Genomic DNA, 268,257 nt, shown 5'->3' with positions numbered 1-268,257 from the left:
TATTGGGAGGGGACTGCAGTTTGGACAAACGTCCAGCAGGTGGCGATGGGCACGTTCCAACTGTAATGGCTCCAAGGTTTTATGTTTCCTTCCGTGTTTCCCTTCCTCCTTTCAGGAGCTAACAATGCAGATGAACCTGCTGGAGCTGATCCTGAAACTTCAACAGAAAGAGTCACAGTCAGGAAGTGTATCCTGATGGCTGGGGATGACAGTGATAAAGCACTTTTTCACCTTATGAACACATACTGAGAAGACCCCTCGCCCATGAGGTCACTAGCTCTCTCCTGTTCTGGGGTTCACCTCCTGGGAGGGGAGGCTGGTTCTCATGAGGTGTATGGCACCCGACAGCCACGAACAGAAGCAGCATTGTGTCATGAATCATGATGTTTAAAGGTTATCATCATCATCATCATCATCATCATCATTCCTTAGGCTGATTCCTGCTGATTCATGTAACCCTAGGGTTAATCCTAACCCATATTGTAGCTCTCAGAGCTATGCTGTGCAGTAGTACAGTGTTCATGTTGTTGTATGTTTGTTTTGGGTGACCAATGCTTCATAAGCAATACGTCCATCTTTGAGATCATGAATTGAATTTGATTGTAAACAGCGGAAGCATCTGGTTTCATTCAATAAAATAATTTGTTTCAAGGCGTTTGTGTGGATGCTCAATACGTGTAAACGACCATTCTAAAACGTTCAAATATGAGACGTGTCCAATCTTGCTTTGATCCCATGGTAATAAGGTGACGGATTAAATGTTACTGTCGCTTTAAGAAGAGAGATCTCTACGAGCCCAGCTCACTATCCGAACCTTACCTTCCCTGTTAGTCGATGCGATAGAAGCGATACCAAGAGGCCCTGAAATACTTATCGGCGCTATCAAAGAATAAAGGTAATATAGTGAATGCAGTTGCGTTGTCATATGATAATATTTCAGTTTTTTGTTTTAATTACTCGGGCTCTTATTGTCTGATAGAGTTGAGTTTTTTTTCATTATAGTCTGAATATAAAATTAAACACCTTGCTTTCCATGGTAGAATTAGATGCGGAAAACTGAAATACATAAATGAAAACATAGTGATTCACTGCATTGGTCAACAATATAAATGTATCATTTTCCATTTTGTTTTAAATAATTAATGTAACAATTTAGGAAACCGACGCATTCAGTTTTTGTGCAAAAGCTCATCATTTGACTGCAGACAGTGAAACAGACACGAAGGTGTTTGGATAAATGGGTCAGGTGACTTTGTTAAATATCAATTTGTGATAGAAAATTCTAGCATTACGTAATTTTTATTCGAATCACTGAGGCATCATAAAGTCGCCATATGGCCACCGTGCGCAGTCATCTCGATCCTGCATCCAGGAGAGGGATTCGGCTTGTCCTGCTGAGGAGGGGCGTGTAGGAAGCAATTGGCACCGCAGCGAGTTTACATGTTTGTTGCGCATTTTATAGTTTTTTTTGCATGAACTTGATAATATGACAGGCTAAACTGATTGTGCTCAACGCATGATCATAGCGCAGTTTCATTATCAGTGTTTTAAATGATACCATAGTAAAAAAATACCTCGGTTAATATATCGAATATAATTACAGTAATTAAAAATAAATATACGTAAACAAACAGTTCATTTGCCAACATTCCAACAAGATCCCTCAAAGTGTCTACAGATTTTTCCATGTGTAGTGTAGCTTATGGTGTACCTCTTACTACTTCAAGCTGTCAACATCCCTCAAGCAGTTTTGAAACCTATATTTTCTATTCCTGTCCCAGGTCCATTCAACAGAGAGAGTATGGATCCAGTTTGAGAGTCTCAAACCCTCCCTGTCCATTGGCTGTGTGTGAGCGTGTCACTCCGTAGCCATGGCAGCCTGTACACGTGGCTGTGCTCCCGCGGTGCGTCTCTGCCAGAAGCTGAACCGACTCAAGACGCTCGACGATGACATGATGTCCACCTCCCTGAAGCGCTGCCTCTCCACTGTGGACCTGGCCATGCTGGGGGTCGGGGGGATGGTGGGCTCTGGGCTGTACGTCCTGACCGGCACAGTGGCCAAGGATACGGCCGGCCCTGCCGTGGTCCTCTCCTTCCTCATCGCGGGGTTCGCCTCCCTATTGGCTGCCTTCTGCTACGCGGAGTTCGGAGCTCGCGTCCCCAAAACGGGCTCGGCCTACATGTTCACCTACGTCTCTGTGGGAGAGATCTGGGCCTTTCTCATTGGCTGGAACGTGATCCTGGAGTATATGATTGGTGGCGCCGCAGTAGCCCGGGCGTGGAGCGGATACCTGGACTCGATGTTCAATCACACCATCCAGAACTTCACAGAAACGCACATCTTGAGGTGGGAAGTGTCCTTCCTCGCACACTACCCTGACCTGCTGGCCGCGGGGATCCTGGTGCTAGCCACCTTCTTCATATCCTTCGGAGTACAAGTTTCCTCATGGCTAAATCACATCTTCTCCACTGTCAGTATGGTCGTGATAGTCTTCATCCTCGTGTTTGGCTTTGTGCTGGCTGAACCAGCCAACTGGAGCCAGAAGGAGGGAGGCTTCGCCCCGTTTGGCGTGTCTGGGGTGATGGCGGGCACCGCCACGTGTTTCTATGCGTTTGTCGGCTTCGACGTGATCGCGGCCTCCAGTGAGGAAGCCAGGAATCCCCAGAAGGCCATTCCCATAGCAACGGCCATCTCCTTAGGCATGGCAGCCACTGCTTACATCCTGGTTTCCACTGTGCTAACGCTCATGGTGCCCTGGCACACCCTCGACCCCAACTCTGCCCTCTCCGACGCCTTTTTCCGCCGTGGGTACGCCTGGGCCGGTTACATCGTGGCAATTGGTTCAATATGTGGTGAGTGTCAGGAATCCTTTTTTTTTTTTTTTTGTGCAGGAGAATTACAACAAGAATGTTATGTTTTCAAAACTCAAGCGTAGAAGTTTGTCTAAGTCATGCCTTTTCCTTTTATAAGCATGCATATCGATTTTGTGTCATGAGTTGTTATGTCAATAGGATCAAACTTGTCCTGTGATAACCACAAAACCCTCTGTTTCCCTCCTCAGCCATGAACACAGTTCTCCTCAGCAACCTCTTCTCCCTCCCAAGGATTGTGTATGCCATGGCGGAGGATGGCCTCTTCTTCTCCTTCTTCTCCAGGGTCAACCCTCTCACCAAGGTCCCTGTCAATGCAATCCTAGTGTCCGGTACCCTCATGGCAACTATGGCTCTGATCTTCGACCTGGAAGCCCTGGTTCAGTTCCTGTCCATCGGGACTCTGTTGGCTTACACTTTTGTTGCGGCCAGTATTATTGTGCTGCGCTTCCAGCCGGAGAAAACAAGCTCCAAGTCCAACTCCTCCACTTCCCCCAACCCCAACTCAGAGCCCTCCCCCGCTGCCTCGGAGTCCCAGAACATCGCACCGGACAGCGGGGAGCTGAAGGAGTACGAGTCCTTCTCCGACAAGCTCCAGCTGGTGGAGATGCAGAAGACCCACGAGCGGCGTGGGCCAGGCCAGCTGAAGGGGCGCTGGGAGCCCTACCTGGGCAGGGTGCTGGGGGACTATGAGCCAGGGGAGGTGGTGGCCTATTCAGTGCTGGGGCTGATGGTGAGCTCATTGTCCCTCTCCTCTGTGGTCGTATTTGGGAACAACCAGCTGAACCTGCCAGTCTGGGTCTTTGTCCTGCTACTGGTCGTGTTCTCCTCCGCGTACCTTCTCAGCCTTGCCCTCATATGGGCTCACGAACCTCAATCTAACACCAAAACCTTCCAGGTGAGCTCTTCATTTACTATGGAAGGCATGTCAGGGATCGGGGGGGATAGTTTGTGCGATAGACAAATGCGTTCTGCAGAGAAGGGAGACTTTTGGAATGGAAGGGAGAAAACAGGACAAAGTAACACGGCGGATATCGCTATTAAAAACTGAAAAGAGCTGCAGGGAACCCAGATGTCTGAAAAACCAGTCAGTCCACAATGATAAAAATCAGTATTCAAGCTTGAGTACCTATCATCTACTATCAATAACCTTTGTTTGAGTTTGTCATGTGCATAAGATAACAACAATCCTTTTACAGAGTGGAAGCAAGGATCGTAAAAGTCAAACTGGGTTATTAGTTACATGATGCAGCCCTGGAGAAGAGCAAAACACCCACAGTGTGTTCTTCCTATTGCAAGTGGGTTTCATAGGCTGCCCTGGTCATCCCGGTCTCTTTATCAGTGCCCTTCACAGCCAGAGAGAGTCTTCCCTCTGACACAGTTGTCTGCCTGAACACCCAGTAGGCAGACAGCCACGTTAACAACCTGCTCTGAGTCACAGCAGACACTCTCTCTCGCTCTTGGTCATCCCCAAACACTAAGTGAAAGCTGTTGCGGTGACTCACATCAGGAAGGCAGAAGTGACTGTTTGCTCAAGCAGGACCCGTGTCCCCCCCTGGCAACAGCTTAGTGTAGTATTACATCTTGTCATACAGCCAATCTGTTTAACTGTGACAGATAGTAGACGTTAAATGGTGGAGGGTTGTAATTGGGTACTTGTTTCAGTTTAGGATTAGTCATTGCCGTCCTCTTTCTAGGTTCCCCTGGTCCCGTTTGTTCCTGGTGCCAGCATCCTCGTGAATATTTTCCTGATGTTGAAGCTCAGCCCGCACACCTGGATTCGCTTCGTCGTTTGGCTGGCTGCAGGTGAGACTGCTGCCAATAGCCGCCTTTTCAGATCCGTTTGTACAGCGTCACTCAACGCATGACTTGCAAACCACATGATGCAGTCATTCAAAAAGGATGTTGGCCATGTGGTTCTTGTACCTCTAACCCTTCCCGGTTAAACAAACATCAGCGATGGGCAGTGGTTTTCATGTAGTTAAACAACCAACCATAAATGACAGAGTACCGCAAACTTGTATGAAAGGTTGTCTGATATTTGTGAGTAGAGTGATTGAATGGTTGAGTAGAGGAATCGTTGTCTGATATTTGCAGTCTGTCTTGATATGGCATCATGGCTGAAAAAAAGATGATAGGAATCTAATGCTGAAAGGAAATTGTTAGCCGACACCTTATTTAACAGACCTTGCAGCCACGATGACAGTGCGGTTAATTGGCTGAAGAGTTCTCTGTCAGCAAAGAGGATCAGCTTGGAAACATGATAAGCGCTGTAAGCTCCGCTCATGCATGGACCAGTAAACCCTTTAAACACACCTGTCTTCCTGCAGAGTTAACTGGAATAATGATACGACAGGGGCTGGACTCAGCACATCAGTTTAAGACAGTAACAAAAAACATGTCGAAGATGTTAAATTCATTAATGGCTAATTCATTTGGATTCTGTAACAAAGCATGCATTATAATATAACAAGGCGTTCAAGCTTTTATCCTGAATGACACAAGAGGGGGGGCCATGTTCTCTACCACTGATCTATACCAACCCCTAATACACACCCCTATACATAAGAGGTTTTTCTATTTCGGAGTGTTGCTTGCAGGGCCTAAGCCACCCGTTTACCAACATACTCACCATACATCCATGCATCCTTGATCCCTCGCCCCACCGCAGGTCTGTTGGTGTACTTTGGCTACGGGATCTGGCACAGCAAGGAGGGCTTGAGGGAACTGCAGCCCAAAGACATGGCGGCCAGGTACGTGGTCCTGCCCAGCGGCAGCCTGGTGGAGACAGTGCAGTCTGTCCAACCAGAGGGACAAGCAGACCCCCCACGCCCCGCCCCCTCCCCTGGCTCCACCTCCGCCGACGAGCAGCACTCGAAGAGATGATGTGGGAAAGGACATCATGGGAGCTGGTGGTCCGCTCCGGGGGGTCCCACTCCTACACATCAACGTGTATACAGTCTGTTACTCTGTTCACAACTCACTTCCTGCTCAAACCATGTGACTGGCCTGGTTTCATGCGTACTACCCCCCTAGGCAAGTGTGTTTCTGTCGTTAGGCATATCACAGGATGGATCTCTCTCTTTAGCTCTTTCTCCCTCGCTCATATATAAAAATCTTTTGAATACGGGAACGTAGTGAGCTTTATTGCTGTCCAGCACTACATAGCACAGTGAAGGAGGGAACCAAAGTTACGTTGCCCAGTCCTACAAAATCAACCTTTTCTCATCCTACATACAGTAGGTCCTTGTTTGCAACTTACCTCACATCTTTGTTTCTTATTGTGGCACAAAGTCCATAGAGTTGGTCATGTACATATGTGTTTATTTTTTATTTTTACGCATGTCTCTGTCTAATTATAAACTCTGGCACAGCTGATTCTAACACATTGCTTATCCATGCACAAACATGTCAGCAGAACCTTCTATCTCTGTTCCTTCCTGTATTCTCACACACTCACACCCACCCTCCCTCCTAAAGCATGTTTCATGCCCGGGGAGAGACGAGGCTCAACGCGAGGGTCATGTGGATCCTCTTACAACCCCTCATACCCCTTCTGTCTCCAGCTTGTTGCCCACCATGGAACTTCAGTACTTAGTTCCCAAAGTCTCTGACGGCTGCTCACCTGAAAAACACACATATCCAAATTTGGTTGTGCTTTGTTTGTTTCTTATTATTTATTTTACTGATTGAAATACTTTATTTTGCCCTATAAATGTCAATGCTGTTCACGGAGGTTTGCCTTGGATAAACAAACAGCAGTGTTTATCAGAAAAGGGGTGACCGAACCTTTAAGTTTTGACCTAACTGGTTGACCCCAATCCCACCTGACTTCTTTTATGGAATTTTGTGATTGTGTGAACAAAGAAAGACAGAACCCCCTTCCCTGCTGCTCTGCTAGTATGGGATCAGATGGATTATATAACCTTTCTATAGTAAAAAGCACATGGATTATTTGAGATAATTGTATTCTCCGTTTCTATAGATATTTGGCAGAACGTCTAGAAATAGTTGCCGCATTTTTTAAAGCCAGCACAAATATACCGCACATATTTTAACAGGGTGTTGTTGGTAGCCGTGGTTACATATGGTATAGACAAACAGGGATTAGTTGTTTTGTCAGACTATGCTCGCAATGGGATGTGCAGTAATCCCAGATTTGCTGCAGTCCCTGCAGCTGCCTCACAGTTTGACCTAGATCACACACAGGCACACCACTCTCACTCACAGTGCTGGACTACACTGTTCCAGAGAGCACTATCAACCCCTATTCCTTGGGTTAGCTTTACTGTTCCAGAGAGCACTATCAACCCCTATTCCTTGGGTTAGCTATACTGTTCCAGAGAGCACTATCAACCTCTATTCCTTGCCTCTCTTGGTGCTGATACATCAGGAGGAGTCCTAAAGAATCCTTGTATGATGTCATTACATTCCCAAGAACAATGTTTTACTCAATTTGCTGTACTTTGCCTGTTTGGTCACTGTAGGGGATTGCAGTACGGTATAGTTATGACAGTGCTCTTATAACACTGCCTTGATGTTATCTGCCTATATATATATATATCAGAATTCAGAGAATTTATCAATCTTGGGATCTGAGTTTGGGAACAGTACATAATCATGAAGAATAAGCATGAGCCTATACCTGCCAACGTTAACACCAACTCTCTGTAGCTCACTTTAGTGTTGTACCTCCAAAAGCCTAATTATTTAATCTTAGATTATATTTATTTGTCATTATGTGTTCATTTGTGTTGGCACTGTGTCTATATATAACAGTAACCAATGGCCTTAAAAATGTTTTAATCAATAATGAATGATTCCCAAAGCTTAATCTAAATGATTTTACTTTTATTGTACAAAAATAAAACTAAAAATAATTTTCATATTCACTTGCAAGATATCACAGTAAACAGTGATCGATTGAAACATTCAGATACAAAATCTTTTAAATAACCGAATGTAGGTGGGTTCTTTGACGTTATTAGCACCAAAAAAGATTCTGTGGAATTTTTTAACAACTTTGCACACTGTTTAAAAGATGTTTACTACATGCCCTTGTTGTTGGGTGTCCATCATTTGTCTTTTTTTCAGCGGGGTCAAGTGTTGTTGACACTGGTGCTTGAAGCAAGCTATACATATGTTCACCTCATTTCAGTCTGAATTACTGTATCTGTAATGTGTGCCTGTAAGCACAGTGAGCAAGATTTTCTTACCTTTGAGTAGTGTTTCATTAAAGCACATGTCTTTTCATTGTAAAAAGCCCAAGAGGCACTTGTGTTATTTAGTGAAAAATAAATGTTTTGAAGCAGTTATCTGATTATTTAATTATGGAACTGTTTGAACAAGCTTATACTGCATGTGTTATCTGCAGTGCTTCATGTTATCCACTTTCAGACCACCTCAACACTGAACCATTTGGTCAAGCCTAAATCAAGCATGCAATTCACAAAGCATTACTGAGGAATTTGACTGGGAAAATTACATGCTTGACCAGTGACATAGCTGGGATATAATGAGCTAAAATGAGAGATTAACACTCAGGTCTACAGAGATGATACGTTCACTTATCTTATTACTCCTTTGGCCCCTAAAGGAGGGATTTGGATGTTAGTTTTAGTGAATATACCATTTAAAAGTTAATTACCGTGTGTATCAGTTTTGCCTCCCTGAAATCCTATGAGTGGGACTTATTTGATGGAGAGTCATCAAGTATGATACCCTTCATGACTGTATATAATATATATTTTACATTCCGCCCGAATACGTTCCACTGGCACACTAATAGTACATTTTAAAGTACATCAAAACAACAAAGTGAACAATTTCACTGAGCAGAGTGCATCCTGTTTGCAAACTCATTCCCGGGAAAAGGTTGGACCAGCATTGTAGGCACTTCACGCAACGACTGCACTTATCACCTTGAACGTTGCCATGGGAACCCCCCCTCCCTCTTCAGAGTGCTCTAAAGTGTTGTCTGCGGTCATAGCATTGTCTGTGTGCAGCATTCAAGCCTGTAGAAGGCCAAAGTGGCTCAGTTAGGAATAAGATAAACATGCAGAACTGCCCCCTATGATTTCCATATTGTAGACAATGGTTCAGCTTTACCGGTTCTATGCTTTTGCACGGTACATATATTATCCCTTTTAAAATAAACAAACCCTCTTAGTAATCACCATCATGGATGAACATATGCTGTGCCCAATGTATTATTCATGAGTTTTAATTATTGATGTGTTTTAATGATTTTGTTTGCCATGGCTCATGGTAAGGAATAAGTACTCACTTAAGATGCTCCGTCTTCCACACTAGGTATAGAAAATTATATTACAATACAACATATATTACAGATAAAGCTTGCTTATCCACACAGGGAAATGTATTTGAATAACCTCACATGGTCAGCCCAGTGTGTTGGGCCAGTTCTGGGATAGAGCTTCTCTCCTTTAGCACCCCCCTGTGGACAAGATTGAAATGTCGCCTCATGTGGTTTCAGTAATAGGCCTGTAAATCCAGCCCTTCGTCGATTAATTGTTTGACTGTCCAAATCTTGATTCACTTCCTCTTGGCGCGAGCTTGGGAGGCCTGTCGTATTTTGGAGTAAGTCTGGGTAGCACTGGTGTCCGGAGAGAGTATGAGGGTCTGGTGGCGTAGCTGAGCGGTGGAGGAGGGCGAGGCGGAGGACGAGGCGGAGGAGGCAGCCGTGGATGCGTGGTCCCAAGGCCCCACCACAACTGGGGGCTCACTGGATCCGTTTCCGGACAGGCCACGCCTCCGCTGCCCTGTACTAGTGGTCTGCCTGGGGTGGAGAGAATGGAAACACAGGAAAGGAGGTGTTTACATGTTGCACTGTACCCGCTTGGGGATTCATAAAGGGTTATCTTATCATACTAGATGCACGCACAGGAGAGTTGATTACATTTGACTGTTAACAACATATGCTTCTCTCGCGCTCCAGACTTACAACGGACTGGGCTGTACATGTGGCGTGAGGACCTACCGGCTCACCGCAGGTGTGTGAGGCAGAGCTGGGCTCTCTGTCTGCTGAGGAGAGGCTGTCTGTAGGTAGGAGAGGACGTTAACGTCATTTATACTATAATTACACTTCTATACACTATCATTCTATACTGTCCTTCGTATTGTCCGTAGTCATTTCTAGTATGATGATCAAGGTTCTCTCGATATGTTTCCACAGTATGGAGTGTAAGAGTATTGTCGTTTCATGACTTGAGCTTCACAGTACATCTTCACACACCTCTGCGGCTCTGCGTTGGGACCTTGGCCGCAGCTTGGTCAGGGTGTTGTGTAGAGTGCTGTTCTCCCTCTCCAGAACCCTGATCCGGACACTGTTAGCATGCAGCTGCTGTTCCATGTCCTTCAGCACGTCCCCTGTGCCTGCGGAGCAGACAAACAAACAAATGATGGCACTGTTTACAGTGTAAACACAGAGTCATACCTGTCGGCGAGTCAAACCGTATTGTAATGAAGAAAGGCTTTTGAACTGTTGTGAATAACGTGGATGCATTAATGGCAGTTGACCAATGTGGATGTCATAGTGAGTGAACTGGTAAAAGCTAGAAGGACGTACTCTGCGGTGGTCCCTGAGGAATGGGGCTGAGTTCTGGGAAGGCCACCAGCAGCCTTTCCCTCTGGACCAACTCCTTCACCTCCAGCCTGAGCTGAGTCACGCTGCCTGTCAGATCGCCTACGTAAGCCTCCAGTTTTTGTTTCTGCTCCTGCAGTTCAGAACACAAGGCCTGGGGGAGAGAGGCCAGGAAAGTCAGCTGGGATTTTCTCACCGTAGGTTCATTGAACGGTTAAACGATTCCGTGGGCGTCATATCATTCAGTATTGCCTGTTGTTGGATGAGCTGGGCCTGCACTTCTGTCCTCTCTTCTGAAATGTGTTTTAGCTTCTCCTGAAGGTCAGTCTGTCTGTGTTCTCCCTCGCCCAGCTGGTTCTGCAGTTCCTCACACTCCTGGTCTAGAGCATCCACACGCTCCAACAGAGAACCCTGCTTGGCCTGCATTGACTGGACACAAAACAGCACAGACAAAACCCCTGAGGTTCTACGATTTTAGATGCTCACATTAAGCGTCCGGCCTTCAAACCGTGTGTGTTTTAAGACCTGTTGAGTTCTTAAAAGAACTCAGTGACCTTCAATTGCAGAGTCACACTAATAATCCTACAGGTTCTACAGACCTCCTGTTGACGACAGGCACTTTGGTACTTGGCACTCTCTTTGTCAAGTAACAGCTGAGTACTGGACAGTTGAGACTCTAACGTGTGCATCTTCTCCTCCAGTTCATGCCTAGTGTCCTCCTCCTTCCGCAAGGACTTCACCTCTTCGTGCATCTTATTTCTCTCTGACTCTACCAAAGACGGATACGAGTGACAATCATTCACCACGAATGTGAATTGTTTTGTGTACGTTTTTTCAACACATGGAAGTGGGAGTGTTCTCTGCTCCTGAGTCATGCCTACCAAGTATATGTAATCTTTCCTGTAGTAAACTGATATCTTCTTTTAATTTGGAGTTGCTGTCCTCCAAGGAGACTGTGCCTGTGAAGGAAGAATATATTGTGAATATATTCCCATGGGGCTATAGCAGTGTTAGGTATCACAAATGAATCTACGTAAGAGTATAGACAGGATGAACTGGCCATTGAACCTCTCATCAGCCTTTCCTGTTCTTCCTGTAGTCTTCTCTCAGTCTCCACCCAGGAAGTCTGAGCCTCCAGCAGTTTTTGCTGCTGCTGTCGTGTGCTGGCTTGATGGTTCTCCCTTTCCTGTTGCAGTTCCTCCTGTGCTCTTTGCAGCTGAGCCTTGAACCTGTCCCGTTCCCCTTCAGCTGCCTGAAGCCCATCCCTTAGCGGCTGCACCGTGGCCCGCACCTCCTGCAGCTGTTTCCCCAGCCGCCCCATGTCTCTACGCTGCTCTGTGGACCACTGGGCCAGGTCGCCTGCTGTCAGACGGCCCTGGGCCGAGGAGTCGTCCACAGCCCCCAGGAGGCGCTGCAGGGAGGAGGGCAGGCCCTCGCTCCTACACAGCTCCACAAGAGCATCAGCGGTCTCCCTCAGGCTGGACTGGACATGGGCACAGGCATCACAGGGAACTAGACAGGACTGGACTGTCTGGCAGCTCACACTGTGAGTGTCTGAGGATACTGGAGGTGCGTTGTGAGGGAGGGCAGCTCTGCTGGCTGCACTGGAGGACCGAGCACTGACTTGATCCGGCGGCATGCCAACGCAGTGCGCGCTCTTAGTTTCACCTGAAGATGGAGGTCCTACTCTGAGGTCCCCACAGCTCATAACAGAGGATGCTGGAGAGAGATTTATTTCTTCATGTTTTGTAGGTTTAGTCACTTTTTGACTGACTTTGGTCATGCCCTAAGAGATGGATAACGATCCTGTTAATGTTACTTAACTGGTTAAGACAACAAGTGTATCGTTTAGTGTCAGGTTCAACTGTAAAATAAAGTACCTGTTGATTGACAAGCTGTATCAAGTTATTCCAGTAATATCTGACAACAAGACCAATTGACACACACGGGCTTGTTTGCTGAAGGTGTTCTTTCCTTTGTCCAATTCTCATCTGTTCAGCATGAGCATTAAAACTCTGCAGAAGGAGCAACAGTCTAGAAGGAAGATGAGGATTTATAGTCAACAGATTTATTGAACTGTACTGTAACTTTTGGCCAAGTGGATGTCAGCTAATAAAATGTTGGACCGTACGTTAGCATAATGAGTCAGCTCATATAATTATTGGTAAGTACTGTATTACCTGTCAATCACCAGCTCCAGCAAAACAATGTGGGCGTGCTGATTAAATTCGTCCTCGCCATCAACAAAGTCATACTGATCAAGTAGTGATACCAGGTCCAGATTACACGACAGTTTGTCAGGGAACTTCCATGAAGCAAAGCGGACAGGTCCTGTTCGGGAAAAGACATCGAGAACTGTGCCTTGAAGGTCTATTAGATCTTTCCGTAGACTTTCCACACAATCTTGACGCCCTAACAGGTGAGCCATTTTGAGAAGTTTTGAAGTAACTAGTCTATTATGTCTCGGTATTTGTACATAGCTAGAGAAAGGGTAAATGGCTAGTTAATTGCTGCCTGAATAGGTCATTGTTGACACTACATCACCATAGCTACTCAGTACTCACTGTTAAAACTTCAAGACCCATAATACTTTGTGCAAAATATGGTACCGGAAGTAGATGTCCTCCATTGACTGTCGGCCGGGTCAATGTTGAAAGCGTAGCTCACTCGCAAATTACAAAATTCTAATCTGTATTGTGATAATCATAGGATTTTTACCCCAAAAGGAAAACTTGACATCGTTACGGTAAAATATACGACCCTTTTTGTGGTCTTTGGTTTGGTTTCGACTTGTTAACCTAGCAAGTAAGTAACGCAGCCATGCCGCCAGGGCCTGTTCAAATAGTCGTGCCGGAGCCTAACAAGGTAAACTTTAAGTCTCTATGTTAATATAAAAATATGTAATATTGTGTGTATGCATTTGATATATTGTGTGCAGGGATTGTATTTCCGAAAACTATGGTACATTTGGTTTCAGGATAAGGTAGTTTAACTTGATTGTAGCCATTTTTCCGAGTCCAATGGTTGCTTGCTCGCTTTGTGAATGTGAAAAACTCTGTTGTATCGAGATCTAGAGTTTTTAGTTATACAGATCTTGACTTGACAATTTAACATTATCCTTCCCTTAACGCAATACCTATACACAACACAACATTACCTATTATTTCATAACTGTAATAAATTATCTATTTTTGAACAATGAAAAAGACGGCAAATCTAATGTGATTGGTGTCTACAGGTAGATGAGCCGGCAGAGGAAACACCGGCTACTAAACCTATAGTCGGGATTATCTATCCGCCTCCTGAGGTCCGAAACATTGTTGACAAGACCGCCAGCTTCGTAGCCAGGTTGGTTTTTCATAGTCGTTACAAGATTACATTAATGCAGATATGGTTTTAATAGGATAATTAAAACCCTTTCACCAATTCACAGGAATGGGCCGGAGTTTGAGGCAAGGATTCGTCAGAACGAGATTAACAACCCCAAGTTCAATTTCCTCAACCCTAATGACCCATACCATGCCTACTACCGCCACAAAGTCAATGAATTCAAGGAGGGCAAGGGCCAGGAGCCGTCTGCAGCTGTGCCCAAGGTTATGCAGCAGCAAGCCCTGCAGCAGTCACAGCAGCTTAATCAAAAGGTTTGGGACCACAACTTTCCTTAACATTGATATTCAAGGGCTGTTAATGTATCATTCACAGCATAGCATATATAACGTATCACATTTCAATAGGTGCAGTCCCAGGTGATTCACGAGGCTGTGGTGCCCAAGGAACCACCACCAGAGTTTGAGTTCATTGCTGACCCTCCCTCCATCTCCGCCTTTGACCTGGACGTAGTCAAACTGACTGCCCAGTTTGTCGCTCGCAACGGACGTCAGTTCCTCACTCAGCTGATGCAGAAGGAGCAGAGGAACTACCAGTTCGACTTCCTCCGCCCGCAACACAGCCTCTTCAACTACTTCACCAAGCTGGTGGAGCAGTACACCAAGGTACGGCGTGACGCTCGCGTCGCGATGCGTGGAGCCTCTGTGATTCTCCGTGTGTGGGGCGTTTCTGACCCGTGTCTTTTGCTGTGCTGCAGATTCTGATCCCTCCTAAAGGACTGCTGGTGAAGCTGAAGAGAGAGGCAGAGAACCCCCGAGAAGTCATGGATCAGGTGAGCTCCGTCCTCCAGACCGCTTGGTGGCTTTGGATCAGTGCACCTTGTGGTTGTAGTAGTAGGTTATTATATTTTAAGTACACTGACGACAGTCATAACCACCGATTGTCCTTACCCATCGCCAGGTGAGGTACCGCGTGGAATGGGCCAAGTTCCAGGAGCGTGAGCGGAAGAAGGAGGAGGAGGAGCGAGAGAAGGAGCGCGTGGCCTACGCCCAAATCGACTGGCACGATTTCGTGGTGGTGGAGACGGTCGACTTCCAGCCCAATGAGCAAGGTAGGAAAACCCAACGTCTGAACCCAGCTGTCTGGTTCACGTCTGGTCCGTGTCCTCTCGTGCCATGGGTGCAGGCCGCTGTGTTCTGATGGACCTCGGCGGCCTATACGTGATGAGTTTGTCTGACTTCCTCCAGGCCACTTCCCGCCGCCCACCACCCCTGAGGAGCTGGGGGCTCGCATCCTCATCCAGGAGCGCTATGACAAGTTTGGCGAGAGCGAGGAGGTGGAGATGGAGGTGGAGAGCGAGGATGACGACGATGAGCGGGACGATCGGGGTAACGGTCATCATCCCTCCCAGCCTGATCAGGACACGCAGCTGCAGGACATGGATGAGGTACGTAAACAAAAGCAGACATCATCCGTCCCTAATACTATATGATGGATTGCGAATGAGAGGAATGGATTTTCTTAAGAAGAAAAAAAATGTGCAGTTCTCATCAGCTATATTTGTGATGGCTTCTCCAGGGTTCTGATGATGATGATGACATGAAGGCACCATTGCCTCCAGACAACCCCATGCCACCCCCCCTGCCCCCTACCCCAGACCAGGTCATTATCCGCAAGGATTACGACCCCAAAGGTGAGAGAAACGCCACCTCCCCAATCCCAGACCCCCACATACCCGGCAATAATCAATCATTTCGATTTTCCATAGCAAACCTTAACAACCCCATCTCCTCCCCCCACGTAGCATCCAGGCCCCAGCCTTCAACCGCCGCTCCAGATGAGTACCTCATCTCCCCCATCACGGGGGAAAGGATCCAGGCCAGCAAGATGCAGGAGCACATGCGCATCGGTCTGCTGGACCCGCGCTGGCTGGAGCAGAGGGACCGCAGCATCCGAGAGAGGCAGATCGAGGACGAGGTCTACGCCCCCGGCCTGGACATAGAGAGCAGCCTGAAACAGCTGGCCGAGAGGCGTACCGATATCTTTGGCGTGGAGGAGACGGCCATCGGTAAAAAGATCGGAGAAGAGGAGATCCAAAAGCCAGAAGAGAAGGTAGGAGGAGACGAGGGGGGGGGGGGGGGGGTGATTTAGATACAGGAAATGCCTGTCTTTGCCGGGAACTTAATGCTGCTTTTAAATAGCGTCTCACCTGGCCTCCTCTGTCCCCAGGTGACCTGGGACGGACACTCAGGGAGCATGGCTCGCACCCAGCAGGCAGCGCAGGCCAACATCACCCTGCAGGAGCAGATCGAGGCCATTCACAAAGCTAAGGGACTGGTGCAGGAGGATGACTCCAAAGAGAAGATAGGCCCGAGCAAGCCTCACGAGATCTCCCATCTTCCCATGCAAGCCTCTTCGCCTCTCATGCCCAAACCCAACCAACCCATGACACTCTTGCCCCGGCCTACTCCCTCGGTAAGTTTTGGAGGAAGTATCCACATCGTTTGAGAGGACACATCAAGACATGTCGTGCTGGACTAACTGTTGTTTTCCACGTCCTTGTCTCTGGTGTTGTAGATGCCACCCCCGGTTCGCACCACGCTCCTGTCGGCTGTGCCGGTGCTTCCCAGGCCTCCCATGGTCCGCCTGGCCCCTGGGCAGGTTCTTACACCCATGCCCCCCATGCTCCATGCCCCCCGCATCAACGTGGTGCCCATGCCCCCATCTGGGCCTCATCTCATGGCCCCCAGGCCACCCCCCATGGTGGTCCCAACTGGTGAGAGGCCGTACCATTTGAAATACCGACAGACATAGCGATATGATGTGATGTTAACCACCTGACTGCTAATGGCATCACATTGTCCCATTTGAGTCAACTGTCCTCTCTCTCTTCCTGCCAGCATTTGTCCCCGCTCCTCCTGTGCCACAGCCCCCCTCTGCACCCGCTCCGCCGGCCCACCCACCACCACCCCATGACGACGAGCCTGTCAACAAGAAGATGAAGAGCGAGGACAACCTCATTCCAGAGGATGAGTTCCTACGCAGAAACAAGGTATTGTTTTCTTGGAACACGTTTAGGAATGTTGTAGTTCCAGTCATTTTGGCCTGGGTTTCAGATTGATTCTGTCGATTGTTGTTCCTGGTTGTGTGTTTACTTAAGTTTCCCTTGTGTCCCTTTTCAATAGGGTCCAGTGGCGGTCAAAGTACAAGTTCCCAACATGCAGGACAAAACTGAATGGAAGCTTAGTGGACAAGTGCTCAATTTCACCGTCCCACTCACAGACCAGGTACATGTTTCTCTCACGCCATCCCAGGTCCTTCTCCTGTACAAGCGTGATCATGTGATCACCTGCACTGTGATCATGTGATCTCTTTCCTCATCAGAAGCAACTGTTCTTTTTTCAGGTGTCTGTCATTAAAGTCAAGATCCATGAAGCCACTGGCATGGCAGCAGGGAAACAGAAGTTGCAGTATGAGGTAAAAACAAATGCATTTGTGTGTGTGTGTGTGTGGGGGGTAGTTCTTGTGATAGAGATATATATATATATACACACACACACACACACACACACATCATGATCAGCTGTGTGTGAACATTAATTCATTTTTATTCTATCATAGGGGATATTCATCAAAGATTCCAACTCTTTGGCTTACTACAATATGAATAACGGCTCAGTCATTCACCTGGCATTGAAGGAGAGAGGTGGAAGGAAGAAGTAAGGGGTGCTGGCGTCGCACGCCCAAAGAGGCCTTCCCATCGTCCTACTCTGCCTCTTTTATTGTTGTCCCGGGTCATTTTACGCAGTAGCTAATTATTTGTAGAGTATCTCTTTCAGATAAACTGTCGACACGACTGTCTTTTGGCAACCAAACAATTGTGTAAGAATGCTTTCTGTGTTAATAAATCAGCTTGCCACTGATTCGTTTTAAAGGAAATCCCCCCCTAGCCTAGCCTATGTAAATGTGTATCTTTGGAGTCATGTTAGTATGTCTCATAGGGTTAATAAGCCTTGCTATTGCGGTTTAACAACATGGGAACACAAAATTGATTTATACTGGAACATTTGCAAGACCATGTTTATTCATCCAATAAAGGCGTTTAAGTCACAGTTGTTTCATGTCTTAACTTGATTAACCTTGTTTTGTTTTTTCAATGTCATGGGATTGTGGTAGTGTATATTGATGATTGATTTAAAATGTGTTTTTGACAATACGCCACTAGAGGGAGACGTTTGCTTTACGAATTTGGCCGACCGCCCTAGTATCGTGAAGTGTGTCCTTCCATGGCGAAGAGTCGGAACCTGGATGACAGTTGAGGAAGGGTGGAAAAAGAAATGACAACGAAAACTTCGCTAAAGACATCTCAACATTTGTGAGATGTTTGTATGCAAGTTACCTTATTGATGTAACTTGTGTTTTTCTTATTGTTCTACTCTATACAATTATTTAGCTTGTTTTGATTACGTTAGTTTTTAGTTGTTAGCTAGTACTAGTTAGCTAGTGCTAACGTTGTCTAGTTACTGTAGCCAGCGTTCGTTCGCCACTGTTGTGATTAGCTAGCCTTGCTTGCTAAAAGCTACCAAGTTAGTGCTAGGTAGCTATACAGTAATATTTTTCTGTGGAGATGGTTAAAATGTACCCCCACCATAACATTTCCAGATAGCTAAAAGTACTAGTTAGAACCATATGCAACCTATTTATCCTAGCTTAGCATCTTGCTTGAAACTTAGTTGATGGCTACTACAACTAGTTATCATAGCTGATTCTAGCTATTTTGTAAGCTAGCTAGTGAATGTTATCCACCCGTCCAAATGCCCTAAATATGACATGGCATTTGTTTTGTTGACTTGGAAACATTTGCGTTGTACGCCGTTACTTTTAACAGTGCCAGAATTATAACTGGCAATCTAGCTAGCTAGTAATTATGGCTAAAATAGAGAATGGTCGTCAATCAGTCGACACAACCAGCATCAGGACAAGTATTGGCAGTCATGTTGACGACGAGAGCTCCCTTGGATCGGACTCAGAGATCAACGGCTTCACCAGCAGCAGACATACCGATAAATATGGATTTATCGGTGGAGCACAACAGTATTCTGAAGACTCGTAAGTTCTGTAGTTAAAGTTGGAGCTAAACTACTAGACATATTAGCCACACAACACTCTAGATATGAATGAATGGACTGAAATGTCAAATGTCCCTGTCAAAGAATCTACTACTTTGCAAGTTTCAGTACAGTCATCTAACTAAAGGCCTAGCAGTGCCTTACTTGCGAGCTAAATCAATAGTATTTGGTGTCTGATCAATATATCCTTGTGACTCCTCCCTCTTGATACGGAGCCCTCCTCTCCAGTCACATTAGCTCTAGCTACATTTCAGGGCATGCCCAAGATGGTTTGTTTATTTGCAGTGTTGGTCGAGCATAAAATGATAAGCGAAGAATACTCTGGAGGCTCACTTAGAATAGTCTGTTAGGTGTGAAGGGCAATGTTGACAAAACTTAATCTGTTTCCTGTCCATCCCACCCGTTGTTTAGTCCCAGAATTCATGCCTCATGGATACTGAGAATTGTTAACTCTAAGAGAAGATCTCTGATAGTCACAGGCCTACATGTTTGTTTGACCTACTCAGAACAGTGCTTTCAGTGGGTCTTGTGACTCGTGTTGTACCCTAGGTACGCACGCACGCTGCATAAAACACCCTACAATGTACATCAATATAGAGACTCCTTTGTCTTTCAGAACTGTATGTAAATAGAGACACGGCTCCAGGCATGCAGGAGTTTTGCATTGAAACAGGTAGTTGTGCTCAACCTCCAATGGCAAGGAGCAGGCTCCGCCCCCCTGGTCTCCTGTGCTCGTGCACGTCAGTGTTGTGGCATTACACTCTCACACACACACACACACACACACAGAGTGGAAGGAATGGGGGAAAGCTGTGCCAAGCACAAGCTGACTGGAGGCATCCTGTTTTCTGTAGGGCTTGGCTGGCCTTGGGCCACAGAACTGACGCCCCTGTGGTTGGAGTGCCTCTTCTGGCACAGGGCTTTCAAAAGGAAATGGAGAAGAGAAAGTCGGATTTGCATTTCAAGAAGGCCAACGAAACTCACACCCGTTATACACGGGCAGTGTTTAGAGGATGTAGCGCAGAGAGACAAGACGTTTTAGCACGTTGCTGAAATTATAGAACGAACGCAGCGTAATTACAGCTCTTTACTCAAAGAGGAAAGTGCATATATATATATACATACAAACACACACACGTCTATATGTTCTTTGAAGACTCCTCCTGCCCCATGATTACAAGGCTATGCCGATCAGATAATTACATAGCCTAGCTGAGGCTCTACTAAGAGCCTTAAATACACCATCAGCACAACCACGGCCATGAACCCAAGCTGCCATATGTCTTCTCCTGCTGTGTGGGAATGTTCCATGTTAGGATGACATCATGTCATGTCTGGTTCTAAGCTAGGCCCGCCCTGCCTGTCTTCAGGAGATACCCGTCTTTTCTATATCACTCGCTGCCATTTTGTTCTCTTTCCCTTAATAAAACCTGTCAATTCATAAACTATTGCTCTTTCTCATTTGTCTTCAGTTTCAGAGATGTGGTTTGTTTTAATGGAACAATCAGTAGGCCTCTCTGCTCTTATCTAGAACATACGGGCCCAGTTTAGAACCAGACTGGAGGGGATGTCACTCAAATACGGAACGTTCTGCTTCGCACACCAGACTCCCGCGGGTGACAGGTGATGTTCTGTGCTGTGCTGGGTCCACTGTACCTCACACTGTCCCCCCGTGTGGTCCCTCACCTCCCCAGGGCCCAGGATGTCCCCCCAGAGGTGCTGAGACAGAGGGAGGTCAAGTGGCTCGACATGCTCGGCCACTGGGACAAGTGGATGGTCAAAAGACACAACAAGGTAACGTCGTCGCTCGCTCGCGTCGGCTAATAAAGTTGGGGGTCGGTTTTTTGACTGGTCGTGTGTTCTTCTGACTATTCTCACGTCCTTGCATGCGTAACCTTATTCAACAAAAGACGGTGACTTGAGCTTTGAAAAGGTCGAGTTGAAACCTGCTCCTTGACAGGTGTTGTAAATATGAGACGTGCCGTTTCTGGTTTTGCCCAGGCATGCCAGTGTTTCGAGGTTTTAATTACTCTTGCAGACGGTTTACGACACAGGCAGGCCCTATAGTTGCGATACCAATACGTATTCAGATCTTGACAGTGGGAGGGCCCGGTGGGGAGAGTCTTTCTTGGTAGGTCCCCGTAAATTAAAAAGGGGAAAGAAGACATGTGAGAGTCTGCAATTAGACTCCCGCTAACAGACTCTGCAGGCCAGGGCTGTCCTTAGAACAGTTTGCACCTCCAGTCACCCAGCCGGTTATGCCCGTGTGAAATGCTAAACATTCATTAACAAGTCGACCGCATTTGCATGAGTCAGCACGCTTGATACAACTTGTCTGCTCCTCTGTTAGTCAAGTGACTCGTGAGAGAAGCTGGGTGGGTCCACACTGGCATAACAGCCCTCGTGGCCCTTTCATGGAGTCGCTGGAAGACAAGGGGCAGGCTTGTGTGCTTTGACAGCGTGTGGCTTGTCGTGACTGCGTGTTGAACTGCTTATTCGATTGGAAAGCCACATGAAAAATTGCCCGAGCCACATAAGACCGTTCACTAGCATAAACAGCCAATTCACACAGCGTGTGTTTAGTCTCAGTGCTAGGCTAGTTGGCTCTGAAGGTTAGTTAGCCACTGCAACTCTTTCATGCTGTCCTTACATAGCCATACAGAGCCTTTAGCTTAGAGTAACAGCATCACGGACTCATCAACAGTTGGTGTGAAATGATTCCTATTGTCTGGACAAAAGTGGTCCAACTGATGGGGTGTATTCTGTACTGTGGGTGAAAAAAAGCCTTAAAAGGCTGTTTCTATTGGTGTGTATATTCATCCTGTCTCTCTCTTCTCGTGCCTCAGGTGAGACTGCGATGCCAGAAGGGGATCCCCCCGTCCCTGAGAGGTCGTGCTTGGCTCTACCTGTCCGGGGGAAAGGTGAAGAGAGAGCAGAACCACGGAAAGTTCCAGGTCAGTCTCCTTCACGCTCCCTCCTTTGTGTGTTCCTGGAATCTGTTGATAAAAAGTGAAGTACCGTATCAGGGACCTAACATGACATGAATGTCACATTCATTCATTTTTCCCTCGTGTCTTTCCCCAGGAGCTTGACAGCCAGGCAGGAGACCCTAAGTGGATGGACGTGATCGAGAAGGATCTGCATCGACAGTTCCCCTTCCACGAGATGTTTGTGTCGCGAGGAGGGCATGGGTGAGTCTCCCCTTTGTCTCTGGGCTGAATGGCGCACAATGGAAGGACTCTGCTCTCTTTGACTTCTCATCTGGTTTGACCGGCCTGTGCGTGCGTGTGCGTGTGTGTGTGTGCGCTCATGCTTTTCTCTGTGTTTGCCTTCCCTCCTCCCAGGCAGCAGGACCTGTTCCGTGTCCTGAAGGCCTACACGCTGCACAGGCCAGACGAGGGCTACTGCCAGGCCCAGGCGCCCATCGCTGCTGTGCTCCTCATGCACATGCCCGCCGAGGTGAGCCTCGTGCCATCACCGTGTCCTCTTCCACCGCAGCCATCTCAGTGTGACCCCCCCACCCCCATCCCCTGGAGGTTTACTCTAGTGATTAGTTCTTTCAGACAGCTTCCTTCCTCGTGCGTCTGTCGGTCCTATGGGTTACCGGACCTTGCGCCTCAGCTGAATTTTTGCCTTGTGACTGGTTTTATTTTTGTTTCCCCACTCAGAACGATTCCATTCCCGGTTTCCTTTTCTAACATCATCTGTGTGTTTTCCACAGGATGCCTTCTGGGGGCTGGTCCAAATCTGTGAGAAGTACCTTCCTGGATATTACAGTGCTGGCCTGGTACAGCTCCCACCCACTCCGCCCCGTGTTAAGTGCTTCCTACCTGACTTCTCCCACCTGTGTTTAACGACAGTCTCCTCCCTGCGTCCCTCCTAGGAGGCTATCCAGTTAGACGGGGAGATTCTGTTTGCCTTGCTGCGCCGCGTCTGCCCGCTAGGCTACCGTCACCTGGAGAAGCACAAGATCGACCCCATCATCTACATGACCGAGTGGTTCATGTGCGCCTTCTCCCGGACCCTGCCCTGGGCCTCCGTGCTGCGCGTGTGGGACATGTTTCTTTGCGACGGTGAGCCGCGTCCTTCTTCACCGCCTCGCGCATTTGAACCCCCATAAGGACACAGAGTGAATCTGATGAAGGGCGGTACAAGTTTCCTCTGTCGGAAACAACCACAGACTTATCAGGGCTTCTCATGTCGTGTTGAGTGACCTCTGTCACGGTCCTCTCTCTCTCTCTCTCTCTTCCCCCCCCCAGGTGTGAAGATCATCTTCAGGGTGGGCCTGGTGCTGCTGAAGAGCATGCTGGGTACCCGTGAGAAGCTCAAGGTGTGTCAGGGCCAGTATGAGACCATGGAGCTGCTCCGGGCCATAGAGGCCCGCTACATGCAGGAGGCCTTCCTCGTACGAGAGGTGAGTGAGTTAGTGCTGCAGGCAGGTACACGGCCCACACCAACCTGCTGTCCAGCAACACATCCACAACATGGACCTCGAGCGGTTTGGGGAACGCAGAGTGTCTAGAAGCCCTTTCTACACACTCCCAGGCTGTCTCTCGCTGTGAGAATGGCCGACTGTGTGTCTGTGAAGAACCAATTGTTCTCTAAAGAACTGTGGGCAGAAGAGCCTTGGAGGGGAAACTGAAGTGACACAGAGACGCATGGTCTATAGTTAGGACTGGTCAGTCAGTGTCGGCTCCAGTGTGACTGTCTGGCCACACTGACAATAGGCTCTCTGATTGAGCCGGCCATGCTAGCTGTATGCTAGCTGTGAGGGCGGCCCCTTGCCCGGGGCTCACTGACATTTGCTAACTAGGTTTGGATTATGAACGGAATGGGCAGGGACTGAAAGATCTTTTCACTTGTTCTGGCTGTTTGCCCCGTACCCCGAGCCTCACTTTCCTCCACATCGTTTGTGAGCCGTGTCTGTGTGCGCGCTTGGTGTTTTGCCTACAGTTGCCATCGGTAACGCCTCCCCCCCCCCCCCTCCTCCCATGCCAGGTCCTGGAGGTCCCCGTGTCGGAGCGCGACGTGGAGCGCGAGCACCACTCTCAGCTGAAGCGCTGGAGGAAGACCCGCGGCGAGCTGCACTGCAAGTGCCCCCCCAGGATGCACGGCGCCCGGGCCATCATGTCGGCCGAGCCGCACAGCCGACAGGACCTGCGGCAGCTGCCCACCATCGTGGTGGAGTCCCCCGTGCCCGCCGCCCAGCCCGCCGCCGCCGCCCAGAAGGCGGAGAGGAAGAACAAGGAGGAGAAGAAGAACAAGGAGGAGAGGAAGAGCAAGAAGAGAGGGAGCCTGTTGAGGAAGGCTTCCGCCCCCGTTGTGCAGGTCCCCAACCCCTACCCTCTACTGGGCGACCCTCAGCCCCCGCCACCAGACCCACCAGCCCAGCCCGCCCAGCCCGCCAGCGTGGAGCAGACCCCGCCCCCACAGGCCCCGACAGACCCTCCCCCTCAGCCTCCGTCTCCTAAAGACACCGCCAGAGAGTCTCTCCTCCAGCAGTCCACGCAGAGCCTCAACAGCGCCGAGGACACCTACCTGTGACGGTGTCCCCGTGAGCAGGGCCGCCAGGTCCAAGACTCAGCGGGACGGGAATGAGAGGAGGGGGGAGGGGGGGGGGGCAGGAGGGGGGGGGCAGGAGCTGGGGAATGTCCCCCTGCAGATTCACTCTGTATCCCACTGCATGCCAATTAAGCCTCTCTCTCTCTCTCTCATCGGGCATTCACATATGCAGCGGCGTGGCGGAGAGTTCCGGAACCGTCTAACGTCGTCAATGAAATTTGGGGGTCGGGGGAAGAGGAGCGTGTTCTAAAGTTGTAGGCCGTTTTAAAGGCCGTGATCCATTGTTACGTTGTTTTTTTTTCTTTTTTTTCTCACTCACGTTCTCTTGGTTGGATCCTCCCAGGCAGCTTAGTGGGAATAGGGGTTGTGGGCCTCGTTCGATTAGCCTTATGCAACTCATGGTTGTCTTGGTCACGCTAGCTGTCGGTTTACTTTGACTAGCCCATACTGATGTCGCTCATCCACTAATGCCCGAGTAAACAAGTGACAAACTCGTGCCGTGTGCGGGAATCGTTGCGTAATTGGAACCGGGAATGTGATATGGTATCTATAGGTAGCTTTGTTAGACAGACACGTTTGGCAGCCTAAAGGAGGGGTGGAGACACATACAAACTGTAGTTGTAACTCGGTGAACTAAACGTAAATAGCCAGCAAGCTGCACGCCACTTCCAGGTTGGTCAACACCCACCCCAGGGTTTTGACTGGGACCAGCACAGCCTTGCAGAACGTGGAATCCACACGCCTCGACACTGAATATGTGAATGCCCTCCCAGTTAGCCAGACACAAGCACAAATACCAGCCACACACCAGCCAATCACGTCCAGGTTTGCCATGAGCCTTGCCATTAACCAATCATATTCTTCTTAACAAGCTATGAAGACACTGTATTGCCTCTTGCCAAATGTTTCTTTTTCTTTCTTGCGTATTCTGACCCGTAGTTGTCACCTGACCCTCTGTGCAGGTGGAGATTCATTTTGAAACGGGAATTTGGACAGGTAATCATGGCCATATTTGAAGGCTGGTGAGGTGTGGCATGTTGCTTTGCGGCTTACTCTAAAGCTTCGATACTAACCCTAACCCTCGACAGCTCAAGTGGAGCTCACGTCATTCCAACTTCAGTTCACTGCATTGCTTCAGTATAGGGGTGAACCCTTGCTCCTACCTATGACTCTTCAAATACAAAAAGGTAGCCATTGCGTCATTTATCCTACGTAAGAGCTTTCGATCTTTTACCACTAGAGGGCAACCTTGGCATATTTTCCCTCACTTCTAAACGTGTGATTACTGCCAATAGACAGTAAATTCCACAAAATGAAATTGTAGCTCGGTGTTGTGTCCGAAAGCACATGTATGTCTTAGTCCTTATTTTTATGCAAACATTTGAAACTGAAAAGCGAGTCAGCCTTTTATAACCTGTGCCTCATATGTCAAGTGCTTAAACCGTCATGACCCCAACAGCATGCGTAACTGATGCAACTTAAGCGAATGCCTTGGTAGGTGCGATACAGTGTGCCATGCTGCCAGCCAAGTCCAATCCCTTAAAAGAAGTCATTATTCACATCAGGTAGGCAGCTGAAGTATAGGCCAATGGGGGTACAGTAAGTCTGGTTGCGAAAAAGCAAATCTGTCAAATGGAACATGTGCATGATCTTATAGTCAGCCCTGCTCGTCGACATGTGGTTGGCTGCAGGTGCCCGCCTCACTGTTCTTATCGCCACACTAGTCAAAGTCCTCAGTGTTCTCTGTTTGCTAGGCAACCCAAAGCCACACAAACACAACCTGTTACTCTGGATGCTTAGTGTGCTCTCAGCTGTTACAAACAAAGGGAGTTTGTGGGAGGCCTTATGTGTCTGGGATATTTGGAGTCTTCCTCTTTTTAAAAGACAAGTTTTGTAGGTTTGGGAATTAGCCAGGCCCATTGGGAACATAAGGCTTGTGCTTTGTGAAAATCATGTACAATCTTTTTTTTTTTTTTTTACCACTTTTCTGTGCTTTTTAGTGAAAGAGTTTTACTGAGATGAAGGTTTGCAAACATTGCATGGAAAATTGAACTTGTTACGCTTGATAATGTCACTTTAAACTACAGCATTTGAAAATAAATATATGCTCGACAAATATATATGCAGCTATGTATATGCTGTATGTTTATCATTCCACAGAATGTCTGTGCTACAGATTGCATGTATAGCTTGGTTGCAAAAGCAATACATTTTAAATGGATAACAAGTTACAAAGAAACCTGGCTGTTTATGTATGGGCACTTTCACATACTTCCCATTTTGCAGATCTTCTTTAATTTAATGCTACTACGCTAAATGTAGATATAACTGATTTGTAAAATAATGTTCTACGCGCCTTTTGAAAAGAAATATTGTTTTTGTTTTTTTATGACCTGGGATCACAGAAAATGTTTTCTCTCATCGATCCTGACACTAGTTTACTAAGCACAACATACAAGGGGATAACTAATTGCTAACCCCAATTGCTTGGCAGAATACTGGCTCATTTTAATTTCATTATTTTGGATTTTCTTCTGTTATAATAATGTTAAAATGTTAATCATGATAAAACATACAACACAACTTGCAGAAATGAAATGTAAAAGGTCATGTTGTATACTATGTTTATACCAATAAATCCACTTTGATCAAACCCAACGGATCAGATTGTGTTTTTTTCATATTCGAAGGCTGGAGTTGTGTGTGGTTTATGTACCATGTAGGGTCTAAGGTAGTTGCTATTTTTTTTACGACAGAGGGAGCACTGGAGTCAAGAAGATGCAGCCATTTTCAGACTTGTCTGTCTTCCGAAGGTATAACACTGTTTTCAAGAAACTCTAGTAGTGTTTGACCTCACCCCCTATCCTCTCACTTCTTGGGATCAGTAAGTTTGAGGTCATTTGTGGTACGGATGTCACCTTGGTTAATTACAGGTTGTTTTGATTTCTTTATTTAGTGTTTAGATTATTTTTAACCATCAAACATCCCCTTTCCCACCTGGAGGTGGGAAATAATTGAAGTAAATACCTAAACACCCTCAGGTAAAGACCAGTTCAGCCCAAATTGCTATGTTCGTGCCCCCAATAAACCAGCACTGTGCAAGGTAATTGCAGGAGGACTACCAGTGTCTTGGCTTGCCTTAGGTCAGCGTGTGATTACAAAAATGTCCTGAGCATTAATTCAGCTTAGGTTACATATTGTTTAGTACTAACAGGTACATTTTACCACAAAATTGACTGCACCCATATTTTGTATGTCTATATATTTTTTTTAAACAGGCCTTCCAGTCACCTACTCTAACATGTAACCATAATTTCTGCTCCCATTTATGCCAACTCTAGTTATTTGTGATCTTTGTGTTCCTTAGAGGCATGTTAACAGTTAACAGGCCAGGAAAACGTGTACTGTCACGCTCTCCTTCTCCTCAGTGGACACCTGGTCCTCAGTCAGTGCCACCGTGCCATTTACATCTCAAAGGAGAAGCCTCAAGAAGGCCTTCTCTGTGCTCTCCCTCTCTCTCTCACTCAAGAAATGATCTGATTTATCTCTCCTTCAACGGAAATATACGCCTTTTTGGAAACCCCATCCCTCCTCTCTCACCCTCGGCCAGTGGGGCTGGGAGAAGAAGCGGTAAAAGAGAGACTTGTGGTCCTCCGTGTGATCCCGGCCCCCCCCCCTCCCCCCCCTCCCCTGTCACAGGGGTTGATTCATGCGGGCTCCCAGGCTCCGAGTGTGTCGAGGCATGGGGGGGGGAGAGGCATGGGGGGGGGGGGGGGGCACGGCACAACGTAAAGCAGAGATGCCTGTGTTTCCCCGAGGTATCAGATTCCCACGTTTGATGGGGCGTGACAGGTTGGCTCAGGTCAAATTAAAAGGCTGAAGTAACGAATACGTTTGGAGGCCTTGTCAAAGTCTCGGCAGGTGAGCTTCTTAAAGAAGGGGTGAAATAGGAAGAGGTTATATATTGCACCAGGGGGTAACAGTCGTGCTTAGGTCATGGCCAGAAAGGGACCCTTATGGCTGAAGCAGGTTGATAATTGAATCTTCTCCGTGGCGGACCCATGTGGCATTCTCACCTCAACCTGTCCAAGTGAAAACCCAAACTTAAACTCGTTTTTTTTCCCCTCCAAATCGTCCACTGTGTGTATGGTTACGTAGGGATTCACACCTTCCTCGTAACAATGTGTCCCGTTAAGATCAATGTATTTGCTTTATGAACCGTCCAATGCTGCTGACCACATGTGGCTACCACCTTGCCTAACCCACACACACACACGGGCCTCTATGAGAGCAGGCTAGCTCAGTCTCCAGCCCTCGCGTGTCTCCGGTGCCCTTCCAGAATGTTCCCCACGCTCTGGCTCATGTATTTCTAACCGTTCCAAAAAGGAGCCTCCTGTTTAATAATGTTATTATTATGTCTGTTAATGTTTTCAATCTCAGGCTGGGCCTGCGGGTTCAAACACTATACCATACAGTCTCTGCACATGGAGGTTTTTGAAAACATGTGGGGCTGTAAAGTTGGCACCTGTCCTATATTTCCAAGTTATTATTATCCTCTCCTCCACGGTCTTAGTATACACTTAAGTCTAACATGGTAAATTTAACTTGGGATAACAAGCATGAATTCTCAGGGGTACATTTAACAAAATACTTTGTATGTCATCATAGCCTTTCCTCCAGTCACCCCAGTGGACCCATTGCCTGGAGCTGCAGACGTTAGACAATTAAAGTCAAGTGATCATTTAAACTCAGCCTGAGTTCTTATCTTGTATCTGAGAGCAGGCTTTGTGCGTCCTGAGAGATTCTGCAATCATGCGGGTGAATAGGGGAAGGCCTAAGTGAGGCGTAGTAATATCTGCTAATCACCTGCCTGGTGCTAAGCCTACAGGACGTTGAGCAGAAAGAGATGGGTGTGTGAGGGTAATGTGGGGCTAAGTGCTGCACACCTGTGTGCACGGCCTACACTGTCACACTTGTGAGTGTGGATGGGCTTCAATTCATCTCACCCAGTTGTCCTCCCTGACCTCTGAACCCGCCTCATCCCCCCAGCTCAGCACGGCCAGAGGCGTTCTCAATTATGTCTGTGAAGTCTCGTCAGTTAAATGAACCATGAGGAACACCTACATTCAAGGCCGGATTAGTACCCCAAAGAGCCCCTGGGCACTGAAGCTCATGCCCCCCTTCGGACCCGCCCTTCGCCCCTCCACAACTTCGCCCTCTCGTCCAAATATGTTTACTTCTAGCTCCAAAACCCCAAGATGACGACCAGGAAGTTCAAAAATCGACGCTTCAAAACGGCCTTTTACACAAACCAATGAGTGACGTCACAATGACTACTTCCATTCTTTATATACAGTCTATGAATCCAGCTCAGCAGGCAGCAAGTATGCCTGGCCATTTCAATAAACTAAGGACTGCCATCTCACTCACAAATCACAAGACAATATACCATTAATTGAAGCATCTCAAGGCAGTGTATGATGTGCTTTCTGCTTGGGTGATTTTCAGTGGACAATATATTGCCTTTGTCTTGAGCCAGTAATTCTGAAATGTGACTGACTCAAGATACAACAATACCATCACACCACAACACAGATGAGTGCAAGTAGCAAAACAGTCACTAAGTGAGTAGGGCAACACTGCAAAAGACAATTCGTACTGCACTTGACAAACTAACCCCTCACAGGTCTATAGCAGCATCACACGCAATACGCTTGTTATGCAAACAGAATATCTAATACGTTCACAGATAGCATGATAGCTCTTACTTTGGAAGTTCTTCTTTCTTTGAAAAGTCGCAGATCAACTTCGGCTCCCTCATCAGCTTGGACTCGATGGCCATCAAGGACAGTACAGAAAGCCTCTTCTAACCCACAGTTGTCCTGAGTTAGCTCGGCATCCTTCGCTTCGTTTCTAACTATTTTTGAAAAAGATACTTAAAAGCGGATATTTATTATTGCAGACGCTTTTTTCTCTTCTTTTTCCTTTTTTGTTGCAGTCCCGCTGGGATCTTGGTCGCTACCGCTGTCCAATTTCTGCAAAACGTTAAATGAACAATATTTCCACTTGCCTTCAACGTATCTAACCATGGATCAGTTACAAATTAATTCCACTGTTCTAATCTCAACTCTTTGTCAGAAAAACTGATCTTGAATCAGTACGATGTAAAGCACCTGCTCTATGCCCACCCATCTTTATCATCAGCCCGTGCATTGCGGCCTGTTCACAATCATTGCCTGTCCAGTCATCAAACTGTATGCAAGAGAAAATCACGATACTTGAAAACAACTTTAATTTAATTCTGATTGGATAATTATCAAGATCGAGGGCCAAGCATGCCTTGTGTTGACTGTTTCTATGTAGCCGAAAAAATCAATATAAAAATGATAAAAAATGAATGAATATTCAAGTCAGATCAGTTTAGATGATCATGTGATTCCTTATTACCTTAATGGAGTACGGAATACATTTCATGTGGAGAAGAAGGCACAGATTTAGCACTTTACTTAGTCCTCTGTTTTCTTAGCCCTGCCACTTAAGACTTCACTAATTGCAAGGGGTTCCAGCTCTCTTGACACTTTGGTGGCACTGATAACGAGTAGTTAAGAGGCCCGGGTAAAGACTGAACCGTTGAATGGATCTCTCCGGGTGTTTGTTGACTTGTGTGTGTGCCTGTGGTGGCCCCTGACCGTGGGGTGCTGAGTAACAGACACAGATGGTGGGCATCAGCAGGCTGACCCCCCCCCCCCCCCCCCTGCCGCCTGGTCCCTGCCCACTGAGCTCCAGAGGAGGGTAACTACGCTCTGGAACAGGGCTGCTGTGTTGATGGAGGGGGAGCACTGGCTTATCTAGTCTCATTCCCTCCCTGTGGGCCAAACAGGCCCAGGGGCTACCAGGGAGGTTGCTCGCGGAGGGACGTGGGGGACTGGGGTGACTAGATCTCTCTGTGTCTCGGTCTGCTTGACTGTTTGGCTGTGTTTCCTGGTCAATGTTTGTGTGTGTTGGGTGCTTGAATGATGGAGCTTGAATGATGAGTCGAGTGTTTTTTTTGTGTTTTTTTTTTAATGCTCCGTCATGCCTCCTGTTTATGACTCCTGTGTGATACATACCCAGGATATAGGTTTGCTTGGATCACGACCCCCTTGTCTTTTTTCCTAGTCCCACATGTGTCACCACAACAGGAGCCTACTGTAATCTCCTGTTCCACTGTGTGAAAAAGGACTGGCAGGGCAGAAATGCTCATATCAGTCATATCCACCGTAAGCTGGACAGGAAGTGTGGTTCAAACAGCCGGGGTTCAAAGGTCAACCAGATGCATTATTGGGGGCGCCGGCAGGGGGGAAACAGATCAGGCGGTGGGCAAGCATTCGGAGTCTTGTTTATTTTACAAACAGTGGGAGCAGATTAGAATTGGAGCCGGGCTCCCCAACCATATGGAGAGGATGTCCTCTGTGCTGGAAGGCACTCAACCCTCCATTGTGCTCTCTGTTAGATGAGACCACACAGTCGCTCATTCTCTGTCACTATTTTGGGTCACTACTCATGACCTGAGGTAGCAGTGTACGTTGTTGCCAACAAATGTGTTTCATGGCCCCTAAAAAAAAAGAAAATTGTTTGATTAAACTTCCCTTTTTTTCAAGATGTGAGAGATATGGGACAGATTCACTCCACACATTTGGGGGTTGTTAGTGGAGTTGGCACGTGTAGGTCCTCACTGTTGCTGTTGTCTGAGGTAAAAACAGGAAGTGGATCGCAATCAACCCCTGTGACCCTCAAGCCCAGCGCCAGTTTTATGAATCGTGCTTGAAGATGTGTCTCATCTGCTGCAGATCAGTGGACACTTCCTGGTACTATTGTTTGTGCTTTTGTTATTAGTGGTTGCTCTCGGCACTCAGTCCATCCACTCCTCCCGTAGGCTGTTGCCCCCAGACCCCCGCCCTCCACCCCAGTCACTGGGCCTCCTCTCCTGTTTTGGAGTACGCCGGGCTGAGCCTGGAGCCTGGTGCCTGGTGTTTTCAATTCCGTTTTACATCCATGTGAAAGTATGTTCGGAGACACGCTTCTCGATTTTCTTTTTCTCATCTGAATTCGATTTCAACACGCGTCATCTCTGGATGATTTGTCGGGTCTGTTGCGTTGAAACTCTGTTCTGGCCGGCTGATGGGAGATGGTCCACAGCAGTCAGGGTGAAGCCAGATAGATGAGACTGCCAGTCTGTGCCAGGTCGTAACAGGGGCCGCTGACGAGCACGCCGTCTGCAAAGCTCTGAGATGAATCCAAGTCGACGGTTACGTAATCTGGTAGCTCAATTGTTAAGTCTTCTCCCTGCAGAATTCAAGGCTTTCCAGCTCATTTGTGATGAGATGAGGTGATTTTCTTTTGGTTAAAGACCTTGATGGGGTGGTGGGTTGTTCTGGGCTCAGCCCACGGAGATGTGGGGGGGGGGCGGGGGCAGGGGGGGGTGTGTGTGTGCAGGGCCTGGGACAGGCTGCAGCCAGGGTGAGGAGATGTGGAGTAATGAGGCTGGGGTCTGTCTCAGAGGTGCTCTCTGGCTCCTCTTAAATCAGACAGCTGAGAGGCCCGGTCTGGAGCAGAGGTACAGTATTCCTCCCCCCACCCCCCTATCCCAGCTCAGTCCCCCACCATCCAGATGAGGGGAAACCTGAGCATTCGAGGGCGTTCTCTCTGGGCAGAGCAGACCCATAAAAATAACAGCCGTCTTGATGTTCAGCAGTGTTGATGGGGGCCCCTTTCTTAAAAACACCAGCCCAGGAGCACAGTAACGTGTGGAGACGTTGAACGCAGGACCGGGGGGGGGGGGGGTTAGATGCACGGGCTGAGGAACACAAAGCGGGTTTGTTTCCCATGGAAAGAGATTGAGTTTTAGTCCCAGTGTTATTTACAGTGAGCTGACGGGGATGTGAACACAGATCATGTGTCAGCTCAGAGAGCGCTGGGGTGTTCGGAGCAGCGTGGACTGAGGTGGGGATGTGGGACCCGTTAACACTGACGCTCCACGGTAGAAGACTGAGTCAGAAATGGATTAACTAGACGTTTTCAGGCTCTGCTGCCTCAGCAAGAGTATTTTAGGAAAATATACAGGGTCGATGTGCTGTTTCTTTTACAGAATGTAGTTCATGACTGAGGTGTTTTTTTTTCTCTTCCCTTTCAGGCTGGGCCTCTCTGATCGTGCCCCTCCACTATTATTGGTTCTTATGTGAAGTGTTTGTGTGCCCTGCAGAAGGATGGATTTTACAGTCCGTTTAGTCAAGGTGCTTATCCCCCCCCCCCCCCCCCCCCCCAGTTGGAGCCAAAATATTCACATTTCACATCATTGTGAAAAGAACTGCGCAACCTTTGATTTGGAGGCAGAAATGAATGAATGAGCTTTCCTTGGGGACAATATGACCCAACATTGATTGGAGTGAATAAAATCTAGAGCACAGCTGGACGGGGTTTTAAGTCCCAGTTCCTGTTTGGTTCTGCTCCTTCATACTGGTATGCGTTACTTGGGTGTTATTAATCACTTGCAGGCCCCTTGATCACAGTGATTGCCTGTGTGCAGCGTCGACACCCACATCCAACCACGGTCTATCATCTGGTACAAGTTCCATCAGGCGCGGACATAAATAGCAGCCTGGCCAGAGGAGAGAGAAGCTAATCACAGGGGAACCCTTCCCTGACAGATGAGGCATCAGGACCCCATATTGCCAACCTCCAATCCCAATGTTTTAATTGGCTCACCTCTTTTTTCACCCCCAGATTTTAAAATGAACGTAAGCAAACCACTGTAGACGTCTCTCAGCTTTCTGCCAAACCTGCTCTGAAGTCGCGGTTGACCGTGTGGCTGTGTTGTTGTATTAAGAAGCTGGTGTTGTGGGTGGCTGGGGGTTTGGGGGCAGGGCAGCCCTGAGAACGCCTCGCTGTTCTGGGATGGCGTGCAGGCTGAGGAGTCGTGAGGGGGGGGGGGGGGGGGGGGGGGAGTGCAGCCGCAGCCAGTGATAACAGCAGGAAAGATAATAAAGCAGAAGGTGTTTCCTGTAAGCGCTCCCTCAGGGACAGCCTCCTCCATGCATTACCCCAGGCTTATGTCAGGGGCGGCCATCTTGAACTGATTGACTGTGCAGCGGAGAGGAAATCAAACTAGGAGTTAGGAACCTTTGGTTATCACAGGAAGGGAGGGAGCCAATCCCCGAGCTGCGGTCTGAAGCTTTATCAAATCTGGCGTAGGTTACGCAACGTCCATGTAAACACACACACACACGCATACCTTCATGTTAAACACACACACACTGAAACTCTCATGTTGTGTGCTGGGCCATAGTTCGGTCGAGTGAAAACAATAGGCCGGCCCTGTCTTGGCTGAGGCAGTATCATTGTACTGGTATCCTCTCACCCAGAGGATGGAACCACATGTGGGATTCAGCTTCAGCTGCTCCAGATGTCACAGGTGCTCTCGATTTCATCACAAATTAGACACTCCATCAGGATGCCTTCAGCCGCTTTGAAACCCCACCTCACGAAAGACGTCATGGCCGGCGATCTGGTGCTATGGAAAGATCCCCAAACCAGGCAGCCCACTGAACGGGGGCCTTGTTTGGTCCGAGCCGTGTTTCCAAGCTGCTGGTTCCAGTTGACAGAGCTCAGGAACCGAAACCGAGGCCGAGCTATGCAGCTGACTCTCGTTCCCCCAGACGGGCTCAGAGACCCAGGCCTGTAATCAAGCAAACAAAGACACTCTCTGGTGCACACATCGGCAGCCTGGTTTCCACAGAATAACTGATCAAAGACGTGGGAATAGCATGAGCACACTAGAGGAGTATGGGGGAACAAGAGGCAAGGCTCGGAGGTTTGACTCCATAAACAGGTGACACAGACATCCAGAGGGCCAAACCTTGATTGTAGACAACGTGATAGTATCTTGTGGTTGCCACCCAGGAACATTGAGCCTGTGTACAGGCCGATTGTGAAGTCACAGAACGTCAGGTCTTTGAGCATCAGAGGAGACCTGTGTAAAAGCTGGACCAGGCCGTGCTGAATGGGCTCCTTCTATAAAAGGCAAACAAACACAGCTTAATGTCCAGGCCGAGTCCCCTCTCCCTCACACATGATTTAATCCACTGAACGAAAAAGGCATTTTCAGTTATATTTAGCTATGGGGTTGTTATCCGATACGTGGAGGGATTTACTCAATTGGCTGCAAAGTATCTCTTAATGGTTATAAGTGTCACTTGCGGTTGTGTCAACATGAACTGTGACCTAGAGGGGGAAATTAATCGGTTGGCATTAAGACTGCTTCAGCCTTCACACATGCACAGAGCTGTGTTGAAACAGTAGCTTATTAAAGAATGAATAATCCAGTGTTGGAGGGATGAATCCCAGGACGACTGTTGCACACGTGTGTAGAGTGTGTGTGTGTGTGTGTCTGTGTGTGTCAGACAGATGGTGTGGTGGAGCTACTCCAGCTGGGATCTCCACCCCCCCCCCAACTCCCCTGGATAGCCCAAACCTACCCCCCCTCCATCTCTTCCTCTCCTCCTGATGTCATGGGAGAGGTAGAGATAGCGAGACCTGCAACCAGAGACCTGCCTCACTTTCTGTAGGGCTTGGAAAGCCCTTTACGAGCAGCAGAGCACCGCACTATGCATTTGAAGTGAAGAGAGTCATACACAGACATCCCATAATATCACCGTAAAGAAGACCTGTACATATGCCTGGCTTGGCACAGAACTCTTCACAGCTGCAACATTACTGGCTTTTACAGGCTGTTAAAGGGGCTACAGAGAGAGAGAGAGAGTGAGAAGGCACACCTATCAAGTAAGAGATGGTCTTCTGTCCCACCTCCAACATTCACAGTCATCGCCAACTCCTTGTTCTAAAAACACAAGCACACACAGCGCAGACATCATAGAGAACGGAGCATTCGCTCAACTCCCAACTGTCCCTTAGAACATCCCGCTTCTGATTCACATTCTCATTTTTGTGTGAGTAATGACATTTCTGGGATTTATAGGTTTGGCAAGCAGTGAACGTCTTTGCTGAGAAAATGACAACAAAGACTTAATGGCAGTCGGACGGAAGTCAATCTTCTCTTATTCCCCACTTCCTCACTATGAACAGACACATCCTAAACAGTACAGTTGGGCATCTTGCCTCAAATACACATCAAAATGAGTTAAACTTCTACAACTCCAGGCTCTGGAAGTTGCTGCTGTTTTCCGAGTGCTTCTTGTCTGCCCCAGGGAAGCCGGGGATACAGCTTAGTACTCCTGTGTCTGACTGGATGCTGAATTAGTACTGTAGGGTTTTGACCTCGCATACATTAAATTACATTTCTCTTGTTCCATTGGAAGTACAAAACATGTTTTAAAAATGCCCAGGATGATACCACACAGTTGTTAATAATAATAATAATAAATTATATTCATATTACACTCCATATTTAAGCTAGTTTAATCATATTTTTTTGTTGAATATCTGCACTAACCCAATTATTTTCCCATCCTAGAACGTGCTTCATTCAGGACATCCCTTCTGAAGCTCCCAGACCTCTCTACCCTCCACAGCCCCCTGGAGGGAGAGCCTGCCCCAAAGCTGGGCTTCTCCTCTTCCCCATTCCTCCTCCTCTCCCCATGTTCTACGCTTAGGGAAACAGGAAGAGGGTGTGTTTGGAGAGAAACAGCTCAGGGAGTTTTGCCCTGCACTGATTGACCTGGTTCCTGGTCTCTGTGTAGACGTATGTATGTGTTTATCTGCATGCCAGGGTAATTGCTTTAAGGGAGCCCCTCAGCATCTTTCCCTATCTGTGCTCCACACCTCCTCTGAGATTCTGCAATCTGTTCCACTGGCACTGTAGCCCTCGGGCCAACATGTCTGTTCTGCACGTCCACACTCTCACTCACGCTACCCAGGACACGCTAGTGCAAGTCCTACTGGCTCACTCTTATGGACGTACAATTGTTAATGCTGACTGTACTGTGCTGTGCTGCATTTTTGGGATACTTATAGAAGTTCTTTCTCCCTCTTCCCCCCTCACCCCCCCCCCTCTCTCTCTCTCTCTCTCTCTCTCTCTCTCTCTCTCTCTCTCTCTCTCTCTCTCTCTCTCTCTCTCTCTCTCTCTCTCTCTCTCTCTCTCTCTCTCTCTCTCTCTCTCTCTCTCTCTCTCTCTCTCTCTCTCTCTCTCTCTCTCTCTCTCTCTCTCTCTCTCTCTCTCTCTCTCTCTCTCTCTCTCTCTCTCTCTCTCTCTCTCTCTCTCTCTCTCTCTCTCTCCCTCTCCCTCTCCCTCTCCCTCTCCCTCTCCCTCTCCCTCTCTCTCTCTCTCTCTCTCTCTCTCTCTCTCTCTCTCTCTCTCTCTCTCTCTCTCTCTCTCTCTCTCTCTCTCTCTCTCTCTCTCTCTCTCTCCCTCTCCTCCAGGGGCTCTGTGGGGGTTCTTCCTCTCTCGGCTCCTGCAGTGTTGTGATGTGCAGGAATGTGAGGGGTGTGTTGGGCGCGGTACCAGCCTGGTGCAGCTGGGGAAAAGGGGGCTGTGTGGCGAGGGGGCTGTGGGGAGAGGGGACTGTGGGGAGAGGGGGCTGTGGGGAGAGGGGCTGTGGGGAGAGGGGGCTGTGGGGAGAGGGGCTGTGGGGAGAGGGGGTGAGGGGCTGTGGGGAGAGGGGCTGTGGGGAGAGGGGGCTGTGGGGAGAGGGGCTGTGGGGAGAGGGGGCTGTGGGGAGAGCGGGCTGTGGGGAGAGGGGCTGTGGGGAGAGGGGACTGTGGGGAGAGGGGCTGTGGGGAGAGGGGCTGTGGGGAGAGGGGCTGTGGGGAGAGGGGGCTGTGGGGAGAGGGGCTGTGGGGAGAGGGGCTGTGGGGAGAGGGGCTGTGGGGAGAGGGGACTGTGGGGAGAGGGGCTGTGGGGAGAGGGGGTGAGGGGCTGTGGGGAGAGGGGGTGAGGGGCTGTGGGGAGAGGGGCTGTGGGGAGAGGGGCTGTGGGGAGAGGGGGCTGTGGGGAGAGGGGCTGTGGGGAGAGGGGGCTGTGGGGAGAGGGGCTGTGGGGAGAGGGGGCTGTGGGGAGAGGGGGCTATGGGGCGAGGGGGCTGTGGGGCGAGGGGCTGTGGGGAGAGGGGGCTGTGGGGAGAGGGGCTGTGGGGAGAGGGGCTGTGGGGAGAGGGGCTGTGGGGAGAGGGGGCTGTGGGGAGAGCGGGCTGTGGGGAGAGGGGGTGAGGGGCTGTGGGGAGAGGGGGTGAGGGGCTGTGGGGAGAGGGGCTGTGGGGAGAGCGGGCTGTGGGGAGAGGGGGTGAGGGGCTGTGGGGAGTGGGGCTGTGGGGAGAGCGGGCTGTGGGGAGAGGGGCTGTGGGGAGAAGGGCTGTGGGGAGAGGGGCTGTGGGGAGAGGGGCTGTGGGGAGAGGGGGTGAGGGGCTGTGGGGAGAGGGGGTGAGGGGCTGTGGGGAGAGGGGCTGTGGGGAGAGGGGCTGTGGGGAGAGGGGGCTGTGGGGAGAGGGGCTGTGGGGAGAGGGGGCTGTGGGGAGAGGGGCTGTGGGGAGAGGGGGCTGTGGGGAGAGGGGGCTATGGGGCGAGGGGGCTGTGGGGCGAGGGGGTGGGGTGGGGGTCAGAGCTGAGTGCCCCACCATCAACTTCTCGGCGGGAGCTGTCATGTCAGCGCTGGCGTCCTGCCGCTGAGCCGCGCTCTGATTGGCTGTAGGTCAGGGGCCAGCGTCGGGTCGCACCGTTGGCACGCCATCTCTCCCGCACAAGGTACGGCCCAAACACACGCCCGCTCTGACAGACCACGCCGTGGCAACAAAAGGAAGAAGGCAGATTGAAGCCCAGGCACTCTCTCAGTAACTGCCCCCCCCCCTCCCCGCAGATCTCTGTGACGGGCCATTTCAGACCAAGGAGCTCCAGAAGTCATTTCTGGTTCAGCTGCTGTCTGAATGCCTCAGTGAAGGGGAAGGCATGGCTTGAGGACAGCTCTGGGTATGGTGAGCCTGGTCTTACAGGGAGGTAGTCTGGGGACTTACATCATATCAGGTCCATAACAGAAGTTTTATTTGTGGAAATTAACTACTGTGCGACCCCACAGGGTGTAGCAATGAAGGACTGCCATCCTAGTCTGTTATGCAATTACTCTTGATGGAGTTGTGCCGGTGGTATTGTTCCTCAGATAAGATTTTCCATAAGTCTCTTTACTGTATCTTCCTCCCTCTCCTTCAGCATGGACCTTATTAACTGTGGAATTTTGGCTTATCCATGAACATTCCTGGTCTGACACGATTTCAGCGGGAATGTTAGGTGTTACGAAACTCTCCCCAGAGTGATTGGGGTCTAGGTCGAGGTGTGGTGGGTTCTGAGTGGGGTATGGAGGGAAAAGTGTGCGAGATGAAGAAACAATATGCGTGAAGCAACATCACACCCTGCTTTCTGTGGGCTTTACTGCAGACGAGCCAGGCACACGTCACCTGGATGTGTTCGCCAAAGTATCACTGAGCAAAGAGCTGCAGCTTCCGAGAGGGAGTCCTCTGGGGGTTGATCTCCAGGCTGCCTCACGGCTTCTGCCCTGCCAGCACTCACAGACAAACAGAAGGGACTATTTCTCCGACCACCATTACTACTGCAGAGTGTAAACAGCCCTGTGTCGAGTCCCGCATGCACCTCTACAGAATACCCTCTGAATCCTCCCTCTGTAAATCTGTCAGAGTGCTTCACCAGTTGTCCTCTCTGCGGAAGGTAAACACCTCTTCCTTTTCCTTTAATCTCTGCTGGAGCAGTAAAACCCTCCTTCGGCAGCCAGTGGCGCCCCTGTCACCCCACAACCCTTAAATAACGGCGTTCAAGTCGTTGAGTTCCTCCGGTGTGTGTGGGGTCGGCCCCTCATACCCAGGCCTGACCTGGCCCGTATCCTGGCTGGCGTCCTGCCAGGAGGGCCGACTCCCGCCAGTCTGACTGTGGAGCTGTGCCTCAGGACGGTAAAGACGTGTGATGTCATCCAGTGAGAGTCTCAAAGTCTCAAAGAGTGAGAATAAGTGGAATTTGACTTGTTTCAAGAAGGGTGGGTGTGGGGGGGTGGGGGTGGGGGGGGTGGGGGGGGAATCTGCTCCCACCAAAGGAGGAGGTTCTGTGAGGACGTTGCGTTCAGACTTGTCCTGGGCTCCATTCAGTGACCCCTTTTTGCGGGTCAAAGGTTAACTCTTGGTAAATGGAATGCTTTGCCAGTGGGGATTGCGGTTCAGGTGACCTTTTGACTTGAGCATTGTCTCAGTCAGCCTCAGGTCCAGGAGGCTGTCAGGTGAGGCCAGGAGTGCGGTCAGCAGGACTTAGGACTCACTTGCTGCTCTCACAGGAATTTGACATCCTTACAACTACAAACCTGGCAGAGGGCATGGGGAAGTCACTGAAACAGGGGTCATAGCATGGCCTGTAAACATCACACTCTCAACCTCAGCGGAATATCTTAGTGTCACCTGTATCAACTGATTGTATTTCTGACTTGTGTTGTAACATTCATGTTTGTGAATGAGTCTGAGTCTTTACATTAAAGACTTCAGAGAACGGAGGATGATAGCAGATTTCTTGAATCCAGCTTCATGCCTGTGAAGACCACAGGCACAAATGGAGAGCTACGGAAAAATAAAAACAATTTATGACCCCGTCCGTTTAGCCCAAGTACAACCCTCCCAGAAAACGTACTGTCCTTCATCGCCATGGGAACTCTGGTGTCCCTCTCCAACCGCAGGGACAAGAACGCACGCACATTTACATACGAGATCACGCTAAGGTACTTTGCCAATAACTACCCGCAAACAATGCCGGCCCACACAATAGACCCAACATGGCCCCTGAGACTCAACACCCCACTGTGACCTCCCAGTTGACCCGTTGACCAGTCTTCATGCCCTGTGAGTGTGTGTGTCCTGTAACTGTACTGGGAGGATACCTCTCAGCCTGTTGTTTACCAGGCTGACGGAAGCCAAGGAAAGTGGTGGAGGAAAAACAAAAGTCTACAAGCTGTAATGAGGGCAAGCAGGATCTTTTCTGACCGAAGCCATCCTGTCATTGTGGGACATGGGTGGTGTACTGGTCCTGTGGGTGTGCGTGTGTGTGTGTGTGAGAGAGTGAGAGAAAGGAGGTCCCAGGACTGTTATTGAGAGTGATCCATCACTGAGCGGCTGAGCTGATGAGGGCTGATTTCTGCACTGGGCCCCCAGGTCCAGATTTACTGCAGAGGCCTGTTTCAGTCGACACACACACACACAGAGAGCACTGCGGGGCCCGCCAGTCTGCATTGTAATGTAGAAAACGTGTGTGTGCATGTATGCATGTCCACAAATAGTGTGTCCAACTTCATTGTCTAAACTTGACAACTTTATCTATGACTGAGATGCCAAAAATGATCTGTTATTGTCAGTGGTTGAACAAATACTGGCTCTATAATAAATTAACTTCTCTCACTGTTTATTGTCTTAGGTTACAACCCCTTCTCATTTTGAATCAGTGAATCGCTGTCTGTCCAAAATAACACATTACCCCTTCATTTGTGTTGCATGGTGTGTGGGAGGACCAGGCTATGGTGACAGGTTGTGTGAGGGTACCAGACTACAGTGACAGGGTGCAAAGTGACCTAGGTTGAGAGGTTGGTTTGGTTTGGGAGAGAGAGAGAGCTGACCCTAAGCCCCCCCCCCCCCCCCCCCCTTTCTCTGTTCCTCTGTCTGCTGTTCCTCTGTCTGCTGTTCGGAGGTCTGGCTGATGGATGGGCTCTAATCAGCAGCAGACAGGACTGCCACAGGAAACATCACCCCCATCACGTCTACGGAAACCAGCTCTCCTCCAGAGACCCACTGATAGACACGGGGGAGGGAGGGAGGGGACGGACAGACAAAACTATTGGATTCTCGCAAAATCTCAACAAAGAAAAGCGAAATGCTCGCGCTTGGACTGAGATATGCCCGACAAGGCCATTGCCAGAAGACCTTTTCAGACCGTAGCTGGAGGTTAGGTTTTGACTGCAGGGAAGTCACAATAGTAGCGTAGAAAACAAATATGAATCACGTTCCATCTATCACGGTGGAGGATTGAGAGGTTCCATCTCGCTGTCCTGACTCGCAGATCGAGAGGAAGAGAGAGTGCGCGCTGAATCGTGGCACACGACAGAATGCTGACAGTTGCTCTGGGCTGTTTGTCAAGGGAGGGGAACCAAGGAGGCTTCTTTCACCTGAGATTCAGCCGTGCGCTTTGTATCCAGGCCAAAGGGCTTTTCTCTCCCCCCCCTGACAGGTGTGCTAACTCTCTCCTGAGACAAATCCCCTCGATACCCGGCAGCGTGCTGGGAAGAGCAAAGCGATGAGTCGCCGTTTACTCTCCTTACAAATGGAACAATCCATCTGACACAGCGACCTGCCATTTTGGAATGCTGATGGCTGTTTGACTTTGGGGGCCGGTAAAAGCCTGCCCCTCCGTGCCCCAGAGAGAAGGATTATCCCTAGAACACAGGCTGGGGTGTCTACAGGGGTGACTACTCTCTTCTCAAATCCTCCAACCTCGGGCTGGCAGTCACCCAGCTCACTGACCCCTGGGACTGTGACGGTGACTGGGACACAGGTGTGAGGGGGCTTCTTCCTGCTTCTGAATGACAGGGGCTCGCTGTCTGAACTCAGTCAGCACCGTGGCATTATGGGAAATCTCCAATGGAGTGGTTTATCAATATTAAATCAGCGTTTTGCCTGATTCTCCAATTATAAAGGAGGCTTTGAAATCTCTCAACACTGGTGATCAGAGAGACAGTGAATGAGTGTGACAGCTAAAGAGAGAGACAAGAGCATGTTTTAACCTGCCCTCTCAGTTTTAATCCTCGATTTTACCAGCAGGTAATAATCTCCTGTTTCAGTAAAACCTTTGCCCCTCAACCCGATTCCCAGCAGTAAGAAACCCTTGTCCTCATCCAGGCCTCTGAGGGGAACAGTAGTATCTGCAACTGGGAAACTGGCAGAGGATGTTTGGTCGTATCTCACTACATGGACCTGTAGGGCAAGGGTTGCGCACAAAGGCACGACCTTGTTAAAGTAGTGTCACCAACCCTTAACAAACCCCAACAATGCCAGGAAGGGCTGGTCCAGTGAACCCAACACCCAGGCCGGGGGCTTCTCAACCACTCAGCCCCGTGTTCAAGGTGAACACAACCATGAGCCACACATGAGTGTTTTCCCTGTTGGGGTATCCTCTGTGTGAGGACTCGCCTCCCCTCTCCCTGCACAGGGAGACTCACGGGGGGGTTGAGAGGCCTGTAAACAAGCACAGAGAGAGCACATCGAGTCCCTCGTCTCCACAGAGCCTGTCGACATCCCTGAGGGGTTGAGGGAGAAGTGTGTGACAAAAACACCATGCTGGCTTTGGGTGCTCCACTTTTTGTATAAAAGTATGAGATTGCTTTGAACCCCTTTTTCCACCCCAGCCCTACGTAGATAAACTGCTCTTGATCATTTGTCTTGTGTTTGAGGCACGGTGCTGGTGGAAGATCGTTATACCACTCTGCACCTCACACCATCCCCACGGCATCCTCGAGAGACAAGATTCCGAGCCCTCTCAACTGAGTTTCAGTCCATGTTCACTCTCTCTCTCGACTGCCACCAAATCTGCTGACATCCGATCCATTCCACTGTAATTCACTTGACATCCGTTCCATTCTACTGTAATTCACTTGCCAATCGATGTTTCCCAACTCTCAAGTTATGAAGTGTTACAACATGTGGAGACTGTGTGGAGCGCTCCATTTGGGAAAAAACGAAAATAGCGAGCGAGCTCCGTCCAAATATTTTCTCAGAGTCCCCTCCTCTTATTGGAGGGCGTAAAAGCCCCCTCGGACAGACCCTGGAAGAGTGACACATGGCTTTGACATTGACTTTGGGTCCTGTTTTGGCATCGTTAAAGGCCAATTTGTCAGCGTTCGGCACAAGACGGACAGAGAGACGCGTTTGGAGGGGCCCCCCTCGTCTGGGCCTTTTGTGTTTTAACAGCGTCCCATTTCCTCTTTCAGGACCCTGAAGTAGGGGTGTAATTGAAAGGCCACGTTCCTCAACATGTCGATCCCGTTCCACTGTCAGCTTCTGGACGGGGGGGCGGGCTGCGGGGGCCTCCTATTTAAACACAAAAGGCCCTGGCGTGAGGGCCGGGGCCCCGCTGCCGGTTGTTTTCCTCCCCTCCGTCCCCCTAAGTGTGTCTGTTAAACGGCTTCAGACGCTCTCCGTGATAATAATCACGAGGAGTAATAAGGCTAATGCAATAATCAGATGCCCGGTGAGGGGGGGGGGGGGGGAGGGAGAGGTGTGATTGAGAGGTCGTTCAGCATCGAATGCGTGATGCAATGTAAGCCCAGAGGCAGGTGAGGAGAGATGCAGAGATTGTATGGATGTGGCCTGCTCTCACAATCAGAGAAATGGAGAGGAAATGGACCGAGGGGGAAGTGTGTGTGTGTGTGTGTGTGTGTGTGTGTGTTAGTGACAGAGAGAAAGAGAGAGAGATGCTTGTCTCACATGCTCCCTGGATGTGTGTACTGAATTGTGTCACCAAGACAGATGTAGAAACAATTAGTGCCTGGCTGTGAATGTTGTTATTCCGTCTCTCCACCTCCCTCTCTCGCCTCTCGACTGCACATCAAAGCTGTCGACTAAGTGTTAAAACACCCGTGATTGATTTTATTGTTTGGCTACTTGAAGCAGTTGTCTGTTCATGAAGGAGCCCTGGTTTCTGGGGCCTGACTGAGGTGATACTACAGACAGCTAAAGAACAACTCTTGTTCAACGGTTTACAACCTTAACTAGAACTAGTGACAGAAACTACGCTATTCACACAGCTTTCAAGTTTCCGGTCCAGTATTTGAGCAGAAAACGGTGAACGTCTCTGAAGTCATTCTGGAGATGGGAAACGGTGAACTGGAATGAGCAGGTTAGGAAAGAGAGGCTATGTGAGGGTGAATATACACTGCCTGGTGTTAGTTTGCCCCTATCCAGCAGAAGGGCTGCGTTAAACTCAGCACTGGAAGATTTACAGTCTGGTGCTGTCTGTCAAACAACTGACAGATGGGTACACCTCTTTAGTGTCCTGTCGAAACAGCATTGACTCTCTCCAATTCTCTTCTAGCTAGAATGCAAGGTAGAATCCTGCAGGTTAACTGCTACAATAAAAGTTGAATTTTAGAATGTCAACAATGCTGTTTTTGTCCCCATTTCTGACCAGTAATCCACCTGTCATGTAAACAGCTAAAACATCATCTCACAGTTAGATGGCACTGTAGGGGACTAACAAAGCACAAAGACCTGCTCTCTCTACTCTACTTGAACCAGAGACAGTTGGCTTGGCCTCTTAACTGCACCCATATGGTGAATAAACATAGGTGCTCAAACGAGAATTGACCCTTTTAAATTCCAACAAAAACATTTTCATTCATTGCTAATACAAGCCAGAAAACTGCCCCTTTTCAGCACAGGACTGTGCATGTCCTTGTGACGAGGTCTCTCCAGAGACCACAGTACTACAGGAACGGAAAGGCTACTTCTAGCATTTGCAAATAGTGGAGGCTCACTTTAGACATTACATTTTTTTGGGGGGGGGGGTATGTGAACTTTGAAATGGCATTGCTCCAATTTGATGTTTGATGGTTTTTTTTTCCATTGGTTATGTTAAAGACAACTAAAGTATATTTCTGTCCACACCAAATGGAAATCTGCTTAAATGACGAAAATAAAGCAAGACCTTCCCGGGAAGTCGTTAGCGGGCGTGTGTCGTTCGAGCATGATTAACTCCCTCCTGGCTTTTGTCAGTGCCAGTGAGGTTTGAGACTGGTCTTTCATTCCCATCCTGAAGCAAGGTATCAGGTAACAGCCAAAGGTTCCGGGCGGACATTGGCCACGCGTGTCAGGTCTGAGCACTTGGGCAACGACACTGTTTGGGTTTCCACTTCACGTCAGGGACAACCCTCATTGGCCGAGGAGAAAGAAAAAAAAACACCAGAGAACGAAACTCATCGAATTTAAAAATGGCCGCTTGTCAACAACAGTATTCTCAGACATTCCCAGGTAGCCTCAAACACCTCAGACCATGTCCGTCTACCTATTTAGAGAACGTCTGATGCTCTCCAGAGAGAAGCAGGTCCCGAACCCAGCCAACCTTCTCCTCACTGAACCACAAGGTTTTCTTTTGTGTGGTTCAGGAGATTTGAGGCCCAAACAGTGTCAAATTCCCACAGTCCTCGTGGGACGTGCTGGCAGCCCCTCCACCGTCTCCTGGTCCTAATCCCTGTCATTATCCCCCCTGAGCTGGGCCCTTACACCCAAGAGACTCGCCCCCGGCCCGCCAACCCTCTCATCAGAATCTTCCTTTGTCTCGTCGTTTCTCTCTCGCCAAGAGGAGACGTCTAGTCCTCTCTCTCTCCTCCCCTCTGTCATCAGCTTCGTCTCCGTTCATCTCCTCGTGTTATGTTCCCAGAGGTTGACCTCATATTTCTGTTAATGAGTTTTAGAGCTAAAGTTAGGGGTAGGTAAGTGCTTCCCAACCCTGGTCCTCAGGGACCCCCTGTCCTGCATGTTTTAGATATTTCCCTGCTCCAACACACCTGATTCAAATGAATGGGTCGTTATGCAGCTCTGCAGAAGCCTGTTAACGACCCTTCATTTGAATCAGGTGTGTTAGAGCAGGGATACATCTAAAACATGCAGGACAGGGGGTCCAGAGGACCAGGGTTGAGAACCACTGGGGTAGGTGAAGAAATTCGAGAAAATAAATTAAAATAGGACCAATAAAAAAGGCTCTGGCTAGGTTAGGTGAAGAAAATTGTTAGGGGTAGGGTTATGGTTAGGGTTGTACCTGTCTACTATGAAAGATAACTTAAGAGGTAAATTGAGTCTCTGTTATCACTTTTTTATTTAGATAAATGGTTCTCAATCCTGGTGCATGTTTTAGATCTTTCTCTGCTCCAACACACCTGATTCAAATGAGCGGGTCGTTATCTAGCTCTGTAGGAGCCTGGAAACGAACATGCAATCAGGTGTGTTGGAGCAGGGAAACATCTATAACACATGCACACAATGTGATCTGGAAGTCTAGAGACCATAAGACAGGGAGGGGAACTCTCATGTCACATCTTATGATAACAGGAGTTTTTACTTATTTTTAACCACACCGTAAAAAGAACTGACCGGGATTGCAAGCTTTCATATCAAAAACAATATTTACATTAACAGCCATCTTTCAAATAAATACCCCAACTTTCAGCCGCTGTAAAACAAGTATGACAGAGATGCATCTCAGAGGACAAACCGTCCAGTTATAGCACATCCTGTTTCGGCCTGCTGTTTTGTACATTGACAGGGGGCATGGTTCAGAGAGGAGGGGTCCAGGGTGGTCCAGGGTCCTGAGGAGGAAGAGGGGAAACACCTTGTGACCCCATTGTTACTTCCATGACACAGCTACTGAGGGTAGAAGGACCAGGAAGGAGAGGGGACACTGCCGTCACACAAACAACAACTACTGTATGTTTGGAACTATCAAAATGTGTCCGCCCATATTAACATCCAGACCGCAGTTTGAAGAGTTTGTTGTTTGAGAGAGTTGTGATTGGGTGCGAACTGTTTGCCCCACATCAATAGCACTTATCAACACATCGCTAAAGATAACGTAATTTTCTTTTGTAAAACCCATTATGGTAATTGCTGTGTTAAAACCGCATAGCACATGATGGAAATCTGGCAATTGTGTTTTCTTTTGTGCCTTTCTTGGCAAGAGCTCAGCTAGGAAGACAGATAAGTTCTAAAATAAACAAATAAAATATTGTTTGTCATAGCAACCATAAAGTCTGGATCAGTCCAGATCTCTAACCCTTGTTTTGGTTGGGCTAGCTGGCTCCCATTGTTTACAAGGCTTACAATGGATGCTTACTGGTCCAGACCAATGGTCTGCTCCAGCTAACCCATCTGAGGTGTTTAAACATGACGCAGTCGGCCATGAGCTCAATTCCAACTGACTGTTAAAATGTTGATCAAAATGATGACGAAAACTCTGCTGCATGTCAGAAATTAGATTCATGTCTCTGTTCCACTTCCTGCCATGTGACAACGTTTGCCATTTTCAGATGTGTGCTCAGACATTTGTGCATCCGCTGAGATTGTAGGGAAATCAAACGCTGGCTTTTTTTTAAGAGCAGATCAGATCTAAAAACAGGTGCGTTATTCATTAGCAGAAACGTGCTGTGGGAGGTTGAAAATAAACAATAGATCACCTTTATCAGCCAAAACACTCGACTTAGACTTGGTTCTCTGTTCAGCAGTGCCAAGGTCAAAGTGAGGCAGCTGTGGATAAAGGATAGAAGTTTGTATCAGCGGTGACTTCATGTTTGAACAGCTAATTAGGTTCCCCCAACGTCTGCAGGGCATTTTTTGGAGACAGAGACCTTACGGGCCTCTTTAAGACAAAAGAAAGAATCAACAATGACTTGTTACACTGCCAAGTTAGGTTTATTCTCCGGTTCAAACAGAGTGCTTGTACATTTACAGTGTTCGATTCCATCGAAATCCATTTTTGATCCTTTGACATCTTAGTCATTTTAAGAAGAGAAAAATGGACAGATAAAAGCGCACCATCGGCCTGTAAATAAACAGACGTTTCCGGGCGGTTACCAGCTCTGCCAGGCACCAGGCACCGCTGGGGGGGGTGGTTTTTGGGGCCCTGATACAGGAGTGAGATGTGGTCTGACACGGCAGTTCAGGTGCGTCGCGAGCAGATGAGAAAAGTCAGAAGAAGCCGTGGTGAAAGACCAGCAGCAGGCACGAGCGTGAGATGGAGATGTTGTGAACACAAACGCTGGCTGCGCTCCAATCAGCATCCACAACTACCACTATCAGGTCAAAGAGTAACACACGCCTTTTTGTATTGGCACCCTTGCCGAGCCAGTGCAACGCACAATTATGACGTAACCCACACTTCAACAAATTGTTTTTTTTCCAGGGATTTGATTACAGATTGGGAAGTGAGATGTGTGCCCGGAACCTTCTCCACGGTCCCAGCGAGGACGTGCCCAGGTTCTAACCTCACCCAGCCCCAGCCCTACTCATGTGACACCAGACTGTGACCTCAGCCCCCCCCTCTGCCCCTGTCCCTGGGCGCCTGGGCGTGATTTGTGGGGCCTGGGGTCTGCTACACTGCAACGCAAATCAGGAGGGACACAGTTTGTGCCTGACAGTTTTACACTTCAAACAGTCCCGGTTTACAGATAACACCCTCAGTCACTTATCTCCCCCTCCAACTACTCCTGACCACACTGCGGCTGACACGTGTGCATTATAAAAGTCCCCCTGTTATCGAGTCATCTGAACTCACCACGTGTGAAGTCAGATGAAGGTATCACAAACAGCACCCCTTGCTCACTGGGCATGTCGGAAGGTGATGCTGTTCTGCAGTCCATCTGATGGGCGAAATTCGACATCTATTCTGGAGACGAATTTCTTCATGCCTGGTGTTCCCAGACTGGCTCTGCCTGTGATAGTGTCACAGTCTAGGCCTGTGGGGGGTCTACATCTGGGAAAGCCTGTGATATTGTGGGTCATGTGATGGTCTGTGACGTTCTGTGATGGTCTGTGACGTTCTCAGCCAGAGTGGCCCACGGGGGTGTAAACAGACTCACGGCTGGGGCAAGACACGACCAGTGGTATTGCAGCAGCAGGGTCATTTCAACGCCAGATCAAAAGCACTCACAGCTGTGTCAGGGACAACCAAAAGCAGCGCTCCCATGTGTGGTCTCACCCTGAAACAGCATGACAAAGCTGGAACACAGGGGCCGTGAGCCCTTCTGTATCGGCCGGCTCTACGGAGGTACAGTGGTGTTGGAATGTAGTCTTTAATGCACTAAAAAAAAAATATACTGTAAGGATACATTTGACAACATTTGGGATTTATAAGACTCAAGTGAGATCAGTTCAGAGCGATCCGGTTGTGATTTAAGAAATCAAGTTGATGTTTATATTGAATGGGTGAACTTTAGAATACACCCACTGAAAAGGAACCCTAGACGATGGGCTAATCTGACCATCTGTTTCTTATCTGCTCCCTTTTATTTTTTTAATTTGTGAATTTATTTGTCTAACGGATCCTGGACCTGAAAGCAGCAGGCCTCCAATCTTCTCCCTGGGGAGGGAGTCTTCTCCCTGGGGAGTGAGATAGAGGCGGAGCCCTTCAGTAGGTGTGTGTGTGTGGGAGAGGGGGTGGAGTGGGTGTGGAGGTACTGCTGGAGGTGGGGGTGTGATTCTTTCATGGAAGTTTGCTTTTCCAACGACCTGTGCACATTAACCTATACCACTGACAGAAGATTAGGGGGGACTAACGATGTATTCGGATTCTATGGATGTAAGCAGGGAGGAGGAAAGAAAATGTATGTTGGTGTGGGCGCGCATCCACAAACACACATCCAGCACCAAGCACATAAGGGTACTCACCGCGGCTCATAGCCCTGCTCGCAGAGGGTCGCCGGGCTAGAGAGGACGGCAGGGAGAGCTGTGGAACGGTAGTTGTGTCTTGGCTGAGTGCAGCCTGGGCGCCAGCGCCTCACTGTTGTTGAGAGAAGGATCAGGAGTGTGGAGTGAGCCCAATCATCTGTGGACCCTGGGCATTCCGGCTCTCTCCCTCTCCCTCTCCCTCTCCCTCTCCCTCTCCCTCTCCCTCTCCCTCTCCCTCTCCCCCTCCCTCTCTCTCCCTTTCCCTCTCTCTCCTTCTCTCTCTCCTCTCTCCCCCTTCCCTCTGCTTTTCTTTCTCAGAATCAGAGCCTACATCAAAGGTGAGGGCTTTGTGCGTGTTGAGGCTACACTTCTGAGGAAGGTTTTCTGTTTCCAGCGACCATCAGCACCAACACAGTTGCATCACTGTAATGTTGATCTTAAAGGACACAAACAGGAGAAATATCCAGATTGTATCAAGGGGGGAGATCTGAATACCATTTTTAGACTGAGTGTCTCAAAAAGAGACAACTATGACTTTTCTGATTTTGTGAATGAAGCGTTTGATATAATAGTAATAGTAGAAAAGCATGTGTGCTAAGAATGTTGAAAGGTCCACTTCACATACTGTAAATAGTCAAACATTTGGACGGGATGAACATCACACAGCTGCTCCTCTCCCACAGTTCAACAGGTCTTGTTTTTACAAGCAGTGGATCTGGTGATTTTCAGTGGTTCTGTTGGTTGGTCACTTTCTATGTAAAGAAAGGATGTGAAAACTACACTGCATACACACACATCTGCACCTGAAAAAAATACATCTCACACTGTGGAAGATGAATAGTAGGCAACATGTATTTTTATTAAATGAAGTATTCAGTTCTATGACCTGCACTACACTAGAATATTCACCAGGTGGCGCATTTCTCGCAGATGCCAATCGAGCCTACAAATACCTTCAACAAGAACCGTTGCGCTTTGTTAACACAGTGATGAGTTGAGTTACAAACCTGATAATGTATCCGATCTCTGTGACAGAATGGGCCAAGGGAAAAAGTATGCTGAATGATTTTTGTGGGGGCAAGTATTCGCTAACCAACCTGCAGTATTAATTAAACAGTCTGAACAAATTATTGACGTGGTGAAAATATGAGTATTGAGTAGGATGCCTGTAGGATCAAAGCCCAAAAAGGGTTTGAGCCGGGTGTTTCCTTTTGTTTTTGTTTATCTTTAGTGTTTGCGAGTCTTTTATTATGGAAATTAATCCCTAGACGTGAGAATTAAATTCACACATCCCTTGAGCTGTTTACATTTAATCATCAATCCCGCAAAGGATATTCCAATTTGTCTACGTATATATTTTATTTCCAATCTGTTTATATTGGAACAAGCTTCTTTCGTTAAAATACGTTTCTTTATGTCCACATTCACATCATTATGTATACATTATAATCGTGTGTGGGTAAATACTTTTCTAAAATAGAGGGGGACAGATGGGGTGTTTTATATGTTGTTGGCAAGAAAATAGTACCATACGATTATGGAAGAGTTGTAAGGAATTTCATTTTGAACAAGGTCACTAAGTAGCCGGGACTTACCAAGGCCATCAAGTAAGGAATATTCTTTTAACATTCTAATTAAACCCTATAGGTCCAGTACTTTCGGAATATTGCCTGTCCCGACATGTCCGTAACTACCGTCCAACTGTGGATTTCACTGTTTGTGAGCATCAAATGTTTTTAAGAAACATTATTTTGCTACGTGTTTATAATATAGTCCAAGAAGATTATGGAAATGTAGGCCGGGAAGAAAGTAGTCAGTGGACCATTTTGTACAGGCAGTGCGAATCAAGTATAGGTATTCCATCATAGGCCGCTCTAGGTATTATATAAATTTCAATACGGTTTATATATACATTCACTAGAGAATTTTAAGCGCAATAAAGCGTGACGGGAGTCATCCCTGTGGAGTGTGTGCGCTGGAGAGGTGAGAGAAGGGGGGCAGTGAGCCAAGTGTTTAATGGGGGAGGGGGGTCGTACTGGGAGGGAACAGGGGGTGTGGATGGCTGAGTTTAAAAAGGCACGCAGCACCACCCTGCTCTCTCATTCAGCCTGCGTTCTCTCAGCTCAGCACGTCAACCCAGGAAGGATTCTCCACACTTATTGATGTTTGCAGTCTGCTGTTTCTTCAGCTGGGATTTTAACCAAAAAAAAAAACTTTTTAGTGGACTTCCAACTTTTTCCAATTCACTCACTGTTTGAAGTCATGGAGCTCAGTACTGCGGATTACGGGGACAGCTATGACTACTATGACGACAACGAAACTGCTTGTGACTACTCGGAGTGGAAGCCATCCTACTCCCTCATCCCTGTGCTGTACATGCTCATCTTTATCCTGGGCCTGTCCGGCAACGGCGTAGTCATCTTCACCGTCTGGAGGTCCAAATCCAAGCGGAGGGCGGCCGACGTCTACATCGGCAACCTGGCCCTGGCCGACCTCACCTTCGTGGTCACCCTGCCCCTGTGGGCGGTGTACACGGCGCTGGGCTACCACTGGCCCTTTGGCGTGGCCCTCTGCAAGATCAGCAGCTACGTGGTGCTGGTCAACATGTACGCCAGCGTCTTCTGCCTCACCTGCCTCAGTTTCGACCGCTACCTGGCCATCGTGCACTCACTGTCCAGCAGTAGGCTGCGCTCGCGAGGCACCATGCTGGCCTCCCTCGGGTGCATCTGGCTGCTGTCCGGCCTGCTGGCCGTGCCCACGCTGCTGTTCCGCACCACCATGGATGACCAAAACCGCACCATCTGCGCCATGGACTTCAGCCTGGTCGCTCGGAACCAGCGGCACGAGTCCCTGTGGATCGCCGGGCTCAGCCTGTCGTCCTCGGCGCTGGGGTTCCTACTCCCCTTCCTGGCCATGACCATCTTCTACTGCTTCATCGGCTGCACGGTGACGCGCCACTTCAACAACCTGCGCAAGGAGGACCAGAAGAAGCGTCGGCTGCTGAAGATCATCACCACGCTGGTGGTGGTGTTTGCCTTCTGCTGGACGCCCTTCCACGTGCTGAAGAGCATGGACGCCCTCTCCTACCTGGACCTGGCCCCCAGCGCGTGCGGCTTCCTGCGCTTCCTCCTGCTGGCGCACCCCTACGCCACCTGCCTGGCCTACGTCAACAGCTGCCTCAACCCCTTCCTCTATGCCTTCTTTGACCTGCGCTTCCGCTCCCAGTGCCTGTGCCTGTTTAACCTGAAGAAGGCCATGCACGGCCAGATGAGCTCCATGTCCTCCACGCTCAGCGCCCAGACGCAGAAGTCCGAGATCCAGTCTCTCGCCACCAAAGTGTGAGGGGAGGAGAGGGGAGGAGAAGGGGGAGGTGGGGCAGGGGGCCGCTGGCAGCCTCTTGTCTGCCGTCCTCGGGGAACGCGTGCTTCTCAAAGCAGAGACTTTCTGCGATCGTCATTCAGAGACTGGTTTAGCGAGGAGACGTTGAACCGTAAAACCGTTGGGGTTTTTAAACATGAGTTTGCATAGATTGTGTCTTCTGACTTGCGTGTGTTTCACCCTGAACTGGCGAGCAGATGCTGCAGTGGTTAGGGGAGTAGGCCGGGGTGTCAGGTCTGGTGTGGCTGCAGCTCTCTGGCCCCAGGACTCTGGAGCTGAAGCCAGCTGGCTGAGCTTTCAAGCTTCCCTTGTCCACAAACTTGCTGCAAATGACAAGGAGGTAAATATATTATCACAGTAAAAAAGATCATGTTTTTCTTGTCCTGCTTATGTTCTCCGTTACGCTATGAGGGACCATTTACAAATCAAAACAGACAAGAAAATCTTCGGAGGGTTTAATCGTGTTTTGTTCTGTATCAAGTCCAAATCTGTTTACACTGGGTAAATCACAAATGTGTACAGTATTTTCATACTTTTGCTGTTTCAGATGTGTTGATGTTTTGTTTGAGAAGCACTTGTCAAATTACTTCTTGTAAAAGGGGGAAAGTTTGCGTGCAACAAGGGCCTGCCAGGTCTTCTTTATCCTGTTGTTTGTGAAGGTAGAAGATTAGGTAGTGGTTTTGGGGGGGGGGTTACATAAGAACAGAAAAGGTGTTGCAGCTTAATTATATAGTTTGAGGAGGAGACAGGGGGCAGACAGGCAGATGGCAGCTGACAAATGTTGTCGGGGAAGGGGGTAATGGGAAGGGGGTGGGGGGGGGTTACAGTGCACTCCTGGTGCCAGGGGGAAAGGGATGTTTCATGAATGTTTTCATGTTTATCCATATATGTTTTATTTTTTGACATGCCTGTAACTAACTACTGTATTAAATGTGTTCTATGAATTGAATCTCTGTGGATCTTTTTTTGTGTCAAGTAAAAAATGTGGTCTGCTAATTTAGTTTGTTTCCAGTTAAAGAAAAGTAATCTGATTCAACATTGTCACGCAGGAAAATCACAACTCTTTTTAAGGGTGTTTCTGTGACTTTAATTCTATTCTTGAACTCTCCCATTTTCACCAGAGAGTATAGCATTTCAAGACCATCCTGTTATTTCAGTGATAAGGACTGCAGTTTCAGGATGAATATCTCATTCTTGGTTTAACACCATGACAGATTACAGAACTTTACTGAATTAAAACCGAAATCCAGATATAACTGAATTATGCAGAATAACATTCATCCCGAACATGGCCAATTGATTACTACGACAGATGACACACTTCCCTTCACTTGTACTCTATCCATCAGTTTGTGTGTCCTCACAGACAGCACAGTTAAACAAAAATAAACCAAATTCTCAATCTCACCGAGCTCACACAACAAACAAAGCCAATCTTCCTCTGGAATGGCATTAAACCTGTCGGTTTTCTACGGCTACAGATAAGGAAAAATCACCCACTCGCATATTCCTAAATCCCTGCCCTGTTCCTGGCGTCAGTAAAGAAACCTCCAGATCCAGTTATTCTAGACTGGACTCTCTGCACCACAGGCTCTGCCTCCACATGCTGGCTGAATAATGGGGTCATTACCAATGAGTGAGCCTTCAGAGGGTCCCTTTGATTTGGCAGTAATGACCTCTGTTGGACATCATCACAGTTAAGAGGTACTGCAGGTGGAAGAAGAGGGTCCTGATCCTGGATGAAGATGGGCTGCCGAACAAGTCAATATTTGTTCTTGTTGACAATAGATTGCAGTTAGAAGCACTGAGGTGGGCGGATGATGTCTTGGGGGGTGGGGAGTTGAGGGCTTGGGGGGTGGGGAGTTGAGGGCTTGGGGGGTGGGGAGTTGAGGTCTTGGGGGGTGGGGAGTTGAGGTCTTGGGGGGTGGGGAGTTGAGGTCTTGGGGGGTGGGGGGGACGGGGGGTGGGGAGGAAGGGGGGTGGGGAGGAGGGGGGGTGGGGATGAGACTGCAGATGCTCAAACTGACAGATTCCACCAATAAGATCGGAAGAGTTTGTTGGATGTCAGAAACAAATGGAGAGTTGAGGAGAGACAAGAAGGAATTTTTGGAATAAGGTAGAACAGCAGGAGACAGGAATGTTGAAATACAACATTAACTTTCCAATGTATTTATACTCCATCCTTGATCCTATCACACAGCCAGAAAGACACATCACGTGTAACTCATTTGTCATCGGGGGAATGTGGATTTGACAGTGATGATGGGTGACATAAATCACACAGTGGTAATTCTGAATTCAGCAAAAAAAAACTACAGAAGAATATTACCACATGGCTGGGCTGAAAACAAAAACAGCAATGCACTGCTGCTCAGCCGTTCATAGACATTGTGTTAAGGTGGACTACCACACCCGACTGCTGCTGATGGTAAACATGGGAGGGGAGGAAGTGTGTGACACAGTGAGGAGAGGCCTACTGGAGCCTCTTTGACATGGTAGACTGGTCAGACTTGTTGTTGTGACTGAGATGAATTGGCCTGACAGCTTGTCTGATGGTGTTAGTCACTAAGGCCGCTTTGGGAAAACTCACCCACAATACCAGCTGACCAGGGCAGCTATGGGATATGGTGAAACAGCGGGAGAAAAAAAGGACAATTCGTAAGGCGTTGACTTTATTTGTGGTTATGAATTATGTTTTAGTTTTACCTCATGTGAATGGGAGTATGCTGCAGCAAAATGACTTTACAGAGTTAGAGAACTACTTGTTCTATTGGTCAAAACAACTTGAATAACTTACTTTAAGTGGGCAGGTGTGGGAAGGCTGTTTGCAGTCAGTCACAGCTGCCGCTTCACGTCAACACACAGAATGCCTTGCTGCCTGTGTACATTATTTGATCAATAACCAATAACCGAATTGTGCCCCCAGTGATGCATCAGCCCCTCAAACTGGCCTGGTGTGTCAAAACAGACCCAGTTGGCTGTCCTTTTCATGGTTTTCATGCGTGTGAGCAACCACACCCAAACGGAGCATGTGAGACCGTGCAGCTCTACCCAAACACAACTGGCGGTGTCCGTCTTACTGGAGCCCCCCCACCCCCCCCGAGGTCTCCCTGCAGCCCCATCCCACCCACATGGCAACAAATGCACACTTCTTAAGAATGTACACACGTAAACACACAAACACACAGTCATTGCTGTGTGTGTGTATGTGAGAGATGTGATACATTCCACAGCCTGTCAACACTGTGACTACTTTCCCTCCAGCATCCTTCCACCTGTCTCATGAACAGTCACACACACACTCACACACACACACACACACACACATCTACACGCACACATACACACACACACAGTCACATACACACACACACACACACACATCTACACGCACACATACACACACACACAGTCACACACACACACACACATCTACACGCACACATACACACACACACAGTCACACACACACACACACATACACACACACACAGTCCCATACACACATACGTCCCCTAAGGCATATTACATTTCAAAACAAAAAAAAGTAAGCGCACCACCTGTAACCGGAGACTGTGCAGTGCACACAAAGGGACACATTTCCTCTAGGAAAACACATTTGGATGTATATAAATATACAGGCGAAGGTGTAGTGTACACACCCATTACCACGGTAACTGATAGTCTACACAAACAATTAGTGGAGTTACTATAGAGAGAGCCTGGTGAGCGTGCATTGGGGCGGTTATTTAGGGACCCCTCACCTCCCCCTGGCGCTAGCCTCCCCACATCAAAGAGGCCGGGGGTGTCATCCTGCTTAGAGCAGGGCATATTAATTAGACCCTGTCCTACCTGTGAAGCAGGCACACAAAGAGTCTTATGGAGCTCAAGTAAAGGGGATAAGGGGGTGGGGGGGGGGGGGGGTGGGGGCGGAGGAGGGTGTTTAATGGCCACATTTGGTCCCACATGGAAGGGAAATGGAGCAAGCACACAAATAAGAGAGACAGATATGTAAGGGTTTCAGTTCAGTGTCAAGGTTTCGTTGTCATCCGCAGGATGCTCGTGATGTCAAACGTGGCATCCCTTAAATACCCTCCCCAGACCACACGAGAGTGCATGATCAGTAAGCACACGGTTGTAACATGTAGCGTGTCACATGTAGCGTGTTACACGGGCCCTTGTTGATGAAGGAAACAGGCAGAGGCGAGTGTGCGACGCGGGGAGAGGCCGACATCCGCTGAGGGAAACCCGACACGGCTGAAGGATTAAGACTCACACAACACTGTTAATAACTTAATGTGTCTGTACATGGTCTCCACACCAGTCTAGACAGAAGAACCTCTGATCCACCAAAACAAGAGTCTGAGCTGGATCCAAGAAAGTGGAAGGCTGCCTCGCGCCGTCTGAGGAAGGAACCCGGCAGAGGGCTTCTCACCAAGACTGAGAGATTCCACTTCCTTACAAAGTCATTGTTTTATTATTTGGTGACTCATTTATCTTTGGATAGGTTCGTTATCCGGCTTTTGCCCAGGGTCTGCCAAGTGAAGGGGTCACCAGCTGTTACGATCAATAATATTTCTTAGGCGACTCCTGCTTTTGGTGACCTTGGCTCCTCCCACCCTCTGACGCTTTGCTGTGGTTTATGGGACACACGCCTTGAGTACACGGCCGTTCTCTGCTCGGTGTCTCCATTCACACCGAGAGGAACCAGCCCTAAAGCAAGAGCTTTTGATGTTTTTTAAATGCCCCATTTTACATCACAGCATTGTAACGAGCAGTTAGACCAAAGAGGTACATTAGCTTCAGGTTAAACAACACTACACCAGAGACTACTCAATCAATGCAAACAACTTCTTAACTAGAACCAAATTCTAAAAGGAGTCTGTCTTTCCACAAACAAACCTGGGGGGGAATTGAAATTGAGTGCTTTTCTTTTCATCTTTTGGAAACCTCCAGATGGATATATTTTGTGATTGCTCTCTTTCTTGGAGATTTGAGTTCAAATCGTAACAAATCCCATGGATGTTACAGCATGGTAACGTTATACGTCTTGGTATTCTGCAATGCAAGATCATCCGTTCTAGAAACAATTATCTGAGTCATTGCTGGCCTCAGTCAATCCCCAACACCGACTGATATACCTCTGGAAAGATCACTCCACAGTCGATACAGATAATGAGCCAAATGTGACCGAAAGTCTGCCGTATTAGAATGCATCGACCCTCAACAAAGCGGACCGCGGCAGGCTCCAATCTGCTGGGATCAAAGGGTAGACCCCCCCTATGCAGTCACACAGTCTATAGACTACTCCGCTAAGACTCTACATAATCCTCTTACGTCTACGGCACAAACATGAACTCATCTCATGATGAGCGGCCCATGCACTGGCTTAAGAGGACTGGGCCGACCTCTGAACTCAGAAAATGGCATCCCAGGCAAACTGAAGATCAATACTCCAAACGCATACTCTCAATGGTTTCGGGGTCAAAAGGAAGATAACACTTTTACCGGTTGTCTTGTGAAATGCCATCTGGATTTGTTTGTAGAAACAAAATCAAATACAGGGGAGAGAAAAGCGCATTTATTTCAACTTTTACAAAAGGATATAAATTAGAAAAAGCTTTTGTTGTCTAATGCAATAACTGGGAAATTAATCTTAACAAAGATGCCATTAAAACCCTATCAGCAAACCTAATGGGAGAGAGAGTGCAGGTCTGTATGTATAACAATGGAAAGAGAGGCTATTGGATGGTCAATACACACTCATTACGATACTGTCTAGAGCAATTAGGTTTCCTTTCACCACTCCCTGTCACACAGACCACATGACCAAAACAAACTCCTTTTGGTTATTCTAGTGGTCATGACAACCCAAGCAAGAGAAACATAAATATGAACTGAATTTTTGAACTGTAGATTGTTATACAGACAACATTTGTATAAACTAAATGGCCGAAGAGTGGCTCTTCAAGAAAGATGATCTTACAATCTACCCGATGACAAAACCTCTGTTCCTGTTACACCTGGACTGGATCTATTCTTGTCAACCTGTTCCCACACACATGAATGAGAGACATGCCTGGGATGCAGTATGTGTACTGCTGTAGAAAGGTCCTTTTGTGTACAGGGCATTGGAGTGGAAATGTCTCGACCGTTTGGTATGACCCAGGGCCCGAACGACAGAGACATTCACAAGAAGGCACCTGTGAGGACATCTCTCGCTTATTTTTAACTGTTTTACTATTCAGAACCACACCTTGTTCCACCCGAGGAAGCCAACGTCAGATGAGTCTGTTGAGTTGAAAATTCAACCAGCTGGACAAGTGTGCACAAGGACATGCACCTCAAAGGGCCCTTCCATTCTGTTACCATGCATCGGAATCCTCATCCTTTGAGGGTTCTGAGACTTCTCTCCCCCCGGACTTCAATGTCTGTTTGTATTTGGGCACGTAGAAAGAAGCATACAACAACCGATAGCTGCAGTGGAATTTCAAAGGATAAGAAAAGGGGGTTAATGGTAAGTAAATAAATAAATAAACAACGAGGCCACATGCGTTCTATTCAGAGCCGATTTCAGAGGACGTCGTTAAGGGGCGGAACGTGCCGCTTCCGGTGACAGCGCTCCTTGGCCGGACCTGAATGATGCTGCACCCGCGGCTCTCCGGACTCACGGCTCATCCTACCCCAGGGTACAAAGCTCCTCTTCATCACCGTCTCTATCCCATCCATTGTGAACAGGGATGTCTCTGGGCAAACAGCCTCCATGCCTGTAACAGGCCTAAATGCTCCCCCTGTCACTGCCTGTGCCCAATGCCAGTTCAGCTGGATGTGTTCAGGTGCTTCGGTTCTGGGGGCAAAGGTTAGTTAACGTAAAACAAACGTTTTCCTATGTATTTCTTTGCAACTTCTCGCACCTTACAAAAGACAGAAGTCTCATGACTTTTGTGATGCTAAAATATGATTATACTATGACTATCCTGACACCTTTCAACCATCTTTTTTTCTCTTCTGACAGATATACCTGAAATAAACTAATGACTTAAACCCCCCCCCCCCCCCTTCCCTGAATAAACTAGTGCACCTGACAGTATTTCCTTAACCAAATGTACTTTCGAGGCTTTAAAGACGTTAGGCTACATTTTTTTATTGATGGCAGTTTTTTTGTTGTTGACGTAAACATCTTTTTAGAACAATATTTTTTTATTTGTATGATTTTTGTGCATGATTTCTTTGTAGGCAAATTATATAAAGTCTTAACCTGGGGAGTAAGACAGTTGGGGTCATAGTTGATCGACATACAGACCTCTCATGCTTACTATAGCTTTACAGTCTTGGTGATGTATTCCAAAAGTTTCAATGCATTTATTAATTACACTTTTGTATTTTTTAAATGTTTTTTTTCCACGATAATCTGTTCTATTCCAAATGTATATATTGTGCTGATAATGCAAACTTTACAGAAACATAATGTGTGACGTGTAATGTGTGACGTCAGCAGAGTTTTCCGATTAGAGTATTGTTTGTTATTGTCGTCTTCTCGGTTGTGGTTCTGTGGTGATCAGGGTTGATGTGTAACTGTAGGGAAAGAAATGTCCATCAAGTTGATTCGTTCCACTGCTTGAATTTTTTTTTTTCGACAAAAACAACGTCTCTGCTTTGTGGTGTGATGCTGCCCCCTAGTGTACAGATCGGATTGTGTTTGAAGTGCCCACCGTAATCTCCAAAGGACGAGTATTTTAAAGAGGTTTTGATTAATCCTTTTGCATATATTAACTAAGAATAACTATCAACTAAGAATACTGTGATGTTATTCTCTGAATGCGCATTCACATGTTATATTTGTTTGGTCCCTTTTTCAGAAACAGAGGTTCTTACCATTTGTATACTATTCAGACAATGGTAAAGAAACAAACAACCTACTTCACAGAAAGGTCCACAACACTCAAACCACATCTTTACGTCTGGTCAGAGTATTGAGAGATGCCACCATCTTCTCAGAAACATCCGGGAGTTCCTGCATCAAGCCAACGTGTATTCTTCAATGTAATAAATGTTGCAATGGTGCTGATTAATTAGTTTGACTCGGTAGACTAGACCAAGTCGCTCTAGATAAGAGCGTCGGCTAAATGACTACATGTAAGTGTTATTCTACCACAAATTACAGTTTTCGCTCCAACACTAATCTAGCCCACCTGATTCTAATAATGAGCTGGTTGTCAAGGTAACTAGTGTAGAATCAAGTCAAATAAGTGTGGTTGGAGCAAAACCCAAATGGCTCTCCAGGAATAGGGGTGGATACCATTGATATACATGACACTTTCCCATAAACTTTAAGTTAGAAGACTGAACTAATGTTTTCAATTAGTTGCATGCAGTTTTACATGCATTAAAGAGTTTATTTAAAAAAAGCATTCAATCATTGTGGTACAATTGATATGATTTCAAAACCATTGGTTGTATTTGATATTATGCCAAAGAAGATCATTTTCACACAGGAACCCCGAATAATATACTATTACGACATGTCATTTTATTAAAATGGTTATGAACAAGCAAACAGAACAAAACAAATATTCTTATTACAATTACACGTTGATGATGAATCTTAAGTTTCAGTTTAGACACGTGACAAGCTAAGCAGTTGAATTTAGAATTGTGAGAAACGTGACCATACCTATGACATGTTATTCGGATGGGAAACATTTCAAGCGGGAGCTTTGGTGCGGAGAAGCTTCTTGCGATGGTTGACTGGAGGGCAGGCTGGAGGAAGAAGAGGGCCACGCTGCCTGTTGTTCTGGGAGGCAAAAACGTGGAAGTCTGCATCCTTCAGTAGAAGCACAGTGTCGTTCTCCTTCTTGGAGCCGCTCAAGGTCTGTGATTTCGAGCGGGGGCCGAGGACGATGGGAGGGCAGGTTTGGGGTGTGATGGTCGTCATGGTTCGGCTCAGCCTCCGCGGCTTAGGCGGGCCCAGGGAAGGAGCTCCGCCTGCGGGCTTCAGTTTCTTCTCCAGGCTCCTGTTCTCTGATGGGCCTGCTTGGTACAAACGGGGAAGCACGTGTCTGCTGTGCATCGGCTTGCTCTGCGTCCTGGACTCGGACACGGCCAGGGCCAGGTCGGTGTAACATCGCATTTCTATCCTCAACTGCTCCATCTGCTTTCTGAACTCGATCCTCATGGCGTCCTTACCCGCCTCGACCTCTCTTCGAAACAGCGCTACGAGGTCCTCCCTTTTGGGGTCCACCTCAGCCGTGCACTCCAACTCCAACAGCGGCGAAATCTCCTCAGCTTTGTCATCTGCGTCCTGGCTTTGGTTGACATTTGGATCTCTGTTCATCTCCAGCTCTTTGCTTTGGATCATCTGCACCAGGTCCAGGATGTCGGTCTTGGGGACGGTTGTGGCCGCCTGCGATTTGATCTGCTGGCGCACCTGTTGGAAAAAGGAGCTCACCTTCACCGGCTTTGCCTGCTCTGGGACACTACTGCTCTGGTCCTCCACAGTCTCTTCAGCCAGCGGGGGGATGGGTTGAGATGGGTCGGGTATTGTATCAGAGCAAGGACAACGTTCTCCCTGCTGTTCATCAAGGGATGCCTCCTCCAGTGACTGAGGTGGTGTTTCTGTGGATAAATGACTCATTTTTTTGTCTTCCAGCTCTGTGCTTCGTCTGTGCTCTACTGTAATGTCTGACTGCACTGAGTACACACACGTAAACGTTGTGCCCTGTGTCTTGAAGGATTCAAATTGTCTGGGGTTTCCGTTTCCCTTGGGGGTTCCTGTCTTGTGAAACAAATTGTAATTTGCGTCAGACACCCGGACACACATACCTGATATGTAATACACAGTGGACATAGTAACACAAGAACAGTACCTTGTGACTGCTGATGCCTTTGCGCATTTTGTGCAAAAATCCAACATGTACTTGATCTATAAGTACTTACTCAGGTTTGTGAAAACATTGTAGGATAGGACAGCCTTAACGATATCAAACATAAACAATCTAGATTAGTCACGTAGATGTAGTGCACAGTAACAGTAGCCCATCATAACGAATAAAATCATCATCATTGTCCTTATCACACACACGCACATTCCCATCATCTGATTGGTCAGTTTCTCTAATTGCATCTCCTGACAGCAGCCTGTCTCATGGTAACGGTGAGAAAAACAACGCCCTACAGGGACAGGTGCCTAGGGAGCTTTCAGGGAGAGTGTGATTCTTTAGCTTGGTATTGCCTTGTCATCGGTGTGTGTTACTGATATAATAGTCCTGATGGCACTCATGGGTACGATGTGTGAAACAAACAGATGTTTGTTGTATACGTGGAATCTTTAGACAGTGTGCTTTACAAGTAGGTTCCCTTTTACATTTAGTCATTTAGCAGACGCTCTTATCCAGAGCGACTTACAGTAAGTACAGGGACATTCCCCCCGAGGCAAGTAGGGTGAAGTGCCTTGCCCAAGGACACAACGTCATTTTGGCACGGCGGGTAATCGATCCAGCAACCTTCTGATTACTAGCCCGACTCCCTCACCGCTCAGCCATCTGACTCCCATCTTTTCTAGGTGAGAGGTGGCTTAAAGCTGTAGTATGTGAGAAAGAAGCTGAGGTCTGCGGTAGACGTATGGGGCGTGTGTGGGTGACGCCTGAAGAATGTGATGGGGTCAAATACACGATTCTGTTTTCCATGTGGATCCAAAGCCCAGAGGTGACCTGCAGTGTTGAAAACACCTCTTCTGAGTACTGACCCGTAGGCTACATCCATATATCCAGAACATCTGTCCACAATCAAGCACAGATGATACTTGAACCATACAGATGAAAGAGTAAAGGAACCGAATATGTTGTGGACAGGATCTGTGCTTGGAGATAGTTAGGGTTGTGCTAGTGCTGTTATGTACAACAACAAAAAATCCATATAACGTTTTTTTGTACAACTCTACCATTATACCATATTTGTTCTTGAACAAATAACTGACTGATACATTCTACACATTGTTACATTACACTTATACTCTGACTACAATGATGTTCTACAATACAAAAGTTATTATGATCAGATCGTTGGCTCCTTAATCTATTTACTACACCAAAGGAGCCAATAAGAAACCTTCTTGAGTGAACCTCCTCCGAACACTAAACACTAACATGTGTGTGATTTAGCTTGCTGTGGAGATGGTAGAGACCACTGGATTACCTCTGCATTATCCACACTATATTTAAGGTCGTTTCAGAACAAAAAATACGTTTAAAACAACGGTTAATAAGTTGCGATCTGTATATCACTATTATACATGTTTATCTAAACATAACGATCTGATTCAAAATTAATAGTCGTAATGCGTAACCAGCAGTATTTTCCAGAGGCAAAGTATTATCAAATAATTGTAATCCATTTTTTATTGTCGATCTTTTTTGACAAGACTGACAAGTGCAATTATTGTGTAACAAAGCAAGCATGAGCATTCTCCACCTCCAAGAACACCGGTGGGCGGGGAAGAGGAAACTAGCTCTGATCGTTTAAATGCTGGGCAAATTACTCTAGCTGGCCTTTTGAAACTGTAGCAAGACAGAAAGACACAAGATGGTAAGACAAAAACTTTCTAAATTCTTACCTTGTAATTGCAATGTCTGTTTTACATTGAACTGATGTGATAGGCTTCTCATTTGTTTTCTATGTGCATATTATTATTTTTTTCCTTCTAGACTACCTACACGGATAAAGGTGAAAAGGTACTGGTATACATCTTGAAAGCAAATACATGTTTTAGTGTGAAACAACGAATATATAAACAGCATTATAACGGTGGTGACTTTTATTATGAAATGAGTTTAAGAAACTAAAGTGAAGTCCAGTGTAGTTTGTAGGAAGTGGCAGAATTTTATTACATGAAATACGCGTCTAAATTGCTCTTGTATTTGTCAAACTGTCATACTTTTGCCTCAGCATGAGCAGGGCAGGTTCATCTGCTTTGACCACATCACATTCTGGGTTGGAAATGCCAAACAGGTACAATGACCTTCATGACATTATTGTCTCTGTATGTCTGCGCAGCTTCTTTTTTTTTTCTTTCTTTTGCATGTTGTTTCCATTTCAACTCTCACAAACGGAGGAGTATTCTGTGTGTGGATGGCTATTGGCTCTCCTAAGGGGTGGAGGCAATAGCATGAAACCCCAAACCGCACCATCATCCCTCTCCTAATGTGATCCATACTGGAGCTCCAGCTCCGTCTCTACACTGTCAGAAGGCGACCCTTCACTAAACCGACACTCAATGTCCCCCCCCCCCCCACTATGGTTCTCTGTGAATTATGTGAAATGTATCGCATGTTTTTCATTTGGGGAGATGTTTGTTGAGTGTTCAAACAGTTGACCTCTTGTCCCATCAGGCAGCATCCTACTACTGCAACAAGCTTGGGTTTGAACCTGTGGCGTATCAGGGTTTGGAGACAGGGAACCGCGATGTGGTGTCTCACGTAGTGAAGCAAGGCAAGGTGAGCGTCGTAACGTTCCACTAAAGGGATGCAGTGGAAGTCTGGCCCACCCCATGGTTTGACCGATTGGTTTGTTGTTTTTTTACAGATCCTCTATGTGTTCTCCTCAGCCCTGAACCCTGGGAACAAAGGTACAGGACGCAGTGTTGGACAAGCGTGATCGGTTGAGCCCCTAACCTGTTTAGTTTCAGTGATATTCAAGCGTGTTTTGTGAAACAGAGTGTATTTCTATTCTCGTGTGTTAAGAAATGGGAGAGCACCTGGTGAAGCATGGTGACGGAGCCAAAGACATCGCATTTACGGTGGAGAACTGTGATTTCCTTGTACAGGTAGGTAACGGGACGGTTTTCGGTCACAGCCCCTCTCTTTGTAGTACCAACGGAGAGTTATCTCTGACATGGTTTCTCTGGTCAATGACCTCTCCAGAAAGCCCGAGAGAGAGGTGCCATCATTGTGAAAGAGCCATATGTACTCGAGGACAAATTCGGGAAAGTAAAGCTGGCTGTTCTCCAAACGGTTGGTAAAACAAAAACACATTGAATTGTTTAGATATAGTTTGGACTCGCAGATGCATCGTTTAGTGCACTGGTTGTCTGACAGAAAGTTCTGGTTTCTGCAGTATGGTGACACTACACACACATTTGTGGAGCGAACAGGATACAAAGGCCCGTTTCTACCTGGGTTTCAACCACCTTTACACCTGGACCCATTGTTGGAAAAGCTGTAAGTACATGGAATTCTGTATACCTCTGTGTAATTATTTTTTTGTTGCCTTATTTTGTGGTAACATTGGCTTGTTGTATTCACAGGCCACGTGGACACCTGGACTTCATTGATCACGTGGTTGGGAACCAGCCAGATGATGAGATGGTGCCTGTGGTAGAATGGTAAATACGCATTCAATCACAGTCAGGCTGCATTATAAAACTCTCCACCAACACTGTTACATACTTGAACCACCTTCCTAAAAACTCCACAGAGGGAAATAAATCCAGCGCACATTCATTTAATAGAAAACAGCAACCGAAAATATTTCTCCGTCCACCACCGAAATAAGTGAAGTTTTACTTTAAGTTTGGCTGGATGTTTAGAGAAAAGAGTGAATGAGAGAGGCGGTAGGTATTATGCAACCCTGCCTTTTTGGCAAACACCAGGCACTAGTATGACTCAACAGTTTTCTGCCTGTACCTCACATCTGGGATAAGTTAAGAGCCCATAGCGGCGCTGAGATCAAAAAGCAGAGAGGAACTGCTCTCCAAACAAGATGGGTCAGTGGGCTACACGACCGCGAGCAGGAAGGGGGCAGAGTGACCCTCCCCAACCTGAAGGACCTTTGCTCCCACAGGTATAGGAGGAACCTCATGTTCCATCGGTTCTGGTCCGTGGACGACAAGCAGCTGCAGACAGACTTCAGCGCTCTGCGCTCCATCGTAGTGGCCAACTACGAAGAGTCGGTGAAGATGCCCATCAACGAGCCGGCCATGGGCAAGCGCAAGTCCCAGATCCAGGCAAGTTGTCCTCGCTGTTTAGCGCCCGTGTGAGGAAATACTTTGACTTTGTTTTTCTTTTTTTAAGATTCATTTACGCCTCTGTGGTCGCCTCGTCTGTGTTAACAGGAGTATGTGGAGTATTACGGGGGACCGGGAGTCCAGCACATTGCCATGAACACATCAAACATCATCACTGCAGTAAGTCTATCTGTGGCTCAACATAAAGGCCAGTTTCTGCATCCTCCGTGGGCGGTTTGATTCGTTTTGTTGACGGATCTTGCTTGCTGCTTTAAGATTCGTAATCTGAAGGAGAGAGGGATGGAGTTCATGACTGTTCCGGACACATACTACCAGCAACTGAGAGAGAACCTCAAACGTTCCAAAGTTAAGGTCACAGAGGACCTGGATGTTCTGGAGGTAAGAGGCAAAAACATTGAAAGAATTGTATGAGATACAGGACTGATATCTATTTTATCCTCATTTACACTGTATGGTTTCCAAGACGTGCCTCCTAATTGAAGTGTTTCAGCGGTTAGGCAACAAGGCTATTAATCAGAAGGTTGCCGGTTTGATTCTTGGCCGTGAAAAATGACATTGTGTCCTTGGGCAAGGCATTTCACCCTACTTGCCTCAGGAGAAAGTTCCTGTACTTACTGACAGTCGCTCTGGATAAGAGTGTCTGCTAAATGACTAAATGTAAACGTTGCTGTTGATTTTGATTTTCCAGGAGCTGAAGATTTTAGTGGACTACGATGACGGTGGCTACCTGCTCCAGATCTTTACAAAGCCGGTGCAGGACCGGCCCACTGTGTTCCTGGAAGTCATCCAGAGACACAACCACCAGGTGAAGTCACACACAGTGTTCACACTGAAAGGACATTGGTGTCTTTGTGATTCTGGCTCCATGCGACAGATCTGACAAATAGTATTTTAGGGAACTCGTCACCATGACGGTAGCCTGACGTTGTCATACTCATAATTCTAGTCAGAATATTTTTTTTTCTTTTTTGTGGGCGGGGAGAAGTTGGGCTGGCAGCCAGGCTACCGTGACGGTGTCTTTGACACCTTGTGTTCTTTTTCCCTCCAGGGTTTTGGAGCCGGCAATTTCAAGGCCCTTTTTGAGGCCATTGAGGCAGACCAGAACGCCAGGGGGAACTTGACCATCCTGACCCCTAATGGAGTCTGAAGCCAGCACTGACACTTCACCTGTTACTTCTCTCCTGGACACTATGTTACACATTTAACTGTACTACATTGGCTATTTATACTCAACCTTGATGCCTGTTAACATTGCTTAAAAGATCGAAGGCTGTAAACATGACAGACATTTCACAGAGGATGTGAGTTACATATGAAATGAAACATAAAGCCCCAATGCACAATATCAATGCACAATGTGATTTAATTGTTGCATTAATCACAAAAAAAGTCCAAACATGATTTGTTTCTTACCCTAATTGCTTTTGTACTCTTTCAAATTTGCTTTCTATACTGAAGTGCTTTCATTCTAAGTGCATGTAATAAAATATATTACTGGATTGTGACTTGTTTAAAAAAAACAAAAAAGAGACAAAAGAAAACATTAAGAAGTTATAAATATAACATGGGTAATCTGACCTGGAGTCTCCTTACTTTATAAAAAGAGATCTTTATGTATATTATAAACAGAGGTACAATCATTAGTCTACATACACGTCAACCACTGTCATTTCATCAAATTACCAAAATAATCAGTTAAAATACTTGATACAAGTTGAATGCATTGTCATTAGTTCTCATGAATGAAAACATGGTTCAGATACAAAGGTTAATCTTCAGGACTGAGGCACAGGCTTGTGCTCTTCCCCACCCCTGGTGCTGGACATCAGCCCATGGTTAGACCAATCAGCACCAGGGGTGTGTGGTCAAACCAATCAGCACAAGGGGTGGGTGGTCAAACCAATCAGCACAAGGGGTGGGTGGTCAAACCAATCAGCACAAGGGGTGGGTGGTCAAACCGATCAGCACAAGGGGTGGGTGCTCAGACCACTTGTCAGTTGAGGGATCCTCTGCAGTTGTCTGCTTCGCACAGACATGGGATCTTCTCATCCTCGATGGGGAATTTGTAGTCGTAGGTGATCTCCTCGTTGATGCTGATAGGCTGCCGGGAGTAGATCACAATCTTCTTCTGCGAATCCACTGTGATGATCTTTGCATAGCAGTTTGGCTAAAGGAAAACAAGTTGGAACACGTTTGGAAAAACCTTAACAACAGACTGTGCACATGAGTACACCTAAACCACGAGTCATCAGATTTGTATTTATTTCATTACACAGTCATATTCTCGTATGTATGGTTGTATAGTCGTATTATGTATTATGACTGAGTGGCACTACTCACATTGCAGCTGTGGTTAATAAACCTGGCGAGGTTCCCACACTTAGTGGCGTCTAAGATGTACTCCTCGTCCACCCTGAACAGATAGCTGCTCCCAATGCCCTCATCCTCGTAGCGCTTCTCCCTCATGTCCGCTATCAGCTGAGAACAGGACGCACACAGTCAGTCATGTCTATCCAGCAAGACAACGCTCGACCCTCTGTGTGGTAATCGTTACCAGTAATCCAGTCCCGGGGATTTCAGCGTGAGGCCTTGCAGTGCCTTGAGCTCTGCTTGTGTCTCGTGTCTCCCCCAGCCTCTCACCTGCCTTGAGCTCTGCTTGTGTCTCGTGTCTCCCCCAGCCTCTCACCTGCCTTGAGCTCTGCTTGTGTGTCGTGTCTGCCCCAGCCTCTAACTTGTCTTGAGCTCTGCTTGTGTGTCGTGTCTGCTCCAGCCTCTCACCTGTCTGATGGTCTGGCCCACGTACTCGATCACCATCTCATCTGCAGCTATGGGCTCCTGGGCAAACAGCCCCCAGTCGTGGATGTGGCTGCGGCAGAATCGGATCTTCTTCTTGCGGAACTGAAAGAGAGGGACATGCCCCCGGGGGGCAGAGCCTTGTTTGGTGCACAGTAAAGGAACCCGGGACAGCAGAGCTACTAAGTCACAACGCTGGACCTTGTTTGGGGTTTGGATGTCCTGACCTTGAGCTGGTTGAACTTGACCAGGTCGCTGTCACAGCTGAAGGAGGCCAGCAGGCGGCGCTGTTCCGACCTGAACTCTGACCCAGAGCGCAGCAAGGCCTGTTGCTTGGCCGGGAGGTTTCCGCCCTGCAGAGACACAGGTCCTCATCAGCGTCAACATAATAATAATAATAATAGATTTTATTTCTAACTCCTTTTACATTTGAAAATAAATCTCAAAGTGCTACAATTAGGATGATAAAAACAAGGTAAAACATCAATATAAAATACAATTAGATAATTAAAACTCATAAGATCGACTTAAATAAATGAACTTAAATAAATGAGACTTTTTCTCAAGTGTCAGTAGTTGAAATTTGTCTGAGACTGACATTTGTCAGAGATGATCTAAACAGACTCGCGACGGAAACAGATACCTGAGTATTTGTCAGGCGAGAGGGCGTGGCCAGACGTGTGCTGTGGAGATAGTTGATCTTGTCCTTCTTGTCGATTTTGTAGAATCCCTCGGTGCGGGCCGAGCCGGTCACGTGGTTCCGCAGCCAATCACAGCCCTCCTCAACCTCCTCTGTCAGGACTCTGGTGAGTGGAGAATTGCTAAGGGAAACGAAAGTTTGAGAGCCATACTGACACAACACACCAGAGAGTATTCGAGCTGAACGTCAGGAGTCATAACATTCTAAGGTCATTTTCTAAATCAATTCCGATGACAGGAAGCAGGAAGTCTTTGTGACTGAAGGATATGAGGGTGAGGGACCCAGCGGGCGTCAGTGAGCCAGCGGACATTGTCGTACTTCAGCCTCCTCTCGTAGGTAGCCTGCAGTAGCCTGCAGTCCTCCTCGTCCAGCCCTTCCTTCCAGACCCTGTGGAGGACCTCCCTCTCTCCACCGGGAGAGCGACGGTGAGTGGAGAGACCGGGACGGAGCAAGGGAGTCTCTCTCGGCGCCGACCACGTCCTCTCCCACCGTTGAACCCTCCTCCTCCTCTTCCGTCTCCTCCTTTGCCACACCCTCCTCCAGAACAGCTTCCCCCTCTCTTTGTCGTCCACCAGGCCGGGCCTGTTCTCCAGGCCCTGCAGGGGGACCTGGCCCCGGGCCCGGGAACCCAGCCACACGTCCCCAGAAGCAGGCGACTCCGCTGAGGACCGGCTGCAGGGGGGAGGCGAAACGACGGGGGATGCCGTCAGCCGCTCGTCATAGACCGGGGATGACAGAGCAGGCGCGTGTGAGCGAGGTGAGGGGCCCGTTGTCGGTCTGCCCAGGGCGCGGAGATGTCTGGTGGGCCTCCTGGGAGGGGTGATGTCCCTGCCGGGGGTGCGGGGCGTGTACAGGTTGGAGGACAGAGAGGGGAGGTGGAAGGGGCTCCGCGGAAGAGGTGGAGGCGGGCTCATCACTGGACTCCCCTCCGACGGGGTGGTCTCCCGGCCAGGTGTCTTTGGAACGCGGCTGGAGTTGTGCGGAGTCCAGACGCTCCTCTCCTCAGCGCCCGGCGTCCGGGGCATGTCGTCGTCGGCCCCGTACGACACCGTGACGGCACGCTGTTTGGGATCGGCGTTTGACAGATACAGGAGCTGGTCCATCAAGTCTTCCTCGCTGTCCAGCGAAGAAGCCTCGCCCTGGCCAGGCGTTTGTGGCAGTTCCACCTCCACCACAGCAGGGGGGGTCGGCTTGCTCTTGAAGAGCACGTCGGGGTCACTGTCCACCAGGGAGCCCGTGGGTGTGAGCGGCCTCGGGGTCTCTGGTGAGTCCATCTCCCACTCAGGACTGTCAGTCTCCACCTCAAAGTCAGAACACGCCGCTGCAGAAACAGTGGCAAACACATGGTATGTGATTCAACTCTTGAGTAAATAATGTTGTGATGTGTATTCAACAATTGAAGATTCAATTAATTAATAATTAAAAAGTATTTGTGAACCAGATACCCTACCTGGGAGTCCTATAGGAGAAGGTGCCTGGTGATCACCAAGTAGATGCTGGGATACTGGGTCTGGTAAAAAGAGGCTGTTGGTGTGACCCAACAAGGCTTCCCCCAGATCCCTCTCCAGACCCTCATGGGATCCCCCCAGCAGAGCCAGCTCCACCTCCAGCTCTGTGCCCGGGGTGAGGGGGGCTGTGGGGGTGAGGGGGGCTGTGGGGGTGAGGGGGGCTGTGGGGGTGAGGGGGGCTGTGGGGGTGAGGGGGGCTGTGGGGGTGAGGGGGGGCTCCAGCTCCATCTCCTCGTCTGACGATATCACCACACACTCCACTCTACTGTGTTCCCAAGCCCCCTCCTGTGAGCGCTCCTCCTCTTCCTCCTCCTCCTCTTCCTCTCCATAGGTGGAGTCTGGGGATTCATCGCTGTACTCTGAAGAGAAAGATTCCGAAGAGTCTGTGAAGGATTCACTCTCTTCCGAGGAGAAGGGAGAGGAGGAGGAGGAGCGAGACTCGGGCTCTGAAAAGTTCCTTTTGTCATCTGGAAAGGAAGAAAGCTGTTTCAGTAGCTGTGTCTCAGTAGATGCGTTATCTAGTTGCACAGGATGTGTTAAAAATCCTTTCAAAACCAATACCTTCTGTGGAAAGTGCCTCGACTTCATCATCATCCAGTCTGTTTTCCTCGTTCTGTTCCTCATCATCACCCTCTTCACACCGCTAAAACATCACATCGAGCAAACATTAGCAACATCTACATTAACATATATCTCAACACAATAATAATAAATTTCTCGTCACTTTGCATCATGAACAGTTAAATCTCAGCGCACCTGGCTGTTCGGACAGAGGTCAACTACCACGTCGTTCTCTTCACTTTTTTCCTCTTTTTGTTCTGCACCCTCCTCCTCTTCCTCCTCTTCCTCCTCTTCCTCCTCTTCCTCCTCCCCCTCACTGTCCAGCTCAAGAGGCCTCGCATGTCTCCGCTTAACGACCGAACCGCCGCCCCCAGCGAGAGAGGCCTGGTCCGGGGTGAGACCCGCCACGCCACCCTCCTGCGCCTCGGCTGAGGAACGACAAAAATCTTATTTCTGTCCATACGAGTGCCGCCATAAGCACAGTTCAATTCTGCCGACTGCGTATGACTCCCAGCACTGACCTGTGACCCCGTGTCCGTCCCTCTCAGGCGCAGAGGGGCCGACCTCTGGTTTGGGATCCTCACTGGTATCACCGAGCCGTTTCTTCTTCACCTGCGTGTAGAAGAAGTTTCAGTCGTCATGACTCTCAATTCAATCAAATCTGGCATTTTACATTTGAAGTTTGGTAACAGCCTCACCTTGAAAGAAGGCAGTTGGACAGTCTTACGCAGGCCCGCGATCAGCGTGAGAGGGTCTCTAGGGTGCGTCCTGTCTTCCGCTCTGTCCTCTCCTCTCCCTGGCATCACAGCAGTCTGGTAGAAGGAGAGGCATCACCATCGCAAACGTACCCAAACCAGACTGACTTAAAAGACACATGGTTCATGTTATCCACTAGAGGGCGTCGTGACATCTCTTACTCCGACTTGTGCGATGCGCCTACCTTCGCTTTCTGCTCCTGGTCATCCCACCACTTGTCAAACGCCCTGAACGCCACCCCTTCGACCATTTTGCGAGTGATATCCTTCCTCATGATGGACTTAAGCTCGTCGATGATGACGGAGATTACTTTGTCCACAGTGACCTTGTGCAGGTCCTTCCTTGGAGGAAGGTAACCCGGTGGGGGCACGGAGGGGTCGAACCTTGGGATGAGGGGCAGGGACCAAGGGGGGGCGCTGAAAGGAACGAGCATGTTCCTCTGAGGTGGGTAAAGAACGTTCTCCGACTGCTGATTGCTTATGGGGAAGGGGTAAGCTAGGGGCGCGATAGGGGGCGGGGAAACTAAAGGTGGAGGGGGTCCGAGAACAGCGGGAGGTGGGGGGAGAGGGGGAGGAGGTAGTGGGATACCCTGACCAGGTACAGGTAGAAAGCCAGGAGGGGGGATAGGAATGGTGCCGTTGGAGAGAGGGACTGGAAAGGGTAGAATGGAAGGAGGGATTGGAGGATGAGGGTTCCTGGGAGGGATTTGAACCGGGAGGTTAAAGGGCATTATTTGTGTGCGACCATTCGCAGGCATAGCTGACTTAGGGTTTGAGACAGGGTTTGGAAGGTTTCCACTGCAGAATGAAGTGGAATGCTGAGGTGCAGAGATGTGGAAGTCTGCTTCTGACGAAGGTACGACCTGTGTCTGCCATGCCAAAAAACGAGCAATACAATTATAAAAGAATCTAATGCAGATCGAAGCACATAACATATTGCAATTTACACAACCACCTGGCACTGTGGAACAAAGTACACTACTATATCATATTCTCATAACCTTATCCGGAAATGAGAAAAATAATTAATCAAATTATTCTAAATATAAATAGTTATTCTATATTAATGATAACCCTGCTTTCTTACCCAAGAGGGTGGTAAGAGTCTAGTCCTCTCATCCGATTGGTCAGCGGTGCACTGGTCTGTGTGGCCTCTAATCATTGACGTTAGAGGGATGTTTCCAGAGGCCTGAGGTGTCTCTGTGAAGGGCTCCACAACAGCAGCGAGCTGTTCCTCTTCCCCGCCAGGGAGGGGTGTTGAACTGCTGTCTTCCAGGTTGCGGGCGGTGCGCGGGATGCTGTTGAAAGGAGATCCGCTGAGCACCGGAGTGCCGTCCAGAGAGAAGTGAGGAACCTTTGATGAGGAGCAGGAAACAGGACTCTCCTGGAGACGGTCCACCGTCTTCAGACCCCCGTCGCCGAGGAGGGGGGCAGGGAGGGGGGCACCGGAGCCCTGGTTCTTCCTCAGGAGCATCTCAATGCGAGTGTCCAGGCTGTGGCTCTGCGTCTCCTGGACGGGGGTTCCGGAACTGTCCGGAGGCGAGGGGGGAGAGTCAGCCATGCAGATATGATGCTCCGGGGTTGGAGTTTCGGCCCTCTGACCCACAGGTGTGGGAGCGATGCTTGAGACGCCGGCGGAGCAGCCGCCCAGAGAGAGAGCCTTAGAGTAGGGAGAATGCGCCACCGTGGACTCCTGATGGGGAAGGGGGAAGAGAGAGAGGGCCTCTCTGCCTGGGTGGGTGTTCTGAGACCACGGAAGGGCAGCCCTGTGGCTGTCGGCGGCAGAGTCGTGTATCTGGGACTGGAGGGGGAGTGGAGGAGGTGGTTGGAGTAGCTGGAACAGGGAGCTCAACTGGGAGCTGCGGTGGAATCTCCCTTGGTAGCGTCCTGGCTGGCGACAGCTCCCGCCCGGACCGTCGCTCCTGGGGCGTCTGTGAACACTGGAGGAGGAGTGGTCCCCCTGGCTGGCTTGGTGGATGGGCGTGGTCTGCTGGCTGGAGTAGCAGGAGTCTTGAGACATGGGGGTTCCAGACAGGCAGGGCGTGCGAGGGGTGCCTTGAGATTGGGGCGTCTGTCCCAAACTTCCTGGAGTGTCCTGCCAAATACTGGAATATGCTGTGTCCAGGGAGAGAGGCGTCGCAATGCTGGTCGGACTGGATATGCACCCGGTGAATGTGGAGATTTGATCATTGTGTCTCAGGTTGGTTTTGGTGCCCTGAGGGAAGAGGGAAAGTACAGAACAGAAATCACTGGGTCTTTCCAGGCCTTAGCATGTCACTGGGGACAGCTGAATCAAGACATGTTTGATGTTGTTTTTGTGAGAAATAATACAATAAAAAATAAAAAAATGTTTAAACAAAGCAAAAAATGTTACCAGAAAACGATCAGTTAGGTATTGGAGGGTGACGTCATTGATTCCCACGGGCACCGTCTGAGGAGTGTAGTGTCCATTAATAAGAAGATGGACGTATCGCAAACGGTTATCACCTGGGAAAGATATGGTATCAAACATAGCAAATAGTTTAAAATTGAATTACAACACATACATAAATGTATCTGGATTTATATTCGTATATGTTTACAAATGGATTTCTAGAAAAACATACATAGGGGACAGCGTACAGTCCTGTTCTTCACTTTACCTCTTGGATCAAGCTCCACATGAATGATGTTCCCCATGACAGACGTCTCATGAAGGTGCTGGACTGCGTTCTTGGCTGCCTTGACTGTGTCAAAAATGACTTTGGCGATTCCTAAATGTTTTTTGTTTTGAGGATTGTATAAAATGTCCACTTCTTCGATCTGTCCGTATTTCTTGCACAAGTCCGTCAAGAAACCCTCTCGGACGTTGTCGTTTAACCGTGCAAACGTCACTTCTTTGGGAGGAATTGGGCCAACATAGCATTCATCAACCTGAAACACAAATCATGTCACAGAAAAATTTCAGTACAACTTTCCGATAATAATTGTCTGACCATCATCACAGGTAAGTGATACCACCTTAAATTTAGGAACTAGAAGATCAATCTCATTGTATTTTTTCCAAAGACGGCATATTCTGGGGTCTCTGACTGTGTCCACTGCAAACACTCCTAAATCTTGAACCTAAAGAGAAAACATAGCATTTAATGTCAACGTAGCAAAATAATAAACTAGCATTTAATATGTATTGATTTATTCTGATGTCTAAACAGTGTTAAAGTCATTCAAATCAGCTAACATATAAAAAGTAAAAGAATAAATAAGCTTACAGGCATATTGAAATGCTGCCCATCATAACGATAGACTTTTAAAAATCCATTTGATAACACTGGATCTATAATCAACTTGCAACTTCTCCAATGTTGAGGTGGTTGGTTCTCTCGGTCAGTAGCCTGATGTTTGTTTTCCATTACATTCACTAAACCTGAAAACAGATTCACATTATCGGGTAGAAAGGGAAATATTTCAACATGAAACTATGAAAAACGACTTTCAAACCGACGTAGTCTACATGGTACACTGTAATTAATCACATAAATAATCGCAATGTTTTTAAAGGCGTAAGAGGGGAATATTTCTTGATGCTCGCCATTGTGGTACGCCCCAGCAGGTGATGGAGACCGTGCGAATCACCTGTATCTTTACTAATAATGTGTTATAATATTTCACTTATGTTATAAGTACATTAAAAGTAACTGTCCCACTTGTTTTATGTTTTAGACCGTAGGCTATATAATTATTTATGTAAAATATTTCAAATTTACCTGTACGGATGTTTCCTTCACGAAGGACCTACATTGTGCACCTGTCGTCATAGCGCTTGTCTCCCTCGGTGATTTCAGAGGAATACAGGCCAGGGTATTTGTGAATCCTTCCGCACATTCGATACTCCGATGAGTATAAATAGGATACATTTCACACAAGCAATAAAAAATAAGTCAACCCAAAAAATTATGGAAAGTAAGTTGTGGGCGTGTTCATTTATTCACGTTCAACATTTGTCACGATAACGATAATTATCATAATATCCTGGATGAAAGGCGTTTTCTGAGTGTTTATACTCAAGATATAGGTAGAAAAACAAATCTTTAAGCAGATTTTAAAATTCTCAGTCCCACAAGAGGGGCATTCACCAACGGTTCTGGGTGAACAGTGAAGTGCACCTGTCAGGACAGAGGTGGAAGGCCACGGCGAACCGAGGGATGGTGCAGAAACAGCTTTATTTAAAACGGTCTGCTAGTCCAGTGAGTAATTAGGATACACCGCAGCATTTTAAGAAAGTTTGTAAGTTCTCAAAGTAGGGGTGCATACGAGTAACAAACCAGGAAGCTTTGAGTACACACTGGCAAATAGGCCTACTCACCTCACACCCATGACTTTTGGAGTTTCAGAAAAAAGTTGTCCAACTAATACAACAAATAAGCTTGAAAATCGTTGATGGTTCATGGGAGGAAAAATGTAATCTGATGTGGCATTGGTCAAGAAAAGGTTGCAACAAGGTCCTGCAGTCAAAACGTTTTTTATTTCTTGATTTTGAAATACTTGCCATATTAAACTATAATTTCTATAATAAGCAGATGAAAGAGAGTGGTAATGCAAGCATGACACATACATACGATCATCCAGTTTTGATGTACAATATATATATCATAACTATCTCTCACAAATTATCCAGACAATATCAGCTAAAACAAAGTTAAATAGCCGCGCACAATTGTAAGCAACAGCTCCAAGCTTCCAAACAGCAGATGCACGCGTCAGAAGCGCAGCAAGCTCTACAGTTGCTGCAACATCTCGCACAGCCGCTCGGTTCCCCTTCCCCATGCCTTTTCTCCGGCTCTGTCTCCAGCGGCTGTATCTGCTGCGGCTGGGTCTGTCGCGTGTCTAGATGCTTCTCTTCCAAGTCATCGCCGGTACCCTTTCCCATGATGCACTGCCTCAGGCCTCTGGAAGGTAGCCTGCTTATGATCGAGAGGACCGTTAATCAGATTGGTCAGTTTATCATGGGACAAGATGAGATATAGGCGAGATGACAGCTCTGGGGACACATTCGTAACCCTGGAAACTGTTGGGTGAACAGATCCAACACTGTGGGACACCACTGAGATGTCAACATGACCCTCATTACGATTACATAACGGAAACAGATCAGATCACGCGTCTTTCCTGTGGGACCATGGTAACGCTGGTTTTGCTCACTGAATTTGTTTCATCACCAATGTCACCAAACACAATTTTGAAGTTATGATAGGCTTACTATATAGTCTATAATAAGGGGTCATGCCAAGGCAAAATACAGTAACTTCCGTTTCTTCGCTCACTTTAGTTGCTTATCACAATATAAAGCCTATATTATAAGCCTATGTAACATACAGGTGGTTGACTGTCACAAGACTAGTGTTTTCGATTGAATTGCCATTAGGGATGCACCGATACAAATACCAGCATCGGTATCGGGCCCGATACCAGACTCATGTACTTGTAATCGCAAAAATACCCTGATACCAAAGACCGATACCTCACCTAAAAAATTTAATACGTTTTTTATATTATGACAATGGTAATGTAGATGAGAGAAATGAAATAACTAAATATATATATATATATATATATATATATATATCTGGTTGGAGCGTTGTGTTCGCTCCTGGGGTGTCTGTTACTGCAAAACATCACGTGTTCTAGGAAAAAGTGAGCCACCAGAGCCTGTTTAAAGAGAGCCTTGCCACTCCCTATTAAGCCGCATTGTTCCTAATTTGGTTGCAGTTCCACCAGAGTTCCACTGGGAGTGATTGCGGTCGAGTGCAAAATGAACTGGAGTCTAAGGAGCTAAACGGCTAAATGTGTCCCTTTCACCTGATTGTCGTTGAGAAATCTCTGATTTGATTGTAGTTACTGCATGTTCAACATGCATTTATGTCAAAAGTTAAATGAACAAGTACTTGAGTACATTCGATTTTCTTACAGGGTGAGTCGATGTTGCCCATAACACATAACTAGCATTCTGCTAATGAATGCTGATTGGTTACGCCGCCGCCGCCGCCGCCGCCGCCGCTTACCCATATTAGACATCATAGACATAATAAAGAGGTAATAGAAATAACATTCTTACCTCAAGTCGGTTTTGTTATGTGTCCTTACTCTTGGTGTCCTTATTCTGTCTTGGTAGAGCACTCATGGGAAACTGGAGAGAATTGAATTCGAACACCAAGAAGGGGTTTCAATTTATCTGGGAAAGTGTGTGATTGGCCACGTTAATCTTAACCTGGGTTGTTGCCGAATTTAGCCCCGCCCACAATTTTTTTTTCGGGAAATTGGGTCTGGGGTCGCTCGGTTGGGGAAAACTATGTCTGAACAAGAGCAGTTCGGACAAATCAAATTCTCAGGGTGGGCTTAATACCACAAATATATATATATATATATATATATATATATATATATATATATATATATATATATATATATATATATATATATATATATATATATATATATATATATATATATATATATATATATATATATATATATATATATGCTTAATACGATGATCAACAGATGATCAACAGTAACGTAATCAACCACGTCACCAAAGAGCGCTTGTGTTGAATTCGTTTTCAACAAACAACATACTACTTTGCTCTGATTGGTTGTAGGTCTATCGAATTGAGCGAATAGGCATTTTTTTCTGGGTTCGGTTGAAACACGCCCCTTAGAATACTCACAAGTCAACGTTACATTATATTACTTAGTCTCGATAGCGGTATCGATAAGCTTGGACTTTATTGATATTCGGGTTTTGAAAAATTTGGAACCGGGACCTTACAGAACCGGTTCTCGATACCCATCCCTACTCACAGCCCAACGGAGCGGTATCAGACTCATATTCTGACTAGAATTAGAACTAGGCTAGGTTAATCTGTTTGGACGGTATCTGTGGATATATACTATGATTACGACTTTATGGAAGATTATAGGGGCCAAAACTAAATAAATAAATACATAATTGAATGGTTAAATACTTGAATACATAAATAATTATATCACAAAGCTTAAATAAATGACTAATTATATAATGTAATGCCTGATTGATATACAAATATATAAATTAACAAATTAAATGAGGCACTAAATATATAAATGTTACATCTATTTGTGTGTATATATAGATTTACGTTTTCATGTGTGAAAACGGTGTCACCACAGAATGTCTAATAAAGAGAGAACTCCCACTCTCTAGAAACTTCCGGGTTCTGAACTGGTTGCAGTTCCACTCAAGTTCCATATGAGGGCGCTAACGGTCGAGTGCAGAATGAATGGAGGTCTATGCAGCTATACCCCTCAAAAACCACTTTTCTCAGGATACAATTTTTTGTCTAGTAATTTGAATTCTGAAATCGAAAGGGGAGGCAAAACAAATACACACCACAGGGTGTTAGATTTCGCCTCTCTGTTATAAAAAGCCTTTGAAAATGGCATTAACGTCATACACATCGTACGACCAGAACTACTGCTTGACGGCAAGCTCTGGTTACTTCCACTGTTCTCTCGAGGAATCGACAACACAGCTGACAGGTTAGGCTCTCCCTGTCAATACACATGCTAGAAAGAGTTTGGGCTTGCTAATGTTGTTGCTAATGTTGCTAATGCTCTGACATTCTGTTTCTGCTTCGGATGCCATCAAGCGGGATCTCTGGTCGTAGTCAGTCCTTCACTAACCAATCAGCATTCGTGTAATGGGCAACAACGACTTACCCTGTAAAAAATAGAAAGGACATAAGTACTCGTTCATTCAACTTTTGACGCGTAATCTATATTGAACATGCAAAAACTACAATCAAATCTGAGATTTATCAATGATAATCAGGCAAAAGAGACAAATTTAGCCGTTTAGCTCCGTAGACTCCCATTCATTTTGCACTCGACCGCGATCACTCCCAGTGGAACTCTGGTGGAATTGCAACAAAATTCGGTACAATGGGGCTTAATAGGGAGTGGCAGGCTCTCCTTAAACAGGCTCTGGGGTAACTGGGCACTGTTTCGACAGCGCCATTGGACTGCGCTTCAATACCGTAATCTAGTGGCTTAACGTGAGAATTACAGGTGCAGTTCTCACAGTAAACCACCAGGAGGCAGTAGTAAAGCGCATCCCTATGGAAGAGGTTTTTAAATGGCACTGTTTCGACAGCAAAAGTTACCGAGGGACACACATTATATCAGGTGATAAAACGGCTCTTAGATGAGAAGATATACGGCTCATTCTACAGAGGAGATGCATACTGGAAGTTAACATTGAAGAAAACATCAAATGTATTTTTACAATTAACAATAACATTGATATTTTCCCACAACGGTCAAATTCTTCTATTGCTGATCCAAACGGTAAATGTAAAAGACATAATGGTCAGTGAATACAAAATGGGCCAATGAGCTCTATATATTTCCACACTTTGGTCATGTGGTTCTGGTAAGCAAACACCTTCCTAGAAGCTTGTGAAGCTATCATTTTATAAAATCTTGGTTATGTAGTCCAGCTCCTTCAGTTTTTCAGTCTGACAGTCAGTTTTGTGAACGACCAGCGTGTAATCAAAGTGCACAGCAAACACAGTGAACAACAGTCAACATGATTCAGGAGGAAGCGATGGCTGCCTCGCTTGAGCTCATGTCATTTTTTCCCCACATTATTTGGATTAAACGGCAAAAACTTGATCCAGACCACAGGAACCACCTCCACCAAGGAGAGCAGAGTGCCAACGACAGTGGACAAGATCCAAGCCTCTTCCACGCAGAAGTGCAAGCTCTTCTGGGGAGACTCAAGCACCAAGTTCTTGATGTCAAGTCTGGCAATCGCATCAAAGTGTGGAAGGAGACAGGTGCTGATCACAAGGGCAAAAAGATGCCCAGACACCAGAGTGGAAGTGCAGGCACTGAAAGCAACCAGCAGCCAAGTGGGATACGGATCCTTCGACCGGTCCATCTGCACCATGGCCACCTATATACAGCATGAAGAAACAGCAAATAACATTGTGTCATGCCCAGTTCTAGTTTTTTTTTTTCAAATGTATGGTCGTTATCAGGCTTCCACAGTGCTTGATAACAACCCATTCATTTGAATCAGGTGTTGGAGCAGGGAAACATCTCAAACATACAGGACATCGGCCCCTGAGGACCAGGATTCGACGCCCCTTCACAAGTGTTCTCGATGTCATCAGCTTCACCTGTGTCTCGTTACGTCAGGTTTTCAGTTTGCTCGTTTATTGTAGTTAGTTTCACCTGTGTTTAGTTTGGTGCGCTTGTATGGTCCCTTCCTTGTTGTGTACATTTGAGTATACGCTGATTGTTTTCCGGTAAATTAATACTTTGATTTCCTCGACCCTGTCCTGCCTGCCTCTTCTTGCGCTTGGGTCCACACTCCAGTATCTCACTGTGAGACATTGACAATTATTTATATGGCATCACTGTGACAATTTGTGTAAAAGGTATAAAGGTCCTTTATGGTTTGTGCTAAAACAGGGTGACTTCATTAAAAAAGAATGTGACACCATTAAACACACTAGAAGAAATACACACATGCAAAATCCCCTTTTATGTTCCAGGCACTTTTTAATACGATAAATGTTTAATTTTCTGAAATATATTAATCAAAAGCATAATGTGCCATTGGACAACATTGGAAGGCTGATGAAAAATACCCAATAGCGATGTAAAACCTTAATGTGCTGGGCTCACTTTCCCTCACCATTGCAAATCCTGCCATAAAAGCTCATGTCTGGCTGATGGCCTTCAGCTTCGCCCTGCTCAGATGCAGTTTCCTCCATGACAGTCTCTTCCAAGTGCTCTTTCAAACTCAGAGTGCTTAACAGCTCCCTGGAGTACTCTGCACAACACTTGGACCCTTTTCTAACTGTCTGCTCTGTCTTCTCTTCCCTGCCCTTTTGAATATGCTCCCCCTCAGGGATGAACACATACTAACCTGCTGCTGTGACTATTACAGGGAACAATAAGATGTGTGTCAGTGGTTTGTGGTCGCTCACAGGATATGGACACAGCTATAGCCTCCCACTCAATGCAGATGTGGCTATAGCACAGAGGTGAAGTGTCTGCTGAGTGAATACACTTATTCATTGTTTTTCTTATTTTTAATTAAGATAATTTACTTTTCAACATAGTTTTATGTTTAAAGAGGCCCATTTATTTCAAGTCCACTAGATGGCAGTATATCATGCCTTTTGGAAGGTACAGGTCAACTCTCTCTCTGGGTGTTTCACATTGGAGTATCCTGGCATTTCCCTCTTATGCATAACTGGTGGAAGTTCTCAAAGTACACAAAGAAGCGGGTGGAGCAGGTAAAGTCAACAGGTTTCTATCTGTATGGGAACTGAAGAGTCTCAGGTGAGCTACTTTCTTGCACGGCAGGACAGCCACTACAGGACTAAGAGGAGTCCTATTTACTCTGGCTGAAGTTGTAGAAGGTACAAAAGCTAGCAGAGGGGAAGGTTCTGTGTGTTAGCAGAGGGGAAGGTTCTGTGTGTTAGCAGAGGGGAAGGTTCTGTGTGTTGGCTCTCTAGGTACTGCTGTATGGTGTTTCTATTCCTCCTGTGGAAGTAAGTCTTGACAAAGAAGAAGTCTGTTTTTCTACCCACATCCTTGTGTGCGTTCTGAGAGGCATGCCAGAGATAGGGTCAGGGGTGAGCAGAGGGCACACCAGAGGGAGGGAGGATTTTAAAGTTGTTATTGTTGGTGATGTGGGATGTGGAAAAACATCCCTCATAACAGTTTACACTAAGGGAAACTTTCCAGAGGTAAGACTCGCTGATCTTGATCATCTACTAACCTGTACGATACTGTATTGTGTATTATTTATAAAAGTCCTACGAACAGGACACTTTTAAATACCATTTCTCTACGTTGCATAGATAATTAATTAATTACATTTGAATAAAACAGTATGTAATATATTGACAACATATTGTAACAGTAAATAATCTTACTCGTATGTTTCAGAAACATATTCCATCTGTGTTTGAAAATGTGGTTGCCAATGTGAGGTATAGAGGGGCTGAGTTTTGCTTACACCTCTACGATACTGCAGGTAAGGTCTGGAACCTACTCTGTACGATACTGCAGGTAAGGTCTGGAACCTACTCTGTACACATGCTTTTGTAAGCACCCGGCAAAACAAGTATGTCAGGTATAGTGGACATTTTGCATTGCAAGTCAAAGATGTCTGAGCAATGCCTTTACAACCTAAGAATGTTAATTTGACTGTAATGAGGATGAATGGTTAACACATTAGGTATAATTGGAGGACGTTAGTAATTAGACTGACTGGAATGTAAAGCCATGCGAATTGTTTTCAGCTTTATTCAAAGCCTATGAACATGCACAATTTTCAATGTGGTAATACGTGTTACATTAACCTTAGGTCGAGAAGACTATGACAGATTACGGCCTCTTTCTTACCAGAACGTCAACCTGGTACTGATCTGTTATGATGTCACCTGCCCGTCATCCTTTGACAATGTTTTGATAAAGGTACCTCACTGTTTTCTTTTGCCATGATCGATTATCTTCTTGTCGGTCGATCTATAATCGATAATCGATTGTAATCTGGGTATTGCATTGTTCACTCAAGACCTTGGTGTAAATGTCCGCCAACATTGTTGGTGATGTTGTTATGTATGCTCTCTCAGTGGTACCCAGAGGTGTATCACTTCTGCCATGGCGTACCAGTCATCCTGGTTGGATGCAAGGCAGATCTACGGAAGGACAAAACCCTGGCAAGAAAGCTCTGGTCCTCAGGCCAAAACCTTATCACATACATCCAGGTACGAACTCTACACATACCTGTAGTGTCCAAATGGTTTAAAATCTATGAAAGGATGAACGTATCCGTACACTGACTAAGAGAGCACTTGCTCCCGAAATCTAAATCATCATAATCTTATTGTTTTCCTCACTCAGGGAGAAGAAACCAAAAGGAAAATAAATGCTGAGCTGTATATGGAATGTTCAGCCAAGTGCAATGAAAACGTGGATGACATATTCAGAGAGGCGACTAAAAAAGCCCTTGCAGCAACGAGCCCAACCAAAAACACAGAGAGGAAGGGGAGGGGGCTTTGTGCACTTCTGTAACAGCCACGAAACCACCAAGTAAACGCTAAGCTAACACTAGTCTGAAAACTGACCAGATAAGGACAACCAGACCTTTGCCTGAATGACGGCTGACATGCTGTAAAGTTTTTTTGCTGACACATTTCTGTGGTTTCCAATCATTACCGAGCACATTCAGGAAAAGACACTGTTTCTGCAAAAACTGTGACTAGAAGAAATAACCAATGGTAGTATTCAAATTTAAACATAAAAACCTTTATTAGTCATAATTTGCCTCTTGCATATGTTTAAAACAAAGGAAAATATGTAGATATACTTTATATAAAATCTTTAAGAATAAATAAACAGTTCATATGGTTCATCTCCTCTGTGATGTTCATAACTACATATTTGTAGAGCACAAAATATTTCCTAAATGAAACTGTAGGCCTATTACACAGACCAAGACTGCAAAGCATGAAAGTAGCCCACATTCAATGGTCAATGCCGTGTGTTTTTCCTAAAAGTGGTTATCTGTACCTAACTGAGAAGATAAATATACAGTGTGTATGAGTGCCTATTCTATGCAGAATTACACTTCGCACTTTGAGAGACCTCTCAAAGTGTGAAGTGTAATTAAGTGCAAAGTGTAAATTTGCTAAGAATAGGTTACTTCACATGAAACAGTCTGAAGATTGCACATAATACGACAGACATTTCAGATGTGCCACAGGACCATTTAAAAAGCTAAAAATCCACACAGGAACCATATATAACTGGAGTGAGCCTTATCATGCAAAAACAATACGTATAAAAGTCACTGTCATCAGTTCACCCTTTACAAACTGTTTTCTCATACAGTTTCATTCTACTGTATCCTTGACAACCCCAACTAGCCTACATTCCTTTTAGCTGAAGGTTATCAGAATCTCCAGATGTCTTCATACAGTATTAGACAATTCTGGACCCAGCCTTGGTTATCCTCATCCCTTACTTGTGACATCACAGATATACAAACGTATTTTTGTGTTTTTTGTTGTTTTTTAACAAAACCTCTGCACCCTAAACGTTTTAAATCCACAAGTAACACCATTGTTGTATTACAGCAGTACATACTATGCATACAGAGCAATGCATTTATTACAGAAACATTATAATTTATTTAACTTTCTTGGTAAAGGGGTACAATAATTGGCTTAGAGCTCATCCAAGTTTGGTATTTCAAAACATGTAACATCTTTGGTTAGACCTCTGCTTCTTTGTAACAAAATACATGGGGGAAAAAAAAACACTTCACAAAAGATCAACATTCACAGAAATCAATTTTCAGCAATTCGGTTAATATGATCAGTCATTTTTCTCTAAGTTTCTCATGACTGGGCAGTAATGTAGATCCCACAAAGTTAATGTTTAAGAATACCAAGAACTTGTTAACTGTAACACTGCTATGACGCATTAACAAGAGTACATGTTCCATTACTCCACTGATAGAGAGACTCTACAATCTGATTCTCTGGGAGTCAGGTGGCAGAGCGGTTAGGGAATCGTGCTAGTAATCTGGAGGTTGCCAGTTCAATTCCTGGCCATGCCAAATGACGCAAGGCACCTCACCCTACTTGCCTATGGGGGAATGCCCCTGTACTTACTGCAAGTCACTCTGGATAAGAGCGTCTGCTAAATGACTAAAATGTAGAGCGTCTGCTAAATGACTAAAATGTAAAATGTAAATGATTTAACATGACATGAGAAATTGGCAGTGATAGTATCTAATCTCCTGTTGTTTTTTGACTGATTCTGTAAACTGTAGCTCGGAGTAACTGAAAAGCCCTGCTGGTGTATTAAGGTTTATGCGACGTGCTGAATTACAATACACAGACTGACACCCTTACTTGGTGAATTGATGTAAATGCGAATGAAAATCATCAAATATTTCACAAAAGTAGTTGAAGGTGTAAAACCTAGTATTTCTGATCAGTATTAGAAATGGACGACAGGACTTAGACAGTCCGATTCTCCCCGGTGGTCCAGTTGATTCTGAAGACGGGTGATATTGGACAGCTCTTCTAGTTCCTTGATCTGCCGGTCAGTTTTGTGACTGACCAGTGTGCGGTAGAAGTGCACAGCAAACACAATGAACACCAGACCGAAAGGCACCATGATGGAAGTGGAGGCGATGGCTGCTGCCTCACCCGAGCTGATGGTACCGTTGATCTTCCCGCCTCTGAGCGGCAAGAACTTGACCCAGCACAAGAGAACCACCTCGGTAAGGAACAACAGGGTGCCGATGACGGTGGAGAACGCCCAGGCCAGCTCAATGTAGTGGTGCATACGCTCATGGGGAGACTCATTCACTGAGTTCAAGTTGTGGACATTGCTCACCGCTTCAAGGTTTGGAAGGATGCAGGTGCTGATCATGAGAGCGAAGAGGTGCACCGCTACAAGGACGGTAGTGCAGGCGCTGAAGGCAATCAGCAGCCCCGGGGGATACGTATGGTCTGGCTCCAATTGCACCTCCACCATAGCCACCTAGACCAAAAATTAAAATGAAAATAAAAGGTTCAAAGCTACAATGTATACCATTTGATTTTAATATATGCAAATGCAGTTATCATACTGTAATAAAGAATACCAAAATTGATCGCGAAAATCGTCAATGGCTTCTAAATTACACTCGAGGCAAGATTGCTGACACCAAACTTCACGCGCGAGTCATACGAAGTCTCACTGCGTCACACATTTGCAGAGTAGCCTATCGTATTTTACACCAACACACTAACTTGTATGTACTTAAAACTATTAACACCATGCTACTAAACATACACAGTTAAGTGGCTAACCGTAGACTAGATATGTCATCAAATGTTGCCAACTAGAACTAAAGAGCGTTCTTGACCATTTCATTTGACAGGGCATGACAGACCGCGTTAGGTCGCTATGTGCATTAACATTCGTCCTCTAGTTTAGCCAACTTTCCGTCTATTGTAACGTTACTCACCATTGCAAAACCAGACAAAAGGGCTGATGTCCGACTTGTAGCCTTCAATTTGGCACGGCTCAGATATAACTTTCTCCATGACAAAGCTTGTAAAGAGTGTTCGTTCAAACTCATTTTGGTGTTGCTAGCTCTGCTACCTTACCCAACTTTTCAAAACTTTCTAGCAAGCAAGCAATGTTGTGCTACTAGCTAACAATTAACCTTTTCTATCTCAGCACTTGGAATTCGTTTAGTAGACTTTGTGACTTAAAAGTTCACGTGATTTAGCTAAGTATATATATTTAAAAGTCTAACCACAATGTACTCCTTAGAATGAGACTATATACAAAAAGTGTGCAACTTAGCTTGCTGGCTACATCCCAAAACTTCAAGCTAGTGCAGCAGTTTGTAATTCAGGAAACTCTTAACAGAAATTGTGCTAGCCACCCACAATCCAACAGTGCTCTGCTGAAGACTGTACATCCGAGGTAAGGTTGATATTGTAACTTTATTTTTTACTTTGTTCCATTTGGTCATACATACACGAGTTCACATCTGATTTTAATTTGTGTGTATATACTGGAGACATTCTTTCAATCTCTCAGATTTAACCGTGTTTTAGTTTCAGTGTTGATGTTTTATTAAGTCTTAACACGTGAAAATTGGACTTCAGCTCGATTTATTTCGACTCCCTCTCAGCTGCTAGTAATTAATATTAATTAGGCTGCACACAGAATTGGACCAGGTAAGTCAATTAGAATTGTGAAGGTCCGGCAACATATAAAATGTTTATAACTATACAGAAACAATTAATGTGCTAGCGTGTAATCCCACATCTTTTGTCTTGCTTTAGAATTATTATAATTTTTTTTATCTACGAGTTTGAACCATACACTTATGAATTAAGAGAACAAAGCAGTGGTATGTGACTGCCATCTGCTGGATATCATAGTGGATATCTTGTGCATAGATGGTGAAGAAAAAATTGTGATTGTGTGTAACTTACATTTGTGGCCAAGGTTATTTGTGATACACATTAAGTATACTAATCGAATTACTTCCCTTTAGTTACACCCTGATACCACCCCTCCTCAGATATCTGGAATTGCACAGTGAAACACATTGGTTTGTCAGGTATTTTAGTACAAGTTGCACAACTTGCACTTACACAGTAAACAAGATCAATCAGACTTGGCAACCTGTAGGCTAAATTTGGCCTGTAAACTTCTGGGGATAAATTAATGTAGTCGTCATGTAAACAACATGTTGTTTGTCAAGCAAGCTGAAACAAACAAGGAACAAGAAAGTTCCAGGGCAGAGCAATCAAACTCAGATAAATGGATTGCTTCCTGCTTTTTAAAGTGAAAGACATATATCTTTGTAACTGAGGAACTTAAATGTGTGACATCTCACACAACAATATGTTGTACAGTATATATTCCAAACCACCCACCCATTCACCCATCCATCCCCCCCCCCCCCCCCCAGTCCTGCATATCCAAATATCCAAGGAGACAGATGTCTTCCCCCTGCTCCTTTCTCCTCCAGTGACCCTCTGTCTGGGCTATTCCTGTGGCTGTTCCCCCCCCCCAGTCCCCCTAGGCCCACCCTTCCTGAGTCTGGGCCATAATACCTCCATGGTCTAGGCGCCCTTTGTAAGCAACCCCGTAACCGAATGCCATCTGCCTCTCCATTGGCTTGGCCTGCACCCCCCCCCCCCTCCCTGACCTTCCCAACGCATATTCATGAGGCTTCTTGTCGCCCTTGTGTGTGCCTGCGCAGCTGCCTGTTCCTGAGCTGTGTGCGTGAAGAGAGAGGGAGAGAGAGAGGGGGACGGAAAAGAGTGTTGGAACACCAGAGCAGCTCTGGGCTGAATTCAGCCATGTCAGTTTTCTCGACACCAAACAAACGATGAGAACTGAAGAACCATGGCCATGTCACTGAGTGCGGATGATGAGGATTACGATTCAGAATCTGAACAGGTCAGAGAACGCTGGATTTGACTGTTTGCCTAATGCTGCCTACAAGCTACAAGTAATACTGTTGGCTACATGTTTTCTTATTTTCCCCCTGCCTTTAAATCTTCCACCTTCTCTCTCTAATCTAGCAGATGTAAGATGGTATGGTAGGCTACTGTGTATTAAGTACTCATGAGATCTGTTCTTATTTACCTTTTCAACGGTAAAATAATAGAATTGTGTTAGCAGAGCACCAGTTCATTTCCCTTTGCTCGGAAACAGAGCCGAGCCAGTTCTTTTTAAAGTATGAGAGAGAAAAATGAAACAGAAAGGGCGTTGTAGGATGGCTGGCCTACATCTGTCAAACAGCTTCCACAGATATTGAACTGTCCTGTTTCTTGTCGGGGTGAGGTTCGACCAGGTAGAAAAGCGATCCTTTAAGGATCCGGTGTGAACAGTGATCAGAGGGTGTGAGCGAATAAGAAGCAGCATGACTCTACATGTGAATGTCCCTCTCCACTATCCCTGGGGCCCCAGTGCCACATTTACCACTAAACAAACGATACAATCATGTGGTTAAAAATCAGGATTTTTTTGGCCCCTTTTTAACAGTTGTGACCTTTGCTTCAGAAAACATGCGTAAGACTTTAGGAATGTTCTTTTTTGTCTTTTCTGGGTTTTTTTTTTACAGCAGTGCATGCTTGCCCATATAAACTGAGGTCATAGAGAGCTTCTCAACGTCTGCTAACAACTCTTTACTATGACTTGAATGTATAAACCAACCTGTATTTAAGTAATCATCTTTTCGTTTTTCTTCTTACTATATCCCCCTACTGCTCTGTGCCTTTAAGAAGGCTTGAGGCAATGTTGTTTCGCAGGAACTGGGGAGGGGGGATGGGAAGAAGGAACAATGAAGAGCTCTCACAGCACTTGACCGTTTCTGCCTGTTAGCCCACTTTAAGCTGTAGGCTACTCTACTAGCAGCAAATACATGCAAGACCAGTAGGGATCGTAGATCAGTGAAAGAAGAGTACATTCAAATGGGTTGACACGAGGCGTAGGCATATTAGTGTAACAGTGAAATTGAAGCACACTTTGAAGCCCCTGCTTCAAGCTTGTGTACATTGTTGCATGGTTGTTCAGGGCCAGAAGCATTGCAGCACAACACATAAAGCCACACACCAATTGTTCATAAAGGAGCTTGGTTAGACCTCTTTTTCTTTTGGCAGAGTAATAGGGGAGTTGTGGACCTTCCTCTTCCTCCCTTTTGTGTTCTGTGGTATCTGTCTGCTAAAGTCAGGCAGATGGTGAATCTTGTGACTTCCTCCCACTGAAATCCACACTGAAATTATGAGTCAGAAGACTGTACTCAGATAGGGGTTTGAGTTAGCGTTCTGAGCCCTCAGCAAACCGGCCTCGCATTCCTGGCACGTTACTCAACCAAGTTACAGTAAATGCTAGTCTGCTGTTTTTGTAGCATACCTTAAAGGAATATCAGGCCCTTTGCACTTATGTAATATAAACTTCTGTTTTATGATTCTGCTGTTAGATCCTAAGGGAACCTGAGGCGAACTACATGTTTGAAGAATTGTCACCTGTTTATCATGAATTTGTGCAAACATGTCATTTGAGTGACAGGGAGAGCCCGTATAGGTTTCAGGTGGAAGCAGTTCAGTTCTCGGGCTCAATTAATGCATCTTATATGGGAGGAAGGATGCATATCTGATCAAAGTTTTCGAAAAGGGGAGTCATATTACCCAATCACAGTCAGCTTTTGTGCAATGTTGATATTCTCAACCTTTGCAGCCTGTTCCCTCCTTCTGAGGTGTTCCTCATTTCTGTCTTTGCAGATTTACTGTGAAAAGAGTGACTGTGTCCTTGATCCAGCTGTTAATTGCGTCACTAGTAGCAATGGATGTCTCCTGTTCTCCAGTCTGTTCAGACCTGTGTGTTGTTGCTGTTCTGTTAACCTGGCAAACCAGTTTGGTTGAGTTTTTCTAGGTTCATGACAGGTGCTATGTGGCAAATCGTGAGACCAATCCAGGAAAAGGTTAACACAACAAAGCTCACCAAACCTGAAAACTCTTCTTTGTATAACTTTGATAATGGAACGTCTTCCTGAAGAAAAGGTTATTCTGGTCTCCACTGAGGAACACTCTGTTCCCAAGGAACCAGTGTTGTTGTGTTTTCTTACTTTCTAAGCCCTTTTCAAAAATTCTGTTAGTTTTCATAAGATTAAGGATGTTTTTGTCCTGTATTGTCTATATCTGTTCCTGAAGGGAGATTACGTAAGAGCCATGACACAGTTATGTGGTTGTGGAGCAGTTTCTCCTGTTGTTGACTAATCGTGACTAATGCTAATTTGAGATCAGCATTTTACCTAAGGGCATGCGGTTTCATCATTTAATCAGTTATCTATATCTATCATTTTAATCATTAATCGCTTGGTTATATTGACTGACTTCTTGTCCATGTTAAATGTTGGGTGATGTAATATTTAGCAGTTACATCATTTTACAAAGTTCTGGCCTTGTAATAGGTACTTATTAATATGGTGGTCAAAGGTGTGCTCCTTCATTATGTACTTAGTTGTCAAGGAGACGCAGGACAGAACACTAACCCTGAAGTCATAATGAGAGGACTCCGTGGTAGTCATCAGACTTCAGTCTTTTCTCTTTAACAGACTCAATAATCTGAAAATCTGACCCCAATCTCAAATTTCATTTAGACTGGAATGTCAAGGTCTGTCTTCCAATTGCCCCTGCCCTGCCCTTCCACGGAGCGAGCGAGGAAGGGAAAAAATACAGAGATTTGCTTTCCATTTCCCTCATTGATCACGCCACATACCAATGCCTTTTGGAACCGCCCCTGGGAGAACAATCTGGCGAAGCCACCGCATGAATCACAAACTTCATTATTCTACTATTGATTGGTTATACAACCACAGGCTGGTTTGTGTTCTCCTTGAGAAAAAGCACTAGTTTACGGCCGCAAAAGCCATTTTGAAAAGGCTCTCTTTCGAATCAATTATAATCGTTCACAATTCCTCCAAGCCTTCATTACAACTAAAGAACTGTTCATTGCTGCTTTCTCTTTTCTCCTCCCCCCATAAGTTCTCTTCAAACGCTGAGCACAAGCAAAGCAAAGTGTTGCCTTGGCAACACTGGAATCTGCAGCAAGAAATATGTATCTGTGAGGGTTTAGAAAAAATCACTGAAAAAGCTTTGGGGGATGCAGTGGGATCACTGGCTCACATTTCTACCTCCTATGTTATTGTGTGTTTTCATAGAGTGAAGAGGTTATATTCAGACGTGGCACTGTCATCTGGAATGCTATTATTAATGCTATTCTTTGTAGCTCCTGCTAGGGCCTGTTGCAGTTAGTTGTTGGTATTAGTAGGTGATTGCATCCCACTGATGGATGTTTGACCAGAATGATCTCTTTTGGTTTCCCCCAGCAACGGGCAGCCAATCGGCCAAAGCCCAAGATGGGGACGCCAGCTGCCGTCAAGCTGCCGTCCAATCGCAGCTCGTCTGGTGCGAGGCGCCGGCGGACACGCTGTCGGAAGTGCGAGGCATGCCTGAGGACCGAATGCGGCGAGTGTCACTTCTGCAAAGACATGAAGAAGTTTGGAGGTCCGGGTCGCATGAAGCAGTCATGTATCATGAGGCAGTGCATCGCGGTGAGTTACCGGTTATCAGTTCTGAGGTCATCAGTTCTGAGGTTATCCTCTGCTGCGCTAAATGCGGCAAATAAGCTGTTGCTGAATGTTCATGTTGCCCTTTTTTTGTTGTTGCCTTGTTCCCCTTCCAGCCGGTTCTTCCCCACACGGCCGTGTGTGTGGTGTGTGGAGAAGCAGGCAAGGAGGATACACAGGAGGAGGAAGAGGACAAGTTCAACGTCATGCTCATGGAGTGCTCCATCTGCAATGAGATAGTTCATCCCAACTGTCTCAAGGTGAGGGGGAACTTGGCCCTAGGACTGTTGATGCCTCTGTCTGAAGCAGGTGATTTGCGTGCTGTGTGACTCACACCAAAGGGTAATGGATCTGGAATTTGCATATGTAGTGTCATTCCAAAGCTTTGACTCAGGGCTTTAGAGGCGCAAACTTCCTGTTTACTGAGCCAACTTGTAATTTTCCCCTAAATTTGAATGAAGTGCTGTTGGCTGGTTGCGATGAGGCGCTGCAGAATAAGCGGATGTTACAGGTTGAGTTCAATGCAGAGTAGAAAAATAAATAAAGCCGATCGACCTCCTAGCAAATACGACAAAACGGAACAAGCCTAAGCACGACTGCTGAAACCTGCAGTGCGTCAGAGCTTAGCTACATTGCACATCTCGTTTGCTGCTACACTCAAAATAGGGACCCTATAGATCGAACAGATCTTGGTGGTGCAGTATGTTAGTCAAGATTGTCACTTCCTGGTGCCGTGCACTTTGTGACATATCACAGCAGTTGTAGACGTTCGAGGTATTTAAACGGTGAAAAGCATCCAGCTTCCTCATTCCAGTTCAACTTTCATATCCCTGTTATGTCTCTTTTGGGTGAACACATTGTACAAAAGACAAATCTCTTCTGCTTTTACTTCACAAGTGTTTCTTTTACTTTATTTGCTGGTGTTTTAGGTTAAAGATACTTCGGGCGTGGTGAATGAAGAACTCCCTAACTGTTGGGAATGTCCCAAATGCAATTATGCCGGGAAAACTGGAAAAGTGAGTACCAACATGAGGCCAGAGGGGCGCATTACAAAGTACCCCAGTCAGCATTTTAAGGCTTCCTTATATTCTAAAGCAAATGCACCCTTTTATGACCAGACACAGGTAAACCTTATACATGTGCAACAGATTGTGTTTTTCACTGCATTTCTTAAGATTGCAATATCAAAAACATGCTGCCCTGCCTTTCGTATTGTGGTTTCCACTTCCTGTGTGCCGGGCTAACAGTGTCACATGATGTTTCTGCTCTTGTCACAGTTAAGGTGTTTGCCACAGAGTAATCTAGGGGTACGACACTGGACCATTACATGTGGGCCCATCCACGTGCACTGTAGTTAATGAGTTAGGGTGACCTGACCTCTCCCGCAGCTTCTGGTCCGACGACCTCCTTTCCTATAGGCAAAAGGTATAAAGTTGTCTTGCCCCTTTTCTCTCCTTTTGGTCTGCAAGCAAAAAAGAGGTCCGGGGTTCAAGTACGCCTCCAACCTCCCAGGCTCCCTGCTGAGGGAGCAGAAGGCCGCCAAGGAGGAGGCGGACGCTGGGGGCTCGGTCCGGAGGCGGGAGGAGACCCCCAGGCACCGGCTGGAGGAGCCCGTCAGCCGCCAGCCGCCTCTCCTGTCGCCCAGCTGCTTGCCTCGGCCCCGACTGGAGGACAAACTGAGGAAGAAGAGGAAGCTGTTCGACGACGACGAGGAAGAGGACCTCGGCGTGAGGAAGAAGGTAGGGGGGCTTTGAAATACGAGGCTCGCTTGTGACTGATGAGGAACCAGTTTGACCGTGTTTTTTTCACCATCATTTGACCATTTTGTTGGGTGCAGACATGGAGCTGTGTTATGTTGTGCTGTAGAAACCATGTTGTGCTAAATATATCCCTCTTTTCTCTCTCTCGCAGGGCAAGTCAGCTGATCCTCTCTTCCCCAAACTTCTCCATCAAATCAAGACGGAGGAAGAGGACCAAGAGGAGGAGGAAGAAGAGGAAGAGGATGAGGAGGAGCAGGAACCTTTCTACCGGCGTGTCCTCGAAAGGGACGAGGCCGATGACGAAGAGGACACCAAGGCCGACCTGCCGAGTCCTCACCTCAAGACGCCTTTCCTGGACAGCGACCAGTCGCACTGTAGCTCTCCCCGGGCGGGGCCCAGCAGCGAGGGAGGAAGCGAGACCCAGGAGAAGGGCCCGCGGCCCAAAGCCCGTCGCAAGCGCCGCATCCCCAACAAGGAGCTGAGCAAGGAGCTGAGCAAAGCCCTCAACCAGGAGATCCAGAAGACCGAGGAGTCCCTGGCCAATGAGAACCGCCAGCCCCTCAAGGAGGAGCCCGAGAGCGAGAACGAGGAGCCCAAAAGGCCCTTCCGGAACGGCGGCGGCGGCGGCGGCGACCTGGGAGGAGAGCGGCCCCACCTCAGGACCAGGGAGATGAACGGTACCCCCTGGGAGCTGCGCCACTTCTACCCCAGTCAGATCACCCCTCTGGGCTTCAACAGGAGCTCCCCCGCCACCCGGCCCCTGCCCCCGCGCTCCCCGCCCAAGTGTGTCCAAATGGAGAGACACGTCATCCGCCCGCCCCCCATCAGCCCCCCTCCGGACAGGCTGCCCCTCACGGACGGCAAGACCCACGCCATGCAGCGGGAGGTTTGGATGAAGATCTTCGGGTACCTCCCTCACAAGGATCTGTGTGTCAACATGCGGGTCTGCAAGACCTGGAACAGATGGTAAGGGCTCTGTTCTTCTAGAACTCTGCTTTTGCCTCGGTTTAGTCAGTTGAATCAGTCATGGGAGGCCCATAAATACTTTACCAGTACGTTATGGGCGCAACCCACACACTCTAAATTCCTTCACTGCTAGAAAGGAGTGTTCTGAACTCGATTGTCTGCCTGCCTGCCTGCCTGTTACCTTGCCCAGGTGTTGTGATAAGAGGCTGTGGACCCGGATTGACCTGAATCGCTGCAAGGCCATCTCTCCGCTCATGCTCAGTGGCATCATCCGCAGACAGCCTGTCTCCCTGGATCTCAGCTGGACCAACATCTCCAAGAAACAGCTCAGCTGGCTCATCAACCGATTACCAGGTAGGCGAGGCAGGAAGAGGAACACGACCCGACTTGCTGGTCACCTGTGAGGCAGGATCACCCGATCTCATACTGATCCGTTCAGAGTATATCCGCATGCTTTGATCGTGTCTCAGAATTGATGTGTTCTCTGTGTGTGTGTGTGTGTTCTCTGTGTGTGTGTGTGTGTGTATGTATGTGTGTGTGTGTGTGTGTCAGGTCTGAGGGTGCTGCTGCTGTCAGGCTGCTCCTGGGTGGCCGTGTCGGCCCTGAGCACCTCCAGCTGCCCTCCGCTCCGCACCCTGGACGTCCAGTGGGTGGAGGGGCTCAAAGACGCCCAGATGAGAGACCTGCTGTCCCCACCAACAGACAACAGACCAGGTGGAGAATCAAACTGATTATTACGGGTGTTAGATCGCCCCCTGGTGGCACCACCAAACCAAACCAGTATCAAAACGGTTGATGTGGTTAAGAGCGAGTTTAACAGTTACTGGTCAGTTTAAAATAAAATCATTTTAGTCCTCTTAAAAACTTGCTAAAGCTAGTGTTTGACCCACGTGTGTTATCTTCAAACCCTTCAGGTCAGATGGATAACCGCTGTAAGCTGAGGAACATAGTGGACCTGCGCCTGGCTGGCCTGGATATCACAGACGCGTCTCTGCGTCTCATCATCCGACAGATGCCTTCGCTGTCCAGCCTTGACCTCAGCTACTGCAACCACATCAACGACCAGTCGGTCAACCTGCTGACGGCAGCAGGAACCACCACCAGAGACTCCCTCACGTCGGTCAACCTGTCAGGTGAGAATGGTCCTGTTCTCGCTGAGCGGGCCTCACCACTGCATCACACATGCTGTGCCAGGACTTATGTTTTTGTCATTGTTTTATCGCCACACGGCTTTGGAGCTCATTGTGTGATGTTGTTGTGTCTCCCTCCAGTGTGTAACAGGGTGACAGACCACTCCCTCACCTTTTTCAAGCGCTGTGGAAGCATCTGTCAAATCGACCTCCGCTACTGCAAACAGGTGACCAAGACAGCCTGCGAACGCTTCATAGCAGAGATGTCTGTCAGTGTGCAGTTCGGACTGAAGGAAGACAAATTGCTGCAGAAGCTCAGCTAGTTTTCTGTGAGAACTAGGGCTGAGGTCCAAATGTATGCGCAAACAAGAGACTAACTAAATGCACTAAATGGAGCAACAAGGTTTCCCCACTGAACCTGGTTGGTTTTGTACATTTTATTTCCTCTTCTGTGTTAAGATTCCTGAGTCCTCACTGTCAGAGGAGAAGCAGTGTCTTGAACATGTTCTTCGTTCTTGTCATTGGTGTCTTTATGGATATTACCGCACCCCAACGCACTCAAAAGTGGAGTCTTTGTACAAAGGGGTAGGATGTATAACTCCTGGAGAAAAGGTGTCGAGGGAAGTCAAAGCATGAGTGTTTTTGTGCTGTTTAGATTGTACCTTTATAATGGTTTGTGGTTTTGTTGAATTGACTTTGTTTGGCTGTGTATTTCTACCTGTTAGAAATGTGTTAAATGTAAAAAAATATATTTTTTATACAACCATCATTTACACATCTGGCAATAAGGCAACATTTTTTGAGTAATTTAATGTTTGCAGTTCCACACACTCCCACATACAGTTTGTTGAACGGTTCTCAGATATCTCTAAGGACTGGATAGTGCTCTTATAAAGTCTGCCTTGACCCAGGTATATATTTAGAATGCTGTGGTTTCCATGACACGTGCCAAAGCGACTGACTTTGGCTGGATTTACTTTATTAAAATATGAAAATTTGATATAATTGTCATAAATGTCTAAATGAAATATTTGGTCAATAAATGACTAAAATATAATGGGTTTAAAATGTATTTTTGCTTCTACAGATGCACATGTTAAATGTACAGTAAATCTAAAACCTATGGTAGGTCCCAATACTAATACTACCATACTATTTAGCATGCTAGATACTATATAAATATATCCTATTGTAGGATGGGAATTGTGATACATAAGCTGTGTTCATATATTTTGCAATTTTAAAATGTTTTTCTCAACAATCATCAGGTATTTTACACAGTGGCTGATGATACCCAAGTTCCGGCTGATGGTGACACCAACATGTTGACATGGGACACCAAAGCATTTGAAAAATGGTAGGCTCATAGCTGACCTACGGTTGCTTACTCTGAGTAGAAACGACCGTCGGATGCCCTTTCCTCAACTTAACAGGGATCATATCGGTATCACCATGTTTTTATCTTGCTGAAGCGGGGTGCAGCTGTCAGTTTCCAGGCAACAGTGTAACTTGGCTTCAATGCTCTCCATTGTTCGAGAGGCTGTGTATGTTAGAAGCTAAAGACAAAGACGCAATAAATGTATTTCCAATTTAAATCTTTAATTACCAAAATAAAAAGTTTACCATTCCGAAATACAAAGACCAGACCTTGCACACGATATAGTTCTACACACCATACCCAAGGAAAGTGCAACCTGCTCAACTGCTGTTGTGGTTTGCATGTGACATCGTATCTGTGATAGCAGCTATGTAGATATGTGATACAGTACAGTGCTTGATATTTTTTAAGAGCAGAAGGGAAAATTAAGTATTCAGTCCCGTGCCTTGATAAATGTCCTCATGCTCTGCTTCTAAGCTTAGGCAAATCCATGAATGAAAGTGAAATCATCTGACAGTGAAACATAACTCTTTCATTTAATAATAAACTAACCTAATCTGATGGACATCTTGAACGTGTCATTACACATTTAAATTAAATGGAAAAAATATAGATATGTACATCTCAGTGATATGAAACAATATTTGCAACTATATAAGTCACTTTTTCATTCTGTATTGTTTACATACAAGTGTCTGTAGACTTGCAGCTACGTCTTTGAACAGTTGTAAAAAAAAAAAAAAATGTTTTAAGTTACAACTGAGCAGAATATTGATGATCCCAAAACACAATAATAGGAATACATCAGCAGTCATAAATGCATAATAAGGTATTCCCTTGACTTCCTAGAAAACAAAGACATTCATAACGACACATACACAACAAAGTAGGTATGAAGACGAAAGAAAACAGTAAGAGTATAGTTGAGTTTCAGTTAGCACCCGTTCTGTTTTTGTCACAGATAATCCACAGCGATATTGCTTTTATCAGAAGACATAACACACGGTAACAAGCAACCAGTATAACGTTTAGACCATTACAGAGTGATAGCTCGCTAATATTCATTCAAGAGAAGTAAGCTCCCAATCCTGATTCATGGATGCAATTTGATGTGAACAGTGGTGCACACAATTGGTAAAATCTGAAAATATGCTACAGATAATCGTATGACATGCTAATTATCAAACATACACACATACATAAGGTGAGAACAAGGGTGAGAAATGCAAGAGGGAACCCCACTTCTTATTTGGCACCTACATCACTCACCCTGCGGATCTCAATACAGTTAAACACAGTATATTCATCATATTTATCTTACTAAGATATGCAGCAAGTGTCAGTTATTTTTTTGTGTGTGTTCTGAGCATGTTCTCAGTCCATAGGTAGATCCGTGAGTGACACGTCATGTTAGACAGGATTGCACGTGTTTGAATACCTCACATTCATATTCAAGTCAACATTAGTAAGAAAAGCATGACAACATCGACATCTTGGGAGCAGCACGCGTGTTGGGTTACGGAATGATTTCACGTGAGGGTGGATTTCATTGGTCAAGCGGTGGCTTGACCAATGAAAACGGAGCAAATCCACAGATAAAGAGTCTGGTAGGTTTGTGAGCTGCGTGGTTGGTCTCTGACACGGATGGTCCCAAACGTCCGCTGGAGGAGGGGGGCGTGTCTTAAGGAAGTGGTGATGAAGGGGTGGGGGTGAGGGGGGTGCGGGGGGGGGACGGGTTAAGACTTGAAGACGTGCACGGCCCTCACCACGTACTGCCTGCAGATGGGGCACTCGTTCATCCTCTTGCCGCACTTGGTGCAGGTGACCATGTGTCCGCACTCCAGGAGCACACAGTCGATCACGGCGTCCATGCAGATCCTGCACAGGCTGTCGTCGTGGCTGGCCAGCTGAGAACGTTCGCCGTCTGCAACGAGCCAGGAAGAGAGCTGAGGAGGAGAACTCAGGGAGGAGGAGGGGGGGGGGGGGCTCTGCAGGGGGGGGGACAAAGTGAGGAGGGCACCATGGACTGTGGGGGTATGACAGTGTGACATAGGTCCTCAAGAGCTCACTCAGATATCCCCTCTTATCCCGAGTGCTTTGTCTTGGAAAGGTCACTTACTACAAACCAGAGAGCATGCTCAACACAGGTTGACACATTGGAAATGTCATTGTCTAGGAGAGGGGGGGGGGGTTGTTTCCCTGACGATGAGACTATCCTTGTCAAAGATTTGAATCTTTACAAGGCTTAAACACAAATATATATCTAGCATTGTAAAATGGACTTTGATACTTCAAAGTATGGTTTGAAGTTTGCAGATGTAATAAACACAACGGCCACCCCATGGTTCTGATGAGGAGACGGATAGGGGGATGAAATGCAAAAAACGGTGCTTCCTGGCAAATCGCTTAAACGGATGAAGAAAAAAAATCATGAAGCACTTCACACCAGAGCGCGAATATCCCAGAGGACGTGTGGAGGATGTGTATCTGGGTGCGGGGCCGCGGTAGACATCGCTAGACTGTCCACAGCTCCAGGAGGGGCGTTTGTGCTTCATGCAGGTTCAGTAGGGACATGACGGCGAGTCACAGACAAGTGGACTGACTGGGGTGAGCGAGGGGGGAGGGGGGGTGGACACTTCTCTGATACCTTACCTCCAACTCCACCGTTGCAGATAGGAGGTGGGTAGGCTACCACTTGTGTGGAAGGAGTAAAGTGACAGACATGTAATAATGACTCTGATAAGGATCATTAAATATGTTATTCTTTGTGTCAATCCCACGTTTGAAACTGGATTGTGGTCAGTAGAGGCTTGTGAAGGGTACCGTGGAAAAAACACGAGAGAGATCGGTAATCTCTTACCTGCAGTGACAGCCATGCTCACGTTTTCCACTGGAAAGGAACAGAAAACACGATACTTTAAAGAGATGACACATCCGTTTCTTCATAGCAGACCAGTTGCACTGTATCAAGTGAGCTCAATTTACACTGAATTATTGATTCCTCGCAGCAAATCGAAGCAAAAATAAATGTTACGGGGCAAAGTAAAAGCTAAAGCCTTACTGCAGGGGCCCGGGTTCAATTCCAGCCCGGGCAATTTCCAGCATGTCCTCCCCTTGTCTTTCTCTCCCTTCCTTCTTAGCATTTGTCTTACTATCTCTATCAAAGTATTTTTCCAACCACGGTTGCTGTTGCCTGACAACAGGCCTGGTAGAGATCCCCACCTGACTTCCTGTTGTCCTCGGCCTCCTTGTACAGCCGGCCCACGCGCTCCACAAGCTCCCACTTCTCACAGCACCCCGAGAAGTTGACAAAGTTCCTGGCCAGGATCTCCTTCAGCTGCCGGACAGACAGGCACTCGATGTCCCTGTGGCTGGAGATGTCGGAGAGGGAAGCCCGGGCCTGCCTCTGTGTCTGAGGGCTCACCTGCGGGGGGGAGGGGGTCAGGACTAGCGTCTGTAATCGACTGTGATCACACCCCGAACGAGAATTTTGTGTACTGTATTTCACGGAAAGGAATGGAGAATGTTGGAGTAGGTTGCCTGAGAGGATTGTGACTGACGGTTTCAACAGAACCGCTGAGGAGATATTCACCTCTGGAGTGTGATCACTGGGTTCCAGGTTCAAGAGGGAGAAAGACGTAACATCGCCTAGATCCTAGACAGGTAACAAACACACACACACACACACACACATACACACAAAACCACACACAACTGAGTGCTACAGGGAGTAAACACCATAAGCCATTGGCAGTCTAAGGTAGGCTTGGCCAGTTGTCAAGGATTAGGATTAGTAATCCATAGTTTGGGCTCATGATACGTAGTGAACAAATCTATTTCCAGTAACGATTACAGCACTGGCCACCACCTGAGTATTTAAAGCAGAGAACTTGGAATGATCTATTCCAGTAAAGAAGGCATTTCCATATCAGTCCTAATGCCTTCCAGCACTCTCTGTTCCCTTCTCCCGGTCACAACATCCTGTATGCTTTCTACAGTAATAGTCTGTGTGGCTCCCAGCAGAATACTGATGTTGAGACTTCTCAGCGGTAAACAACATGATGGCTATCACATCTGTTTTATTACCTGAACACACAGACACATGCTCAGGGTTAGATCAGGTTCATGTAGATACCCTTTCCAAGCCCAGGAGAAAGAACACACACACTACACGTGTGGTTAACGTGTGCGCGTACCTGATTGGTCCCCGAGCTGTCACTCGGGCTGAGCGCTTCGCCCTGAGACACGGCGAGGGCGGTCAGCTCGGACGCCGAGTGCGCCGCCGAAGGGGGCGGGGTGTAGAGGACGCGGGAGCTGAGGCTGGCCCTGTCGAGGTCCTCCTCCTCCTCTCCCTCCTCCTCCTCCCCCTCAGCCCCCTGGTGACACATAACCAGGTCCACCAGGTCCTCCTTCTCCCTGCAGGTGTCCGTGGGCACGTTGCGCAGCAACAGGTACTGGCGCAGGTCTTTGACGCGCAGGCGCATGAGCAGCGGGCGTTGGAAGGCCGTGCCCTTCAGCAGGTGACAGGTGGCACAGGTGCGCTGGTTTTCCCGGAGCACGGAGCACAGCGAGCAGAAGCTCTTCTTGCATTCGCAGCAAACATGCTGAGGGGAGGAGAGAGGAGAGAGAGTGTGGAGATGAAATGGGGATAGGAACCCCACACAGCGTGACAGGGACTGTGATGCGGACAGGCCCGAGGCCAGCTACGTTTTAATAGGTTTTGTACATCCCGCTCACCGCCTGCTGAAACTCCTAATGTCCTTTCATTGTAATGTATTTTTGAATCCAAGTGTGGATCAAATTTGTATCCATATCTGGTTTCAAATTCGGAAATAAAGTCGCATTCATCTCCAGCTGAATCGTGGCGAGCAGTGGGCGTACGACTGGAAAGTGGGCCGTCAGAGCTCAAACGAGTCTTGAGGAAACAGATCAATGTCGCTGCATTCTTCAATCATCCACATCTGTTCCCCTCCCTCTGCAGACAGCCAGACTGGAGGCTGTTCCTCGCTTTCATGTCAGAAAACATCAAACGGTAATACACGCAAGGGGGGGGGGGGAATCAACCCAAGGCTGCTACGGTAACCAAAAGACAGAGAAGGGAACACGCGCAGTAAAGGAATGGAACCCTGTGCCCAGCTGACGACGACTCCATCCTTTGGGACAACAGGACAGACAAGAGACTTTGTCATTGTGCGTTTCTCAGCTGGGTTTCGAGCGATCCTCATGAGAGGTCAAGGGTTTTGAGGTTGTGGGCTAAATCTGGTTGAGAAAGTTCAGCCTAATTACTTGTACTCTACATTTCTGTATCCAATCAAAATGGTCAAATCATGCTGACAAAAGCCCTGTAGTCGAGAGTTTTCTGACGCAACACTCCATCTCTATTTAGAGTCTCTGAACTGGATCAATTTGTGGACGCATTAGATTAAAGCTCAATTTTAAACATCACCATTAGATAATGAGAACAGATTAGAAAACATAAGTAGATTAATGTTATGGCTATTAGACATGTCAACAGTTTTCTCAAATCAACCAGACTATATCTTTATCGTCATCTAGTTCCCGTGAGCATGCTCGTCTGGGTAAACTCGGGAGTCAGGTGGCTGAGCGGTGAGGGAATCGGGCTAGTAATCTAAAGGTTGCCAGTTCGATTCCTGGCCGTGCCAAATGACGTTGTGTCCTTGGGCAAGGCACTTCACCCTACTTGCCTCGGGGGGAATGTCCCTGTACTTACTGTAAGTCGCTCTGGATAAGCGTCTGCTAAATGACTAAATGTAAGTGTAAACTCCTTACCTTTCTTCGGAACACAGAGAAGGCCTGTCCACAGGCCTTGCAAACCAGGCTGGGGCTCCCTGAGGTTGTGGGTGGGTATGTGGAGTAGCCCGCGCTGGGGGCAAATCGAAAGGGTCCTGCTCCCGCTCCGAACCCGGGCTGCTGGCCTCGTACCGCCCCCGTGCCCATGACTTCATTCAGCAGACCACAGCACGAAGCCCACATGGACGAGGCCCCCGCCTGGCCAATCACACAGACACGGAACACACGGAACACACAGAACACACGGAACACACGTGAGGCCCTACGGTCGCCTCGGTAACGCCTCCCTGTCGAATGTCACGTCGCCCCGGGTAACCGGCGCACAAGTCAACGAGGCATACCTTCAAATGAATTGGTTTTGTGCTCAGATGTGGTTCACACAGGTTGCGGCACATGTGATAATAGTGTCTAAAAATAGAGTGGCCATGGAAACACAATGTCATAATTCTACAAGAAGGCCTCACGTGTACCTCCTTCACTCAGTTATACCCTGGGATAAAAGCAAACATATCTGGTCATTGCATGCGTATAGGAGCTTGTCTTTACCAGACAAACCAACCCAATCACAACACAGCTAGTCGCCTTCTTTTTCAACCAATAGTATTCTATATGGTAAGCCTTCAGGTAAAAGTTGAAATGGTGCAATAAAGTAGAATACTGTGGAAGCGTGCAGTATGCGTAATTTAGTTTGTTAGCTAATCTAAAAACCTGCATGATTACCTTTTTCCTAGTATTGACCTTATCTGACCAAAAATGTTGAGTCTAAAATTGTGGAATAGGTTTATGCAACAGGTATCCATTTCAAGGGTGGTAGTTCACTCCAGTTTGGAGACTAAGTTGCATTATTTGCATTATTGCAACTATTAAATGTTGGGTGTCTGAACGTAAGAAAATGAAGAACCATGTCGTGGCTATAGAAGGAGTGAAGCGTGACTAAAATCAATTTATAGAATGAGAATCTATTAACCAGTTGTAATCGACCATCTACTATACCGTAATGATCATTATATACACACTGATCCAGACTTCAGAACGGATGCCTAACTGCCACTGAAATATATAGCTACGTACAATCTCTATCCTTGCACGTTGTTACTTAAATAAATTAGACATTCCTTTAAGCTTGCTCAGAGAGAGCATGAGTAGCATATTGTGCAAGCCAGAAAAATGTCTCTATCATCTAATTGTTAGTCACTCATGGGCAAAAACAGTCAACGGCATAGACATAGGACTCAGTTTGCAGGAAATCAGGTTTCTTAGTAGATGATAATTCCAGGTGATCTAACTAATTAGCTACTGTAGTTAGTTATCTTCCAGGGGTTGTGTGCATGATTTAACAAGCTAGCTAACCAGTATAGCTTGTGGCACATACTTACATAATTGAGCCCTTAGACAGCTTGGTTATTCAGTCATACTGACTTTTGCTTCAACTATCTAGCTAAACCATTGTAATAAGCAAAATGCAGATAGTAAGTAGCTATCTACCTGCTATATAAGCTGAAATAAGATTTGGTGACTGGTTTAACGTTAAATGGTAGATGCAACTTAAATTGCATCAAGCGCTTTAGTCTACAAGCTATCATAAAGAAAGAAAGTGTACCTTCATAGCCACTCCGAGTTCAGGGATTTGGGAAAGTAAATTGATAATCTAACCATTGCAACAGTCCATTCGATCATCTCTTAATAAACTGACTGTCTTAAGTATATTGCTCAGAGAGGGATATCTTCTTGCATGATGAGCTTGACAAGATAGCGAGCCCAACACGGTCTGATAGACATGCTCCCCACCCAATCAGAGTAAGGATAGCTGCAGCAGCTCATGTAACGTCCAATCATATTTTATGGGTGTTGACCTGCACTGACGGTTGGCCGCTGCTAGACATCACCAAAGCAAAATTATGCAAATACTGTATTACTTAGGAAAGTTAAAATTTTTAATATGCTGTATTCATATCATATTTACATTTAATACAGTATTGCCTGATCGATGTGTCTGTTCCCACACTGCTGTACGCTGACTGTTACGTAGCGTCAGAGCGCCATTGTTGCACTGACGTAAATATCGAGGGACAGAGGAGGGGAGTTTGAAGCTATGATTTTAGAGTGTCTTTAAAAATGTAGCTGAAATGATAGTTACATTTATTTTGATAAGCAGCTAGCGTTACATGCCAATAGATAATCCGTTGCATTCGATTATATAGATTTTTTTTGGGCGACGCTAATAACTAATATTTGACACTTTACTGCTAGCAAGGTAGCTAGCTACAGTCATAACAGTCCATCGTTTAGGCTGTTTGATCCTCTTAGTTTAATAGTGCTATTTAGGAAACTTCTGCATTAATTTTGCAAAACGTGCAAGCAACATTAGTAATTTTCATACGGGTTAAAGATTTGAGTCTCATTATTACCTATATCATTTAGCTAGGTAACTCTCCTTTCCAAAATAATGGCAAGCGTTCATGAAAGTTTATATTTTAATCCAATGATGACTAATGGGGTAGTTCATGCCAATGTATTTGGCATCAAAGATTGGGTCACTCCCTACAAAATTTCTGTTCTCGCCTTGCTATACGAGATGACCACATCAAAACCTATTGCTCTTCAAGAAAGAAGGCGATTGAACAAACTAATTCTGCCCCTTCAACAGGTTTGGCTATGCTTCACACTTCTATTGCCGTTGACAGTCAATATTCTCTGACCTGTTTTTACCTGCTGTTATTCATTTGCTACTGAGAAATTAAGTGTCTCTTCATTAAGGGCCCTGACCTGAACCTTGCCCAGTTTCTGAAGAGTGTTGAAGAATGTTGCCCTCAAACGGCATATGCTGTTAAACTCAGGTATGCATGGCTTAAATGACATTCTGTCAAGGTCTGCAGACAGTTTTATTTCTGAGTCTTCTGAATTTATTTTTCAAAGGTTGCATGAGATGGCGGATGGAGAGCTCAAGGATATGGAATACTTCTTTGCCACCCTTCCCAATCCATTCGCCGCTTTTGATTCGGAGGCTTACAAAACCAGTGTTGTTGGTGGGTATTAATGATATGTGATGAGTAGGATATTTGAAAGGAGCGGTGTCGTGTATTGAGGCAATTAGGTATTGTAATGACAATCGTCAAATGAGTCTTTATCGTGTCTTGTGTTTTAGGGCTTTTTATGAGACACATGCTTTTGGCCTACAACAAGCTGTCATTCAGCCAGGTGTACAAGCTGTACAAGTCCCTGCAGCACTACTATCACAGTCACTATGGCCAGCCCAGTAACGGCCAGGGGGAGGTTCCTGCGTTGGCTGCTGATGACTCCGACATGGACCTCACCAGCACAGACGACACAGTCGGAGACAGGATGGAGAAGAAGGACCTGGAGACGCCCCTTTCCAAGTCAGAGCTCCTCGTTTATGAAGACTTGGTGGTTGCAGAAGCATATGTTGCTATCCTGTGTGTTATCAAATTGTCAATCGCAATGCTTAAAATGTTGATGACCCCCTCCCCCTCTTCTTGTGGTTCCTGTCTTTCTTAGGGATGACGATGCCCCAAGCAGAGGACCACTCTCTCAAAAACAGGCAGAATATTTTCTTGCTCGACAGGTCAGTGCGATTATTCATTGTGTTTGTGGTACTTGGGCTATAGGATTGCCCCGTCACCTGAAGCATGTATTGGACCGCTGTGTCGATGTTCCACGGTTCCACGCAGGCCTACCTTCTGAAGAACGATGAGAACAAAGCGCTGAAACCAGCAGCACTGCAGGACGAGCTCAACAACATGCTGAAGTTCAACCCCGATTTCTCAGAAGCGGTAAAGTTCACAAAAAACATTTGTACAGCTTTTAGTTTATTTAACAGTGACGTACATTACATTTATTCATTTAGCAGACGCTTTTATCCAATTAAATAAATAGTCAATAAATCCCCACACAGGACTTAAGGTGCATCCTAATAGAGAACCTAACGACGTCTCCTCCTTCCGCAGCATTACCTGAGCTACCTGAACAGCATGAGAGTCCAGGACATTTACATCTCCACCCACAGTCTGCTGCATTATTTCGACCGCCTCATCCTGTCTGGGAGCGAGGGCAAGAGCAATGGAGACGAGGGCTACGGCCGCAGCCTCCGCTACGCCGCCCTCAACCTGGCAGCCCTGCACTGTCGCTTCGGCCACTAGTAAGCAGGTCTGGGCAGTGGGAGGAGTCTCATGGAAGCACCAGAGATGACTCGCTGAGATGCTTTCATCCACCTTCTTGGTTCCAAACTGAGGTGGTGGTTGTCTGGTTGAGTTGAGAAGGCTGTTGAGCGCTTCCTTCTGAAATGCAGCTTGTTGTTTGGGCTCAGTCAACAGGCAGACCTGGCTCTTCAGGAGGCTATCCGCATAGCGCAGGAGTCCAACGACCATGTGTGTCTGCAGCACTGCCTGGTACGAACTGTACTAAGCCAAAAAAAGACAAATAGTATGTTTATGTTGCAATTGTTTTTTCAGTTGTAGACTAATGAATGAATGAATGTGTGTGTGTGTCTCAGAGCTGGTTGTACACGCTGGAACAGATGAAAGGGTCGGACAGCTCGGTATTAACTGAAGACTCGGTCAAGATAGCCGCCCATTTCTGTCTGCCGGTAAGGGATCCGTCAACCTTCACTCTCTTTCTTTATCGCTTTTTCTCTCTCTCCGTTTCTCACCCTCTTTCTGTCTCTTTCGATCCGTGTCTGTGTTAGTACCTGGCGTCTCTGGGCATCCAGTCTCTGGTCCAGGAAGGGGCTATTCAGGGCCGGAGGGCTCATGAGCTGATGGATGCTCTGAAGGACACAGACATCCTGCACTGGAAGCACAGCCTGTCAGAGCTCATTGAGATCAGCCTGGCCCAGACCACGTCCATATGGAGGATGTATGGCAAGAGGTCAGTCTCTTACAGTCAGGCGCCGTCAGATCATAAGCTGAGTGTGGCGACGAGACAAACCCTCAGCAGATGGCTGTACCAGCCGTGTGATCATGTCGAGTGCTGTTGGTGTGTGCGATCGATTCCTGATTCCTCCCACCTGTGTCTCAGCACGATGGCCAATCAGCAGGCCCAGCTTCTCCTCAACATGAACAGCCTGGAACAGGTGAACTTCGGCGTCCATCAGAACAACACGGAGCCCTTCTGCGTGGCGCTCTGCCACCTGGCCGCCCTGCACGCCGAACAGGTAGAGCCCCCGCCGCCGTCCGGGGCGCGTGTCGCACGCCTGCTCCGCGCTGCGTGTGTGTCCGCGTCGCCCTCCGTCCCTCCCGAGCCGACCAGGGTTCTCCCTCCCCGGCTCCCTGGGCTCAGGCTGGGGCGGAGGCAGACCGAGCCTGGCCTGACGTGTCCCTCTCCCTCCACCGCAGGGCCTTTACGGGGCTGTGTCGGAGATCCTGAAGCATCTGAAGGAGCAGTTCCCCCCTCACACTCAGAACGCCATGGTGAGTCAGCGACACGAGATGACTTGTTAGAGCGCCGTCTGCCCGGGACATACTGTTGTGAATATTGTACGTCACTTCTTTTTCTTTTTCTTCCCCCCCTCTGTGAACCAGCTGTGGATGCTGTGTGATCTGAAGATCCAGTTTGAGAGGTCGATGAACGACGGGAAGTACCACGTGGCCGAGCCCCTCGTTACAGCCATCGCCGCCTTGAACAAAACCGAAGGGCTCTACAGGCAAGTTCAGAGGGACGGTCTGGACCCGTGGCCCATTTGGCCTCTGTGCAATTCTCGGTCCAGTAGATAATTGTGTGTGTGCGTTCCGCTGACAGGAAGGCCCGGGTGCTGAAGGCCTTGAATCGCACCACAGAAGCCTACAGCATCCTACAGAAGTTGCAGCTCCACTGTGAGAAGACCAAAGGCACAGAGATGATTATCAGGTAGACCACGGTTCCAAGGGGTGGTTTCGACATCCACTTGGGACAAGTCATGGCAGCTCTTGTGTTTGAATCGTACCGTGCTCGATCGATGACCCCGTCCTGACAGGAAGTGACACACGGACGGACCAGTTTGTGTGCTCGTCTGTTTCAGGGTGATGCTGACCACGGCCGAGCTCCACTGGGAGTCGTGTGAGTTTGCCACGGCGCTGCCTCTCCTGCTGCAGGCGCTGGCCTTGGCCAGGCAGCACCACCTCCAGGCCCTGGCCTCTGAGACCATCCTGCACCTGGCCTTCACGCAGGTCACAACAGACACCAGAAAACATCCACTCACTGGTCCAGTCACACGTCCAAACCCCTCACTTTGTCCTCACAACCACAAACCCAGCGACATTATACGTGAAGACAAGTATGAGTCAGGTGGCTGAGCGGTTAGGGAATCGGACTAGTAATCAGAAGGTTGCCGGATTGATTCCCGGCTGTGCCAAATGACGTTGTGTCCTTGGGCAAGGCACTTTACCCTACTTGCCTCGGGGGGAATGTCCCTGTACTTACTGTAAGTCGCTCTGGATAAGAGCGTCTGCTAAATGACTAAATGTAAGTATGGTACTAAAACAGTCCTTTAATAGTAGTTCTCGTTTCCCCCCTGCAGCTGATGCTGGGGGTGCCTGAGCAGGCGTTGAGCGTCCTCCACGAGGCCATGGAGCCCGTCCTGGCCCACGGCGCCGTCATGGACAAGGGCCGCGCCCTGCTGCTCACCGCCCGCTGTCAGATGTCCAGGGCCGGGCCCAGGCCCCTCCCCCAGAAGCAGGAAGGTAAACCACCACATCACACTTCACCGGGCCTTCACCGGGCCTTCACCGGGCCTTCACTGGGCCTTCACCGGGCCTTCTGTGCCGACCCCGAAATCAAAGTTTTTTTTGATCAACGTAGCATCTCGCTCTCGCTCTCGCTCTCTCTCTGCTCCTCACCTCCAGCCCTGGGCCTGGCTGTCCAGACTCTGGAGGAGGCGGCGGGCTACTTCTCCCTGCTGGACTGCAAGGAGCGCCTGAGGGATGTGTACTACCTGCAGGCCCAGCTGCACCACTCCCTGGGACAGGCGCCTCAGCGCAACCAGAGCGCCCTGCTGTTCAGACTGCTGGATCAGGAGCTGCAGTCACCGGCGGCAACCGTGGCAAGGCTCTGACATCCATTAACACACAACGCTCATTAACACACACGACCTGCGTGCAAAGTCGACCGTCAATGACTTGCAGGTTTGGTTACTTCCTTGTCGTGGTTTTATAAATGCGATGTTTGAAAGAATCGGCATAAGAATTGTGTTTGTACATTAAATATCAGACTGTAACTGTTAAATTTTTCTGTTAGTCCATTTCTCCTTTTCCGTTTGGAATTCGTTTTCTTGACTTGGCCTGTCATGCCCACTAGATGGCGATCACAGCACAGAAAACAACCAGAGGAAACGGCTTGCACATCCTGGTTTTACTTGTTGTTTATCCTCTCTGTGTGACCCAAGACACTGTGGGAAGAGACACTGTTGAGGTGCTGCTGGTCCCGTCGTTTGTGATCATTCTGGACATTGTCATCAACATGATCAATGTGCTTCGAGTTGTGGCATTAGTGGACTTACATGACGTCTGGTAAAGCGGTCAGAGGTCGCTAGTCCGGGGTGTCTAACAACCCTGTTTGGAAGGTTTCTCTCTGTGTACGGTGGGATTCATTTATCAAGCGCTGTCAAAGAGCGCCAGTTTTACCTCCATGATGATGAATGATAGTAATATCACAGCCAGCCACAAGATGAATGTTTCAGAGAGAACAGTTCCTTTTTTTTTTTGTGCTGGAAGAAGAATGACAATGAGGAATTTGTTTCAGTGAGGGAATTCCCTTATAGTTATAACCACATTTATACTGTAACATAGTGCCAACACAGGGACAATTAGGGAATAGGGAAATGAGATGTCTGTAGTCCAATTAATTGATCTTTGTGTGTGTGAAATAAGCTGAATTGCGGCGGTTGTCCTCCTGTATTTCATAGAAAGGGGCCAATGTTGCTGTGAAACAGAGCTCATTTCACAGGTTGTTCAGGTTTCCCAGATGCAGGTAGATGAACTCGTGACAGGTTTTAAAGGTTATCAGTGTGCCGTGACAGTCCAGACCACAGCTCGCCTCGCCCAGGATGGCGTGGGTCGAAGAGGACTATTTGGCACGGCACGTTTGAAACACATGTTCCTTTTGGTTTGCATAAAGAAGCTGAGTTTAATTCAATGTAAACATTACCTAGCGCTGGTATGTAAATAATTAGTTCCTGGAAGTCGCATAATCATGGTTACATATGCAGAAACCCCTTTCCTTCAACTCTGGGTCTTCAGTTAGTAACTCCATAGTGACAAACAAAGCAAATTTGTACTCAAATTTGTTGGCTGTTTGTAAAAAATACCAGGCTCATACAAAAACTGAAACTAAATGTAATCTTTAGAAACATCTTTACATCTTTGACAAAATCCTCACAGGAAGACTTGTTAGGGTACATGTCACCACACACATAGATAGATGGCCTTCTGCTGTTTATGTAAATGGATGCACTTTCGCATAACTCCTCTTGGTGTTTTTTCATGGGTGCTGATCCAAACCGCCTGGCCTTATACAGGGCACTTACAAAGAAGTGAAAAATAAATCTTATAAGCCTGTACCTCATTGTAGACTAAATGTGACCTCTTAAATAAAATGGTTATACTACGGTAATAATATGGATGTATTTATATCTGAAGACAGATGAAAGCTTACTGTGTATATATGAATTGCACCACATGGTTTAAATATTTCATGGTTAAGTGCTTTCAGAAAGAGAAGTTGAAAAAGAATTAACATGGAAGAAGCCTGGTCACGGACTCTGTTGACCGGACTACCGAGTGTAACTGTCTTTGTCATCCAGAGCCTTTGAGCAGTTTGTAAAGAGGAGGTGTCTGGACTCAGTAGTTTTCTTCCCTCTTACCAGTCAAAAGTGAAAACAAAGGAAGGAAAATGGCTTCAGTGCTGAGTTCATTTCGTGGATTTAGTGAAAGCCACTAGCTGCTATAAGCAGCTGCATATATGAAAAAACAAACACTTAACTTTTGTTAGAACACAAAAATTCGAACAAAAGGTTTCTCAGCTGTTTTTGGTATTAGTATTACTAATGGTACTAGGATTAGGTGTCCTTAATGACATGTTAAAGGTTTACCAAAGTTTGACCACTAGAAAGGTGTCATTTTCAAGATGGCGTTTTTTTGTTGCTAAAACATAGACATTCGATGTAAAAGTTAATTCTGAATTATCCCAAACAGAGGCCTGGGTGAGAACCCTCTAAAATGATCACTCATTTCAATTTGAATAAGGTAATACATGTGTAATGCATCCTACGTGTTTTTGAGTATATAGGTGACATTATACTAAACCCAACTAAACTAAATTCAAAATTTTCAGCAAATTCAGAAGATGGTGGAAGAGATTACTGACATTTGATATTGCTTGCCCCATCAAAATGTTGTTGGCAGCACAGTGTATACCATTTTGCTCAAACAAAATTAATCCTTGACTACTTCAACCACCCAACCCTCCTCTCTGGGAACAGTCGTTTTCCCGCAGTCTTGCAACAGGAGGGGCTCCACCATCAAAGTTACCCCAGACCAAATCATTGAACCGGCTTTGCTGTTCCAACGGTTCCTGATCATGTCGAAAACTGAACAGTTTTCACTGGTAGATGTAATGAGCTATGAGCTGCATTTCCTGCAGCCCTACAAGCCTCAACTACGGCAGGCAGTCACATGAGTTCTCAAGCAAGAAATCAAACAAAACTGTCCAGGATTCCATCCCACCAACTGAGCCGTATGTCCTTGACGGTGGCTCCCTCGTTCACTGCTTCCAGCTGACTAATATTGTTTTGTGGATAGTTCAAGGAAGCAGGACCAGGTTGCAATTGTAGTTTTGTAATTAATCATTGTGTGAAGAGGTTGTGTAAAGCCTTTCGACTGTATTTTGAAAGTGTTTACAATCCTACAATGTCTTGTTATGATAGATTCTGACAGACAAACACCCAGGGGCTCCACATGTAAAAAATAATGTATTTGTTCAAAAATGTTTAATAACAAGCATGGCAACAAGCATGGCATATGAACAATGCATGTTTAGAAAAATATATCTGCAAATGTATTTTTAGAATACACTATACATTCACTTAATCTCTACCGTTTTACTCGATATTAAACATGAACAATTTCTTTCTTAACACTCTGCATCACAAGAAATAAGAAAATATCATTTAAATTAGCCCATGGTAGCAAATAAGCAGCAAATAATCAAGCCCTTACCAACAGACATGGTCAGAGTTTGGATGAAATGAGAGAAACAGATGCTGTCAGATACAGATTCCAACCCGAATCCTCTTTCTCCTCATAGAGAAAAAGAGTAGTTAGCAACCTGTGGCTTTCATAAAGCATTCTGCTGACCTGAACATGAACTCAGGGTTGACACCATGACAGATCTGTTTACACGGTTAAAACATAAAGACTGCCTGTCCTTGGTTGAGATAAAACAGTCAATTCTCCACATTTAATATACAACCGTTTTGCCAGACAAAATACAAAAAAACACAGACATTTCACAATTTGTTACTCCGAGTCTCCCCTACGACATTGCAATGAAATCTCAGATGAATGGCTATTTCTGTCAAACAGAATTATTGCTCATTATCACAGTGTCAACGACAGCCTGTGTGGTATTTGATCGGGATACTACGCCATGAGGCTTTCTAATAGGTGTTTTATGTCTAATAGAGGATTCATCCCTTCCAGTTGGATTCGGAGCCACTGATGTGCAGTGGACAAGTATAGATGCAGTCCTGTTATCCCACTACATCCACAACTACACTCTCCTCTTCACGTCTACCAACAAGGATGATATGCTGATACAGCCAGGATTCAAAATGCTACTATCAGAGGTGCAATCTCACTTTTCTCAAAAACACAAAATAAATAAATATCGCTTTTAAAAAAAAGTCAGAAAGGCTGAAGACCATTCTCTGCGAATGGAAGAGGTAATGAAATGTGAGTGTCCTTTTAAACCCCCGTGAGTTCAAATGAACTTCAGTCCAAAGACGAGTGCAGCTGTGTCTCCTCGTCGTGGAGGCATTCTGCAGCTTGAGTCTCTCTCAAAGGTTCCCTGTGCAGATGTATGGTTCTGTCCTTATGTCTTTGACGAGACCCACAGGCTGGGGGAGTAGGAGGTTTCGACCGGCCTTAGTATCCCGCCGGGTAGCCTCCTTTTCTGGGGTCGGACTCTGCACAGAGTCTCTCCCCGTGCCGCACCACGGCTTGAACCACTGAACCTGGAGTCCTCAGCAGCTCTGTCACATGGTTCTTCTGTGTCAGGCCATCTAGAACACTCTGCCATACAATCACAGAGTCCACCACACACACACACACACACACACAAAGTAGGTCACATTTTAAGGTGAGCGTTTTCCTGTTCCATGGAACAATCAGGAGAATCTAAAAGAAGCTGGGACCTCGAGGGAGGCTTACCTTCTCAAAGCCGTCCTCGACCACGGTCATGTTGGGGTTGAGCTGATTGTGAACTCTGGGTTCGGTCACAGCTTTTTTAAGGTCATAATTGAAGAACAAGGAATTCAGAATAACCTGTGTGAAACAGACAACGGTCGCATTGTAAGAATCACATGTAAGGATGTGCGTTTGCGTGTGTGTGTGTGTGCGTGTTCTGTAAGCATGCGTGTGTATGTGTGTGTGTGTGTGTGTGTGTGTACAGGCTGACTCACAAGAGCTGTGGCTGTCGTTATCTGAGTTCCGCCTGAGGCTCCCACCACCATTTTCACTTTATTATTTTTGTCGAAGATTATGGTCGGGCACATCGACGACAGGGGCCTTTTACCTAATAGAATAAAACAGTACAACTAGAACAACCGGAAGGTTCCACACAGAGAACAGAGCCTGAGTGGTTCTAGTGGATAATGTTTCTGACAGGGTGTTTATCAGTTTTTCTCGCTCATCCTGCTGTGTCTCACCTGGCTGGATGAAGTTGTTCGGTGAAGGTGGGATTCCGAAGCCATTTGTGATGTATGGAGAGCTGAAATCATCCATCTCATCATTGAAAATGATGCCAGTTGATCTCGACATGACCTTTGAGCCAAAACTGAAAACAAGAAACAAAAAAAAAAACAAAAAAAGGATGAGAAATGAATGTAGATCAGAAAAAGAAAATACATTGTCAACTCAGTATTATTCCATGTACGTAAGAGTTAATCTTCCCTTTAGTGACTGCCCTGCCATTCATCTGCCCCTTCAGCCTTACTATAAATTGATAGTGCTGGTGGCCGCCACTGCACTCCCATCCTCTGCGATGACAGACAGGTGTGCTGTTCCGTGGTTATCAGGAACAAAGTAATCAGGCTCGTAGTAACTGTCTGGATGAGTGGTGTCATCAGTGATTTTTCTCCTGATGCCATTTGCAAAGTAGTCTGAGGTCATGTTGTGGATGAGCTGAGGGGGAGTATAACAGCATCAGCAGGAGAACAGGAGTTCATTACAGTCTTCTCTGGACTGCTGTGAACCTGAAGTGTGTCAGAGACGAAATAGGAATTTGTTTGCGACTGTTACTAAGACATGGAGGGTCTCACGTCAGTGATGTTGAGATAGCGTGGGTCCCCAAGCCTACTCCTCTTGGCATAAGCGAAACGGAATGCCTCTACGATGCGATGGTAGGTCAGGGTCCTTTTCTCTGCTGTCGAGACACTGGTGTCTGTGAAGTTGTATCCTGGGAAACGAAACAAGAAAGACATTTTTAATCATCTTAGGAGACAAGTACTTCAGAAGTGTTCTCATTAACGCCCAGAAAATTAAACATATCCATCATGGTGATGTATTGTGAAACTGTCACTTGACGATGAGGTCCCCATGCCTTTTTATAGATTGGGAGCTGGCGTTTTTAATCCAATTAGATACGCTCTCAACAAATCTTTGAGATGGGAAGATGTTTATGTGGGAGTACATAGATAACCAGTGTTAGACAAAACCAGCCTGGATTGATACCAGGACTGACAATCTCCTCCAAGACAACGTGGGTTAGGGTTAGACGATGAGTTTGTATCTGAAGTGTAATCCAGGATTGTATGGAGTATTTTTTTTGTTTACTGGACACACAGCATACCCTTGTTTTAACCCCTGCTTATCTGAACAAATCGATCGTGGTGTTCACACACTTCTTTAGTGACTATTAACCCGCTGGTTCTAACAGAGGCAGAAGAATTCCCAAGCAGGAGGCCCAAAGGGAGACCATGTTGTGGATCTGCACGACTGCTGTCACCAGCCGCCTGCAACACTGCTCACCGTCTACTATGTTGAGGATGAGAGCCAGCACCGGGCCGCTGGAGGGGGCGTCGGGGACGTGCATGGTGTACTCCCCCACGTTCAGCCTGGGGGGGTTTTCATTCAGCACGGGCCGGTAGTCCAGCAGGTCCTCCAGGGTTATAATCCCCCCTGAGGAGAAGAAGAAGAAGAAGAGCAAGAAGGCATCATAGGTTGGGTGTGATCATGTGACTGGTCATGTGATTCACATTTTCATGTGAATAGGTGCATTCGACTTCATGCAGCGCCGGCATTGCCTACAGCCAGCTGCAGCCCAGCTGACTTGTAGCAGCCAATGGCATTCTCAGCTTCAAGGCAGCCGGCTGCAGCCGACAGTCTGCACCGCTGGTGCTGCATGAAGTCGAACACACCTAATGTGAGTTGAGTCGGGCTGATCAGGACCTGCCGTCTGGATGTCCTCCACTATGATCTCTGCCATTGTCCCGTTATAAAACACGTCAGGCCCCTCCTCTGCTATCTTCTGGTAAGTCTCGGCGAGTTTGGGGAATCTCAGGATGTCATTTTCTTTCAAGATGTTTCTCTCAGAGTCACAAAACACTTCACTGGAAACACAAACGCAGGGAAAGAGAAGCAGTGCCAAATGGAACCAACATTCACCCCCGCAAGTTACTCATTCATAAAGGGATTCAGTGAGTTTGAATGTGGCTTTGGTCTGGTTTTCAATGGGAACAAAGGTAGCTGGAGGAGTTGGTCTCTTTGCAGAGAGTTGACATAGTCCGATTGTATTTGTTTCTTATTTGATGTTCTGTTTCTCACCACATATTAGCATCTCCTTGAATAAACTCTTTGTTTTTGAAGATGGCGTTGGCCAAAGCTTTTCCAATGGGGAAGCCATCACGCGCCAGAGCAATGCTGGGCACAAACAGTTCCTTCCATGGCAACCTGCCGTGTCTCCTGTGTGCCATCTCGTAACCACGGATCTCCCCTGGAATGGCTATGGACAATCCACCTGTCATACAGGAACAATGTTTGGACGTCTGACCTCTCAGGCACTTCCTAACCGCTCTGAGGCTGGAGACTCGCAAGACATTTGTGAAGATCCAGGATCATTTTTCCCCCAACAATTCTATTAAAGTCAGCATCTATCTTCCACATGTACCCTAGGGAATATTTCAGGAAACAAAACATTGTTACCTTTCCGAGACAGCTGGGTGTTATTGCCAAACATGTCTACAGTTGCGTTCATGGGCGCTGTCTCCCTAGCGTCGATGGTTTCAACCTTCCCTGAGAAATACAAAAACGAAGACAAATAAATCCAGGGTTTCTCGGGGTTCATCGTCAGCACATTTTCACATCCTGTTGGCTGTGGAAGCTTCTGGTCACCCGTATGGAGCCTGGTCTTCACGAACCTGTTGTAGCGTTGTAGATGATGAAATACAGCCCCCCTCCAATACCCATGCTGTGTGCGTTCAGAAGCCCCACACACAGAAGGGCAGCAATAGATGCATCCACCGCTGAGCCATTCTTCTTCAGAATGTCCCTGAACACACAAACACTCCTGAACCAGAGCACATACGCTGCAAGCACATTTTGCAAATTTTTTATATAGATTTATTACAAGATAATATACATATTTCACGTGTCAACACTGCGTTTCGCTGTCCTGTAACTGTGTCGGTGCGGGTGTAACTGTGCCCCCCCCCCCCCCCGTGTCCCTCCCAAGTCCGGGTGACAGTGGGGGAAGACGTGACTTACCTGCCCACCTCAGAGCAGGTCCCAGCGTCTGCTGCCACAGCAGCTCTGGAGTAGTAATGGTCTGAGGGGGAAATGGGACTTGGGTTTCCCATCCCCATGAAGACGCCAGCAAACAGCCCCAAAGCAACCACCAGCAGGACCACCACCCCAGCAACCAAGGCTTTTCTGACCATCTTCCTGAACAGGGACGGCAATCACACACGCTACATACGGATGTACGACACATTGATGTAGATGTGAATCTTAAAGTGAGTACGCGATAGCCAGCGTAATCATCATCATCGCCACCTTCATCCACTTCAGTGTGAACGTGACTTCACGCCTTTGTCCAAATAGAGTATTTTTTCGGAAACCATGCATCTGATAAACATTCGTCTGACTGTGACATTTTCTGTGGATTGAAATCATGAAAATAGAAAAACAGATTTATCTGAACCTGTGTGACAGGTGCAATCTCTGGTATTGCCATTCTCTCCGCTGTCTGGACTCAGGGACACGCAGATAAGCAGACAGCAGGCTCGTCAAATCAAAGGTGAGGCGAGACGAGCAGCTCTGTTTCCTCATGCTGCCAGCGTTCTGTTCCGGCCTACAGCTCTGTGCATCAGTGACGGTATCCACGGCAGCAGAAACACGGTCTGGATTATTCCTTATTCCACTGGCGTCCCTCACACAGCACGCAGGCCCAAACTGGCAGCAGAAGTCACATGAGGTTCTCAACGGCAGTGCCTCTCCTCCACACGCACGCACACACACACACACACACACACACCTCCTCCCCCACCCCTGTTACCTTGGCTAATCCACAGCGCAATCCTGTTGATTTGTCGGAGGCTGATGAAACAGGGAGGCTGTGAATTGCTACGATACAGGGATGCTGAATCTTAGGGTGTCTCAGTCTTTTCTGTATTATCTCAGTGTGGATCTCACAAATCTGATCTTCCCCCAATCAGAAGGCTGGATATTATTTTCATAAATGTGAACATAATTCTAAATACCGCCTTAGGAGATTCTCCTAACTCTGAGCTTTAGACTTCAGAGACAATTGTTGTACATCCAGAAACATCACAGAAAGCGTACAATGTTTGAAGAAAAAAAATTCATGCGGCAACCGAATCAATAACCATATAATTAATATGGCTGTATCTCAACCTTTTAAATAGCGTAACCAAGAATTGCATGACATGGATGTGACCAGGGGAACGAGAGGATAAGAACCTTTAACTACAGGTCAGGCCAGGCTAGATGATCAACAAAAGGTGATAGGAGGTTTTGGATGCGAGCTCAAGAGTCACATGACCCTGGAAGAAAACACCTGTATGGCATACTCCTAAACACCATCATTAAACTGAACGTGAACCACCTGATGATACACACTAGGAGGGAGGACAGCGTCGTTTCTGCTATGAGGACCAGTATGTGACTTGTACACTCAAGGCAAGAGGGCGTATGCTCAGGCGCGCAATGGCACAGAATGCTCTGATTGGTTATGCGCTCCACGAGGCTGGCGTCTGTCGTGCAACATCGCACCGAACTAAACAGCAACGTATTCACGGACGACGGAAGAATGACAAGATCAACGCGCATCCAGCACTCAAAGAGTAGGCATACTTATTATCTTATAATCAAAACATCAACAGAGTAGAGCTTCCGATTGTTTTCATAAATGTGTCACGCGTGCTGTATTAGGTAGGGAAAATTAATGAGCAATACTGTCTCCAGCTCTACAGAAGCTTTTAATGACAACAGTAAATGCGATTTATTACTACTGACACAATTTGTTACACTTCTATTTGCGGAGTTTGCAACGACAAAGGTATTGGTATTGCATTAGTATGGTTGCATTGTGCAAGTGTGAAATTGTCATATAGAAACTAACATGGGTTCCAGACTGAGCAGAAAGAATAGTCTGGACAATGACAATTTTTCAAAAAGGCGACGCAAGCATCTAGATAGCACAGGGGAAAGCGACAGTGGTAGTGGTAGAGGTGGGGACTTTTTGTTTACAACGCTGATGCAGAAATCGGACAAGCTCCCTGGGATGCTGCGAAGGACAAACCACAGCCCCTACGTGAGACGGGTTGCATGGATCCGAGAGATTCAGAAGCTCCTTCGCGATCGCAGGATAGAGCAGGCTGGCGACGTACTCAAACTACTGAGGAAGGTAAGGAAATTGCCGGTCTATTGAAATGATACTGCACGTGAAAGGTCAGTTATATGTTGCTCAAACCATGTTTTAAATGCAAGGCCATTAACGTGTACAAAATACAGCTTTTATTTCATCTCATTCTTTAACAATGCGTAATTGATATGTTTTAATATCATCGGTGAACATTCTTTTTTTCGCATGTGATACATCCTGAGCAGCCACAGGTGTGAAATTACCGACCAATCATGTGGGTAATTAGGCCTACTCTCTATGACCCACAATAAACCCTGGCGTCAAAGCTGATCAATGCCTTATTGGCACCACATTTTTTATTTTCAGTTTAACAGCTGTGGTTACAGGTGATCAGCAGATCTCATATAATGGATGCAAACTGGGCAAAGCTCTACACCCTTCCTAGAGAGTGGCACTCTGATGCATCTGGGTTGGGTAATCTCATTTAAAAGTAATCCTCTCAAAGCAAATAGATTTCTCATACTATGATCAATGCATTTACCAGTGTACTGGCATCTCCACTACCACCACATACTAATAACATCTATGATAACATCTGTGATAACATCTGTGATAACAGAGTTTCCGGCCTATGCCTGTCTCTCCCTAACACTCAGGTATTGCCCCCGACAAGATCTCTCTTCTTAGCTTTGCAATGCACCCATTGAGCTCAACATTCACCTCCCTCATCACTCCTAATATCCCCCTCCCCCATTCTGTGTAATGGACCATTCCAACAGGTGAGAAACTGGCACAGAATTCCAGACACTAAGAAAATTCCCCGATTCGAGAGAGATCTCTCCAAGGAGAGCCACACTTTTGTGGCGCGTGTCACAAATCTGTCCTGCAAAAGCACGTCGGCCTGTTTGCGCCGTCGTAAGATCTTGGATATCTTAAAATGAAGCTCTTGATTGTATCAAGGATTGTCGGGGTAACATTACCTTCCCATTTCGATCTGTAGTTTTTTATCTGAGAGGGCAATACGTTTTCAAAGCATGTTATAAGATGAAGACCCATCGTGAAAATGTGGGTGTGATAGCAGACAGACTATATCATATCCAAGCTTAGTCAGCTTTTTCCAGATCCCTCTTGAGCCTGTCGCTCATCCAGACATTCCCCGATCTTCAGTTAATTACACGGGCTTGACGGAGGAGAGTCTAGAAGCTTCTTAATCACAGTGAAGAGATAACCCAGGAAGCCCCAGCTGCATGGCAGCCACTTCACAGGGGACCAGAACTCAACCCTCTCTTTTATTAAATAAGCCCTGTTTCATCAGCTCTCACGGTATTGCAAATGGGCAGACGTCTTAGAAATTCTATTCTGGCCTGCTCAACTCAATGCAACGGATGATTAACAGTTGTGTTAATTGGAACGCAAATGGTTTGTTAATAGTTTGGGAGAAAAATACCAAAGTCAGAAACGGGGCCCTGTTACACATGAGAAGCTCCCAATTTAGCTTCAGGCCCTGTACTGGTACATCTGTATTGATCTTGCCTGGTCAAATATAGTCAGCTATGGGGCACAAGGACAAATGATAAAAAGGCAGTTTGTGTAGACGAGAGAAGGATGGTCTCACCTTTTTATGTGCATTGTCTGTGTTTACGATTCCCCTTGCTAAAAGGGCAGTCAGTATGTCTGCCAGACTTCCAGTCTAAATTGTCCATTGCAATCAAGGCCTGTTGTGTGTGTGTGTGTGTGTGTGTGTGCGTGTGTGCATGCGTGTGTGTGTCCTCTCATTACAGCTCTCATGGATGCTTCATCTCAGACCATTACACAGCCTTCCTAATTAAGGCTTTGTAGATCTGAGGCGTAGGGTAGACCAGGACTAGTCATGTTTGTAGTGACACTAGAGGGGAAATGATTTTTCAATCCTGGCCTTTTCTGCTCATTTGGCTGCAGCAGTGACTTACCTAATTGCCCACACTCAAGAGGGTTTCTAGAGTGGTGTGTCCAGGCATGTTATTTCCTTCCGGCTTCTCTCTAAAAGCATTGCTATCTATCACAGCCCCACTGTCCTTTTAGAGCTTTTTAAAACAGTCGGACTGCTACAATGAGCTAATTCATTACCTACTGTTGTCAACAACAACAAAAAACTCTGAAAATACATTCGACTGAAGACAGCAGACAGTTTGATCTTGAGGGTGCGGTATGGCATAATAATGTGCTCGCACTTCAAATGACAGAAGTGTGGGCGGATACTGGGTATCCCTCAAGACAAGCTGCCGTCTGGAAAAAGACACATGAAACACATTACTCAGGTACAGCTCTCCTCAGATGAAACCCTGTAGTCCTTTCCATGAATTTTCAAAGTCTTGAGTACTTTTTAAAGCTGCTACCGCACCATCACATTTTGCCCAGAACTCTTTATTTCCTCTCTATCACAAACTCATGACCTTGAACCAGAATGGGTTTAACTCTGATCAGATTCAATCGAAATCATTGTCTTAAATAATGCTACAAATATCTTATCTGAGACTCTTTTTTTTATTTTTTTTTATCATCCTTCAGCAAACCACTTTGACTTGTGGTTATTTTATATCGGATTTGGCAGGATCTGGGATTGGAAGGCACATCTCTAAATGACATCTTATATAAGAACGCTGCCTTCCTCAACCTGGTGGACCCCATCTCTCACGAGCTGCTGCTGAGTCTGGCTCGGGAGATGCAGTGCCCCAAGAAGGTGAGTTTTCCACGACGCGACTTCCATGGCGCTGTCTCTCAGCCGGGAGTCTTGGGGCTTTATTATTCTTCACACAACCAGCAGAACAAAGCAGTCTGTCTTGAGGGGAATCAAATCCATGTTGTGCACGCACTGGGGGATTGGTTTGAACAATTCACTGGCTTAATCTTGGAGTTACGTAACGGCGGTGGCCTAAACAGAATGGATAGAGGTAACAAGACAGAAACCAGAGACTGGATTGAATCTCGCCTTCTTTTCTCTACAGTCTACACCATCATTGCTGTTTTCCACACTGTTGCACACGGGCTATGATTAGATTAGCTAGCTCCAGCAAGCTAAGACACCATAACAGCTCCTCTTACATGTTGATGATAACGCCGAAACTAGGAGTGTTAGAAGTGTTTTCGGGGCCTATTTGTTGTGTCCCTTTCAAGCAAGCACGGGTAGAGAGACTGTAGATGATATTGTTTCAGGGGGCAATTTTACTGTTGTTTGACCTGACTAAACATGAAAAATCATCCTGAATTGAAAAGAAAGGTGTGCTGAAAAGGTCAACTGGAAAAACCGTTGCTTGACAGGTCTTGTAACCATTGTGTTACCCTTTTCGGCCTGTACGGTTTTTTGAGAATTCATTTTTCCGACTCGTCTTCCCCCAGGACACTGACACCATAAAGTCCTCCGATAAAATTTGCCGACAGCTGATCTACCACCTGACGCCGCACTCCAAGTGGCTGAGACAGAGCATGTCCCGGCGGAAATCCCAGGCCTGGTAAGCCCATCTCAACACAGACAGTTACCTCTGATCAATCTCTTGCGACTTCCCCCCTTGCCGACGTATCAAACCGATAGGTAGCTGTGTTCAGGTCTCAAAAACAGCGTTGATGGTGTATTTAGAGTGTTGTGATTAGTCAGGGACTCGGATGTGTCTGAGCAAGTCTGCTGGTGTCGTCGTGGTGACCAGAGGTGTTAGGAACATCTGTGTGCGGTTGATAGCCTTTCACACATATTCAACACAGTGAACATGAAAAGAAAAAGACAAAAGGATTTTTGGGGGTATGTGGATGACATCAAATTGTATGAGATGGGGTTAGTACAATCAAATTACATCCGTTTGCAAAAAGCAAAGATGAAAATCGTGGGTATATTAATAAAATAGCCTGTCGAAGAAACTGTATAATTATGTTTAATGCGGTAATTTCCTTTTGGCAGATTGATAGACGGTATAAATAATACCTTTTCTGAAGATGAAAATAGGAACAAGACAAAGTGTGCAGTCTGGTGAGGACTCATCGTGACTCAGGCATAGGTAGTGGAGAGACATCGAGAGAATATCAATTCAATTGGATAGAGTGGATTGGATAGAACTTGATACCACTTTGATTCTGAAATATTTCATTAACCGATGGACCTCTACATCACACGAGGGGTGAGAGTAGGTAAAACTGAGTCTGACTGAAAGGCTCCAATGTTGAGTCATTTTGCTGGCTCTATAAAACCATAAAACCTGGAGAGAGAGACTGTCTGACGCTGTCTGAGACATGCAGGAAAAGAATTTGTCATAAACTCCCATCCTGGTTCAGCTTGAGAGAATCTACACTTACACAGCTAACATGACACCGGCTATGGTTTGTCTGCACTCGCAGTTCTCTTAAAATGGATTATGTATGTAATACCCCTGGATTTTTAATACCCACATTATCTGGTATTAACATGGCACTGCTGCTGCTAAATTCTGTACAAACATTGTTATGTCTAAAATAATACGACTGTGAACTAATTATCAAATTTATCCTCTCAATAGTTTAGAGTCTAACCCTAGTCTTGTACATGAGTGACCCTAATAACATCTCCATCTTTTATTCAAATGTGAATACAATGTTTTCACAATGTAAGTCATAACTGATATCTCGATGACTGCCTGTTGTCAAGTTCCTAGCTTGCCGGATAGACACCGTTATTTTTTCTTCTTTTTTAGAAAGACAGCTCTCTGTAGTGACAAGTATATAAATAAACCCACATCTGTGAACTTGAAGTTGAAAGTGGCAGCGCAATCTCAGTTTTTTCCACACCAATTTCACATTAGATTATACTGTAACCCCGTTATACATGTCTTCTCTCCCCTCTCTCTCCTTTCGCAGAGCTGGATCTAGTCACGACAGAGAGGTTTTTTTTGTGGGTCTCTCCATCATATGAGAATGCTACGGTGTTGGTATTTAATATGTAAACTCATACAACGTGTGAGATCTCTGGTACAGAATTATGTCAGTGGATTTTCCTTACATGACACATATGTTGTACACAGTAGGTGCAACAGAGCATGACATCTGCTAGCGAGGTATGTCAGGAGCTGTCTGACTCATGTTGACTCCGCAGCCCCGCAGACAGTCAGGGAGTGGGCGGTGACACACCTACAGTGCGGAGGGACTGGAGGTCAGCAGAGCGGGGAAGATTCACCACTGGGTGGGGCTTGGTTTGACATTCTGTTCCCGCTTCTTCAGTGCAGTTTTCATGGGCCTTCTGAGGCGAATGAATGATTAATAGAGTGAAGCTTAAACATTAATGACTCTGCAAAAACAAAATAATGTGCCCAGTGCTATAATAGCCCGAGGGAGACATGAGGGGAAAATGGAGTCCTCTTAGAAATTATGTAAATGTGGTGCACAACACTATGCTTCTCATAGCCATCTGCTAGTGCGCTCTACTTGACACTAAATAGAGCTGTTTCTTCCGACTTCATATTCACTCCATCTGCAGTCCAAATATCTTGCTACATCTAGAGTGACCGTTCTTGAATCCTTCTAAGTAGTTTGTTACATTTGTGCTCAACGCCAACTTAAGAGATTTAATACTGTGAATGTGTCAGGCCCAGTAAAATAAAAACATGGTGACCCTCATGAGAAGCTGAAATGGATTTTACGGCCATAAAATCAGTCTGGAAATAGAAATAATACCCCAAGAATAGCAGGATAAAAAAAGTAGCCAATTTCCTGATGTAGAAAACGTCCTAGCGGGGTTGCGACTGTAGGATGAAAGAGGCTTTTCTCTGAGGGCGCATTAGCAGTTCTCTCTCTCTGTTCCCTCGGTACGGGGAGATGGGAATAGGCTGGTCAGGCTCTGTTCACACCTGCAGGGAAACAGTGGCAGCCGGCAGCCATTAAAACTTGTTATGTGCTGTCACGGAGAGATGAGGTTCTGGCCTAACAAAAGGCCATGGGAGATGAATATCGAGGCAACAAAAGAGAGAGAGAGAGAGCGGGGGAAGGGTGGAGGGGGGCGGGCATGGGACTACTGTCAGTAAGTCGTCTCTCCGTTCCTTTTTTGGGAGATACGGCTTCTTTCGTGTTGTAAGACTCCCTCCGTGGGTCTTTGGAGGTGACAGTTGTTCTGTAGGCTTCCACACTGTCAGATCCAGGTCCTTTACTCGCATCCAGTGATAGACTGCTACGCTTTTATGCTTCATGATTCCTTTGTGTCGTTGTGGAGTAACAAAGTTTACGAGGGTCTTATATCAGGTGACGGTAAACATGACACCGAACAGGGTCTGGTGCTCATTGACTGACATTGGGATGAATGAATGGACACTTTCCTGCACTGTGCAGAGCCCATCATAAATGTTGACATGTTTTTCGTTCCTCTCTATGTGCTGTATGAAAGAGGAGGAAGGCAGGTGGGGTAATATATGTGGCTGTAGACATAAGTCAAACAAGTACTCCATCAAGCAGCCAGGATACTTGTTATTCAGCTTTAGTGGACCACACCATTATCAAACAAATGGCGGAGGATCGGTCAATCCAACTTTGTTGGATTTGGGCAGAGGATTTACAGGCATTGCGTAATGAGTTTGTCTCTGTTCTCTGCAGTATATTATGCTGTCTCTGTCTCAATAGATAGAAAATGGATGGAGTGGCTGTTCCCACCGCAAGAAAGTAATGTGTTGAAAAAAGTTTACACCTTTTTAGATACGATCGAGCTTCAGATACTTAGATCACACAAATGTCACCTTTTAAAAAGGCAGGAGGATTTTTCTCTGACAGGCCATGCACTGTCATAGACACCCAGTGCTGTGCTGATTGGCTACAGAGGAAATTCTTGAATTTCAGCATCTTATTAACGCTAAATGGAACCCAATCATTCCCTTTACAAAATTCTTAGCCAAGGTATACACAATCACTACAGTTATAGTTAAATTGCCAGTGAAATTAAGTGTACTGTTTGTTTTCTTAAAATGTTGAAGAAAATTGAAATATTTGTCTTTTCGTAAGTATACATACTGCATATAGAGGAAAAGAGAAAGAAATATTCAAATGTATTTTTTTACCAATCTGATCAAATTATAGTGGTTTGCATATCAAGCGAATGTGCTAGTTTTCAGATTGGAACTGATTTTGTCTGTTCATTACAAGGAAAGCAACGCTCTAACCTTTCAGAGTTCTTATCTTGGGCTGTTGGCTGCGTCGGATGTTTTGGCTCTACTGTGTACACTAGTAAATCCTCATGCTGGAGAATCTATGTCAGCCTTCCGCCCGATGCCTTTCCAATCCCACTCCTTCATACAACACAGGAAACTAAATATGACACAAGGGCCATGTTCCCAGGTCACGGATAAAGCAAAAACACAAATACCAGATCATAATAATGACCCCTGTTTCGATCTCCTCCTCGTAGAAAACTAAGAAAAGGAGCTAGAATATTTACCACCTCATGTGTATCAACTCGAATGAACTTTTATACTTTCTCCCGCCCCCCCCCCCCCCCCCCCCCATTGTCCTTTACAGTCTCAAGACAACCCTGCAGAAAAAGCTCTCCAGTGACACGGTAGACTTGTCTGGCATTCCCCTCTCCAATCGAGACGTCCGTCACGTGGCCTTCTACCTTCAGAGCAACGGAGACACCGTGGTGGCTGTCGACATCAGCTTCACTGAGCTCCAGGATGACAGTCTTAGGCTCCTTCTGCCCCCGCTGGGAGCCATGCCCAAACTCAACACTCTGGCCCTCAACGGCAACCGGCTCACCCTGGACATAGTCAAAGACCTCACCGAGATCCTCAAAGATCCCAAGGAGTTCTCCGGCCTGGCTTGGATCGACTTGGGCAACAACGTCGATATCTTCACCATGCCTCAGCCCCTGCTGGTGGCTCTGCGCAGACGCTGCAGCCTAAAGAGCAGCCTGCCCACCATCTACGAATACACCGAGGGCCAGCCCTACTGCTACCACATGGAGACCTCCATGGAGGAGCCCAGCCACTACGAAGAGGACGAGGACGAGGAGGAGGAGAAGCTGGAGAACGACTCGGGGGATAAGTTGGAGTTGGAGCCTTGGGGACTGGGGGGGAAGAGAGTTTCGAAGGACTTCACCCTCCACTACTGTGAGAGGTGATCACAGGGGCTCCCCTGGCTAAAGCATAGCTGTGGTTGACGTCTTCCCATAGCTCTCAGTATCTACCTTTGCCCATCTTGCCCTCACACTATGAGCCCACGCACCCATTGTGGCACCGAGGGAGTTCAGCGCCACACATTGCAAGAGCTTTGCCTCCACACAGCCACCAGATCCATCTCAAAACATCCTTACGACCCCACGACCCACAGAGAAAAAAACAGGAACTGACGTAAAGTGACGGCGACTTACTGTGTTGGCTCCTGGGAACGAGGTGCGGTTTCATTGGAGGGGGGCTGGAAGAATTTAGGAAAAGGGCGAGCTTTCTCTCCTTCTCTTTCAGTGGCAGCTGAAAGATCCCTAGGACCACAGATCAGACGGCTTGACAGAGGAGCAGCATATTGCTGGTGGTTGAAATGGAGCTGCACTTTCGTTTAAGAGCAGTAGATCCCTCTGGGTTCTCTACCAGGACTGAGACTATCTCTGGCAGGCAGGACCTAGCTCCACATTGTGTGTTCTCTGTTAATCTCTCAACAAAGGCTATGAAACAAGTTCAACAGACTATACAGCCGACGACCAGTCACGTGACGCGGGCAAAACTGCTAAGTCAAGACTTTTTGCTTTTTCCCCCCCTTTCGAAATGTCCACTTGTGAATACCCACGCATCACTTGTGTAGATGTAAATGATGACACAAAACATGGCTCTGTTGTATTTCCACAGGCTATTTTTGTGCACTGGTGGTGAACAAAGCCAATCTTAGAAGACAACAGGTAGGACTCAACAAAGGACTGCTGTCACTGATTGTTTGCAGTTGTCAAAACTCTGAGATTCACCTCTTCATTTTGGTCGGTGGTTGTTTTGTCATTATTGTGCCCACCACACTTTTTTCAGAATGAAATGACAGGGTGCCATGACAACACCCCAAGGGAAGACCACTGATTCTCTTTGAAGTAAGGCTACCTCAAATGAAATCGTAGTTGAGTGCTCCATACTGCCCACACTACAAACTGCCATACTGCATCTATGATAAATTAACTCATCAATGTTAGTACTCTAGTTCTTGTGTTTCTATTATAGTCAAAGAGGAACTTGACTGTTAAATAATAAGTAATAATACATGTTTATTCTGACTGAAGACCAGAATGTTTGAAAAATAAGTTGAGATGTTTTAGCACATGATAGCACATAAAGCTACTTCACACTGCAAGGCACTTTGGCAAAACATTCAAGAACTCTTTCAGTCTCATTTAAACTTGTAGTCTGTTTTATAAACTCAGATTAATGTACAAACAATATAATGTGTGAAAGTTCAAAGCTGTATAATGTCAAATTATTGCCGTATCTATTGTTTTGGTGTTTCGTCTTTTGTCAATTACAGTAATTATTCTAATTGTGAAGCTGAGCCCACCTAGCTCTCTAATTTGGACATAAACAATGTGGAAATGTATTAAGGGTATACATCATGTTTATCATCTGACTTCTGAGCTAAATGCACACTGTGCTGGGAAAATTCAGCTTTCAGTACATCGTACATATATGTGCTTACCTTGTAAATTGTGTGTATGTTTATTAAAAAAGTCAAGATGTTTTAAAGCGGTCTCTGTGACAATAGATTTACTGTCAGCTGTCTGCTTTGATCACTCATAGCATTGTGTGTCAATGTTATACTCTCTGTCAACTCTCTTAGTTGTATTTGTCATACCATTGACTGTGAATGACAATTAACTGCCAATAAAACAATCAAAGGTACCGTGTTGGTTTGGTCTGGCTGATGTGTTCCAGACTGAGAAAAGGACGTTTCAGTCTCCAGAGCCTGTGTGGAGTCTCACGACTGTGTGTTAGTGTTGATTGATTTGTTATGTCTGGAGAGTTAATGTTAGGGCTGGCCAGGAGAGGATATGAGGGGCTGTTAATCACTTGGTGTCTCTGCAGGTCAGCTTCTTAATGGGAGAAACAGGATGTGTGGACCATATGTAGTCTCTTATCAGAACAATTCAGCATGCACATTAAAGGCAGTATAAAGAAGACGTCTGGTCTGAAATGGTGGGCTGTCTGTGTGCCATTCATCAATTGGTAATTGGTTCCCTTAGAGAAAGATGTGAATTGCCCTCAACGCCCGGGGTGAGGTTGAGTCTGTCTGGTGTCCCAGCCCTCGGTCCTGCCCAGCCTTTGGTCCCTGCTGGCAGAGATGGTAATGTGACATTTTCACCAGGGGGTCCCTAGAAGGTCACAGCACAGTGGGACTGTCACACCACCTAGGGCTGAGTACCATGGGGCCAGGCTACAGATACATAAGTCACCTGGAAAATACTCTACCTAATCAATACCACAGGGAAATCATCTGCTAGGAACAAATAACAATATCTTCAATACATGTTAAAGTCTTTAATATTTAATTACACTACCCAGTCTATTTAATTAGACTGGAAAATTACCAACTGAACTGATTCGATGTGATTTAATTATCACTGACTTCTCACTGAGTTTGCAATACAAAATAAAATACAAAAATGCATAAGAAAACATTCATTGTTATCGGCACCTGATAGAATCAGAAAGTCAGAGGAACACATCCACAATGACATATTATTCAAAAACATTGAATTAGGTAAGAGTTTTATATTGGTTGTCAGTCATTTTCTGATCCGATTATCTTTCCCAGATCCGGTTGCTCCAGTAAAAAACATAACAAACTGACAGCTCTTTTCAAAGTATGGCACAGAACTACAAAAATACCCAGTACATTTCAATAGGGATGAGCTCGGCTTATAAAATATGGGCGGCCAACCCACTGATTCCCCGCAGAGATTCAACAATACAATTTTATTTTTATAGTCCCTTAGCAACTGCTAAGGCTTCGCTTATAACATGCTTCATCTATGCTGTAAGCCCCATGGCAAGGCTTTCACTTCAAGAAGTTTTAAACACTTGATATACATAAAACACCACCAAAACACCATAGCTTATGAGTATTATCATTAAAGAGGGAGCCACTGCTGTTGTTAAATAAGAGTTAAACAAAAGTGTTACAAATTTAACATTTACATATGTTGGCACATTACAAATTCTAGACAGTGTACGTACATTCGACAAAATTGATGCATTATAGCAGTGGAACATCAGGTTCTCCAGTAAAAGCATATACAAGTACTAAAAATAAAAGATCACAAGGAACAAGGACAAATAACCTGGTATTTAAAACACTGTCACAGTACCATTTGCAGCTCAGTGTCACCAGCTGTTGACCTTTACGAGGTTGTTGAAGCACTCATCACTTTCCTTAAAGGCACAACCTGGGAGTCAGCTAAAACAGGAACAAGTAAGTCTCATTTTCTGTCTGTGGTATGACAGCCATGCGATAGCTCCGGTCTGCTGGCAGGTTTTGGCGGTTGTTCAAGCCCTCGTTTGACAGTACCTTAGTACCCAGCTGGTTTGCCTAACTTCCTTGAATCGGACACAGCATGGATGCACCCATTCTCCTTCTTCACGGCATTGACCACGTTGAAGAAATAATTTGCCAACTTCACTGTGTGTCCCAGAGCCTTCAGAGCTTCGATGACCGACTAGGGAACAGAGGACGATGTTAGTGATTGGACAGGGGTTGACCCTGTGCCATGTACACCTTGTATAATGCTGGGCACGTTACATGTTAGAACGTTCTGGAAGTTCATAACAACCATGTGTAGTGTTGTACCTTGTCAAAGTCTGGTTCAAATTTCAGCGCGTTTGTCGAGTCCACAAAGACAATAGGGGTTGAAATAGCCTCGTGTAAGTTTTTTCCAAACCACAGATGGTACATAAGTGTCTGGGAAAGAGACAGAGAACTAACAGCATGAGGAGGAAGAACTACGTCCTTCTGTCCACAGTAGGACAAGGACACAGAGAGTGTGTTATGGAACATGCAGTGGCATGGGATTTCACGTGATCTTTGAGAGGACCAGGGGAATCATACGCGTACAGTATGTACAGTAAATGTGTGCTGATCACATGATGTGGACACACTGAACACATACCGAAGCCATCCCAGTGGTGATCATACTTCCACCCGACCCTCCAATCACCAGAGTCTTAGACTTGGAATGTAGCACGACAGGAGACATGGAAGAAGGGGGCTGCTCTCCTGCGAGAAAACAAAAGGACGTACTGTATTACAGAGAGATACAGTACCTTCCTTTGGTTCTTCACAAAGAACCAAAGAAGGTTTGGAATACCATAAAGAATTCAGAGGGGAAGGGTGGCTTGAGTTTCATTTGCATTCATTTGCATTACCAGCAACAATGTGATCGGCCTTCCCACAGAAATCCGACAACTCGTTGTTGAGGATGACGCCAGTGCTTGGAGAGACAACCCTTGATCCAAATCTGTGATGGGAAAATGTATTTTTATATTTATCTACAGATCATCTGGATGCAGAGATTATACCGATAATATTCACCCAGAGACGATACGTAACGTACATGTGATTGATGGTGCTGGTGACAGATACTGCACTCCCATCCTCAGCCAGAACAGACACGTGTGTGGTCCCCATGCTGTCTACAGCCGGAGTGACATCATAATACTGGTCATCATAACTCCTGTCACTGCTGATCTTACTCCTGATGTGGTCAGCAAAGTTCTGTTTTGTGAAGTTGAATGCTTTCTAAAGAAAGACGGTGACATTGTTAGGACCGTCTCCCTAAACGGATCATTCGATCCATAGTGAAATGACTGAAGGTCACACAGATTCAGTTGAAAACGTTTTTTTTTTTTTTTTTTAAGTGACATAACTCAATGAGAAGTTATAATATGTGACTGATTGCAGTACCTTCATTGAGCTTTGTTTTGCATTGTTGGTGAGAGCTGGCCCTTATAGAGAAAGCTCAATAAAACGGTGGCTCTGTTTTCAGGCTGGCCCAGGCCACTGGTAGTGCATTTCCCCACATTGCCCCAAAACAACAAAACAATACTTTCTTTTGGTGTGGAATTAAACAATTCTACAATTCTAGGGAGATCAACATTCTTCCTTTGGATCATTGTGTTGGACCTGGGACCCAGAGACGCCAATGTTCTCTATTTGTTTTTTGGATGGCCGTAAAAGAAGTTGGATTTGGACAAACATCCCCAGCACACCTGCCAGCATTAACATCTCATCTGAGGGTTTACATCACCCAGAGACTGCTCCGTCAAAAAAACGGATAAAACCATCCAAGTTTTTGCTAGAGCCTTGGCATTGACCTTCATGGGGACAGAATTCCTTGTCATCTTCAGCAATTTATACAAAAACGTACCCCCTCTGGATTGAACTGTGGATCGCGTATGTATTTCCTGAGTCCATTGGCAAACTTGCATGCTTCGATGTAGCGGTGGTAGGTGAGGATCTTCTGCTCACCCATCACTGCGGCGGCGTCCAGATTGTATCCTGCAGACAATGACATTAGGAAAAGATCAGCACAGATTGAACTGTCAGGATGCCGTGCATCGTTAGTATCTAATTAGCAACGACATTCCATCATCTATTAGTAGGATACACTCATGGTGATGATTTGTCCTCAATGATCAAAACAATATTAGGCGATCAAACTGGATGTCTTTGTTCTGTCCGGATCCAAATTCATGTACGAAGGTTCTAGATCTTTGGTGTTGCAACTCTAACCTTTCATAATATTGAGCATGAGGCTGAGGATAGCACCTCCTGCTGGAGGTGGAGGTAGGTGCATCTTATACTCTCCCAGGGGAACAGTCCATGCATCGGTCACTGTGACTTTAAACGACTGCAGGTCTTCCATCGTCAGTGACCCGCCTGAGAGGCAGTAAGGGGGAAATTAAATACATTCATGCTCTAGCTCAATCAGATTCCAATAGATTTTTTATTTCACAACATCGATTTGTCCACTGGAGATCCGATAACTATGCGGGGCAGCCTTATCAGAATGGAAGAGGGAAAGGATTTCAGAATATTAATTTGTACTTTACCTGATTCTCTAATGTCTCTGACTAAATTTTCAGCGATTTTTCCTGTATAAAACGCATCTGCCCCTTGGTTGGCAATGACCTCCAAAGTATCAGCTAGTTTTTCAAACTTCAGAGTATCGCCAAGCTTTAGCATGTTCCCATCCTTGTCTGAAAACAGCTGGCTGGGAAACAAAGCAATGACAAGGCAGAAAAAGCAATTACTTATGGGAACATTATCACAGTGAGTAAGAACTAGAAAATGACACATGCTACCCAAACCCATCCCAGTCTTTCCTTACAAAGGCTGAAATATTGGAAGGACAAATACTGTATGTCTCACCGTAATGATGGTGTATCATTTTTGTCAGCTAAAGAGACAAAACGTCCCAGGATTGGGGGTAGAGGAAATCCCTCTCTAGCTAGTTGGATAGTGGGTTGAAAGAGACTGGCCCAGGGCAGTTTCCCATACAGTCGGTGGGCTTGTTCATACCCACGAATCTCACCAGGCACACCAATCCAAAGGCTACCTGGGAATTAAATAAGCAGAGGGCCAGAAAGTTTAAGAGCTGGAAATATTGAAATTTGTTCTTCACATCCGTAATGATTAGGATTTTGCATGTTGAGTCAAGCTCATGAATACTTTACATATCACAGAAGGGAAAAATTGTTTGCTTAACAAATACTGAACACAACACATTTGTTCTTTGTGTGTTGCCTTGGCTCTGAACACAGCGTGTTCATTGCTTTAGCCATACCAGGGCTTTTGTTTTGTATGTATATGATCAGACTGTTCTGAGGAAGGGGACGGCTACAGAATAAGACCATCTGGCAATGACTGGAGGAGTAGGGTAAAAGGGCAGTGGTTATCAAAACAAACTGGAGTCTATAAATGGAAGCTGTGCCTCAAAAGAGGCTTTGGGGGCGGGTGAGCAGGTCTGAACAGGCGCTCCAGACTAAGTCAAAATATTGTGAGGACTGCAAGTCGCTTAAAAGACCTTTTGTTCACCCCAAGATAAAATAACTCGGAGTTTTGATGTACCTACCTGTTTGAGGACATTTGCTCAGTAAGTCCGTTGTTAACTTCTTGGGGACACGCTCTCGAGCATTAATGATCTTGACAACACCTATGAAACCCAAATACATGTTTAAAGCAGCATTGTTTATAGCATGGATCTCTCACTTGAACTGATGAATTACGTCCCATACCATTGCTATCCATCACTGTGAATATAGATCCCCCGCCGATGCCCATGCTCTGTGGGTGGATGACAGAAGTGCATAATAACGTCGCAATGGCTCCATCTACTGCAGATCCTCCTTTCTGCAGGATGTTTCTGGAAACAATTTAGAAATGTTCTGTCATTAGGAAAAGTTAATGTTTCCCGACTTTTTATCAGGTTACTTAATGTACAAACATACTTCTTCATTACATCCGGATCATGATCGGAGTCGTTCAGTCTAGGTGTACCTAAAGGTAATAGGCTATAACTCACGTAAGACCCTCACAGACTCTTTCAATTAATTGTTTAATAACTGAACCTAACAAACCAGAACTGAAACCACACACCTCAAGCTCTCCGCACCAAACCTGTGCGCTCTTTGCGCTTATGTCTGAATGGAATTAAATAGCCTATAAACAGTTTGACCTCTATCAAAATAACCAACGCAACAAATTCAGAAACACTTACCGTCCAACTTTTGAGCATGTTTCTGAGTCTGCAGCTACGGCTGCGTGTTTATACACCTCCTCGGGACATCCGCGGTTCACAGACACAGCTATACAAACTATTATAATAATAACGCATAATACAGTTAATGACAAACATGTGTATAACCTAGCCTTTGATCTAGCCATAGTTGTCAATTCCCACTGCGGCACTCACTAAAACTAAAAAGTGTAGTCTCAGACCTCCCCTGAACAGATGGGTTGAAATCTCCACCCCTTAAGACAATTTAAGGACCAGACGCTACGAGCGCGCGAGAGGGATAGAAATCCTATAAATTGGTGAGTCATGTCATGTCAGCAGTTATCTGGCCTATTTAATTACAGTAAATAATCATATGTGGTGGGCGGAGCTGTTGAGGGATTAGAACAATTGAGAGTTACACCTGGTCGATAACACTTCTGGCTAATCTGAAACAGTTTGTTTAAACAAGACAAACAATCCCACTACATAGGCAATCTCTGAACAGGGTGATATGTAGTGTGCGCACGAACAGATCATGACCAGAAAGAAAAAAGGGTAATTTGCCATAATTTCAATGCTTGTGGCTGCATGATAACACTGGACTCGCGGAACATTGATTCTGATTGGACGCTGCTCAGATTAGCAATGAATCTGGGAAATGTCGTTTTACGGTGAAGTCAACAAGCGCCGCTTCTGTTAGAGCAGTCTTTCAAGTGAGATTCCGACTTTGATAGCCGCATGACCTGGAACTAGGTTAACATTGATCGTTTCGTAAATTCGACGATTGTAGTTCAGCGACTTGAAACAACCACATGAGAGATACGAAGAGGCCCACTTTGTGATGCGTTGGTGATATCCGTCAATCCTTTCTCTACGACTGTCTTCCTGTTGCACCGCGGTGAATGCAGATTTTCTAGTTTATCGGAATGGGGCAACATGAACAACGTCGATCATAGACAACTATACGTGGTTGTAATTGCTGCAGAAAGGCGAACCTTGGACATCTGACAAGTATGTAGCCTATATGATCCACAAAGATGAAACATAGGTGAGATTGAACAATGTCTGTGTTATTATTAGGCCTGATTATTCTTATATCTGGAATTAATATCATTATAAAAATGAATGTTATTGGAATAATTATTTTTGGTGGTTTATATTACGACAACTATAGCATCTGTTGGGGTTTATATGACTTGAGCTTGATGGCCGACTAGAAGCCCATAAGACCGACTACGGTTTGTGTGTAGGCAGGCGCATGGGTTTTCTGGGCAGGGATATGGAGGAGGCTATGGGAAATAGATTTGGCGGGTGTCAAGGAACGAGGAAAGAAGGAGAGAGGGAGAAATGGACATTGTGGATGGCCCCATATGCTTTATGTTTAACGGCGCAGTTCTTGAAGCAACGATTGAACCTGGCAGAGCGGGACACTGGAGCGTCTTGTTGGAACGGGGGTTCCCAACGATTCAGTCCAAGCAGTAGCCAAACCATTGTTGGTGCGGTGGCTAGATGCAGGAGCTGAATAAGGAAGTTCTGTCTTTCTCCTTGGCAGTTGTTTATGTTATTACAGTCTGACTTGTGCGTGTCGTGATTGCAGTTGGAGAATCTTGCAGTGACAGATCATTATTTGGTTGGTGATGCTTTTGTCGCATGTTTTGTTTACATCATGTAGCTTAACTATTCCAATTTACTTGATGTCAGCAACGCTGTCATAAAAAATATTATGACTTCAACATACAATGTGTAGCCTACAAAGCTCTTAGGCTTTAGGCTACTTGTTCATGTGGGTGGATACCATCACTGTCTATTCACATTTGCGTAATCGTGTGAGTGTAAGAGAGAGCTAAAGAGATGGAGAGATTGAGAGAGGGTTATATAGTGAGAGCGATTCTGGTGTTTAAATGCAGCAATATGCTCATGACTCATGGCTTTGTACAGTGCAGTGCGGAGGTGTAGCCTGTGTGTGTTTAGAGAGCTGAATTCCAAAATGTCATCTTCACTGTGTGTGTACGGTGTGTTTGTGTGTGTAGCCAATGCAGTCAGTGCGTGTCCAGGGTGGTGTGTGGGTTTCAGCAGGTGTTTCTAAGGGGTGTGTGGGTGGGGTGGCAGGTTGGGGGGGGGGGGGATGGACCAATGCAGATTGCAGTTGTAATGTTAGCTACATTAATGATGAAAAGCTTGTCTTGAATATAATTTTGTTACTCTCTTTTTCTTTCCCCTGATGCCAAACAGAGCTTCCCCGAGGTGGGCTGTCTGTCTGCATTCGCCCCAATGACGGACGAAGGGAGCCGCACAAATACCGCACACCCCGCAGAGGGATTGCCCCCTCGAGTGCTGAAATGTTAAGATCGGAAGCTGGGTGCTTGTCCCCTGTCTGAGATTGTCAGACTCACACCTCGGGGGGCCCTGATAGGAGCTCCATGAAACCAAGCTCACACAGGGAGAATTTTGTCATTCGAAATCAGTGTCAAGAAAGGTTTTTTTTTTTCTTCCCCCGCTGACCTTTTCGACTGCAGTTTAAAAAAACAAAACAAAAAAACAAAAAGCTCCAACTCAACAGGGTTTCTAGGATGGAGTGGTCATTGGAGAAGGTTAGGGAGATGGTGGCTGGTGGAATGCAGTCCATGAGGGAGTGTGAATCTAGTGCCTTTGGCACAGCTATGTGTCTGCTGTTGCTCTTTGTATGGTATTGTTACAGGGTGGGCCGCGAGCACAGCTCCAGCCCTCTGCGGGGGGGCTACAGCACAGAGCCCAGTCGGGCGGGCGGGGGCGCGGGGGTCTCACTGAGCCCAGAGGGCGGTGCCAGGGGAAAGGGGAGGCAGGTGTCGGGCGTGGAGGAGCAGAATGGCTTCGCCTACTGCCAGTCCACAGAGTGTTTCCGCTGCTCACACACTGGGGAGGGTCTGAACCAGAGGCTGTACCACAGCTTGCAGGATTACGCCAAGCGCTACACCTGGTCCGGGATGGGGAGGGTGCACAAAGGGGTGCGGGACCAAGGCCGCTACCTCACCAGCCGGCCCACCATCCAGAGACCAGAAGTGTTTTTCCTCCCAGACCTGCCCTCTGCACCTTTCTTCTCCCGGGACGCACAGAAACACGACGTGGAGCTTCTGGAACGCAGCTTCCCCGCCCTGCTGGCCGAGTTTGAGAACATCTACCAACACCCCCCTGCCAGGGCGGGCTCTGCGCTCCCTCCGGGCTGGAAAACCAACACCACCCCTCATGGACAGTGGTGGACCTTCTACCTGGTGAACCAGGGCACTCCACTGGCCCTCAACGCACGGAGGTGCCCCAGAGCCTGGCGAGTGCTCGGCCAGCTGCGCACCTTCATCGCCAACAACGTGTTTGGGAACGCCTGCTTCTCTGTGCTCAGCCCCGGGGCTCTGATCACAGAGCATTACGGGCCAACCAATGTCAGAGTACGCTGCCACCTAGGTGAGCGTATCTGCCCAGAGTGCTGCATCCGTTTACAAACATAGCACTGGCATAGATAGATGCACCAGAGCCTGGCTCTATAGTATTTATGCTACCACCCAAGACATGTTTTCAAACATACACCATGGATGTGTTACACGAGCAGTTTAACGTTATGTAATAATGTCCCCAGCTGTTGGCATATGTTATGGCCTATATCACACGTTGCTGTTTTTCCTCCACAGGTCTCAAGGTGCCCCCTGCTTGTGAGCTGGTGGTTGGGGGGGAACCACAGTGCTGGTCCGAGGGCAGCTGTCTGCTGTTTGACGACTCCTTCCTGCACAGGGCCTTCCATGAGGGTGAGGTCTGAGGGAGGGCTGGACGGCAGGGACAGAGTTTGTGCTTTGTGCTGTCGTTGTAGAAATGGGTCTCGCTGAGAGGAATGAGTGAGGAGAACGGGAAGGGTTTAGTCAGCGCTTGTTCTGTTTTGTCACCTTGGGCATCTCTGTTTTCAGGGAGTCCTGAGGATGGTCCCAGAGTTGTCTTTATGGTGGACCTGTGGCATCCTAATGTGGCTGCTGCTGAAAGACAGGCTTTGGACTACATTTTCACTCCAGGACGCTGAGAAGAGAGGAGAAGAGGAGTGAGTGAATGAATGAAAGAGTGAGTGATTGAGTGTGTGTGTGAGTGAGTGAGTGAGTGAGTGAGTGAGTGAGTGAAAAAAACCTGAGACAGAGAGCAATTGTGTGAAAACAGCAGAGAGCAAGTTGTGTGAATTGAACAGTGGGAATGGGAAACAGCTTTAGTTTCTCTACCAGTACCCAAGCTCACTGTGTATATATGCTCAGTTGTCCTCTAACCTTACTTCTCCCTGTATCCTCTCTTAGCAGCTAACGACTTTGACTAACTCATGTCAAATGTTGCATAAATGTTTACAAACACAATCCTTAATGTGTAATTATCCCCACCCATGTGTGATAAGTGTACTGTGTCCTCCTTTTAAAATCAATACAGCTTTCACAAAACATGGTTGGATAAGCACATTTTTAGGTCAAATGATTTGCTCGAGGCATCCTGTGCTGTTGCTGCACTGGAGAAATGTTTGTTACTTGTGAAATTTACTAATTGAGAAATAGTTGTAATATGGTTGGATTTGATATCAACTTTGTATTTCTGTAAATAGGGTTGATGTACTAAGAACCACAAGGGTTTAAAATTGCATTTCATTTATCTTTTACTGCTTTTACGGAAATTAGTTAATATTTCAAAGCAGTTGATGTTCTAATTGTTAATTCACTTGGTGTTACTATTGTTTAGTGACATTTAACATAATTCAGTGATCTTTAAAATCATACCAACAGTATTGTGTAATTATTCCTTCATAGATTATCATTGTGCTGATTTTAAACAATATATTTAATAAATGGCCGGTTTTCGTTTTAAATTCAGTGACTTGTTTGTCCGTGTGTGTCTTCTCACAGACTAAACTGAAATTATAGAAAATGGGACTGTTTCAACTGTAGACCGTGTTGGTGGCACGGGTAGATGTGTGGGTGTGCAATATTTGAGTTTTTTTCGTCATGCGCCAAGACGTGGTCTTGAGTCAACGTTTTCCCTGTAAATAGGGAGGGACAAGTGCCAAATTTAAAGCACGGTCACATTAGCAAAAAAGAAAAGGTGACGCGACAAGAACATAGTCCACTCCCAGAATTTGGTTACTCGCGTCTGCGCGCGCCCTAGTGGTGCGGCCATAGCGCAATCAGGTGGTAAAATGCAACTTTTACTGACGGCTCAGAAGGCAGCTATTATGTTCCTGATGCAGCATTTCGCCTATTCGGGGAAATTACTCGATAAAAACGTTGATTAACAACGCCTAAACAAGACTGCAGTTATGAGCTACTTTCCAAAATCTGAATCTGCAACCTCTCTGCTGAAATCTACCGGGAGACCGACACACCTCCTTGACTGCACGACAGAACCCCGGCATCACCATCACCATCGTCCCGCAGCTACTCACGTGGCTAGTACTGCAGAGGATTCTTTCTGGTCAGCCGAATGCGACGTTAGCGCAAGAAGACCCCTGTGTCATCCATCCCTTCTCGGTAACCGGAACAGTGCAACATCCTGGGGTAAAAGCCGGACTCACGCACCTGATGTCTCTGTGTCACACTGCAAGGATGACTCTCCTGAGCAACCAACTGTGAGCCAAAGATCAAGGGAACGCTGTAAATCTTCCCAAAACTCACACCGACATCACAGAAGAAAATCGACTCGGGACGGGCCCGCACCTGGACACCATTCCACTCATCTACCTCCCAGAACACCGTCATTCTCTGACTGCAACGACGACACAGCGCCCTTCTTTGAACCGAGGAACCACAAGGCCATTTTGACTGGCGGAGATGCCAACATCCCATCCTCAGCATCGTCATCCCCAGTCCCGTTGTCCAGCAAATCTTCGTGCCGTTCCCGGAGGTCCAGTGCAGCATCCTCAGCATCCGATTTTAATCTGCGCCCAATTCTCAACTCGGTCTATGGCCAGGTAAGATCCTTGCCACGTGAATAGCCACAGAAGTTAACGATTTTGCTATCAAGTGTCCATTAACACATTTATTTTAGTTCAGCATTCCTATGAATTTAACTGAAGTTGACATACTTCTTTTTAGAATTTGACAACAAATGACTTCATAAAGAATCTGTAAACTACATAATTAGTATTGAAGCTGAATTGAAAGACCACATAATTGTAGACCATCAGCCCCTAATAGCACCTGTAAGTGTCCACAAATAGGCTATATGGTCTATATTGATGACAGGTGCATGATTTAACTGTCACGTTTTCCATTGTGTTGTGCAATCATCTTCATTAAATATCTCCCTGAGTCTTTGGGAAATCAATGGCATTAATAATAGATTTTTTGTTTGAATCCAGTGTTAAGCTCTGGCAATTAACCGTGTGACCTTAGCACCACCGAACCAAAAGGTGGGATGACAGACGGTTTCTCTTCAACAATCAACATCTTGTATTCCTGCTGAACATTCATGTGACATTTTTTATAATTCATCAATAGAAACACACAAAATTCATTTAGTCTCCATCGATGATTAAATGGATGTGTTGGTGGACAAGCTGAAAAGAGGTTGTATTGCATATAATTGATTCAAAGAAAAAACTCTTAAGTGGGCACAAAAGATATTTGCATGTTTTTATATTTATTCATGAATTGATGAAAAGGTTGAGGCTTTGACGATGGTTCATTCCCCTTTGAAGGTTACTTGGAAGTGTTTCGTCATGATAAAAGTTTGAAGAATTTGTTTAATGTCTATGTTATGTTCTTTTCTGTGAATCAGGGTGGTAGTCACACCACATGCTCGGTATGAATTTGTTCGCTTTGCAACTGTGATGGAGAGGATGAACGAGGGAAAACACCAGTGATACACTTACACACATTACCAGATTACCTTAACAGACATGGCCTAACAGATCCTTGTATGTGATGGTTAGCATATGTGTGACAGGACAAACAAAATAGCCTTTTCAGCCCATTTATTTGAATAGGTTTTTAATGCACCGCCTATCCTGCCCGCTCTCTCAGAAACAGAATCTCACCTCCTATTTGTCTATATCTTCCCCTCTGTGACCTCTTCTCAATCAACAGACAGAGAGAGACAGAGTATTCATGTTTGGTGTCTTATTATACAGACCCATCCTTCCCTTACTATCTTGCACAGCCCACCCCCCCTTTCTCAAACACAACCTCTCTCTCTCTTTTTCCACCCATCTCTGTTGTTATTGTCATTTTCACTCCAACTTCAGGTATTAAGCAACTCCCTTTGCTTTCCTCTGTCCTCATGGGTCAGTCTGAACTTTGTGTTAGCCTTCCTCTGCCCAAAATCACAGTCTCTCTTTGGAAAGGGCCATCGTGGTCTTTTTAAATTCCTATATGAACACCATTTCTCAGCCATGGGGAACTGCATAAAATTACCTCTTAAAAATATCACCAAGAAGGTAAGTTTATTTTTGGTCTGGTCTTTGTGGCACGTGCTTCTTTTTCTCTAAATCCTTCCATTTAATGTATTTTTCTGTTGTCATGTTTGACAGACCCAATAGTGTGCAAATGATAATTGTGTTTAAGTTGTAAATTCCAAAGTTTGGTTTTGGGTGATCTTAGCGGTTATTGTTAAGGCTTCAGATATTTTATAGTTTATATCAACATGCTGGTCAAGCTCTCAGCCTACCAACAATTATATGTCATGCTTGATAAATACTACAGCCTTAAATATTTGAACAGTTTTGTCATATACCACAGTCAGCAGCTATTTTATAGAAATATAGAATCTATATAACATCTAAGTATAATCTAAATGCATAAGCTAATGCATTAAACTCATGTATTTGGCAATATACAACCATACAGTAGCTCAACGTAATATTTCAGATGTCTGAGCGGTTAGGGAATCGGGCTGTTAATCAGAAGTTTGCCAGTCCGATTCCCGGCTGTGCCAAATGACGTTGTGTTCTCGGGAAAGGCACTTCACCCTGCTTGCCTCAGGGGGGAATGTCCCTGTACTTACTGCAAGTCGCTCTGGATAAGAGCGTCTGCTAAATGAGGTAAATGTAACAGTTGCTTTAATTGAGAACGAGCACAAGCTTTCCTGTGTTCTCCTTCTATCCCACCGTGTTCTCTCATCCACTGGCTATTCTCCCTCTCCTTCTGTGTGTGTTTACTTGAAGTCTGACAGTGTATAGATCTGAAGTGACAGTCTACACAATGAATCCAGTAAACTGTTATGATGAATGAATGGAAAGTTGGCCCCACACTTTTTTATTGATGTGAAAACAGTTGTGTGCTGCTCTCTCTCTCTATCTCTCTCTCTCTTTCATTCTCTCTCCCCCCTCTCTCTCCTTCTCACACTCTTTCACACATTGTCTCTCACTCAGTCTATGTTTATCTCACTAAATTATTAAACATAGATTAATTAATACATTCATCATTTATAAGACATGCACTGTAAAACATGGGTTCATCTACTAAATCTAGTGTAAGTAAACACTTCATTGCATCTTTCATGACTTTGTCAGGCAATTGCACTGCATATGATAAGTTGTGTAAAAAAAATTCACTTAAGTGAATGAGGAGGCTTGAGGCAGTGTTTGAAGAAAATCTGTTAAATAGACATGGGCATTAGGGTATTCAAGCTTTTGTTTATTCCATTGAGATGAGTGAAAATGAAATGTAAGAAAATCAACTGACAGTAACGACTGCTAATAAACAATGTAATAGATTTGCAAAGTGGCATTGGCGACGCAGATCAAAATATTGCACATCCGGCAAACAACAACCCTTATTGCATTTTGTAGTCGCCAATACACACATTCCTTCTCATTTGCATCTCTTGTATCCAGTCTGTCCCAAAGTTTCTGTGTTATGGGTCTCTAACACTGTCTCTGCCCCCCCCCTCCACCTGCACCTTGTTGGGTGTCCTGGATAAGATGCTCCAGGGTGATAAGAAGAGGCTCAGAGGGGTGCAGTGCCGTGAGGAGAGGGGCGGGGCCAGGGAGGGAGTCAAGGGGCCAATCAGGGGCCCCTCTTGGCCCTTGCACAAAACTGCGCTCTCATGCACTACTTATTGCATTACAATACTTAATGGGACCAGCCTGCATATTTCTGCGCCAGGGCCTGACTGATAGCAGGCAGGCTGTACGTAAGTCTGGGCTGAAACACACAGACTTTAAAGCAATCAATAATTGAAATACTGTTCACACATGACAATGAAAAATTATACTGAAAATAAGCATAATCATGAATGACATATTACTAATTGTCCATTGTTCTTTGGATATTGTATCTTGACTGATGTCAGAACAACATCTGGGGGAGTTTGACTGTAGAGACCGTCAGAGGATTCTCTCATGGATCCATAGATTAATGAATCATATGTTTGCATGGTTTGTTTGGTAATTTGATCTGGCAGAGTTGCTACTTTGGGTGGATTAACTGTGTCAGCGGCTGTGGTCAGACACAGTTCATAGGACCGGACGTCACAGATGATTCTGTTTACACTGATCATTGCTCCTGCTGTTAACCCCTCAGTGTTCTGGAATATGTCTGTCCCCCATCCGTGCTCCATATCCTTTAAAGGTTGTTCTCATTGTAAGCTAGAGCTGTAAAAAGAACACTGTTACATTCTTTTGTGCACTCCAATGTGGCCTGTTTCCCGGGTATACTCTGTCATTATGCAAGGGTTGTATCCTTGTATCTATTAATATGTTTGAAAATATTCCAGTGGCATCACACAGTACTATAAAGTGTTCTTCCCTTGTCTGAATTATACCAGTATCGACAGAAGATTGTCATGGAGGAAGTTTCTGGTTCACATTCAGAGGTCACTACAGCCATTGCCTTTGTGTTTACTCGAGGTTTAATCTAATTATGAGATAAAATGTATTTATATGGAGCTTAATTTTACCAATGTGTCTAATTCTGATTTGGTCTACTAATACTGTCTCTTGTGTCTTTTTTTAATCAGGATAGAGAGCTTAGACCTGAGGAGATAGACGGTAAGTTGTTTCAACCAACTTGTTTTTGTTTTTTTTGTCTACAGCGGAACTGTAACCGGCTCGGATATTCATGTTCTTTCTGTTTCTCTTAACACTCCATAGAGTTGCGCGAAGCGTTTCAGGAGTTTGATAAGGACAAAGATGGTTTCATTGGATGCAAAGACCTTGGGAATTGTATGAGAACCATGGGATATATGCCCACTGAGATGGAGTTGATAGAACTGAGCCAACAGATCAACATGAACTGTAAGCCTGTAGGAAACATTGCTGTTTTGTTCACATAGTAAAACATATATTGCCATTCATGCACCTTGCAAGCACATACCCTTTTATTGTATCACATCCCTTTTGTTTTTCTGAAGTGGGGGGACATGTTGATTTCGAGGACTTTGTAGAGTTAATGGGCCCAAAACTTCTTGCTGAAACTGCTGACATGATTGGTGTGAAAGAGCTGAAGGATGCATTTAAAGAGGTATGGAAATGAGAATGATAAAGAGAGATAGTTGTGTCTTTCGCAAGCCTCCTCTTGACCTCCCTCTGCTCTTCTCAGTTTGACACCAATGGGGATGGAGCAATTAGCACAACAGAGCTCAGAGAGGCTATGAAGAAGTTGCTCGGCCAACAGGTGTGTTATGATACTGAAGCCCTCTACCATTGAAAATAAATAAATATATATATACATATATATATATATATTATAGTAAAGATATTACTGAAATTATTCATAATTGTATTCAATATTTTTTGTGATGTACTCAAATATGCCCATACATGTCTTATTCCAATACTAGGTTGGTAACAAGGATTTGGAGGATATCCTTAGGGATATTGATTTGAATGGGGATGGGCATGTTGACTTCGAAGGTAAGCCCCAACTTGTTTGGCACTTAAATGTTTTTTTATTTTTATCATTCTTGATTGTTAGTAAAACCACCTTAAATTGGGTGACATTAACTTAATAGATACAAACTTAAAAGACACTACAGGTACAAATGGAATCATCTTAATAGAATTAAATTAGAACATTTTGTATTATTAATTTTCATTATATTAATTTTCATTTCATATTATTCAATCATTATATTTGAATTCTAAATCAGAAATCTCACTTCCTGTTCTCGCAGAGTTTGTCCGAATGATGTCTCGCTGAGAGGGAGTGGGTGGTATATACGACCATAGATGTATATGTATATATATATATATCTATGTATACGACCTCAAGTTATTCATATTGAATGTGAACCTCCACGTTTCTGTCATCATCTACTGAGCCAAAAAGAGACACGCTTAAAAGTCTGAGCCATCTTTACCTGAGAAATACTGGAATCACAGTCTTTACCTCTCTGGACACACTGACCCAAGGACCCACAGTCCCTTTGAGACAGAATCTACTGTAGCAGATTGACCCAGCTATGGGATCTGCACTTTAAACCATCTATAACTGTCCACTGTTTTGTTTTTTGGGGGGGGAAATGAGCAATAAGCAAACTACAATCGTGGGTCAAGTCATTAGAAATATCATTTCTTTATATTGCTTTTTCTTATGTTCTGCTTTTTAAAAGAATATAATTAATAAAGTATTTGTATTATCTTGTTGTCTGCTTACACCTCCATTTTAGTTTTTTTCTGTGGTTTGCACTGATCCAGCAAAGGAACGACCCATAGTGTGTGTCGCCTGCTGTTTTTATTTTATTTCCATATTTAAATAGCAATATTAGGGTATGTGTTACCATGCAGATTATTTACCTTCCTATGAGTGAGAGAGCGAACAAATTGAATGAAGAATGAGAATTTATGTTTACACGGTTGAGGATGCAGTATTTGTATCGCTTCTACCAACACATCCTGTCGGAAATCAAATGAAACGCTGCTGCTTTTTGAAGGTTCTCTCTCTGTGACCCGTGGTGCGAAACCAAAGAGCCAATGAGCAGCATTGCACCTAATTTCTTAAAATGGCTCCTGGCAGTGTATGACATACTGTGATGTGACATCCTAATTTGCATATTCCCTCTCATGAAAGTATGAGACAAAGCATTACACATAAAGGCAATTTACATCTGACACTATGAGGACAGAAGTTAACTTAAGGAGTACATTATACTCACATTTGTGTGTGTTGACTGACATTGTTGATGGTTGATTTGTACTAAATGTTGGTTTACATCTGTATGGTTATTGGTATAGTTGGAAAGATTGTCTGCATGTTGTTTTTGTTTTTTTATATTGAAGATATACAATTAAAGAGATATTTTGTTGCTTCTTAGTAAAATTTGAGAAATATTGTTTCTGTCTGTAAGATTGGAGATACAGTAAGTGTTAATCTTTGCTATTTCTGTGCATGCCAAAGATACATTGAATTCGAATAAAAACTATGTAGATATTACATATTTTGAGTTTCTGCTGTATCTCACTGTTGAATGAGTAATGTAAAATATAAAATGTGACTTACAATAATAGGACAACTGCTATTAGATATACTTCAGAGTCCCCCATCACCTCCTTCTGTATTCCCATAAACTCATAATTATTATTTTTACAATTCAGGCACACTGGAAGTAGTTACTAGCCAGACCAAAGTGATACCTTTGACTAGTACAGGTTGGCATGGCAACTGCTTCAGCCTACAAGAAACACGAACATCGAGTCCGATATCTTGATATGAGCAGAATGTTTAAAAACATGTAGGGCGCCACCTTGCGGTGGCTGGATTGAATTTAAACCAAACAAATGTACTTTTGCCTATTTGCATTGGTTTTGTTAGTAGCTAGCTACTTGTCTAGCTAAACTACTACTGTACTATTATTAGCTAGCTTTACAGTACTACTGGTAGGTCTAATATAACTAGAGCTAGCCTAGTCAGCTAGCACTACTGTAACTAGTCTACGTTACTACGTATAACAGATCTCATCACCAGGCAGTGGGAGCAACTCAGATGTAGCGAATTTTTCGCATGTCAATTTTGGGAGATGCCTAGGCTACAACAATAGCCTACTGATTGCATTTTTTAAGGTGGCAGTAAGTAACCTGTGGCTGCAAAGAAAAAAATACTTTAGCCAACGGGTTTAAAACGTTACCATGACAACGTTTGGTTCATTCATTCTTTTGGTAAATCTAGATCGCACCTCGTGAACGCGCTGCGTTGGACTCTCGTGATTGGACAATATTTTAAGACATACCAAACATATACTTTGAGGGGTGTCGAGATAGATGTGGATTACAATCCGACTATGTTTACGTATTTTGCTAAAATCAAGATATGTTTAATATTTCATGTACATTTATGTAAGTAGGATATTGATTGTTTATGCATTATAATGCAATAGTTCTCCCAAGATACCGATTGTCATCTATTTCTTTTGCCTGTCGTGAGATGAACTGTCAGTAGCTTAAACCACTTAAGAAAAAGGATATTTGGTCAAATATATATTTTTTTGATCCATCAGACAGGATTCAAATTGTATTATAATAATTAACATTTGGTATTCATCGATATATTTCGTGATATTTGTATTTGAACGTGTACATGAGTGGCTGGTTGGGTATAAGCATTAGAATTAAAATAGAGAACTCCCCGCATGAGGAAACGTGTGTATCTGTCTTCCGCATTTTGCCAGCAGAACAACGTCCCTCTCAATCAAACTTGACTACACCTGTAACATCAGCCCTATTGGTCTTCAGTTCATCAGTTTATGATTGATTTCGGATCATGTTTACTCTTTATCTAGCGAATACTTATGTTTAGAATAACATATAATTATGCCAGTATTTTGATGGACTGTGTCATATTGATTATCCCTAGAATGTGTAAAAGAATATAACAGAACCACAAATAAAGAATTGCAAGTATGCGCCGATTGGACAGATCTCATTTTGACTGACACAACACAAAACTAGCACGTTCGGTCACACCTTCCTCACCAGCCGCTCCAGGAGCGTTCTATGCACATTGTATGAAGTCAACGTCAGTCAACCGCATTTGCTGTCAACGATTTCTGCACTTTAGATTGTAGAAGATTGTATATACATTTGCAGGACTAGGCAACAGAGGCAAGTTCCACTTTAAAGCAAAAGCTAGTATTCTGCAGAATAGAAAGCAAATACAGGATAGATGAACTAATTCTGTCTGACAGGTATCGTTAGCAAGCCTGCTAGCCACTTTTAGCCAAGTGTGTTCCTAAATTACCAAATGTACAGACCAATGGGGCCAGTTATTTTGTCAATAATTCGTATTTCGCTACTGTATTTTTCATTTTCATTGTACATCTATCAATGCATTGCTTAGTTGGCTGTTTGTAAATTATGGAATTATGGAATTAGCTAGAGCCTGCAAAAAGCTAGCTAGCTATATATATTTGACTGCCTTATCTAGGGAATAGTGGGAGGGTTTTGGCTATGTTGTCGTGTCTATAGAGCTAGCTGGCTTGCAAGCTAGTTATGCCAGTCAGCTCACTATCTCATTAACTATTGATGCCTTGCTTCACACAGAGTCATCGGACCAACTGGTGTGTGTTTGCTTGTCCAAAGCAGTGTATGGCAATGCGGCGGGTCACGGTGCCATTGGTCGCCGGGCTGGTCGCGGCAGTGGTGTCGCTGCTGGGTGAACAGTGTTGGGCCAACAGTGGGGGCCCTAGTCTAGCTGAACGAGTTATTTGGGCAGTAAATGCTGGCGGGGAAGCGCACACGGACATGCATGGCATTCATTACAAGAAAGATCCTTTGGAAGGAAAGGTTGGGAAAGGTAAGGACAATTTTTCATTTAAATGTATTTCCTGCTGATTCCAGTTGGCAGTGTGTAGCTAGCTGATGCATGAGTTTTACTTCCGCATTTAAACCCAACCCATTGAAGAATCAGCATAGGGTTATCTATTGACCAGTCAACCGAAAACCTGACACGTGTGTAAACTCTCGGTTTAAATCTTAGCTAAATTAATTCACTGTGCACACATGTTTTAAATAGCTTTGTTTTTGTGTTTTATGTAATGCGTTTGGGGTGCATGATGGACTTTAGTGCCTTTTAATTAGCTATATTAATCTTTTTTATTTCGCCCTAGCTTCAGATTATGGGTTACGATTGCCCATACTACGCTCTAGTCCAGAGGACCAGGTTCTCTATCAGACAGAGCGCTACAATGAGGATACATTTGGATATGAGGTGCCAATACGAGAGGAAGGGGACTATATACTTGTCATGAAGTATTCAGAGGTGTACTTTGCCCAGTCTCAACAGAAGGTACTGCAACTTTCTCTCCCCCAACTCAGTCTTGGTTCCTGTCATCATACATAGGCAATATGTTATAAATTGTGTCCTGTCTGACATTGTGATTTGATTAGGTATTTGATGTTCGTCTCAATGGCCATACGGTGGTGAAAGACCTGGATATTTTTGAGAGGGTGGGTCACAGTACAGCTCATGACGAGATAGTCTCCTTCTCCATACACCGTGGAAAGTTGAGTGTTCAAGGGGGGGTGTCCACCTTCAATGGCAAGCTCAATGTGGAGTTTGTCAAGGTAAGTTACTTTAATTACACTGCATTTGACTTAATTCCCATATGAACAACCACTGTCTTCATTTTCTTATATGAATTGTATTCTAAAAACTTGGGGTCTAATTATTTTAGACAGGATTATGACCATGCTCACTTCATTTTGACGTGCCTCAATTCGTTATCTCAGCTTTCAAGTGATAACCTGCCCTTCAATGTTTTTCAGGGTTATTATGATAACCCCAAGGTCTGCGCTCTCTACGTGATGAAGGGAACATTGGAGGGTGAGCATTAACATTCTCTCGGCACAGCAATATTCAGTCTTATTTTACACCTAAATCCCTACACAATTATCACTACACAATAATCCTTGCATTGGATGATACACACTCAACCACATCTCCGGTTCATTCTTCACCTACTTTTTTTTCCTCAAATTCAGATGTACCAAAACTGCAACCTCACCCTGGGCTAGAAAAACGTGAAGAGGAGGAGGAAGAGGAGGAAGAACCCGAGGGAGGAGAGGAGGGCGGTAAGAAGACTGCCTCAGCAGCTCCTAAGTACAGGGTCCAGTCAGGCCCCCGAACACCGAACCCCTATGCTGCTGATAACAGCAGCCTCATGTTCCCTATCCTGGTGGCGTTTGGGGTGTTTATACCCACACTGTTCTGCCTTTGTCGACTGTGAGAACATGAGATGAAGGGGACAACAGGGGAGCCTGGTGGACATGAGACTGTGAAGATTGGGGAGGGGAGGGGCTGGGGTGGGGGGGGGGGCGGGGTCAAAACGACAGTAGACACAGGAAAAGGCACGCAGACAAGAGAAAACAGAAGAGCCATGGGACGAATCTTTGTGACAGAGGACAAATGAGAGACAACTAAAATGGAATGCAGGGCAGACTTACTATGAAATGCCTTCCGCACTGACTGAAAGGCTGCATAGAGAGAAGACGATGAAGAGTTCATGTATGTGTGTGTTTTACATCTAGCACTCTGTTTGAACATGTTATATTTTACCAAACACAAGACATGAGTTTGGACTCCTCAACCCAGGACAGGATTAAAACAGCATCCCGTTGCTAAGGTTAATGAGTAGTTAATGAGCAACTGGCCACAGTCCTTACTGTACAAACACATAAGGTTTGATTTGTGTGCATTTCAATTTGATTGGGTGTGGTTTAATTGCAAGGAAAGAAAAGCTGCTATTCTGATCTACAGTAGATGCACTCAGCATTTTGTTGAATATTTTTCTGTAGGTGATGACACCCCAAAAATGATAGATTTTTCTCTTTTTATGTAAAGGTTGGGAATTCATTTTGCTGGAGAAAGTTATGTAATGTAAGCTATTGGTGGACATGGGATAAACAGTTGCCAATTTGGTAGGATAGTATTCAGTTTTTTGCCCTCAGACATTCTAGTGTTGTAGAAAGATAAATTGATACAGATGTTATGCCATTATACCAGGAGTCATTGAAGATAACATGACTTGCTGATGATTTCAACAATGACTTATATTCGCCTCACAGCCATGTCTTTGCATTTATGGACTACTTACACTATTTTATTACAAGCTAGTTTAGCATTCTCAGAAATCTATATAAATAATTTGCTTTAGATATTCATTAGTTCCTCAATAGGAGAATCCTATGATATTCTCTAATTTCAGTAGTAGAACATGCGGCTAAATAACAGGTTAAGAGATGTGAAATCCTTTTAAGGACATGCCCTCTAACTGTAATGCCTGTGTTTCTTCAAGAGACACAATAACGTAACCAGTATTTTCGGATTGGTACAAATTCCTTATCTGAATCCTGACATAAATTATCTTAGAGACAAATATCATTAGTCTGCTGTCATGTTAATTGCCTTTTCGACTCACTACAACTGTGCATGCCTTATTTTATTTCACCAAAGAGTGTTTTTGTTGCATTTTATTTCTTTACAATACTTTGCCTACGTCACCATTTATAACACAGTGATATGCCTATGTTTTTGCTGTAGTGAATTTTCCTTTGAAGTCAGGCCATTGGTGCTGTAGTGAAGAAATAATAGGTGAACAGGTGAGAGGAAAAAAATCTAACGTTGTCAACCCACTCAGGTTTGTGTCATGAGTAAAAACCAGAAAGGGCCCAAATGTTTCTGTGTCAAAAGTATTTCTGCTTGGATGTGAATCCGCGTTTTGATCCCCAGCTGATAAAAAAAATATACATAAAAACTTGGGACTTTTAATTGTGTATCTATATTTGCTATGCACCAGTTTGTAGAAACTCCAAGGGCTTGTGCAAAATGTGTTCAGTCCAGATATGTTAGCCTAGATTTAGTTTTGGTTGGTGGTTTCAGCAGCCCTTCCTTAATTTTTTAATTGTTGTCTTAAAGAGTCATTGAAATTGACCTTTTTGTTTCCCCGTGGTAGGTCTGGAAGTCAGCAGTTTCATGCTTGCGTTTAATTTTGTGTCCCTTTACCTCTGTGTCGGTACTCCAGGAATCTCTTCTCTAAGACCAAGGGGCATGTAAAACCTGCCCTGTTCTACTATCTCATTAAACCAGTTCTACTGGTATGTCTGAAACTCTACCAGTCCCTCTACCTGTTTTACAGTTGTTGAAAAACTTGACATGTAAAGGGTGATTCAGGTTTGTGAATCCCCTCTCAATCCCTCGGTGTTGCCCTCTTAGATGCTGGTGGAATGGACAATACAGAAGTTAAGATTATTGCTGGTCAGTTTATGGTTGTGTTTAGATTTGTCATTTTGTGAACAATAAGTTCAAATATTTAATAGCCAAATAGACGCACCTTTATTCTTTAAAAAATAATAATTAAAAAAATTATGTAATTCATCACCAAAGTCCAAACATTGTTTTTGGCGAATCAGAAATTGTACACAATTGCGTGTGTATATAAGGTACACTGTTACGCTAATTATGTGGCAACGGTTATTGTTCATCAGAGTTTTGTTATGATTGTAATTATGAATATGTTAGGGTTTTTAATTGTTTGCTGGTATAAAGAAGAAATGTGGCCTTTCTGCTTGGGTTGAATGGTTGTTGGTACACAGTGAAAGTAGAAGGACTTAATGGGCAGCCAGGCAGAACCTGACTGTCAGAAAGACAAATGACATGAGTTTGAGAATATGGGGTTTTTAGTTTTTTTTGGTATAATTTAAATAGGAGAGTGGGGGTTAATCTGGAGATATTTTGAAGATAGATGGATTTATGTCTTTATTTTTTCCTCAGGATCTTGTTTTACCATGATGTTTTATTGGTGTGACGTTTTGCACTCACTGGTTTATTTGTTAACAGTATATTTTGGTCATCTGTGTTTTGTGTTTTGATTTTCCTTGTTGCCTTGATTTTGAATACATTTGTGCTTTACCATCATCCGCTTTGATGTTTCTTATTTGTTGTGCTTGTTCACTTCATTGCACGGTACATTCTATGTTTGCCCCCTAACATCTTGGTGTGGTTAATTCCCAACCTTGCATTAGTTCACCTCAGATAAGAACCAAAGACTTGCTGTCATGTTGCCTAGTCTTGAATTTATTTGATTATGTTCCCTAGCATTGTCCTCCACAGTGGTATAGATAAACTACACATGGGCAAGTAAATCACACCATATGACTATTGTGTGAGTGTGTGAGAGACTAAGCGATCAAGGTCGATAAGGAATCCTACTCTACTTATTGATTTAATTCACCCATGAGGGCTACAGGCAGCAGAAAGTGGACTGAAAGCATTTGAGATGCCCTGTCCTTTCTGAGTTGTGGCTCATAATAGTGGAACATCTTCATAGTGGGAACTGCTGATAAATGCTCTCTTTTTAATAAATGTGCTATTTTATCTAACTGTGTTTGTTGTGATTTACTGAATGGATTCCCTAATGGTTCCTGGGGCTGAGGCATCACTTGACAATCCAGACCCAGCATTTGTCGAAGTGGCAGTATGTTAGTTTCAATGGATAACTTGACGCCCTGCCAACCACTGATTGTATTGTAGGCCTACTAGTAAGGCCTGCTCAACAGGAATACCAATCCCATCCTATCGTTTTCTCAACTGCCATGACCAAATTGAAAAACTTGATATCCTTATCCTAAAGTGCGGTGAACATAATCACAGTCAAACCATTTTTCTAAGTTCTCAGCTAAGATGAGTTGCTTTATACTTTCTCTGTGCTTAGTTTCAGACTGGCTACCTTCTTTTGACTCCACTCCTGGTAACTATGGCAACTCAGAGCGTTTACAGCCACACTTGTCCCAAGCTTCTTCATAGAGACGCTATACGCCATCTTGAAGCTATCACTAAAGCTAGTAGCCAGAAAGCGCAGCTACCTGTACATTATTGTCAACGCAGTCACCCAAAATAACCATAGCTAGCAACTAGTTCATTAGGCTAGCTGAAATGAGCGGCCTTAACTCTCGAAATAAGACAGCTGCCACAGTCAAAGGACCAACTGACACCGATATCGGTCCAGCTGCAAATTCGAGGGAACGTAAGTCTGGTGGAAGTATGCTAAAGAGGCTCACATCGCGACGAAATCAAGCGGAAAAGAGGCCTGTTGTTACAGAGGATGAACTCAGGGCGCTTGGAAAAGACATCACACCGGACCAAGTCCTGGGTCTGCGGAATGTCACTCAGGGTATGTGACTTGTTGGAATATTACTAGATATTGCTAGATCTATCTGTTTAGTTCTATCCAGTCCATCGTCAACAGCTACTGTAGTAGAGTAGCTAAAGACTATCTACTGTCTGTTGATAAGTTAGTTAGCCTAGCAACTGTACTATTCGCTGATTGACTGCTATATTACCGGGACATTATAGTCAACTAGCTATATTGGGGTGCTGCTGTAGCTAGATTTAAGAAAGCAACTAGTGTTAACTATCTAAATAGCTAACATCATAGTGAGATCTAATATCCCAAAACATGTATGTAAAAAAAGGATATTTGCTGGGTACTTTAGACTAGCTCTTATAGTTTATATTCGCTCCCTCAACGGGGACTTTATTGTATTTTGCACTTAACTGTAGCATCCATTTCTATCTTACAGATTATCTTTGTAAACCAGAAGACAATGTCTACAATATTGACTTCACACGTTTCAAGATCCGAGATCTTGAGACAGGGACGGTACTCTTTGAGATTGCAAAACCTCACAACTGTGGTAATCTTACGTTAACTGTCCGTTATCTTTTTATGAAGTCGTCAGTACAGTAAATGTATGTTGGGAGTGGGACTCCATTGAACTTTTATAGGTCTTGGGCAAAGTTTATGGTGTAAAATACGTCCAAATATTTTGTATATACTCAATAAGCCATGCATATGGATGATAAGCAAACCAAATTATACTTGAGTTCCAGCATCCAGTCTTGTGTAAATATGAAGACAGATACATTGCTTATAGACTTTCTTAATGTTCCAACCTATCATTTTTGTTAGACACTGAAGAGGATGAGGAGGAAAATGGAGATGGAGACTCCAGCGCTGGGCGCTTTGTGCGCTATCAGTTCACACCTGCCTTTCTTAGACTGCGGACTGTTGGTGCAACGTAAGCTGGCGAAATAAAATTGACTGGTAAGCAGATAGATAGGAAACGGGTATGTGTGACTGATGCTTTTTTTTCCTGTCCAACTCTTAGAGTGGAGTTCACCGTGGGAGACCGTCCTGTTAACAGCTTTCGCATGATCGAGAGGCATTATTTCCAAGAGCGCCTTCTGAAGAATTTCGACTTTGACTTTGGCTTCTGCATCCCAAACAGCCGCAACACGTGCGAACATATTTATGAGTTCCCCCAACTCCCTGAGGATCTTAGTGAGTGACAAATTGTCCTGGTCATCAATAAGCACCTTTGATATTTTGTTTGTAGTTTTAAGTAAGTTAGCAAGAAGTAATGTTTCTGTATATCTAAATAACTCGATCAGCAACACACTCTCGTTGTAATATAACTGGATTAATTATACTGCCTGTAACTTAAATAGAACAAGGTAGCAGAAGCTATGCATGATTTGCTTTTGACCGCTGTTATTCTTCTGTCTTCAATTCTCTCTAGTAAAGCGAATGGTGGAACATCCGTATGAGACCAGGTCAGACAGCTTCTACTTTGTGGACAACAAAATGATCATGCACAACAAGGCAGACTATGCCTACAATGGTGGGCAGTAATATAAGGAAAAATAGATTATTGTGTGCAATTTAACATAGGGGGATTTCCCCAGGATCTCTTGGGAACAGAAGTGTATTCTTCACAGACATTCCAATAAACTTCACTATGACCAGAAATGAAGAACCAGAACCATCTACTTTCACAAGAAGTTATACGTTCATGCCTTTCTATGTTTGGGACTCATTGGAAACCTAAGCTTATATTTTTCATAGGATTTTAACTTGTTTTCTCTTTTTTCTCTCGTATCGAAGTTAATTGCCTCACAGTCTGCCTTCTGTTATATGAATTGATAGCATAAGTCTGTCACCATACTGCCCCGCAGAGCATATGGTATCATTTCTCATTTTCTTTCTGTAATTTATTGACTACAAAGAAAAGGAGATCTCAGGCACATTTTCAACTCTGTATGCAGTTAACCCATTTGGTGCCACTCATTGTAATAACGTAGGTTTGTTCTCACAGGGATGGGTTATGAGTCTCAACAATATGTGAAGTCACGCCTCTCGTGCCTTGTATTCAGTTTGTCAACCTTAGAAGCCACCTCATTGTTTTTGTAGGAGAATTTCCCCGGTAGGTCCAACTGATCACTTTGATAGGGCTTCATTTTTTCACAAGCAAAGTTTGTCACAACCAGATTGGCGGTTTATGAAAACTACCTATCTGGTATGAAATGTCAATCTACGAAAACATTCTATTCTCAGACTCTCCCAAGGGAAGTTGCAGAGGGTGTCGTTTTGACTGCAAGCCAAAGTATGATCATTCTAAACCCCTGTGATGAATGTGTTTCCAGGCGGCTCGCGGGTAAGAGCATGTACCACTAAGGCTAAGGCCTTAATGCAGGGGCCTAGGTTTGATTCTTGCCCGGGGTGTTCCCCACACTTGCTCTCTCTGCTTTCCTCTCTGCCCCCTCTCTCTCTCTGTCTCTCTCTCTCTCTCCCCAAACTGTCTCTGAAAATAGGAGGGGGTGGGGGGGGGAATAAGTTAAATATGAATGTTTTTGATATCACTTAGAGTATGCAGTGTAATTAGCATTTTCTTAACTGTTGCTGGAGGAATAACAGTCACTTGTATACTGCTCTGATTTGCCCTTCAAAAGCATTATTTGGAAAAAGCAGAAATAACATGATTGCTACTGATTATATTATTATTGTTGAGTCTGACCTTGTAATTTTTTTCTGTTAAGATGGAAAATAATTGCACATTGAAACCATTTTGATCTTGAAGAATGTATTTTATGACCAAGATAAAAATGAGCACCTGAGAGACTCATGTGAGATTTCAGTCATAGTTACTGCAGCTTCTCCACCTTTTGCTTTTTTTCAATACCATTTTGGGATCAATGTAATGGATTGGCATTTGATATCTGACTTCCTTGTGGTTTTGTACAGATCTGCTTGGTAAGAACTAGACATTCAGTGCTATGTGTTTGTTTGAAAGATAGGGACAATTAAATAAATAATAAAACATTAGATACAATGTTTTTCTCTTTTCAGCTAATTAACACTGATTAACCTGTAGTTACAAACAGTATTTCCTTCGTGTACTTCAACTGATATTCGTTCCACTGAAAAACGTCATTACCCATAAGCCTCAGTGTGCATACATGTGCCTTTTCGCTTATCATGTTGGCTCCCATTGACAATATGGTATGTCAAGACTCAAGTAGTGAGGATGAAGATTTTGAAAAATTTAAGGAAGCCGCTTGGACTTTTCAGACAGGTGGAACTAATGGCACTAACTCTTCAGGTATCTTAACCATGCATTAAATCATGTAGCCTATCTGATCTAATGTTGGCTACTGGCTAATGTTAGCTAGCCAACGTTAGCTTAGCCTTAACCAGTTGGCTACTTCTGTACGCTACTGTGCAGACAAGCCGTTAACGAAATGATTAAGTTGGTTTGTAGTAAACATTTGCAGGATCGTTAGTAAACAATGTTACGTTTATATTGTCATCTAACAATATGTGGATTTAATAGGTGGAAAGGGCGATGAAATGCAATCACGCCGGTGAGTTTTTCCTATATAATAAAGTTCCATTAGATCCCATAAAGTGTCAGCACCTAGTTATGTAACTATACTTGTCTTGTTTTCATTTCTTGTTGCCGGGTGTTTTGTCAATCACAGCGTTATTGTATCTCAACATGAGCATGATGGAAACGAGCTTCAGACGTCCCCGGAGTTCCGAGAACATGTTGCGAAGAAATTAGGATCGATGCTTGATCTGTATGTATTCTGCTGTACAGTAATGGATAAGTTACTCATCATTGTCAATTAGTCTTTACACCTGTTGAATTGTTGTTTTAATACATGCAATCGTTAACATGCAATGTGGTGCTCAGTTGTATTTCAGAGAAATCTGCTGAAACAGTTTCACATACAGATGCATGTGAAAGCAACGAAGAAGGTAAACGATATTAAACACAATCATTGATTACACGTGGATGTTCTATACCCTATACTCATTCATGCAGTTTAATGAACTGTATTTGCTCAGTGCTTGAAGGCTTTCGGCTGTTCACCACATCCATCCCAGGGCAAGAGATGGATGAACAACCCCCTGTAAGACGTCGCCCCATCCCAAGTTCCAGGTGATGTATTTATATTCCTTTCGGTTGATTTCTTTTGTCTCTGCGGATCAGGTTCAGCATGCTGTGCCCCAACACTTATCCTTACTTGCGATATATAGACTGACCGTGATTATTTGTTATCGGCAGTGACAGCGACAGTGAGATGGAGATGAGGCTAAGAGAGGCAGCAGTTCCAGTCACAGACTTTTTCCCCTTCATCCCTGTCTGCTGGGTTTGCGTCTGCCCTGCCAGAGTCATCCGCTTCCCTTCCCACCATCCAGGACACATGCTCAAAGAAAAAGAGTAAAAAGAAGAAGAAGAAGAAAGGGGAGACAAGTCTGGAAGAACTCGTGGCAGAGGAGAACAGCCCTGTCCCAAAGAAAAAGAAAAAAGAGACTCCCTCACAAGTGTGCCTGGAAGATGTGGAGGGAAAGTTGGACATTGAAAGCCCCTCGCCTAATGGTAACACTAAAGTCGAGGGAACGAGTGTGCAGAGTGAGGGCTTACAGCAGAAAGTCAAACGGAGGAGAAAAAAGAAACCCAAACAGGAAGCCGCCGATGAAAATGAATAAAATGCAGCCTTATGTGAGGGGCCTTCTGGACTCTGCTTATTGTACATATTTGTTGTTGTTTTCTTGGAGTTGTAAGATAATAATCACTTCTGTAATGTACACATTATATGCTGTAAGTACTTTTTCAATTCAGATGTGCTTGCTATGTTTACCCTCTTAAATGTGGACTGAGTTGATTTTGTTTGATTGTTCTACCTTTATCCTATATCCTTCTCATTCTATACAAAGACATCATGCTTTTGTAGATTAGTATAGAATGTAAGCAGGCTGTCCTAGTTATTACGGGACAGCGGTTAACCAAATGCATTCCTTTGGTCCACTTGCTCTTAATAATGCTTCATGTTTCAGGTTCTCAGTTTGAGTGTTTATTACAATATATTTGCAATTGATTATTGGTGTTTGCTACATTTTTCTGTACTATTTAGTGAATTAAGTGCTGCAAATATTTCACATTTCTTTCAAGCAGTAAGGCTGCATCCTTTAATCTGGAGAACTGGCAGTGAGTCCCTTACCATTTCCACATGCAACTGAACATACACTGCAGTGGTTTCTCTGGAATTATAGCAGAGGTAGTTGCCCATCCCATGCATCTTTGTTCCATCCCGCCAGGGCGTCTCCACAGTATTCACTGGGCTGTGGAGACCATCTGTGTTGGGATGTATGAGTTGATGTCTGTGGACAGAGATGAGAGCAGATGAGGCTGATGGCCCTCGGCAGGCTGAGTTGGAGGATACAGCCGTAAATTCCCAGAGGGGGAAAAAAACGGGCAAGCCTCGTTCACATCACTGACGGGGGGGGAAGGGGAAACGAATCAAATTCACCCTGGAAGAGATGGCTGGTGTTCCGTACTGTACCTGAAACGGGCGACTGAGGCTGTAGGTGAAGGGCGTCCTCCTGGGTGGATGAATCCGTCTGCTCCTCTGGGTCTGTGGCTAAGATCTAACGAGCACAGACATGCGTCAGCCGTTTCTTGACTGGGTTGTTTTGTTTTTGTATCAAAGGGATGATATCTCTCACTCACACACGTCCACACAGGTTCAGCAGTACCTGTCTGACCGCAGTTAGACTGGTCAGTGTCCCCAGGCTGCTACTGTCAGTGATGACCATCGCCTGGGACAACAGACTGGGCGGAGGGTATGAGGTCATGTCCGACTTGCTGTACACTGTAGTTGAGAACAGACAGAGGCAGGCATTCTCGTTTCTAATGAGGTCGGCAAATTCACAAAACGGCATGGATGAATGACAAGTTCTGTCTGTTCGCTGCCTTACTGTGACATGGGAGCTGTGCCATGGTGGCCATGAAAGGACTGTGGCCCATGTGCCCTGAGAACTGCTGCGCTATTGGCTGCTGACCGGAGGAATGAAGCTGCTGCTGAAAGGAGATAGGCTGAAGGGTGGTGAACCCGCCTCCCACATTGTTGATCACAGGTACGGTCTGAGATTGTGTGGAAGCCAGACCTGAGGACGAATCAACAGAGACAGCATTGTTCATTACAGTCTCAATATCTACATTACGTGTTCTTATTAGACATTGCACTTATTGGCTATTGACACTATTATACACTATTGACACTATTGTCTTTAAGGCTTTGGGATGCCACACACCTATGAGCAGAGAGGACTCCCCCAGACTCATGACACTAGGCAGGGAGGCCATGATGAGTCCTGGCGGATGGACGGACGAGGCAGAGAGACTGTGCAGAGAGGTGAGAGTGCTTACTGGGGGCAGGGAACCACCTCCTGATACCTGAGACGAAAGGATTGGTACATTTAGTCATTTAGCAGACGCTCTTATCCAGAGCAACTTACAGTAAGCACAGGGACATTCCCCCCCCCCGAGGCAAGTAGGGTGAAGTGCCTTGCCCAAGGGACACAACGTCAACCTTCTGATTGGTAATCCCGATTCCCTAACCTCTCAGCCATCTTACCCACCCTACGTGTTGGGCACGTTGATACAGTACGTTTGGTAAAGAAGCGAGACCGCAAACTGGGTCGTTTTTTTAGAGAACGTTTCGGTCTCACCGATTTATGAAGATGTCCCTCGAGGAGTGTGTGGCTGGGCTCCAGTTGGTTAGGGCTGGCCACCAGACGTCCCCCCATGCCTCTCTCTCCACTGCTCCCCCTCCCGGAGCCCAGGTTGTCACACGTCAGTTGCTGGCTGTACTTCATACCTGAGAGAGAGTCAGCCAGAGTCTGGTAACAACAGCTTCAAGCTAGATTTAAAACAATTTTTTTTGACAAATTCAACTTGAGTGTTGTTTTGGGTGTTACCGTGCACAGGGCTTTGAGGAAGGGTATGACTGGAGGCGCTTGTTGATTGGATGGCATAAGGGCTGTCCAGTGCCAGCTTGTGGCGAAAGGCCTCCTCTTTGCGTCGGTTGGCGAACCAGTTGTACACCCGTACCTCGGTCACTAAGTTGGAGCCCAGGCCTGCCAACTGGGAGGGAGACACTCCTCTCTGAAGACACTCAGCTCTGAGGGAGAGACGAGTCGTCAACATAACCAGGAAGTAAAAACTCACTTCCAAAAAAAAACAGTCACAACAGCATTGCATATTTACCACTGTAGTAAGTGAACATGGGGAGAGATTGTTTCGTCCGCATTTGAGTTTGTATTTTTTGTGCCTTACCTATTACAATCCTCCACTAAGCCCTCTCTTTCTTCCTTGCTGGGGTTCTTCTGTCGTTCGTAGGCATGGAAAAGGATCTGCTGGGAGGCTGGTCCCCATTTGAACCTGTTCCTGCGTCCCTTCCTGACGTCTTCGCCTTGGTCTTCCCCAGAGGCGAAGCCATGCCTGGCATTGGTGAACTCTGCAGCAGGTGGTTAGTAGTCTGTTATAAATCTACTCCCGTGTATGCCTCGGATTCCTCCTTTTACTCATCATTACTTTGATTTTGGTTGGGCAGGGTGTGTTAAAAGACACAAACATTCTGGTAATTCATCTGTAAACACTAGTCACATACTGTAATCATCTGTTTTGTCCTCTGAGAGTCTGTCTGTTTATTCAGGTGAACTTTTTTCCATGGAAATGAGAATAGACATTCAAAGCACAGTACACCCTGTATTGTCACAATATAAGCGAGGTTGAAGTAGGTTTAGTGTCCACAGCAGGTGGAGTACTCACGCTGGCTAATCTCGCCCTTCTTCCTGACGTACCAGCTGTAGAGAGCAGCTCGTTTCTGGTTCTTCATGGGCGTGCCCTTGTTGAGGTGCTGTGAGAGATGGGACTGGTTTAAACCTGTGGACTCAACCACCTCTCTCTGAGGTAGGTTGTGCTGCTGCATGTAGCCTTTTACCAGCTTTGCTACTCGCCACGGATCCTCCCTGTGAAATATACCACGTTCAGAAAGTGTACACAGACAAACACATACAAAATCTGCACAGAAAGACTAACAGCAGACATGGCCAGGTAAAGGGAGGGAGGGATATTGACAAAGAGAGATAAGAGTAAGAACAGCAGGGCAAAGTCCACCTCTCTGGCCTGAAAATAATGGCTGAATTTTTTTAGTGCCTGCTTTATTATACACTTAATATTTGTCAGCCGACATAGTAGTATAGTTAGATATATCAAATACATTTTTGGCACATCTTTTATATAAATCGCATTTTGTAGTATTTATTTCAGAAAATGTGTTACTTTTCTTTTTTTGGCGTTATTGTGTAAGGACTACTTTTAAAAGTATTTTTATAACATATATACTTTTAAGTGTACATTGTCTTATTTATATAAATTGCGTGAAGCATGTAGCATAAATGTTATAAAATGTGGTATTTTGTCTGTTGAAAAGTCAGTTTATACAGTGTGTAAACTTAGACACACAGTCAATAGCACACACAGGTAGTGTTTTTCTGTTAATCTTAACCCAGGCATGTCGCTTATTCATTAAGGAGATAGAAATGGCCAGAGAATAATGGCAGGGTGGGTAATTAGTAACTAGGAAAGGAGGAACCCTCCTTTAAATTCACCTCAGAGGCCGAGAGAGATCACAGAGAGTGGTTGCAGGAGTAGGAGGGTGGAAGGGGGGAGAGGGGGCACCAAACTTCAGAAGTACCCAAGGAGAAAGAAATAGATGGGATGTTACCAGGTAAAACTGAATTGTTTCTATGGACTCATACTTGCGGTGAGGAAGTTGAGCTGAAAGGGTGTGAAAATCAAAAGGAAGTAGAAAATAGAAAAAGAGTGGACAAGCCACAAAGGAGGGGAGTCATTTCTGTAGGCAGCGCCGACCGTTGAAAGCAAAAGATTGCGTGAAGAAGGACAGCAAAGTTGAGGATTTAGGACAGAGATAAATGACTTGTGTCTTGTACAGGAGAGGACGAGGTAAGCCAAACTCACTGTAGCAGCTGGTCCACTTCAGCTCTCTGTCTCGCTGCTTCCTCAGGGGGGAGTCTCTCCAACTCCCGGAATATAGGGGGCGGAAAATCCATTTCTCCCTCTTCCGAGCTTTCCCCATCTCCCTTGTCCCCCTTTTCTGCCCCAGCATTGACTCTTTCTTGCTCCAGTTCCCCCAGAGCCTGGATGAGGACCTCCCGGGACAGTCCTGAGCCCAGCAGGGCCCAGATGAGCTGCTCCTGGAGGGCAGACAGATGGCCGGGCTTGGGCTTGGCTCCCCCGCCTCTCTCCTCTCCCTCCATTACTGCAGTCCTGATGATCCTTGCCCCGCTATCGCTGAGACAGGTTTCAAACAAATACACACTGTCTTACACGCGCATACGCACACAAACACACATCGCAGTTATACACTCACGCACAAAGACAGAGCAGCACGCTCTTGGCTTCATTACGCTTTTGTCTCTCTTCGACTTAATAGAGGATATGCTTTCATTTTCTTCTGTTTGTCTTTCCTCCCTCTCTGTGTTCTGAGCCGTCTGGTGTCAGCCCTGTACCTGCTGTTTTCCTCTCAAAGGTCATTTTTTTTTACCTTCCTCCCCTTCACCCCCTCCTCCACATGCGCTCTCTGTGAACTTTGTCCCCATCTCCCTCGATCCCTGACAGTGAGTGAAATGCAGTCGAAAGGAATACATGAAAATAAACGAAAAGTTTAGGAATGTTGCTGTGAGACATGCACATGTCATTCAGAAAACAGTTCAACATGCCAAGGCCACACATCCAGGAGAGAAGTACTGTTTGTGAATATAGAGACATGTATTTTATACTTCTTTACATCATAAATGTTATAATGTTTGTATATTTCTTTAATAACATGTATTTTTGTATTCCTCAGTGACACAAATCAATGTACGTAATGTATTAAGATACAAAATGCCTAAAGCAATTCTTATTTCTCAATTATATTTGGTAAATTAACTACTTTGTTTAAGACTGCATGTTGACCCAAAATATATTGAACTTTCAGTTTTATGATTGAAGAACTCAATTTAAGAAACTTAACTGTGAGAAGAGGAGCAACTTATTGAGTATGCCATTAGATGGCACTGTTCTGTTACAGGATTTTCCTCTGACTTGATTTGACTGAAGTGCAACTGGGATTGTCTGTCTAAAACAATTATCGTGACAGAAATAACTTCTGCTATACTTCCCCTCTATTTCATGTCCTTGTAATCCTCTGATAGCAAAATTTAAATGTAAACAGCATTATTATGGTTTTCTTCAAATCCATTGCCCTGTTCCAGACTCAACAAGTAGTATTCTACTACACTCACTACACCTATAGGTGGCGATATAACTGCATATATCATATAACCACACGTATCATGCTCCACAGGTGAACAAACCTTTTCTTGTTAGACTTGTATGACCCCCCCTCTCCCTCTTTCTCTCTCTCTCTCTCTCTCTCTCTCTCTCTCTCTCTCTCTCTCTCCCTCTCTATCTCTCTCTATCTCTATCTCTCTCTCTATCTCTATCTCTCTCTCGGATGCTCCCCTGTCCTCTCACCTTGTGCCATCGTATCTTCCTCTCTTTTCGTGCAGAGCCGTCCTCACCCCACCCTCCCCTTGGGAAGATGGCATTGTACTGTATTTGGATGGGAAACAGTGCTGCCTCTATCTTCCTGGGACACACTACTGCCCTGTAATTAAGTCCCATTGTATTATTCAGAGGGCAATCCCATCCAAGTTTCTAGAAGGCAGAAGAAAGCAATTTTCAGTTGTTACAAATACAATTGAGTTGTACTAACAAACATTTGCTGTGTATTTTGTACAGGTTATGGAGGACAATTAACATGTAGATGTCATGAAAGTATTCTTTTTGTAGAATGGCGGAATTTGCACTCTGTCAACAGGACAACATAGAGAACAGAGGAACTCTCTCCAGCCTGGTAGTCTCATTAGTCAGCCATCTCTCCCATCCCCTCTCCCTGTTTCTCCCCCTTCCCCTCCCTGCCTCAGCCTAGAGTGGAACCAGCCCCCCCTCCATTCTATTCAACCCCATTGATCATGCATGCAGAAATTTAACACACCCCTTAATTCCTGTCCGAATAGGCCTCTGTCCCTTATATGGAGTTTGCTCTATAGAGGACTGAAGCCTTACTGGAAATACACATTCAAGAGTCTGAAACACGGTCCTGCAGGAGCACACGATCACATACCAAGTGCGAGGTCCTGAGTATAAACTTTAACATTTCTGAAAAGTGAAGCATTTCTCAATAAACCAAACAATATAATGCCTGATAAAACCATTGGGGGGAAAAAAGTAATTCAACTCAAAGATTGCTGACTGAACCATTTTCTACTGTACAATTCGATGTTCAGAATCTTCAATTGATATTTTGGATATTTCTTACCGTTTTATATGGAATCTACCTTAAAAAAGGACACTTACAAATTATTATTATAACAAATAGGTCACCATTGCACACTTTTTCTCCATCCTTCAGACAGTTTTAACAACAAAAAAATAAGATTGTAAGTAGTTTGCCTGTCCAAAGAGTTCAGAGGCAAATACACAATGGAAGTTGGACCAATTTTCTAAGATTGGTGCTAAATTATTTTGAGTGACATAGCTGTATCCCTCAATATTCTTACTCTTTAACTGTTGTACCTGAATGCAAAGAGAAGTAACATACTGTTGATCGGCCTTTAGTTGGTGAAGCAGTCACATGTTGAATCAGTGTAGGGAAGGAGATTAGCTGGAGAAGGCTTTGGTACTAATTAAATGCTTAAGACTCCGCAGTGAATGAGCCCTTCCACATACTATTTCCTAAACATATGGGTTTGTAATTATGTTTGGAGTATAGAGGGTATATTGTGACAGGGAGAGGCATTGTTGATGCTACAGTCCAGTCTGTTTCAGTCCAGAACCGGTGGAGGTGTACCAGAGCCATGGAACAAAGTAACTGACACCATTTACAGTAAATTTGATACTGACTTATGGTCGTTTGCCCTTCAAATCCATACGTGTCTAAAAACTGTTTGGCGTAACACCACCTTGAAAGGAAATGTAATAAAGTTTGGTGTTTATGCATGTGATTTTCAACCGTGTCTATTAATCCTGCAATCCAACTCCCAAGAATTATTGTTGAATAAATAAAAACCTCTCGTCGAGTACTGCATACCAGTAATCCGTTGGATCACCTCTTTGTGATTGTCTCTTTAAGCACGTTTGTTTGGTTTTATTCCAGACAGTATATCGCAAAACGAAGGTATTGATGCTGGTTTCTTGTATAAACACAAGCAAGATTACTTTCAAGATTATTTTGTACATGAATGGCGTGCGTAAAGGTGCGTAAACCACTAACTAGTGTCTGTATCAAATGGCCGTAATTCACAGGAGCATGGACGGAGGTGCACAATAAGTAGGATGAGACTGAGAAGAACACGCGGGCACCGGGAGAGGAGGAGTCTACCAGCTCTACTTGAGCCTATCTGCTTCAGCCGTCTCCCCCCTTTACCCTTGGCCAAACCCCCGCCCCATCACTCCATTCTGCCTGTTTTCCCCACTAGGCACAGTCTGAACACACGGGCACGGAATGGAGACTGAAGGTAGCCAGAGCAGCCTGTCCTCCACGGACTCCCCCCACGACCCCTGGTAAAGCTTCACTCGTCGCCCATCTACCTAGCCTAAATATCGGATACACTTCTGAGGCAGACCCGGGAGTTAAGAGGAATTCCCTATTTCAAAACCGAGAAGAAGGGAGAACGCGTTAGTTTTGCGTTGTTGGTCCGTGGCTGTCTACAGAGGCTGCTCTTTCAGGGTCTCGTAAATGGACAGAAAGGATATTTTGCCTCTATAAATCTATTATATCAAAGGCATAATCTACAAAAACTTGTTTGTCGAATACAACCTACATGTCTTACTGGAATTAGTTCTTTGACGTCTAAAAGTTGAAAATATTTCTGTTTTCACCGTAAACTGTTTTCTTTTATTTTAGCAAAATGTTTATTGGCGGACTCAGTTGGCAGACAACACAAGGTAAGCTTTCTTCCAGTCAACTCTATAATAACTTTGCCACTGACTCTTATGTAACATATTATGGTTTATAAAATATAAGAAATGTGTTATTTCATAGAGAGTAGTTTATCAAGACTTGTTTAATTAGTTACTAGTTTCTCTATGCCCTCTTGATGCATAGTCCACAAATCAAAGCGCCCATTCAATAGGCCCCGGATTGGCCTATAATGCGAACCAATTGAACTAAAATAAACCGTATGTATTCAGAGGAAACAGCATTTGTAATCGTTTGTATCTCAAATGAATTAATGTAGACTATTCTGTACTGATTATTGGTATGACAGCAAATAGAGACTTTGATGACTTATACTGTACCTTTATGGTACAAAATCTCAAGCGGAAAGTTCAACAAACTCGGAACACGATCGGCTCTCAGCAGACAACTAAAAGTGACGCACTTCCATATTTCTAGTGGAAAATTGATGCAGGCTAATATGTGTATTTCTTTGTCTTTATTTTCAGAGGGTCTGAAAGAGTACTTTTGCAAATACGGCGAAGTGAAGGAGTGCATGGTGATGCGGGATCCAGTTACTAAGCGCTCGAGGTGAGGGAGGCGTGCGCGGTGCAGCGCCAGAAAATCCCGCTACGACGCTGCACTCAAACTGAGCCCAACCGCTCGCACACTGCTTTACAGACGTATTCTTATTAAATGTCAACACCCGTTGATGGAATTATTACATATTTTGGTGTTTCTTTTGCAGAGGGTTTGGATTTGTCACATATGTTGACCAGGCTGGTGTGGATAAAGTTTTGGCCCAAACCAGACACGAGTTGGATTCAAAAACAGTGAGTTTGAATACATTATATACTTTTTTTCAAAACTCCTACATTCTCAACCCTTTTAGGTCAATGTTTAGTATGCATCTGTGTGACTGTGTTTGATAGTGTTTAATCAACACGCCTATTAGGGTAATGATCCTACAACTTCTTTTCAAGTGAGTGCAAGTTGTTTGGCAGTAGGCCAGATCAATTCATTGGTTTACAGTGATCAGAAGCTGATGGCACAGTGAAGAGACTCACTCGCACTAGTTACACTTTTTACATTTTATGTAGAAAGAAAGTTAGCTAATGTTACTTTGGTAGTTGTGACTATGCTTTTCCATTGGGATTTTTTTAAAGTGAGATATTAACTGTGCTAAATAGCCTTATTTTAAAACGGTTTGTGTTGAGGCACTTGCTACAGAATTGGCTCTCTCTTGGCTTCACCCTCCCATGGTGAATTGGTCAAGAAAGCTTTTCTCAGTGTCAATTGCTATGGTTACAGGGGGACCCAGACAGGGTTGAGCCCAGGAGTCTCTTGAGTTGCCTAGGCCTTTATCTAGTGAGAACTCAATCTTTCCACATGGTCTTTTGTAAGGTTTGTCCCTAGGGTAAAAATGACCTGAAAAACTTTTGCATGTGAACAAATGATGTGAGTGCCTCCGAAACCTGATAGGTACAGCTGTAAGAGTAGTCAGGATAAACCAATGCACTGTTTTCCCAATAAATATCCATGTCGATCCTGCTCAGGGAAACTGCTTACCCCCCTGGAGGTTGTAAGTTAACACAAACCCACAAACTCAGAGGCCTGTTTTCACTCATTACCTGTTTATTTATTTTTTTGCACTTGTACTTTATTAGTGCAAGTGTACAAGTTGCGCATGTAAAAGCAGTGTGTGTGTGCGCGTGTTTGTGTGTGTGTCTTTGTCAGTAATGAATGTGGGCTGGTCTGGGAACAATGCGGGCCCGTTGGTCGCCATAGGGACGGCTAGTTCCTCCTAGCTCTGTGGGAGTGGTGATGGCAGTGGCTAGGTCACTGCATTCACATGTGCCCAGGTTCTTTCCACCTCGTTCTGTGATCCGAGTTGTGCACCTCAACATATGGAGGCAGATTAGAAAACACTAGAGAAGGCTCCTCACAGGAAGAGAAGAAAAAAAAAAAAAGGGGGGCCTAACGATGGAACACTTAACAGGACAGGAACCAGACACTTTCGAATCAGGACGTAATCAGAGCGGAAATTGTGCAAATGTAGATGCTCGGCCAGCAGGTTGTTGTTTGGTAGACGTGAAGGTATAACAGAGGTCTGTCCTATCGTAGAAGCCCGCCAGGCTGTGTCACTTGTCACAGTTTTAGCTGGCATGGTGATCGTGCCACGGGGGGCCGTTATGGTTGGTCGTCATGGGGTTTTATCTCCATAGATACACCTCCACCCCCGTTCCGTAGTAGGACGCAGACACCAAAGCAGAGCAGGGTTAACAATGCACAGCATCTTTGACAACAATCTTAGAAATCATCTCTAATTGAAGCACTGTTAATAAATGTTATGCACTGTATGTTTGCCGTACAATTATAGATTTTATTCATTAGTTTTTGGGGTTACGCGCGGGGGTATGGTAAAGTGTTTTACTTTGTCATTAAAACTGATATGGCATCTAATTGTATTTCTTTTCTTCGTACGATAGCTAAACCCTGTTTACTTTATCGCCTACTGGTTGTGTGGGCTGTGGCTCAGCCTCGGTGTTGCTGGTAGTGAGGTGTGTCTCTGGTGCGCTGGGGGGGGAGTGTGGCTGCTTAATAGAGTGAGTGTGTGTTTGGCGTGGAGAGGGCTCAGTGATCAGCCACAGGGGTTGGACGGTGAGTCGAGTAGAGCCTCAGAGAGCCTTCCCTGCCCCCTCTCTCTCTCTCTCTCTCTCTCTCTCTCTCTCTCTCTCTCTGTCTCTCTCTGTCTCTCTGTCTCAGCCAGGTTATCCTGTTAGTGTGGAGAGAGAAAAAGTTCTCCAGTGGCAACAGAAAGAATGTGCCATGCTGTGACTGAGTGAGTGGACTGGACAAGAATGGAGAGAAGTTTACACAGTAGAAAGACCAGAGGCAACTATTCTCCACTTTAGAGGGTGTAGAGGAATAGACAATAGAAGTGTACCAAGAGGATGTTTTAGAAAAGCAGCTGCCTTTTAGAAAGATTTGACTTCCTCAGCTTATTTAAACTACCTTTTAGGATTTTTTTTTACTCTTTGTTTCCTAATGTAATTGACGTAGGTGATGGGGGGGATGGGGTGTTTGTGGTAAGGTTCGCCTCGAATCGTTCTTATTCAAATGAACTCTGAGGAGTGGCTTGAATGTGAAAGGAGTTTAGGAGAAACACTTTCAGCGCTTGTGTGTTGCAGAGTACATTGTGTCGTAGAGGACAGTGTGTTAGGACGAAAGGACTGCACGTCCTGGGCTGCAGGTGCTGAAGGGCCTCTGAGGTACCGGTGACCCTCAGGTCTCAGTTAACCCTGAAGTAGCGAGGACTACCACGCTGACCCAACGGCAGAGGAGAAGGGAGGGATGGCAGGAAGGATAACGCCTTGTGTGATTAGTATGGATATCTTAGCTAATCGGATTGAAAGAAACAAGCTTGGGCCGTCCTCCTGAGTAACAGATATTTTACTTTAGACGAGAGTCCTGAGTCCTGACCAATTGGAGCGTCGGGATATGTGTGTTGCTAGTTAAGCTGAGGCAGCCAGTGCACCACACCAACTGTTGACTGTAATTGGTCAAGGGGGATTGTCCTGATTTGATAAACCCCTTGTTCTTACGCTCAGCTTTACTCCCTTTCTGCGTACATGGGCAGTGGGATTGGCTTGTTTTATGGCTTGGGCCTAAAATCACATCAGTGACATAACCTTAAAATAGGGCCTGTTACACTGTTGGGTTAGCAGATATTTAATTAATATGTCGTAACATGTTGGGGAAAAAACACTAGTATAAGCCTGAAAGGTTGCATGATCTGTTCCTAAAATATGTTTTACTTCGATGTAAAAACGAAACAAACCAAAAGCAGATCGGTTCTGCGAAAGCAACACATTTCACATGGAAAATATACCATATTTGATCTGAAATACATCTTTCTGTCTAATGTCCATAATTTCCCCCCCTTGGATGTGTGCTGGTTGCTGTGTGTTGATTTTTGTTTGTTTGTGTGTGTCTGTTTGTTTGTTTTTGAATGTGCACAGGAGTGTTGGACAACAGGAGGGTTGGTGACCGGAGGTGACTATCAGAGTAGTCTAGAGAATAGAACTAAACAGTAGACTCTGCATTCGGTACTACGTCCAAGTCTAGTCTAGTCTTTTCACTCTGCTCCGTAGAAACCTGCCGTGATGTCCAAATGAAACGTGTAGAACAGCACTGTACCATTCTCTGGTAAACGCATGTGGTTTACCATAGGGGCTCTAGATCTCTACTGTAGTTCTACTTTACCCTGTCGTGGTCACAGACTAATATAGTGCTCTTAGCACTGTACTGTCTCACTGTTTCTTAGTGTAACAACAGCACAGCCTGGAGTAGTCTAGCTGTTCTTTAGCTTTAGACCAGTATAGACTAATATAGAAGTCTCAAATTCTCATACCGTAGTCTATCTATAATTGCTTCTTTATGGCATGATATAGTCCTTATTAAATCTGATCTAAATATTGTTCATATTGTCGATGATTGCTATGGGTTTGGATTTTGGGTCTCAAATTGCGCAGTGAACCCTTGAATCACGTCTGTGCCATTACCACTGTCAAATCAGTTCTTAGCGGCTCTTGTTGTGGTAGTTAAGCTACCCTTCTGTCAAGTGTTTGACAGCGCAGAGCAGAGCAGAGGTTGGCACAGTAAAGGAGCCGTGCCCTACACGACGAATGGGTCAGTCTCACTAGGAAACGAGCGGAATATTTTCGGGGACAAGAGAGAGGGAGGCGAAAAACAAACAGACACAAACAAACCAGAACGAGGCGGATGTGATGTCAGTGTGTGTGGCGTCGGGCCCTCTCCTCCGTCCTGTCCTCTCTCCTCCGTCCCCCGTCTCTCTTGCCCACGGTGTTGTCCTTCCTCCTCCTCCTCCTCCCCCCATCCCCCCCGGCACCACTCCCTCTTGTCTCTGTCTCTGTCGCACTGTGCGGAGGTGAGATGTGTTTGTGATTGTAGTGCCTGTGTGAGATTCCGAGAGATCACATGTCACATGTTGGTGAGGAGGGAGAGTGGTGGAGTGAAGGTTGGAAGGGGGGCACCTCTGTGGTGCTTATCACTGGGACATCACAGACATTCCACCTGCCACATTATCCACAAACTAACCCCCGCTCACAACCAGACTAATGTTGGCTGCACATGAGGAAAGGGCCAGTTACGCTTTACTTTATGGTTGCGATTAGAATGGACCTTTCTTTTTTTACTTTCTTTTCCCCCTGTGCTCGGGCACAGTATGTTCTGCTGCGAGATTCTTTCAGTGCATTGTCTAAGTTACATCCCTATAATCCAGACACACAGCAACCTTTACAGGATTAAACAAGACAGGAGGTGGGAAGGAAGGAAGGAACCCCACCAAAGGAAGGAAGAGAGATGAACTGATCTGGTGGATTTGGTGATCTGCTTGCTAGTTCCTCTGTGTAAACGTGCGTCCCTAAACCGGACTTCTCTCTTCTTAACTCTTTTCCGCAGATTGATCCAAAAGTTGCGTTCCCTCGTCGGGCCCAGCCCAAGGTGAGTGAGCTTGTTAGGTGTGATTTAGCGGGGCTTAGTGCTGTGCGATATGAATGACATTGCCTGGGAGCAATCCAGTCCTACGTCTGTGTTGAGCTTTTCACATTCTGTCTGGGCTAATGCCCTGTAATCAGATGAATGTGACTGCTGCTATGACATCACTGCGCTATGTGGTCATGTGTTACAGTTAACACCTCACCAACTCTTTCAACTTTCCCCAAAGTTGAATTGTCTACGAACTTATACACCGTTCACTGTTCGCGTATAATGTTGTCAGTAAAGGTTTGACTCGACGGTGTTAACGATAGTCCAGAAGATGTATTAGAAAGGCATGGATAACTTAATAGTGCCACCAAACTCCTCTTAGTCTTGTGTGTGTACCTGTGCCATTAAAAATAAATCATATGACACCAAGGCCTATTAGGATATTTGGGAAATTTGGATGTTTGCCTGTGTTCCATTTGCATATGTTATTTGTATGAGATACGAGAAATGACAAACAATGGCAATAACGTGCTGCCTAAATGAATACCAAAAATAAATGTTTATAATCATTGTGATAAGTACTGGATTTATTTATGGAAAACAAATACAATTTTTGCCTGTCTCTATAGTTAGTGACTCGGACCAAGAAGATCTTTGTGGGAGGTCTGTCGGTGAACACGACCATCGAGGATGTGAAGCAGTATTTCGACCAGTTTGGAAAGGTAAGCAGTGTGTTGGCTGGTGTTAAGCTAGTGTTAGCATAGCGTTAGCATAGTGTTAGCATAGCGTTAGCATAGACTTAGCATAGCTTCGGTTGTTGTGAGGGGAAGCAGACAAAATGGATCTGTGTAACTGCAGAGACCGAAAGCAAGATATCATGACCTGGAACATATGTTACCAAGCATTTCATCTCTATTCAAAGTATATTTACAAAAATAAATACAAGTGTTATCAATTGTAACTTTAAAAGGGACTTGAAGTGTAAGCTGCGGGGGCATGAGTGAGTCAGGGGTGTAGGGAAGAGGTACAGGGAGACTTGGGGCAGAGTCCGAGAGGAGGTGGGGAGCCCAAGGCAACTGCGTAGTTGGTAAGCAGGGCTAAGTTAGGGAGAAGAGGGGGAGAAAAGTTCTGGAGTGTGTGCCGATGGTGAGGAAGGGGGAGGGATTATCAGAATCTGAATTAATCTGATGTAACAGCTGCTCCTACCCCCAACCCCCTCCCGGCCCGTTACCGTGGTGACCTGGCTTGCCCATTGTCCCCAAGTAATTCAGCGGGCAAGGGGTTTTGTGTTGAAGAAGGAGGGGAGGGGGGGGGGTGAGGAGGGGGTGTCAGTTTAAGAGTTTTTTAACAATAATACTGGTCGACCAACGGTCAAAACTAAACCAACAAAGTTGTCACTTACAGTCGGTGTATAACCGTTGGTAAAACCACTGTATTTTTTCCGCACCATCTTTAGAGCTATACCCAAAGTTTCTATTATTTTAACAACAGAGTCCGAGGGCTTTGAAATGCAGGGGGAGAGACTAGATGATGGTCTAACAAAGGGTGAGCGGGGGAGAGGGAGGGCCTGGGAGAGAAAAAGACAGGGGGAGAGAGAGACAAGAGAGAGGGTGGGTGTTGGAGGCGTAAGAGTGGAACTGGGGCAGCGATGGGGTGCGGGGATTTGGTGAGACTATTATGCTTTTATACAAAGCTGCAGACAAATATTTTGTTAGATGACACAGATGATTATTCATAAGGAGACTTTTCTCTACTCACTGCGCTCTGCCCTGCTTCAAAACTTTTGTTACTTTTCACTGATACCCCAACTAGTTTAAAATCAAAACTAAGCTGGAATGCATTTGTTAAACAGTTTGCCTTCAGTCTATCATGGCCTACAGGTAGTTTAGTGCCAAAAAAATTATACTTTTCAGTTATATAATAGTCTTGGCTGGGTGTAGTATGTTTTCCCAATCAGAAGATAGGATGAATGAAAGACAGAGAAAGACACTCAGAGATAGAGAGAGAAATAGATTGATGGGGAACTGTAGTCTCCAGCCATCCATGGACTTTCCTGATTAGACTGCCTCACTGGAGCTTTTGTCTTCTGCCCTGTTTGGGACAGGGGGGTGGATAGAGGGATGGGGAGAGAATGGAAGGGAGGATGAGAGTTAGAGGAGAGGGAATATTGTCCAGTGTGCCATTAAAATGCCTTGTGTTTGACATATCGAGCATTTATGGGACAATTATAAACTCACTTTGTTATAACCTCACATGATTAAAGTTTAAATTGCCACAGTGTTAGTCATAGACTGAATGTTACCAGAGAGGGACATGTGTTTAGGAGATACTGTCAATACGGAATTAAGTTACAGATGCCTGAGAACATCTTGCATGTGTTTGTGTCCTCCGGGACGTCAGCTTCATGGACAGGATCGAGAGGACTGAAGGGGTGGGGGGGGGCGCAAATGTCAGAGTGGAAGGAGTCAGTGATTTGAGAGGGCTCAGACCAACAGGTCCTCTTTCACACTGGCCGGAGGCCCTCCTCCCTCCCCCTTGACCTTTCTCTGTGCAATCTGCCCTTGGGCGTCCCTAAAGCCTGTAGACACCCCACCCCCCGCACACACACACATAAACACACACACATACACACATACATACATACATACATACATACATGAACATTCTAATACACACACTGCAGACAAACAGTTGCAGTGTGCCAGGGCTTAGTGGAACCGTATACGCGTGTGGTAGTTCAGACGAGATACTAGGAAGGATCATGTCCACATTTGCTATTGACCTCACTGCTGATCGAGGAAGCACATTTCGCCTTACTAAATATAAAGTTCATTTGGAAAGTCATACGTGTTTTATAAGGTGTGGGATAACCAGAGCTCGTTTCATTTCCAAGTGAGTTAGTGTTCCTTCCAGCAACAGTTGGAAACACCTGTGTGTGTGTGTGTGAGTCTGTGTGTGTCTAAGCACAGAGGGAGGGACGAAGAGAGAGAGAAAGAGCTAGGTCACTGGGAGAGGAGGAGGAGGAATGATGGCTGACTGTGCCAGCAAACAAAGCCTCCAGGCCTCTTTGTTCTCTTGCTCTCTTTCTTTGTCTCTCCTCTCTCCTCCCTCTCCACCCTGTCCCGCACTCTCTCCGTCTCCTCCTTATGGGTCTTTTCAGCTCAAACTGTAGTCCCGATCTGCCCTGCTCCCACAGCTGGAACACACTGTAACTCCACCTGCTCGCCATCACCCCGCAGTCTCTCCCACCTGCTAGCGAGATTCTCCCTTAAACACACTCACACTCACGCCATAATTGTTTCAAACTCTTTTTTTTTCACTCACTTAAGCTGCCCTCTCCTACATTCCCTCGCTATTCATTAATCGGAGTGGGAAACAGAAGTTTTTTCCCAGTGACCATGGGAAGGCCATAGTCTGCTGAGCAGGAGAAAGAGGGTGGATTATGGGCCTCTCTCTCTCTCTCTGTTTGAGAGAGATCGCAACCACATGGTTCGGAGGCAGATTGCAAATAACAAAACGCGGACACATTTTAGATTCGGATCTTTCGGAAAGAGATCTGAACTTTTTTTTCCTGAAAACACCATGCGCCATGGGCCCTTTTCTTCCCCCTCTCGCACATTTTCTTTCTTCTTCTGTTTTCCTTTCTGGCCCCTCCTTCCCTCCCTCCTCTATCCCCCTTATTAACCTGTCCCCCTCTTCAGCTCACCCCCCCTCCCTACTCGGCCCCCTCTGTCCATCTGTTGCAGAGCCTCCTAGTAGAACTGGAGATGGGGTGAGGTCAGACAATATGGCGCATGTGGAGAGGGCTCTGAGTAGAACTCTGTTTGTCTTCCCCCCCCCAGGTTGACGATGCCATGCTCATGTTCGACAAGACCACCAACAGACACAGAGGTGAGTGACACAGGAGGACCCCTCTGTCCACTCGTGCAAGCCATCTACCCCTGTACCTCTCTCTCCGTCGACTACCTCATCTCTCTCTCTCTTTCTCACCCCCCACCTGTCTCACCCTTATCTCCCTCTCTATCTCTCTCCTGCTCTTCCTCCTGTCCTGCCTGGCTTTCCATTGATCTCCCCCCGCTACCCCCCCCCCCCCCCCCCCCCCCCGGGCCACCTCCCTGCGGGCTGAGCAGGAGGAGAGGAACGAGGCTAGGCTAATTAGACAGTCCGTTAATCGGGATCAGGATAAAGCCTTCCTTAAGCGCCTCCTCCCCACCCTGGGACTGATCGATTATGACAGCCTAGCAGCTTTATCAGGCTGGCTGGCCAGGAGGGGAGGGGGGGGGGAGTCAGGAAGAGTAGCACAGAGGGGGCAGGGCGGAGGCTTTAATCGCCTATTACTGTACCTATTACTTGTTGGTAGAAACGCACTGTAGAGCCCCCCCCACCACCACCACCACCTCCTGTGAAACAAAGAGGTAATAATGGCTTTTTCCGACATCAAATTTCACGGTCCTCACGCGCGCCTTGTGTTCCTCAGGGTTCGGCTTTGTGACTTTCGAAAACGAGGACGTGGTGGAGAAAGTGTGCGAGATCCACTTCCACGAGATCAACAGCAAAATGGTGAGGCTCGAACGCTCTCGTTCTCACTCCAGGAATTGGGGGGGGGGGGGTTCGATTTGGTCTCATCGACGGCCCGCTGTGTCCCTCATGCCATGCGGATGTTTGTTTCGACAGGTCGAGTGCAAGAAGGCTCAGCCCAAGGAAGTAATGTCCCCCACAGGCTCAGCCAGGGGGCGCTCCCGAGTGATGCCCTACGGCATGGACGCCTTCATGCTGGGCATTGGCATGCTGGGTAAGCTCTTAATGATGCTGCTGACGATAGGGCCTGTCTGACCCGCAGCTTAGGTCAGCGTGCTGCGGTGAGGTGCTCCGTCATAAGGTCATATTTGACTTCATGCAGAGATGATTGACCACTGGCGTTCCCTCAGCCGGTGGGCAGTCGGTAATGGAGATGGAGCGTTGTCACCACACTACCAACATCTGCTGTTCATTCTGCGAATTACACCTTTTGTCTTAATGACAGTGACTAAACCTGAAGACGTTTTACTTTGACAGTCATTTCAGCGGTGGTTATAATAAGTGCAGCCACACATCGTGCCCTGAGAAACGACAAACTTGTTTTTGTTGTTTTTTTTTCTTCCATTTGTTTAGGAGCATGTGGTCTATTTCGTCCAGCAGGGGGCAGCATTGCTGCACCCGATGCTAAACCTTCTTGTTTGTGATTGTTTTCCTCCCAGGTTACCCAGGGTTCCAGGCTGCTACGTACACCAGCCGGAGCTATGCTGGGATCACTCCAGGCTACACCTACCAGTTCCCAGGTAAAACCTCTACTGCACAAACCCTTCATCCTGGCCGATCAGCTTAGGTCGTTCATGTCCATCTTTGTGATACAACTCGTGTGGTTTTAAGATATGTGATTCATTTGAGGTCTCGGTTATATATGTCTGCTAGTTCTGTGCCTAGACTTAAAAAGCTGCTCATTTGCTTGCCGTGAGTCAGTCCCATAACTTTTAACATAAACACTGACAGACTCAAACTAATAAAGCACAATGACTGTCACAATGGCTGCTTGTAAATATCAGGGAGAGGAATTCCATATGCTTTGCTTTGCGTGTGTGTGATTGTGTTAGCGAATGTGTGAATTCAAAACAAATTGTCCAGTGGTGTTTGGGGCTTTAGACGTGTTTGGGCGTAGCATTGTACCGGAGAATCTAGCACAGCCTAACATGTCAGCTTCCGTGGCCAGTTTAAACAGAAGAATCTAGCTTTCGGTATCCTTCCCATTCTTTCTCTTCATCTCTCGAAGCCTCTTCCTACTCTTACTCCATCCTTTCATCTGTGGGTAGTGTCTCTCCACCCGTGTGTCGGTGTGTTCTGCTAGTGGCTGCTGCTGCTGCTGCTGGTGGTGGTGGTGGTGGTGGTGGTGGTGGTGTGTGTCTCAACAGCACTCTAATGTTTCTGTTCTAGAATTCCACTTAGAGAGGACCCCCCTTCTGACATCACCCCACCCCCCTGAGCTCACAGGTTAGTCCCTCCACTGTGCTTTACAAGCAGCATCCTGGCCGCCTGCTCCACACCCCCGTCACCGACACACCGCAACCACGTCACAAACAGTAACGACGCCGCAAACAGTTGTGGGGTCCCCCCCCCTTTTTTCTTTTATTACGTCAGGAAATTCCATGATTCTGAACAGTATCGACGAAGGCACTCGTTCTCTATAAGTCACACAAAAATTCGAGGAGCGAACGCCATGACTGCCTGCGATCTAAGACGGTTCTTTAATCGGGAACGTTTTCTTTCCTGTGTTCCTCAGCCATTCCTCTGACAGCTTACGGACCAATGGCAGCCGCGGCGGCCGCCGCTGCAGTAGTTAGAGGTATGGGTGTAGGATGGAAACAAACATTAGGATAGCTTTCCTTGTCCACCGCCGAAAACACAAAGTCAAATTTCACTTACAATTTGTCCATATTATGTATTTTAGGCTCCACCCCCTCTCGCTCTGCTGGGTTTTTAGGCACCAGCAGCCCTGGGCCAATGGCAGACTTGTATGGAGCAGCCAGTCAGGACTCTGCTGTCAGCAGTTACCTCAGTGCTGCTAGTCCCGCCCCTAGCAGTGGGTTCGGCCATAGTCTGGGGGTAAGACACAGCCCTTATCACGTAGGTATTTAGATTCTTCATATTATTTCAAAAAAGGTGTACCTACAAGTTGGCTGTACAATTTTCCATTGATAAATGTATGACTGTTTACATGTGAATTGCATTTTAAAAGGAGATAGGAATTGCCCTATCGGATCATTCTGTTTGGTGGTGTCGATTTTGCTGCTTGTTTTATGTTGTTGTGGCGCAATTGTGCTTTTGTGATTATGTTGGAAGTAGTGGTCATCTGTTGTGTCACCTTCTTCTACAGGGTCCTCTGATTGCCACAGCTTTTACCAATGGCTACCACTAAGAGAGTGAGTTGATCTTCCCTAACAATTCCCTAAAACCTAGATAGAAATCTGAGTGGTCTGATTGCAGACTGCTCTCGGAATAGAAAATGTACCAAATCCGCTCATCACAATGTTTGTGTTTCTCCTCAGGGCCAGTGACAGAGAGATAGAAAGAGTTGAAGCTGCTTGGAGCTGATCTGGCATATCTCTGTGCAGTCTACCGCTCCGGCCGGGGCAGCTGTAGTGTGACCCCTGACCCCCCCCCCCCTCCCCCACCCCGATGACCCCTCTATCTGACCTGCCCTGTCTGTCTCTCTTAACATCACTTTGTGTCCCACTGAACCTCTCACTGTAATCGAGACAGGAGCAAACTCTTTTTAAACCTGATTGACAGTTTGTTTTAGAATCCAATCCAGATACTGTACTTTCTAGATTTGTTTTTCCTTTGTTTTGTTTCACCTGTTTTCTTTTTGTTTTTTTGTTTTTTTTTGTGAAGATGTGTAACTTCTGTTTCGGCTCTCTGTGTTTTACTGGTTGATTTGAATTTTGGTTTGAACATGTTCTTTATTGAGATGAGGGAGGGCAATCTCCAGGTATGAAATATCGGAAGGACAGGAGCAATAATTTGTACTAAATAAGTAGTATATTTGTTTCTAGTTCATACTGAATTTTAACAGAACACTTCTGATTAATACTATTTTTTTGAAAATGTGTTATAAAGTTAAAAAATGTATATCTTGGTAGCTTTTTAACTTTAAGAACTTGTTGTACTAATATTGATCAAAAATAACTAAACTGATAGTCACAAGTCAACTTCCAGTCAGGTAAAACTTGTGCTGTTTATTTGTGTAAGATATTGTAAATACAGCTCTGTTGTTTTTTGTTCCTGCAAAAAAAAAATGGGCTTTTGGAGGTGTGACAGAAATGGTACGATCATATTCTGCAGATATTTGTTTCATTAGTTTTGTTAGGTGTTGGAAACCTTGACTGTTACATATCATAGTATCACATTGAGTTGGGGGGCATTGCCAGTCAATGACAGCATTTCTGCCCGTCACTTTTAGACCAGCCATACAATCTCCTTCCCTGTCGTTCAAAACTTGAGGGGTTTAAGTTTGAAAACTGCCTCAGGCCTCTGAAAGTAAAACAGTTTTCCATTTACTGTGAATTCACCCAGGAAACCCAGTTTGAAAATGAAGGGAGAGTACTTTTCAGATGTTACATTACTGTGGGGGGGATTGTGGGTGTGGGACTACATGCTGTTTCTCCCCCAATGACTTTGTACTTTGTCATATCATTGTTGTTTTGAATTGTTATTTTAATGTCATGAATGTTAAGGAAAAATGAAGGATCCATGTGCAGAGCCTGTCATTCTAAAGTTTCACTATTGTGCGATTATGGCTGGGTAATTCTGCAGATTGCGTTTTTGAGTGAGAGCTTGTGTGTTTGCATTGTTATCACTCCACATGGTCACGCATATTGGCATCCAGTGTGCCATTTGCTGTTTCAGAATGGGTATTTCAGTTGCAAATGTGAATTTTTAACATTAACTTTGGTCGATACCTATACTTTATTGGCTCTGTCGGCGTGGGGATAGGGCTAATTAACCATCTTGTCAAACAGTCCGAGAAATTCTCCATGGTTTCTTTTTTAACTTCCTTTGGCTACCTGATTCATTGTCTTCTCGCCGATAGAGAAACTGCATTTTCACTGGACGACTGTAGCCATGTAACTATCAAGCAATAGATCTTTTTAGAAACCCGATTCATTTTTTCCACATATAATATGATGTTGCACTGGGATGTCAAGTGTTTTACTCTAAAATGAGTTAAAGAACAAGGCACTATCAATCACTGTCGGTTACCAAGTTGTAGGTTTTGATATATTTCCTCTGTCTTCTGCTGTCTACCGGAGTACTCAGCCTCTGGGTTCACTGAAAAGTAACGCTCTTGTCAACACTGTAACCCTTGTTTTTCCTGTTACATTTTCTTTTTTTTTTCTTTGGGAAAAAACTTTTAAAATTCCTAATAAATTATTTTCAAAACATTCCACTCATGTCTTGAGTTGTAATTGTATTTCACATTTATACATGATCACATTTATATATGATCACATTTATATATGATCACATTTGATCAGAGAGTGAGGGAAAGGGTTAAATGCATCACTATAAATTAATTTGAATCATTTATTCAGGGAGTCAGGTGGTTGAACGGTGAGGGAGTCGGGCTAGTAATCAGAAGGTCGCCAGTTCGATTCCCGGCCAGTTCGATTCCCGGCTGTGCCACATGACGTTGTGTCCTTGGGCAAGGCACTCCACCCTACTTGCCTCAGGGGGACTGTCCCTGTACTTACTGTAAGTCGCTCTGGATAAGAGCGTCTGCTAAATGACTAAATGTAAATTTATATTTTAAGTTGAATTGTTCAAATTGAATCATTGCATTAAAAACTGAATTTGTATCACCTAATATGAATTTGTATTGTTGAAATTGAATAATGACATCAAAAGACAAAATCTGAGTAAGGGTAAACTCATTTTCTAATGAGTTGGAGACCATACAGAGATCTCTGTCGAGGTACAACTGCTCAATCTGGTTCTCTTCTATATATCACTATGCTCTGTCCCCTCCCTTGACCCCCTCGCCCCATTCAGAGTGGGGGGTGGGGGTAAGACGGGGTAGAGTTTACCCCCAAAAGTAATGAGGTCATCATGTCCTGTCTGCTCAGCCTGTGCAGTTCACTCCTATCTTTCCCAGGCCACCCTTCTCCAGGTTGCTTTTCTCCACTCCACTCGCTGACAGAACATCCACCTTGCTTACGGTGGCGGTTGTGGCGCCGACGAGCGTGAGTTCCAAATCCGGCCCGATGTCGACCGGGACGCCAAAGATGAACAACGGCACTGACCGCTCGTGGGACGGGAGTGTTGACCAGTTGGGGAGCGCCGAGGCCCAGGATATCCCTCCACTGAAGAACTACCTCTGTTTCACCATCTTCACCTGTTTCTGCCCAGCGTGGCCCATCAACATTGTGGCTTTGGTCTTCTCTGTTCTGGTGAGTGGCATGCCTATACTGAACACTGTAGATCATATACATGTATACGTAGGCACACCTCTATACCCAGGAGTGTATTGCTTCATTTGTGGATCATTGGAATCCTATGTTCTGAGCCCAACCAATGGATCTGTATTATTAAACATGGTTTGGAATGTACATCTAATAAACAAGGCACATAAGACGTGTTTGTCCAGACTTTAAATGCAGGTGCTTTGTGACTGTTATGTCAATTAGCTAGTGTGTTGCCTCATACATGAGCTGAGGTCATGTTTCCCAGCAACATTTATGGAATCTATGAGTAGCAATCATGTGTCACTCAGCTACATGTTTAGGCTTAGGAAAGCAGATCAATATAGTGACTAATGATAACAGGCAATACACTGACTGTTATGTCTTGTTAACATGTTATTGATATTTCAGTTTACCATTCAGGTATTGTAATTCCTATGGATGCGATATTACATTTTTGTTTTGAGATCTTGGGTTGAAAATACACGTCTATGTTTGGAGTTTCTCTGAGTTTTTAGAAAGTTCTAGAGAAGCAACAGGAGCTCTACGGCCCTCTTCCCATTACCTACTTTATATAAATGTGGGCAAATGGCAGCTGTTGCCTCGTGGAGCCTGTGAGAAACAAGATGAGGAGTACGAGACTAATCCAGCACAATCTGACAAACCATCTTAATATAAACATGAAATACAGAGAGCCAGCAACAAATAGACGGTGTGAGAAACAAAGATGCAGTAAGGGAAAGCCATTAATGCCAATACCATATAAGGGAGTCACATAAAGATGATTTAGCAGCAGAGTTCAAGCATGGTTCTTTCACAAAACACCAATCTGATGTTTGCACTCCCCTCTCCGTTGCATCCTGTAGTCCCAGAACAGCTATGATGCGGAGGACTACGATGGCTCCCGGCGGCTGGGGCGGAAAGCCCTCCACGTGGGCATCGCCTCCATCATCATCGGCCTCCTGATCATCACCATCTTCTGCTCTGTACACTTTACCACGGTATGAGCTCACAGACAAGCAGCGGAACTCATTCTGTTGCCATGGTTCTAATTTGTCTTTTTCAGATGATTTATTTATTTATTTTTTACTATTGTGAATTAATCGATTCAAGCAATGAATTGTATTTGCGCAGAACACCTAAGGATGGCGCCTGACCCCTGAGTAAGGAGGAGAAGACCAACATTCACATGGGAGGTTTTTTGTTCCTGCGCACTTTCACAATCTAATCAAACATTCTTCACAACCCCATCAGATGACCAGATCTAAGCCTTCTTTGGTTTCGTTTATTTTGTTATTTGTTTTCATTTAAAATTATTTCATTTGTGTGTTTCTGTCATGGATTTAGACAGACAGACTTGAGCTGAGATAAACTGTCACCTTTATTAGCTGATGTTGAAGCGCACTTGATATGCAATGATACTTTTGAGGATACATGTTTGACTTTTTCTACATTATTGATGAACGTTGTTTGTACATAATGAAAATACAGGGGTATTGTCCTAGTGCTATATTTAAAAATGCAGGCTTTATTGCTGTGATAGTCAGATATCAGCTACACCTCAATAGACCAGGTTCAGCTGTCTGCCCTAAACAGTAAGTGATGTGCAGCATGTATCACTATGTCTTGCAATACATGCGGACTAAACTATTTCCAGAGTTGATATACTTCCTGTTTACTTGTAAACAAACATACACATGAGGGCAAATCCAGGCTACTTTAAACTGTATGTTACTCCCTTCCTTGGGAGGCCCTGTGGGGTTAGATGATTGGCGGTGACTTCTGTGCAGATTATCCCCTTGCCCGTTCCCACTCTCACACCCGTTGCATTCTGTTGAGTCTGAAGGATCCTGTATTCTGATATGTCATCTTAGCACCATTAAAGTCTAAAAATAGACATACTCTGGTCTGACACTAAGCTGCACCAGTTTAAACTTTCTGATTAGATGGATGGTTAAATCAAGCTTAATATAGCCAAGATATTATTATGATTATGATGACAATGCAAATGAGATAAATGAGATAGTGCGAATAAATGCAAATGACAGTAATGAAATAGTAGATAGTCTAGAGATGTTCTATTATTTAATTCACGCATTTATTCGCAGATGAACCATCACTCCTTTCTCTCCCATACTTGTTCGTGTAGTGGTGTTGTTGATCTTAGTTTGAACACCTTCGGAGGCTCGGATGGACCAAGATCCGACTTTGTTCCAGGAGCACGTGGCCCATTTGTGAGACAATGAAACTGAATAACCGTGAGAATGAGAAATCAACGAGTTTCTGGTCCAGAAACAGCGAAAAGAAAATATTATCGTGGTCTAATGCTGATGTTAGAGGAGGAATTTTCAGCCAAGCTGAAATATTTTTCGTTTATTTTATAAAATTGATTAAACAGGCATATTTTGCCTTGTATTATTTTGTTCAAATAGGCTGTGTTGGGGGAACATGACAAACGTAGGCTACGCATTCAATGTTTATTGCATGATATTTGTTGTACTTAGACAAAACGACAATAGACCATTGATTTACACAACATCCAATCGCCTTGGCTACAGCTAGGGTCTCAATACAAGATTGAAATCGACCTATCTGCTCATCGAATGTCGAGGCGGAAGAGGTGTGCTCTTGCAGGGAAGCAAGGTTTTAGGGAAATGGCCAGAGGTGAAACTGGTAAGTGTAGACAACTTTTCGGTAAGATCCTAAATAAGACAAGAAAGCGAGTTGCATGTAATATTATGCCCAGGAATTACCGAGTTGTATGCAGCGTCTCATCACCTGAATTGTCTTAAGTCCGCTGTTCGAAACACGGAAACGCGTTATGCATGCTATTGCGTTACTATTGTTTTGAGTGTGCATTGTTAGTGTTCGTTCAGTGATTGTGGCTTGAGGAAGATCGGTTTCATGTGAGACAATACGATACATTTTACGATAAATTCCGAACAATTTTGTTTACCCAGCGTAGCAGTTTAGGGATACTAGACTGTGTTGTCGACAACTTGCTTGTGTTCAGCAGTGTGACAAGCTGTGCTAGTATGGGAAACAGCAGCAGTGAAAGGGCCAGTGGGGGCCAGGGTGACAGGCCATATCCGCGAGATGGACAAGGTGCCAAGGATGCAACGGGCCCGAAGATTCTGATGGACAGCATTGAGGATGGTGACATTTTTCACAGAGACGACGCAAAGGTATGTTAATAGTTAAACTAGGAAACATACAGACGTGCAGTTGGTAACAGATTACGCCAGTTTCACTGTAACAGGTGTGATGCATGAGAAAGAAAGAAATAATACATTAATGGGCTTTTGAATAAACAGAAGGTCTGGTTTTGACCGGTGACATCACTAACGTTTGATGTCCCTGTAAATCGAATTGGCAAGGCTCCACAAGAGATCCAAGAGTTTCTGGCATGGCAAAGAGACCTGGAGAGTGACAGTAAGAACACTTCTCAGGCCAGGCCCACAGTTTTCCGCTGGACTGGGGCTGGCAAGGAGATCTTTGTGTCGGGGTCGTTCAACAACTGGGCCACCAAGATCCCGCTGAACAAAAGGTATGGTTGCGAAAGCATGTGTTTCATTTGTCTTTTGTGTTTTCTTGATGCACTAATAACATGTGAAGTTTTGATTACCTTCTCTGTCTATTTAAATCCTGCTTGTTTAAATGTACCTATTTCAGTCAGAACAACTTTGTAGCCATTATGGACCTTCCAGAGGGAGACCACCAGTATAAGTTTTGTGTCGACGGTCAGTGGACTTTAGATCCAACAGGGGTACGTTTCTTACCATATTTAATCGTTCGAAAATTCAGTTCAATGAATGATATGTCATATCCTGTCAACCATTCAGTCCAACAACCTCTTCCTCTCCAGGCTGTGATCACAACCAAGACTGGCACTGTTAATAATGTCATCCAAGTGAAGAGGACTGACTTTGAAGTCTTCGATGCCCTCATGATAGATTCTAAAGCGTGCGCAGACACTTCAGGTACAAAACACAGGCCTATGGATACATGGTGGTCAGCCATAATTGTTACGGGATGAGTAATTAGCGAAAAGATGAATGTACTTAAAATAAATGCCTTCATATATATGTATTTTTGTTGTTGTAGATTCAAGTGTAGAAAACGTCCTTTCTCCCTGCATGTGAGTAACTCTGGTTTGGTGTTGTTTTTTTGTGGTTTTGTTTTTAGACCTTTCCAGTTCCCCTCCAGGCCCCTACCATCAAGATTCGTACGTCACCAAGACTGAGGACAAACTCAAGAGCCCCCCCATCCTGCCACCTCACCTGCTGCAAGTGCTCCTCAACAAGGACACTGGCGTGTCGGTGAGTTTACATTTGACATTTGTCATTTAGCAGACGCTCTTATCCAGAGTGACTTACAGTAAGTACAGGGACATTCGAAGCAAGTAGGGTGAAGTGCCTTGCCCAGGGACACACACCGTCATTTGGAACGGCCGGGAATCAAACAGGCAACCTTCTGATTGGTAGTTCGATTCCCTAACCGCTCAGCCATCTGAGTTAGGGCCCAGAGCTGGGCTTTAGCACTCACAGATCATGGTTCTGTTAACCTTGTATGGCTGCAGTAAGAGTACCTTTGTGTCTATGTCCTTCAGTGTGATCCAGCCCTCCTGCCAGAACCAAACCATGTGATGCTCAACCACCTGTATGCCCTCTCCATTAAGGTAAATGCCTTGCGCTTGGTCTGGAGTACAATCCTGATGATGATAGAAACAGGACTTCACCATGTTAACTTCCCTCTCTGTTTTCTTTCAGGATGGGGTAATGGTCCTTAGTGCTACCCATCGCTACAAAAAGAAATATGTCACCACTCTACTGTACAAGCCAATATAGTACCAACAACTACAACAGCCTCATACCTAGTAATGTGTTCAATTTTACATGTGTGTAATTATGCTACTCTTGTATGATTTTGCTTTTTATACCAATTAATAAACTTTTCCTTGAATGGACAATCTGAACAGGTGGAAAGTCTGGTATTCGTCAGAATATGGTTGGACGTTTTATACTTTCGTACCATTTTACTTTGGTAAGTAAAGTTTATGTCAGTAGAATGTATTTTTTTTAAGAGTTTGTACCTGATGTGTAGTTTGTGGTTCTGGAAAGTCATGGAAAGAGTAATTTGACCTGAAGATATGACTGATCATGCTGGTTGAATGGAAAATCTCTTATGTAACCGTGAGACAAGCCCAGATGTCCAGTGTATGAAGTGGATGTGTGTTTTGTGTAATCAGTGTTGAATTCAGTGGTTCAGTATACTAAACTTCACTCCCTCCGTTCTCCTCCTTCATTATAAAAAACAAAACAATGAACCAGTTTTTTAAAATTAGATAACTGTACTTTTGAACAAGAAATTGGCAAACTTCAAAACATTTCTGGTGTGTGTATTGGCTCAGTTGAGACAGTGGACTTTAGGGTCCAAGTTCTTGTTCCCAGGATTGTATGTGTTCTCAGCAAAGCAGTGGGCAGCCACACGGTCACACTCGCACACAAAGGCCTGGCACGGGTCATTGGAGGCTGTGGATACAGGGGGGGGGGGTCAGATGGCTGAGCGGTTAGGGAATTGGGCTATTAATCAGAAGGTTGCCGGTTCGATTCCTGGCCGTACAAAGTGACGTTCTGTCCTTGGGCAAGGCACTTCACCCTACTTGCCTCGGATATGTCCCTGTACGTAAGTCGCTCTGGATATGAGCGTTTGCTAAATCAATAATTTCCAAAGTAGGGGTCGGGGCACCCCGGGGGGGTTGCGAGATGATTTCCATAAATCACAGAATATTTTAAAACAATTACAAATAGCATATTTTAGCCATGCGTGGGTCACGAGTCACTGTTACCATTATTTCAGGGGTCGTGGGCTGAAATGTTTGGGAGCCCCTGTGCTAAATGACTAACTGTAAATGTAAATGGATGCAGTTAAAGCTCAGGGTGTAGTCCGATGCACTCAAATGTTTTTCATTGAATTCAATCGAAACGTTACCTGAGCAGGAGACTTGTTTGTTTTTGCAGGCGAAGTCATAAGTCTTGATGTAAGGGGCATCAATAATAGGACGGCATTCTGGAAGAGACTTGCTGGCTCTGTAGCAGAGATCATGGGCTTTACAGCACCTGGTAGAAAGATTTCAAGCTTCTCAGGAACACTCTGACAAATACAATCAAGGGATACACAAATCATGAAAATGTTTGATCTAATATAAAAAGTGGAAATGCCAATACCCATCCACATCATCGCGGGGGGTCCCAGAGCCACCGAACCCGCACCAGCAGCCGTAGTTGTCGTACTTTAAGGGGTTTACCCCTGGCTGGACACAGTGGATCATTCCACCAAACTGCCACAGAGCCCGAGGCACATGGGCACCTTGGGCCGTGCAGGCTGACAGACAGAGGAGGGTGTCACTCTCACATCTTGTTATTGAATACATTGTAATTACTCATTGTATGACTCACACTGTTGAACTTACCAGTCAGCAGGAGAAGGAAAGCAAGGTTTATGAGGTTCATGGTAGAGGATGGAAACTGAGGAAGGTCACATCTTGCTTAAATAGAGGTTGGTTGAGATAAGATAAGTAAACTGAAGAAGAACATGGTTGTTGGTTAACCAGAAAACTAAAATTATCTAAATGTTCAATAGCCTATCGATGATAGGTTGCATGCAGCACCTTTTGTAACCATAGGGGCAACAATGACTTAGGTTTTACACATCTCATGAATAAAGGTACACTTGCACTTTTTGAGGTTCATGTTGTTTCATTTATAACTTGTTGCACTACATGCTCTTATGGTTCTTCCCATTGGCACTTATTTGCTTTTCACAATGTATGCTTCATGTTTTGATTACCCACAATGCTTTGGGGCTATCTCGTTGTTATGAGGGGCGGCTGTGGCTTAAGGGGTAGAGAGGGTCGTCTGTTAATTACAAGGTTGGCGGTTGGATTCCCTACTCCTCCCAGGCCATGTGCCACAGTAATGAGAGGCAAAAAAAATTGAAGCGCTTTAGGTGCCGCCATGGTATAAAAAGCGCTATATAAATGCAGTCCTATGCACTTTTGTGAAGTGACCTATGCACTTTTGTGAAGCTCTCTCTTGGAAATCCCTTTGGATAAAAGCGTATGCTAAATGAATACATGTAAATGAATAACAAAGCACTCATTTCAGATTTATTGGGTAAAGGGTTTAAATTTACTGAAGATTTTGCTTAATTAGAGTCAAATACAGCTTCAGTCATGTAACATCCTGTGTGGATTAGGAGTCCAGTTGGATTGTTGATAGTGACATTTTTCATCATAGTGTTTCCAATCATATTCAACAATCCAATTTCATTGCTGTGCTTTGCATTTGGGTCAGAAATGGAAAGTTATAGTTGGAGTGAAACAGGTTTGGTATCATACAGTGCCATTTGATAAAACAGTGGAAGGTAAACTGAAACGCCTCTTTCCACCTAAAACTACGCATAAAAACAGCTGTGTAAATAGCACAAGTTCCCATACATTTCTACATAATATCTGACTTAATCTGTCTCCCAATTGTGTCACCCCATTCAGCATTGCTGACTTAACATGTCTACATGTTAATGTAGGTTTGAACCCAAGTAATGCTTGATATTTGCATATATTGGCCTCTTAGACCCTGACTCAATCTGTCAATCATCAAGAACCGCCTCTCAAAAGGTGTAGGCAATATATAAATTGTTAACTGGACCTTCAGCCCTGAGAGCCAAAATGAATCTGTCTCACACCCTGCTGGTCTTATCCATCTGTTTGCCTGTCTGTGAGTATTCAATGAACATTTATGGTTGGATCATATGAAGCTTCACAGTTAATATTACAGTAATGAAAATACTATATAAAAAAGTCAAATGAAAATGATATGATAGCTAAGCACTTACTATAAATAATTGCAGTGACATTAACAGGAGCAAAGCCCTTGTCATCTGAAACAAAACACAATTTCACGAATGCAGTCTTAACACACGTCTGAAACGTGCCCACTAACTTGTTTCTCTCCTAGTGTTGGCATCCCCAAACGACAGGAATTTATGGCAGTTTAGGAAAATGATCCTGTGTGCCAACCCTGATAGTTCGCCCCTGTGGGACTATGTTGACTATGGCTGCTACTGCGGAAAGGGTGGCTCTGGAACACCTGTGGATGATCTCGACAGGTACGTGGTTGAGAGGCAGGAGACCCTGCTGGTTGGGCTTGGGGTAAGATCACGTGTTTGCGGCCATGGAGGTGGTTATAAACAGGAGAAGCACGGTTTTGAACAATATTTTAATAAATATATCTATGAAAATAAAAGTCATCCTATGTTAGTTTGAAATGCATTTTCTATATGTGCCCTGTTTGTTTTCAAGATGCTGTGAGGTTCATGACCAGTGCTACACTGATGCCATGCAACATGACGAATGCTGGCCAATCTTGGACAACCCTTACACTGAAATATACAGTTACACGTGTGATAAGCCTAGCAAGAGTATTACATGCCCTGGTGAGTTTTCAACAACCTCAACTGAAAATGATCATTTTGTAAATATCTATCCTTGAATTGGCATGTTATGTGTGTAGACAAGGTAACACAATTATTGCCTTATGGTGGTTTGCATACTTACAACCACATGTCATTGGCTGTAGAATTGTATAAGTATAGCAATAATCTTGAACCATTGTGTACTGTCATCTTGATTACTCTTCCTATTCTTTCTCCCTGTCAGAAGAGAAAAATGATGCCTGTGAGTTGTTCATCTGTGAATGTGACAGGAAGGCAGCGATTTGCTTTGCCCAGCAACAGTGGAACCCTGAGCATTCCCAACTGCCTAGTGACCGGTGCAAGTAAACCAAACCACAAACAAGAACATTCCATTTTATAGACAACCTGACACTCAAGCACTAAGGAAGTGGTCCACTTTTTTTATTGCTATCTTGCTTGTCTTGTTATCAAATAAAAAGCATTTGTAACATCTCAAGACAGTTTTATTGTATTGTTTTAAACCAAACAAAATACGTATTGTTAGACCACAGAAGAATAAAGAATATATATTATATTATTATAAAACCACTAAGCAGTATTGATGCCGAGAATGATTAGAAGATACCCCTTAGCTATTTCATTCATCTTATTTTCAATGTTCTAAATAACCGTATTTGCATTGTTGGCCTTTCCTATTGAGACCATCAGGATTCCAAGTTGACCTTTTCTGTGCCCTGAGTGTTTAGTGTTTGAGAAGCAATCTCCAGTCAGCAGACGAGATTGAATGAATCTATGAAGGTTTGGGCTTTTGCTGTGCTTCACAAATGTATCGAAAATTTAAAGAACAGACCGCATCATTCCAATGCCCAAAAGTTTCTCGACTTTTAATTCCACGAATCTGCCCGCAGTCTTCCCCATTGTCGTCCCAGTATTCTGGCTGTCCGTCATCCCAGTACCTGGTAGCATGATCACAGGACAGCAAACAAAAGCATTATTAAATATACTGTCATGTCAATATCATGCAACACATCGGGGCTCTTCTATTACAAAATCTCATGTTGATTCTAAATAGTCAATAATAATAATAATAATATAAATCAACCTTTTCCTTACTTTCCAGATGTTATGTACTCAGTTCCATCTACCCAGGACCATTCACCCTCCGTATCTCTCTCAACAAGTCCAATCCAGTAAAACTGTCCATCAATCAACCTTTCTGCGACGTAGTCCTTCAACAGTATCACAAGAAAAGAAAACACTCAAACACAAATCTTTACCTCAAACCACACAACCACTCTTGTTCAATCTTACCAGCTTGTCCCAGTCATGGAGGACAGCCAAGTGTGCCTTACGGTTGCGACATAGAGTTTCTGCTGTATACCAGTTTACCTCTGATTTGGAAATAAAGTAGCACCTTCTTTGGTAGTGCACCCAGCCTTCATCACATGGACCTGGAGATTGATGGGTTGGACTGAGTACAAGTCAACATGTGGGATAATATTGTTCAACAGTTTATACCAGTCCATTACCTGTCGCTGGAATCACAGCTGCATCATAATTGTGGACCAATTTTTCAATGGATCCTGTTAAAAAGGGAAGACTAGACGATTATTATGCCATTCCTTGGTTAATATTTGTTGTGTGACACCAGACTAATCATTACAAGCCTCTGTTTTTGTTTCTTTTTAATATGTATATATGCTTATGTTTTGCACTGTTTTGCTCACAGTAGGTAACAGCATGGTTTCACAAAATATTATATTATTACCTGAATTGTTTGATGCAGCTTTTCTGTCCTTCACAGACTTATCAAGGGTCAGAAGGGAAAGCTTGACATCAGCCAAATCCTGGTTCAACTGCGAGACTTAAGATAGTGTTTAAGATAGTGTTTTCAGAACACATTAACAGAAAAACCAAATGCCATGAAAGGTATTTGCAAAAATGTATGTTCGATGATATAAATGTTATAGTCCTTACATTTGAGTCCAGTAATCAGTAGTAGAATTAACAGGAGGAGTACCAAAACACCATAAAGGATATAAACCACTTTGCCGTACAGACCTGAAAATATGATGGAGTACATATAATTGTAATATTTGGTTGAGACAACAAATTGATTAAATCCCCTAACGATCTTGGACAGATTGACCTCTTTGTGGGATGAATTTCAGTCCATGGGCAGTGTCAGAGGAAGGGTTTTGATGAGGGCGAATGGAGGTATCCATGTCTAGGAAGTAGATCAATTAATGTTTACATGTAGTTGGTTACTTGCATTCTTTCAATATGAGGCCAAAGCTGATCATCCATATTATGTCTTTTTTAGTAGTAGCCTAACATTTTTTAAATTGAAAGGTAAGAGTACAACTGTTTCAAGGTTGCATCTGTTAAATATTAACCTCTCAGTCAATATTATAGACAGACACAAGTATAAATTACAAATTTAGGCTGTGACTGTATGGTTTGAATGGCAGTGGAGTTAATTATTTTATATGACTTGTGAAAAATGTCTATACATTGTTTGCATCACATTGGGGATCAGATTAGATCAGTTTCGATTTCATTGCAAGTGATTAATGTGAAGAACTTAATACGGCAAGTCCAAATACGGCACAACATAACATTATGATAGCATATTAATCCAATTAAATACATTCTAAGAAAATGAATATTCAAACAAAACCAAGTGTCATCCTATACTTATATCACCTACCTCTTTCTCAACTGGTCTCCTAGTTCATTTGATTTTCTGTGTCAGCTTTGGTCTCTGAGGGTTCAAAGTTTTATTTATTCCTCCCACCGAATGAGGCTTACACGTCAACACAAAAGGACATCGTCACAGTAGTTTAAAATTCAATACATCATCCAATGTTCATATGATAACAGTGACGCATATAAACTGGGTACATTGTATACTAGAGATAATATATTTCAGAATTGTGTTTTCTGGTCACCATCTGTCATGTATTTAATTGGGATAGCATGGAATTCAAGCATTTTTACACATCAGTAAAATGTCTGACATAGTATGTTGTATTTATAGCAATATTCCCGTAATGTAACAAACTATGCATCATCTCACACATGTAACATGGTATAACATGGAAGACAATCCCATATAATTTTCAAGATTAAACCACTTCATCCTACAAACAGCTTTTGTTGAATAATTTCAACAAGATGCTTAGACACTAGTGGTTACCCATACAACCATGGTAGTCTAACATTCTCTAAACTAGCAGTTTTTTTTTTTTACACATCCTAAATGTTATAGACACAACCCTGTTTTCACTGTGTTGCTAGTCACTGAAGTTTATGAAAAATACAACAGCGATAAATCCACTAAGCAGTATTGATGCCGAGAATGATTAGAAGATACCCCTTAGCTATTTCATTCATCTTATTTTCAATGTTCTAAATAACCGTATTTGCATTGTTGGCCTTTCCTATTGAGACCATCAGGATTCCAAGTTGACCTTTTCTGTGCCCTGAGTGTTTAGTGTTTGAGAAGCAATCTCCAGTCAGCAGACGAGATTGAATGAATCTATGAAGGTTGGGGCTTTTGCTGTGCTTCACAAATGTATCGATAGTTTAAAGAACAGTCTGCATCATTCCAATGCCGGTACGTTTGTCCACGTTTAATGCCATGAATCTGCCCGCAGTCCTCCCCATCCACACGGTAGTCCCAGTTGTCTGGCTGTCCTTCATCCCAGAACCTGATAACAGGACGGCAAAACAAAAGCAGTTGATAAATATACTGTCATGTCAATATCATGCAACACATTGAGGCTCTTCTATTAAAAAATCTCATGTTAGTTCTCAATGGTCACCTATAAAACGAAATTTCCTTACTTTGCAGATGTTTTGAAGTCAGTTCCATCTACCCAGGACCATTTACCCTCTGTATCTCTCTCAACAAGTCCAATCCAGTATTGCTGTCCATCATTCAACATTTTTGAGATGTACTCCTGAACAGTATCACAAGAAAAGACAAAAGTCAAACACAAATCTTCACTTCTCCAAGCCACACAACCACTCTTGCTCAATCTTACCAGTTTGTTCGCTGTGTTGAGGACAGCCAAGTGTGCCTCATGGTTGTGACATAGATCTTCTGCTTCATGCCAGTTTACCTCTGATTTGGACTTAAAGTAGCACCTTGATTGGTAGTGCATCCAGCCTTCATCACATGGACCTGGAGATTGATGGGTTGGACTAAGTACAATTCAACATGTAGTCAACATTCAACATGTAATATTGTTCGACAGTTTATACCAGTCCATTACCTCTCTCTAGTATCATTGCTTCATCATTATCGTGGACCAATTGTTCAATGGATCCTGTTAAAAAGGGAAGACTAGACGATTATTATGCCATTCTTTGGTTATTATTTGTTGTGTGACGCCCAGACTAATCATTACAAGCCTCTGTTTTTGTTTCTTTTTAATATGTATGAATGCTTATGTTTTGCACTGTTTTGCTCACAGTGGGTTACAGCATGATTTCACAAAATATAATATCATTACCTGAACTGACTGATGCAGCTTTTCTATCCTTCACAGACATATCAAGGGTCAGAAGGGAAAGCTTGACATCAGCCAAATCCTGGTTCAACTGCGAGACTTAAGATAGTGTTTAAGATAGTGTATTCAGAACACATTAACAGAAAAACCAATTGCCATGAAAGGTATTTGGAAAATGTATGTTCTATGATATAAATGTTATAGTCCTTACATTTGAGTCCAGTAATCAGTAGTAGAATTAACAGGAGGAGTACCAAAACACCATAAAGGATATAAACCACTTTGCCGTACAGACCTGAAAATATGATGGAGTACATATAATTGTAATATTTGGTTGAGACAACAAATTGATTGAATCCCCTAATGATCTTGGACAGATTGACCTCTTTGTGGGATGAATTTCAGTCCATGGTCTGTGTCAGAGGAAGGGTATTGATCATAGCGAACGGAGGTATCCATGTCTAGAAGGTAGATAAATTAATGTTTACATCTAGTTTGTTACTTGCATTTTTTCAATAGCAACTGAGGCCAAAAGCTGATCATCCATATTATGTCTTTTTTAGTAGTAGCCTAACATATTTTAAATGGAAAGGTAAAAGCACAACTGTTTGAAGGACACATTTGTTAAATATTAACCTCTCAATCAATATTATAGACAGAAACAAGTATCAATGAGAGAAATGTGGGCTATACTGTATGGTCTGAATGACAGTGGACTTAATTATTTTATATGACTTGTGAAGAATGTCTATATATTGTTTGTATCACATTTAGGATCAGATGAGATCAGGTTCGATTCCATTGCCAGTGATTAATGTGAAGAAGTTGATAAGTCCAAATACATCATAACATAATATTAGAATAACATATTAATAAAATTAAATACATTATAAGAAAAAGAATAATCAAACAAAACCGACATCTTATCCTTATATGTCTTACCCCAACTGGTCTCCTAGTTCATTTGATCTTCTGTGTCAGCTTTGATCTCTGAGGGTTCAAAGTTTTATTTATTCCTCCCACCGAATGAGGCTTACACGTTAACACAAAAAGTCATTGCCGCAGTAGCGGCATATGATAACATTGACGCATATAAACTGGGTTGGCCTACATTGTATACTAGAGATAATATATTTCAGAATTGTGTTTTTCTGGTCACCATCTGTCATGTATTTAATTGGGAAAGCATGGAATTTAAGCATTTCTAAACAGTCAGTAAAATGTCTGACATAGTATGTTGTATTTATAGCAATATTCCCATAATGTAACATACCACGCATCATTTCACACATGTAACATGGTATAACATGGATGACACTCCCATATAATTTTCAAGATTAAACCACTTCATCCTACAAACAGCTTTGGTTGAACCATCTCAACAAAATGCTAGTGGTTACCCATGTTACCCATACAACCATGGAAGTCTAACATTTAATTCTCTAAATTAGCTGTTTTTTTATACATCCTAAATGCTATTTAGAATAACAACCCGTATTGGTTGTTTTCACTGTGCTGCTATAGCAGACTATAGTCACTGAAGTTAGTGAACAATAAAACAGCGATAAAACCACTAAGAAGTATCGATGCCTAGAATTATTAGAAGATACCCCTTGTTTTATTCATCATATATTTTTTTTTTGTCTAATGAGTTGTAATTATGACTACAACATTGTGTGCCACGTTTTCCTATTACTGATAAATCATTTGCTAATTAAGGTCACCTACAGGTGGCGTTAAAGAACTGTTTGATTGGGATTGAAAGAGAAGAACTTCCGTGTTCCTTTGGCTTCAGTCAGACATTCAGCGAAAATGGCGGCGTTCGGACGGCTTTCTCAAATTCTGTCACGGGCCTCCCTGACTCAAACCCGACAGCTATCAGCTGCTGCAGCTCATGGCGAGCAAGCAGGTAATTCATAAATCCAATCCATACTAACACACTGGACACCCCACTGTTTACCATTGAAATCGTTGTGTTTTTTGCAGTGACCTTGTTGGGAGACTACCGACCGTTACGTTATTGCTAGTCTAGGTATCTTACAGCCTAGCTGCGGCTACTGCTGCAACTGTAGTTGTCGCTAGCTAGCAGCATAATAATATAGCTAGCTACTGTAGCCCATATAGCTAGAACTAGCAACATAGCTTGCTACACACATCAATCTAGCTAATTCATTATCTTGTAATGATTTAACATTTGCTCTAAAGTGTAGGATTTGGTTTTAACGTTGTCTCGGTTATCAAGATTGCTGAACTAGTCGACGAGTCCAGACACTTGTCATTGAGATTATTGTTTTGAGGACGCATGACATTTTAGGAAGCCAGTGCTAAGTCAAATGGACAACCTTGTAGGTTCATAACAAACTGACAACTGTTCCATTTTGTTTGGTTAGTTGCTTACTAACAGTTGGCCAGGAAGTCATAATTAAATCGTGCAAACAGTATTTAACAACTATATGAACATATATTGCATGCGTTTGTATTTGGATCCGTCTTTAGTGGGCTACTTATGCAACAGTAATGTTCAAATAGGCCTTTTAGCTTCCTAGTATTCTACCGGTTAAAGTAGTTTTGTTTATTGTCATGTATAGTAGCTTAGAAACAGGCTGGATCCTCCAATATTAATTGACGAATGGAGTTACTTTTTTGTTTATTTTTGTCCATTGTGCTAATGCTGTCTTTGCTTCCCCTGCAGCAAAAACATGGAAGATCCTCACCTTCGTTGTGGCTCTTCCAGGGGTGGGAGTGTGCCTGTTGAACTGGTACCTGAAGATGCAGCACCATCACCATGAAAACCCTGAATTCACTCCTTACAGTCACCTTCGCATTCGCAGCAAGGTTTGATACTAGTTTTTATTTATTTATTTTTTTAATCTTGTAATTACCATATTTTACAAAAATGTTATATGAAATGGGAGTCAGTTGGCTGAGTGGTTAAGGGATTGGGCTAGTAATCCAAAGGTTGTTGGTTTGATTCCCGGCTGTGCCTAATGACGTTGTGTCCTTGGGCAAGGCACTTCACCCTACTTGCCTCGGGGGAATGTCCCTGTACTTACTGTAAGTTGCTCTGGATAAGAGCGTCTCCTAAATGAAATACTTGACTGACAATTTTCTTTTTCATGTATCTCAGCGTTTTCCCTGGGGAGATGGAAACAAATCCCTCTTCCACAACCCTCATGTGAATGCCCTCCCCGATGGCTACGAGGAACACGACGACTAATACATTCATTCTTCAGACCTCATTTTATCACCAAACGAGAACAGGGTCTTCCTATTGCTTAACTCTGTTACTGGACCACACTCAACCTATTCTGTTTACTATTTTCTTTCATTTACCTCGTTGACTTCTGTGCTCTAGTCACAGGGCACCCTAAATGTTAGGAGTATTGTTATGGACCATTCAACACAACACATGTTTAAACTTATTTTAAATAAAGTATGAATTAAAATGCTTCTTGCAATTATTTGTGTTCTGTCATCTACATTTCCAGATATTTTTCTCTTGTGATCTAGTTTCTGTTACATTAACACAAGTCTGCATGCGTGTCTATAAACGCTCAGTAGGTATTTGTATTCATTTTTATTCAGTAATATTGACATTATAGCTAGGCAAACGTAAAATGCCTAATTATTAAATGCGTTTTAGAACGACGTAGTGTTTGACCCTATTCGCTCCCCTTACTTTCACATGACCAACTTCTTGTGACTCGCATTCCTTCAACTGGAGACTACCAGGCGATCTACATAGCAAGCAACATAGAAGTCTTATCACATTTAGACGGCATTTTGACGGCTCTGTAAAATTGGACAGTCGTTTATGGAAACGAGGGAGGTCGGAAATCCTATTGGTTCGATATCTTGATGTTAACGGATACTCAAGTATTCCCCGGCTTGCTCTCAAGAACTGCGCAAGATTAGTAAGCTAGCTGTCTAGAACTGTAGCTTTCCTTAATTGCCTCTAGATTTGCTATTTGCAGATGTTGTTCAGTTGCAAAGTTAGACATCAGATCTCTATAATGAAAGCTAACTTTGCAAAAGAAACCAGACTGTGCATTAAGCATAAAATTGTATTGTTCGTCTTATAACCCATAGTATTAAGGACAGCTTTGCAAGGATACATACTCTAGCTCAGCGTCACTACCAGTTGCCACAAGTATCGGACTGGTGTCAGATACTTGTTACCAAGGTGCTGGTAGTGGCCATTGGGAAGCGGAGCGTCTTCAATCAGCACAAGGGACAAACTTTAGGCAACAGCTATGGCTGAAACCATGGTGCCTGACTCTAAACGGTGGGTAGCTAGACAGCCTGGTCTATTAGTCAACAAGTCTATTTGTCCCTTGTTATGTAAACCAATGAGAGTGCAGTTTTAGTATTTTATGTTTATCATTCATATAAACAATTAAGCATGATCCATCCCTCTTTATTGCATTTCTGTTTTCAGATGCAATTACTTCTTCCTGTATGATGGATCGAAGGTCAAAGGAGAAGGTGATCCCACAAGGGATGGAATTTGCTACTTCTCTCCCGAAGAGGTAGGGTCTTCAAAGACGAAGAGTTGGCTGTGATGCAGTCACAGTTTTGTTTTTGCTCGCATTTTTTATGTGTTTTGTTTCAAACACCCTGTATATTGTCATCTGATTTACCCAGACGCCTTTGGATAAGCAGGAAATGCTGTGTGGGCAGCTTGCGGGCGTGAGCCGCTGTGTCTCTGAGCTGTCGTCCTCTCCTGTTCGCCTGCTTAGGCTCCGGCGGAGCAAGTTTGCCATCCGCATGAAAGATGACTTTTTGTGGGTGAGAATTCCACAACAGGCATCATAGAAGAAGAACCATATACCAAAAGATTACAGGTAAACACATTCTTAGAATTCCTTTTTGCCGACTCTTCCTTTCCCTTCTCTTAGGCTCTAGGCTGTTCTGTGGACATTCCTGATGTCAGCATCTGTCAATTTCTAGATCAGCTGATCGATCTGTTTTGCTTCTACAACGGACCAATCCGACACAGCTATCAGGTACAACCTCTCCTAGCATTCTGCCCTGGGGCAGTGAAAGGGTGTAGGGAGAGGGGAAAAGAAAATGTTTATCAAGTACCCTGATTTGCATTTAGACCAACAGTCTAGGCAATCTCAAGGAGCGATGGTCCAAATACCTCTCCCATCTGCAAGGGGGCTCCACAGAACTTGACCACATCTTCAGCTGCCTGAGAACCATTGATTCGACACATGTGAGGACAAGTGTTTAGTACTTTGTACTAACATGCATTTAATGTTTTCCATGGGTATGTAACACCTCTTAAACTTACGTTTATTAACTTATTATGTGACCAGTGTCATTTGCCTGTCTGTTTCAGATTGACCCACTTCTCCTACTGAAAGCTGCCCTTATTCTTCAGGCCTGTCAACGCTGCCCCCTAGTGTTAGCAGGCTGTATACTTTACCGTGGCAGGTAAGATGGAGTCCAGCATGGATGCCATAAGCGGTACCAACACTTTTTATCTTAAGATTTCAAAAATCTCCCATTTGTTCCACAGAGTGGTCAGCACACAGATGCCCCCTGACCTCACAGTGAAGGTTATGGTACATGAGACTGAAACATACAACCAGGTACAGTATCCATGACTGAAATATATATTTTAAGTAAATGTGATTAGCAAACCACCAACTGCACCTGTTAGATGTCTGAAAGAGTTATTGTCAGATAGTTTTGTTGCAACATGCTTGGTAGCTGAGATGTGATTTATTTTGCACCTTGATTCAAACCTTAAAACTAAACACTTCCTTGATCAGAATCAGAATTTGGTTTATTCGCCATGTATGTTACACAAACACAGAATTTACTGTGGCAGGAAAGTGCAAACAATAAACATATACGGATTTTAAATGTGTGTTTGGGTTAGTCACGTTCAAAACATTTCTGAAATGTATTGCTAAAGTGGATGCTATTTTAATCTAGGATCAGATACCCAATGGACTGAGCTCCTGTAATTCCCCAGAAAGTACTCATGTGACTTCTACCACAGTGTTCCTTACAACCGCTGAACTCCACTGCCTGCGCTCTTCTCCTGTCGACAAAACATCCAGGTACACCAGCCTTCTTTGAGAAGGATGTATTTTCTTATTTAAAGGACAGGATAGAAGCAAAGTAAGTCGGGATTTATCTAATGGCAACATTCATGTGATGAAATAGTTTCTCATGTTTTACCACTTGCTTTGTCTGTCACACAGTTCTCAATCAACCCCAAAGGAAATGAATCGTCCCAGGAAGGCCCGTCTGTCGAGAACTCTGTCTGATACGATATCAACTGATCCCGATGCTGTTTCAGACACCTTTCCCCAAATATCGTTTCAGACTGGGCCGTCAACCCCACCGTCCTCCAGAAGTAATAAATTATTATTCAGCCCAAGTCCTTCCCTGAGCTCTGCTGACCCTCTCAGCCCTCTAGACTTCAAAACCCCTCAACAGTCTCCAGACCACGCCTTTAAAAATGGAAAGTTGCACGATATGGACGAGGGTGCTGTGGACTGTTCGTTTTATTATAGTTTTAACAGCAGCGAGGACAGGAATGGCAATTCAGCAATCATGGACCTTGCAGATGACAAAGTAGCGGAGGGGAGTTTGGTGCAAGGTGATGAGGCTTGTCACAATGTTCCCAATAGTCCAGCCATAGCTGAACGGAATGGAGCGGGAAGGCAAATCTCCCCAAAACAGTTTGGCAACACTAACGGTGGGGCCGAGAGTCCTGGTGGCGGCGCAGACGAAGACTCAGAGGTATTTAGGGATAACAAAGACAGCCGGGAGAGAAATGACAGGAAACGTGTCCAGGGGTGTGACACAGCCGGCGAACCTCCCAGTTCATCTCCCGCTGAGAAGTCTTCCGAGTCCTCCCTGCTCCCCATGGCTTTGTACCAGCACAGAGTACGAGGCCTGGTGTTGTCCCTGCTGGTGGAGCCTCGCTTCAACCATGACTCTGAAGCCATGGAGGAAGTGGTAAGGAATTTGGTGGGGAACGTCGATACTATGTTTTGCCGTGGAAATGTTCGCTTTGTTGCTATCTGGGAACGCAAATTATTTTTTCTAGAAATATAGAAAACATCTAGTGCTCATGATACATATATCATCTTAACATGTTTTTAATATGTTGTGTATTTTCTCAGTATCACAGCAGCCTGGCATCTCTGAATGGCCTTGAGGCTCATCTTGGGACCACTGCTCCCGGTGGCCCAGGCCCTCAGGGATCCTACAGCTTTGCACACTTTGACTGCATACAGAACACACTTACAAGTGAGCCTCTAACACCTTTACGTTTCTGTCTACACTGTTTCCAATGTTGTTTCATCAGTTTGTATACCTCACTAATGCAGTACATTTGGAGGTAATTTGGGTCCTCTGCTTGGGTTTTAAAGACTTACAAATTAGTTTAATTTGGATTCTCTGCCCCATCACTCTGTATGCAAACATAGTTGTCCATTTTGTCAGTCTGGTGTTTGAGTGGTATCTTCGGCATCTGTCTCTGCAGCCAACCTGTCTGGTCGTCCGGGAGCAGCACAAGAGCGTTCCTTTGTGAGAGCCACATCACTGCTCCACTCGCATTTCTCTCACACTGAAACTCTGCAGGAGGCTATTGTCAGGTCAGTATGACAGTTACAGGAGGGGCACTCTTGTGTTCCTTGACTCCTCTATCTGATGGTGGGGGGAGGTGTGTGTACAGCAACGGGCAGGGGCCCACTGCTGTTGTATGCTGTGGCTGTCTGTCAAAATCCTTGAGTGTTTACACCGAGTTCTGTCTGTGGTAAATTTCCGTTGCAGAAGTGCAGGTGCAGCTGTGTACGGGACTCGCAGTGCAGCCCAGGAAACCTACTTCTTACAACAAGGTGGAACGGTGAGAAACTCGGGAATCCCCAACCAACAAGACAGTGCTTTCTCCCTGCCCACTAAAGCCCGACACAGATTACTGAAACATGGGGTTAACCTGCTCTGAGTGAGAAGTGTCTGGAGAAATGGAGCCTTACTCTGCTCGAAACATATAAACAAACTAAAAAACTGTATGCCATAATTGCACAGACAAACGTTTTGTATGTAAACACTAATGCAAGAAACTAGACAAAATCTAGACTGTAATATCATGTGAGTGGATTAGTTTGTTGAGAGCCTACATATCAAGTGCCTTGTTGTGATTTAATAGTTGGGACAGGATACTGTTCACAAGTACAGAAAGCTTTCTAGATAAAACTATGTAGGGAAACATGAAAGTGAAGTGTGTAGATGGTCTAACAATATTTTTTTAATAAACTAAAATTAGACCTTGGGTTCACAAACACTTGGTTGTTTTTGTATTAAATTTTGTGTAGGTTTATCAATGTAGTTTGCATTCCTTCATGTAAGGCTTCACTTTTATTATCTGTAATAAAGATGCACAGGTTTAATATGTGGTATATATTTTATGGAAACTATAAAATCAGACATGTTATACATTTCTGAAAAATGTTCTGTATGTATTAATTATGCACTAAATCTATAAATGTAGTCACATTAGACCAATCACAAGTTATGTGCTCTGCAAATGTATTCCAACAAGTGTGAATTAATTAATAAAAGTATCTTGTAAAACCCACCGCGGACATGTTTCCTAGTAACCCACAGATGGCCTAAGATGTTATCATTTCCAAGAGAAACAAAAGCGCTCACAACACTGGAAATGTAAAAGCCTAAACAGGGACATCGTTTGATTTTCTCGTGAGCCGTCGGCTATTGATCTCATTTGGTTCAAGTCCCAATGCAGGATGTGACAAAGTGAGTATGGCTGCCCATGCGTAAAACTTGTCCATGTACAATACGTTGTATTAACCGTCTTTTTTTCTAGGCATCGTGTCTTGCAAATGAATCTGTTCGTGATTATCCAAATATAGTGTAATTAGGGTCATTAGATACGTAGCTGAATTTGAATGGCTTAGGTCAGCATTCTAGGGCGCCTCATTATGCAGTCTCACTATAAAAACCCGGTGGGGTGCAAATGGGTGGTTAAGGGCACGAACAAAAAGGGGGGAGGGATTGTAAGTAGGGACAGGATTGAAATTCTAAGAGGCAGAATGTACCCATTGTCGGTAGAGGTATATAGCTACGGGGATAATCAGCCCATTTGAGAATAACAGTTTCTGGTCGCAGTGTTGGCACCACATTCATTCCGTGCGAAGCTCTCAACGTGGACAGATCACCATGGCCTCAATACTGCGCTTTTGGAATGCATTAAGATTACTTTTTCTAATATACAGCGTTGTTGGAGTCCAGTGTCGCGCAGTAGGCCCATCGGAGTTACTGTTGAAATCATCTGCCATATCGGATGGGCAAGACATTTTACGCTCAGATTCTTTTAGACGATTGAGGCGAGAGACTATGGAGGCACAACGGGAACAATGTGCATTACTGACTGAACCATGGACGGAAACCTACGGGTCTCAAGGAGATTTGGCAAAATCACTACATCTCCGGGTTCTCTCATTGCCACTGGGAGGGTCACGGCGCACGGTCTTTCCAGAGCAACCGCTTTTCCGTTATGTTCGAAGGGTTTACCGTTGCTGTCAGATCGGTTTTCATTGCAAAAGTGTGAAGGGAATTCAGGGTCGCTTAAGTGGAGGTAAGCGCTTATTGATAAGGTTAAATAATAAGCTAGTATCAGTATTCAGTCAAGAATGGCATATAGTGGGGGAAAGGTCCACGGGTTAGAGTCTCTTTTTTTAATGCGTTTCTCATGTTTTCCCCTAGATACAGGTGTGGAGTTCCTCTTTAGTCGGGACGTTTTGTCAGTGACAGTCATGAGAGCGGAGATTCATCTCCAACTATCAAACCCACGACAGCTGAACGTTGAGCCAGTGCTTCCGTTTATGGTAAAACGCAAACTTTCTACAAGGTAAGAGGACAAACTTCAACATGAAAAACTCATAACTTATCCTCAAATCCAACTTTCAATGATGTGAAAATGCGTTGTCTTCCTTATTTATTTATAGTGAAAGTGATGACTCTATTTTTCCCATAGGTACAATGTAAGGACAAGGGATGACATACTGGAGCTGAGAGTGGATTTACTGTTCCTTTTCCAAGGTCTACAAGAGGCAGCTGGTGGGGCCAGAGGGGGGCCTAGCCTGGTGGACATGCGGAAGGTCGGGGGGTTTTCCAGGGGGGGTCCACGAGAAAGGCCATCTCTGCAGGACACCAATAGAGGTCCATTGGGGGAAGGGCCTGGGCCCTTGGAGACTGCTTTGGAGCTTGGCTTGGGCCTGAACTGCAACAAGGGGGGAGTAGAGGTATCCTGTGAACATAACGGACTTTACCTCGTACATACCCCATTCCTCGCTCTCTCCTATAGATGAAGACAAAAACTGGACATCTATGTTCGTCACATCCAAATGCACCTCGCTCCCCCAACCCCAGACACATGATCACTTCATTATCTCTAAGCAGAAGCTCTCAATGGCACTGCATTTATCCCACTGAAGAGGCAACATTTCTGTTTGAATTGTTATGTAAAGGACCGGGACCTTAAGTCTATTGTGTGGGGAGACTTTGTAGGACTATTTGGAAAACAAATTGATTTACATAGGCTTTATGCATGTCGGGTTATTTGCACTTTACCAAATATTTGATTATATTAATTTATAAATGTTCATGTTTTGTCAGATGTAATGCTGATATGTGAACGTGTACTGTAAATACTGTATATAATCACATATTTTTATTATACCATGTCTGTAAATACAACTCAATGTTATTAAAGTTTTTATATTTTATGTCACATAAAAGCGTCTCGCATGTTTGTAAGTGTGTATGGTTTGTCAGTCGGACTTGTCGATTGGGATAGTCCATGGAGGGATTGGTTTCCTTACATTGCCAGCAAATCCCTTTGCCTTAATCAATGTGCAAAGCAGGCCTGCATACAGTCTAATCTTTTTGTTTCAGTCAAACTATTGCAAGCGACAGATGTCTTATTTCACATTGACTTGCTTGGCAGACCTAAAGAAGAAATGTATTTGTCATGAAAGTAGGGACAAAAATAACACCTGAACATACTTTCCGGTGCTCAATGTTTAAAACAGTTAGTCATCTACTATGCTTATTTGTTAATCTACCTACCCTCTAATATAATAAAAAAAAAAATATATATATATATATATATATACATATATATATATATATCAATTTGCAGTATCGCAAATATGACACTGAAACACAACATATTTTAACAGTTAAAAAATAGGTTTAAAACAACACTTCAGTTTTTCTCTAGAAATCTTGATTGAGAGGAATGGGAAAGTATCCTGGCCACTCAAGACAAAACAATTTACGATTGGTTAAATGCGTTGCCAATCAAGATTGAGTCCCACCCACAACGCGGAAGTAGTTTTCGTTGATCAACACACGTGAAGAGAGATGGTGAGATTTAAATCCAGGTTAGTACAGTTATACCTAAACGTCTTGGTTCAAGTGGACAATGACTGATACCCCCATTTAGACTGTATCCTAATGTACCATCATGCATTGACAGATATTTGCTGTGTGAAGTAAACGTGACGGATCGAAACAGTCTATCGTTGCTTGATGATCGGTCAATCAATGCAATGGTCAAAGGAGCGGTGAGTCGAATGCACGGTGACTACGGGGCAGCACTGTGCAACATTGGATTCACAGGTATTAACATTGTTGGTGAAGTGTATGCAACAACTTTTATATCAGGCCTACTTGGGTGACTGTGTATTAGATACGGAAATGGAAATACATTAGTGACGATGAAGACTTAGATACTGTTTCCATTTTCATGGGATTGTATGCGAGCGTATACCACTATATATATATATAATATACATACTGCTGTAGCTTAAGCAGAAAGCCCGTGTTTTGGGAACTGTTAGTAACAGACTGCAGTGTGAGTTATGGCATGTTGATGCTGAATGTCTCTTTCATACTGTAGTTGGATGTCATTGTCAAAAAAAAAGTGTAGTTTCATATTTCTATTGTTTATGAAATAAAGTACTTACATTACATCTCTTTTCAGTAAAATATGTTAACGCCCACACTGGAATTGTGTTCCTGCGATGTCGGAAGAGCCACTACAGGACCATCTGGTCTGCTCTGCCTTTCATCGCCATTCTGGAGAACAGAGGTCATAAAGTGCCATGTTTCCTGAACTGTTTACATGTAGGAGGTAAAAGAGATACTTTAATTTTTCACAATGTATGGTTGACAGACACCAGCATATACAGTGGATCGGGTATTTTTATATGAAAGGCACAAATGATATACTGCTCTGAATTTACATTGCACTTTTACAGGAACTATCAGAACGTGTCAGAAGTTTCTGGTCCAATATAATACACAGCAGCTGCATCGGATGCTTCCCAATTGTCAGACCGAAGGTCGGTGTAGGAACATCACTAAAGATTGGATAGTAGTATAGCAGTATTGTAAAATGTAAATGTCTGTGTTATCGGTGCGGTTGTTAATTCTTCTGTTTCTATGAGCAGCAGAAAGACTGGAGGTCGAGAAAGCAGTCTCGAGCTGCTCAATCGTGAAAGGACAAGAGAATGAATATGAATTGGACAGTGAAGAGGAGGACGAGGAGATACCTTAACCTCCATTCCATTCAGATGGTCATTGAATGTTAGGAGAAAGACAGTCAGTTCTGTCTCAGGACCTGTGGAACTCATTGAAAAAGTTGCGCAGGGACCCTGAGAAATTGTTTGCCATTCAACTTGGGCATGGTAACAATAGACATGTTTATACAATGTAAATAGTTTTCTGTTCATTTTGTGAAATGGATTTTGGCCTATTAAAACAATAAAAGTGAACATTTAATCAAATATGTCGTCATGGTGTAATTGGAAAAAATATATACGATTCACCTTCAGTTTTGATTAATGAATCTTTATACAACGTAGTCTACGTTGGTCTAAAATAAATGACCTGATGTTCTTAGAACTACATTTCCCATAATTCCTTGCAAGATGTCGTTACAAAATAGTTGAAACACGAAGTTGCATCCGGGTCTCTGAGGTTCCTGACTGGCGACCCGTCGCCATTAGTTGTTGCTCGTCTTTAGAATTATTTTTTTTAGGGGAAAACCCTAATTAAACCGGACGTTTTCCGCAAATTGGAGAACGTCTAACGCCTTTGTTGGGGCCAAAAGTTTCCAACGGCTAGAACAGCTCAGATTTTCGGGGTCTGGGCCCCGTGGTGTGAGCATTCGTTCTCTCCTATTTCAAAGCCACCATTACTGAGACGCCTGAACTGTGTCTCTATTTTTCTCGGTTTGTTTTGTTGTCAAGATGTCGCCGTGATGGAGTCTCCGTGTTTGACAGAAATGAATCAGGGCCTTTGCCGCCTGACCCGCACTTGCCACTACCCGCTCACATTTTCATTTTTACCAATTGATGCTAGAGAGCTCGGAAGCTCTCTCTCAAGAGCTCGGCCTCAGATCCTCTTACAGCAAGGAGACAACCATGGAGAAGAATCCAAACAGCAATGCCAACAACAAGGTTCCGCCCCGTACGAGTTCCACCGGCCCTCCACCTGGCGAATCTAAACCCAAAACAGGTGAAACCATCAACCCAGTTAATAAGTAATCAACCCTATCAAAGTATGTAGCTTGTTAGCTACCCAACAATGCGCAGTCGTATTGCTTGAATGACCCGAGTTGTGCTGCTTGTACAAGAACATTGTATGGCCTGCTCCAAGGCCTAGTACTAGGGGTTGTTTACTTAAAATGCATGACGTAGCTGTCAGATAATTCGACCAGTTTAGAAGAATATATTAACACTGTCACTAGTTTGCACATATTTAATTCAGCTGGGATCTTGTCGAAATAAACAGTTAAGGTAGTGGCAGTTGAAGACCAAATCTAATTAGAAATTGTTGCCTGGCTGAGTTTTTGCGCTCATCTGGCTTGTGCTGATAAGCAGGGAGGGAGGGTACAGTCCATATCAGCATCATCAAATTATATTTTTTGCAATCGTTGAAACAAAATGGGAGACATGCAAATCTAAATTCAAACAATTCAACATTAGGTTGGTCTATTTGAAAATCTTAAATTGGTTTAGCGGTATTGTCAGAACACTAGTGGTAATAACACTAAAGTAACAAGTCAATTGTCACTATTTTTCTTCCCAGATGGTAAGAATAATGGGGGTTCTAAGCGCTGCAGCCGTAAGCGAGAGCCCTCCTTTCCTAAAAGTGACACCTTCCCTGGCCCGCGCCGCACCAATTCACAGAAAAGCAAAAATTTTGACAAGAGACCCCCCCAGAGAGGTGCAGGCAGACAGTATGGCGATGCAGGTGGAGGAAGACGCGAAGAGGTGAGTCCACAACAGGAAGAACTATGTGAATTCGAATTTAAAACAGCTTTATATACAATCTACCAAATCACAAGAACAGTAATCAAAAGCTGAAATAGTACGATCAGACAGGATTCTAGAATTCACAGGTTTAATTCTTTGCAACAATGCTAAGATGTTCTTCAGAGCTAAAACACCTTTTGTCTCTTTATAGGTAGCAGAGACACGCCGGGCAGAGTTTAGCCCGGCTCAATTTGCTGGACCTAAAAAGATCAGCCTGAACCACCTGCTCAACTTCACCTTTGAGCCTCGCGGGGGCCATGGTGGCCTGGGTGGAGACAGCCACTTCGGCTGGGGCCGCCGCAACAAGTGGGGCCACAAGCACAAGCCCTTCAACAAGGAGCTCTTCTTGCAGGCTAAGTGAGTTCTCCTTCCTGTTCAAAAGGTACACACCAGGTAGTGGTTGAACAATGAAATGAGAGATTTACTTTTTTTTTTTTTTTTTCCCGTAGCTGTCAATTTGTGGTGACTGATGACCAAGACTATAAGGCTCACTTCACTGACCCAGATACTCTGGTCAACTGGGACTGTGTGCAGCAAGTGGTGAGTTGAATCACAAAAATGCCCAAATTCACCCTTGTTCTCTGTAAGCTGATCTGTTTGCTTCAATTCACGTTATTGTTGTAATGTGGTCCTGTTTCAGCGCATCTACAGCCACGAGGTGCCCTCCTGCCCCATCTGCCTGTACGCTCCCGTGGCGGCCCACATCACGCGCTGTGGCCACATCTTCTGCTGGCCGTGCATGCTGCACTACCTGTCTCTCAGTGACAAGAGCTGGGCCAAGTGTCCCATCTGCTACGAGTCTGTGAACATGGCAGACCTCAAGAGGTTAGAGGGAAACGTTAAGAGCTACGTTCTCTTAGTGACAGTAACCGTCACTTAGTACCTGTGATATGCTTTTGATGTAGAGAAGATGAAACGGATGAAAATGGGAAAGTACAAACTTATTTTATTTTTTGCAGTGTGGTGGCCATGGAGACAAGGCAGTATGCTGTTGGTGACCTCATCACCATGCGCCTGATGAGAAGAGAGAAAGGGGCTCTTGTGGCAATGCCAAGCTCTGAGTGGGTGAAAGTGGAGGAGCCCATTCGCTTCGGAGGTAAAGGATTTGAAGGGAAAGCTCGTCTGTGTTAAACATGTTGTCGGGTAAAGACATTGATATAAGCATGTTACATATTGACAGGCCTGTTGTTGTGTTGACAGATCTGTGCCTCAGCCCGTATTCCAAGCTGCTGCTGGCCTCTTCAGAGCAGGTGCTGGGCCTGGTGGCAGAGGAGAGGTCTGCTCTGCAGGCTCAGCTCAGCCAGGAGGAAGGGGCCCAGGCCTGCTTCATCCAGAGTGCCCTGTGCCACCTGCAGGTAAGAATCCCTACATCCGTGAACTACCGTCGGCAGCTATAACCAGGGTCCGGTCGGAGACATTGACGCTCTTCTCCCCAGGAGCGAGAGGAGGCTCTGCTAAAGCACCAGAAGGCATGTGCAGGTGACGGACTTGACCTGTCAAAGCTCACCCTGGCGGACTCGCCCTCCCCCGTGGATGACGTGGTGACCACCGTCAGCAGTACCAAGGTCAGTGTAGCAGCTCCCTGTCTCAAGTCGATGCGCTTGGGAACCGTTATCAAGCTGAAAACCGGCCCTACCACGACCGAGGCCCCCATTCCCTTTGGTGAACCCTCCTTGTTCCCTTCCAGCCTGTGCTGCAGTACTCCTCTGCGTTTGACGATGAGGTGGCAGAGATGCCAGAGGAGGACCCCGAGCAGGCCTGCGGCGAGCCTGCCGAGCACGGCGGCGGCGTCCTGGAGAGCGTTCTGGAGGAGGCCTGTGATGCCCTCACAGACGCGGGACCAGATCCCCAGGCGCCTGAGGAGCATACCTCCAGCCAGGCCGAAGCAGGGCGTTCCCAAACCACCTCCGTGCACGGACCCTACTACTACTTCTACCAAGGTAGGATGGCGCGCCCTGGAGCACATGGGAAGACCAACTCCACAAGCTTCTCCTCATACGCTTGCCTTGTTCTACTGCTCACTATCCGCCCTATGACATTTAATGTCCCAGTCATGATGGGTTCACAAGGTTGTTTTTTTTCTCTCCCCTTCAGCGGAGGACTGTCAGCAGATGTTCCTGCACCCGGTGAATGTGCGCTGTCTGCTGCGGGAGTATGGCAGCCTGGAGGCCAGCCCCAACTCCATCACCGCCACCGTGGTAGAGATCGAGGGGCAAACCGTCACTGACGTAAGACCCAATATAGTAGTGACTTACACCAACGCTAATGGTTCAGTTGTGGAGGATAGCGAGGGCGAAATCCCGTCTTCTGATTTGGTCTGATCGTAATCGTGCTCTCGACCACAGGAGATTCGACGTCGGCACCGCTATCTAGCTCACCTGCCACTCACCTGTGAGTTCAGCATCTGTGAGCTGGCCCTGCAGCCCCCTGTCTTGTCCAAAGAAACTCTGGACAGCTTCGCAGGTCAGTTTGAACACCACCTTGTAGTCTGTGGATGATTTATGCATAAGGGATGTTTTACTGTGTGCAACGTTTTGTCTTTTCCTCATCCTTCTCTGCTTTTTAGATGATTTGGAGAAAAGAAAGCGTCTCCGACAGAAGAAAGCGAGGGACGAGAAACGCAGGGAGCGGCGTATTGAGATGGAGGAAAACAAGAAGCAAGGCAAATGTGAGTAGATGTCATGTCGGCTCCACGTACGTCCGCGGCACGGAATGTCTGGTCGGAACCTTCTGTCGTTTTGGAACTCTCAAACCTCGTTTTGTCATTCTCAGATCCCGAGGTGCACATCGGGCTGGAGAACCTACAGCAGTTCCCGGCATTTGGTTCGCCACCTTCCAACTACGGTGAACCTGTGTACCCAGAGTTCCTGGTGGCTCCGCCTTCCCCCCTCAGCAGCAGCCCTGCCTCTGGTGAGACCTGCCCTGGTGCTCCTCCCATCCTACTCACACATATTCACAACCAGGCGGTAGTCTCAGAGGTGCTGGCAGCTGATGAAATCTTGCTTGTTCCATTGGTGTGGGATGGTTCTGTCGTTTGTTCCTCATTAACTGACATGGAGCTCCTATGGTTTTTGCAGATGGTTTGATGTTCCCTAGTCTGAATGGGCAGAGCCCAGCGCTCAGTGTGGGTAGTGTGGAGGATGACTCGCACTGCATGTCCTTCGCTCAGGTCTGTACCAGTAGCCACTCTGAAATCTGTACCAACAGCTTCGTTGAGGATGACGCATTAAGTCCTGGTACCAAAGTACAGCTGACACTTACAAGGATGACTCATTGTCATTTGACCCTCATACTCACCTGTAGATGCTGAGAGATGGGAAAGCCAGAGTTGATGTTGGGTCCAAGATTACTCCAAAGAAAGGTGAGATCCATGTTGCCATTGTCATGTTGTCACAATGAGCTCGTACAGACATGAATACAGACAATCCCATCACACTGAAACTGGGTCTGTCCTTCAGACACGCTGCTTGCTCCCCCGGCGGCAGACAGCGATGGAGAGAGCGATGGGTCCGATCGAGTCCCGGTGCCCAGTTTCCAGAACTCTTTCAGCCAGGCGTTTGAAGAAGCTCTCCAGCAGCTGGACCATGGTCCAAGCGCTCCACCGCCACTAGTGGTCGTCCCTGGTGAGTCTTTGAAGTCTGTATTTGCGTTACGTTTTTTGTGATTTCGGGGAGAAATTACTTCATTTAAATCTCCTGGCTCTCTCTGTTTCAGTGGAGAACGGGGGCAAGAAGAAGAAAAAGAAACAGAAGCTTTTGTTCAGCACCTCCATGGTTCATACAAAGTAGACAACACTGAAGTTAAAAATACCAACACCCCACCATTTTAATTGATTGAATCGATCTTCAACTCTCACTGCCTCTCTTTTTAACGTACTTTCATTTAAAATTGCAGAATGCAATTAGTAAAAAGTTGCAGATACAGTCAATGCGGCTTGATCACAGCCTTCAGTCCTTTACTTGCCCTCCCTTTCCCTGGCACAGTAAATCATCCAATTTCTGCATTAAAAAGTAAATGTTCAACCGATGCTTACAGTTGGAATAGTGGGAAGGGTAATATTCTATCCCATATCTTCACACAGCGTTAACTGGAGTGTTTTTTTTTTTTTTTTGCTAACTTTATTGGTCTCATAACTCTGTTTTGGGGGGGTGGGGGGGGGTGGGGGGGGGGGTTTGTCATTCATCCTGTGAAGTAATTGGTTAACAGCTAGAAATAGCATATTAGGGATTTGACCGAACAGGCATTTGGTTTTAGAGTTAAGTAGAATTGAATAGGTTTAAGGGATGCATTGTGTGGGGTAGCAGTCAGCCAGCTGCACATACACCCTCCAGACCCTGCCCTGAGATTCATACCGTGTCTAAGCAATGTCTGCCCTGAATATGATCAATACAAATTGAATGCAAGTCCATTAAGCTGAGGTATAAGATTGCCATCTAAGGAAACCAGCAGGTTGTGGAATTTTATTTCACTTCTCTATAGACATGACAGATGAAAAGGTTTTTGAAACAAGATCTGTAATGAACTCATATCAGTTGGAGGAAATGCTGAGTAAAGTTTTAGTATTAAAATGACGAGATTACTCCAGTATTCTGTCGGGTTCTTTAATCACACCTTGAATATGCAGCTCTCATCTCTCATCATTTGTTTTCCCATTTTGCTGAACAGGTTTTGAAATGAATTTGTAACATTGGCACTTAACCCCTGATTTCGAAGCAGTGTTGCAAATGTTTTTGTTAAGCTAGAGAAACTTTTGATTGCTTGCTATACACGGAGTAAAAAAAGTGGGATGTAAAGCTACAATAGATTTGAGGGTTCTTTAATTTTGATTGTTTATAGTAAACATGCAAATGTTAATGTCATCTAGCTTGACATTGAAATCAATAAAGGAACATGCACAAACTCAAGACGTCTGATGTGTTTAGGAATCGCAAGTAATGGTAAAACTCACCACATAGAGGCAGTCACGCTCCGTACATCCTCTGCCTCCTCCAAAACAGCAAATCCACCGTTTTGAATGCCCGATGACCAGCTACTAGCGAGAGAGAGAGAGCTAGCTAGTCTAGTCACGAAAGCAGTCAACTACGTCAATCAAGCCAGCAGGACTACAATGGTTTCGTTGGCACAGTAAGTTGGCTACCTAGCTGCTGATCTATACATAGGCTAGCATACCTGCTATGTTTGCTACTAGCAGCAAGATCGCGATTTAGCAACAACAGGTTGACCACTGTTGATTGTCCATCCGTTTGCTGCTGTTAACCATCGAGATCTAAGTTGCAATCGAATACAAGGTAAGAAATGGTGAGGGGGATGGATAAATTAGACAGGTGGATGTAGTACTCAACTTTATTTATTCAGTAAATATATATGCTTTTTCAAGATGTAATACTTACAACTAGTTCGTATGTCAATAACGACTGAAAGATGAGTATTGCTAGCTATATCGGGTCTAACGCGTTAGCTGGTTATAGTGCTAGCACTAACTAGCTTATAGTTAGGTAGCAAGTTTGCCATTTGTGTTTCTTCTCAATAGCTTGATAACGCTAAAATCGCTGTATGTGGTTGCAAAGGTAACTTACACAACAAGTTAAAGTCAGTCTGGGCTATTAAGCTAGCAGCCTACATTTATTTATACACAACAGACACGTTGCTTTGATGATTTGAAATTATTTGTATTCTATTTGCATATAATCAAGACACAACAAAAACATCGATTCACGTGTATATCACTCAAGACTATAAGCTGTTTACATGTTTCCATATTCAGTTTATCAAGCCCATATCAATAACCCTACTGTGGTTTGTGAATCATTGAGCAATTAACTACACCTAGTACGACAAAGTGCTAGTTAGGTCCCAACAGCATTGCATTGTTTTAAAAACAAGCTAGGTAGCTAGATAGTGCAACAACTGAAGCTTCCAGGAAAAATGAAAACAAGCAAGCAAGCAGTAGCAATAAATTAGCAAGTGACGAGCCAACTAGCTGGATAACCTGTCCGTTTGTTTGTAAGTTAACTAGTCAGACTGTACTAGCTGGAGTACTATTCCCGTACTACAAAACTAGTTTGTCAAATGAATGAACTGTGCCTTTGTTGTCCAACTGTTTGGTAGTCTGCTTAATAGAGACAGTTTTTTTTTTCTTTTCAAAACTGGCTAAACCAGACTGACGCATCGGCCAACAGTAACATACTCAAAAAGCTAAGAAGACGCAAACGACGTAAGCCCTATTACTGGTTTTACTGTCAGCCTTAATTTCTAATAGCTAACCAGCTCTATTGTGTGGTCCAACAACTAAGCAGTACATGTTTTTTGGTTGTTGGGCAAAATCATGGGCGGTGACAGCCAGTGAACAAGTCCTGTTAATGCATACATTTTCAAAGTATTCTTGAACCACTTGGTGATTAGGGTAGATATATTTGCATCAGTGTTGCCCATTATGTGACATTCAAGTTGCTAAATTACTCATCTCAGGTGTCAGCAGTCCACCAAAGGGACTGTACACACACACACACACACACACACACACACACACACACACACACAATAGCGTGTTTAGTCCTGTAATAACCAATCCCTACATGGCACAGACAGAGATTGAAGGAGGGTGGCTGGAAGGATTGTCGTGAAATGACTCCTGGTTGAAACTTTTTTTTAAAGCATATTTGCAAGGTTTGAATGCATCGAACGGTGTTTTCTTCTTTAGTACAAGCAAACCTTTTTTTCCAGTTCCTGCTGTGCTGCTGAACTTCTCCTTCTACAGTGAATTTTCAACATTCCGACTTTTCGGAACCGTTTCCTGTCAACAACTGATGCCTCAAGTTATCCAACCCTGCTTCCTAGCTCATATCTTTACGTTTTTCCTGGTTTGTCTTCCTGTTTCATGTTATGAAAGAGTGCATAATGTGTTTTCATCCTTGCTTTGGATATCTATAGATGTTGTTTGAGTGTGTCTCTGTGTGCAATCTTTTCAGTCTTTGTCAACGTAAACAAGCCCAGTTTCCGGATGGAAGTCTGTCTGGAAATATATTACCGAAGCATGAGTCCATATTGTTATAATTTACTATACAAGCTCTTTGTTTTGAATCATTTCTGTTCTTTCTCCAGACTCAACCTGCTCCTTCCTAGCTCTTGTTTGATATGACATCACTGCATGGTTACCACAGAAACCAGGGCTCCACTGCAGACGGCTGACAGCCTGTTAGGTGAGTTATAAGGTTGCCCACAATAACTTGAGGAAACTGCAGTCAATGCAGAATTAGGTAATTGCACTGACAAGCTGTAATGGTTCTCTCACTGGAAGGAAGCTGATGCTAATAGTGTGTAGAGAGGAGAGCATGTGGGATACATTAAAAGATCTGAGGAGAGAGTCTCTTAGAGGCCTGGCCATAAAAAAATAAAGAAAAAAATAATTCCTCTGGTTCTGCTATACGGATATATAGGATGGTTCACTATGCAATATATTTAGGTGAATGAGACTGCAAGTGTTGCAAGATTACTTTTTCCTGAATGGAGGAGTGGATCTAATTACTTGAATGATTTAAATGGAATTTCCCTCAAAGTGCCATAGGCCTTTTCCTGTATAAGAATGTAGCGACACAAAGCAGGGCACCTCCTTGGAACCGGCCTGTTTTTCTGGCGGACCACGTTTTGCAATTTGTGTCATGGCAGAGTAACTGTTGGAGAGAAGCTCAAGCATTCTTTTGCTTTATAAGCTGAACCCCCCCCCCCCCCCCCTTCACGTGATCGATCTTCCCAGCTATGCCTGAGTAAGGCCTGGCGTGGTGATTTATAGCCTTATCTACTTACGGAGCCACACGTGTGGGTGTATGACGATCCCAAGACAAAGTTCACAGTTAGAGGAAGTAGCATTCTATATTGCTGGTGTTCTTCTGTTATGCCTCGCACCTATTGTTCGCTTCACGTGTGTTTTTTTAGATCTGCGTTTTAGATATGTTTTGAAGTCTGTTTCTCTCCCCCTAGGCGCAATTGAAGAGAATGGCTGCCCAGGTGGAAGTTCAGACCGGGGAAGTGGGGAGGACAGGTGTGGGGGGAAGGCTGCATCTCAGCCCCTTGGTCGACTCCAGCAACAAGAGCCTCGTGGAAGGCTCGCCCGGCCCCCAGGGTTCCCTCATTATCCCTCCGGAGCCGGGCAAGCCCGTCCCTGCACCCAAACCCCGGCTCACTCCCAAGCCTTTCTCCGTGGAGAGAAACCCAACTGTCCGGCCCATTCTTGCTCCCAAGCCTCACACGAAGCCACGACCAGAGCCCACCCGACCGACTTCCTACAAGCCTGACCCCCCTGTCGTTCCCAAGCCGGAGCAGCCCGGTGTGACTGGCAAACACAGGCCGGTGTCGACCAACCCCGGGCGTCCGGCGCCGAGCACCTTCAAGCCCTCCCCGAAGCTGAGCACTGGACAAACCAGCAAGCCTGTGGCCCAGCCCTTTAAACCCGCCCCTTCTCTGACGCTCGGAGACCCGAGCAAACCTGCTCCCCCCCACGTCACACAGCCAACACCGCAGGGAAGTCCCCCTCCAGGGGCTACAAGAAACCCCAATCTGCGGAATGGTCTGGAAGTACCAAGCAGGACATGGAGCGGGGCAAAACGTCCTCCACCGCAAGGCCCAGCGGAACCTCCATGACAAGAGCCAAATCCATGGGCTTCCTGAATCAGTTGGGACAAGAGGAAGAGGAGAGTAAGTTGGAAGTAGCAACTGAGGTTGGTGTCGCGCTCAGACCCCACCCCCGCAGCTCCAGGCCCAGACCCGTGTCGGCAATATTCCTGCCCTCTCCAACTGAGACTGAGACGCCCAGCCCTGCCTCCCAGTGGTCTGTCAGACGACCCCTCTCAGCGGACCTTACCTCCAGGTTTGAGTCTATTGGCTTGTCTCTGCACCGCCGACCCACCGACACCGACAGCAAGGAGAACACTCCAGAAGAGGGCGTTCCGCCGCGGAGGAGAGAGAGGGAGAAAGGCCCAGAGTGGGCGGGGGGGGCACCGCAGGGGCCGGAGGGCAAGCCGAAGCCCACCGTCTCCAGACGAGGGAGCGATAAGACCAAGGAGGAGGGCGACGACGAGAAGGAGGAAGTAAGGAGCGGTGGGGGGAGTATCAAGCGACGGATCAGCCTCCTCCTGGACTCCTCTTCCTCTCCGGGGGGACGCGCCATTGGCCAAGCGCCGGAACCTCGCTCCCCAGCGCAACCAATCCCGGAGGCGGAAGCGCCGCTCGGTATCAAACAGCGAATCAAGCAGCTCACTGAAGACACTCCCCCGGCTCAGACCCCATCTCCTAAACTGTCGCTTAGGCCACGACCTTTGCCCCTCGACCTGACTAAAAGGTTAGCCCCAATCACCTAGCTCCCAGCCTGCATCATGTCTGTCTTTGTCCATGTCCCTATATGAATCCCATTGTCTTGTCTTGTGTGCTGTTTGTGTCTCTCCATCAGGTTTACCTCTGACAGGTCCCCAGACCTCGGCAGTCCCTCCCTCAGTGAGGAGACAGACCGCCTTGAGAGTGACATTGATCCTCAGAGGAGGGTAAGAGAGGATCGAGATGTGTCCGAGATGAAAGTAGCCTAGATGCTTTGGTGTAGTTACAGCGTGACCCTAGCCTTCCAGTGCCCTCATGGTGACCGGGGTAAAGACAGTGTCGAGGGTGTAAAGAGGCGTTGAGTTTACAGATACAACAGCACTAAGAGAGAGAGAGAGAGAGGGTGGAATTTTATGTGTGCCATCTTGTCTTGTTCTGCTTTCCTTGTTTTGTTCTGGAAAAGTTTAAAGTATCCGACATGTCGGTTGATGCAGCTGTTTACTACTTCAAGCCACCAACCAGTTTCCTGGTAGGTGAAGGGGGAATTACAACAAATCAAGCCATAAGCGAGGCCAAAAAGCATTTTCTCTGGCCCCAGGTCAGCGTTTCTATCCGGGCAAAACATAAGAGGGAAATGAGAGCATGGGAGAGAAAAGATCGTCTTCTGACACAAAGCTCCAAAGCTGTGAAACCTAAGACGGAGCATTAGTCATCCACCGGGGGTGGCTGTGCTGGTTGTGAAACACGCGGGGAGTAGATCACTGGGAAAAGGTCAACACGGGAGGCTTTGATTACCTCCTCAGCACCACGCCCTCTGTTATGAGGCCAACAAAGAGGAGTGGAGTCCGCTCTCTTCACTGAGGTAGTCCACTTCCTCTGCCTCACAGCTTTGTGCTGCGGACTTGTTTCATCTCTGTCCATTCTACCAAATCCAGCCAGTCGTACTTCATTAGAGAAGGAAAACAAAATCTGGTCATGGGTCATATTTGATATATAGACTATAATTTGTCCTAACACATATGAATAGTTATAATTTACGTTGCCGTCACATTAATTACATATTACAAGTTACAAAGCCATGACTGGAGCCGGGGTGCTATGGTTGCTAATTCAAATCCTCCTCTTCTCAGGGTGAGGACTCTGCCAGCTTCAGGGACCAAGCGAAGGTGGAGGAGGACAGCCGAGTTTCCCCGGAGCGTCCCCCGGAGCCCGCCTCTGATCCAGCAGCAGGGCGCCCGCCGGGGAGCAGTGCCCAGGAGAGGAGCCTCGGCAGTGGGGTGCAGACCGTGAGGGCGGCCCTATTCGAGAACGTGGTGGAGAGGCACAGCGTGCTGGTGTTGGACGAGGACCAGGGCCGGGGTCGGGCCGGGCGGAGCCTGTCCCTGAGGCGACGGGAGGAGGAGAACGAGGGGAACCTGGTCACGGCCACCTACCGCGAGCCCGTGTCTCCCTCCAGCCCGCTGCGGGTGGAGCACTCGTACGACACGGTGCCGGCCGTAGGGGAGAGCAGGGCGGTGAGCGAGAGCGTGCCCTCGGCCCAGCTGGAGGACAAAGCCGTGACCCTGAGAAGACGCTCCGACAGAGCGGCCAGGGCGGAACCTGCCGAAGACCAGCCTCCTCAGGGCCAGGGGGTCTTCTTCCCAGCCAGTGGTGGAGGAGCGGAGCAGCAACCACGCTACCTGAGGGTCGGGGCGCTGCAGAAGTGGAACCCTGCAGACCTGGAGAGTGAGGCGGAGGAGGAGAAGAGGCGACGAGCCAAACTGGAGAGACAGACGGAAAAGGGAGGAAAAGCGGCGGAGGAGGAGGAGCGAGAGACGCAGAGAGAGGCGGAAAGACAGATGCAAATGGATGTCGACAGGGAGATAAGGAGGGAGAAGGAGAGGGAGGAGGTCGCGGCGCCGAAACGGTTAAAAATGCTGGAGGCAAATGAGCTGCCGGCCAAGCCCAGGGCCACGTACTTTGCTCTGACCGGTCAGGCCCATGAGGTTGTTTCCCCGGGAGAAGAAAGAGCGGAGAGAGGGGATTTGGAGGTGCCCTTTGATGACTACTCTGTGAAGTCTGGACAGTGGGGCTCACAAGGCAAGGTCCTGCCCCGCCGCAGGACTGTTCCACTGGACGACACTTTGGGGAAAAGCCTGCAAAGTAAAGTACAGGATGAGGAACGTTCGGAGAGGAGCCCAACACAGGACAGACAGAGGGGAATGGCGTGGGTGAGACCGGGAGGAATGGAAGATATGGAAATTGAGAAACAGAAACAAATGGATTCGGAAAAACAAAGGGCATTAGACAGGGAGGCCCAGAGGCAGTTGGAAATGGAGAGGCAGGTGGAATTTGCCCAGAAGATGGAGAGGGAGAATCAGAAAGAACTGGAAAGAGAAAGACAGAAGGAGTTGGAGAGGCAAAGACAGAGAGAGATGGAAAGAGACAGACAACGTGCTCTCGAGAGACAACAAGAGCTACACAGGCAGCAGGAGCTGGAGAGAGAGAGGCAGCAAGAGGTGGAAAGAGAAAGGCAGAGAGAGGTGGAACGAGAGAGGCAGCGAGAGCTAGAGAGGCAGAAGGAGGTGGAGAAGGAGAGGCAGTTGGAAATGGAGAGACAGAAGTTGGCGACGCAGAGAGAGTTGGAGAGGGCGAAGGAACAGGAGAGAAGACAACTTCAGGAGTATGAAAAACAGAAACAAGTGGAGTTGGAAAGACAGCAACTTGTAGAGCTAGAGAAACAGAGAGTGAGAGAAAAGGCCGAGAGAGAAGAGGCTGAAAAAATGAGACAGATGGCCATACAACAGGAAGTGGACCGACAGAGAGAACTGCAGAAGGAGGTGGAGAAGGAGAGACTGAGGCAGCTGGAGGTCGAGAGGCAGAAGGAGATGGAGAAGGAGAGACATAAGTTGGCGATGCAGAGAGAGCAACAGAGATTGGAAGAGTTGGAGAGAGTAAAGGAACAAGAGAGAAGACAACTTCAGGAGTATGAAAAACAGAAACAAGTGGAGTTGGAAAGACAGCAACTTGTAGAGCTAGAGAAACAGAGAGTGAGAGAAAAGGCAGAGAGAGAAGAGGCTGAAAAAATGAGACAGACGGCCATACAACAGGAAGTGGACCGACAGAGAGAACTGGACCGGGAAAGAGAACGACAACAAGAGAGGGAGAAGGAGAGACTGAGGCAGCTGGAGGTCGAGAGGCAGAAGGAGAGGGAGAAGGAGAGACTGAGGCAGCTGGAGGTCGAGAGGCAGAAGGAGAGGGAGAAGGAGAGACTGAGGCAGCTGGAGGTCGAGAGGCAGAAGGAGAGGGAGAAGGAGAGACTGAGGCAGCTGGAGGTCGAGAGGCAGAAGGAGAGGGAGAAGGAGAGACTGAGCCAGCTGGAGGTCGAGAGGCAGAAGGAGGCGGAGAGGCAACTCCAGCGAGATCTGGAGAGGCAGAAGCAGTTGGATTCGGAACGGCAGGAGCTGGACAGGCAGCGGGCGAGACAGAGGGAGAGCGAGAAAGAGAGACAGAGGGCGGAGGAGCTGGAGAGGAGGAAGGACATGGAACGGCGGCAGCTGCTGGAGTTTGAGAAACAGAAGCAAGCGGCGGCCCAGAGACAGCAGGTGGTCGACCTGGAGATGCAGAGGCTGCGGGAGAGGATGGAGAGAGACGACGCGGAGAAGATGAGACGGGTCGCCACGCAACAGGAAGTGGAACGCCAGAGGCTGAGGGATAAGCAGAAGAGGGAGGACCAAGAGAGGGCCGACTCCTCTCCCCTCCGGCCCAAAGTTCTGGATCTCGATTCGGTGACCAGGGACGACCCGTTCTCCCTAAACTCCCCCAACTCCAGTGACCCATCATCCAGGTGGAGGAAGCCCTCTCCCAGGTCAGAGGAGGAGTACCGGCCTGCCATATTGGACATTGACTCATTCAGGTCCCAGGCTCAGTTGTCACCCACAAAAGAGGCGTACCCCGTTGCCGGGATCCAAGGAGCGGAACCAGGAAGTGGGCCCAGATCCAACCTCAACACCCCAGACAGGGAAGGGGGCGCCAGGATGGCGCCCGAGGGGGTCGTGGGGCGGCCCAGTCCAGTGTGGGCCTCCTCCCAGCAGGATCCCTGGGAACGTAGACCAGGGGAGGTAGTGGGAAGTCCCCTGGCTGGACCAGAGGCCCCCAGGAAGCCGGCCAACAAGCCCAGCCTGGAGCAGCTCCTCCTCAGGCAGGAGGAGAGGGCCGCGGCGTCCTGCCTGGTCCCAGAGAGACGCTGGGCTGCCATGCCCGGCGAACCACCGCCCTCAGCCCCCCAACCCGTGAGAGACACCAGCCTGTCTGCATCTCCGGCCGGGGGCCTGGATCCCTGGTCCTCCTTAGAGGCTGGGCCTCACGGACTCGGAGGGATGGAGAGCAGAAGCCAGAGGAGGTCCCAGGGTTCCCAGGTAAGAGAACCTCCCCCCCCCCCTTGACGGACACATGTGAGAACCTTACACACTACATGCTGCCTGTCAGACCTTGTGTTGACCGTCATCCGTCCCGTGTGACAGGAGCTGAACCGGATGAGGTCTCGGAGCGTGTCGCGGCGCTCCACCCCGGCCGCCAGCACGCTGGAGGTCTCCCTCCTCAGGATGAGGAGCCGGAGTGCACACAGAGAGAGGGGCGGACAAGACTGGGTGAGTCATACTGATCTCTCCCCCACCCACACACACACACACACACACCGGTAAGTCCAAATGGATGGGTTTCAGAGATTAAGCCATGCTACATAATAGTAATGCCACCTAATTCTATGTTAGCAACTGTTAACTGATGTCAGGGCTGGTAATGTGGGCTGGAGGTGTTTTTGGAAGAAAAAAAACATAGGTGTGTGTCAGTAGGGTGGAGAAAGAATGTCGTCAGGCAACTGGAACTGCTGTGTGACACAGCCATGAGGGAGTTCAGACTAGATGAGTAATGTTAATGGCATGGTCTCACTCACTTTACACAACCCCTTCACCTCACCAAGCATTGGTTGGCCAAGAGCCCAAACATGTTCTCAGGCCTGTAATTCAGGCTTGTATTAGAGGGGAAATAAGGAGTAATGCGCTACTCATTTTGACAGAACACCGTATGGCTTCGGTAACGCAGGGGCAGTCAAAATTGTCCTTTTAACGTGTTGACGTTTCTCCCGACGAGAGAAATATCTAGAGGGTTCCGTTTTTGGGTTCCTCACCCTCGCCAACACGGCAGGATCCTTCAACCAGAGGAGGACAAATACTTCGACCAGAGGAGAACAAACACGAGAACGCCAGAGACTAAGCAAATGTTCTGACGAGGAGAATGTCCACCTCAGTAGCCTGCGGGTGAAAGTGAAAATGTGTTTCCGTGAACGCGAGTCCCATTTATCTGCAAGATTTACAAGTGAAGTGGTTTCTTTGAGGGCGGGCCCTCTCTGGCAGGATGTGTATGTGCCGTGGTCGCCCTCTAGTGGCTAGTGTTCAGTGTAATTTTAGACAAAGACGCTGCTCTTATAGAGTATGTATTATTCACTGGACACCTTCTTTCCACGTTACATGATTTAAGTGTATTAAAAGGCTTATCAGGATGCACATTGGTTGAAGGACTACCCATTCTGTATGTCAAATGTCCTAGCTATTGTCATTAATTTGTATAGATTTCTAAATCAGAATTGATTGAGTTGTTGATCAGTGTTGGAAGACACTTTGCTGGTAAATGTCTCTCGCCCATGGAGATGCACCGGGTGAGCTCACTTCCTGTCGATTCCCCCATATGAGGTCATAGTTGTATGATCCCCTCCTTAGTAATGCCCTGCTCAGAGAGAACAGAGGAGAGGCAGGGACAGAAGCCTCAGGCGGATGGATGGAGGTCTTCATGTGCTGCTCCTGTTTGGCCTATTTCCCGAGGCGATGGGTAAGTGACTGGAGATCTGGATTCAGATCGGTACCTTGTTCCATGAATTGAAGGGACTCTGGTAAGATTGAATCCCAAGATTTGCATTGGTTTTAATTGCTGCGGATGAAACGTCTTGCGAGTGCCGGGTTGTTCCCCTTCCTGTGCAAGCTGTCTTTGAATGATTTCCTGGTACACTGTATCTTTTATCTGTCTGTACCAGCCTTCTGTGGGGCAGTGCTGTAGTTATACTGAGTGTTGAATGCCTCCTTCCTTTGTACGGTTGCTTGGTAGTGTCCTGGTGCACATGCGTGTCCCAGAGGGCCGTATCTGGGTTGGGCTGGGTGTTTGTGACGAGGGCCGGCTCGGGTCATATAGTGCCACGTCCAGGTTTCCTCAGAAACACACACTCTCTCCGCGTTGGTTGGTGTCAGTGTTGTTGCCGGGCGACCACCAGGGGGCGTGTGTGGGCAAGCGGCTCCCTTCCAGGTCGTGTCCCATTTCTCTCGGTGCTCTGAGAGGAGGTTTCCACTGAGAGCGTTTACGAGGTGCCATTGTTACCTTTCCGTGCATGCAGACAGGGCTCTGTGAGATGGCTTGTTGATCCCAAAGGCTCTGTAAAGGAGAGGGAAAGGCCGGCCCTGTTCTTTGCTTAGCCAAATATCTCCCTGGCTCATGCAAACCAACTTGCTTGAGCGTTGTGATTCCCTCCGCTAAGCTGTGAGCTCACAATGCTGACAGAGTGACCGGAAAACCACACAATCCCTGTTCTCTCAGACGGCCACACCTGTTTCTCTCTCTATCTCTCTCGCTCTCTTTCTATCTCTCTCTGTCTCTCTCACACTCTCTCTTTTTTGTGCTGCACATTCCATATCTATTTGAAGGTATTGCCCCAATAACATAAACATTCACCCATGACCAGACTTTCATTCCAGTCTCAGTTCATATCCCCTTCATCCGTCTATGACACACACACACACACACACACATTCACACACACACACACACAAACACACACCTGTGCTGACTATGCCTGAGAGAATTCTCCCTCTCGCACTGCAAGCACAAACAGGCAGGGGCGACACAGGACTGCAGAACATATATCACCCTCCCCTCCCTGCACTGCAACTCAGAGCCCTCCCCCTCGCTCCCCCTCTCCACTCCTCCCTCTCTCCCTGCCTCTGCTCGGCCCTCCCTCTCTCCCACTCTGTTTCTCCTTGAGCGCGAGTCCTACAGGACTGGGGATCGAGAGCGCGGGCGCCTGACGCATTTCTTCTTCTACCTGCCTGTACCTGCAAGGGGGAAGGGAAGAGGGGGGTGGGGGGGGTGGGGGGCACGGAGGGCGTTGATGTTTCTCCGTCTCTCTCTCTCTTTCTCTCTCTCTCTCTCTCTTGCTCCACTGGATATGACCTCACAGTCTCCGCTGCTCTGCTCTGCTGCCATAGCTAGCTCTCTGCCTCCCTCCCGCAGTCCTTCTGGGCTGTTCTGGACCGAGAAGTTTGCCTCCCAAGAGCGACGGTCGTGGGGAATAGAGCCAGACAGGAGGAGAGACGTAGAGGACGCCAGGGAGGAGTAGACTCACTGGACCTTGGTTCTGGGAATCTGTGAACGTGATGTCAGAGAGACAGTTTGCAGGTCAGGAGATCCGCTGTCATTTTTTTTTTTTGGTGAGCACCTCGAGTCAGAGGCGAGAGGTTTCCGGAAGGATCTGATCACAGTATCTGGGAAGTAAATGCACTTCAAACTGTCTTTTACGCTGCGTATCGTTGTCGTCATAAAAAAAACAACTAAAACATTTCATCACAGAAGAAGATAACGTTTGAATCTGTAGGAACAGACGACCATTCAGACGCACGTTTCACCGTCGTGTGAGTCATACAACCTGTTGATTTACTGCTGCTACTTTGTCAGCATTGTGTGCAGCAAGGGGTGTTGATCTAGAGGAACCTGTTTGCGGACAGAGCCATATATGTCCTAACTACAGTGGTCCCTTAATCCTCCCGAACAGTTTGCAGATCACACACACACTGTTTTTTGGTCGTCCGTCTGCAAATATGTCAAGCGTGTCGTGCTCTTCCTCATGCGTATGGAAATAGGCATCTTGCGGAACGAGAGAGAGAGAGCTTTAGGCTAGCTCGCCCACATCTAGGAGCCCTTCCCACGGTGGACCAAAATGGAGCCCGGAAGGTTCCAGAAGGACCTGGCTGCAGGAGGGCTCCCCGAGAGAGACTTTGAAGGACAGTGATCCAGGACAGAGCCCCAAAGCCAGAGGCCTGGCTGAGCTGTGCTGCATCCCAGCCTGCATCCCACACCGTGTCTCTCTCACACACTCGCACTCTCTCACACACACACACTGTCCTTACTGCAGCATTGACCCAGCAATGCACATCAGTAGAATCTAGGACACTCTCCCCCTGGACTGCTTCCTGGCAACAGATCACCAGTGAACCAAGCGCACCAGGACCGGGATCCGGACCAGGCCCCCACTTCTGATCTGGAACTCCCCGAGCGGTGATGGAATACCTGGGGGACAAGCTCTCCGTGGCCCACACCCAGGTGTCCGGCTGGGTGGGCAACGTGCGTCGCTCCCTGCAGGGGGCGTTGAGCGTGGTGTCCGGCGCGGTGGAGCGCGGGGGGCGGGGCGAGGAGGTGGGGGGGCCGGGGGGCTTCAAGAGGGCCGCCTCCCTGCGCTCCCTGGCCTCCCGGAGCCGAGACTCCTTCCGCAGATTCTCCCTCCGCAGCCAACAGCGCCTGTCGCTACGGAGACGCACCACGGCGCCCAACACCCCCACGGCTGTAAGGCGCATGCTCGTATCTACACACAAACACACGCAGGTGTACGCGCGCGCAGGTGTGCTGACGTGCCTTCGGCTCGACCCGTTCGCGCGATGCCTCGCGAAAGCTACGGCCTCTCGAAACCCACTGAACCTGTCCACAGCATCCCGTTGCGCGTCACCACGCTGCAGTGAACGTCTTGGTGTCTTGTGCTGATGCTGACGGAGCTCCAGGCTTCCTGCCCCTCGGCCTCTCTGCCCAGGCTCAGCCCACCTCCGTGGGCTGCAGGCGACCTGCCCTGTCCCCTGTCCTGCCTCTCAACTTTGGCATTTTAGTCTGAGGAAGCGTTGAGTGGACAGGCCATTGAGGCCACAGAGATAGGCAAGATGAGGTGGACTGAGGCCAGGCTGCTAACAGAGCATTGGCTGCCCTCTCTATGGGTCTCTCCCTGACAGGTCATAGTTCAGAAGATAGTCCTGGACATGAGTCCATATGTGCTAAACTTCCCGCAGCAGTCAGGGTCATACATTTCCCAAGGTCTGTGTGTATACTCATTATCTCGTTTCTGCAGTGGGTTTGCAGGACTTGTTTTTTTGTTGTTGTTTTTTTCCCCCCTGCCAAGCGATGCAGAAGAAGGCTTGTGTTTGTGCGTGATCATTTGGAGACGCTGAGGGAGGACGTGTGTTTGTTTACCAGCCGGCGGTCGTTGGCTCTTCTTGAGAGCCAGCTGGTGCATCCCCGCCACCCCCACCCAGGGATGACCCCTGTGCCCCACGACCTCCACCTCTCGCCCCCAATTCTGGTAGTTGGTTAGCCCTGTCCTCCCCTGGTCTCAAAGCCCCCCCCCCCCCCTCTTCTGTGCAGTGCACTGGTCTTAAGGTTCTTAAGCCGAGTCAGGTTGTGTTTATCGACATTCTGTTCTGCCCCGCATGTTCTACATGCACTTTGTCCTGCCCTGAGCCCTACATGTATGTTAATCTTAGGTAAATCAAGAATAACAATGTCCTTCCCAGTTTCCATCAGACCTGGCTGTTTTTGTAAGTGCCGGACCCAGTTGCTTTTGTTATTGTCAGGAAATGAGCGCTCATGGGAGTTGTAGTTTGGTTTGACGTTTGGATATTGTTACTGTCCAGCCCGGGCTAAAGCGCTACCTGGGTGGTTGTGGGGAGGATGGAGGGCAGTAGCAGGGTGCTCTGGGTGGTTGTGGGGAGGATGGAGGGCAGAAGCAGGGTGCTCTGGGTGGTTGTGGGGAGGATGGAGGGCAGTAGCAGGGTGCTCTGGGTGGTTGTGGGGAGGATGGAGGGCAGTAGCAGGGTGCTCTGGGTGGTTGTGGGGAGGATGGAGGGCAGTAGCAGGGTGCTCTGGGTGGTTGTGGGGAGGATGGAGGGAAGTAGCAGGGTGCTCTGGGTGGTTGTGGGGAGGATGGAGGGCAGTAGCAGGGTGCTCTGGGTGGTTGTGGGGAGGATGGAGGGCAGTAGCAGGGTGCTCTGGGTGGTTGTGGGGAGGATGGAGGGCAGTAGCAGGGTGCTCTGGGTGGTTGTGGGGAGGATGGAGGGCAGTAGCAGGGTGCTCTGGGTGGTTGTGGGGAGGATGGAGGGAAGTAGCAGGGTGCTCTGGGTGGTTGTGGGGAGGATGGAGGGCAGTAGCAGGGTGCTCTGGGTGGTTGTGGGGAGGATGGAGGGAAGTAGCAGGGTGCTCTGGGTGGTTGTGGGGAGGATGGAGGGCAGTAGCAGGGTGCTCTGGGTGGTTGTGGGGAGGATGGAGGGAAGTAGCAGGGTGCTCTGGGTGGTTGTGGGGAGGATGGAGGGCAGTAGCAGGGTGCTCTGGGTGGTTGTGGGGAGGATGGAGGGCAGTAGCAGGGTGCTCTGGGTGGTTGTGGGGAGGATGGAGGGCAGTAGCAGGGTGCTCTGGGTGGTTGTGGGGAGGATGGAGGGCAGTAGCGGGGTGCTCTGGGTGGTTGTGGGGAGGATGGAGGGCAGTAGCAGGGTGCTAGCTCTGCAGTGGTGTGTTTAATCCTGTCGTGTTCGTTGTACCTGCACTAACATCCTGGCCTGTGTTCTCTGCTTCCAGACACCAGGGCCATATGTTTGGTAGTTCCTGCTGAGCCCTCCTCTCTTCCCAGGGCTGGGGGCGGGGGGGGAGCACTGGCCCACTGTTCTCCTCAGTCAGCAGAGAGATTCACGTAATCGTAACCCCCCACTTCCTCAACTGACAGGGTTATTTGATGTAAACAGTAGCCCGCAGTACAGCCGGCAGTGCCCCATCCTGACGCCAGCATCACTCTGCCTGTGGTGTCGGTGGGGCCGCACACTCCTGGGGCTGTCGATGGTGGTGGATGTACTTTCAAGGAGCGGTACTTTCAAGGTGTTTAAGGGCAGGTCCTCCGCTTTGCGGTTCGGCACTTTCCTGGCTCCTGGCTCCTCCGTTCTAACGTGTCTGATCGTCAGTCAGCCTGCCCCCGGCGATCAGCCCCTTTCTCTCCTCCCTCCTTCCATTCATCCGCTCATTGTTCTGTCGTTTCCCTTCCGACGCACCCTTCCTGTCCTCTGAGTGAAGGCTGGCCTATCGCTAATGTTATTAAGGAAAACTCGGCCTGGCTCACTGCTCGATCGCAACAACAAAGGAGTATAACCTTACTGGCCAGATAGGTTTCCAGCCCTTTCCGTATATATCCGTGGGCCTTGTCGATAACAGGGCCCACGCCCTCACTGTCAACATGGGCCTCTCAGCTCTTGATAGGTGGCCCAGTGTTCTGCCAGTTTTTCTCACTGACTTCTATTGTTTGCTTGATAGGTAACATGGTATCCTCGGGCTATAGTGAGGGTGTGTTTGGGTGTGCAGCATTTAAATCAATCATGTCCACAGTCGAGAAGGTGTTTGAGGAATTCAGATTATCAGAGATTTACACGCTTAGTCCTGTCAGTAGCGAGTAGCCCGTGCGTGAACTGTGCCCTTATTTTTTTGGCGGGGAGGGGGAAGGGGAGTTTTAAAGGTGAGACTGAGAAATGGTGGTCGATTTTTCAGTCGCTATCCTCAACTCGCCGCGTCTCCCATCTCCTCTATCTTGGTTCCTGCTCCCTGCGTCTTGTTCAAGCTCTCCCGACCAATCGTGTGGAGGTTAAAGTGAGCCCCACAGCTCTGCGGGGCCCCTCCCCTCCCCCAGCACCCCCAACCAGCCCTGGAACGGGATCATGGGACACACCGCGTCGCAGCCTTGCCGTGGCACTCGTGTTCGTATCTGATCACAGTAGCCTGTTCCTCCATAAGGCCCTGGGGGTCTAAGTGTGTGACCCTGTGAAGGGAAGTGCCGTTGATATTTAGGGGGGCTTTGGAGCCTTGGCCTGGAGGATGTTCTCCATTTCAAGTGCTTTCTCATGTGCAGCGAGGGCTCGTTCTCACCGGCCAGGCCGCTACTCTCTCTTCCTGTCAGGAAATGCATCGATGATGAATGATATCCTGTACTGGTGTTTTAAGGTCTCTCTCTTTCTTTCGTATCACACAGAGAGAAGGTCTATAAACGGATCTCGCACGACGTATGGGCAGCTGGATGTCCTTGTTGTGCCCGTGGCGTCTAACGTGCCCGGCGTGCGCGCGTGCGCGCCCATGCGCTGGCGTGAGTGCGTGCTCAGGAGCGGGGGGGGGGAGTGGAGGGTGGGTGGGGGGGGTTCAGGACAGTGCACCCTCTGTGGCAGCCTCATTAAAAGAACCACGGTTCAGTAGTCGGCAAACACACAAACAAACACACTCACACACACACCCTCGTTTACCCGGTGCTCGCCCTGTGAGCTCATCCCCATTACCTTTCATTATCCCCCTCAGCCGGTGCTGCCGGTCACTCTGCGTCCTCCTCCACACAATACCGGCGCTATCTGGAGCGCGCTCAGCTGCCCCTGCTGTCTGTGCATGCGACACGCTGGCAGTCTGGGTGCCGGGCCAGTCTTCAGGGAACGCCGTACCCTGAATGACCAATGAGGAGCGCCTGCTATCGACGGATCCTGTCTGGGGTTGTTGTTGTTGTCTCCATTGCCTCCTTGTGGCACCTCGGGTGACAACGTCAACTTTTTTTCACTCACTCACTCTCTCTCTCTCTCTCTTTCTATCCCTGTCTCTCTCTCTTTCTCTTTCTATCCCTGTCTCTCTCTCTCTCTTTCTATCCCTGTCTCTCTCTCTTTCTCTTTCTATCCCTGTCTCTCTCTCTCTCTTTCTATCCCTGTCTCTCTCTCTCTCTCTCTCTCTCTGTCTCTCTCAGGAGGCGCAGAAGCAAGGTGTCGGTGGTGACGAAGAGGGGAGGGACACCGACACACTGGTCCATGAGGCAGACAGTCAGTACGGCACCTGGGAGACAGGCCTGCGCACTGACGACAGGTACACACATACGACACACACACACCCCCCTCAAAGTCCTGCTGAATCAGTTTTCCTCTCCCCGTCCTGAGTCATCCTGGGTTTGATCCGTAACCGCACACCAGGAGGATCAATGGGTTCTGTCAGGGAGACCTCTTTCCTTCCCTGAAGCAGCACTGACCTTTCGTCAAAGTCACTGTCTGTTAGAGCGGTGAGCTAGCCTCAGACGCTAGCCTCTCATAGTCCCCCCCCCACGCTGTTCTAGAGCTGTATTACAACCACCGGGAACACACCTACTGCACACCGACATCATGTTAGCGTAGAGGAGCTTGTAGCGTCGTGTGTTTAGACGCTCACTGTGGAGTGGAGTGCCACTGGGTACTTCCTGTAGCGGTGGCGGCATCGTCGCTAATGGCAACCCTGAGGCCGCGACAGAGCTGCGGCAGAGAGAGCAACTGTTCTTACATCGCCGGTCAAAATGGCCCTGGTCATATCTCTCTCTATATCTCTCTATCTCTGTCTATCTCTCCCTCTCTCTTCCTCTATCTCTCTCTCCCTTTCTGTCTCTCTGCTGTCTGCTACTGCCCTCCTCTGGTCAGGGGAGAACATCACAGCAAAATACAGCAAGGTCACACGGTGGGATAGAAAAATGTACAGTATTTCCTCAAGAAAACCAAGACGAAGAAGTCTGTCTCTGTGTGTGGATATCTTTTTTGAGATGTTGTTCCGACGTGGTCGATGACAAACCCAGCATTTTTCTCTGTAAACAGCTGTCTAGCTTGTTCAGTCATGTTGGTTTTGTAGTGTCGTTGGACTTTTCATTAGCCCTCCCCCCCAACACACAAACACGCACTCTCTCAGACACATCACACAAACGGTAAAAACCTGACATGACCCGACAAGATGATGACTCACACCGCAGCCATCGCTGTGTTGCCGGTCTCTTCCTGTCGAGCAGTGTCTCCAGTTTTTCTCAGTAATGTTGTGGTTACTCTCCTGATCGTTGCGACGACCTTGCCTGGCCCCTGTTCCCTGCAGCCTGACTCCAGCCACGCCCACCTCGGAAGGCAACCTGAGCCCGTGGCCTGGGAAAGCAACCCCGCCCCACACGCCGGGCGAACAGGCGCCACCCAGCGACCTCGACACCCCAGACGGCCTGCCTCCACTCCAGCCTGAGATCCAGCAGCTCCCCTTCCCTGAGGTAAACCGGGCCTGACCTCCGCTGAACAGACGTCGAAACACACAGATCTCAGTAACTATATCTTTTTTTTATTTAACCTATGGCTTGATAACTGGTGTGTTTTCTCGTGTGTGTGTGCGCCAGGCCTCCACCAGCCTGCTGGACTCCAGCGCCCTGCGCTCCAGGGCCCAGCTGAGTAAGAAGCGGGGTCCTCGCTCCAGGCCGACCAGGGCGGCCAGGCAGAGTGCCGCCCTGGCTGGGCTCCCCGAGGGCCAGGCCGGCTCTGGAGAGGACTGGCGCTACCGCGACTCCACAGGTCAGAACTCTTGACGCTAGCTGGCCATACGGGTCTGTCCGACACTGAGCCTGATCTCACTTGGAAGACGCCGAGAAATGAAAAAAGTTGTTTTGTTGGCTGTCCTCAGAGGAGAAGGTGCAGGCTAAGCAGGAGGACTCGGACTCAGAGGAGCAGGCCAGGGCAGCAGACCCCAGGCCGGCTGCCTCCCAGCCCCAGAGAATCCCCCTCTTCCCTGGGATGGACCCCTTCGCTCTCAAGGTGAGACCTCCACAGAGGGTGGAGCGGACTCGCATTGTTTGGGAGGCGGGATTTCGGTGTGATGTTTACAGTGCCGTCCTCCTCCTCTGTTCCCCAGGCCCAGCTGAAAAAGAGGAGCGACTCGGACAATCAGACAGAAGGCTCCGCCCCTTCTCCCTCCCAGCTGTCTCGCTCTCCTAAATCTCCCTTCCTCCCCCGGGCCTCCCGCGTGCTGCCCCCTGCTGGGGGGAAAGAGAACGGGTGAGAGAGAGAGAGAGAGAGAGAGAGAGAGAGAGAGAGAGAGAGAGAGAGAGAGAGAGAGAACACCGGGAAAGCTCGCCCCTTTCCCCCCGCCCTCTAGCGTACCAGCCCGTATATCTAGCTGCTAAACAAATGAGCCAGTAATGATTTATTCGGCCGTGCTAAGCCTCTGTCTGTTTGTATTGGTCTTAGAGAGGAGGCTTCACCCCAGTGGCTGAGGGAGCTGAAATCGAAGAAGCGCTTGAGTCAGTATGACAACGACAGTTAAGTGTGAAGGAACAGGTGAGTTCTCTCTCCATCCAATCTCTTTTCATCGGTCAAGTAAGGTTTGCCTGCAATTGTGGTAATTCTGATGAATTTGCATCTTTGTTTCCCTCTCTGCAGAGGACGCCTTAAAACAGAAGAGTCTGTTGGAGAATTTGAAAACAGAAGCCTTAACCTTCGACCTTTTGAGCCGATGGGAATTCTGCTGCTGCTGTTGTTTGTTTTTACGTCATCTGTTTGCCTATTTTCTCCACCCTCTTCCTGCCCGGGTTGTATACATGTGCATGGTGCCTTTTTTCCCCTGAATATCTCGGCCTTTTGGATGACAGAAGTGAGCGAAGACATCTGGCGGCTCAGCCCGTACCCTGCTAGCTCCTGGGACCCTGCATGCCAGGGCGACCTCCGCATAGACACTTTACCCTCTCACCTCACTGGAGCGCAACGGAGGAGGAGGAACATTCTTTCCTTTTTGGGTTGCATTTCAGGAATGGTTATCTTGTGGGACCACTTGCCTCTTAACCCGGAAGTGTTTCGGTATAAGCCAGAGGGCAGTCTAGAACTTGGGACAAGATCATTTTATCTAGTTTACTCTTTTAAATTGTATTTTTTCAGTTCGGTGTCTGTGGTACATGTATCAATCTATTTGTCAGTGCAGGGTTGTTGGTTATAGTCACGCAAGCATTGCCATAAGACAACATTTCTCAATTATATTCTTTCCCGATCATAGAGAACAAAAATACTGCTGAATTGATTATCAGCCAGACTGTATATTATATGTTAGTACGTGTAATCATGAAATGTTATATTTGTATCTTTTGGTGATTTGAAAAAGTACATGGTAACAGGACAACAATGCTAGTTTTGTACTGAGAGAGTTTAAGATTCACTACAGTAGGGCTCTGGTCCACTCAGTGACTAACGTCACAACATTTAGACACTTTATGTAGACACTTTTATCTGAGGGGGAAAGATGTATGTTTTGGGTTCAGTGTCATTTCCATAACTACCTTTCTAATTGTGGGGGTGAGGGGGGGAAAGGAGAGGAAGTGTTGGTGGACACACACACTAATGCACTCACACATACACACTAATGCACACACAGTTTTGTGTGAAAACTTCTAACCAGCCTGTCATTCCTCTCTGCTCCCCTGTGCTGTACCTCCTAATGTAAGATCAACTGACTGAGTATGTGTCAATGATGGATGAGAGAGTGAGAATTGCAAGGACAATGTTTTGGTGTTAGCGGTGTGTGTTTCTTCAGAGCCATACATTCAACCTGTACTGCTAAGCTTACTTTTTGTACGGATGTTATAAAGAGAAACAGTGTGCAAGCGTTGCGTATACAATCTCTTTTCTCCCACTCAAAGGTCAACTCTAATGTAGACCATGACACTTTAACGCAGCGTAGCACAAGAACTTCCCCTCAGCCAGAAGAGATGTTTGTGTTCTGTCATGGTTCCTTTGTGACCCTGCTTGGTACAACAACAGTCAGGGTGGGGAGTGGGGTTGTGGGGATCCAGTGTACACTACTGCTCAGTGCAGAGTATACTACGAACTTTGAGATGATGCTGCCCTCCATTTTGTTGCACACAACCTCGACTATTTGCACCACATTTTGGATCCAAGCTTATCTGCCCCCTCTACACACACACACACACCACCCTGTTGGCCTGTCTGGGCCCATCCTGACCCCCCACCGCCCCTCCATTAGCCTCTGGCCATGCATCCACCTCTGCTTTGCTGCCGTGAAGCACTTTGTCACTGGATGCACTCAAGCCCTGGTCTGTGGTGGCCTTGTTTCAGTCACGTCTGCCTTTCCACGCTGGGTGGAAGCAAGCTGGAGTGTCTGTGCAAGTCAACGTGTCGTCAGTTTCACCTGGAGTCGTCCCCTACTGGAGTCTGGCCGCGATGCTTTACTTTATAATGACATCTTTTAGTTGGAGGGTTTCCTTTTTTTTTTTTTTTTTATCTTTGTTTTTTTATTTGAACTTAAATATGTATATTGCACTGTGTTGTAAAGCCAGTGTTTATAAGTGTAAATTCTTAATAAAATTTAACTGAGGAGAATCTCTTGATTTGGTCACTTTTTTTGTTGACTATATTGCTTTTCTGTTTACAGTCCATGCACCTTCACCACACATCCCCTCCTCCAGGTCGCCTGAGGGTGTGGGATGCGCTCTGGAGCGTGACACCACAGCCAGATCAGACTCTTGTCACTTCAGAACTAGTTTGCACACGTCAGCTAAGTGTCTATCATTCTCGAGTCTTACAGTAGAGTGTGCGTACGTTGGGCTAAAGGGTCACGGCAGTCTGGCCTCCTCGTCGTCTGGTATCTTCCCTGAGATGAGCGTGAGGAGGTTGGGTGATGTCTAGACCGGGTGTGGTCAGGGAGGGGGGGGGGGGGATAGAGCGGGTGAGGTGTGTGCCGTTTGTGCTGAGGGGGACTGTTTCCTGAATCCTCTTGGCTCTCCTCTCCGTGTGCCCGCACACGGCGGGCCGGCCTGGCAGCCAGGCGGACGGCCAGGGTAGAGCGTGCCAACACAGCTGCCTATTGAGAAGCAGCGTTATGGACACAATGTGAGCGACAGACTTGCTGTATCGACAAGCTCCCCCTTTTCTGCTGTTGTGGCCAGAAATAAACCATAAATACCCCCCTTCCTCTGCTCTTCAATGGCTCACCCCACCAAACACCAAGTGGCATCAAAACAGGAGAACATTACCATCAACACAGAAGACTTATCCAGGTAAAACCGGGGTGTTATTGGAAACTACAGGTTAAAGAGACAGCAGGCGTCAGATTTTCGGCTGTTATTTGGAGGGGAAAAGTTCCCCATCAGAAAGACTGTTGAGAGGGACACGTTTGGTTTAAGGAACAGAGTTTGATTTCTCAATAGACCATAACATGTGAGCATTTGCATGACGATTGGATAATTTTGTATGACCTAGAGACTGAGACATTTGCACGATAGAGAGTTTGGGGCTTATTCGGATGGATCAAGAGAGGCTCCAAAAAGATAGACCTGTAACGACTTCTGTACAGATAGATAACATTCATATAGATAATATAACAGGATTGCCAGTCACGATGAGGTGTTGACAGGGTCTTCATAGCAATGGTAAACAAGCCTTCATTTTGCACACTTGGCGGGCAGTAACATTTAGTTGGTATCTTTATTTGTTTGTTTGTTATGTGTGTGTGTGTGGTGCTCATGAGAGGATACACAGTGAACCAGTAGCATGTCGGAGCAGCAAGGCGCACCAGAGCAGCTGGCAGCAGGGAAGAGCCAGGGTGGGGCAGGAGCCATCTACAAGGTCCTCTGTCTTTCCAACGCACTCTACACAGATTCTTTCTCATTTGTACCTTCTGTGTACCTTTCTTCTGCTGTATCTTTTCATTCTTTCTTCTTCTCTACACTAAAATACATCGTCCGTTTCTTTGTTTTGTTTTCTTTCAAGTATCTCCTCTGGTTTCTCTACCTGCTATATCTCCCTCCCAATGTCACCGTGTTCCAACTTGTCTTCCCTACCTGTGTTCCGATCCAGGTGGTGCTGTTTGAGTTTGAGAATTTCCAGGGCCAAAAGGCAGAGTTTTCTGCCGAGTGTAAAGACGTGTCAGAGAAGGGCCTTGAGAAAGTTGGCTCTTTGCTGGTTGTGTCTGGGCCGTAAGTAATGAAGCGTTCAAATATGTATTGTGGAGTGAAAACTATCACAGATATTTGTTAATGTATTTGTTAATGTGTTGAGTCCAGCTCAAACACCTATATTGCAACTGACCTGTAGTCATTGTCATGTTTTGGCTGGAATTTAAAGCAAGCATGTTTTATTCTAAAGTTTCTCTCTAAAACTGACATCTCCAAAACTGTGAGGAAGTCTAATGTGAGGTTGACAGCCTTTCCCCTCTCTCCTCCTCTCAGATGGGTGGGCTATGACCGCCAGGGGTTTACAGGCGAGCAGTTTATCCTGGAGAAAGGCGAGTATCCACGCTGGGACACCTGGACCAACAGCCAGTACAGCTACTCCTTCTGGTCCATGCGGCCCCTCAAAGTGGTGGGTGACCCTCTGACCGCACTCTCACTGAACCCTCCACGAATGTGACATCTCGACCCAGACACTCTATCGACCACCTCAGTGTTAGAACCAACTGAACGCCTCGATGTAACGCTCCACTCGTTGACACGCATATCTAATTGATCTCGACATTCACATATATATCCTACTCCCTCCCCTGATCCCTCTCATCCCTGTTCGTTATCTCCCGGAGCATTCCAGAAGAGCTTCCCTTTCCTCGCAGACGAGCTCGTCGATACCTTTCCAGAATCCACAGACCACCTGTCGATTACCGGCTTCCGCTCATGCTCTGCGCGTGTCTGTGTCTCCCCCTTCAGGATGGCGCTGACCACAAGCTCCATCTGTTTGAGAACCCAGGCTTCACCGGCAGAAAGATGGAGATAGTTGACGACGACGTGCCCAGTTTGTGGGGGCATGGTTTCCAAGACCGCGTAGCCAGTGTCAAGGCTCTGAACGGAACGTAAGCCAGCCCTCTCTTCAGTCGCCCTTCGCCTCCCTCCATTCGATAAATCTCTCAGACTCCATTTCTTTTTTGGTTTTTCTTCAGATGGGTGGGCTACATGTACCCAGGCTACAGGGGGCGCCAGTATGTCTTCGAGCGCGGAGACTTCAAGCACTGGAACGACTGGGAGGCCGCTGCCCCTCAGATCCAGTCTGTCCGGCGCGTGCGTGACATGCAGTGGCACAAGAGGGGCTGTTTCATCGTCCCTGCCCCTGCTCCAGCACCTGCCCCAGCCCCTGCTCCTGCCCCTGCCCCAGCCCCGGCACCCCCAGCCCCCCCTGCTGCAGCCGGCGCCAGCTGAAGAGATCCACGAGCCCCACCAGAGCCTCTCCCAGGCCGCTCCCTGCGCCCACCCTCACCCTCTCCCTAACCATGGCAAATGCTGCTCCTGCCTAGTGAGAAGTGCTATGTATGTTTCAGTGGTGAATAAACTTGTTTGACCAGGAACTGGACATGCTTCATTGTTTTGTGACTGTGGTTTGTGTCCTCGGAGGAGTGATAAAGAGGGAGTGGGTTAATGGCAATCACAAACTCTCCACACGCCAACACAAAGGCTGGTGCATCCCGTTCTCCATCTTTCAACACCTCCATCTTCCTGTTGTCCTCATCAGTCCATCTAGGTCCTAGCCTTAGTAACAGTGGAAGGGAAAGTCACATGACAGCTCACGGCCATATCTGTAGCACATCACGGGAGGTAATGATGTCATCTGTAGCACATCACTGGAGGTAATGATGTCATCTGTAGGACACACATTCGCTTCCGTTGGCATCATCGTATTACATGTTGCTCCATGTGTATATCAATATGAACACGAGGAATCTCTTAAAACGATTGCATTGCACCTGAAGTTCTCCAACAACTGTTGGACATCTTCCATGACAGATAAAGTAGGATGTGAAAGCACAACAAAGTCACGTTAAAGACATATCAGATCGGGAACCCCTCAAAAAAACGAAAACATGGCATCTGTGTCTTATGTTGTCACATCCAAACATTTAGCACAGGTGCAATCACATACTGTAAGACATCCATTTTGTTAACTATTGCTGGTAGTTACATCCCTTCCAAAGCTAAGATGGCTGCATCTCTAACTCCACCGAGGTCTGATTGAATATAACTCTAGTGAGTTGCCATGCCGATTGCCCTGAGGGAGTTGCATAGTCCCTTGAGCCACTCTGACCACTAGGGACCACTGTGTTTTCAGCTAGAGGGAAAAGCGACAGACTGGACTTGCCACAAGTACATTTTACTGACAACAACAACTACTTCAACTTGGACAGTATTGTCTTGTTTTCAAGAGCAAAGAACATGCTTGAGGAGTGTGAGACACCTGAGTTTAGCACCTGAAACAGAGTTCAATGTAAAGTAGGTGTCTGGTCATAAACTGCGAAAACTCCATCTAACTAAGTGTGGTAATTGTGTTTTTAGATGTTAAATCTAGTTGGTTATGTTATTTAAAGACATCTTTTCAAGTGAAATTGTCTTACTGCACTGGCATCCAAATGTACTTGTTTTTTAATACAAGCAAGCTCATAGCAAATATTTTTGTGCTTAAATTTGATAGGACATTTTAACAGTGTAGGCAAGTGCAGGATTGAAAAGTAAAAACAAATACGTTGTTCCTGAACAGGTACCTGATAGAAGATCTAATGTGGATGGGAATTTGACTCTCTGTTTATTGACTGTTCTCTCTATGATGGAACACACATATTTTATGTTGGTGTAAAATGCTAGTCCGAATAAATGAAACCGCTACCTTAAATCTGCGTCAGATTTTGTTTCCTGTAAATTCATACCAGTTGTTTAAACCATGTACCAGTTTAAAAATGTTAATATCAATAATTATCCAAGTTTATTGCTTCTGTCATTCAAACCTTTGAAGAGAGCAACCTTTCCTATCCCTCCTCTCATAACACAGCTGTATTCCACTACGAATGTGCAACTAAATTCAAGGCCTACAACCATTATGAGACCTTCTGTCACCTTACAGCATTTTCTGTGTTCATTAAGTGTAATGTTTTCCTGTCCTCATGAATGAAATGACCGTGCTCTCTTGTTAACAATTGGACACACTGGTGTGCAACTCTGCTCTTCTCTTGCCAACTGGAAGAAGCTGGCATGTCCAGTCAACAGTTTTGTCTGCTTGACACAGCTGAACTCGGGGGTCGACCCTCTCCATCTTTGGCACGGGTGAGAAGACCGACATTATATGCCAAGCCCTTAAAGCACTGTGCTTACACATTATTCCCCATCCCTAAATTACACATGTTTGCCAAAGGACTCTGTGATCATTAGCATAGACAAGACATACTGTAAACCCTTTGTCAACTGTTTATATACAGCATGAGTAAATGCAGTTTTAAATCTGGTACACAACCTCTTCTATCTCTAAACTTCTCATCCGTTTCTCCCGCTCTTTCTCTCACTCCTCTCGACCCTCCTCTCTCTCTCTCTCTCTCTCTCTCTCTCTCTCTCTCTCTCTCTCTCTCTCTCCCTCCCTCCCTCCCTCCCTCCCTCTCTCCCCCTCTCTCTCATAGTCCAGGCATACAGCCTATCTCATTGTAAGTGTGGGACTCTTGGCACAAATTGTGCTGAATCATGTGGATATCAAACAATGACCGGCTGGACAAAATTGACAACTAATGAAATAACTTTGAGGGGGCGTGAGAAGGGGGGGGGGGGTGCAGGCAGAGCAGTGACCCCCCCCCTCCCCCCAGACCAGCCTGCTCGGCCTATTGCAGGCTTGTCTGGAGGGTAGCTTGGACACAGAGGACTGTTGGCAGGGTTTCCACCCCTGGGCGCGCCGTATAAATTGAGCTGGGCATGCCATCACAAGCACACTGGCACAGACAGGTACTGGTAAGAGATTCATGTCCGGCGCTCTTCTCATTTTCACGTTATGTTATACACAGATCTTTTTTCATCATTTCTATTCATTAATTACATGTAGAACTAACTTTGTTTTTGGGGTTCACGGATTCTGAACTTTACAAGTGTGCCGTCAAAAGATGTTCTAAACAGCCAGTGCGCCGTTTTACCTTTCAAATTGCATTTGGAAATACTTATGGTCAAAAAATACTCTTTTTTTTGTTTCTGACAGCAAAAACCGAATGTTTTTTGATGTATTTTCAAACAAGAGTGACTCCCTCATCTTTGTTGACATACCTATTGCTTTTATCAGGCCAAACATTAATAAGCCACGCAGGAAAACATACTTTGTGGACATCCGGTGGATCCTAACCATGTTTTCTCATTTCTCCACATGTTTCTCTGTCTCCTCTTAGTTTCTTTAAAACCCATCCAGTTCATTATGGCCACAGATCACCAGAACCCTGCATCTAAGCAGCAGCAGCCAGGGACCAGTGCTTTCAAGGTAAGGCGGACTGGAGCAAGGACAAGGGCAGGGATAGTGGAGAGCTTCCACAGTCCACACAAACCTACCGCTTTGAAGTTATTTAAATACATTCCGGTTCGGTAGATGTAGCCCTTGCATTGAAGTAGCATTCGGTCATTTCCCTCTTCGTCCACAGTTGATCATCTATGAGCAGGAGAACTTCCAGGGACGATGCCATGAGCTGACTGGTCCCTGTAACAACCTCCTGGAAGCAGGCGTGGAGAAAGTGGGCTCCATTCTGGTGCTGTGTGGACCGTGAGTGTGGGACCAACAGAGAAAGAGCCAGAGACAGAGAGGCAGATAATGACAGAGAGAGAGGTAGAGAGTGACACAGAGAGAGTGACAGAGTGACAGAGGGAGAGAGGCAGAGAGTGACAGAGAGAGAGAGAGGCAGAGAGTGACAGAGAGAGAGAGAGGGCGGTGGAGTAGAAGTTTCCCATTAAACACGGCACATAGATACAACAAGAAATAGATTAATCCATGATCCTTTTCCTCCTCCATCCTCTTCTTCAGATGGGTGGGATACGAGCAGGCTATGTGCAAGGGGGAGCAGTACGTGTTTGAGAAGGGGGAGTATCCTCGCTGGGATTCCTGGACCAACAGCAGACGCAGCGACACCATCTTCGCATTCCGCCCCATTAAAGTGGTAAAGCAGCACACTTCCTCATCAACCGCAAAAGCTCCTCCAAAGTCACCAGGTGTGCCGTCACTTGGCAACTGTCGGTTCTGTGCTTCTGGTTAGACTCTCTCTCTCTTTATCTCTCTCTCAGGATAGCCAGGAGCACAAGATTGTCCTTTATGAAAACCCCAGCTTCGCTGGGAAGAAGATCGAGATCATAGATGACGATGTCCCCAGCTTCCATGCGCACGGTTACCAGGAGAAGGTCTCCTCTGCAAGAGTTCAGAGTGGCACGTGAGTCACCAACGACAAATTTCTGTCAAGACACTGATGTCACTGATTTCAGTGACATTCATCCAAAGTATTTAACCAGGCGCAGGAATCCTTTCTAAATGCATGTCTTCTTGTCTCCCACGCCATGGCTGTCACATCTATGCTCCTCTTGCACCAGTTGGGTGGGGTACCAATATCCCGGCTACAGAGGTTTCCAGTACCTGTTTGAGAAAGGAGAGTACAAGGACAGCTCTGAGTTTGGGGCACTGATCCCTCAGATCCAGTCTGTTCGGCGCATCCGGGACATGCAGTGGCACCAGAGGGGAGCTTTCCACCCCTCCACCTAAGCTTGTGACTCTTTCCTGCACCAACACCTTGCTGCCTGTGACCCCGATCCTCCCAGCTCTTTTCCCCAGTCCCTCGACCCACTCCAATTTGCATCAAAATGCCTCTTGCAATTGTTTTAGTTGCACCATTCTTCTAAAGCAAATTAATAAATCATTGTTGCCTTAGCCTATATTTGAAGTGTTCATTTGGTGTGTTTACACAGAATTATTTAGTTTGTACAACTTTATTCGCTCTTTATACATACGAGACAAAAACAGTGGAAGAAAGGAGAGAAATTTGCATTTGATGACGTAATTTCCTTTATTGAGTAAACACCGGAAGTACATTTCCAAGAAGCGACACATGAGGCTGTACAAAGCTAGCCAGTTATATAGCCTAGCTTACGTTTCAGCCTTGACTTTGATAGAATAAGACCTATACCTTTGAGTGGTGATATTTATCAAGAACAGACGTTAAACGCCTGGGAGATTTGGTAATGCATGTAACTTCTTGGGAGATATTTCGTATATCTAGCAAGTTTGATAAGTAGCTAAGCTAAAATAACTAGCTAGCTAGTCTTTATAAAGCAGTATCTTGCTAGTTGTCAATATGTCAACATGTAAATAACTGTCTGATAGTTAATGTAAATTATTGTCTAAAAACCAGCGATCCAAAAGGAATGTGCTGCGTTTACAAACTCAATATACAACATCCATATATTTTTGCTTCTGTTTCAATGTTTGCTTTGTAGCTGTGAATCGTCGCAATGTTTTCCTTCCAGCTCTTTGCTAACTAGAATAAACTCGGATTCACAGACAACATGCCTGTCCTCTGCAGCAGCTGTGCAGAGAAACGTGCGGTGCTGAAACGTCCTAAAACTGGCCACTCTCTCTGTAAAGAGTGTTTCTTTTGGGCTTTTGAGGAGGAGGTACACCAGACAATACGTTTAGCACAGCTCTTCAAACAAGGAGAGACTGTTGGAATCGGTGCCTCTGGTGGGAAAGACTCCACTGTGCTTGCTCATGTCATGAAAGTCCTCAACGAACGTTACAGCTATGGTCTTAAACTGCTGCTGCTGTCTGTGGATGAGGGCATCACAGGTTACCGTGACGATTCCTTGGAAACGGTGAAGAGGAACCAGCAGCAATACGACCTGCCTCTTAAGATAGTGTCCTATGAGGAGCTGTATGGCTGGACAATGGATGCCATAGTCAAACAGGTTGGTCTGAAGAACAATTGCACTTTCTGTGGAGTTTTCCGAAGGCAGGCGCTGGATCGGGGTGCCGTTATGCTGAAAGTGGATAAGATATGCACAGGTAACGTAAAAACAAGCAAACAAAATCCTCAGTCATCTCAAATCGACGTGTCACCGTTTAAACGCGCGTCTCTCTCTCTCCGTTTAGGTCACAACGCAGACGACGTGGCCGAGACGGTTCTGATGAACGTCCTCCGAGGGGACATCGCCCGCCTTCGCCGCTGCACCTCCATCAGCACGGCCAGCGAGGGGGAGGGCGTGGGGGAGGGCGTGGTGCCCCGATGCAAGCCCCTCAAGTACGCCTACGAGAAGGAGATCGTCCTCTACGCTTATTTCAAGAAGCTGGACTACTTCTCCACCGAGTGCATCTACTCCCCCAACGCCTACCGCGGCCACGCCCGGGCCTTCCTCAAAGACCTGGAGGCCGTGCGTCCCAGTGCCATCATGGACGTCATCCATTCCGGGGAGAACCTGTCTGTGCGGGAGGACGTGAAGATGCCGGTTCAGGGGACCTGCGGTCGCTGTGGCTACATCTCCAGCCAGGCCCTGTGTAAGTCCTGCGTCCTGCTGGAGGGCCTGAACCGCGGCCTGCCGCGGCTGGGGATAGGGAAGCATCACCGCCTGCACGGGAAGATCCTCTCCCAGCAGGCTCTCAGCCCGGAGGAGGAGAGGAAACTCAAAGCTGTAGACTTCTGACAACCACCGGAATCACCGATCGACTGGGTTCAAGACACGTTGCATATCTCTCAAAAGTGTCCCAAAGACAAATATGATAGGTTTGTTATATTTGTATTTGAATTAACGTGCCACCTCAATAGTAGCTATCATAGACAGGTTAGGAGTCAGTGGGTACAATAAATCCTCCCTGCTTGTTTCTGGATTTTAAGTACAGTTGACATGATACTAGTGCCTAGTTCAAAATATGATGTGCATAATAAAGTTTTATGGTACAACAAACTTGTTTAATATCTGTATAATAAAATGTTATATTTATTTTGCTCGCCTTTTCCAATTTGTTATGGTTATTGCTTCAGTTCTTATAATGATGGCTGTACCTGACAACTGTGAATTCATAGAAGGGTGCACTCTTTCCCTTCACACACAGTTGGTTATTTGGACAGGTACAATTACAAGAGTCTTGTCATCATTAAGTGCATTTATGTTTTACATTATAACATTTCAACAAGTGGATATATCAAGTATATTCATAAAAAAGAATGAGTGGAAATTACTGATTGAAGTCTTAACTAAAACTGTGGCTTCCTGGCCTGGTTTAATAAGGATTACAAATGTGAATTCCCTGACAAAAGTGTTTTATTTCCATGAAAATAAACGTTATTGTTGTATAAGTGGTTTTAGTGTTTAGAGAGACGTAACAATATTTATGTCCAACAATGTTTCCTTTGTAATATATCCATGTATCAGTTCTAGTCGCTAGAGGTCTCTCATCCGTCTGCCGAGGATAGGTTCTTTCATGTTGGATGCGCGTCCCCGTGAAGCAGCCTCCACAAGCACAGCACGGCGCGGTCTTGTAACTTCTGACCAACTTCTTCGGCAACGGGGAAGTTTTGGAGAGCAAATCCCGGACGCTGAAAAAAGTCTCAAAGTTATTAAGAAAGAAAACATTTCCAAAGGCAGGCCCAAGTATGGAAGACTTAGGTGAGCTATTTTGAGTGTTTTCTTCTTCTGGTCACTGGTGTTTGTCCTGTGTAGCGGAAAGTACGGTGGACGCTGAAGCTAATGTTTTACGACGAAGCTGCAAAGATTGCTTTAATTTTGGGATAACCGACTGCATCCTGTAAATTCGATTCGTAGTCTGTCCCGAATAGATTTTACATTGTTTTCGAGTTTAGTACAGTTGATATCCATCTTTCAATTTTATCTAATGTACCTAAACTACCCACTTTCTCTGTTGTTAATTGTCTTAACAAAAATTGTTGAGAACAACATGCGCCATTAATCACCTGTAAAATATTTTAATTGTGATAGAGCCAGACTAAAGTATGAATCCTAGTCCGTTTAATCACTAAGCCTTGTTGTTATGTCAATGCCAACATGAGATGCTATTGAACTGGAACAAATGCCTTTATGGTTTTGTTCAAGATCAACAAGGTAGAAGGTCAGATTGAGATGCAAGTACAAAGTAAAATATACGCCTAAATGTTCCTCAATGACCACAGTCAAACACAATTACTGGTCATCTCAACCCTTGATAGATAATTGCAATTGTTGTATTTTGCATTTGGAGAAGTGCATGTTCCTCAAAAACTTTATCCGTCTATAATACTTTGTATAGTTATCTATTTTAACTCATTTGACTCATGCAGACTGAGTGTCAGAGTAGTCTACATTTGCAGCAGAACGGCTCGACAGTTCATTCTCATAAGGACATGCATCATAGACCTCTACACAAAGAAACACCTGGAGCCAGGCGTATTCACATTGCAAACAGATACTGAAGTTTGACCTGGTTAATACAAGTGCACATATGTGTACACACACACAAACCCGCCACATGCATTTCATGCACATCATTCTGTCGTGTAAAGAATGGAAGCCTGCGCTATTCTATTTTGTGTATGTGTCTCGTTGACCTGTCAACTGTGCGTCACAGTTCACTGACCTCTCACCCCAGGCCCTGATCTCTGAACTACTAATTTTGTTTTTACAGTCTATCACCTGGCCCTTTTTTCTAAATATGTCCAAGAAGAGTATTATCGAATAAAATAGTGTTATATCATTAAAACTACACGTGAAGACCCCAGTCCTCGTTTGAATAGAACATAGTCCATGTCCACCACTGCAGGGACGGCCCAAAAATAGCCGTAAGATGTACTGTTGGTTTGTTTAAGTGGAGAGATGAGGAGCCTTATTTTGTGCGTGCTTGCACAGAGAGAATACCTTTGGGTCGTATTAGATGCTAAAGCCGCCCCGGGCCAGTGAAAGGGTTGATTGTTAAGAGAGAGGGAGCCTGCAGTCTCACTTAGTCGACCGGCCGAAGGAGAGGGGGCGAGGCCGCTGTGGAATGTTTAACATCGCTGTTTGTCAGGGTCCAAGGCCAAATACTCACCGGGTCACGGTTCACCTCCTTCACCCACCTCGAGATCCACGAACACGAACAGTCCTCACAGTTCAACCCCCCTCTCTCTCTCTCCACCCCTCTCTCCACCCCCACTCTCCACCACCCTCCCACCCCTCGTTCAGAGATGACTTGGGAGTAGGTTGCGGTGACATGCTGGTTGACGAAACCCGATCAGATGCCCCATCACAGGGCCTGACCCACCGTCCTCTCCCCTTTCCCCTTGGCTCTGGGTTGCGGAGATGCTCCCGCAACTGACCCTTACCCAGATTCCATAGTGGAGTTTGGGGATTCCATAGTGAATGCTGCTTAGAAGAGGCCTCTGATTTTCCAGCACGGGCCGAGGGAGCGAGGGAGGGTGGGTGGAGGGGGGAGGGGCATTATAACTGTTGTTCCAAGGACCAGGTGGCGTCCAGCCCCCAGCCGTACTGATGTGGCCTCGGGGGGGGGGACAAGCCCTCCCCCCAGGTGTGACTCTTAACCACATGTGACGGCCAGACACGGTGTCAGACTCACCGAGGGTGTTTGATTTGGGGCAGAATGTGGAGTCGGCCCCCTGCTTCGTGTGAATTCCTCAGGCTCCTGTGAGGTCCAGGGCCGAGCTGTGACTGACCCTGAGGGTCTGGAGCTTGACAGGGATCTAAGGCCCTTATCTATGCCCGTGGGTTAATTCACCACAGGAAGACATTCGAAGTTGTGGTTGTGAGGAAAGGGTAGCCAATCACGGAGAGATCTGACTGCAGGCCATCTGTTAATAAGGCTCATCATAGCCCTGTTGTAATTCTCTATTCGCAAGGAGTGCATTAGTTAATTACCTAATCAAAGAGGACTATACTCTCCAGGTCAAGGGAAAACTATACATTTTCTGTAAGTGAGGGTGATCTGAATGATAAAAAAAAAAAAAACACAAAAAAAACATTGCCCTTAGTGAGTTGTGGATTTCACCACGTCAGCACTAAACCAAGTGCAACCAGACTAGGCCTAATCATCCTCCCATTGAGAGTTTCGGGGTTAGGTTGGAGTATGCTGGCTGATGCATACCACCCCTAGCCTGTGTGTTAGCAGGCTGGCCTTCTGGTCGAATGGGAGGGTCCTGACTGTAAATCAGTCTGGGTCGAGGGCTCCACACCCATCCTGTTCTGGGCCTGGGGAGGGGAGCTGCGTGGGTGACATCATCGCTTAGGCAACAGACCCTGCTTTACATCCTGGGGAAACAGCGGAGAAAACAATGAGCAGAATCAGTGTTGTTGGCCAGGAAACGGAGGGAGGAGGGGCGGGCGGGGGATTTACACTGTCATACGGCTGTTATGGGGGTGTTTTGACTAATAAAAGTCAGCCACACATTCCCCCTGCTGCCTCTCTTGTCTTTGTTTCTGTGTGTGTGTGTGTGTGTCTCTCTCTCTTTGTCTCTCTGTCTCTCTCTCTCTCTCTCTCTCCCCTGGCCTTGGCTCAGAAAGCAGTGCTGATTATTTTCCTGACGGGTCAGAGTTACTGCGGAGGAATCCAGAGTGCTGGCTGGATTCTTCCCACATTACTCAAGCTGGGACACCCCAGGGCACGGCGTTCAAACCTCAAAGAGCCTCAGTGTGACTCTGCTCAGGCTGAGCAGCCAGCGACAGGGCTGCAGTGTGAGCCGGCTGCTGTTTCCAGGGCACGGTGTGTCTTTCAGGCGCTGTGTTTCGCAAGCAGCAGATTACGGCGAGGAAAGACAAGACCGTCATTCTGTCGGGCTTTTACCACGGTTCCGCCCTGTTAACCTCGCACGTTATTCACCGACGACTTCTCACACGTACTGACACCCTTATACATTTGAATGGGCGCGAATCTGTCGGAGCAGGGCCGATGTGTCTAAAGACATGGGTTTGACTGGCCCATATGCCAGGGCAGAAACATAGCGAGAGGGGATAGAATGTTTGAGTTTGTCTTCGCTGTCTGTGTGTCAGTGTGTGACTGTGTACGTACAGTCTTCAGGTTCCCCCTGTCATATGATTTACTGACCTGTGTGGAAGTGCTTTTATTTTGGTCCAGCTTCTCATGAGGGGGAGTGTCATCTTTCGGCTCCAGGACTACTTGGCCGGGTATTTTTAGCGGTGTTTACTTTGAAGCCATGCCCCCATCTTTGCCCGAAGATCTCTCTGTAGGTTCTGATACCCCACCTCTCTCTTGTACACCTGTGCGTTCTTGTGGGTCCCCTCCTAAGTGAGTCCTCCACGCATCGAGCAGGTTCCCCTATGGGTCTCCTTGTACAGTAGCTTCCCTCCCTCCCCCGCCCCCCTCCAGTTCTGCCTGGTATCCCCAGCGGCCCCGGTCTCTCTTGTTTGATATAAATACCATGTTGGGCTGGCCTGATGGGATAATGTTTCTGGCTGTGGCCAGCTCTGCTCTTTGCTCCCCAGCTATAAACAGGTGAGCCGAGGGCCCGGTGGCCCATGGCTGTGTCCTGTGTGTTAATGGGGAGGATTAGCCAGCCCTGCCTGGCTGCTGGGAAAGCGTGGCTCTTTGGGAGTGGGCGCAGTCAAATCACTGACATCTCTCTCTTGCCCTGGAATTCCAAGCACGCTGTACTTTGCGGAAGAAGCCCTGTAATCATCTATTTAATGTTGGATTTTCACCCTCACCCTGACAGATTTGGTTTAATTTTTTTTTATTACGAGGTTTCCTGCTAAATGAACACAACGAGGGTTCTGTTTGACCTCTGGTATGGAAGAACATTGTTTTGATTGTTTTCTTTTCAAGTGTGCGTGCCCGGCTCATGCCATGCCCCCCCCCCCCCTTCCTGTGCCCTCCACTCCTCTGCCACCCTCTCTGCCACCCTCTCTGCCACCCTCTCTGCCACCCTCTCTGCCACCCTCTCTGCCACCCTCTCTGCCACCCTCTCTGCCACCCTCTCTGCCACCCTCTCTCCACCCTCTCTGCCACCCTCTCTGCCACCCTCTCTGCCACCCTCTCTCCACCCTCTCTGCCACCCTCTCTGCCACCCTCTCTGCCACCCTCTCTGCCACCCTCTCTGCCACCCTCTCTGCCACCCTCTCTGCCACCCTCTCTGCCACCCTCTCTGCCACCCTCTCTGCCACCCTCTCTCCACCCTCTCTGCCACCCTCTCTGCCACCCTCTCTGCCACCCTCTCTGCCACCCTCTCTCCACCCTCTCTGCCACCCTCTCTGCCACCCTCTCTGCCACCCTCTCTCCACCCTCTCTGCCACCCTCTCTGCCACCCTCTCTGCCACCCTCTCTGCCACCCTCTCTGCCACCCTCTCTGCCACCCTCTCTCCACCCTCTCTGCCACCCTCTCTGCCACCCTCTCTGCCACCCTCTCTGCCACCCTCTCTGCCACCCTCTCTCCTCCCTCTCTCCACCCTCTCTCCACCCTCTCTCCACCCTCTCTCCTCCCTCTCTCCACCCTCTCTGCTCCCTAGCGGGGCTTGTTTCTCTGAGGCAGACAGTGGAATGCCTGGAATTCCCCATGCACCTTCCCGCCCATCAGATAAAGGCTGCAGGACTGTGCAGGACTGTGCAGGATTGTGTAGGTGGGGTGGGGGGTTACACAGGCAAGAATGTACTCGCACCCACCAAGCGAAGAAGGCACATGCAGTACGAAAAGCAGGACGTTCTTAAAAAGCGGTGGGTCTGAACACAGTTTGTTTAGGGGGTTTTTCACTGAAAATGTGTGTTGGGGCAACATGATGTGAATCATTTTAGGGTGGTTTTATTATGCGACAACGTCATCTCGGCCTCCTTGGTCTTGGCCCGATCCTCCTACTGAGCTGATCAGCCTCGCACAATAGAATCATGGTCAGGATGTTTTCTGAAAAAAGCTGGACTCTTAAACCATCTCCCCCCACCCCCTGCTGCTATGGAAAAGATTAGTCTGCTACTTGGATTACTGTACTTGTTTGCATTCTTAATGCTGCTAACTCCCTATGGACAAGCCTGGGCCACCTCCCCCTCAGTCGTCCCTTCAGACTCCTTGCTGCCCCCTACAGGCCCCCCCCCTCCTAAAGACACACACACACATCCCAGCCAGACCAAGCCTCCTCTCTGGCGGTTATCCGCCTTGCATTAGTAATCCAGCAAGCTTCTGACCCGTGTATGTGAACACAAACTGTAATTGCCATACAAAAAAAAAACGATATTTAATCCCATAATGAGATTGTGATAGTCCCTGAGTACTGAGTTGGTCCAGGTTAGCTGAGCTAGCGGGTCCTAGCTGCTGCATGCAACAGAGGGGAGGGGAGGTGTGCATCTGGTAGCAGATATTGAGGAGCTGAGCTGGGCCCAGCGGCCCTCTCCAGATGGGAGGAAGCTGGCTCTCTGCCACCAATCAGGTCGTTCGGTTCCTCCCAGACAGCCGGAGCCCACGTCATCCCAGTTGGGAACAGATTGTGTACAGAGCATTTTTGGGAGAACTGTGTGATTGGGTCTTATAGGAATTAGGTGATGAATGACTCCATTGCTGGAGTGCGGTACGGAAACCAAAGTTGGGAAGTCGAGACAATCGGGCCTGTGTTTTGAGGCCTTTGTTGTGTGAGTGATGAAGTCAACTCGAGTAAGACCTTGTTTAGCGTGTCAGCACCAGGTGCAGATTATTTTGAGCTGGTAGTTATATTTCAACATGTTTGCGCTGTCTTGGGCTAGGCTACTTGCTGAGCTTACAGCTTTAAATAGGCACCGCTTCCCATGCGGTTACAGTGCACGTCTTGAACGTTGAGCCACTGGGCTGGATGGGGTCTTTCTGTGGCCTTTATATCATCCTCTCTACCCAGGAGGAAGTCATGTGGTGGGAAGTTGTGGTGGACAAGTTGTTCAGGGCTGCGGTAGCACCAAATACTCTAGTGCACGACGCCTCGATTGAAAGAAAAGAAAAAAATGTACCCTTTCGTACATTTGTACTGGGGGCGTCCGAAGAATGGCGGACTACATGAGGAAAGAGGACGACTTCAGGCGCTCGCCCGTCTGCGTGTGCGTTGGGGGAGTTAATAAATAGAACCGGTGTGAGGTGTGAGGAATTGGACAGTTTACACTGACCCTGGTGCCTGTCCCAAACCACGCCCTCCTCCCATGCGTGCTCCCCCCCTGCCCCCCCCCCCCCCCCAGCACCCCTCAGTCCCTCCCCTGCCGCTGCACCGTACACAGCTAGTCACTACCGGGGGACTGGAACAGCCTGGTGGAAGACTGTGAGTAAAAACATGTTGGCTTGTGTGGGATTATCGGATTTCATATACAGTGATAATGATAAGTCAGTGTTTTGCGATATTTGAATAAGCGTCGTGCCTGTGTGTTTGGATTGAAAGGGTTTGTCTGGCGCTGGTTGCTTGGAGGAGCAGTTCTCTGTGTGTTTGAAGGCTGTCTCTCAGGTTATTTCGTCTTTAGAAGTAACCTGACCTTTATGATTCGCCTCTGAGGCAATGAACCAACTGGTGTCCTCGTCGAAGACGTTTCTAGATAAAGCAAGAGTGGACTCCCTTTGCCACTCTGGAGAATGCACAGACATTTTACAGGCTATTCTTGACTGACTGGGGATGGACAGACTGGGTGATGTAAGCACCTATTTTGTTCTGGCACGTCAACAGCCACTCAGCAGGGTAAAGCGTTACCCCCTTAGTTACTGTAGGTCTGTCTGTCCATCTGAAGGTCTGTCTGGACCTGCCCACATTGCCTCACACAGACTCTATGAAAAGGAGAAGTTAAGAAATATTTTTCCAGTGAAAAGGCTTGGCTGAGGTATATGACCAAGTGACATACTGACAGACTGACAGACTGACAGACTGACAGACTGACAGACTGACTGACTGACTGACTGACTGACTGACAGACTGACTGACAGACTGACTGACTGACTGACACTCGGTCAGGTACTGTCAGCAGCCATGTATTTTTAGGTGCTCGCTCAGCTGATTGATGGACAGAGAGAAAGTTTGGGAGGTCCGGGCGGGGGGGCGAGGGGGAATGTTTACCTGACTTACAGGGTTTAGGTGTGACTGGGCTTTGTCACAAGCCGTGCCGTGCCTGGGTGACAGTTTGGAACGAGAGGCGGCTGTTGCACGCAGCCATCGCTAGCGCACAGAGCCCCTAAGCGGCCCAGACAGCGGCCCTCTGTCGGGGTGTGAGACGGGTTCAAAAAAACCTTGTCGTTTCCGTGCAGACGCGCTGCTGGCGGACCTGGAGTCGACGACGTCCCACATCTCCAAGCGGCCCGTGTTCCTGCCCGACGAGACGCCCTACTCCATCCCCACCGGGGGGAACTCCTTCCAGGAGGATGTCTCTCTCCCACCCCCGGTCCCTCCCCCTCCCTCAGCCGAGGCCCTCAACGGCTCTGTGATCGACCCCCCGGGGTCCCTGCACTCCTCCCAGCAGGTGAGGTACCCAGACGCACCCCTGACACGCCTCATGTCTGTGTCCTCTCTGTACCGGGCTAAGTGGATGTGTGTGTGTGTGTGTGTGTGTGTGTGTGTGTGTGTGTGTGTGTGTGTGCGTGCGTGCGTGTGTGTGTGTGCGTGCAGTCGTTGGGCTCGGCCCAGAAGAGCTCGTGGTCCCAGGACAGCAACAGCCCCACCCTGTCTCACGTAGAGGAGGATCACGTCTACAGGTGAGGACCTAGACACACAGCCAGACGCCGTCTGACTGTCCCCGTTTCCCCTGTAAACAGCCTGTGTCTCTCTCTCTCTGTCTCTGTCTCTGTCTCTCTCTCAGCTTCCCAAACAAACAGAAGTCGTCCGACTCCTCTGCGTCTGCCATGAACTCGGCCCTGGGCAGCAACCTGTCTGAGCTGGACAGACTGCTGCTGGAGCTCAACGCTGTCCAGCAGAACTCGCCCTCCTTCCCCACCACAGGTACACACACACACACACACACACAGCTCTTGTCAACAGAGGGCTTGTCAACAAAAACAAGGGAAAACATTGATGTGTGTGATGTACAGTGTTGGTGTCAGGCGTTTCCAGGGCCGTGCTTTGTGTGTGTTGACAGAGGAGGCCGCCCCGCCCCTGCCCTCCTGCAGCATCACCCACTACGAGAACGGGGTGGGCCCCTCCTCTCAGGACAAGCCCAAGAGGAACGGCACCCGGGGGGGCGAGGAGGGGCGCCCCACCGTTGAGAGCCTGCTGGATGAGCTGGAGGGCTCTGTCCCCACCACCAGGTAAGAACCCCCCCCCCCCCACCCCTGGAGCCGGGCTACGGTGTGCTACTGGGGGATGCCTGCAGGGTGGATGTGGTGGTGTCTGTGACCAGCTGTGTCGTGTTTCCCCAGCCCCAGCCCCTCGGTGCTCCACAGCGAGCTGGACACGCCCTCACAGCAGCAGGCCAGAATCTCAGCCTCCTGTGCCACCCGTGAGCTGGATGAGCTCATGGCCTCCCTGTCTGACTTTAAGGTGTGTGTGTGTGTTGAGTGTGTGTACGGTTCTCTCCCTCCATCTGCTTGATCTTTCTTTTTTCATGACTGTCAAGTTCTTCTCTCGATTTGACTCTCCTTAACGCCCTCTTCATCTGCTTCCTCTCCTGCCTGTCCTGTCCTGTCCTGTCCTCCAGCCCAGCTCTCTGGGCTCTGTGAACTCTGACCCCCACCTTGATCAGGCGGGAGTCTCCCCCACCCCTCCGGGCGTCCGTCCTCCAGGCCTCGCCTCCTCCCCTTCCCCCGCCGTGCCCTCCCCCCTCCTCCCCCCGCGGCCCTTCTGCGACTCCCCCGTGTTCTCGCACCCAGCGTCTTTGGAGCTCCACATCGAGGAGGAGGGGGGGCGCCCCCGCGGAGCCCCCCCTCCCCCCTCTCGACGGCCGGCGACCTCGAGGCGGACGCCGTCGTCGACGTGTCGCCCGTCATGCTGTCCTATCAGCACAAGTCCCTGGTTGTCCTCTCCCACGCCTCCAGCCCGTCTCCCCCCAGTACAAGCCCCCTGAGACCAGGGCCCAGTCCCGTCCACAGCCCTAAACCCTCGCCCAGTCCCACCACCCCCCCCTGCAAGCCCCCCAGTCCCTCCCTGGAACTCTTCTCATTGACGGTGGAAGAGCTCTCCTGTGAACTCGAGCCCACGGCCAACGGACTCAGCCTCCTGCGGGACCTGGAGCTCAACTTCTCCAGCCCGGCTCCCTTCAAGAGCTTCACTCCCCCCCTCGCCCACGCCCCCAAGTCCCCCTCACCAGCCAGCGTCACCAAGTCCCCCTCTCCCACCCTCGCAGCCCCCAAGCAGCACTCGCCGTCTCCAGCCACGTCCAAAGCCCCTTCCACCCCGGTATTCACCAGGAAGGAGCCTAACCCCCCAGCCCAGGGAAGCAGCCCCCTGGCTGGGCACGTGTCCCCGGCGACGGACCCCTCCCTGGACGAAGCCCTGGACAAGCTGCTGGCCATGAGTTTCAGTAAGATGGAGAGCGACCGAGCGGCCCACCTGGAGAGGGAGGTCCCTCAGCTGAAGAGGGAGACCCTGGGCCTGAACAGAGACGGCGTGCGGGAGGTCCACGAGGAGGCGGTGGTGCCCGCCGACCGGAGGGACGTCCAGCCGGACACCAGCACCCAGGACGGCTCGGTGGACGGCTGCATGGACGGCCAGCGGGACGTGCTGGACTGGGCCGACGTGGAGCTCAACATGTCCCTCCACGACGGCATGGACGGCTCCATGACGTCCTACACGGAGAGGCCGTACACGGACGGCAGCATGACCCCCCTGACCGAGGCCAGCTGGATGGACGAGTCGCTGACCCCGTCCTCCTGCCCCGGGACGCCTGACGCCGCCTTTGACCTGCCCCTGCTCCAGCCCGCCACCCTGGACAGGATGTCAGCCTCGGGACATGTATGGCTCCGCCCCCCCCCCCTTCCGTCCTGGCTCCGCCCCCTCGCTCACCCGACTGCACAGACATGCACTGTGGCTCGTAACGTGTGCTGTGTCAATGCTAATCTACACGTCACGCGGTTAGCTCTCCTGGGAGCTGTTGCACATCCAGATATTTACACATGCAAACGGCTGAATTTGATGGGCTGTATTTTTGTACTAGCTTGTGAGATGTAAACCACCCCCCCCCCCCACACACACACACACACACAAACACCCCAGTCACCTGTTGTCACCAGTGTAGCATGACGCTTGTAAAGGACCAATGAGTGCCCCGAGGGTGTGTTGCTAAGCTGCGTGAGGGGAGGGGGGGGGGTGTCTGAGCATGTAAGAACCGCATGGAGTGTGACACCGAGACCAGCGGCTCTCCCAGAACGTTCCACCGGGGGGGGGGCTCCCCCTGCATCCCCCGCTTTTGATTGGCTTGCGGTTGGTCCCCTCATCTAACTGGACTGCATTCCCGGCTGGATGTTTCTAACCGGGACGCGCGGAGGGACTCCTAGATCAGGGGGTGTCTGACGAGATCCTCCTTCTCCCAGCTCAAGTCCGTGATCAGGCGCACGAAGGAGACCCCGAACGTGCACCCCATGTACCGTGACGGGCTCCTGCGCAGGAAGATGGGCCCCATCATCGTCAACAAGAGCAGCTCCCAGGACCGCCTCATAGAGGAGCTCCAGGGGAAACTGGGGATCGGCCGCGCCGAGCGCCGCCGCAAGCAGCCCGACGACTGGCTCACCGAGGGCGTCATCGTCATGTCCAAGCCCCAGCGCTTCCGACCCGAGGGGGCGGGGGTCGAGGTGGACAAGGTCGGCCCCCGACAACAAAACGTTCAGTCGGGAATCACGTCTTCGGCGTATCGCCGGAGACTATGTCTCCCCGTTCTGCATTGAGAAATGTATTTTCCTTTTTCCGCTCATTTTCCCATGTGGTTGTTTCCTCTCTGTCTGCTCTCCTCTCTCCTCCTCAGATCATCATCCCCCCAGAGTCCCCCGTCCCTCAGAGGAAGATCATCCTCCCTCCTCCGTCCCCCCCCCGCCCCGCGCCGCCCGCCCCCCGTAGAGGAACCCCCCCCGCCGCCGCCGCCCCCAGTGAAACAGGCCCCTCCCCCCGTGCCCCCCCCTCCCCCTCCTCCCCCTCCCCCCACACCCCCTCCACAACCCCCCCAGGAGCCCATCCCTGCCCCTCCCCAGCAGCCAAAGCCCCCGCCTGCCCCCGTGCAAAGGCCTCCCTCCCCCATACCGGAGCCCCCTCAGCCCGTCCCTCAAGCCCCGCCCCCCCAAGCCCCGCCCCCCCAGCCCCCCCCCGTGGAGCTACCGCCCCCCCCGCCCCCCAAAGTTCTGGTGTCGGTCGGCTGTCAAACAGAATACGACCCCATCTTCCCTCCGATGCAGGCATGGATCTCTGTCATTTTCTGTCGTCTGTCTTCTGATTTGCCTAAAACACTCTTCTTTTTCATGTGTCTAGTCAACTCAGAAGTGTGTGTGTGCGCGTGTGCGCGCGTGCGCAGCGTGTGTTTCGTGAGACACAGAAACATATGTGCTGCTCTGTTGGCCGTCTCACCCTCCGTCCTTCCTCCAGATCATGGCTCAGGGGAAGGGCGGGGCCCCCGGAGGACCGCCGACGCAGGTTAACAAGCTGGACAACATGCTGGGCAGCCTGCAGTCTGACCTCCACAAACTGGGCGTGCAGACCGTGGCCAAGGGCGTGTGTGGGGCCTGCTGTAAACCCATAGTGGGACAGGTGAGGGGACTCGAGCTGGGTCTCGTAGACGCTGGTTCTAAAGCTACGGAATGCTTTTTTTGACCTTCCCTAGGTCAGCAGGATTATGTCCATTCTATCTCTTGTCTGTCTGACTAGGTGGTCACTGCCATGGGGCGTACATGGCATCCCGAGCATTTCGTGTGCACGCACTGTCAGGAGGAGATAGGCTCCAGGAACTTCTTTGAGCGGGATGGCCAGCCGTACTGTGAGAAGGACTACCACAACCTGTTCTCCCCGCGCTGCTACTACTGCAACGGACCCATACTGGACGTTAGTAAAACGAGCGTACACAATTCCCCTACATGCACACACTACTTGGAATAAAGGAGAGTAACGTGTTATTTTGTTACATTTACATTTACATTTAGTAATTTAGCAGACGCTCTTATCCAGAGCGACTTACAGTAAGTACAGGGACATTCCCCCCGAGGCAAGAAGGGTGAAGTGCCTAGCCCAAGGACACAACGTCATTTGGCACGGCGGGGAATCGATCGGGCCAACCTTTCGATTACTAGCCCGACTCCCTCACCGCTCAGCCATCTGACTCCCTTGTTGCCCGTGTACAGAAAGTTGTGACGGCGCTGGACCGGACATGGCACCCGGAGCACTTCTTCTGTGCTCAGTGCGGATCGTTCTTTGGCCCGGAGGGTGAGTACTCGCCTCATGCTCTCCCCGCATCCGTCCATCCAGACGTTCAGTCCCGCTAACCCCTGTGTGTGTGTGTGTGTGTGTGTGTCCCCTCCCCGAAGGCTTCCACGAGAAGGACGGCAAGGCGTACTGCAGGAAGGACTACTTTGACATGTTTGCGCCCAAGTGCGGCGGCTGCGCCCGCGCCATCCTGGAGAACTACATCTCCGCCCTCAACTCCCTCTGGCACCCCGAGTGCTTCGTCTGCAGGGTCGGTACCACGCGCCGCCTCTTTGTCGTGACCAAACAAAGCGCGCCGTTGTTCATCCCCCTGATCCGTAAAACGTGTCCTGCCCTGCTCTCTTTGTTTTCGCCCCCTCGCAGGAGTGCTTCACCCCCTTCGTGAACGGGAGTTTCTTTGAGCACGACGGCCAGCCGTACTGCGAGGTCCACTACCACGAGCGGCGCGGGTCCCTCTGCTCCGGCTGTCAGAAGCCCATCACCGGCCGCTGCATCACCGCCATGGCCAAGAAGTTCCACCCGGAGCACTTTGTCTGTGCCTTCTGCCTCAAGCAGCTCAACAAGGGCACCTTCAAGGAGCAGAACGACAAGCCCTACTGCCAGGGCTGCTTTGTCAAGCTTTTCAGTTAGAGGGGGAGGATGACAGAGAGAGAGAGAGAGAGCGAGAGAGAGAGAGAGAGAGAGAAAGTATACGCCTGTATGTATTCAAGTGAGTTTGGGGAAAAGGGGCGCACCGAATGTTTCTCAGAAAGGGTGTATTTGAGGGGTTGTCTGCGTACAAATGTCTAACTATGGAATTATGTATGGCTCAAGTATGTAGGTGTCAGTATATGTAGTTTAGGTATAATGTGCTGGAGATTCCAACAGTCTCCCGTTGGCGCCTGGAGTGTAATGGATCTGGTCAGGCTCAGGCCTGCCTCTGCTCTCTTCTGATGCTCAAACTGCGTGGTTTTCTTCAAACCCTAACAGTTAACCTGAAATAGTTAGGGTACGTGCTTGCTGACGTGAACACTGTACGAACACATTGAAGCACATGACAAGTGTTTGCGGTATGTTGCTCACTGGTTGAGTGTTTCTGTTTGAAATCATTAAAAATGTGTCTATATTATAGCAGGAAGCAGGCATTATGCAGTTGACCTGTTGTTTTCTTTTTTTTTTATCTTGTGAAAACTTTGCTCAACTGGTGAAAGATCTTCAACTGGTGAAAGCTCTTGTGCCATTTACCACTTTTCTCATCCTGTGACCGATAACAGAACTGAACGTATAATTGTAGCATTGACTGGAAATAGGCTGTCAGTAGTCAGATTTATTTTTGTACTTGTGACTCCATGGTCAAGACATCAACACCCTCTAGGACTCACACACACCCAGGTTTAGAGATACATTTTCTGACTCATCACATTAACCCTCATGTACTTTAAAATGAATCATTCAAGAATTCAAAATTCTAAGATATCACTGTAATACATTTAGTTGGAATGTCATCTCAGGTTTCATTCGTCTAATTTCCTCCCGAACATATCCTGAAGCATATTTGTAAATATTTTAAATGTACTCTCGTTCAAAGCGCTGGTCATTTCAAATTGATGTCCATCTCTTCAATAACCACTCTTTCAGAGACCTGAGAAGGGCTAGCTGACAGCTTTTGTCTTTGCCATTTTTTCTACAGCAAACAACGATGCATTTCACATTTTGTAAAAAGCATTATTGCAAAGAACACCCCAAATTGCCTACACAGTGACAGTTGTTTTTTTGCAATGATCTACACCAAGACTTTCTCATTGTAGCCGTATAAAAAAGTCTTTGTTGGGTCCTTGATTCCATATTCTTCAAGGATTTAATTTCTTTGCCAATGTCTTTTACACTGGTGAAACCAGCAACATACTGATTGAAGGACTCATTTGTGGTCTGATCTTTCAGTCAGTCCACTGGATAAGTTAGAAATGGTCTGAAAGTGAGCTCAGATAACAAGGGAGAGGGATGTGTTTAACCTAGCCTACTGCTGTCTGTCTACACTAGTTGAATTTGTGTTGGCTTATTACATCTATCATGTAATGTGCATTATATTGGGCCTGTATGTTTTCAGGGAGTTTCACCCAGAGCCTTTTAATTTCTTTGTGCTGTGTTATATTTAAGAAATCTTGTCCAGAATCATTAAAAGAGTGTTATTTAACCAAAGCAATACCTTTTTAAAATGTTCTCTCATGCTCTGTTTAAATGTAACACTGATCCAACTCATTTCTTGGCTAATTATGCAAATAAAAATCAGTTTTGGTAACAAAGTGTTTAAATGGTCTTTATTACATTTGGAGAAGCCATTTAGGGAAGTACATTTGGGGAGATTCTGGGCCAATCCTGGGTGACACCTCATCAGTCCTCTAACCCAATGACATTGTAGGTAAATAAAAGAAGAAAAAAATATATTAATGAAGAGATTAAATATGCGAATCTTTTCCTGTGATACACAATGGATACACTCCACGTGGTGGGCCACTGTGTGTGTGTGTGTTTGTGTGTGTGTGTGTGTGTGTGTGTGTGTGTGTGTGTGTGTGTGTGTGTGTGTGTGTGCGTGTGTGTGTGTGTCTTGACCCGGATGTGAAACGAAGAACTTCTTCCTAGCTGGATCAAGACCGGCAAGATGGCTGCGGACACGCAGGTTTGTGTCGCTGATGTTTAAAATGGTGTTCATTTTTCTTAGACCACTCTCAGCTGTTATGTGATGACATGAAAGCTGATGTACAGAATATGACAAGTACCTTATTTGTTCTTTCCAAACACAGGAATAAAACTTTCCAACAAGTAGATAACCGCAGTTGGCTAGTCAGTCAGCTAGCTACAGTAACCTGCCAACTCAGCTAGCACTACGTAGCCTATAGAAAACGCGTTAGCAAGCAACTAGCTAATTTAGATGGTCTAACAGTATCGTAGAGTTGGCATGACTGGACAACCATATAGCTACCTTGCTAGTCAACAAGTGTTATTACAGTCTATAATAAAATATTCTCAATATTTTGTTCTAAAACGTACTTTCGTGATGATCTGTTGCAACAACTCATAGGGCTATCCTGTGGGCCAGTGTGACGTTGTTTAGCGTGTTATTACAAATAGGAATGTAATTGTGCTCTATGGGTGACTATAAACATAAGCATCTTCATCAACTTCATTATATTAAGTGTTGACAGTTTGTCAGCATGGTTTCCAATCACTATTTTGTACTTCTATGCATTTGTCTCCACGGTATGCTATGTTGTGAAACGGGATTTGCAACCAGGTTCTTTTGTTTTGGGTCAGGTTTCGGATACACTTAAAAAATTTGCTGTAAAAGTGACCACATCGAGTATCAAGGAACGCAAGGAGATCCTTGGAGAGTTGAAACAATGTATAATTGGAAAAGGTAAGGCAACAGCTGTTCTTTAATGATATAAATGGTCTACTGCAATTAGTTGTTCTATTCATTCAAAACAACACTGATTATTCTTAACGTATTGTCGTAGAATTACCAGAGCCTGCCATCAAAGGACTATGCAAGCTATTCTGTCTAACACCACACAGATACAGGTAGGTTTTTGTCATGGATTGTTATTTATTTATTTTAATGTAATATTTGACTCATCCATCATGTTTATAGTCTTGTACACATGAATGAAACTATTTGTAGAAATTCCTTCTGATCATGTCTAAAGAAATCCATCATGAAACGACTCAGTCCTGATCCCTTGTGCTGCTTCTTCGAAGCGAGAGGGATGGTGGTTTCTAAACAAAGTGCTTAAAACACAAACGGCTTCTTAGGGATGCCTCCTCTCGACGGGCCGTCCT

General features: G+C 46.2%; 41 protein-coding genes, 1 long non-coding RNA gene and 1 pseudogene across 63 annotated transcripts in view; 31 read left to right on the top strand and 12 right to left on the bottom strand.

Moving 5' to 3' along the window:
• Positions 1–654, top strand: part of dgcr6 (DiGeorge syndrome critical region gene 6) — a 1,856-nt gene extending 1,202 nt beyond the window's left edge. The window contains exon 5 of the mRNA XM_084690551.1: positions 116–654. Within this exon, the coding sequence (XP_084546677.1) occupies positions 116–196 (81 nt within the window). The 3' untranslated portion in view covers positions 197–654. The remainder of the gene's footprint in view (positions 1–115) is intronic.
• A 159-nt stretch (positions 655–813) lies between these two features.
• slc7a4 (solute carrier family 7 member 4) lies at positions 814–7,555 on the top strand. Of its 3 annotated transcripts, none has more exons than XM_084690595.1 (5): positions 814–895; positions 1,782–2,853; positions 3,063–3,769; positions 4,569–4,677; positions 5,543–7,555. In XM_084690595.1, exons 2-5 carry the CDS (start codon positions 1,872–1,874, stop codon positions 5,755–5,757), a joined length of 2,013 nt encoding a protein of 670 aa, XP_084546721.1. In that variant the 5' UTR covers positions 814–895; positions 1,782–1,871; the 3' UTR covers positions 5,758–7,555. The 3 variants fall into 3 exon arrangements, with proteins under 3 accessions (XP_084546721.1, XP_084546720.1, XP_084546719.1); XM_084690594.1 differs by lacking the exon at positions 814–895 and adding an exon at positions 1,322–1,442; XM_084690593.1 differs by lacking the exon at positions 814–895 and having other exon boundaries at positions 1,640–2,853.
• A 597-nt stretch (positions 7,556–8,152) lies between these two features.
• ccdc157 (coiled-coil domain containing 157) lies at positions 8,153–13,018 on the bottom strand. Of its 2 annotated transcripts, none has more exons than XM_084690591.1 (10): positions 12,655–13,018; positions 12,355–12,508; positions 11,543–12,260; positions 11,356–11,433; positions 11,074–11,243; positions 10,727–10,903; positions 10,460–10,628; positions 10,127–10,266; positions 9,872–9,930; positions 8,153–9,670 (listed from the first exon to the last, which is right to left on the bottom strand). In XM_084690591.1, the coding sequence occupies exons 1-10, from the start codon at positions 12,900–12,902 to the stop codon at positions 9,427–9,429; spliced, it is 2,157 nt and encodes a 718-aa protein (XP_084546717.1). In that variant the 5' UTR covers positions 12,903–13,018; the 3' UTR covers positions 8,153–9,426. The 2 variants fall into 2 exon arrangements, with proteins under 2 accessions (XP_084546717.1, XP_084546718.1); XM_084690592.1 differs by having other exon boundaries at positions 9,530–9,670; positions 9,836–9,930.
• Positions 13,019–13,089: 71 nt separating this feature from the next.
• sf3a1 (splicing factor 3a, subunit 1) lies at positions 13,090–17,913 on the top strand. The gene is made up of 15 exons (XM_084690378.1): positions 13,090–13,339; positions 13,713–13,822; positions 13,908–14,115; positions 14,209–14,466; positions 14,559–14,633; positions 14,762–14,912; positions 15,049–15,248; positions 15,380–15,494; positions 15,606–15,913; positions 16,031–16,276; positions 16,379–16,577; positions 16,702–16,853; positions 16,987–17,088; positions 17,207–17,278; positions 17,423–17,913. Exons 1-15 carry the CDS (start codon positions 13,295–13,297, stop codon positions 17,522–17,524), a joined length of 2,343 nt encoding a protein of 780 aa, XP_084546504.1. The 5' UTR covers positions 13,090–13,294; the 3' UTR covers positions 17,525–17,913.
• A 152-nt stretch (positions 17,914–18,065) lies between these two features.
• On the top strand, positions 18,066–24,533 carry LOC146232958 (TBC1 domain family member 10A-like). The gene is made up of 9 exons (XM_084690379.1): positions 18,066–18,910; positions 20,625–20,724; positions 21,777–21,884; positions 22,015–22,121; positions 22,275–22,389; positions 22,652–22,717; positions 22,814–23,003; positions 23,190–23,344; positions 23,929–24,533. The coding sequence occupies exons 1-9, from the start codon at positions 18,729–18,731 to the stop codon at positions 24,472–24,474; spliced, it is 1,569 nt and encodes a 522-aa protein (XP_084546505.1). The 5' UTR covers positions 18,066–18,728; the 3' UTR covers positions 24,475–24,533.
• A 28,529-nt stretch (positions 24,534–53,062) lies between these two features.
• aplnra (apelin receptor a) lies at positions 53,063–55,100 on the top strand. The gene has a single exon (XM_084690421.1). It carries the CDS (start codon positions 53,202–53,204, stop codon positions 54,279–54,281), a length of 1,080 nt encoding a protein of 359 aa, XP_084546547.1. The 5' UTR covers positions 53,063–53,201; the 3' UTR covers positions 54,282–55,100.
• A 7,888-nt stretch (positions 55,101–62,988) lies between these two features.
• Positions 62,989–63,951, bottom strand: LOC146232956 (uncharacterized). The gene has a single exon (XM_084690024.1). It carries the CDS (start codon positions 63,949–63,951, stop codon positions 63,022–63,024), a length of 930 nt encoding a protein of 309 aa, XP_084546150.1. The 3' UTR covers positions 62,989–63,021.
• Positions 63,952–65,789: 1,838 nt separating this feature from the next.
• On the top strand, positions 65,790–69,836 carry hpdb (4-hydroxyphenylpyruvate dioxygenase b). Its single transcript, XM_084690472.1, has 14 exons — positions 65,790–65,900; positions 66,020–66,046; positions 66,261–66,323; positions 66,704–66,808; positions 66,897–66,939; positions 67,055–67,137; positions 67,235–67,324; positions 67,428–67,531; positions 67,618–67,695; positions 68,154–68,316; positions 68,425–68,496; positions 68,593–68,715; positions 69,026–69,142; positions 69,386–69,836. The coding sequence occupies exons 1-14, from the start codon at positions 65,898–65,900 to the stop codon at positions 69,482–69,484; spliced, it is 1,170 nt and encodes a 389-aa protein (XP_084546598.1). The 5' UTR covers positions 65,790–65,897; the 3' UTR covers positions 69,485–69,836.
• A 90-nt stretch (positions 69,837–69,926) lies between these two features.
• On the bottom strand, positions 69,927–78,046 carry LOC146232954 (histone-lysine N-methyltransferase SETD1B-A-like). The gene is made up of 18 exons (XM_084690023.1): positions 77,906–78,046; positions 77,655–77,759; positions 77,297–77,567; positions 77,029–77,141; positions 76,508–76,869; positions 75,821–76,183; positions 74,840–75,350; positions 74,598–74,711; positions 74,421–74,511; positions 74,217–74,327; positions 73,605–73,805; positions 73,281–73,442; positions 72,099–73,151; positions 71,774–71,940; positions 71,358–71,483; positions 71,116–71,235; positions 70,678–70,815; positions 69,927–70,504 (listed from the first exon to the last, which is right to left on the bottom strand). The coding sequence occupies exons 1-18, from the start codon at positions 78,044–78,046 to the stop codon at positions 70,331–70,333; spliced, it is 4,323 nt and encodes a 1,440-aa protein (XP_084546149.1). The 3' UTR covers positions 69,927–70,330.
• Positions 78,047–82,192: 4,146 nt separating this feature from the next.
• On the bottom strand, positions 82,193–84,759 carry LOC146232953 (calcium release-activated calcium channel protein 1-like; annotated as a pseudogene). Its single transcript, XR_014742226.1, has 2 exons — positions 83,786–84,759; positions 82,193–83,628 (listed from the first exon to the last, which is right to left on the bottom strand). The product of XR_014742226.1 is annotated as a calcium release-activated calcium channel protein 1-like (transcript).
• A 169-nt stretch (positions 84,760–84,928) lies between these two features.
• LOC146232952 (rho-related GTP-binding protein RhoF-like) lies at positions 84,929–87,045 on the top strand. The gene is made up of 5 exons (XM_084690085.1): positions 84,929–85,438; positions 85,641–85,728; positions 86,062–86,171; positions 86,330–86,464; positions 86,601–87,045. Exons 1-5 carry the CDS (start codon positions 85,304–85,306, stop codon positions 86,769–86,771), a joined length of 639 nt encoding a protein of 212 aa, XP_084546211.1. The 5' UTR covers positions 84,929–85,303; the 3' UTR covers positions 86,772–87,045.
• orai1a (ORAI calcium release-activated calcium modulator 1a) lies at positions 86,984–90,117 on the bottom strand. Its single transcript, XM_084690084.1, has 2 exons — positions 89,725–90,117; positions 86,984–89,255 (listed from the first exon to the last, which is right to left on the bottom strand). Exons 1-2 carry the CDS (start codon positions 89,836–89,838, stop codon positions 88,707–88,709), a joined length of 663 nt encoding a protein of 220 aa, XP_084546210.1. The 5' UTR covers positions 89,839–90,117; the 3' UTR covers positions 86,984–88,706.
• Positions 90,070–100,271, top strand: kdm2ba (lysine (K)-specific demethylase 2Ba). Of its 4 annotated transcripts, none has more exons than XM_084690079.1 (12): positions 90,070–90,191; positions 91,486–91,685; positions 95,119–95,343; positions 95,475–95,618; positions 96,288–96,374; positions 96,828–97,097; positions 97,270–98,084; positions 98,275–98,438; positions 98,637–98,798; positions 98,999–99,217; positions 99,356–99,441; positions 99,674–100,271. In XM_084690079.1, exons 2-12 carry the CDS (start codon positions 91,632–91,634, stop codon positions 99,848–99,850), a joined length of 2,403 nt encoding a protein of 800 aa, XP_084546205.1. In that variant the 5' UTR covers positions 90,070–90,191; positions 91,486–91,631; the 3' UTR covers positions 99,851–100,271. The 4 variants fall into 4 exon arrangements, with proteins under 4 accessions (XP_084546205.1, XP_084546204.1, XP_084546207.1 ...); XM_084690078.1 differs by having other exon boundaries at positions 96,288–96,376; positions 96,821–97,097; XM_084690081.1 differs by having other exon boundaries at positions 99,356–99,816.
• A 525-nt stretch (positions 100,272–100,796) lies between these two features.
• rnf34a (ring finger protein 34a) lies at positions 100,797–108,149 on the bottom strand. Of its 2 annotated transcripts, XM_084690083.1 has the most exons (7): positions 108,004–108,149; positions 106,383–106,601; positions 104,789–105,196; positions 104,185–104,247; positions 103,815–104,016; positions 103,453–103,482; positions 100,797–102,516 (listed from the first exon to the last, which is right to left on the bottom strand). In XM_084690083.1, exons 1-7 carry the CDS (start codon positions 108,007–108,009, stop codon positions 102,329–102,331), a joined length of 1,116 nt encoding a protein of 371 aa, XP_084546209.1. In that variant the 5' UTR covers positions 108,010–108,149; the 3' UTR covers positions 100,797–102,328. The 2 variants fall into 2 exon arrangements, with proteins under 2 accessions (XP_084546209.1, XP_084546208.1); XM_084690082.1 differs by lacking the exon at positions 100,797–102,516 and having other exon boundaries at positions 102,628–103,482.
• A 298-nt stretch (positions 108,150–108,447) lies between these two features.
• anapc5 (anaphase promoting complex subunit 5) lies at positions 108,448–113,618 on the top strand. Its single transcript, XM_084690792.1, has 17 exons — positions 108,448–109,050; positions 109,161–109,240; positions 109,320–109,429; positions 109,549–109,780; positions 109,920–109,986; positions 110,093–110,194; positions 110,369–110,559; positions 110,728–110,809; positions 110,914–111,006; positions 111,106–111,287; positions 111,438–111,573; positions 111,755–111,829; positions 111,941–112,062; positions 112,158–112,265; positions 112,417–112,564; positions 112,915–113,077; positions 113,240–113,618. Exons 1-17 carry the CDS (start codon positions 108,850–108,852, stop codon positions 113,446–113,448), a joined length of 2,301 nt encoding a protein of 766 aa, XP_084546918.1. The 5' UTR covers positions 108,448–108,849; the 3' UTR covers positions 113,449–113,618.
• Positions 113,619–117,535: 3,917 nt separating this feature from the next.
• Positions 117,536–121,551, bottom strand: ggt1a (gamma-glutamyltransferase 1a). Its single transcript, XM_084690540.1, has 12 exons — positions 121,373–121,551; positions 121,027–121,157; positions 120,812–120,901; positions 120,434–120,626; positions 120,059–120,219; positions 119,639–119,788; positions 118,930–119,066; positions 118,605–118,792; positions 118,318–118,445; positions 118,072–118,184; positions 117,821–117,934; positions 117,536–117,682 (listed from the first exon to the last, which is right to left on the bottom strand). The coding sequence occupies exons 1-12, from the start codon at positions 121,543–121,545 to the stop codon at positions 117,536–117,538; spliced, it is 1,725 nt and encodes a 574-aa protein (XP_084546666.1). The 5' UTR covers positions 121,546–121,551.
• Positions 121,552–123,197: 1,646 nt separating this feature from the next.
• lrrc75ba (leucine rich repeat containing 75Ba) lies at positions 123,198–133,308 on the top strand. Its single transcript, XM_084690527.1, has 4 exons — positions 123,198–123,533; positions 126,082–126,210; positions 126,867–126,979; positions 130,986–133,308. Exons 1-4 carry the CDS (start codon positions 123,249–123,251, stop codon positions 131,584–131,586), a joined length of 1,128 nt encoding a protein of 375 aa, XP_084546653.1. The 5' UTR covers positions 123,198–123,248; the 3' UTR covers positions 131,587–133,308.
• A 725-nt stretch (positions 133,309–134,033) lies between these two features.
• On the bottom strand, positions 134,034–139,373 carry ggt5a (gamma-glutamyltransferase 5a). 2 transcript variants are annotated; one of them, XM_084690495.1, is made up of 12 exons: positions 139,207–139,373; positions 138,725–138,852; positions 138,550–138,642; positions 137,859–138,048; positions 137,540–137,700; positions 137,220–137,366; positions 136,855–136,985; positions 136,042–136,226; positions 135,854–135,945; positions 135,598–135,704; positions 135,279–135,389; positions 134,034–135,147 (listed from the first exon to the last, which is right to left on the bottom strand). In XM_084690495.1, the coding sequence occupies exons 1-12, from the start codon at positions 139,371–139,373 to the stop codon at positions 135,001–135,003; spliced, it is 1,659 nt and encodes a 552-aa protein (XP_084546621.1). In that variant the 3' UTR covers positions 134,034–135,000. The 2 variants fall into 2 exon arrangements, with proteins under 2 accessions (XP_084546621.1, XP_084546622.1); XM_084690496.1 differs by having other exon boundaries at positions 137,859–138,045; positions 138,562–138,642.
• A 479-nt stretch (positions 139,374–139,852) lies between these two features.
• On the top strand, positions 139,853–144,064 carry asphd2 (aspartate beta-hydroxylase domain containing 2). The gene is made up of 4 exons (XM_084690471.1): positions 139,853–140,254; positions 141,439–142,641; positions 142,866–142,979; positions 143,136–144,064. The coding sequence occupies exons 2-4, from the start codon at positions 141,777–141,779 to the stop codon at positions 143,243–143,245; spliced, it is 1,089 nt and encodes a 362-aa protein (XP_084546597.1). The 5' UTR covers positions 139,853–140,254; positions 141,439–141,776; the 3' UTR covers positions 143,246–144,064.
• Positions 144,065–144,511: 447 nt separating this feature from the next.
• cabp1a (calcium binding protein 1a) lies at positions 144,512–151,133 on the top strand. Of its 3 annotated transcripts, XM_084690393.1 has the most exons (8): positions 144,512–145,162; positions 148,960–149,007; positions 149,152–149,182; positions 149,285–149,428; positions 149,545–149,654; positions 149,733–149,807; positions 149,974–150,046; positions 150,307–151,133. In XM_084690393.1, exons 1-8 carry the CDS (start codon positions 144,512–144,514, stop codon positions 150,330–150,332), a joined length of 1,158 nt encoding a protein of 385 aa, XP_084546519.1. In that variant the 3' UTR covers positions 150,333–151,133. The 3 variants fall into 3 exon arrangements, with proteins under 3 accessions (XP_084546519.1, XP_084546520.1, XP_084546521.1); XM_084690394.1 differs by lacking the exons at positions 144,512–145,162; positions 148,960–149,007 and adding an exon at positions 146,585–146,629; XM_084690395.1 differs by lacking the exons at positions 144,512–145,162; positions 148,960–149,007 and adding an exon at positions 148,263–148,319.
• A 1,974-nt stretch (positions 151,134–153,107) lies between these two features.
• Positions 153,108–155,406, top strand: mlec (malectin). Its single transcript, XM_084690610.1, has 6 exons — positions 153,108–153,229; positions 153,668–153,920; positions 154,234–154,412; positions 154,514–154,690; positions 154,892–154,949; positions 155,108–155,406. The coding sequence occupies exons 2-6, from the start codon at positions 153,713–153,715 to the stop codon at positions 155,350–155,352; spliced, it is 867 nt and encodes a 288-aa protein (XP_084546736.1). The 5' UTR covers positions 153,108–153,229; positions 153,668–153,712; the 3' UTR covers positions 155,353–155,406.
• Positions 155,407–158,894: 3,488 nt separating this feature from the next.
• Positions 158,895–162,285, top strand: unc119b (unc-119 lipid binding chaperone B). Its single transcript, XM_084690368.1, has 5 exons — positions 158,895–159,294; positions 159,704–159,817; positions 160,093–160,201; positions 160,292–160,464; positions 160,703–162,285. Exons 1-5 carry the CDS (start codon positions 159,057–159,059, stop codon positions 160,813–160,815), a joined length of 747 nt encoding a protein of 248 aa, XP_084546494.1. The 5' UTR covers positions 158,895–159,056; the 3' UTR covers positions 160,816–162,285.
• Positions 162,286–162,300: 15 nt separating this feature from the next.
• c24h12orf43 (chromosome 24 C12orf43 homolog) lies at positions 162,301–164,345 on the top strand. The gene is given in 7 exon segments (XM_084690369.1): positions 162,301–162,562; positions 162,794–162,824; positions 162,942–163,040; positions 163,157–163,221; positions 163,312–163,405; positions 163,532–163,580; positions 163,582–164,345. Coding segments are annotated over 7 exon segments (837 nt in total). The 5' UTR covers positions 162,301–162,438; the 3' UTR covers positions 163,957–164,345.
• hnf1a (HNF1 homeobox a) lies at positions 164,299–168,851 on the bottom strand. The gene is made up of 10 exons (XM_084690367.1): positions 168,293–168,851; positions 167,081–167,280; positions 166,586–166,766; positions 166,228–166,430; positions 165,979–166,127; positions 165,562–165,703; positions 165,226–165,414; positions 165,004–165,119; positions 164,811–164,895; positions 164,299–164,628 (listed from the first exon to the last, which is right to left on the bottom strand). The coding sequence occupies exons 1-10, from the start codon at positions 168,589–168,591 to the stop codon at positions 164,582–164,584; spliced, it is 1,611 nt and encodes a 536-aa protein (XP_084546493.1). The 5' UTR covers positions 168,592–168,851; the 3' UTR covers positions 164,299–164,581.
• LOC146232938 (uncharacterized) lies at positions 167,982–170,096 on the top strand. The gene is made up of 2 exons (XR_014742257.1): positions 167,982–168,277; positions 168,460–170,096. It is a non-coding gene; the product is annotated as an uncharacterized LOC146232938 (long non-coding RNA).
• A 1,536-nt stretch (positions 170,097–171,632) lies between these two features.
• msi1b (musashi RNA binding protein 1b) lies at positions 171,633–186,808 on the top strand. Of its 4 annotated transcripts, none has more exons than XM_084690477.1 (15): positions 171,633–171,943; positions 172,287–172,327; positions 172,829–172,910; positions 173,068–173,152; positions 177,804–177,845; positions 178,460–178,552; positions 181,673–181,721; positions 182,308–182,390; positions 182,505–182,622; positions 183,068–183,148; positions 183,798–183,854; positions 184,144–184,206; positions 184,345–184,491; positions 184,738–184,783; positions 184,910–186,808. In XM_084690477.1, exons 1-15 carry the CDS (start codon positions 171,885–171,887, stop codon positions 184,953–184,955), a joined length of 1,092 nt encoding a protein of 363 aa, XP_084546603.1. In that variant the 5' UTR covers positions 171,633–171,884; the 3' UTR covers positions 184,956–186,808. The 4 variants fall into 4 exon arrangements, with proteins under 4 accessions (XP_084546603.1, XP_084546602.1, XP_084546605.1 ...); XM_084690476.1 differs by having other exon boundaries at positions 171,635–171,943; positions 184,312–184,491; XM_084690479.1 differs by having other exon boundaries at positions 171,636–171,943; positions 184,312–184,466.
• A 655-nt stretch (positions 186,809–187,463) lies between these two features.
• LOC146232936 (transmembrane protein 233) lies at positions 187,464–189,740 on the top strand. The gene is made up of 3 exons (XM_084690885.1): positions 187,464–187,810; positions 188,689–188,823; positions 188,957–189,740. Exons 1-3 carry the CDS (start codon positions 187,625–187,627, stop codon positions 188,963–188,965), a joined length of 330 nt encoding a protein of 109 aa, XP_084547011.1. The 5' UTR covers positions 187,464–187,624; the 3' UTR covers positions 188,966–189,740.
• A 98-nt stretch (positions 189,741–189,838) lies between these two features.
• prkab1b (protein kinase, AMP-activated, beta 1 non-catalytic subunit, b) lies at positions 189,839–192,797 on the top strand. Of its 4 annotated transcripts, none has more exons than XM_084690877.1 (9): positions 189,839–190,080; positions 190,327–190,495; positions 190,836–191,007; positions 191,200–191,369; positions 191,495–191,588; positions 191,688–191,802; positions 192,008–192,141; positions 192,432–192,500; positions 192,592–192,797. In XM_084690877.1, exons 3-9 carry the CDS (start codon positions 190,858–190,860, stop codon positions 192,667–192,669), a joined length of 810 nt encoding a protein of 269 aa, XP_084547003.1. In that variant the 5' UTR covers positions 189,839–190,080; positions 190,327–190,495; positions 190,836–190,857; the 3' UTR covers positions 192,670–192,797. The 4 variants fall into 4 exon arrangements, with proteins under 4 accessions (XP_084547003.1, XP_084547005.1, XP_084547002.1 ...); XM_084690879.1 differs by having other exon boundaries at positions 189,934–190,056; positions 190,381–190,495; XM_084690878.1 differs by having other exon boundaries at positions 189,940–190,080; positions 190,381–190,495.
• Positions 192,798–192,800: 3 nt separating this feature from the next.
• On the top strand, positions 192,801–196,793 carry LOC146232933 (phospholipase A2-like). Its single transcript, XM_084690884.1, has 5 exons — positions 192,801–192,865; positions 195,457–195,600; positions 195,841–195,991; positions 196,185–196,318; positions 196,542–196,793. Exons 2-5 carry the CDS (start codon positions 195,552–195,554, stop codon positions 196,661–196,663), a joined length of 456 nt encoding a protein of 151 aa, XP_084547010.1. The 5' UTR covers positions 192,801–192,865; positions 195,457–195,551; the 3' UTR covers positions 196,664–196,793.
• LOC146232934 (phospholipase A2-like) lies at positions 193,153–194,546 on the bottom strand. Of its 2 annotated transcripts, XM_084690883.1 has the most exons (4): positions 194,295–194,545; positions 194,050–194,206; positions 193,814–193,941; positions 193,153–193,353 (listed from the first exon to the last, which is right to left on the bottom strand). In XM_084690883.1, exons 1-4 carry the CDS (start codon positions 194,332–194,334, stop codon positions 193,229–193,231), a joined length of 450 nt encoding a protein of 149 aa, XP_084547009.1. In that variant the 5' UTR covers positions 194,335–194,545; the 3' UTR covers positions 193,153–193,228. The 2 variants fall into 2 exon arrangements, with proteins under 2 accessions (XP_084547009.1, XP_084547008.1); XM_084690882.1 differs by having other exon boundaries at positions 194,050–194,546.
• Positions 196,779–199,092, bottom strand: LOC146232932 (hepatic lectin-like). The gene is made up of 8 exons (XM_084690881.1): positions 199,008–199,092; positions 198,447–198,524; positions 198,275–198,358; positions 198,066–198,161; positions 197,827–197,880; positions 197,609–197,748; positions 197,411–197,526; positions 196,779–197,253 (listed from the first exon to the last, which is right to left on the bottom strand). The coding sequence occupies exons 2-8, from the start codon at positions 198,520–198,522 to the stop codon at positions 197,088–197,090; spliced, it is 732 nt and encodes a 243-aa protein (XP_084547007.1). The 5' UTR covers positions 198,523–198,524; positions 199,008–199,092; the 3' UTR covers positions 196,779–197,087.
• LOC146232931 (hepatic lectin-like) lies at positions 199,054–201,831 on the bottom strand. Its single transcript, XM_084690880.1, has 8 exons — positions 201,757–201,831; positions 201,198–201,275; positions 201,026–201,109; positions 200,818–200,913; positions 200,578–200,631; positions 200,347–200,486; positions 200,147–200,262; positions 199,054–200,010 (listed from the first exon to the last, which is right to left on the bottom strand). Exons 2-8 carry the CDS (start codon positions 201,271–201,273, stop codon positions 199,839–199,841), a joined length of 738 nt encoding a protein of 245 aa, XP_084547006.1. The 5' UTR covers positions 201,274–201,275; positions 201,757–201,831; the 3' UTR covers positions 199,054–199,838.
• A 743-nt stretch (positions 201,832–202,574) lies between these two features.
• Positions 202,575–204,260, top strand: cox6a1 (cytochrome c oxidase subunit 6A1). The gene is made up of 3 exons (XM_084690383.1): positions 202,575–202,723; positions 203,507–203,649; positions 203,942–204,260. The coding sequence occupies exons 1-3, from the start codon at positions 202,627–202,629 to the stop codon at positions 204,029–204,031; spliced, it is 330 nt and encodes a 109-aa protein (XP_084546509.1). The 5' UTR covers positions 202,575–202,626; the 3' UTR covers positions 204,032–204,260.
• A 263-nt stretch (positions 204,261–204,523) lies between these two features.
• hps4 (HPS4 biogenesis of lysosomal organelles complex 3 subunit 2) lies at positions 204,524–209,431 on the top strand. Its single transcript, XM_084690835.1, has 13 exons — positions 204,524–204,728; positions 204,904–205,099; positions 205,253–205,343; positions 205,459–205,602; positions 205,713–205,820; positions 205,916–206,032; positions 206,159–206,253; positions 206,339–206,411; positions 206,761–206,888; positions 207,033–207,795; positions 207,963–208,089; positions 208,325–208,436; positions 208,615–209,431. The coding sequence occupies exons 2-13, from the start codon at positions 205,068–205,070 to the stop codon at positions 208,784–208,786; spliced, it is 1,962 nt and encodes a 653-aa protein (XP_084546961.1). The 5' UTR covers positions 204,524–204,728; positions 204,904–205,067; the 3' UTR covers positions 208,787–209,431.
• A 576-nt stretch (positions 209,432–210,007) lies between these two features.
• On the top strand, positions 210,008–211,430 carry LOC146232928 (uncharacterized). The gene is made up of 3 exons (XM_084690836.1): positions 210,008–210,439; positions 210,568–210,712; positions 210,839–211,430. The coding sequence occupies exons 1-3, from the start codon at positions 210,022–210,024 to the stop codon at positions 211,170–211,172; spliced, it is 897 nt and encodes a 298-aa protein (XP_084546962.1). The 5' UTR covers positions 210,008–210,021; the 3' UTR covers positions 211,173–211,430.
• Positions 211,431–212,154: 724 nt separating this feature from the next.
• pop5 (POP5 homolog, ribonuclease P/MRP subunit) lies at positions 212,155–213,656 on the top strand. The gene is made up of 5 exons (XM_084690582.1): positions 212,155–212,249; positions 212,345–212,487; positions 212,852–213,001; positions 213,129–213,212; positions 213,321–213,656. Exons 1-5 carry the CDS (start codon positions 212,230–212,232, stop codon positions 213,425–213,427), a joined length of 504 nt encoding a protein of 167 aa, XP_084546708.1. The 5' UTR covers positions 212,155–212,229; the 3' UTR covers positions 213,428–213,656.
• A 166-nt stretch (positions 213,657–213,822) lies between these two features.
• Positions 213,823–220,093, top strand: rnf10 (ring finger protein 10). The gene is made up of 17 exons (XM_084690748.1): positions 213,823–214,389; positions 214,963–215,147; positions 215,341–215,546; positions 215,639–215,729; positions 215,830–216,014; positions 216,149–216,285; positions 216,390–216,544; positions 216,626–216,754; positions 216,877–217,129; positions 217,284–217,417; positions 217,535–217,652; positions 217,756–217,857; positions 217,962–218,099; positions 218,267–218,358; positions 218,493–218,550; positions 218,648–218,812; positions 218,904–220,093. The coding sequence occupies exons 1-17, from the start codon at positions 214,227–214,229 to the stop codon at positions 218,975–218,977; spliced, it is 2,385 nt and encodes a 794-aa protein (XP_084546874.1). The 5' UTR covers positions 213,823–214,226; the 3' UTR covers positions 218,978–220,093.
• Positions 220,094–220,184: 91 nt separating this feature from the next.
• Positions 220,185–241,765, top strand: LOC146232925 (uncharacterized). The gene is given in 14 exon segments (XM_084690406.1): positions 220,185–220,313; positions 222,291–222,388; positions 223,167–223,680; positions 223,683–224,523; positions 224,632–224,722; positions 225,626–228,892; positions 228,998–229,123; positions 237,364–237,479; positions 238,497–238,659; positions 238,783–238,954; positions 239,064–239,194; positions 239,292–239,434; positions 239,627–239,716; positions 239,819–241,765. Coding segments are annotated over 11 exon segments (5,625 nt in total). The 5' UTR covers positions 220,185–220,313; positions 222,291–222,388; positions 223,167–223,181; the 3' UTR covers positions 239,703–239,716; positions 239,819–241,765.
• Positions 241,766–242,935: 1,170 nt separating this feature from the next.
• On the top strand, positions 242,936–244,569 carry crybb3 (crystallin, beta B3). The gene is made up of 5 exons (XM_084690407.1): positions 242,936–243,010; positions 243,242–243,360; positions 243,613–243,745; positions 244,084–244,226; positions 244,314–244,569. The coding sequence occupies exons 1-5, from the start codon at positions 242,936–242,938 to the stop codon at positions 244,567–244,569; spliced, it is 726 nt and encodes a 241-aa protein (XP_084546533.1).
• Positions 244,570–247,564: 2,995 nt separating this feature from the next.
• crybb2 (crystallin, beta B2) lies at positions 247,565–249,049 on the top strand. The gene is made up of 5 exons (XM_084690416.1): positions 247,565–247,642; positions 247,800–247,918; positions 248,177–248,309; positions 248,434–248,576; positions 248,734–249,049. The coding sequence occupies exons 1-5, from the start codon at positions 247,580–247,582 to the stop codon at positions 248,900–248,902; spliced, it is 627 nt and encodes a 208-aa protein (XP_084546542.1). The 5' UTR covers positions 247,565–247,579; the 3' UTR covers positions 248,903–249,049.
• Positions 249,050–249,228: 179 nt separating this feature from the next.
• Positions 249,229–251,130, top strand: ctu1 (cytosolic thiouridylase subunit 1 homolog (S. pombe)). 3 transcript variants are annotated; one of them, XM_084690345.1, is made up of 3 exons: positions 249,229–249,375; positions 249,698–250,198; positions 250,286–251,130. In XM_084690345.1, exons 2-3 carry the CDS (start codon positions 249,703–249,705, stop codon positions 250,831–250,833), a joined length of 1,044 nt encoding a protein of 347 aa, XP_084546471.1. In that variant the 5' UTR covers positions 249,229–249,375; positions 249,698–249,702; the 3' UTR covers positions 250,834–251,130. The 3 variants fall into 3 exon arrangements, with proteins under 3 accessions (XP_084546471.1, XP_084546473.1, XP_084546472.1); XM_084690347.1 differs by having other exon boundaries at positions 249,664–250,198; XM_084690346.1 differs by having other exon boundaries at positions 249,634–250,198.
• Positions 251,131–251,639: 509 nt separating this feature from the next.
• pxnb (paxillin b) lies at positions 251,640–266,723 on the top strand. The gene is given in 16 exon segments (XM_084690344.1): positions 251,640–251,796; positions 259,359–259,570; positions 259,717–259,802; positions 259,907–260,046; positions 260,183–260,351; positions 260,463–260,583; positions 260,741–260,945; positions 260,948–261,993; positions 262,572–262,838; positions 263,000–263,059; positions 263,061–263,423; positions 263,611–263,772; positions 263,890–264,063; positions 264,360–264,441; positions 264,543–264,691; positions 264,805–266,723. Coding segments are annotated over 16 exon segments (3,516 nt in total). The 5' UTR covers positions 251,640–251,783; the 3' UTR covers positions 265,072–266,723.
• A 204-nt stretch (positions 266,724–266,927) lies between these two features.
• gcn1 (GCN1 activator of EIF2AK4) overlaps positions 266,928–268,257 on the top strand; it is a 19,052-nt gene continuing 17,722 nt past the window's right edge. The window contains exons 1-4 of one of the 2 annotated variants that reach the window (XM_084690286.1): positions 266,928–267,097; positions 267,733–267,835; positions 267,936–267,999; positions 268,231–268,257. The exon at positions 268,231–268,257 is cut by the window's right edge and continues 105 nt beyond it. In XM_084690286.1, the coding sequence (XP_084546412.1) occupies positions 267,080–267,097; positions 267,733–267,835; positions 267,936–267,999; positions 268,231–268,257 (212 nt within the window). In that variant the 5' untranslated portion in view covers positions 266,928–267,079. The remainder of the gene's footprint in view (positions 267,098–267,732; positions 267,836–267,935; positions 268,000–268,230) is intronic. The other variant, XM_084690285.1, reaches the window with a different exon arrangement.

This window comes from Hypomesus nipponensis, chromosome 24, assembly GCF_054491055.1.
Source record: "Hypomesus nipponensis isolate SF chromosome 24, ASM5449105v1, whole genome shotgun sequence".
NCBI classification, from domain to species: domain Eukaryota; kingdom Metazoa; phylum Chordata; class Actinopteri; order Osmeriformes; family Osmeridae; genus Hypomesus; species Hypomesus nipponensis.
The sequence above is the reverse complement of the archived record's forward strand: the minus strand, read 5'-3'. Positions and strand labels throughout refer to the sequence as shown.

Bases quoted from the DNA above. Each gene is read 5' to 3' on its own strand.
- slc7a4 (XM_084690595.1), top strand. From the start codon at position 1,872: ATGGCAGCCTGTACACGTGGCTGTGCTCCCGCGGTGCGTCTCTGCCAG. The intron at 2,854-3,062 runs GTGAGTGTCAGG...TTCCCTCCTCAG, and splicing joins GGCAATTGGTTCAATATGTG to CCATGAACACAGTTCTCCTC. The intron at 4,678-5,542 runs GTGAGACTGCTG...GCCCCACCGCAG, and splicing joins CGTCGTTTGGCTGGCTGCAG to GTCTGTTGGTGTACTTTGGC.
- ccdc157 (XM_084690591.1), bottom strand. From the start codon at position 12,902: ATGGCTCACCTGTTAGGGCGTCAAGATTGTGTGGAAAGTCTACGGAAA. The intron at 12,261-12,354 runs GTACTTTATTTT...TCCATCTCTTAG, and splicing joins TACAGCTTGTCAATCAACAG to GGCATGACCAAAGTCAGTCA. The intron at 11,244-11,355 runs GTAGGCATGACT...CGTCTTTGGTAG, and splicing joins GGAAAGATTACATATACTTG to AGTCAGAGAGAAATAAGATG.
- sf3a1 (XM_084690378.1), top strand. From the start codon at position 13,295: ATGCCGCCAGGGCCTGTTCAAATAGTCGTGCCGGAGCCTAACAAG. The intron at 15,495-15,605 runs GTGAGAGAAACG...CCCCCCACGTAG, and splicing joins CAAGGATTACGACCCCAAAG to CATCCAGGCCCCAGCCTTCA. The intron at 17,089-17,206 runs GTACATGTTTCT...TTCTTTTTTCAG, and splicing joins CCGTCCCACTCACAGACCAG to GTGTCTGTCATTAAAGTCAA.
- LOC146232958 (XM_084690379.1), top strand. From the start codon at position 18,729: ATGGCTAAAATAGAGAATGGTCGTCAATCAGTCGACACAACCAGCATC. The intron at 20,725-21,776 runs GTAACGTCGTCG...CTCGTGCCTCAG, and splicing joins TGGTCAAAAGACACAACAAG to GTGAGACTGCGATGCCAGAA. The intron at 23,345-23,928 runs GTGAGTGAGTTA...CTCCCATGCCAG, and splicing joins AGGCCTTCCTCGTACGAGAG to GTCCTGGAGGTCCCCGTGTC.
- aplnra (XM_084690421.1), top strand. From the start codon at position 53,202: ATGGAGCTCAGTACTGCGGATTACGGGGACAGCTATGACTACTATGAC.
- LOC146232956 (XM_084690024.1), bottom strand. From the start codon at position 63,951: ATGAGTCATTTATCCACAGAAACACCACCTCAGTCACTGGAGGAGGCA.
- hpdb (XM_084690472.1), top strand. The intron at 67,325-67,427 runs GTTGGTAAAACA...TGGTTTCTGCAG, and splicing joins AGCTGGCTGTTCTCCAAACG to TATGGTGACACTACACACAC. The intron at 68,716-69,025 runs GTAAGAGGCAAA...TTGATTTTCCAG, and splicing joins AGGACCTGGATGTTCTGGAG to GAGCTGAAGATTTTAGTGGA.
- LOC146232954 (XM_084690023.1), bottom strand. From the start codon at position 78,046: ATGGAAAACAAACATCAGGCTACTGACCGAGAGAACCAACCACCTCAA. The intron at 73,443-73,604 runs GTAGAGTGGAGT...CCCCGGGCACAG, and splicing joins GGAGGGGGCTTGGGAACACA to AGCTGGAGGTGGAGCTGGCT. The intron at 70,816-71,115 runs GTGAGAGGCTGG...TCCTGTTCTCAG, and splicing joins TGGGCCAGACCATCAGACAG to CTGATAGCGGACATGAGGGA.
- LOC146232952 (XM_084690085.1), top strand. From the start codon at position 85,304: ATGCCAGAGATAGGGTCAGGGGTGAGCAGAGGGCACACCAGAGGGAGG. The intron at 85,729-86,061 runs GTAAGGTCTGGA...CATTAACCTTAG, and splicing joins ACACCTCTACGATACTGCAG to GTCGAGAAGACTATGACAGA. The intron at 86,465-86,600 runs GTACGAACTCTA...TTCCTCACTCAG, and splicing joins ACCTTATCACATACATCCAG to GGAGAAGAAACCAAAAGGAA.
- orai1a (XM_084690084.1), bottom strand. From the start codon at position 89,838: ATGAGTTTGAACGAACACTCTTTACAAGCTTTGTCATGGAGAAAGTTA. The intron at 89,256-89,724 runs GTGAGTAACGTT...TTTTTGGTCTAG, and splicing joins TTTTGTCTGGTTTTGCAATG to GTGGCTATGGTGGAGGTGCA.
- kdm2ba (XM_084690078.1), top strand. From the start codon at position 91,632: ATGGCCATGTCACTGAGTGCGGATGATGAGGATTACGATTCAGAATCT. The intron at 91,686-95,118 runs GTCAGAGAACGC...GGTTTCCCCCAG, and splicing joins ACGATTCAGAATCTGAACAG to CAACGGGCAGCCAATCGGCC. The intron at 97,098-97,269 runs GTAGGGGGGCTT...TCTCTCTCGCAG, and splicing joins ACCTCGGCGTGAGGAAGAAG to GGCAAGTCAGCTGATCCTCT.
- rnf34a (XM_084690082.1), bottom strand. The intron at 104,248-104,788 runs GTACGCGCACAC...TTACCTGTCTAG, and splicing joins ACAGCTCGGGGACCAATCAG to GATCTAGGCGATGTTACGTC. The intron at 104,017-104,184 runs GTGAATATCTCC...TCCCCCCCGCAG, and splicing joins CCAGTGATCACACTCCAGAG to GTGAGCCCTCAGACACAGAG.
- anapc5 (XM_084690792.1), top strand. From the start codon at position 108,850: ATGGCAAGCGTTCATGAAAGTTTATATTTTAATCCAATGATGACTAAT. The intron at 110,195-110,368 runs GTAAAGTTCACA...CTCCTTCCGCAG, and splicing joins ACCCCGATTTCTCAGAAGCG to CATTACCTGAGCTACCTGAA. The intron at 113,078-113,239 runs GTAAACCACCAC...CCTCACCTCCAG, and splicing joins CCTCCCCCAGAAGCAGGAAG to CCCTGGGCCTGGCTGTCCAG.
- ggt1a (XM_084690540.1), bottom strand. From the start codon at position 121,545: ATGGTCAGAAAAGCCTTGGTTGCTGGGGTGGTGGTCCTGCTGGTGGTT. The intron at 118,793-118,929 runs GTGAGACCCTCC...ACTCCCCCTCAG, and splicing joins GCTATCTCAACATCACTGAC to CTCATCCACAACATGACCTC. The intron at 118,446-118,604 runs GTAAGGCTGAAG...TCTTGTTTTCAG, and splicing joins ACCAGCACTATCAATTTATA to TTTTGGCTCAAAGGTCATGT.
- lrrc75ba (XM_084690527.1), top strand. From the start codon at position 123,249: ATGGGTTCCAGACTGAGCAGAAAGAATAGTCTGGACAATGACAATTTT. The intron at 123,534-126,081 runs GTAAGGAAATTG...CGGATTTGGCAG, and splicing joins TACTCAAACTACTGAGGAAG to GATCTGGGATTGGAAGGCAC. The intron at 126,211-126,866 runs GTGAGTTTTCCA...GTCTTCCCCCAG, and splicing joins AGATGCAGTGCCCCAAGAAG to GACACTGACACCATAAAGTC.
- ggt5a (XM_084690495.1), bottom strand. From the start codon at position 139,373: ATGGCTAGATCAAAGGCTAGGTTATACACATGTTTGTCATTAACTGTA. The intron at 137,701-137,858 runs GTGAGACATACA...TTTGTTTCCCAG, and splicing joins AATGATACACCATCATTACG to CCAGCTGTTTTCAGACAAGG. The intron at 135,946-136,041 runs GTACGTTACGTA...TTCCCATCACAG, and splicing joins ACCAGCACCATCAATCACAT to ATTTGGATCAAGGGTTGTCT.
- asphd2 (XM_084690471.1), top strand. From the start codon at position 141,777: ATGGAGTGGTCATTGGAGAAGGTTAGGGAGATGGTGGCTGGTGGAATG. The intron at 142,642-142,865 runs GTGAGCGTATCT...TTTCCTCCACAG, and splicing joins CAGAGTACGCTGCCACCTAG to GTCTCAAGGTGCCCCCTGCT. The intron at 142,980-143,135 runs GTGAGGTCTGAG...CTCTGTTTTCAG, and splicing joins GCACAGGGCCTTCCATGAGG to GGAGTCCTGAGGATGGTCCC.
- cabp1a (XM_084690393.1), top strand. From the start codon at position 144,512: ATGAGCTACTTTCCAAAATCTGAATCTGCAACCTCTCTGCTGAAATCT. The intron at 145,163-148,959 runs GTAAGATCCTTG...GAATTATACCAG, and splicing joins TCAACTCGGTCTATGGCCAG to TATCGACAGAAGATTGTCAT. The intron at 149,655-149,732 runs GTATGGAAATGA...TGCTCTTCTCAG, and splicing joins TGAAGGATGCATTTAAAGAG to TTTGACACCAATGGGGATGG.
- mlec (XM_084690610.1), top strand. From the start codon at position 153,713: ATGGCAATGCGGCGGGTCACGGTGCCATTGGTCGCCGGGCTGGTCGCG. The intron at 154,413-154,513 runs GTACTGCAACTT...TGATTTGATTAG, and splicing joins TTGCCCAGTCTCAACAGAAG to GTATTTGATGTTCGTCTCAA. The intron at 154,691-154,891 runs GTAAGTTACTTT...AATGTTTTTCAG, and splicing joins TCAATGTGGAGTTTGTCAAG to GGTTATTATGATAACCCCAA.
- unc119b (XM_084690368.1), top strand. From the start codon at position 159,057: ATGAGCGGCCTTAACTCTCGAAATAAGACAGCTGCCACAGTCAAAGGA. The intron at 159,295-159,703 runs GTATGTGACTTG...TCTATCTTACAG, and splicing joins TCTGCGGAATGTCACTCAGG to ATTATCTTTGTAAACCAGAA. The intron at 159,818-160,092 runs GTAATCTTACGT...CATTTTTGTTAG, and splicing joins TGCAAAACCTCACAACTGTG to ACACTGAAGAGGATGAGGAG.
- hnf1a (XM_084690367.1), bottom strand. From the start codon at position 168,591: ATGGAGGGAGAGGAGAGAGGCGGGGGAGCCAAGCCCAAGCCCGGCCAT. The intron at 165,704-165,978 runs GTGAGACCGAAA...CTTTCGTCTCAG, and splicing joins AGGGACATCTTCATAAATCG to GTATCAGGAGGTGGTTCCCT. The intron at 165,120-165,225 runs GTAAGGCAGCGA...TCTCAACTACAG, and splicing joins GGCACAGCTCCCATGTCACA to TGTACAGCAAGTCGGACATG.
- msi1b (XM_084690476.1), top strand. From the start codon at position 171,885: ATGGAGACTGAAGGTAGCCAGAGCAGCCTGTCCTCCACGGACTCCCCC. The intron at 173,153-177,803 runs GTGAGTTTGAAT...TCTTTTCCGCAG, and splicing joins ACGAGTTGGATTCAAAAACA to ATTGATCCAAAAGTTGCGTT. The intron at 181,722-182,307 runs GTGAGTGACACA...TGTGTTCCTCAG, and splicing joins GACCACCAACAGACACAGAG to GGTTCGGCTTTGTGACTTTC.
- LOC146232936 (XM_084690885.1), top strand. From the start codon at position 187,625: ATGTCGACCGGGACGCCAAAGATGAACAACGGCACTGACCGCTCGTGG. The intron at 187,811-188,688 runs GTGAGTGGCATG...TGCATCCTGTAG, and splicing joins CTTTGGTCTTCTCTGTTCTG to TCCCAGAACAGCTATGATGC.
- prkab1b (XM_084690877.1), top strand. From the start codon at position 190,858: ATGGGAAACAGCAGCAGTGAAAGGGCCAGTGGGGGCCAGGGTGACAGG. The intron at 191,589-191,687 runs GTACGTTTCTTA...CTTCCTCTCCAG, and splicing joins GGACTTTAGATCCAACAGGG to GCTGTGATCACAACCAAGAC. The intron at 192,501-192,591 runs GTAAATGCCTTG...GTTTTCTTTCAG, and splicing joins TGTATGCCCTCTCCATTAAG to GATGGGGTAATGGTCCTTAG.
- LOC146232934 (XM_084690882.1), bottom strand. From the start codon at position 194,255: ATGTATTCAATAACAAGATGTGAGAGTGACACCCTCCTCTGTCTGTCA. The intron at 193,942-194,049 runs GTATTGGCATTT...TCTTTCTACCAG, and splicing joins CCCCGCGATGATGTGGATGG to GTGCTGTAAAGCCCATGATC. The intron at 193,354-193,813 runs GTAACGTTTCGA...CTGTATCCACAG, and splicing joins CAAACAAGTCTCCTGCTCAG to CCTCCAATGACCCGTGCCAG.
- LOC146232933 (XM_084690884.1), top strand. From the start codon at position 195,552: ATGAATCTGTCTCACACCCTGCTGGTCTTATCCATCTGTTTGCCTGTC. The intron at 195,601-195,840 runs GTGAGTATTCAA...TTTCTCTCCTAG, and splicing joins ATCCATCTGTTTGCCTGTCT to TGTTGGCATCCCCAAACGAC. The intron at 196,319-196,541 runs GTGAGTTTTCAA...TCTCCCTGTCAG, and splicing joins CAAGAGTATTACATGCCCTG to AAGAGAAAAATGATGCCTGT.
- LOC146232932 (XM_084690881.1), bottom strand. From the start codon at position 198,522: ATGGATACCTCCATTCGCCCTCATCAAAACCCTTCCTCTGACACTGCC. The intron at 198,162-198,274 runs GTAAGGACTATA...CACTATCTTAAG, and splicing joins ACTGATTACTGGACTCAAAT to TCTCGCAGTTGAACCAGGAT. The intron at 197,254-197,410 runs GTAAGGAAAAGG...TCATGCTACCAG, and splicing joins GAGTACATAACATCTGGAAA to GTACTGGGATGACGGACAGC.
- LOC146232931 (XM_084690880.1), bottom strand. From the start codon at position 201,273: ATGGATACCTCCGTTCGCTATGATCAATACCCTTCCTCTGACACAGAC. The intron at 200,487-200,577 runs GTAATGGACTGG...ATCAATCTCCAG, and splicing joins AGCAATGATACTAGAGAGAG to GTCCATGTGATGAAGGCTGG. The intron at 200,263-200,346 runs GTAAGATTGAGC...GATACTGTTCAG, and splicing joins TCAACACAGCGAACAAACTG to GAGTACATCTCAAAAATGTT.
- cox6a1 (XM_084690383.1), top strand. From the start codon at position 202,627: ATGGCGGCGTTCGGACGGCTTTCTCAAATTCTGTCACGGGCCTCCCTG. The intron at 202,724-203,506 runs GTAATTCATAAA...CTTCCCCTGCAG, and splicing joins AGCTCATGGCGAGCAAGCAG to CAAAAACATGGAAGATCCTC. The intron at 203,650-203,941 runs GTTTGATACTAG...CATGTATCTCAG, and splicing joins ACCTTCGCATTCGCAGCAAG to CGTTTTCCCTGGGGAGATGG.
- hps4 (XM_084690835.1), top strand. From the start codon at position 205,068: ATGGCTGAAACCATGGTGCCTGACTCTAAACG. The intron at 207,796-207,962 runs GTAAGGAATTTG...GTATTTTCTCAG, and splicing joins CTGAAGCCATGGAGGAAGTG to TATCACAGCAGCCTGGCATC. The intron at 208,437-208,614 runs GTCAGTATGACA...TTTCCGTTGCAG, and splicing joins CTGCAGGAGGCTATTGTCAG to AAGTGCAGGTGCAGCTGTGT.
- LOC146232928 (XM_084690836.1), top strand. From the start codon at position 210,022: ATGGCCTCAATACTGCGCTTTTGGAATGCATTAAGATTACTTTTTCTA. The intron at 210,440-210,567 runs GTAAGCGCTTAT...GTTTTCCCCTAG, and splicing joins TCAGGGTCGCTTAAGTGGAG to ATACAGGTGTGGAGTTCCTC. The intron at 210,713-210,838 runs GTAAGAGGACAA...TTTTTCCCATAG, and splicing joins AAACGCAAACTTTCTACAAG to GTACAATGTAAGGACAAGGG.
- pop5 (XM_084690582.1), top strand. From the start codon at position 212,230: ATGGTGAGATTTAAATCCAG. The intron at 213,002-213,128 runs GTAAAAGAGATA...GCACTTTTACAG, and splicing joins GAACTGTTTACATGTAGGAG to GAACTATCAGAACGTGTCAG. The intron at 213,213-213,320 runs GTCGGTGTAGGA...TTCTATGAGCAG, and splicing joins TCCCAATTGTCAGACCGAAG to CAGAAAGACTGGAGGTCGAG.
- rnf10 (XM_084690748.1), top strand. From the start codon at position 214,227: ATGCTAGAGAGCTCGGAAGCTCTCTCTCAAGAGCTCGGCCTCAGATCC. The intron at 215,730-215,829 runs GTGAGTTGAATC...GTCCTGTTTCAG, and splicing joins GGGACTGTGTGCAGCAAGTG to CGCATCTACAGCCACGAGGT. The intron at 218,813-218,903 runs GTGAGTCTTTGA...TCTCTGTTTCAG, and splicing joins GCCACTAGTGGTCGTCCCTG to TGGAGAACGGGGGCAAGAAG.
- crybb3 (XM_084690407.1), top strand. From the start codon at position 242,936: ATGTCGGAGCAGCAAGGCGCACCAGAGCAGCTGGCAGCAGGGAAGAGC. The intron at 243,746-244,083 runs GTGGGTGACCCT...CTCCCCCTTCAG, and splicing joins CCATGCGGCCCCTCAAAGTG to GATGGCGCTGACCACAAGCT. The intron at 244,227-244,313 runs GTAAGCCAGCCC...GTTTTTCTTCAG, and splicing joins GTCAAGGCTCTGAACGGAAC to ATGGGTGGGCTACATGTACC.
- crybb2 (XM_084690416.1), top strand. From the start codon at position 247,580: ATGGCCACAGATCACCAGAACCCTGCATCTAAGCAGCAGCAGCCAGGG. The intron at 247,919-248,176 runs GTGAGTGTGGGA...CCTCTTCTTCAG, and splicing joins ATTCTGGTGCTGTGTGGACC to ATGGGTGGGATACGAGCAGG. The intron at 248,577-248,733 runs GTGAGTCACCAA...CTCTTGCACCAG, and splicing joins GCAAGAGTTCAGAGTGGCAC to TTGGGTGGGGTACCAATATC.
- ctu1 (XM_084690345.1), top strand. From the start codon at position 249,703: ATGCCTGTCCTCTGCAGCAGCTGTGCAGAGAAACGTGCGGTGCTGAAA. The intron at 250,199-250,285 runs GTAACGTAAAAA...CTCTCCGTTTAG, and splicing joins AGTGGATAAGATATGCACAG to GTCACAACGCAGACGACGTG.